The 244,129-nt window shown below is 53.8% G+C and overlaps 11 protein-coding genes and 1 pseudogene across 23 annotated transcripts; 7 read left to right on the forward strand and 5 right to left on the reverse strand.

The window, feature by feature from the left end:
- Positions 1 to 2,507: 2,507 nt before the first annotated feature.
- Positions 2,508 to 25,500, reverse strand: LOC104041902 (semaphorin-3F-like). 2 transcript variants are annotated; one of them, XM_064453950.1, is made up of 19 exons: positions 25,325 to 25,500; positions 22,041 to 22,205; positions 12,957 to 13,117; positions 12,734 to 12,796; positions 11,940 to 12,059; positions 10,507 to 10,587; positions 8,248 to 8,341; positions 7,759 to 7,878; positions 6,637 to 6,776; positions 6,446 to 6,560; positions 6,176 to 6,245; positions 5,907 to 6,051; positions 5,568 to 5,790; positions 4,665 to 4,753; positions 4,362 to 4,403; positions 3,953 to 4,110; positions 3,806 to 3,873; positions 3,091 to 3,224; positions 2,508 to 3,010 (listed from the first exon to the last, which is right to left on the reverse strand). In XM_064453950.1, exons 2-19 carry the CDS (start codon positions 22,150 to 22,152, stop codon positions 2,600 to 2,602), a joined length of 2,346 nt encoding a protein of 781 aa, XP_064310020.1. In that variant the 5' UTR covers positions 22,153 to 22,205; positions 25,325 to 25,500; the 3' UTR covers positions 2,508 to 2,599. The 2 variants fall into 2 exon arrangements, with proteins under 2 accessions (XP_064310020.1, XP_064310021.1); XM_064453951.1 differs by lacking the exon at positions 10,507 to 10,587.
- Positions 25,501 to 45,809: 20,309 nt separating this feature from the next.
- Positions 45,810 to 61,003, reverse strand: RBM5 (RNA binding motif protein 5). The gene is made up of 24 exons (XM_064453952.1): positions 60,844 to 61,003; positions 60,235 to 60,697; positions 59,729 to 59,884; positions 57,710 to 57,779; positions 57,151 to 57,224; positions 54,739 to 54,822; positions 53,981 to 54,041; positions 53,771 to 53,836; positions 53,460 to 53,620; positions 52,413 to 52,510; positions 51,849 to 51,936; positions 51,558 to 51,635; positions 51,400 to 51,472; positions 50,784 to 50,869; positions 50,375 to 50,453; positions 50,082 to 50,173; positions 49,372 to 49,536; positions 48,761 to 48,907; positions 48,609 to 48,680; positions 48,016 to 48,195; positions 47,739 to 47,813; positions 47,167 to 47,264; positions 46,959 to 47,088; positions 45,810 to 46,442 (listed from the first exon to the last, which is right to left on the reverse strand). Exons 1-24 carry the CDS (start codon positions 60,858 to 60,860, stop codon positions 46,317 to 46,319), a joined length of 2,739 nt encoding a protein of 912 aa, XP_064310022.1. The 5' UTR covers positions 60,861 to 61,003; the 3' UTR covers positions 45,810 to 46,316.
- A 2,483-nt stretch (positions 61,004 to 63,486) lies between these two features.
- Positions 63,487 to 68,172, forward strand: PARP3 (poly(ADP-ribose) polymerase family member 3). Its single transcript, XM_009510248.2, is given in 10 exon segments — positions 63,487 to 63,636; positions 63,833 to 63,973; positions 65,425 to 65,616; positions 65,985 to 66,120; positions 66,372 to 66,598; positions 66,756 to 66,905; positions 67,056 to 67,133; positions 67,372 to 67,549; positions 67,739 to 67,885; positions 68,003 to 68,172. Coding segments are annotated over 10 exon segments (1,569 nt in total).
- A 1,466-nt stretch (positions 68,173 to 69,638) lies between these two features.
- Positions 69,639 to 71,583, forward strand: LOC104050497 (probable G-protein coupled receptor). The gene has a single exon (XM_064453955.1). It carries the CDS (start codon positions 69,691 to 69,693, stop codon positions 70,918 to 70,920), a length of 1,230 nt encoding a protein of 409 aa, XP_064310025.1. The 5' UTR covers positions 69,639 to 69,690; the 3' UTR covers positions 70,921 to 71,583.
- Positions 71,584 to 72,179: 596 nt separating this feature from the next.
- On the reverse strand, positions 72,180 to 78,638 carry PCBP4 (poly(rC) binding protein 4). Its single transcript, XM_064453953.1, has 13 exons — positions 78,440 to 78,638; positions 76,716 to 76,831; positions 76,370 to 76,393; positions 76,259 to 76,291; positions 75,872 to 75,988; positions 75,638 to 75,766; positions 75,270 to 75,398; positions 74,949 to 75,023; positions 74,736 to 74,780; positions 74,509 to 74,584; positions 74,073 to 74,125; positions 73,443 to 73,612; positions 72,180 to 73,111 (listed from the first exon to the last, which is right to left on the reverse strand). Exons 2-13 carry the CDS (start codon positions 76,809 to 76,811, stop codon positions 72,796 to 72,798), a joined length of 1,263 nt encoding a protein of 420 aa, XP_064310023.1. The 5' UTR covers positions 76,812 to 76,831; positions 78,440 to 78,638; the 3' UTR covers positions 72,180 to 72,795.
- A 1,170-nt stretch (positions 78,639 to 79,808) lies between these two features.
- Positions 79,809 to 81,604, reverse strand: LOC104041868 (putative protein-lysine deacylase ABHD14B). The gene is made up of 4 exons (XM_064453957.1): positions 81,451 to 81,604; positions 80,912 to 81,121; positions 80,495 to 80,736; positions 79,809 to 80,150 (listed from the first exon to the last, which is right to left on the reverse strand). Exons 2-4 carry the CDS (start codon positions 81,117 to 81,119, stop codon positions 79,968 to 79,970), a joined length of 633 nt encoding a protein of 210 aa, XP_064310027.1. The 5' UTR covers positions 81,120 to 81,121; positions 81,451 to 81,604; the 3' UTR covers positions 79,809 to 79,967.
- A 133-nt stretch (positions 81,605 to 81,737) lies between these two features.
- LOC104044387 (protein ABHD14A-like) lies at positions 81,738 to 83,903 on the forward strand. The gene is made up of 4 exons (XM_064453956.1): positions 81,738 to 82,398; positions 82,546 to 82,661; positions 83,028 to 83,263; positions 83,531 to 83,903. Exons 1-4 carry the CDS (start codon positions 82,151 to 82,153, stop codon positions 83,711 to 83,713), a joined length of 783 nt encoding a protein of 260 aa, XP_064310026.1. The 5' UTR covers positions 81,738 to 82,150; the 3' UTR covers positions 83,714 to 83,903.
- Positions 83,904 to 84,398: 495 nt separating this feature from the next.
- On the forward strand, positions 84,399 to 90,418 carry ACY1 (aminoacylase 1). Of its 6 annotated transcripts, none has more exons than XM_064453968.1 (15): positions 84,399 to 84,494; positions 85,665 to 85,797; positions 86,419 to 86,483; positions 87,036 to 87,140; positions 87,266 to 87,360; positions 87,556 to 87,632; positions 87,900 to 87,989; positions 88,234 to 88,290; positions 88,400 to 88,473; positions 88,576 to 88,625; positions 88,821 to 88,965; positions 89,049 to 89,117; positions 89,212 to 89,291; positions 89,579 to 89,639; positions 89,775 to 90,418. In XM_064453968.1, the coding sequence occupies exons 2-15, from the start codon at positions 85,689 to 85,691 to the stop codon at positions 89,937 to 89,939; spliced, it is 1,242 nt and encodes a 413-aa protein (XP_064310038.1). In that variant the 5' UTR covers positions 84,399 to 84,494; positions 85,665 to 85,688; the 3' UTR covers positions 89,940 to 90,418. The 6 variants fall into 6 exon arrangements, with proteins under 6 accessions (XP_064310038.1, XP_064310037.1, XP_064310040.1 ...); XM_064453967.1 differs by having other exon boundaries at positions 84,459 to 84,600; XM_064453970.1 differs by having other exon boundaries at positions 84,459 to 84,600; positions 88,234 to 88,272.
- Positions 90,419 to 91,710: 1,292 nt separating this feature from the next.
- On the forward strand, positions 91,711 to 103,981 carry SEMA3G (semaphorin 3G). 5 transcript variants are annotated; one of them, XM_064453959.1, is made up of 16 exons: positions 91,904 to 92,019; positions 96,103 to 96,272; positions 97,302 to 97,364; positions 98,907 to 99,026; positions 99,708 to 99,798; positions 99,908 to 100,024; positions 100,269 to 100,411; positions 100,491 to 100,605; positions 100,690 to 100,759; positions 100,966 to 101,110; positions 101,395 to 101,626; positions 101,743 to 101,834; positions 102,102 to 102,143; positions 102,329 to 102,554; positions 102,862 to 103,001; positions 103,100 to 103,981. In XM_064453959.1, the coding sequence occupies exons 1-16, from the start codon at positions 91,932 to 91,934 to the stop codon at positions 103,562 to 103,564; spliced, it is 2,319 nt and encodes a 772-aa protein (XP_064310029.1). In that variant the 5' UTR covers positions 91,904 to 91,931; the 3' UTR covers positions 103,565 to 103,981. The 5 variants fall into 5 exon arrangements, with proteins under 5 accessions (XP_064310028.1, XP_064310031.1, XP_064310029.1 ...); XM_064453960.1 differs by having other exon boundaries at positions 96,103 to 96,263; XM_064453958.1 differs by lacking the exon at positions 96,103 to 96,272 and having other exon boundaries at positions 91,711 to 92,019.
- A 2,012-nt stretch (positions 103,982 to 105,993) lies between these two features.
- Positions 105,994 to 120,980, forward strand: BAP1 (BRCA1 associated protein 1). Of its 3 annotated transcripts, none has more exons than XM_064453964.1 (17): positions 105,994 to 106,514; positions 110,409 to 110,438; positions 110,539 to 110,593; positions 111,292 to 111,397; positions 111,818 to 111,937; positions 112,448 to 112,509; positions 112,593 to 112,735; positions 113,596 to 113,674; positions 114,302 to 114,425; positions 114,760 to 114,877; positions 115,263 to 115,450; positions 115,795 to 115,928; positions 116,841 to 117,313; positions 117,439 to 117,599; positions 118,337 to 118,429; positions 118,969 to 119,041; positions 119,348 to 120,980. In XM_064453964.1, exons 1-17 carry the CDS (start codon positions 106,478 to 106,480, stop codon positions 119,479 to 119,481), a joined length of 2,130 nt encoding a protein of 709 aa, XP_064310034.1. In that variant the 5' UTR covers positions 105,994 to 106,477; the 3' UTR covers positions 119,482 to 120,980. The 3 variants fall into 3 exon arrangements, with proteins under 3 accessions (XP_064310034.1, XP_064310033.1, XP_064310035.1); XM_064453963.1 differs by having other exon boundaries at positions 105,999 to 106,514; positions 111,292 to 111,424; XM_064453965.1 differs by having other exon boundaries at positions 105,999 to 106,514; positions 111,292 to 111,424; positions 117,439 to 117,545.
- Positions 120,981 to 121,082: 102 nt separating this feature from the next.
- DNAH1 (dynein axonemal heavy chain 1) lies at positions 121,083 to 200,844 on the reverse strand. Its single transcript, XM_064455669.1, has 80 exons — positions 200,820 to 200,844; positions 197,059 to 197,128; positions 192,120 to 192,372; positions 191,459 to 191,531; positions 188,897 to 189,071; positions 188,224 to 188,380; positions 187,556 to 187,688; positions 186,174 to 186,335; positions 185,411 to 185,663; positions 183,994 to 184,151; positions 182,941 to 183,152; positions 181,425 to 181,723; positions 180,235 to 180,385; positions 179,464 to 179,657; positions 177,890 to 178,115; positions 177,123 to 177,242; positions 176,247 to 176,329; positions 174,664 to 174,805; positions 173,429 to 173,584; positions 172,241 to 172,439; positions 170,126 to 170,379; positions 169,006 to 169,218; positions 167,098 to 167,262; positions 166,271 to 166,392; positions 165,607 to 165,712; positions 164,324 to 164,503; positions 163,482 to 163,622; positions 162,661 to 162,824; positions 162,052 to 162,165; positions 161,257 to 161,445; positions 160,114 to 160,219; positions 158,936 to 159,049; positions 158,463 to 158,612; positions 157,898 to 157,984; positions 157,606 to 157,792; positions 157,400 to 157,491; positions 156,772 to 156,926; positions 154,924 to 155,101; positions 154,442 to 154,636; positions 153,661 to 153,780; positions 152,898 to 153,056; positions 152,502 to 152,606; positions 151,147 to 151,287; positions 150,486 to 150,646; positions 149,631 to 149,788; positions 149,322 to 149,495; positions 148,911 to 148,949; positions 147,635 to 147,813; positions 146,581 to 146,811; positions 145,003 to 145,199; positions 144,140 to 144,275; positions 142,806 to 143,014; positions 141,857 to 142,028; positions 141,315 to 141,506; positions 140,668 to 140,778; positions 139,334 to 139,519; positions 134,318 to 134,509; positions 133,685 to 133,852; positions 132,844 to 133,035; positions 132,289 to 132,420; positions 131,915 to 132,040; positions 131,291 to 131,410; positions 130,320 to 130,469; positions 129,754 to 129,914; positions 129,423 to 129,648; positions 129,143 to 129,338; positions 128,331 to 128,482; positions 127,643 to 127,839; positions 127,082 to 127,226; positions 126,482 to 126,640; positions 125,908 to 126,039; positions 125,554 to 125,724; positions 124,939 to 125,118; positions 124,675 to 124,851; positions 123,740 to 123,910; positions 123,415 to 123,545; positions 122,878 to 123,022; positions 122,401 to 122,607; positions 121,747 to 121,981; positions 121,083 to 121,379 (listed from the first exon to the last, which is right to left on the reverse strand). Exons 1-80 carry the CDS (start codon positions 200,842 to 200,844, stop codon positions 121,258 to 121,260), a joined length of 12,810 nt encoding a protein of 4,269 aa, XP_064311739.1. The 3' UTR covers positions 121,083 to 121,257.
- LOC135313840 (HAUS augmin-like complex subunit 3) lies at positions 134,987 to 138,471 on the forward strand (annotated as a pseudogene).
- Positions 200,845 to 244,129: the final 43,285 nt, after the last annotated feature.

Genomic DNA, 244,129 nt, shown 5'->3' on the forward strand with positions numbered 1-244,129 from the left:
CCCCATCCTGTGTCCCCAGGGCCCTTTCCAGGACCTTCCACCAATGTCCTCAGGCCCCCTGGATGCAATCCTTAGTGTCGTCAATCAGCCACCAGTACAATCCCAGTGTCATCAGGCCAACCCAGTATCATCCTCTGGAGTGTCCCCAGGACCTGCCAGCCACACCTGCACTACGTCCTCCAGGATGCCCAAATACCCTCCCCAGGGTCTCCAAGCCTGCTCCCCCTCCAAACACTCCTCAGTATCCCAAGGAGAAAGCCCAGTGTCCTCCCAGTGTCTTCAGGATGCGCCCCACCACCACCACCACCAAAACCCCTGCCCAACAGCTAGGCACATCCCAGTGCCACTCCTTGCTCCCATGCCAACCGCAGTGACCCACCCCCATTGTTCTGAGGCCCCTCAGTGCCCCTTCCCAGTGTCCTTAGGCCACCAGTTCCCCCTCCCATGTCCCCAACACCCTCCCTTGCCATCGTGGCCACACCAGGGACACCCCAGTAACCCCTCTGTGTCCCCACGCCCCAGTCCACAGCGTCCCCAGGCCCTGCCAAGACTCCAGCAGGTGTCCTCAGTGGAGCCCAGTGCCCCCGGGTCCCGACGGCCCCCGCTGTCCCCAGTGCCCCACTCTGCGCACCACGGGGCTCCTGCAGTGCCGCACTCGGCCGCCAGGGGGAGAAAGGACCCAGCACAGCTCCCAGTCCAGCCCAGCACCCCAGTATAGCCCCGCGTCGCCCCCAGTGCGCCCAGTACTGCCCCCAGTACAGCCCAAGATCGACCCCAGTGCCTCCCGGGACTGCCCAGAGGAGGTCAGTACCACCTCCATTGACCCAGTACTGACCAGAGTGCCTCTAATACAGCCCAGTATTGCCCACTATCACTCCCAGCGGCCCCTATAGAGCCCATTACCACTCCGCCACTCCGTGCTCCCAGTACCACCAAGTACCGGCTCCCAGTACCAAAACGTAACGCCCCAGTACTTCTCCTGGTGCTCCCAGTACTGACCGTGAGTGCCCCTAGTGGTCCCAGTACCACCCAGCACCAACCTCCAGTGTCCCCAGCACTTACCCGCAATGTACCACAGGATGTCCCAGCACTGACCCTGATGCCTCCTAGGACTGCCCAGAGGAGCCCGGTACCACCCCCATTGCCCCCTGTACCGACCAAAGTGCTCCCAGTACAGCCCAGTTTTGCCCACTACCACCCCCAGTGCCCCTGTAGAGTCCCGACCTGCCTCATGCCCCCAGTAGCACAAAGTACTGCCTCCCAGTACCAAATCCTAGTGCTCCAGCACTTCCCCCAGTGCCTACAGTACTGAGCGCTCCCAGTACCTTCAGTAACACCCAGTACTGGCTGCTAGCCCAGCCGGGCGTAGGCCCCCAGCATACCCCTAGCACCCAGGCAGCACCACCCAGTACTGCCACCTTCCTGTGCCCGCCCTGTCCTGCCCAGTGCACCTCCCCAGCAGCCAGTGCCCCCAGCTTCCCAGTGTTCCCCAGTGCTCCCACAGGGCCCCCCCACTCCCCACCTGGCCTCAGGCAGGTGCAGAGTTACTCAGGGGCAGAGTTAAGGGGATTATGTGATAGGGCCAGGTGGCCCCACAGCCCCCCACTGGCTGCCCACTCCCCATCCCCAACAGAGCACACGCAGGCGCCTGCATCCATCCCAAAGCCAGTGTTTATTTCTGGGTGCTCCCAGCTGCAGTGGCAGGCACTTGCTTGGCCCTGGCCACCCCTGCACTCCCCATGTACAACTATTTACAGGCCCCCACACCCACTGGGATGCCCCGAGGGCATGGCTGATGCGCTGGATGCCCCAAATGCCCATGGATGCTAGTGACAGTGAGTGCCAGCAGCTGCCCAAGGTTTACCCTGGCACAGCCCTTTCTCCTTCCCTTTCCTACCCAAAGACCCTGACCGAGCCCCCACCATGGCCTGGACACCTGGGTCCTGTCTCAAGCGTCCTGTCTCCCCACTGCCAATCCCCTAGGGGGACAGGAACCAGGCTGCATACCCTGGCACCACAGCCCCTTTCTCCTAGGCTTGCCAGTGGTCTGCACCTTCCCTGTGGAAAGCACTTGCTTCTCAACAACTGGGTGGGAAACTGAGGGACAAAGCTGCAAGGGCTGTGCCAAGGTTGCAAGGGACAGACCTTGCCCAGTGCCACCTCTCCCCCTGCCTCATCACCCCTAGCTGGAGTTTGTACCCTTCCCCAGGGCATCACACTCCCGCTTCAGGACTTGGCACCTCCAGCCCCCCTACAGTGCTGTGCCCCAGCTGGGGGGAGGTAGCAGCCATGGTGCCCAGTGGTCCCTGCAAGCCAGGATCCTGGGGTCCTGGGGTGGATGGCATGACAGCGAAGCTGGCTGAGCCCACCCCAGCACCCCTGCTCCTCCCCAGGGCCAGGAGGGGAGGGTTGCATTGCCCCAGTGACTATGTACAACCTCCAGATAAATACCATCTCCCATGGGAGGGGGGAGTGTGTGTGTCTGCCTGCGTGTGTGCGTGGATGTATAGATATATATATTTATTTATTTATAGATATTTTTAATATTAAAAGGGGGGAAAAATAGACCACTGTGCTAGCAAAGTCCCTGACAACGGTTTCATGTATGCCTGTAGGTCTCTGGCTGGTGATTCCGGCGGTTTCGAGGCTTCTTCTGGTCCTGCTGCTCCTTGGCTTTGAGGCCAGCCAGTGGCTGGGGTGGGCTGGCAGCTGTGTGCCGCCAGTAGCCCTGGCAGTACTGGTCCAGGAGTCCCATTTCAGGCTGGGTGAGGAGCTGCAGCAGGTCCTGGTAGCGGGGAGTGGGGACACCCGACAGGGGGGGGAGTGTCTCCGCCTGGACCAGCACAGCATGGACAGCGCGGCTGCTGAGGATGCGGAGCTGCACCTTGGTCACTGTGTGCTTGAAGTTGTTCTCGGTGGCGGTGCAGGAGTAGAGGCCACTGTCGGTGAGCTGGAGGGCGCGCAGCAGCAAGCCCTGCTCCGTCCGCAGCACCCGACCCTCCACCCGCAGCTGCAGGGGGGAGAGGTGGCACGGCTCAGCCAGCTGGCACCTGGCCCCCCAGCACCCTCCAGCGCAGCACCCTGCCCTACCTCTTTCCGCCGGTCACTGTTGTCTTTCTGTAGCAGCCACTTGATGCTGGCCTGAGGCGAGCGGGGCTGGCACTCCAGGAAGGCGGTGCTGCCCTCCACCCCATACTGCAGGACCTCCACTGTATTCTTGTTAGCTGCAGGGGTGGGCCACAGGCAGCCAGGTCACATGCACGCCTCTGTGCCCCTGTGCCTCTCCCTTCCTGCCCAGCCCACCTACTCTCCAAGGGTATGCTCCTGTCCACCTCCAGCCATGTGTCTGCCAGCCACCCAGCAAGCGTGCTCCACCTCTAGTGTAGCCATGCTTCCACAAAGGTGTCTGTCCATCCATACATCCATCTACCCACCCATCCACCCACCCATGTTCAGCTTCCTCTGAAGTATCGTTCCATTCACTCAGCCATTCATTCATCTACACACCCATCAATTTGTGGTCATCCTTCCCCCACTGTATCCATCCATCCAAATCTGCTCATTCTCCTCCCCTACATATCCATCTATATTCCATCCCCAATGTAGCCATCCATGTTCATCCTACTCCCCGATGTATCCATCCATCCATCCATGCTCACCCTCTTCCCGTATATCCACCCACACAACCATCAATCCACCAAGGCATCCATCCATCCTGGCCGTTGCCCATGCCCTCCTGCCCCCGTCCTCAGCACACTCCCCCACACCCACCATGCTGCAGGGCTGTGCCGCAGACCTCACTCACCGTTGGAATTGTAGCCTCGGCACTGGCGGATGGGGTTGCCATGCCGGACATCCTGCCGTCGGCTCCGCCTGTGGGGAGGCGGGAGGTGAGCGGCAGAGCCTGGGGCAAGGCGCTCCCTCTCTGCTGCTCTCCCCTGCCTCCCTGTACCTCTTGGAGGAGGTGGAGTAGCGGGTGCAGGCGCTGCCGTCCCAGGCGCAGTAAGGGTCCCGAGCCAGGCAGCAGTCGGCACAGGCTTCCCCATACACATCACAGCGGTGCAGGGCCAGGTGGGTTACACCTACGGCCGAGGACACGTACAGCTGTTGCTGTTTGGGGGACAAAGAGGACAGGGTCAGGTGTCATCTCATCCCCACCTTGCAAGGAACCCCCGGAGTGAGCTGCAGCCTCCTGGTACTGGGGCTAGTCAAGACAGCAGAGCCACCCAGGCCCACCAGAGCCAGCTCGTCCTGGGGCCACCTGTGTGCCTCCTGCTCTGGTGCTGCGGCGATGCTGGGCAGTGCCGCAGCTGGGCCTGTGGTGGGATATGCCCAGCCCCCTGCCACATGCCTTGACTCACCCTCTTGGAGGAGATAGTCATTGTCTTGATGGGTGCCGGCACCTAGACGGGAGCAGGAGCGAAGGAGATGGAGGGGTGAGCACATGGCCTGACACTGCAGGCCCAGGGTGGGCATGCCAGGCCCCCCCAGGCAGCTGGGGTGGGCAGGGGCAGGCAGGAGGAGCTGTGAGGAGGTAGCAGGCAGGAGGACCAATGCTTGGGCTCCCTCCAGCACCAGCCAAGGGGCTGGCTGGTGTCCCAAGGGGCTGGCTGGCTGGGTCGAGGACACTCAGCAGAATGTGGAGGACAGGACAACCCTTATACCTTGAACACCTCAATCTCCTCCAGCATGAGCTCCTCTGTCTCCATGTCATCCCGGGGGAGCACAATGACCTTCTGCACAGTGCCCCGATCTGCAAGACACCACAGAGCCTGGGTGCTCAGTGCCACTCGTGAGCACCCGCACCCTCCCCTACTGGGAAAGGGGCCCCTGCTGGGGATGGAGGGAGGAAGGATCCCCCCCAAGCCCATCCCCATCTCTTTCCTGCTGCAGCGGACATCTGTGCCTGGGGTGTGGTGTACGGGCTCAGGTCACTACCCATGGCTAGGTACCACCACCACCCAGGGCAGGGTGGGGACAGCATCCGGAGATGGGCACCGGGACAGGGAAAGGATAAGGATGGATCTCAGGGAGTTTAGGATGCATGTTAGAGCAGGGGAAGAACCAGGCTGGGCAACAGTGCCCCCAGGATGGGCACCAGGGCTGGGGAAGGAAAGGGCAGGATGCTGGTGCCTCTAGGATGGGCAGTTGGGCAGAAGAAGCTTGAGGCTGGATGACGGTGGGCTGTAGGATGGGCACCAGAGTTGGGAAAGGATGAGGCTAGATGGTGGGGCACCTGGGGTGGGCATTGGGGCAGGGGGAGGGCCAGGCTGGATGGTGGCATGCCTAGGATGGGAGGTATCATGCTGGATTGCTGGCTCTGGGGCTGGGAACTGTGCTAAGGGAAGGACCAGGCTGGATGGTGGGGTCTATGGGATGGGCACTGGGCAGGAGAAGGACCAAGCTGGAGCCTTGAGGAGGGGCACGGATCTTGGGATAGGTCTTAACCCCTCGCCCCACTCCAGTGTGGCGGAGGGCACCTTGTTCTGGCCAGCCCTGCTGGTGCCCGTGCCCTCCGGGGCCGCGCCGGAGCATGCTGCGTTCCCCGCGGTGCGCGGCGTGGGTACCTGTGCCCAGGAAAAGCACCTCATAGCGCCCGTCTGCCGCATCCACCTGGTCAACAGCCACGGTGGTGAAGCGGTAGTTGACATTGGTGCGGACCACCAGCGGCTGGCGGTGGGTGGGGTAGACGGCGTGGTACATCAGTGGGTGTGCACGCATGAAGTTGATCACTTCGTCAGGGTAGTCCTTGGTTGACTTCATGGATGGGGTGAAGGTCCCCCCAGGACACTGTGGCACACATGTCACCAGCACTCAGTGACCTGCTTTCCAGGCATGGGTCTAAGGGTGCCAGTTGCCTGGCAGGCACCGGTTCACTTCCCTGTGTGTGCCAGGGGGGTACTTACAGTGCCTGGCCGGGGGTAGGGCATTTTGCCTGTGTAGGGCATCCACTGGTAGTTGGGTCCCTCCTTGTGCGCGAAGGGCCCGTTGAAGACCATGCGAATGTCAGCCATGGAGTAGACACAGACAGCAGAGCCTTTGAAGACTGACCTGGAAGGAAGGACCTGCTGCCACCCTCTGGCTTGATTGTGCCCACTACCACGGCATCACTGGAACCCCCAATCAGCTGGGGACCCCTCCTTTGCCACTCTATCCCAGAAGGATCAACACTCACCCCGAAGCGGAGAACACAGCATAGATAACAGGGTTCTTGGTGTCCTGAGTCTGCTGGATGAAGACGTCCTCTTAGGACAGAAAGATGGGGGTGTCACCATGGGGGAAGCAGGACCCCTCTCACACCCAGGGACACTGGGGCAAGGGGACAGCAGCTCCACGTGGGAGAAGTAAGAGATGGGGGCAGCAAGGGGGTCTCCAACCTTCCCCAGGGTGCTCCACAAGCCCACAGGGGTGCTGAAGACCCCCAGCCCCACCCTTGCCCACTCACGGAGCTCGTCAAAGTGTGTTTCAATCCCATCGGGTCCTGGCACAGAGCAGACAAGCCGGGCCTTCAGGAAGGTGCTCCACTTGTTCACGAGGCAGCAGTGGCCCCCGTCGTCATTCTGCCATAGAGGAACCCCCACGTTCAGCCCTGCCTGTCCCCCTGCCCACTCCCTGCCTGCCCACCGCTCCACCTACTAGGCAGATGCGTCCGATGCGGGAATAGACCCCAGGGCTCAGTGGGGCATCGGCTGACTTCTCTCGGAAGAAGAAGTAGAGCTTGTCGTCATTCCTCTCGCTGCTGTCAGGGATGAGCTGGGCACGGACAAAGGCTGGGTCTGGAACAACATTGCATGGTACAGCACTGTCAGCCCAGTGGCATCTCCTGCCCTGTGCCACAGAGGGATGCTGAGCTCCCTTCTCCTCTGGCATCACCCTGCTCCTGGAGAAGCAGTCACAGTCACAGGGTGAGAGCTGGATGTGGACCAGAGCTGCAGAGATGGGCTGAGGAACCGGGTCTCTCTGGTGGTCATCAGTGCTCCAGGACGGGCTCAGAGCATCTGTGAAGTCCCTGGGAGCATCTCTGAGGCCCACAGGGTAGAGGGCTCCAGCAGCTCTATCAGCAGGGTGGTGGGAACTGGCCTTTCTCCCCAGGGAGGAACCACACAGCTGGAAGCTTCTCAGGAAGCTTCTCCCTGCCATCCATCAGCTGGTGCCCAGCCTGCGCTGACAGCTTCCCCTCTTCGGGTTACTGCCCTGCTGGCTCCCTGGGCCAGCAGGATCAGCCCATCTGCTCTGCTCTGTTTACTCAGCTGCCGCCCCGCGGGCAGGGGTGCTCCAAGGGGGGCAAGATGAGTGCTCAGGGTCACTGATTGCAGGCAACATGGTTGACATCTCCGCCCTGCAGAAACCCATGCATGGACTCTGGCAGAGCCAGCCCCATCTCTCACCAGCTGGCTGCTCCCACCGCCCAGCAAAGCCCCTGGCACATCTGTCACCGTGCCCCACATAGCCACCCCTCTGCCCATCTGCCCTAGATTTCCATCCATCCATCTGTCATCAATCCATCTGTCATCCATCCATCCATCCATCCGGCCATTCACCCACCCATCCATCCATCATATGTCCACCCATCATCAACTGCCAACCAACCATCCATCCATCCATCCATCCATGCCACACCACCCCCCATCTACCTGCCTACGCTGGCTACTGCCTCTGTCCCAGGAGAAGGATGCAGTACAATATGATGGGTCTCATCTCTAGGGTTGGAGCCGTGGGGTCCCCAGGCAGCCTGGGCCAATGACACCCCAAACTCACCATTCAACCAGCGTGAATTATACTGGTCTGTCCTCATGGCTGTCTGCTTGCCCATGGTGCGGAAGATGGCTGCATCTGTGCCCATGAAGTCAATGTAGACACCAGCATAGAGCTCTTCATCTGCAGAGGGCTGAGATCAGCAGGGAGCTCCCACCTAGTCCCATCAACCCACCTCCTCCCACTGCCCCAGGCTCCATCCAGCCCCAGCCAGTAGCCACCAGGCAACAAAGAGCCACTGCCTGTGGCCACCCCAGAGAGCTTGGGAGGTTGGCACTGGTCTGTAACCAGGACCCCCACCTCCACTGGGCCAGGTGTCCAAGGACTGGGCATGCCGGGTGCCCAGCCATTCACAGCTGGAGTGCGCAGGGGTGGCAGGGGCAGGAGCCTGACTCCTTAGGGATATTTGGGCAATGCAGTCGTCCCACCTTGTCTGTGTGTTCCCTCTGCCCAATGCAGGCAGTGCCAGCCCCAGGGAGCTACAGGACTCACTTATTAATGCAGAGACAGTGTCTACTTTGGGGTCATAGGAACACTTCCCCTTGCCTGACTCCAGCTTGTCCGGCTCCAGGTAGAAGATATAATCCTGGAGAAGGAAGCAAACAGAGGAGCTGGTTACACTTTCACCCCTCCATCCCTGTGTCACCTTCCAAAGCCCTCTGGGAGAGGCAACTTCTTCCAGGACGGAGCGCAGCTGTGAGGACAGATGTGGAAGGACCACACTGGGGGTCTGCAGGTCTCCTGAGAAGCTGAAGCACCCGCAAGCTACTCCTCCAACGTTGCTGGGTGCTTCTCCATGCCCTCCACTGCTTGGAAACTTGGCTGAGCCACTAGGCTGAAACAGGGCATCCATCCCCCTGTGCCCGCTTCTGGGCAAACATCTCTCTCTGGCCACCTCTTTGCTCCAGCCGACTGTGGTGCACATCACAGGATGCCGCTTGGCCAGCTCCAGTTCACGCAGCTCCAGCAGTTTCAGCAGGCAGGGTTTGGCCAGCGGCACAGCTCGGCACTGCTCAGCTGCCGGACCCACCATGCTCGTCCTGCCAGGACCCGTTTTCCAGCAGGCACCACCAGGTTGGCATCATGGTGAAATGCTGCGCCCACTCCAGGGGATTCAACCCACGCCATTAGGAGCCATCTCGCCGCTGTCACCTCTGCCTTCCCCGCAGCCATCCCTGCCACCATCATGTGTCCCCAGCCATGGGCGAGACCCACACCGCCTCCAGAGGTGTACACAAAATCCTCTGCCAGTGCCAGCTGGGGGCAGGCAGGGCCAGGCTGGCCCAGCCAGGTCACCCCTCATCCCCGGCTTATGGACCCGCAGTGCCGGGATGAAGCAGCAATATGTCAGCACCTGTGGGGAGCCCAGGCATGGGGGGAACTTTGGGCAACCAAATCAGGCTGGTGGAGCTGCCTACTGGCCCTGTGCCCTGGCTTTGGTGCCAGGGTGATGGACACAGGAGTGGCCACCCTCTGTCGAGAGGTGCATGGGGTCCTGGCAGAGCCCCTGGCTCCGGGAAGGACAGGAAGAGTAGGGAGCCGGGATGCTCACTGCACACAACTCCCACCAGAGGGTTTGCTGACACCAGCTCCTTCTGGGGCACCCAGTCCCAGAGATGGGCATGGCCATGCTTCCACAGTCCCCATTGCTGCGCCAAGCTGCCTGTGCCACCGTCATCACAAACACCTCTGCACCGCGCTGGCCCCACTCCCGAGCTGGACAACCTGGCCCTCCAGAACAGCCCTTGCCCCAGCTGCACCACCTCACCCTCCCAACCAGGCAACCTGCAAGCTGTCAAGGTGATAGCACTGCTGCTTGTCTAATGTGCCTTGAAATGCATTGGAGCTGCTGGAAAGCAGGTGCTGGCAGCCCCCAGTGAGCCCCTGCTCAGAGCATGGGAAGCCACACTGGGGACCTTCTTCCCGCGGATGCTGGGACCAGATCCAGCAGTGAGAGAGGAACCTTGAGGGGCCAAGGGGGCTGAAATGGCAACGGTGCTCCCCCAGCTGGCACTGGGGAAGTTGGCAGCAGGAGCTGCCTGCAGCCAGTGAGATGCTCACAATCGAGCATTGCCTTCTGCCCACCTACCACCCACCCAGAGCACAGAGACTGGGGGCAGAGGGATGGGCGGGGGGTGCCCCAGGCTGCCACAGGGTGCCCACGCCCCACGCGCTCCCCAGCCCATGCACTGACCCACGTTAGTCCAGAGGGGAGAGGCTCGGCGGGTGACACTGTCAGGGCAGGCTGGATGCTGCGTGTCCCCAGAAGACAGGGATGCCGTCGCCTCCCTGAGCCCACTTGCCTCCTGCGGCAGGGTGAAGCAGCTGCTCAGTGATGTTTTTGTAGATGTACCAGAACACCTCCTGCACATCGCCTTGGTATCCTCCCCTGAACTATCCAGATCCCCATGGCTCTGCCGACACGTGGCCCTGCTTCCAAGGGACACAGCAAGCCCGAAGCCGGGCAAAGCTGGCAGTGGGGCAGGGGAAGCCACCGTCCCTGACAGTGTCCCCCACAGAGGACCCATGTGTGGCCTGGGATGAAAGAGTTAGTGAGAGAAGGAAAGCAGAGACACCAGGCCGGTGGCTGGAGGATGCTGTGCCGAGAGAAGATGGCAGGGATGCTCATGGCACAAGCCGCCCGCTGGGGGTCGGAAGCGTGCCAGTGGGAAGGAGGAGGAGCCCATGGCTTTGGCATGGCCCGGGGCAGAGGTGGACACGGCTGTGGCGGGCTCCCAGACCGGTTCCCACCTTGCTTTGTGCTGGTCTCGGGCTGAGGGGGCCGTCGGCAGATCTGCTTTCCCGGCCTCCCGGCTGGCTCGGCGGAAACCCCTGGGGAAAAGGAGCAGGGCAGAGAGTTAGCGCCGGTGGGGGGCAGGAAGGACCCCTTGGGGCAGGAGCGGGCAGGGGGACCCCAAGAGCAGGGGTGCTGGTGGGCATCCCTGGATGCTCCGGGTTGGGCTAGCTTCCAGCAGGAGCTTCTCTTGGACGGATCCTGGTCTCTCCTACAGAACTGGGGTGCCCCAGTGCAGGGCATGACAGAGTAGAGAGATGGCTGCCCACAGCCAGTCAGGTTGGGCTCATGCCCAGGGATGCAACGCTGGCACCTGCCGCCCAGCTGGCAGTGCCCAGTGCAGAGGAGCAACACCCCAGCACCAAGCCACAGTATGGGGGAAGCTACCAGCACTGAGGGGATCACTGGGACCCCCTGTCCTTCCCATACTGCCACTGGCTCCACTGGAGGGGACACACAATGCTTTCCTCAATTGCACCGGCACCCTGGTACTCCTCAGATGCTGCCACTGCCCACTCTGGTCCCAGTCCAGTGTGGTCCAGCAGCATGCACCTCTCTTGGTGCCTGTGCCAGGTGCGGGGGGCACTGGGGCAGATGCCTGTCCTCCATGTCCAGCGACGTGCTCCTCCCTCAGCTAGGGCTGGTTGGTGCACAGCTTGCTCCGACTGCAGGGGAGGGCACAGCCCAGGACTGTCCACCCCAGCACAGAGGGGATGGATACCTCACAGGACTCAGGGTCCTCGGAGAAACTGTGCTGCTACTTGCAGAGACGAACTCCCTCCCAAGGCTGTCCTGAAAGCGCTCCTCTGTCTGCCGCACATCCAGCCTAGTGGCACGTAGCTTCAACACAACCCTCTTGCTGCACGCTGCAGTCCTTGGGGCCAGGTGACATCCATCCAGGGACACCCCAGCACAGACGCATGTGTCAGTGTGGCCTCTGCCATGGTTCTCCCTGTGCAATGTTGGCACTGGCATGGTGCCAGACGTCCTCCACATCCATGGCAAAGGGCTCGGTGGCCCAGTGGTGGGTGGGAAGCCAGGGGAGGATAGATCCCCCGACCCAGCTGAGATCCAGCAGCAGCTGTGGCCAGGAGGGTGGGAGGGCACATCACATGGAAGCCAGTGTCAGGGTCCAGCCGGGGTGGCCCAGTTCCAGCATGAAGAGAGGTCCTCGGTCTGCAGAGATGGCTCAGCCCCACTCAGCAGCATGGCATCATTAGCCATCATTGCCCCCCGCCTGCTGCTGCCCCCCAAACCTCCCAGCACCAGCCAGCAGAACCAAGCTGTGCTGCGCCGCCCTCCCATACCCCGCTGCAGTCTGATGGTGGCTGCATTGTCATTGCTGGGCCAGGCACCAGCTCATCGCATCCCCGTCCCTCCCACCCCTCACCTGGGCTTTGCGCCCACGGTTGACAAACGTGCAGATGGGGTTGTATGCGCCAGTGCCACACACGTAGAGGTGGGTCCGGTTCCAGGGCTGGATCAGGCGGATGAAGTTGCCACACTCCCCCTGGGAAGTAGAGGAGGGGTTGCCAATGCCAGCAAGGGGACAGGGGCACCCCCCTTCCCCCGGCTGCCAGCACCCATGCTGGGGCGGGCACCATGGGGTCCAGCCCCTGGAACAGAGTAGGAGTTGGGGAAGGGAGGAAGTAGGCCAAGGAGCCAGGAAGGCGTGAGGTTGGCATAGGGCATGGGCTGGCAAGGGACATGCATGGGCCTATGGTTTGGGGTGGGGCCACAGGTTAGCATGGGTCATGTGACGGCATGGGTGACGGGTTGGCATGGGTCTTGGGTTGGCATGGGTCTTGGTTTGGTATGGAGCCATAGGTTGGCATGGGGCAGCAATTGGCATGGCACAGCGCAGGTCAGGGTTTGGCATGGGCCATGAGCTGGCACGCTGAAGGGCCCAGCCCCGGCTGCCAGGAGGAAGCAGTATGGGGAGCTTGTCCTCCTGCTTGCCCATGAAGCTTTGCAGGACCTGCATGGCTGGGAGAGAAGGGGTGGCAGGACACACACCACCCTCAAGTGCCAACCCATCTTGGCACAGCTGCAGGTGCTCCCAAGCTACAGGGGACCTGGGGGGTGTCTCCTCCAGGATAGGACACAAGGACACAAATCACCCTTCCATCGCTGGCCACCAGCCCTCCTGTCACTACCAGAAGGGGGTTCGTGGTGGCTACTCACATTGCTGTTCTTGCCTGACAGGATGCACTCCTCGATCCTCTGCTCGGATGCAGGCCAGTGGATCTGTGGAGACACCAGCCAGGGTAGACCAGGGATCCCACCCAACTCCACCTCTTCCCCACCAGCACCAGCAATGCCCACTGAGCTCTTGCCCCAGCATCTAAACTGCCCCTTAGATGCCCAGTTGCCCCCCTTCCACCTGTGCCCTGCAATAGCAGCTTACAATGAGGGGCTCGCGGTTGATGTCGTGGAGGTCCAGCGAGAGGATGTAGTCCTTGCTGCCCACGTACATGCGGTCGTGGTCCTCGTCTTTCAGCAGGATACGGTAGTCACTGGAGTTGAGGAGGAAGTTGAAGAAGTGCGCTGTACCCGTTGCCTTCAGCTCTGCAGGGGGAAAGGGGCACATGTCATCACCCCAGGGCTGCCTGCCTTCCCCTGGTGCCACCCCTGACCCTGAGACCAAGCCTGGTCCCAGCTGGAGGATGTCCTGCAAGAGGAGCTGGCACCTTCCAGCCCATGACACTCACCTTCTAGGCCCCAAATCCTCCTCCATGAGTCTCACAATGCTACTGCCTCTACGTGGGACATGGGAAAATGACAGAGATGCTTATGGCTGGTTGGGACAACTAAGAGTGGCTAGAGGAGGGAGCAGCAGGACGTGGGCTCAGGAAACCCAGCACCCCACAGCAGGGAATGGAAGTCCATACACAGAGTGGCAGGAACTGGTGCTCCCTGGCACCCCAGCCAAGAGCCCACAGCTCCCAAAATCTCTGGCACCATCCCTTTCCTGCCCTGTGTTCCCATGTCCCAGCCAGACCACTGGCTCCTCAGATGGGGGACCTAGGACCCCAAGGAGCCGGCTTCTGGTGAGGGTATGAGCCACTACCCCGCCCCGCGCACCCCATCCCTGCTTGGGAAGTTATTTTTAGCCTGAGTGTGGGAGCAACGAGTGAAAGAAGATAATGAGGGTCATGAATATTCACAAGGGCAATGAGGCAGCCAGATGGAAGGCAGAAGTGCTGCAGATGATGTGGGCCGGTGCCAAGGACCATGCAGCAGGGGCCAGGTCACGAGGGAGACAGAGGACCCTACCCCCATGGGATGACATCCGCCCTGGATGCCACCCCCTTTTGAGGTACCACCCCTTTGGATGCCATCAACAGCCATAAGATGCTACCTCCATCCATTGGATGCCACCTCCACAGGATGCCATGTGTGCTGGATGTCACCCCCTTCGGATGCCACCCCCATGGGACACTGGGTCCATGAGCACCCCCACCCCCACAGAGTTTGTTCCTCCATGCAGGGGAGTGCCTTGTGCAGGCACTGGGTACTGGGGCTGGCTTGGCTGGGGGCAGCCCCTGGGGACCCCCCTTCCCAGGTGGGAGCAGAGCAGGGTCCAACAGGTCAGTAGCAGGAAGGAGCACGCTGGCTTCCAGGCAGGGCTGGGCAGGGCTCCAGTGGCCAGCTGCCGTTCCCAGCTGGGATGCCAAATGCCTGCAGATCTCCCTGACCTCCCACCTCCCAGCCCCATTGGTGGGCTGGCAACATCCCACGGGTGTCCCTAGGGTCCCTTCCCATCCTGGGCACTCTGGGGATGCGGAGGTCTGCCCTCTTTGGGGAGAGGGGAGGGGCTGTGCCCTGCACCCTAGCACCCCAGCAGTGCCAGGGACCCCTTGTACAACCCTGGGGAGCCCCTGCTTGGCATTCCGGGGTGGGCTGGGAGGCGAGCCTCTCTGGGGCAGGGTGGGCCTGCTGGTTGGGTGAAAGGATGACGTCTCCATGGGAGCCCAGGCCAAGGGGACACAGGGATGCCCAGGCACAGCCAGATCCATGCCCACCAGTGTCACTGGGAGAACCTGCTCTGTCCCACAGCTGGCAGCAGTGCTCCCCAGTCCCCAGCCCCATGACAGGGCACCTGCAGACCACTCAGCACTGCTCAGATGCAGTGGTGAGGCCAGTACATGCTAAGCACCACAGGGCGGAAACCCATGTCGGGGCACACTGTGGGGAAACGGTGTCATGGGACGTGACATCAACCTCCCCCCAGCCTGGGGGTCCACCACCCACAGGAGCTGGATGGACAGGGCCATGGAGAGGGGCTGGTGGTTTGGGGGTGACCCCTGCCATTCAGGGTGAGGTGGTACAGCAAGAAAGAGGGGGGGCCAGAGGGGCTGCCCACCCACCTGTCCCATGGTACGCTCCTCCCGCCTTTCCCAGCTGGGCTCCAGGTGCTCCCTGTTGCCAGTGCTGGCTTGCCTACCACCCGCGGCATCCCCTGCCTGTCTCAGTGTCCCCTGCCTGTCCCACAGCACACTGGGTCCAGTCCCTACCTGCCCCATGGCCTGCAGCTGCCCCGCTGGCCCATGCAGTATGCGTGTGTTTGTGTGTGTGCACGTACCTCACAGCACGTGTGTGCAAGCGTGTGTGCATGCATGTATCCCCCATGTGCATGTGTACAAAAGTGTGTGTGTTTGAGTGCAGGTGAGTACCCCATACAATGCATGTGTGTGCATGTGCGCGTCACGCAGTGTGTGTGTGCGCACATGTGTGTGCATGAGTGTGTCCACATGGGTGTGCCCCACAGTGTGTGTGTGCTCCTGCATGTGCCTGTGCCCCCCACAGTGTGCATGTGTCTATGGGTGTGCCCCACAGTGTGGGTGTGCTCCTGTATGTGTGCCTGTGCACCATGAAGCATGTGCATGCATGTGCTCCACACAGTGCCCTGGGGCACGGAATCAATTTGTTGGGGCTTCCCCCGGAGGGATGGTGACATGGCTCAGAGTCAGGAAAGGGCAGGGCAGCTCCAGCAGCGGGTTGACGCAGGCAGAGCAAGAGAGGCTGTCCCCAGTGCTGGGGACCTGCAGCCAGAACTGCATGCCCAGCCATCCTGCTTGGGGCAGAGACAACCCCAGTGCAGGCAGAGCCAAGGATGGTGGTTAAACCAGGCAGGAGCTCTGGCACTGGGGCAGCCCCACATCTGCCATTGCTGCCTGGCCTGGGGATACCATGTCCAACCTCCCTGGGCGACATGCTCCTGTCCTTGCCCTCCCCTCCTGACTAGGACCCTGGGGCTGAGCCAGGCAGCACCAGGACACCAGCAGCAGAGGGCCCTGTGCCAGCAAAGGTCCCAAATATCCCTCCACATCCGTCAGGATGGACAGCCCCAGGGCTCAGCAGGAGCCGGGGCCAGCAGCACAAAGGGCCCCAGCCCCCCACCGGGGCCCCCATTCAGTCCCCCACGCCCCAGCGATCAGAGAGGGCCCCCCAGCAGGGCAGGGATGGACCCTCTGCCCCATGATGCCCTCTCCAAAGGGGACAGAAGGGTGGATGAGCCCCTGCCCCAACCTCTGACCTCCCAAACTGCCACCCTCCTGCCCTCCCCGCCTAATCCTCCACCACCATGCCCCCAAACCTGCCCCCGGCAGCTATGGGGGTCCCCAGGGAGAGAGCGGGGCAGGCCCCCCCACCCAGGACTGGAAAAGCTGGCTTGTTAGTGGATGTGTCCTGATGAACATATTCCCTCCTGCATCCCTGCCACCAGCCCCGACACCAGCGGAGCTTCCCAGGATGGTGGGGTGCCTAATCCCATTTTAATTGCGCAGCACCAGAGCCTGGAGCCACCCGGCATCACAGCCAGGGTGGCCTCTCTGGGGACCATCCCCTTGCAGTGTCCACTTGGTGTTTGGTGGCCTCAGGTGTAGAGATTTAATTACCCTGCGCCTTCAAGCGATGCCGGTGGCCAGGAACCAGTCAGACCCTTGGCCAGCAACAAGGGGCAATGTTTGGCTCTGCCCACCGTGATGGCAAGCGGCACCGCCCTATTACATGCTCTGCAAAGCCAAATTCCCTGCATAAAGTCAAATTTGGGCTGAATTTACAGCTCCAGCAGCTGCCGGGCAGCTGCCCACACCTCCACCCTTGCTGGCAGCCACCACCATCCCCGTTGGGCAGGAATGAGCGGTCCCTACCCATCAACCAACGGCACAGAGACCGGTGCCAATCTCCAAAGCAAGGGTGATAAACTGAGCATCCTGGGGTGCTGCTCACCCCACCCCAGCCCCCCAACCCTCCCCCAAACATCACCAGGGCACCAGTATGAAAAGCCAATGCCATTAGGACCTGAGCAGGTCACCTCCCCAGGTGCACCATCATTGCACCCCCCAAAACCAATTACAGGCGCTCTCACCTAATTAGTTTCTAATTATGGGCTTGTAGCACATTCAACATAATTAGCATGTAAATTACACGGCGTGTTTATATTCAATAACCGCTCTCCTCCCGGCTGGAGGCAGCAGCGCCTTTCGGGAGCCCTTTCTTTCCATGAGGGCAAATGAATTCACTCCAAATGCCGATGGAGAAGCCCAGCACGGATCCCAAGGGAGCCTGGCCCAGCAGGGATAAATCCCAGCTCCATCCCGGACTATTTTATCCCACAAATTTATTCGTGTGCCCCAGATTTTGGGGATGCTCCCCCCTAATTTTTTCCCTGCTTGAAATCTGGGATGCAGCTTTTCGGGTACCTGGTGGAGGGTAGGGATGGGGGGCTGGATGCATCCCCTCGCACGTTTAAAGCATTTGTTTTTATTGGGGCTGATCAAAGAGCTGGGTGGGTCGCTTGATGAAAGCAGAATTGCTTATTTGTTTGAGCGTCACTCCGCTACCCCTTGATGGGTTATTTATGATGTAATTAAGCTAATTACATGTAATAAGAGAGTTTCCGTGGCCCCCAGCCAAGCTCTTTTTCCATTTAACTGATTCACAGGTGGGAGGAATCCATAGCTGCCTTGCCGGGGCTTGGAAGATGAAATGGCTCCAGCTCTTGCTTGCTGCCTTCCACCCCCAACCATCTCCAGCCCTGCCAGGAGCATCACCACGCACCAGCCCCTGGCACCCACTCTGCTGGCCCCAATGGCAGAGGACAGGTGCCACAGCCACCTGAGTCAAGTCCCATGAGATAAAAGCAGGACCAGCCGGGTACTCCCCCCTGCCATTGCTGCCTGGCCTTTTGGACGCAGGCAAAAAAAACCCAAACAACCAAAAAACCAAACAAAACCACATTTTTTTCAGCCGAAACCGCTGATTCATCCCGGAGCAAACCTGTCTGAAGTGCTCACAGGGGAATGTGCCCCAGCAAGCATCGCTGGCAGGGGGACCCTGTCCCCACTGGGCATCACTCAGCAGCAGTAACCCCAGTCCCCACTGGACAGCTGGATCAGGGGATGCTCTGGTAGCAGGAAAACCCCCTCAGGAAGGTGCCTGGCTTAGGAAAAAACACTTTAATCCCTGCAAAAGCAAAGGGCTGAACTAAGGGGTCCCCACCTGCTGTCTTTGGGGCTTTTCTTTAAGTTTTTTTTATATCATTTTCTTCTACAGACCCTGAGAGTAGGGCAAGGTGCTAGGTGGGAAGGCAGTTTATTTTCCAGGCCATTTGCTCCATGCCAAAAAGGCAGTGGGGAAGGAAGCAGCTAGGGATGCTCTGGGCAGGAGCCAGCAGCATTGGAGCTGTCAGGGATACCACACACCAGGAATCCAGGAAGGGCCACACTGCTCCAAAAGGACCATCATTAACTTGAGGGATAACGAGCTTATTAGATATTGGCCTAGGGGGACTGAAATCACATGGGGGGAGGGTTTGGGGGTGAGGTTAAGGAGCTTATGGAGCTTTGCAGCTGGAACCTGGTGGGCCCAGTCCAGTGGCAGCTGGTCCTGGCAGGTGGGGTGGCACCCTGCTGCAGCCCCACACCAACCCAGCCAGAGAAATCCTCTTAGGGGTTGCAGGGCTCAGCCCTGTGTCCCTGTCCCCCAGGGCATGGGATAGGGGAACATGGCATCCCCCCTAACTTTGAGTGGTCCGAGGAGCAGCAGAGGGGTCCAGTGCACCCCCTGACCCACACCAGGGTGGGGACTGCCAGTTCCAGCCCTCCTGGCACATCCCCAGGGATGGCCATCTCCGAGCCCATGGCCCTGTCCATGCATCCCCCCCCCCGTGTCCCCCCTCATGTTTATCCCGGCCCGCTGTCGCTGAGCAGTGCCCACAGCTGCGACAGCTTAGGAGGGCGCCTGGGCGGCCCCCAGGGACACGGCTCCCTTGCCAGGCTCCTCTCCAGCCATCTGCCACCCTCCCCGCCCCGGATCAAGCGTGCCGATGTCCCCCACCACCAGCCGAGATGCCAGCAGGGCAGGAGAGGAAACTGAGGCACGAGGCATCCAGAAGCGAGGTCATGCATGCAAGGGGCTGGCAGCAGAGCCAAGAGGAGACTCCACTGCTTTATTTATTCTTTTTAAAGCGAGTTTTTCCCTCCTGCAGGAACTGCCCTGTCTCTCACTCGTCCCCTCCCAGCCAGGGCTGCTCCCCAGCTGGACCTCTGGTACAGCTTTTCCAAGAGGTGCCGGCACGGCTGTTCCTGTCACCGCAGGGAGGGGGGAGCAGCTCCTCCTTTGAAGCCCCATGGAGAGCCCTGACCTCGAGGGCTTCCCACTGTGATGCGGGGCAAGAGCCCACCCTTCCTTCCCACACCGGACAGGGAGCAGGACACGGAGGGATGAATCACCATCACCATCATCACCACCTCCTGCATCCTCATGGGGAAAGTACTGACCTCTCCGCAGCCTAAGCCTCCTGCACAGAGGAAGGCCTGGAGGAGAGGGGGCTGCAGGATGTGTACGGGAGAGGGGGGGAATTGTTAGCAAGGAGATGATTAAAAATATCCATCCTATTTCTGGCCGGCACCGGGCTTGGATTGGGGAAGAGCTGTTGGCAAAAGAGAGATGTGCCGGAGCCGCTCCCAGCTCTGTTCTTTCCATGCCGGTCACCTTCCTCCCACTGACAAATGGACAGGAAAGCCTTGAGCAGGAGGGCAGACAGGCAGGGACCATGGGGGTCATGGGATGGGGGGGGGACTGGGGGATAACCCCACCCAGCCCATCACCCTGCTCCAGGGCAAAGGAGCTCAGCTCCAGCCCCTTTCCTGTTGCTTCATTATTTTATATATGGTTTTTTTGAAAACACTCAGACCATGGGGCTCCGTAGAGGATGACGCAGGCCCCAGGGAGCTGCGACAAACCTCCGGCGCGTGATAACAAGCAAAGGCAAACAAACCCGGAGACGCTCCCGGGCCTGGCAGGGCTCCAGGCAGCGCAGCCAAGGCAAGGCACTGGGGGGCAGGACACGGGTACGCGGCAGCTCCCACCAGCACAGCTCCTTCCCCGGTACTCCGCCAGGCACCAGTGCAAGGCCACAGCCACCTTGGTCCCTCCGGGCAGTGCCTTGGTGCAGGGATGCTGCTGGAGGGGATCCGCACCCCAGCCTCAGCAGCATCCCTCTAGCTGTGCCCACATCAACGGCCATCGGGTCCCCCACAGTACCATGGCCACGTCCCTGCAGGGCAGCCCAGTTCCCATCACGCCCAGTCCCACTGGCTGCAGTTGCTCTGGGGAATGTGGGGCTGGGGATCTGGGTACCAGCCCTGGCTCCACACACAAGAGAAGGGGCTGGGCTGGCTGGAAAATGCTGCTGCCAACCCCGTCTCACAGCCCCACGACTTCGAGGAGGCCACATACAGATTATTGACTCAGGAAAGCTTCTTACTGGCAGCTTGGCATGCAGTTCCCAGCTGACCCCTGAGGAAGACCCTGGGCTAATTCTCCTCTGGCACTGCAAGTGTGCAGGCAGGGAATGGGCAAGCAGCATCCCTTCCCAATCCTAGTGTACTCGGATCCAGCACGCTGCTGCCTTTTCTTCTCTGTGTGCAAGTGCAAACTGACCCTTCGCCCACTGTAAATCTCACCTCTGGGCAATGAGACCAGGGAGAGCCCTGCCAGACCACCCCATGCAGGATGGAGAAGAACAGGAGATCCCGACATGGGCACTTGGGTGACACTCCCAGGTCCCCAAGGCATGGCCAGGGACATCTGCTCCACCAAACCAGGGCCAAAAAACCCAGCCCCAAACCAGTCCCCTCCCTGCAGCACAGTAGGCCTAACCACATTTATCCAGAATTAATCCTGCTCCCAGAATTAATCCCGCTCCAGGGGCACGAAGGTAACTGCGGAACAGCCACAGGCATTAACACACACCTCGCCAGGGTGGTGGGCATTGGGTCCAGCTGGGGATTCCCTGGAGCCTCCCCTCGCCTTGGCAGGAAGGAAGAGATGCTCCGAGATGGGGCAAGGATGCATCCCTGGGTGGGAAAGGACAGCGGACAAAGTGCCTCAGCAGCCCCCCAAAACGACCTTTCAGGGAGGAAAGTGGTGCCTGCTGCATGGGGAGGAACCGCTCACTCCTTTCCAGCCTGGACTTGTCCGCAGACTCTTCATACCAGCCATTTTTCCTGCTGAGACCAGCCTTTAACGCCAGTGGCTTGCCCTGCCTGCACCGTGTTTGCCATCAGCCCCCTCAGCCCCTCCTGCTGGGCTCTGCCAGACCAGAGACCAGAGCCACCATGCTCATTATTGGCTCTGCCACCGCACCCTGGGCTTGCTGGTTTGGTATGCGACTGGAGGGCAAAGGCACGGTAGCACAACATGGCAGGGGTGCAGGCAGCATGGCCCCAGCTCTCCCATGGCAGCTTGCCTCTCCTGGGACCCCAAGGGGAGGCAGACGAGAGGCTCCATGTGCCAGTGTCCCGGGCTGGGACACACCCAAAGGGGCAACCAGCCCCAGCAGGGTCCAGGTCCAGCAGCACTGAATACACCACGCTGGCAGGGGCAATTTTTGTTTCGCTCCTTGAGGTTTGCAACCCCAGGACCAAACCCTCCGCCAACATGCACCCCAAAACTGAACCTGGGATCCAGCCCTGGCTCTCAGAGCGGACTGGGTGGGTCAGGCAGCCCTGGTACCAAAGGGTTAAGCCCCTTCCCCCTGCCCCAGCCAGCATCCTCCCCTCCTGCCTCTTGCTGGCTCCCAGCTCCCTGCCAGCTCCCAGGCGTTAATACCAGCTGGGGGCATCGGGGGCCACATCAAGCTGCTGTCTGGACTTGGGACGCTGCTGGGGGGGGCTCCCCGCACCTCAGCACCCAGCTTCACCAGATGGAAGGAGCCACTCAGCCACCTACCTATGAGGGGAAGTGTACTGGGGGACTGGGCAGGCTACCAGCTCTCCCCCAGACTCAGGGGGGGGGCAGATTGGGAGCTCAGTCACACTGGGACATGGACCCCCATGGAGATTTCTGGGGGTGCAGCCTGCTGATGACCCCTAAGGCAAGGAGGAGCAGCAGCCTGGACCAGGGTGCTGCTGGTCTCCTCTACCTTCTTGGGGTCCGCCCCTGCCCCCCACACCCCCAATTCCCATCACCAGGCTCTTACCTTTGAAGGAGAGCTGGACCCTCGGGGTGGCAAAGCTGTGGTCCTTGGCGTGGGCAGCGCGCCAGCCCAGAGTCAGCAGGGTGGCCCAGAGGAGGACGCTGACCACAGGCATGGTGGGCACACGCCTGGGTGCCGAGGTTAAGGGGAGTCCGGGGGGGGCCAAGCCTGCCAAGGAGGGCACAGCAGGAAGGGATGTCAGTTTGCTGCACCCACCCCCACCATGGGGGTACAAGCCCCACATCTCCCCATCCTGATCTTCATCACCTGCCGGCACACAGCATCCTCCAGGGATAACTGGGACCCAGCCCCAGGGGGACTCAGCTGAACCCCGCTCTGCAGGCTGGGAGGAGGGGTGCAGGAATAGGGGGGTGCCTAGCCTCACCTTCTTGGGTGCCAAGCCAAGCATGCAGGGTAAGGCGAGCATGGCGGCAAGCACCGCTGCAGCGTGCTCCTCCACCCAAGCCAGTGAGACTTGCCCAGGTGAGGACCATCCCTCCACGCCCCCCCCCAGCCTGCAGCATCCCCACCCTGCCGGGCTGTCTCCCTGCACCCTGGCACCCAGAGGGGTCCTATCCCCAGCCCTCTTCCCCACACCTCTCTTCCCAGCCCCTAGCAAAGCCACAGCGAGCAGAGCCGGGATCAAATCTTTCCAACATGAAGGAAATCTGGACTTCATTATTCCAAGAACGTACAAAAAAAGAAATTTTTTTTTTTTTTCATAAATAAAAAAGGAAGAAAAAGAAGGGGGGGGAAAAGCCCTGCCTGTGTGCCAGGCAGCTGGACTCCCTGGGGCTCCAGCACTCAGCAGAGTCTGCCAAGCTGCCTCCAGCAAGCCACACACGCACCCCAGAATGGCACAGCACACACTGCCCCCGGCATGTCCAGCTGCCCCTCCTGGAGAGGGACTGTCCCCTCAGGCCCAGGTCCCCATCCCAAGGGGCCACCCTCCCCTCTCAGGGGGCTCCAGGAGGCTTAGGGCAGGATTTAGGAGGGGGCCCACAGTGGGAAGCCCCTCGTGTCCCTGGGGAGCTGCACGCTCGGGGTGGGATGTGTTGTGCCATGGTACTCGGGTGGGCTTGAGCACCTGGGGAGCGCCCAACTAGCTCAGCCGAAGGGGCTCTGCCCGGCAGGGACAGGAGCTGCCTGCCAGCATGCTGTACCAGGGGGTCCCCACCATGCCACCCCGACAGAGACATGCCCTCCACGGCTCTTCCAGCTGCCACTGTGGAGCCCCACGGGAAGGTGCTGGGTGGACAGCCTGGAACCCTCTGGGGTACCCCGGAGAGGGATGCTAAGCTACAAAGGAGGGGCAACCCTGCACCCCACACACCAGGGCTCTGCCTGCAGCTCACCCGGGTGGTCCAGCCGGCCCCTCCCAGGATGCACAGCACCCACAATGCCAGCCCCAACCCCGAGTGGGACTAGGGCGGCAGCACCATCACCGGGCAGGCGGGTGCTGCTGTGGCCCCTCCAGCAACGCGCTTACTCGAGCAGCAGGGCAAGACCCGGAGCGTGGCAGCGCCGCTGTTCCCCGGGGCTCAATAATTTTTTCTCACTCATGCCTTTGGAGTCAGTAAATATTTCGATTTGCTCTTCTCCCCCTGCGCACACCCAGCTCTGCTCCATTGTACTGGCATTCGGTCCCCTTCCAGGCCGGCCCCCCCCTCTCCCACCCGTTCCCAGGCTCTGCCCTTCCCATCAGCGCCGGGCCGGGACAGCCGAGCCCCCAGTTCCTCCGTCAGCCAAAACTCCAGTTGGTTGCAGTTAAATACCCCCTCCCCCCCATTCAAACCTCCCCCCTCCTTCCCCGGCAGCTTTAGGAAATAATTCTGGCAAATCCCACTATTGCATTTGGATGGAGCGGCGTACGCGTCAGAGACAGGGAGCGAGATGGCAAACAAAGGAAAAGAGGGAGAGGAGGGGAGCGCAGCGAGCGCAGGGCGAGGAGGGGGGAAAGGGCCGGCGGCGAGCGGGGGGCACCCAGGCCCGGCGGGGAAAGGCAAATTCCAAGGAAGCAAAAAGGGAAACGGCCCATTGGAGCGCACCTTGGCCGGGAAATCTCTATTTCCAGGGTCATCTGCGCTCCGGGGAAACTGGAAACTCCAGGGGAGAGCGGCCACGTTCCTCCCCTCCAGCAACCGGGCTGGCTGGGGTTGGGGTTCTTTTTTTGTTTGGTTGGTTTTTTGGCAATTAAAGTTTGGCCATTGCTGGTGCTGCCGCAGGAAGATCAAAATTCCTCTCGGCTTTATCCCCCCTTCCCAGGCCGGTCAGCTGAGTGCCGTCGAGCCGAAGCAATTAGGGAAAGGCTTTTTCGGCTGGAATAGGGACTCCGCTGGGGGGCTGAGACCCCAGGGCAGAGGGGGTGTGGAGGGGGTGCCTCGGGGGGCTCAGAGGTAGGGCTGCCTGAACGCCTGGTCCCAGCGGCCTCGGGAGCGAGAAGGAAACGTTTTGGGAGGGAAAAAAAATACATGCAGGATGGGCAGCAGGAGGGGAGCCTGCCCCACCTCTCGGCCACGGCGCCCGAACGCACGATGTCACCGGCGGGAAGGGAAAAAAAATATGCTAATCGTCCACCGCGGCCCCACGTACCCGGGGAATAACTTTGCACAACTTTGCTCCAGCACCCCTGGCCTGTCCCTAAGGAGAGCCCCCGGTCCCCTGCTCCCCGGCCCCGCAGGAGCTCGCGTCCCACCGGAGAGGGAGGCCCCACCGGGCGGGCTTCGGCTGCCCCACGCCACCCGCTCCACGGTGCTGGGGGCGAGGAGGGGGTCCCCTGGTGTGTCCCCTCACGCCCTCCTTGGGCACCCACCCGCCTCCAAGCCTTGCCGCAGCCCCCCTGCCCCGGGAGCTCCCTGCCAGCCTCGGTCCCTGTCTGCACCGTGTCCCATGGGGACCGTCCCTCCCGCCCCGAGCGGAACCGGGGCGCGCCTGCGCTCCGCGAGGGTGGGGACCGGCAGGGAGGGGGACCGGCAGAGACACCCCTCTACCCCGGTACTTGCCCCCTGCGAGGAGCGGGGAAGGGGGGGGACGACGGGCTGCAAATCAGCCGGTGTCGCTGCCAGCTCGAGGCAGGAGTCCCAGCACCGGACGCAGACAGCAGCCCCCCCTTCCCGCCCTACCTGCCCGCTTCACCGGTAAGTTGCGGCGGGGACACACACACACACACACGCACACGCACGCACACACACACACACACACACACACGAGTTCCGAGAGGCGGAAAGTTTTCTCGGGGCGCCCCCCCCCCGCCGAGCCCCCGCTCCGCCGCCCGCCCCCGCCCTTACCTCTGCGGGGGTCCCGGCGGCGGCGGCCGAGGCGGGGGGGGTTGGGGGGGTGGGAGGAGGGTGGCGGGGCTCAGCGCCGCGCCGGGCACCCGCGGCCCCCCGCCATCTCGCGGCCGCGACTGCCGCCGCGGCCCCGGCCCGTGGAGCGGCGGCGGGGCGGGGCGGGGCGCGGGGCGGGGCGGTGGCCCGGCCCCGACTGGGCACCGCAGCCCCTGCGCTCGCTGCGGGGGGGCGTGATTTGCATATCCCCGCCCACCGTCACAGCCCCGCCCGCCGCCCCGAACCGCCGGTTCGAGCCCCGCCGCCGTCCCTGCCGCTCACCTCCGGCTCTGGCCTTTTGTTGCTCCGTGCCGGCGGCGTCTCGCCGTGCCGGGCCGCGGGCGGCTCGGTTGGCCTCCGGCGCCCACCACCCTCCCGCGGGCCACGGGGAAGGAAGCGAATAAATAAGCGCCGTCCCTCCTTTGTCTGCTGAGGCGGGGGGCGGGGGGCAGGGGGCGGCCCGGGGCAGCGGGAGGCAGCGGGGAGCCGAGCTCGGGTGAACCGGCGGCTTTGTGAGAGCTCCGGCTCCAGCGAGAAACCGCCTCCCACACACGACAACTCCTTGGGCAGGGAGTGGGTCTCCTTCCCCCGGCCCCACCTCACTCCCTCTGCTGCCCCTCACCCCGCTTTCCCCCCAGCCAGTGACCCCCGGCCCTCAGCCCATGGGAGACAGGTTATCCTTGCCCTGCTCGGGCCCTGACATCCCGCTGCCCAAGGATCTGCTGGCCCCTGGGGTATCCCTCTCCAGCACCATTCCCCCTTCATCCCCCTACCCTCAGACCTGCCAGCCCCTGGGTGATCCCTGCGCTGCAGCAGTTATCCCTCTGCTCCAGGATCAGCTGCCCCCTGGGTGATCCCTCACCAGGATCATTGTCCTTGCATCCCCCTGCCCCGAAACTTGCCAGCCCCTGGATAATCTCTGCTCAGCACCATTCCCCCTGCACAGCACAGCATGCTTCCCTCCAAGGCAGCGATTGGCAAGTGTCATGCAACTGAGTCCTGTAGCTCGGCCCTGGTCCTTCCTGCCCTGAGCTGGGCACCTTGGAGCCCTTCAGATGCCAGGCGTATGCCTTATTTCCTCTGCTCTGCTACCACCAGGCTGGAGGCCTCTGACATGCTGCCTGCAAAACCCCCCCTGCAAGCACCACCAAGCGTGGCCACACACTCCCTGTCCCAGCAAGACCTTCCTGTTGGCCTCAGAGGCCCCATCCAGAGATTTGCCACCTCTCCTTCTGCTAGGCTGCTCCCATGCAGGGTAATGAGGCATTAAGGATGCTGAGAAAGCACAAAAAGGGGTGCTGGAGGGGAAGGTGCCTTGATCTCAGATGTCTCGTGTAGGTGGGTGGGCCTGGACCATCCGCCCAGGGTGGTCCCGGTGCCTCTGAGCCTGGGTCCCTGGGCAGAAGCAGGGTGCAGGAGAGCCAGGGCCATCCCAGCACAAGGGCCATGGGACAGAGAGCAGTAGACACCTGCAAGCAGACCTTGCTGCTGGAGCAATTCATCCCCTGAGCACAGCTCCCTGCTCCATCCCAGTGCCCCTCCATCCTCCCAGTTATGCTGCACTGGAGAAGGGACAGTTTGCGGGGCAGGGTCTCCAGCCAGGCATGGCCACCCTGTCACCCCGGCACCCACTGGGGCTGGTGGAGGAGACAGAGAGCGCGTCTGCTCCCAGCCCCACTGTGTTCTGCACCCCACTGCCACCTCCTTCCCCAGGGATGGCTCCTTGAAAATAAGCAGGCTCTGTCCTTTGCCCTCACACTTCTCTGGCTTTCTCTTAAAAATGAGGAGTTTGTCACCGCTTCTTACCACCAGCCACTCTGTGTGCAGGAGAGTGCAACCATAATGGCCCCAGTCAGCAGTACAAATAAATGGCCCGAAACACGATACGCGAGAGCTTCCTGGGATAAAAGAATTTCTAAGGAGAGGTTTTATTTTCCCCTTGGAGCCCCAGTCTCTCATGGTCTGGTCCAAACACAAAGGCTGTCCTGAATTTCCTGTCTCACTTTCTCTCTTCACAGCTGGCGAGCTGGGAGATGCTTTGGGGCACCCTCTCCCCTGTGCCGGCACCTCAGCAGGTCACCCAGGCTCCGGCACAGCCTCCAGGCCCCTGGTTGCAGTTCTGGAGGTGGTGACACACATTTGGCAGCAAATTAAACTGGGGCAGTCACAGCCATAGGCTGCTCTCAGCACCCCCTCATTACCTGCCTGGTGCTAGGGGGGCTGTGGGTGCTCCCTTGAGCTGCAGCGGGGTGACACCAGGCAGGAGAGAGGGTGCCCAGCCCTGCCCCAGGCCACCCTTCTGGGACCTGCCACCCGGAATGGGTGTGGGGGTCCTGGAGGCCTGCCAAGGAGGCAGGGCCATGCAGCTGGGTGTCACCCCCCTCCCCCCTTCTCTGTCCCCAGGAACCCTGGCTTGCCAGCAAGCAAAGGGTCCTGGCCCTACCTGGTGTATCATTAACCCAGAGCCATTAACAGCCCCAACTCTCCCAAGAATCCATCAGCCTTCCCCATAACTCCTTCTTCCCTGCTACGGTTTAAGCCCATGGCTTCCTGCCCTAATTAACCAGTGAGGTTAATTGGCCCCCAGCTTCTTTACACCTCCAAGGCTCTCTGAGGGGTGAGTCACTGCATTCCCTGTTCATGCATTGACCCTTGGACCCTTCCCTTCGCTATGAGCAATCCCTAGGGAAACTGGGATGGGAAGCCCTGATGCAGCCCAAATTATACCACTGCTGAGGGCAGCTGTCTGTCTGTCCCAGCTCCTGTGAGCTGTTATTTTTCCTCCCTGACCCTTGCACATGGCCTGGGGTGGGCACCTGCCACCCATCTGGTACCCTACCCCTGTTCTCACCCCTATCCCTGTCCCCATTCCCATTCCTGTCCCCAACCCTATCCCTTTCTCCATCCTCATTCTCATCCCTATCCTTGTTCCCATCCCTGTTCCTCTCCCCATTCCTATCCTTATTCCTGTCCACACCCCCATCCCCATTTCAATACCTGTTCAAGTTCCATTCAGATCCCTTTACCTGTCCCAAGTCCCATTCCCATCCCTCCCCCTGTCCTCACTCCCGTTCCTGTACCCGTTCCCAGCCCTATCCCCATCCCTATTCCTGTCCCCATTCACCCCTCCCTTTCCTCCCTGGCCCTGCTGCAGCGGTGCCAGGCTGCTCCCGGATGCCTCGGCACAGCCTGTGCCAGCTTCGTGCTCTGGCCATCTGTCCCCCGCCTGCCTGCCGTCTCACGCCTCCTCCTCAGGGCCAGGAGTCCCCATCTCACCCACCCTGGGCAGCGGATGCCAGCGGGTGCCAGGGTGGGTGTCCCCATAGAGGATGAGGCAGTGGGTGGGTGTCCCCAGCAAGGAGGATGATGTCAGGAGGGAGCTGAGCAATGCTGGCAGTCAAGTGGTGGGGAGATGCCTGGACTGGGTTTGGTGGCTCCTCCGTGCCAGCCTGTGGACCAACCTGCTGCCACCTTTGGGTCATGCCACAATGTCAAATCATCCCTGGCACCCCGGGTTTGGATTTGGGTGCTAGGAGCCCTCTGTGCCAGCTCCCCACTCTCACTGCCGCTGCCAGCCGGCTGGGCAGTGCTGCCTTCCCCTGCTGGGCTGGCAGGCATTGCCTTTGGTGTCATGCTGCTGGGGGAAGCATTCCTGCTTTTTATAACTCTGCTGACACTCCCCAGCTGCCAGCCCTGTGCCAGCCAGCCTACCCTGCCTTCCCACCCAGGGGTAGCCATGGGAGCTGTGCCCAGGCAGGACCTGGGTCAGGGGGCTGCAGGGCCTGTCCGACCTGCACAGCTGCATAGCTCATCTCCAGCTATTAAACAAACTCCCTCCATCTCCCCCCACCTCCTCTAGGTCCCCTTCCAGCCTACCAGACAGCTGCTTAACCCTCTGCTGCCCCACTCCTTGCCCGGAAGCCTCAGGGAAGCGGCATCTGCCCCTTGCTGCACCCGAGGACAGGGAGATTCGACTCACCAGAGCGACCACCCAGTACTGCCACAGCCCCCAACCTGGCTGGGCAGTGGCGGGTGGCCCTCCAAGTCCCCAGGGTGCCTGCAGCCTGGCACCATCCTGCAGAGAGCAGGGCAGGAACGGGCAGCTGGCAGCAATGTCCAAGCCAGGGCTTTGCTGGGGGCATGGTAGCCAGTGGCGGGCACCCACACAGTGGGCAGGGCTGTGCAGGTCTGGGAGATGATGTGGCTAGCAGCTGGAAAGGGGGGCATGGGGCTGGCAGGACAGGAGGATGCAAGGTAGAAGGTTGCAGGGCAGGGGGTTGCAAGGACTGGGCAAGGGGATGAAGGGCAGGGGGATACAGGGACTGGGGAATGCAAGGGCAGGGGAATGAAGGGACTGTGGGAGGGAGGAGCTGCAGTGCAGAGGGATGGAGAAGAGGTGGAGGGGTTCAGGGGGAGGGACTGGGCCTCCCTGACCCATCCCAGCACTCTGCTCTTCTCATCCCACTGTGGGAAGTGACACTGGGGGGTACCCCAGCCCCTGGGAGAGATCCAGCTGCAGGTGTCCCTTGCAGTTGGGGGCCAGTAAAGGAGGCAGGTGGGAGCAGCGGCCGTGGGATTTCCTCCAGGGCAGCTACTCTCTTTCCTTACTGCTGAGAACCACACACCATGGTGCATGGAGGCAGCAGGGCCACAGCCATGCACTTCCAGCCTGGCTCAGCCTGGCACTGCTGTGACAGCAGCTTCCAACCCTCAGTCCCCCAAAGCTGCCCGCATGCTGCACCTTTCAGAGGTGCCAGCTTCCTTTGTAACCCGGAGCAATGCCCAGCCCAGGAACCGCTGCAGGGGATGCAAGGAAGTAGCCCTCCAGGCTGAATCAAACCCTCTGGAAGGGCTGACCTGGAGATGCCATGCTCTGCTGCCACTGTCCTAGGACACTGTAGAAAGGACAGATCCTGCCTGGCCCCCCCAGGACCTCCCCGCTTGCCCTCTGCCTCCCACACTCCCTCCGGCAGATGTTTGGGATATCTGGGCCCTTGCCGCTCCAGCCCCAGTGACAAATGCTTGCCTGAACAGGGTTTATTATTGTAAGAGCCTGGATGTGGCTCTGGCCAACTTTCTGCCTGGGGCCAAGCCAGCAGCTGCAGGGCACCTTTTAGCACAGCCACCCTGGAGATGAGCTGTCCCCACCCTGGGCAGCCTCTGCATGCCAAGGTATTGCAGACTGACCCCCCCCCCCCCCCCCCCGGCATCCTTAGCACCCTGTGGCAGCAGTGGGTGGACCCCAGCAGCCCAGGGCAAGTCCCCAGTTCCAGGCAGGGGATGAAGGTGGGTGCTCCAGCCTCCAGCCAGCAGCGCCAAGGACAGAATGCTGAGAGCCCCCCTGAACCCCCTGTTGCTTCTCCCCTTCTCCGCTCCCCAGGGGGGCTGTTGTGGGCTGGAGTGTGGCAGGCTTGGTGATCGATGGCCGAGGCGTGGGCTTGCCAAGCCCTGCATGTTTGGAAGGCGCCTTGTTTGTCTTGGCAGGAGTGGGGATGTCATCTCCTCCGCCTCGCACTGTGACGAGCTGGGAAAGCCAACGGGGGATTGCACTGGAGTGGGTGCCCGAGCGGGTCCCCTGGCAGCAGCAGCAGAGGGGTCTGCCCCAGGTGGGCAGGGTGAGGTCCTGGTGAAGCAAGAGGGCAAGCAGAGGGACCCAGTGGGCATGGTGAGGGTGACAAACTGAGTCTGTTGTTCGCCTTGCAGGGGGTTTGGCTGCCCAGATGTGCCCTGCACCCAGAGATGCCATCAGGCAGAGCTGCCCCCACCCCAGCCCCTGTGCTGGCGCTGCCCCCAGGGCCATTGTGCCCTGCGCTTTGCAGGTGGGGAAATTGATGCAGGAGGGCGGCACTGCCTGGCAGTGGGTGCTGCGGGGCAGGGGGCAGAGGGTCTGGAAGCAAGATGGGCACCGGACAAAGCAGAGTCTCTCGGGCAGGGGACAGCCTGGCTGTGGCTCTTCTGGGAAGGGGACACAGGACATGAAAGGTGGCACTGGGTCGATGCCCAGCCCAGCACTGACAGCAAAGGTGTCTGAAGAGTGGCCCTTGATGATGATGGTGAGGCTCTCAGCGGATTGATAGCTGCCTGCAAAGGTGGGGTCGGATCCTGCCGGGGGATCCCCAGGCAGTGCAGGAGCTTGTGAAGGAGGGCAGATGGGTGCCTTGGTAATGACTGCAGCATGATGTGCTGACAGGCACTGGGCTGGGGAGAGCTCAAGCCTTGTGAAATGGGAATTGCCGGAATCAGTGCTGCCCCCATGACTGGGATGTTTCACTGCTCAGCTGCACCCCCGGATGCTTGGGATGACAGTCACAGCACACAAGCCCTGCCCGGGGCTGTGGGCAGGGGACATCTGGTGCTGCCCGCACCTAGCCCAGCCATGGGGACCTGTCCTACTCTCCCCTCATGCTGTTTTCTGAGCTGGGGGGTGATCAGGATGTCCACCCCCAGCTGTGGTTTGGATGGCAGCACCAAGGTCATCCATCCTTGCAGCTCTCCACGCTCTGGAGAAAGGAGCCATCACCCACCCTTGCATGGGGGGCAGCCCCATCTCACCCAACTCTTCCCCCTGGCCCCACAAGCACATCTGCAGCAGCAGGAGCAACACAGTGCATCTGACTGGGACCAAGCATCCCCGGTGACATCCAGCTCACACACAGGTGGAGGACCATGGCATGGCGTGGGACTACATCTGTGCCACCCCACCTGTTGCCATGGAAATGGGCAGGAGTTTTGCTAATGGAAACCAGACCTGGGATGATGGCCCTGGCTCCCAGTGAGGTGAGTCTTGGCTCCCCACTTTGTCTTGGAGTGCTCTGGGCAACCTGTGCAGTTCCCTGTGCCTGGGGGGATGGTGGGGAGTGATGCTGGGGCACTGGGACATACAGGGATGTGTCATAGTGTGCAGTTGTGCCACAGGGCTTGGCTACATCCCCTCTGATATGTCCCCATGCATGCCAAATTTAGGAATACCAGTGATTTCAGAGCAATACAAGATACTTTCCCTGCTCCAGAGGAAAGCTGGGGCCACAGCTGGGACCGCCTGCTCCATGGCTGGTCCCTGTCCCATGGCAGTGCTTCACCCATCATGCAGGAGGTGACATGAGGACCATCGCATGTCACTGCACTGGAAGCCAAGCCACTGGGACAGAAGAAGCATCATCTTCAGGATAAGGGCAGCATTGGTTGAAGTGCACAGCCTCTGGCCTCCCCTTCACTGCTGCCTGGAGCCATTTTCTATGTCCTAAAATGCAGGGAGATGCTCAGTGTCATCTGCAGGAAAATCGGATAACTCAACAGTTTTAAGATAACCTCCCAATTTTCTGGGGCTACCAAGGGCTTTCAAGAGCCTGGGAAGGCAATGTAGGCAGAGGGTGGGAGCCAGCAGCTTTGTGTCATGGCCTTCGTCATGCCATGTAAGTGGGTCAGTGGTAGAGCTGTGGGCATTGACAGGCACAGAGGAGCTGGAGAGGACAGGGCGGTGGCAGCCAGAATGGCTCAAGGGCTGAAAGAAACTGGGACACGACCATGCACATGGGTCCTCCCAGAGAAGTTGGCCTGGGACCTGGATCAGTGTGCAGGGAGAAAATAGCACCAGGAAATTGTAGAGGATTTTTGGCTGTGGGACTCAGCTCCAAGACCCCTTGCCGGGATGTGTCCAGGGATGTCTGCCTTCATCCTGGTGAGGATGGAAGTATACTGGCCTCAGCCCTGTGCCCAGCACAGTCCAGCCACCCCCAGCATCCCTCTGGGGTGGAGAAAGGATGTTCATCCCAGCATGAATCCAGAGCTCAGACTGGGTCTGTGGTGGGAATACTGGCAGAGAGGTTCTCCATGGAGACTGGGAGAACTGGGAGAGTCCCTTCCTGACCCTGCGGCCATGCTGCCCCTGGATTCCCCCCTCCCCTCTCCCAGAAGCACAACCTGCCTCTCCCCTTCCCCACAAAAATCTGTCAAAATGATGCTCCTGATCCTGGGTCGCCGTGGCAACCAGCACGCATGACGAGGAGATGATGCAGGCTCCAACTCCCATTACTCCCCCCACCCCAGACCTGGTGCTTCCTGGCACCTCCACAACCCCATCGCCCTCAGGCTGGCTCCTTGCTGGGGGGCTGCACCCTCCCCAAGGCTGGGCTCCAGCCAGCCGAGGGAGGCCTAGGCAGTCAATGCTGATGCCAGCACATGCCTCACGAGGAAGCTGCCTTCCTGCCTTGCCCTTCACCACCATCACTCCCCTGCTGCCACCCGAACTTCAAAGCCACCAAAGGCTATATGGCCTGGAGCATCTTCTGGGCATCCTTTCCAAGGTGGGGAAGATGCTTTGAAAGCCCCTGTCCCTTCTCCCCTCCTCTGCAGGGTAATTTCCAATTTTTTTTTCAAAACCCCACAAAAAGGAGACTTTTTCATCTTTGTTTCTCTTCTCTCTTTTTTTTTTCCCCTTGTCTTTGTCAGCTAAAAATATGCAAGCCACCAGGGAGGGTGGGAGAGGGGAGCTGCTGCTGCGCCAAAGGTTAGCGCCAGTCCCAGGCTGGAAAAGCCACTGGAGGGGGTCACAGATTGCAGGCCAGATGCTTCCCACTGTCTTTTAGGGGGACAGGACAGGTCCTGCCCCAGGAGACCTCACTTTGCCTGGTCTGGGGTTAAGGGCTGTGTCTCTGCGGTGCTGACGGCGTGCATGGGGCTGAGGGAGGCAGCGAGGTCTGGAGGCAGAGCCCACTCAGGATGTGGCGTGACACCCAGCGAAGGGGCCAGATCTGGATCTGTCTGTCCTGGTTGTCTCTCAGGGGGTCAGGAGATGCCCAGGGATGCCCAGCAAGATGGGGGTGGGATGTCCAGGCACCCCGGGGAGGGGGGACGACTGCGTTGGGCAGGGATCAAAGCAGCTGAGGCTGGGGGCAGGCAGGCAAGCAGCCCCAGGCTGGAGTGTGGGAGGGAGGTGGGCGGCTGCAGCAGAGGAAGGCTATGATTTACCTAATATCCCACTCCACCACAGAACGGATGGAGGAGAAAAACAACCCGGGGGCGTCTCATCTTGGGGAGATGCTGTCAGGGGCCAAGAGGCACTGAGTGGTGCCAAAGCAAGCAGGGAAATTAAATTGGGATGAATCACCCAGAGCAGGCAGCCGTCACCTGAGCCACAAACCTGCTGCAAACCCAGAGAAAACACGTTTCCCAGCTCCCAGGGTTGCAATTTTAAGCCTCGGCCAGCTTTACAGGAAGGGCACAGGCCTCAACACTGGCTTTTTTTTTTTTTTTCCAAGGATGGGAACATTGCAGCACAATGTCTTGGTGCAGGGGTAATGACCAGCCACAGGCTTCCTGGTGGAGACAGTGACCCAGCAGTGGGATGTGGGAGCCAGGACTCCTGGACAGAACCAACCATCGGCCATTCCACAGGGCTGAGAGCAGGTGCTGGGCGAGGGGAGGCAGGTGGGAGACAGCCTCAGATGCTGCAGCGTCAATGACATGGGACACAGAAAGAGGGGTAAACCCACAGAGGAATCAAACCTGGTTGTGAGGGATGAGGCAACAAGTAGGAAAAAAATTCCCTGCATAGCTGTAGTCCCAGGGTAACTCTGGGTCGGGTCATTCACTGGTGCCATGGGATGGAGGTGATGAGGAGCCAGGAGGTGACGGTGCTGCTGCTGATGTGCAGTTATTTCATTCCTTCCAGGCTAAAGCAGGGAGATGCCAACACAGGGTGCACTGGGCAGCGCTGCTTAAACTGGGCGGGTTGGCCACCTCCCCATGGTGGCCTGCATGTCTAGGAGGGGTGGGAGGGATGTGACAACCCATCCAGTGATGTCTTGGCCACCTGAGACATCTCAGCTGCAGTGTCTGTGTCACCGAGCCCTTCTACTTCTCAGGAAGTTGAGTGCTCCCATGCCAGTGCCAGCACCAGCGCCTGCCATGAAGTCAGGCTCCCCCTTGCCAGGAGCTGGCTGCCCCCAGCCCTGTGGGGCAGCCCAGGGCGCAGAGGTGATATATGGAGCAAGGGATTAGCCAGGAGGAGGAGGTGGCACCAGGCACACTTGGCAGGCACTGATGGAGGGGAAAGGGCTGCTAGAGCAGAACAGGGTGACCAGGCTAGAAATTCCTCAGCTTGCCCTGGAACTCAGACTTACTCCCACAGTTATGGAGATGGCCGCAGCAGGCAAGATGGGGGCTTCAGACATGTCTGTCCTTGGGAAAGCATCCTGGTGCTCAGCTGGAGGGAGGCAGTAGGGTATGTGCCAGCCTGGCAGCTGGCTGGACAGACCTCCCCCTCTCCCACAGCCCCACCTCCCAGGCATCCACCTCTCTTTCCCAACAGAGACGTCTGGGAGGAGAGGTATTTGGCAGAGGGTAAACTGAGGCGCAGTGAGGGCTGCCTGTCACCATTGCATGGGGATTTCAGCCAACATGAGGACTTGACAGCTCTGGGATTCCTGGCCACAGCTTGTCCTGGGAAGCTCGTCCAAGGGCTGGTGGGACCATGCAGCTCCTCTGCTGCCTGATGGGCAGGCAGCTCCTAGCAGGGTGCTGCCTGTGCTTGGTGTTTGGAGAGCCTGCACTGCCTCCGCCGGATGGGGATCTGCCCACGGGAGCAAGGACATCCTGGCTCCTGCTCGAGCTCCCTGGGCAGGTGGTGTCGGGTGTCCGCAGCTGCGAGCCGCCTTTCATCTCCTTCCAGGGGCTTGCTTTCCTTCACCTGCTGCCCTCCAGGCTGAAAGCCAAGAGGGCTGTGGGCAGGGCTGATGTGTGAGACGTGGGTGCTCTGCCCGCACGTCTGCTGGCTGGAGGGGGAGTGGCAAGATGCCTGAGACAGGTCGTGGGTGCTGAAGCAGCATCCTGCCCCATGAACCCCACGCCCAGCTCTTCAGCATGGGGTGGGCTTAGCTGGGATGGAGCCTGGCAAAGCCTCAGACCAGAGACAGCGGCTCTATGCATCTTCCCTGCAAAACTTTCCATTGCCCTTAGCTCCTGCAATTAGCAGGGAGCAGGAGCTGGGGTGCAGGCAGGAGTTACATGTGTGGGCTGGTGGGGAGGGGGTTTGCTTGCTGGGACACATGTGGTCAGCAGCATGTGCGTGCCTGGGCATGCATGTATGTGTGTCAGCAGATGTGTGTGCGCTCAGGATTGTGTGCATCTGCGCGCATCTATGGGGAGAGATAGATATATATGTGTGTGTGTGTGCATGTATTTCTGAGCCAGCATTGTACGCCTATGAGACTGCAGCATCCCTTTGCTGCGGCGTTTCTCAGCATGTGCAGCCTAATGAGCCGGCACAGCAGAGTTAATTGAGGGGACAGACAAGCAGAGCTCGTCATTAAGGAAAGCACTGCAGCAGGTACCGACAACAAGATGCTGCCTGTCCCCGCAGGCTGGTGGCAGCCCCCATGGGTGACAATGACAGCCTGAGTCCCTGGGGGAGATGTCTGACGACGAGAGTCCCATGTGCTGCAACCCTCGCCCAGGGCCGGCTCCATTAGCAAAGGCAGCCATAGAGCAGGAATTTCTGCCGCCTGCATGGAGGAATAATCTTCCAGCCCTGGCAGGATGGGGCAGACAGGGTGGTAACAAGCCTTGGACCTGGTGGCTTGCCTACAGCCCTGCCTGCACCCTGCCCACAGCCCTGCTTGCACCCTCCACCCAGAATGTGTCCCCTGCTGGTGCACACTTGCACAATGATGCCCTCTCTGCCAAAGCTGCCCCCTCAGCTCCCACCATTATGTTCCAGAGTGAACACACAGCAGAGGGGACAGAACAGCCAGCTCCCAGCAGCACAGTGAGCCTGAGTCAACAGCCCACAAGGAAGCCTTGCTCAGGGCTGTCAGATTCTCACTAGAGAGGCTCAGAGAGCTGGAAAGGAGCCTTCACCGCCTCCATAGCCAGGAGCTCCCACACTCTGCCTCCCTCTTCCGCTTGCTTCCTGGACATGCCTCTCCCTGGGGGGCCACATTCCCATAAGATGTGCCCACAAGTTCCCTTCAGGAAACTGGCTGTTGCTACTGACATCTCCAGCTCGAGGGCTGGGAATGCATTGTCCTACCCCTTCCAGTAAGTGTTCACTCTGAAACCTAATGGTGGGGCAAGGGCCTATCCTGTGGGGAGGAAGGCATCCTGCTGGAGCAGAGTCCACCTCTCTGCCTCCTTACTCCCACGACCACAGCCCCCCCTCAGCCCTGCATCCCCTGCCCTGGCCACCAGCACCACGGGCAGAATGAGGTCTTCCTGGAGTGTGTACACTCACAGCCAGATTTGGGGGAGATGACAAGCTCATTCAGTAACTGCTGGGCTGCTATCAGGGGGACTGGAGTGTTTACGAGTTGATAACCTTATTGCAGACACATCGCTAATTAAGCTCGTTAGTCCTTTATGATAAGCAACATTTGGGCTGGAGCCAAGGGGTCAGCAAGGCCATGTGTTCTCCAGCAGCTGTGTAGCCCATGGGGCGGTGCAGCACAACAAGGAGCCCTATGTTTGTGTCTGGCTCCCTTTCCTGAAAGGGACCTTCAACCCCGTGGCTTCCCTGACCCTCCAAACCCTAATATTATTCTTGAGTTTCTCCTCTGGACTGGAACAGGGTGGGCTGGAGGAGAGCCGGATTGCATAAGGCTGCCAAGACTTTGGTGGTGCTATGGGAGCCGCCTCCTCCTCCCACAGGGGTGGCCCACGGGGTCTGGGGCAGCACGAGAAGGACCCACTGTCTCTTGAGGGCCTGGAGGCGAAGCGATGGTGGAGAACAGCAGCTCTGTACTCTCCAATGAAAGAAATGAGGGGACAGCAGATCACCCTGCTGTTGAGTGCATGACCCTCAGGGGTTACGTAGGGCCTGCCACCCACCCCAGGATGGTTTCTTCATCCATCATCTGGCTGGTGGCTGGAGATACCATCCACCCACTGACTAACCCAGGTACCACAACTTACCATCCTTGCATTCACACCTCCTTCTTCCCCATCTAACCACCAGCCATCCACCCTTGTCTTCACCATTCTTCTGTCCCATTGATCCACCCCACCATCTGCTCTTGCCTTCATCCCTCCTTCTACCCATAGATCTACTCTCCCTAAGCTCAGGGTGTTCATGATCTGCCCTCAGCCCCTGATGCTCATTAAGTACCAGCCCACATATCTGGAGCCAGGCCTGCTAAGGGGGTGCAGGGAGGGCACCTGCTCGCTCTACCTCCTTGCAGCCCAAGCCAGACCCAGAGTTTCTTATCTCTGAGATCTCACCTTGCTGGTGGAGGAGCAAGGCAGGATGCCGCATCCCTGGGGAACAGCAAGCTGAGCGATAACGAAATCGCAGCAGCGAGGAGAAATTACCTTGCCTGAATTTTAAAAACTTCTCGATGAGGTTGCCGTGGTAACTGAAAGGTGCATCACGTTGCTCTGACAACGCTGAAATGGGCAGGTTTTTGCCTGGCAGGCTCTGAAGCAGTAGGTTTTGGGGAGGGGGAGCCCAGTGCAGTGGGGAGTGGGTGGCTCATGGGTTGTACAGACCCGCCACCCCCCCCAGATGGAGATGTCCCCATCCCCACAGCTGCCAGCTGCACCACCACCCCACCCCACCACCATTTCCAGACTCTCCCCATCCATCTCTCCTGGGAAGCACCAGAGGAAGAGGACCGAGGGCCCCAAGCCCAAACATGTGGTCCCCTAAGAAGGTGGCAGGTTGGTCCACCCTGCTGTGGGCATCCCTGGCACTGCACTGGAGTTGCTGGGAGCCCCAGCAGGCAGCCTGGGGCACCCCCTCTGCACCCTGCTCGGGTGGGTTTGTGTACCCAGCATGGCTTTGGGCTCCAAGCCCCAAGGCGAGCGGCAGCATTGTCGCAGCCCATGTAAATCACCCTGCCGCAGAAATAGCCCCAGCGGGGTCGAAAAATAGCAGGTGACTCACACAGAGCAAAGGGTCCAAAATAGCCCCTCCGGAGTGCTCCTAAAATTAGTCTCCCTCCCAGGAGGTCCCTGCCACTGTGTCCTTGCCAGGGCACACCCGTGGCATTGAGCCTGCCTGGCTGCTGCTGCCATGGCTGCTTCCCTCCCAGGATAGGGGGCGCAGGGCCCGCCTCACTGCTCCCATGCCTCTGGGATCACCCTAAAACCCACCCCAAGCTGTGGCTGCGCCGTGCATCTCCAAGTCTCTGGGCAGAACTGGGTGGCTTCTGTGACCAGAGGCTGCTCTTTGCAGCATGACCCACACAATGCTTGCAGACCCGAGCAAGATGTGGGCACCATAAAACGCAGCTGAGGAACCTGTGAGATAGTGGGGTGCTCAGGGATTGCCCCCCATCCTGCTCCCTTTGCCTGGATTTCAGCAGGGGGAGGCAGTGGATCAGGTGTTTTCCAGAGATAGCTAGTGCCCTGGGGATTTGAGTTTGCAGATACCAGCACACCCACCTCACCGTTCCCCATGGCAGGGCAGCACCAGCCTGCCTGCTCCCACCCGCTGCAGGTGCTGGCAGGCATGTGGGTTCGGGGGGGGGGGGACATGGGGGGACCCCAAGAGCAGCTTCCGCACCGCTGGCATGGCTGGGAGCGCTCCCGGTGCCAGGCCATCCCTCCTGCACGGATGAGTGGTACCCGGTTAATTAAAGGAAGGGATGAATAATTCCTTTTTATAATTCAACGTCGCGCGGCAGATGCCGTCTGCCTCTTCTTGATGCGCCGTGTGCAGGAGCCCGCGTTATTCTGCTCTCAGCAGAGTTATTTATACACTGGGACATTTTTCAAAGCACCGCTTTGATGGTCTTCCACCAGCTTGGAAAAAAAAAGTAGTCCATCCTAAAATAACCCGAGTGAAAGTCATAGCTCTTCATTATGCACATCTTCAGCTGGGGGGCTCAGAGAACAAAACCCCGTCACATTCCTCCCATCAAATCCACCCTTTTCAAGTGCATTTCAAATGGGTTCAAACCACCGCTGCTGTGGCGGCTAGACGAGTGCTAATGATGCTGCGGGTGCATCCCACTCTGATTCGGGCTGGGGAGAGGGATGGAGCGGGGGGGTGGGGGATTTTAAGCAGCCTCTAGAGTCCACAGATGTTTCGGGGTGCCCAGGATGTGGTTGACCCTGTGGGGACCATGGTGGGGTATGCTGGGGGAAATGCGGTCCCTGTCTTGCCCAGCTTTTCCTGCTGCAGGAAGCAGTTTCTGCCCCAAAACCAGGCTTTGGAGGAGGGGAATGAGCACCAAATAATTTTCTCCAAGGAACTGGAGCAAAAAGACCCCAGCTCCCCTTTCCCCATTGCACCTGAAAGCATGCATGCATGCACCCCTTGGGTCTGGTTGCTGCTAAAAGGAATAAAAAGGGGGGGGGGGGGGAAGGGGGGGGTAGAAAGAGCTGTTTGTAGGTGGTGACAAATTCATGTGAAAACGTTTCTGACATGAAGCCATCTCCCATCCAAGTTCCCTCCTGGCAAAGATGGCGAGCGGCTGCCCCAGCTACCACGCCTGGCAAAGGGCCCGAGCTGCTCACCCCCTTCTGTCTGCTGAGGAATGCGGGGCTGGGGCCAGCAGGAGCCCCACAGAGCACCATGGGGGCTTTGGGGTTCCCCCCATCGCCCAGGCTCTGGTGTGCTCTGTGCTGCCTCCATGGCCGGCCCGGCTCCCCAAAATCCTCTCCCTTGCGCTCAGCAAGGGGCCCCAGGTGTTTTGCTTGGTGACCCCCGTGGGGTGCCCTGAGCTGGACTAGGCACCATCTCACCATCTGTACCCATCACCACCTGCTGCCAGCACCACAGGACCCCCAACACTGCACAGCATCCTGTGGCGGCTCACCACCCTGCTGTCTCTCATGTCCTGCTGTCAATCACATGCTCTGATTCCCCTCACCAGCCACTACGGGAAGGTGCCTAAGGGGTGTGAGGACCCCTCAGAGCACAAGGTGTTCACTGTAGCCTGGGAAAGAGGGAAACTGAGGTGGCCCGGGACATGCGCCAACTTCCCCAGGCATAAAATGCCCTCGGGCCTTGGCTTGCCTTCTGGGTCCCCAGGGCACTGCCTGCATCAAGCCTTGCCTTGGCTTGTCCAGCTGCCTGTAGCCCCTCAGCCCTGCTGGCCAGCCCCCTCACCCTCTCCCCCAGGGGCTCAGCTCTGCCACCCCCCACTCTGCATGGCAACCACTGCCAGCCCAGCCTGCCGCGGCTCCAGGGCCACCGGTGCTGCCTGGCAGGTGATTGACAGCTTGCTGCTGGCGGCAGGGAAGAATCTCTGCTGGGGAAGCCATTTCTTTACCATTCACATCCTCCTGTTTCAGCATTTCTACAAGGCTGGGGCATCTCCTTTGGGAGAGCCTGTGGCTGGAACATGCCTAAGTGCCCAGGACAGGATCAGCTGCCCCTGTGCAGTGCTCAGCATGGCAGAGCCCCAGGGTCCAGCACACAGTCTGGTACCCAGCCAGCTGCCTGGCAGGGGGATAACTGCTGGGCGTGGCTGCAGGTCCCAGGCCCTGGGCTCCCAGCCCCCATCTGCTTTTGGTTTCTTCCAACAGCATCAGAGGCCCCTGCTCCACCCCCCAGGGTTACAAATTGGGTCCACGTTGCTGCAGATGGCGAGTCAATTAAAACCATCTTTTCTTCCGCCCCAGAGCCATGAAGTTCCCAAGCCAGAAATGGTCAAAACAGCATCCGGGTGGAGCGGTCAAGGGATAAGGGACACACCTCCTCTTCCTCACCCACACTGGTTCTGCAGGGCTGGGTGGGGAGAGTGGCCAGAGTGACATGGGGCCAGCTGTCCAGGGCCACAGGTGCTCCATGACACGGGGCAGGAGGGGATGCTGGCACTGCCCAGCATGGGTTACCATCACCCCCCTAGGGAAGGGGCTGCCCTCCTCCTGGTTCTGGAGCATCCATGCCCCCAGCGAAGGGGCAGGCTGCTGGGGGGGGCTGCAGTGGCACCTGCTGCATGCCGGCAGGTTGCTACGCTGTGGCACTGCCCATCCTCCCCGCCACAGCACCATGGCTGAGGCCAGAGCTGAGCGGCTGTGGGGCATTTGGGTGAAATAATTTATGTAGAGAAGGGAATACTATTCCAGGGCAATTCCGAAGTATTTCAGACACATTCAGTAGCTCAGGAGAGGGTGGACCGACAAGGCAGGGCGGAGAAAGGGAAGCATCCATGTTAAGTCCCCTGCAGCGGAGAGGGGACAGGTGATGGAGAAGAGCATAAGCACGCGTATGCACACAGATACAGGCACACGTGTAGGTGCATAAGAACACGCATGGATGTGCAGGCAGCTACACAAGCACATATGCAGCTGCACACACACTCACATGTGTGCGCCTGCACCCCATCGCCCAGGCTCTCCCTCTGCAGCAGCAAACACAACCCCCCGTTTCAGGCCAGCTTTTGGCACCCAGGATATAAACCCCCAGGGAGCTGCAGGTGCCTGGCTTTGGCTGAGACTCGAATAGCCAAGGTGGCTCCAGGCCATGGCTCTCCCCAGCACCCATCCTGCCAGGCACAGCAGGCTTCTTGGTGGGGGGTTGGTTGGGTGGGGGGATTTGCAGGAGGGCCATCCCAATCCACACTGAGCCCTGGGGGCAGGCCGAGCTCCTGTGAGCACCCCAAGCACATGGTGCTGCCTCAAGGACTCCAGACCCGTCCCCCTGCATGCCAGGTCTCCAGCAGCCCCGACAGGCAGTGCAGGAATGTTTTCCTGCCTGCAGGCAGTGTTTTGGCAGCAGTGCAAACTGCCAAGCAGGCAAGCAAGGCACGCCTGGGGCTGGCCACGCAGAGAGCTGAGCCCCGCCATGGGTTGGTAACTCCGGTGATTAACAAACTCTGGGGAGAGAGGCTGTTCGAACTAACAGCTTGGCTGGTTTCCTCACCTCAATTAGCGCGCAGGAGCTCACTATGTTCAGAGGGCCTCCTGGAAAGCCAGAGCAAGCTTGGGAGCTTTAATATTAATAACACTGAAAGCTAGCCAGAAAAATCCCAAACCTTAAAACCAGACCGACAGTGATCTTTGATTCTGTGTATTATAGGAGCCTCAGCTTGGTTGGTGCCGAGGCCCTGGAGGTCACCCTGCACCCGGCCTCCCAGGCTGCAGCCCTGCCCTAACCCTGCTGCCCCTCAGGAAAGGGCACAGGGTCCCTTTGGGTGTCCTCCTCGCCTGCCAGCCTGGGGCCTCCACGTGCTTTGGGGCTCAGAGACCTCATCCACTACCATCTACAGAGGAGAGACCCTGTTACTGCTTAGCAATAGGGGAACTGAAGCACAGGATTGCAGTGCAGCCCTGCCTGCTCAGGGTCTGCTCCACATCCCCTCCTGCCAGCACCCTGCTCCACAAACCTCCCTCCAGCACCCTGCTTCCCTCTGCATCCCTGCTAGGACCCACACCAATCTGCATCTGGCATTTCAGCCGTGGGCCAGTGCCCTTCCAGGGCAACCTGCATCAGGATCAGGCCACCAGGAGAGGCAGTGTCCCTGGCCCCGAGGTTGCTTAGCTGGTCAGCCCCAGCGGGACAGGTGCCCAAGGGCATGCCCCTCTGCTCGGGGGGGGGGTCCTGCCTCATCACCCAGCGCTTCTGGGGCTGTCCCTGTCCCACGGCTTCTCCCCCGCTCCGCTCCGCCCACAGCGATCAGTCCCTGGGGAGGCAGGGACGCTACGTCCCTCTGAAGGCAGTAGGCCATGGTGCATTCAGTCACGAACAGCCACGTTGTGCTGCCTAAATTGGAGGCGCGGGTGCTGGCAGGCCCTGGTGCCTCCATGCCCTGCTCCAGCACCTGGCACAGGGGCTGGAGGGCATGCCAGGCAGTGGAGGGGCTGCACGCCCCCATACCACCGCTTCTCCCCCTCCTCAGTGCCCAGCAGCAGCGCCTTGACCCACCCACGATGTGGGGTGGGCTGCAACTCCAGGACCCCCATTAAGCCTGGCCAGAGGCAGCCAGAGCTGGAAGAAGGCTGCGCTGTGTCCACTGCAGGCAGGACCCCCCTCTCACCTGGGGCATCACCCCTCCTCAGGAGGAAGCACTGGGAAGGGGATCGATGGGCTGGAAAGAAGCTGAGCTGTGCAAATGCACTATATCAACCCACTGAGCCCACCTGCTGGGAAACAAACCCCCCTCCGTTTACAGCCCAGAGCAGCAAAGCACTTTGCCACATCACAAGCCGGGGCACACAGGGAGGTGGGGGAGGCTGCTGCAGGGCACAGGGGTCCCTTCTGCAGTGCGCCATGCCTGTCTCCCCCTACCATCATCCTGGGGGGGAAACTGAGGCAGAGAGCTGGCACTCCCGGGTTGTTTTAACCCACCTAGCCTCCTCTGTGGAGCCAAAGACAGGACACAGCACCCTGGGACACAGCCCTCCACCCACTCTCACCCCGAGCCTGGAGCAGTGACTTTGGCCCCTGGCTCTGCCTGCTCACGGGTCCGGGGGCTGCACCCTCTCCTGCGGCCGGGCCCGCAGCGACACGCAGGGCGCCTTGCGCAGAGGCAACGCGCTCATGACGGGTGCGCGACAGCCGGGCCACGCCTGCCACCTGGTGGCACGGCCCGGGGACACAGCTGCTGCTGAGACACGAGGAGGCACCCCGTCCCCTCGCCGGTCCCGCATGCGAGGCTCCGGTGCCCGAGGCAGGGGTGGAGGGCTTCCCAATCAGAGATCGCTCCAAAAATCAGTCAGTGGCCAGTCCGTGGGCCCAGCGTCCGGAGGCAGATCTGGCAGGGAGCAAAGGGAGCCTCACCCCAGCCCCTGAAAGGAAGCCATGATGAACTAGCCTCAACCCAGGCAGGAGCCTTGCACAAGAAGGGATGGGGTGGAAGCTGCTCTTGCTCCATCCTAAACCATTCCTGTGCCTGGTGGCCTGGCTACACCCTGGGGAAAGGCTACTTCTGGTTCAGCTTCCCTGGGGAGGCTGAGCAGATGCCACAGCCAAAGGCATCAGCAAAGGCAGAGGCCAGGGCTGAGCCCTTCTCTGCTCATCTTGGCTCTTGGCAAGGGCGACATCAAAGACACAAGCGCAGGCAGAGGAGAAATGCAAAAACAGTAACCAGACAGCTGGGAGAGGAGACAGTGGTTCGTTGTTCCCCAGCCTACAGCAGCTCTGCAGCCCTGTGCCTGGGAGGCCCAAGGCCAGGAGAAGTAGAGTACAGGAACCCTGTGCCAGACTCAGACTCACGCCCCTGCCCTGAGGGGCCATACAGGCTGGCCACCCTCTCCTTCAGCCCACCACAGGTCCAGCTGGTAACACCCAGGGGCTTCCAAAGCAGGACCTGCAACCTGCAGAAGACACATCTGCTGGTCCTCTCCCACTCCCACAGCTGTCAGGAGGGGATACAAGATCTGGTCCTCCTGCAGCCAGCCTCCATGCTGAAGCTGAAAGACAACACAGGGACTGAAAAAAGCAGGCAAGCAGAGTGCTGCATGGAGGAGACTCCGTAATAAAGTCTCAAGGAAGAAGCAGAACCACAGAAAGGACAAGTAGCACTGGCAACTAATTCTTCATTCACCCACTGAGAAACAGAAACAGGATCATTTTTGGATGTATTTCTTTTGGAAATGAGCCAAACTGGCAACTAGAATCATAGTCTTCAAAAAGTCTATACAAAGATGTATCATACAAAATGTACAGGGAAGTTCTCAAAAAACCAAAACAAAAACAACAAAAAACCAGACAGACAATACAACAAAAGGAGAGCAGAGACGGTGTGAAACCACAGCTAACAGGTCCTGCCCCTGCTCCAGAGGGCAGGAGCGGCATCTGGACAACACGCTCCAAACACAAAATACATTACACTATATACAGGACCGTATAAAGATCAGCATTCCCTTTGGTCTAACCAGGAGCTCTCCAGCATGAAGTTGCAGCAGTTTGGACAATCTGCTCACGGAAGTGTTACATGCTGAGAAGGAAAAAAGCCCAAGGGAATGAAATGGTCAACTCTAAACCATAACCAGAATACAGCCAGGCCACCAAGGCTACAGAGTTTAACAGTCAGTTCTGGCTAACAAGTGCTTTGCGGGCCAGAGCGCATTACTCCATCTCCGTGAAGCGAGCAAACATGGCTTTCCGCACTGCGTCTTTGTATGAATCTGCAGTGGAGACACCGTAGGAGCTGCCCTTGGCTCCCAAGCCAGCTCCTCTCATTCGTACTTGGGCCTGCAAGGGAAGAAAGACATGCTTCAGCTCTACAGTGAGGCGCCACGCCACTACGCAGGACACCACAGAAACACTCATCAGTCCAGCCAGCTTCCCAAGCTCCCCTGGGGATCCCACGTAGCCATGAATACCAACACCAGGAGATCAGACGGCACACAAAACCCCATGCTTGCTGGCGTCACACCACTCTGACCCCACCCCCACAGCAGCTGAAATGAAACTGCACAGAACACATCCTAACAGCGTGACCCAGAGTGCAGACAAACCCAGGAAAGCCAACAGCTGGAGGGAGAGCAGCCCATCCTAAGCAGCACCAGGGTATGCAGACCAAGCACAGGTCCGCTGCCACAGTGTGTCAGGAGCTGAATTCTGAAGGAAGGAACAGCCCTGACTGTCCAAGTCCTGGCTCTGCCCCAGCTTTAGCATCTGATGGGACAGAGGCAGGAACTAATGTGAACAGAGACAGCTTTGCTGTGGGCAGCACAGCTCATCAAGGAAGCATGCATCCCTACTCACCTCAATGGGTGCTGTGATGCCCTGACATTTTCTTCCCAAGCCTGAGCCTTCCCTCCAGCCCATGGCCTGCAGCATCTTGTTGCCAATGTTACTGTTGTCGAGGCCATCTTTGGTGGGCTGCTCATAATTACTGCAGGAAGAAGAGATCAGTTAACTGAATCGCTCATTGTGTACTGAAGCAATCGCTGAGGAGCTTTCAGATACATACACCGTGCCAGCGTCATAGACCTTCTTGCGCTTTGGCTCAGGGGGCTCTGGGATGCCGTACTTCTCCCGCCTCTCAGCTGCTCTGTCTCTGTATTTCATCTGCAACAAGGGAACCAGATTTAGTACTGATTTAAAAGACACTTTTGTTCATCTTTGAACTATGGAAGTAATCTAAATGCCTGCTATTATAGCAGGCGGCAGTGGACAGCTTTCTAAAACGTGGCTTGACTAACACCACAAAAAGAACCTCAAACTCAGGTCCCTGGAGCACAGCAGAAGCTGTGCTGGCGTGGGAAGAGCCTGGCCGCAGCACCAGCTGGATCAGCTGTTGATGGCCGCTCCAAGGTTTCTGGTCCTGGTCTGGCAGCCCTGAGCTGGAGGTGGAAGGACCCTTGCCTGCTAAATAGCTGCAGGATACGGGACACTTCTCTCCACAGGACAGGACAGCTCTGAAACTTGACCCGAGAAGGGGCTGGCTTACAAGGATTATCTCGAGTGACACATGTCAGGATAAGGAGAGCTCAACTTATCATCTGTGCACGTTTTCCATTAGCCGCTCATCTCAACACTGACCTCTCTCTCACGCAGCTCCAAGGCTTCAAGTTCCTGCTCTGAAAGCTTTGATCTCCTATAGATATCCATGTTTTGCTGAAACAAAGAGATTCACATGAACATGAAATGCACAACTCTCTTTACATAAGCAGCTGACTTCTGGGAGAGCAATACTCCACCTGCAACTATTTTTACTTTAAGAGGAACTGCTTTTCGAACAGCAACATGCATCAATGGCTTTGGTTTACACACTGAATTATGGCAACTAAGCACCTTCCCGACAGCACAGCATAACTACCTTGTGCAAGTCGGACAGCTGCTGGTGCCGAATCAGAGCATCTTTGTTTGGGAACTGCCTTCTACAGAGCAGACAAGCCATCTTCTTCCAGTCGGTCAGCTTCTCTTCCTCGTTCTCCATTCTTTCCAGTAAGTCCTCATCGTTATCACTATCACCACTGTAGGCAGCCACAAGACCACGCTGGAAAGGAAGGACAGCATTGAGGGGAGTGCAATGTCACCACTAAGGAGGAGAGCACAGGAAGAGAACACAGAGGCTGACAGGAGAGGCATCACTCATTACTGAAGATGAAATGCGACTCAAAAGAACCACTGCAGTGGCTGCAAGACTTAGCTCCCACTAGCCAAACAATTAGAGTACAGTATTTTTAGAAACCTCAAAACCTCAACTGAGCTCAAGGCCAGAAGAAACCACAGCTTTTCTCAGCATCTGTCACCCAGCCCACTGCACTTGCACCAGACCACTGTAACCACCACAACCTTTTACAGGTGGTGCCATGGACATCCAGGTTGGAAAGCAAGTATCTGCCAGACCTCCTCTAGAGCACTTTACCTGACAGGTATTCCCAAAGGTTACTGGTATCTCATACTCACCTTCAGCGGATTCTCATCATCCCCATTTTTCATCACCTCTGGCAAGATCTGCTGTCTCTCAGACAGAGCTCCCTGGAGGAGACAAGAATACAATTAGCACTGAGCTCTGCACCATACCACACCCCGCTGCACACTACTGCCAGCACCTTCACCTTTTTCTCAAAGAGGGCAAAGCCTGCATCTGCAGCTGCTGACTCCTTCCGCTCCTCCTCCCTAGTGCTCAGTGGCTGGAAGCTGTTCTTGAAGTTCTCTTTCTGCTTGTTCAAACTCTTTGCCCAGCGCTCCATGTCTTTTGCAATCTGAAATGCAGAATGGTTTGCTCAGACAGCTCCCCTCACAGCTATCGATCTCCTATGACACAGATTCAATTTTGCAGTTTCCAGAACAAGGCAACCCACCACCTTTTATTTTTATATCACATGACACTAGACATAGTGCAGCTGTTTCCCTGCATGCAGTGTTCAAAAATACCACCGCTTGCTTGTTTTACTATATGAGCCCTTCTTATCAATCTAATCCTCTAAGTGACAGCTCAATTATACTCCCACTGGTCCTGGCATGATTCCATATGCGTTCCTCCTGTGCAGGGCTTGTTTCTGCACTGAAACCTTGCCAACTCCACCTCTCCTCAGCCCTCTACAATGCCTGCAAACTGCATGCATGCAGCCCACCAAAAAACCTAGGATTTCCTTCGTCATGAAAAAACTATTCTTTCATTCCACAGAAGACACTAGCCCAGTTACGATCCCATTTTATCTTTTACCTGTTGAGCTGTTTTACTCTTAGGCTTCTCTTTCTTCTCCTTCACTTCTTTGGTGGTGGTTGTGGTAGCTGTTTGTTGGTATGTGATACCTTCTGCAGCAGGCATGTACGTCTCTTTTTCACCATCCCAGTAAAGATACTGCTGGGTTAAGGCATTGTAGTAATACTGCCAGGGAGAAGAGGAGAGTCGGACAAGTGAGTGCCTCATACAAGCTTCCCATCCACAGGAGAACCCAAGCAAGGTGTCTGATTCAGACTACCGCATCAAATGAAAAGCATTTTGCAGTGTACAAACAAGTTTTGCAGACTCTACAAAGGAGTCAAAAGGCATGAATTGGCTGAAGCCCGTCCCTAAACACAGGCATTCTACCCCAGAGCACTATGGAGAACCTTTTCCCTCTCCCAAGAGACAACCCACCAGAGCCCAGAGCTGGGTGCACTTTGCTGGGCACTCTGCAATGGAATAGCTCTATTACAGCGCCTGTGACAAGTGCTAATCCTCTATGGGCCAAAATAGGAGGAAAATTAAGGAAAGGGGAGAAAAATGAAGGGCTACACCAGAGAGAACTCAAGTCCCAGCCCTAGGCATGCTGCTAAGTTACCTGCTAGGTTCAGTATTTTATGCACCTCAGAAAGTTTCACTCACATGATGAGAGACAGGGAACTAATGGACCTTAACAGTTAAGACAGGTGGGAAGAACTTGTGTTTACCTGGGAATTAGGATCATAGTAGAGCCCTGTTGTAGGATCATAATAATATCCTGAAGATTCATCATATTGGTAGGTGGAAGTGTCAGGAACAGCTGTAGAAGAAAGCATGGGACATTTGCAACCACAATGGCAGACATGCCTGTAAAGGGCTCTTAAATTGCCCGTGCAGAATACTCTTCAGGGACAGCTTCACCACTGACATATGGTGATAAGAGTATTCAGCCAATGCCGAGTCCCTCTCTTGCTACACAATGACAGATACCTGTCCCCAAAAGCAACTCTCAATTGCTTACCGTACTTTGTTCCAGGGACCACGCCAGTTGGTGGAGCTGCTTGTGCCTGAGCGCTAGTGGTAGGTGGTGCTGATTGTGTCTGAAAAAAACCCCAAAACCAGGAACCTCAGTTAGAAAATCTGTCACTGAGGAGCAAGAAAACAAGGACAGTGAGCCAAGGCACGAGGAGCCCACATCACACATACAACAGCTAGCTCCTCTTCACCAGCAGGCTCAGCACTCACCTTTAAGAGCAAAGCTATCACAGGAAAGAAATGGCAGATGACTTAGAACACAAGCACTGTAACTAACCTGCAGACACTCAGCAGCTTTGCCGCACCACCCACTTTAAGAGCAAAGGCCACAGCTAAGCCAGATATGCGACATAACCCTGGCATTGAAAGCAAGGAATAATTAGTGCTGTAATTACCGGAGAATCAGGTGAGTTTGTCTGTTGATTATATAACTGAGGACTCTGGGACACAACTGCAGCTGTGGTGGTAGTGACCGGAGCTCCTGCCAAGAGAGCGCAATAATGGATAAGCCAACTCATTTGTAAAACAGTACTTCATTCTAGGGCTAAAATTACTTTGTTTACAGTTTCAGCTCTTAATTCCAGCTCCAGCAGCCAAACAAGGCAATAAACGTTCAAAAGGAGCAAATACACAGAGGGTATTCTCTATGCAGACAAGGAATAGTTTCCTTTTCAGGAGGAAATATTCAGCTCCCAAAGTCAGCAACATTTGGCCTCTGACAGCTGCTAGCACTAAAGATTTGTCTAGAGCTGCTTACACAGTTCTCATGAGTTCGAGGCTTTTGTCAATAGTCTGAAACAGAGGCTACTCTCTCATCTCGCAGACTAGAGGTCCCACTTGAATGAATTTGTGATGGTTCTCTAGTAACACATACTCATTCAGACATTCTGAGAGCAAAACGAGCCAAGTCTCCCTTTACTCAGCAAACTAACACTAAGGCTAAGGTAAAATACCACTATTGCAAAATTATCATTACAAACAACAGCATCTCCCATGTGTCAGAAGTACTACCTGATATGGTAGCTGCGTCTGTGTCCAACACTCCTCCTTGATTTTGGTAGTACTGCTGATAATCCTGGGAGTACTGCAAAGGGAAATGCGTGACAATGCAAGACGAGCAGATGCCCAAATGACAACCTACTGGTTAGAGCACAACTGCCAGTACTAACCTGAGCGTACTGTGTGTAGCCATCCTGTCCTGACTGGAGGTAGCTGTAGTCAAGGGTGCTGCCTTCTCCAGTCTGCGGCTGAAAGACAAACAGGAAATTTTTGTCAGGGTCAGGTAAGTTACTGCATTTAAGAATTTCAACACTGCTTAGGCTCCAGCCTAACTGTCAGAGCAGATCTGTCATAGCAGCTTTGGTCAGCTCAACCAAGCAAGTGGCCAGCACTGAAATCATATGCTCTACATTTTCATTTTCAGGAAAGCAGGACTACAAGCAACAGCCTCCAAATCATACCTGAGTGGATGACCACTGAGCTGCAGCAATGGCTGTACTTGCCACAGAGAAGGCACTCACTCTGTTACCATCTGGGAGAAGCAAGTCTCTGTAACCACAAAAAAAAAAAAAAAAATCACACATCTGAGTAAATACTGCTTTTTTCCTAATGTGTTTCCCTATGCAAGGAGGTAAAGCCTGCCCTTACAAGTGGTTTTCTTAATGGTTAAAAACATTCTGATTGTAATGAATGAGCCAAAGCATTGCTTGGCAAGAAAAGGAGCTTTGGATTCATTGCTGTACAGTCAAGAACAAGTCACTAGGTCTCCAAGGAAACAAGTGTGCTGTGTACACAAGCAGTTACGATGCTATCTTCAGAGGACTGGAAATGGGGGTGGTAGGAAATGCTACTTTCACTCTCCTCACACACAATAAAGAGCAGGATGAACGCAACACAAGACACTTAAGGGAAGCAAAACTTTGGAGTGACAGTAATCATAATAAGAGCCTGGGTGACAACTACAAATCTTTAATATAAATTGGAGGGAGAAGGGGGGGAAATAATCAACTGCTATCGCAACTCACTTTCTGGCACTCTTTGCAAAGTCAACACCAATTGTTTTGCCATCAATTTTTAATGGTGGCTGAAGACTCTGTAAAATCTGCAGCAGTTGAGAAGCATCCTACAAAGAGAAATACTTATTATGAAAGGTAGGTTACTGAGGAGGATTCAGAAGTTCCCATAGCTCCACCTTTTCACATATATGCCACTCAAAGCAGCTAAAACTTTAAGAGCACCTCCATCTCCTCACACTATACGCACTTAGAAGAGGCACAATGAGACTGATCACAACCCACGCGCAGCATGGGTTTCCCTGGGTCACTGAATATTAAAACATGTTCTAAAATCTTAGTTTTATAAAGCAGATATTTGCCCCAAATTACTCTGAAAGGGAGGCCCAGCAGAGACTGAGATCAGCCACCCATTTTCATCCAAGAACAAACTATTCCGTTCTGCCTAAAGCAGGTCCAAACAGATCACTTTGCTGATTGAGTTTGGAATATGCAGGAACAGAGATACGACCGCCCTTCAGGGACCCTGTGCCAGTATTTGACCTCCCTCAGTTAACACGTTTTCCTTGTACCTCACCGCAATTTCCCATGTTTCAATTTATGGTTGTTGCCTACATTCCTATCACTGCCTACCCTTGAGAATAACATCTCTTCCGTCCCTGCACCCTCCCACCGGATGCTGCAGAAAGCAGTGAGATCCCCCTTCTCAAGATGAAAGAAGCCCAATTCTGTGCACCTTCTCCCACATTCAATGCCCCAGCCCTTAATTTTTGTGATAAAAATATGATCCCAGACTACTATTTTTGTGATCCAAGTGCGAAGCTAGCCTTCAATCCAGAACACCACTCTGCTACAAAACTAGCTTTCCAATGCATTAACAACATCCTACCACCTTCTTTCCAAACTGCAGCTAATGATGAAAGGCTTTGACACACTGAGTGTCAATTAACCCTCGGTGAACTGAGGTGGTCCTTCAGACAGCTCAAAGGCTCTGAAAACTTCAGCTATGGAAGCACATTAACAAGCTGTTTCTCTCCAACACATCAGTAAGGCCCTCACCATGGCAGAAGACAGCTGCACAAACGCAAAGCCTCTATTTTGCTGAGTCTGCTTGTCTTTGATAAGACGAATATTATTGACTGCCAGAGATGCATAAGGAGACAAGGCAGTCATGATGGATTCCACTACTGTGTGAGGAGCAATGTTTCGGAGAATGATGGCTGAGGAGAAAAGAAGAGTATGACATTAGCTGTACATGTAACAGCTTTCCAGAGTACTTCAAATTCTGCAGTGGGCAGTCCAAGGTACAGGAGGGACTTTAGTATCTGCATTTACATTTCACATTATATAATTAGTCAAAGATAACTTACTATCACAGTAATAATCCACAGACTGAACGGCTTCTGCTGCTCCAGGTGGCACCTCCTGTTCTGAATCTTCATAGGAAGAGGAAAATATTTTAGTCACAACATGGCTCGCTCAAACCCCATTTCACAAACCAACCTAGGACCCAGAGTGAACTTTGTTACCTACAGTCTCCCACAGAATCAAAAACAACTGAAGAGATCAACCTAACGTACCGAATTTGTCCGCTCCACAGCGGAAGCATTTTAGCCTCCTTCTGAAGTTGTAAAGGCAGCACTAGGAGGAATAAGAGAGGCCTAGTAAGAACTCAGGTAATTAGTAATAATTTCTGGCATTTGCTGTACAATAGTGAAAACAAGACATTGATACAAAACACAACAGAGCTAAACACATCAGCATGATCAAGAACAGCAAAAGCTACCCATGTCCATATCACAGCTGCTTTTCAGAACATCCCAGACACCTTTTTCCTAGTCTTCCTGAATTATTTCGGTTTTTTAACTGTGCAGTCTTCAATTTACAATCCCAGGCATAGTAACTAGTTCAGAAAGCAGTGTCAAAATGAAACACAGGCTGGAAATTAAGTTACCTTCATAGAGGTAAAGTGTAATTAAAGCTGGACAAAACAGCCTGGTCATCATCTTACTACTCCCCTCTCCACTTAGGGAGGGTCAAACAAAGATTGCACAGAAATATGTAGGAGACCATCAATTCAACACTAGATTAGCCATCACCTAATGACTTCACATTCTAGTGCAGCTCACCACCCGATCTCCACGTCTTCTGGGACAACACCTTTATCACTCTACTTTGCCAACACAGCTACAAAACCTTTTTGTTCCTCCACCTTACTACTCCGATGATGTCATCCAGACCAGCAATATGAATCATGTACCACTTTGTTCAAACCACTGAGCTGATGAAGAGCACTAAAGCTAAAACAAACTCCCTCCAATAAAAACATGCACTGTACCTTGTTGCAAAGCCAGTCCTCAAATTTAGGCCTGGGGTTGCTGTAGTGCATCGCAATCTGCTTCCCTTGAATCACCAGCTTTTTCTGCAAAAAAAGTGGTTTCAATTATTCCTGCATCGAGGAACACATGTCCATTTTCCCATGGCAGAGCACCCTTCGGAGGAATCAGTGCTCCTGAATTAAATGGACAACATATGGGGAGGATGTGGAGGACAACCACCGCCACCTACACCCTGCCCATCCAATCCTGCAGAGAGGAGGACGAGGGCAGTAAGAGAATGGGATGTGGAGCAAAGATAAACGGAATCAGGGTGTTGAAAAAGCTGCCAAACACTAAACGCTGACATGGAACCAGGAAGTGTCTCGAAGGAGACAAAGTCCTAACCTGCTGCATTCAGGATTAACACAGTCTTAGGAGTCTCTTTGCCCCCACATTTCTATTCACTTCTGGTATAGCTCTGAGCGACTTTTTAAACATGTCCTTAGGTGACTGCTTCGCTTCTTCCCCTACTCCAAACACCCCAGACCTTTTAACAATCACATTTGGATTACTTTTCCAAGCACTTTCTTCAGAAGTGTCCCTTTGAAAATACAGTAATTCCTCCAAAAGGGACCCTGCTTAGACTTCTTGGAGGCTGGATTACAAGTGCCATCAACTGAAACATAACCCAGAGTGGTTTCCTTTGACTAATGCATCAGTTCAATTGGAAGCCTGCACAAGAGGTTTGTGTTCTTCATTCAGGCAGGAGCTCTCCAAAATGAGCAACTAGACTGCAAATGAAGCTTCTCCAGGGGTAGGAAAAGTTCATAATGCTTTCAGCATGTCCTCTCACTCTGACTTCAGAGGAGTTAGGAATTTACATCTATTTAAGAAGCCTTGATTCTCAGCCTCACACTTTGCCAAGCGTGGGTATGCAGAACGCCCTTTCAAAATATGGCCATCAACTTATTTCAAGCAGGTGGAAGTATGTCTGAGGAAGTGCATATTAGCAGCCAAACCCCAGACACTTTAACAGAAGAACTATTTTTATAGAAGGTTGGCTTACTGCAGAGGTACCACAGAGGTGCCAGGACCAGTGACTTTTCTGGTTAACAGGGTCTGACATAGATCTAGCACGTAGTATGAATAAGGCTTTCACATTCTGCACAACTAAATAGGGCAAAGCCATTTCTCCTACCGGCAGGAGGGAGGGTTGGAGGGCCCAGCACTCACTGGATATGCACACATAGAAACAAAGCTGCTGGCATAGTTGCAATACATCATTCTTTCATCTAACAGTCAGCAACCGGGCTGCTGGGGAGATTCTATGTTTTCCCTACTACTAGGGTGGCTGGTTACTGGAGTGAATTTGAATATGTTTCAATAAATTGTGCATCAGTACAGCTTTGTATATATTAAAATTATCTTATTTCTGAACAATCAGCATTCATTTCTTGATATGTCTTTCTGCTGCAACCACCAACCACACTGAGCAGCACATCAGGAAAAGAGTTACAACGCTGCTCTCTGGCTGGGGAAATCACCCACGGTACAGGACAAGTGAAACCCTATTCCAGCATAAGGCAAACAGCAACTTCCAGCTGCTGGAACTAACTGCCTACAAATCCCATTACAGTGCCTTTTTTTTTTTTCTATACACAACAGCAACAGAGCAGGACACCACTCCTCATGCTGACCAATGACCTTCACATCAAATACTCAGTTGTAAAAACAAACAAAAAAGACTTGATACACTTTGCTCACTTTTAGAGTATTTTTAAGTTCTGTTGTTAAAACAGATTATGAATAGTCAAAAAGGAGCAAAAGCCAGTGAAACTGCAGTGCAGCAGGAAAATCTCACTGGAAAAGAAACTAGGGAACTCCTATGCATTTTGGCTCCTACCAAGTCATACTCCAAAAAAGCCAAAATATACAGCATAATGTATGTGAGAACTCACTCCCTACCAAATTTACTTGGAATAAACATGCTCTTCCTCTAGAAGAGTCAGTTCTCCCCCATTAACTGGGGGAACACCCTACTGCCATGAACTGATACTTCTCTTTCAGTGCTAATTCCAATGTAACACAGAGATCTGGTGCTTTCTCTGGCAACAGAGAAGGAAACACCAGATGGAAGCAAGTTCGGATTTTTTTAAAGACTACCTGCTAAACCTTCATGAGCCAATTAAATTAAACCCAAGTAATTTAAAACAATGGCACCAGGGAGTGCTCAAAATCGCCAATTTTCTCTCCAAGCGTTACCTAAAATTCTGTTCTACTGTTACAAAATTTTAGTATATACAAAGCTTTTTATTCTTTTAAATCACTGTTATGGAACAAAACCACTCCTTCCACCTTTATTTTCTTTTTTTTTTTAACTGTACAGACTTGTTCCATTTTCAGGAATATCTAGACTTGGTGAGTGAAGCAACCTGATTGGCTTCCATCCAGCTGGTAGCATCTTGAAAGTGATAAAACTCCACGAAGGCGAAACCACGGCTTACACCTAGAGACAGCATTCAGATATAGACGGGATACTTGTGTTAGTCAGTTCCTTTAAAACAGGTGCATCTCTCTCCAACTGCTTCATTACTTCATGACAAAGCAGCTTTACAAATGCGACGTCAACTGCTGGGATCTGCTCGTTATTTTGCCATGGCAAGGAACCAAGCTCCCTTAACTGGCTACATTTCACTCGATTTGAATCCATGTTTAAAGGTAACCATGCAACAGACTACATACTATTAAATGGGTTTATACTAGTATTACTTACCAATACCTGTTAACAAAACCCCCTGCAGACAGACTTCTTTTAACATGTTGACCAGCTATCTAAAAGTCTTCCAAAAAGCCACATTCCTTAGCCATGGCAAACCTTTAATTTTTTTTTTTTTATTATTGCATGTGCTCGCAGTTTGGGGACAATTCTGGATACTGTTTTGGGCTAGGGAAGAGGAAGGTGATGTCAAAAACTGGATTAAGAGCTCTCACCTGTCTTTCTTTTCATCAGCCTCACGTCTGCAGGCTGAGGACCTTCAAAGGACTCAATAAGCTCCCGGATCTGCGTGAGATTTTAATCAGACAGTTAAATTTTAACATCTTGGCAGACAGCTAGGACAGCCACAGAAGCAACCTACCTTACAGTACATACAGGAGGTATCTAGAAACATAAAATTCTCAGTGCTACCTCAGAGAAAAAGAACACCTTTAGGGAGAACCTAACAGGAGACTGATGAGCACCAGACAACCCACACAGTCCTTTGCTACACTAAAACAACTGTCGTCTTCACTTTGCAGAATCCTCCAGAATCTGAATCACTATTGTCTTGCATTCCAAGGTTGTTTCTGCAAGATTCAGTAAATACTGTGTCTGCTCCAAAGTTTTTGTAAAGAACACTGCTAGCATCCCTCTCCCTGCATAGGCAAACGAGACTGCTATACTGGTGAGGCTCCATGATGTATGTATTCTTAAGCCTCACACTACAGTTCTCATCCTCTAATAGTTCCCCTTCTGTTTTCCAGGGGACAGAGTAGACTTATGAAGAAGGTATCATCAAAGAACAACCTAAAGAGACATCAGTTCTTCAGCCGTAACACAGCTGCTTAAATTGTGGCATAGGCTACATAAATTACTGTGGCACGGCATGTAAAAAAGAAACACGTTAAATTTTTAAACATTAGTGTAGAAGACAAAAAGAGTTTTTTCAGCAGTTCTTACAGAACTCAAACTACATTACATCAACACGGCTGCTCAGCAGACTCAGAACCAATCTAAAGCTGCCCATTTATAAGCTGGCTGACTCCGACCTCTTCAGCGCAAGTAGCTTTTTTTCCATGAAAAAAGTGGAAAAAACTGAGATATATGTTCACAGTCAGAAGTGCTGAAGTAATGTTAACTTAAGAAAACAACTAGTATTTCCAATATGCATCATCTGTACTCTAAAGATGAGTCCAGAATTAAAAACTTTCCCACAAATTATGCTACAGTTATTTGCAGAACTGTTGAACTACAACATTAATACCTCAAGACCAAAAACTGTTCTGAAACGTTGTGTGTAATGTCTGACTGGGTTGTCTCGTTTGGATGCAGGAGCCTACTTTATCAAGCACTTAGGAAAACTCAGACCAGCACACTAATTAAAAATAACAATATTAGGAAGGTAGTAAATAATCAAGAAAAAAAGAAAAAATTTTATTGCCGAAACGGTGTAGAAAGGATCCTCCATGCTAGCAAATGATGCACAAAGATCTCAGAAGCAGAGGTGAAGTCTGCCTGAAAACAAACTGGAACTGTAAAAGCTCAGCTTTTAGAGGGTTCACCCCCACCCCTCAAATGGCAGTTGTACATTTGTATTTCGGTAATCAAAACAATCGAACAAGGAAGAAAAAAAAAAAACAAACTCAAAAGCTGGTCACCTTCCTTATCTTTCTATCAAAAAAAGTTAGATAACCGTGTACGAAGCTCATCTGTACTTGCTCCGTCAGCTCCACAGCAGCCATTTTGACTTCCACAGCTGTACACACACAAAGCAGCTTTGTGCAGGGGTGTACTGAGCTGAAGAGCTCGGTGTGTGTGTAACCCACCAGTCAGAGCTTCTGGCCTCAAAAAAGACCCAGAAAAATGCAAGTAAGTGCCTCCTCTCCATCTCCCTCCCCCTCCCCCTCCGCTCACTCTCTGTGGGGAGGGGGGGAAGAAAAAAAAGCTGTCCCTTCCCTCCTATACAGAGAAGCTGAAGAGAGCACTCTTACGGAAAGCATCCAAACATGCATTTAAAAAAGACTATTGACAGACTGTTCCATTTGAGAGAAGATGCTTAACGTTCAACTGACCTCTGTTACTTAACAGTGACAGTTTAAATCCTTTCTGGATTCAAAATGGCAGTGCCACTAACACGCTGGAGCGGGGGCCACCATGATGCTGCTTTCAACAAAATGGCACCAGAGACTACCACACAGAGCTGCCGATTTCCCAGGGTGCAAGAAGAGCAAAGCCCCATCCTAGCTACTTACATCGTTCTCTGTAACCGTGATGGGAAGGCCACGTAACATGATAGTTTTGCTTTCTTTCTCATCATTAATGTCGTTCCTGTAGTCGTGCTCTCCGTAGTCACCATCGGAATGGTATCCATCTTCTGATTTGTCACTGTTCCTGCGCTCCCGCTCCCTCTGAGAAGGCAGTGCTCAGAATTAACCACCGCAGTTCCTAGCGGCATGCCCCCGCAATGCCAGAAAACCAAAGGAAGACAAAACCACCGACTCCCCATACAACCATTTTTCTCAGGTTTGGTCCCAACAGCCTCAGGCAGAACACCGAACTCGAACTCCCGCTTCACTTTCGCCCCGGCAAAGCCCCGGGACGCCAGCCCTGGTACCGGGCTGCCCGGCCCCAGGAGGGCTCGTACCGGGACCCCGGGCTGGGGCGAGGCCACCAGCGCCGATCCGCCCCCTCCCTCCCCGCCGGGGCAAACAGAACCGCAGCGGCCACCGCCCCGGCCCGGCTCGCCAGCCTCACTGACCTCAGGGCTATCGTAGTCGCGACTATCGTAGTCTCTGTCATAGTCTCGGCTATCGTAGTCCCGGCTGTCGCGACTGTCGTAGTCTCGGCAATCCCGGCTATCGTAGTCCCGGCAATCGTAGTCCCGGCTGTCTCGGCTGTCGTAGTCCCGGCAATCGCGGCTATCATAGTCCCGGCAGTCGCGGCTATCACGACTATCGTAGTCCCGGCAGTCCCGGCTGTCGCGACTGTCGTAGTCTCGGCTGTCGTAGTCCCGGCAGTCTCGGCTATCCCGGCTATCATAGTCTCGGCTGTCGTAGTCCCGGCTATCGTAGTCGCGGTAGTCATCGTAGCGGTCACCGCGGCGCTCCTCACTGGACCTCTTATAGTCAGAGTCCCTGCGCCGGCTCCGGGACTCCCGCTCATCACGGTCCTCCCTCTCCACGATGGAGCCGTAGCGGCCGCTCCGCTCCGTCCTGCTCACCCTGAGGGGCACAGCAGACCCGGCTCAGAACGAGAAAAACCCGCAGCGACCCCGACCATCACACACCAAGCGGGGCCCCCCACCAGATCACCCCCTCCCCATCCATCCATCTCTCCCTCCCTCCCTCGCCCTCCTACACACACTCACCGCTTGTCCGATCCCATGACGCCGTCCACGATCCGCAAGCACCCGACACAGCACTAACCGCCACCACAGGGCGCCGAACACACACACACACACACAACCCCTCACTCCCTCGCCACAAAATGGCGCCGAGGTGACTGGCTGTCTTCTACCCAGCAGGCACCGCGCCCGCCGCCTGGAAGTTTCCAGGAGGCGCGCAGGCGCTGTGGTAGCCGCCAGCCGCGGAGCACACCGGGAGTTGTAGTGCGGGGCGGGTGGCCCCTCCGCAGCCCTGGGTGGGAGTGAGTCTCCTGCGGGAATTCTCCCTCCTTCCCCGCGCTTTCTTGTGGATCGTGGGATCACGGGATGGCTTGGGTGGAAAGGACCTTCAAAGATCATCCAGTCCAACCCCCCTGCTGTGGGCAAGGACATCTCGCACTAGATCTTGTTGCTCAAAGCCCCATCCAGCATGACTTTGAGTACCTCCAGGGGTGGGGCACCCACAGCTGCGCTGGGCAACCTCATCAAATGTCTCGCCACCCTCATCGGAAAACATTTCTTCCTTACACCTGCCCCCTTTCTGTTTAAAACCATCACCCCTTGTCCTGTCACTACAGGCCCTGGTAAAAATTCTCCATCTTTAGTCTCCATCTTTCTTTATGTATTGAAAGGCCACAGTAAAGTCCCCCCAGAGCCTTCTCTTCTCCCCAACCCTTCCAGCATTTCAAGCTCCCTCTGGATGACATCCCTTCCCTCACACAAATCAACAATACCACTCAGCTTTGTGTCACCTGCAAACTTGCTGCGGGGGTACTCAATCCCACTGTCTGTGCTGTTGAAGATATTAAATAGGTGCCAGTACGGACCCTCAAGGGACACCACTCCTTACTGGTTTCCACTTGGACATTGAGCCATGGACTATAGAAGTGAGAAGTGGGAACCTCTGGAGAGGGTGGTGGGCCCATGGAAGAGCACTTTTACCTACAGATCCAGGCATGAGGAAGCAAAGAAGACATAAAGAAAAGGGAGTACTCAGGGAGCCTTTTCCTTTTCCATGCCTGATGCCAGCTACCACCTGCCCCTCCTGCTTGTGGTCTCTACTCCTTGTGTCCTTGCCACCCCACATTCAGTCCTTCCCTGTCCCTTTGTGAGGCAGCAGGTGGCAAGCAGGGTAGGAGCTTCTGGTCTCCTCCTGCCACTCCTTGCTCCTTACTCAGCTCGGCCCAGCGCAGGCTTTTCCATGGGCAGCAGTCCTTTTAGGGGAGTACCTGCCTTGGTAAAACTGAATCACCTTTTCAGCCCCCAAGGGAGGACATGGGGCTGTCCGGTCGCCTGCACTGCCTCAGGCTGACATGGCCAAGCCTGGGAGCTACAAAGCCACCAATGCTCTGGCTCCAGCAGCATCGTCCCCTGCACATCCCCAGCAGGTAAGGCAGCTCTGCCTCCTGCCCACACCACCTGTCCCCACTGGCTGTGCAGCTGCTCCTGCCTGGGACGTGCACCTCTTATATCAAGGCAGTTTGCAGGCAGGAGAAGGCAGCGATTGCTTTGAACCATTCAAAACATGTTTCAATGCCAGCATACACTACTCCTCCCTTCCTGATCCTCAGCCCTGCCTGTTTGGCAGGGACCCAAGAAAAGACATTTAATATGCAAAATTATGTAGGCTTTAGTCCTTTCAAGACTGTTTTCCCTGTCCCAGAGCATGGCGAAGGGGGACTGGCTGGAGGGGCAGCTGGAGGCAGGGTCACTCCTTGTCCAGGGACTTCCTGGTAGGCAGGCAGGGAGGCACTGCCACAGGGTGCATGCGCTACCTAGGGCGTGACAGCTGTTTCTATTGTCATCCCTGGCTGCTGCCTGCTTTTGCCAAGGGCTGCCTGCCCTGCCCAAAGGCTCCTCGGCACTGGGGTCACTGGCCTTTGGCAGCAGTACGACATGTCCAGTCCCTACTCTGCTCCCTCCTTTGCTGTCCCCAGCACCCCCTGCTCAGCTGCGACCACGGGGGCACAGGAGATGAGGGGCTACCTGAGCCTCCTCTGTGCCCAAATCAAAGCACTACACCTTTGCCCTGCAGGGTGCTGCACCTCTTCACTGGGCCTGGGGGGGATTTTGGGGAGGGGGCATTGCATGTTTTGGGGGGAGCCAAATTTGCATGCTTTCCTCTTCTGCATGTCTCTGGGGGCAGAGGGCTAGAGGAGCCTTGGGGACACACTCTTGCAGATTGGGGTTCCCTGGTGAGGGGTGGTGGGGGCCAGTCAGGGCTCTCCAGGCTCCTCCCTCCGGCAGACTCTTGTCCTCTTCCAGCTCTTCAGACCTGAGTTTGCTATGCAAGCGGCCATGCCCCCACCCCCGTGCTCCCCCTTGGCTCCGTGTTACTGGGATGTGTCTCTTGACTTGAGGGCAGGAGGGTACCACCAAGGTGCTCTGCCCCCCTCCTGAGCAGAGGGGCAAGGCTGAGACAGTTCAGAGGGAGAGGTCCCATCCTCTCTTCCAGCACAGCTGTGGGCTGGAGGCACAGGGAAAGCTAGGCACAGCCCAGCCAAACTTTCCCAGGACAGCTCGGCATCTCTCACCCCCGGTTCTGCTCCCCCTGAGGCTTTTTGCTGGGAGATTAGAGCTGCGCTGGCCTCGTGGGTGTGGCTCATCCATGGCCTCCAAGTGCCACGCATGCTGGATGGCAGGGTCAAGAAAGCAAAGAGGACAGAGGAGGATGACACCTGGAGCTCCACCTTGGCAGCTCTGAAAACTGCCCCCAAGGAGAAACCTCCTGCCACCATCAATGGGCTGTGCCCCCTGAGCACAGTACCAGGCGCATGGGTGAGAGCAGGGCTCGGGTACTCAGAGGGGCTGGGATGGGGGGACATGGGCAGGAGAGAGGAGGGGAGTCGCAGGGCAGCCCCACCCTGCTGACACAGGGGCAGCCCCAGTTTTGCTTGCAGACCCACCCTGTGTCCCCACTGGGTCAGCTCTGCACTCCCTCCATCCCCAAACACTGCCCAGGTGCCAGCTCGAGCTGTGCTGCTCACTGTGGGTCTACGAGGACTACAGCTGCACCCTGAACCAGACCAACATTAGCGCCAACAACAACAACTACATCATCCAGCTCCTTGAGCACGATGGTGCCTACAGCGTCTGGTTCCACTGGGGCCATGTAGTGAGTCCTAGAATCAGATTCATTTAGGTTGGAAAAGACCTTTAAGATCATCAAGTCCAACCATTAACATAGCACTGCCCAGTCCACCACTAAACCATGTCCCTAAGCACCACATCTGCATGTCTTTTAAATACCTCCTGGGATAGTGACTCTACCACCTTTCTGGGTAGCCTGTTCCAATGTTTGACAACTCTTTCCGTAAAGATATCTTTTCTAATGTCCAGTCTAAACCTCCCCTGATGCAGCTTGAGGCCAACTCCTCTTGTCCTATCGCTTGTTACTTGGGAGAAGAGACCAGCACCCACCTCACTACAACCTCTTTTCAGTTAGCTGTAGAGAGTGATAAGGTCTCCCCTCAGCCTCCTCTTCTCCAGGCAAAACAACCCCAGTTCCCTCAGCCAGTCCTCGTAAGACTTGTTCTCTAACTCTTCACCAGCTTTCTTGCCCTCCTCTGGACACGCTCCAGCAACTCAATGTCCTTCTTGTAGTGAGGGGCCCAAAACTGAACACAGTATTTGAGGTGCGGCCTCACCAGTGCTGAGTACAGGGGTGTGATCACTGCCCCGCTCCTGTTGGCCACACTATTCCTGATACAAGCCAGGATGCTGTTGGCCTTCTTGGTCACCTGGGCACACTGTTGGCTCATGTTCAGCCAGCTGTTGACCAGCACCCCTAGGTCCTTTTCTGCTGGGCAGCTTTCCAGCCACTCTACCCCAAGCCTGTAGCATTGCATAGGGTTGTTGTGACCCAAGTGCAGGACCCAACACTGAGCCTTGTTGAACCTCACACAGTTGGCCCTGGCCCATCGATCCAGCCTATCCAGGTCCCTCTGCAGGGCCTTCCTGCCCTCCAGCAGATCAACACTCCTGCCCAGTTTGGTGTCACCTGCAAACTTACTGAGGTTGCACTCGATCCCCTCGTCCAGATATAAACAGAACTGGCCCCAGTACTGAGCCCTGAGGAACACCATTTGTGACTGGCTATCAACTGGATTTAACTCCATTCACCACAACTCTTTGGGCAGTCGACCCCAGCACTGCTTGTGTTCCCCCACCACAGCTGTCCCCACCCTGCCCTGAGACCCCCAAGGGTTGGAGATGAACCTGGTGGTCCCCATCCCTTGTTCTCAGTCCCAAACCAAGCAACTGAGTAGTCTTGCTATAGGCCCTTGTTGCAGGGGCCTTCAGGAACTTGCCCCCACACAACAGGGTCAGCCTGGCTGGGGGACATGGCACCTTGTCACTGTAGTGACAGTGAATGTGACACCCCAGCAAGCAGTCCTGGGGTGTCTCCCTGAGATGGAGGGACCCCCATACCTGATGCTATTAGCTCAGCATGTTCCTGCTTGGTGTCCCACAGCCCCTGCATTTCAGCCCCCCCGGCTCCCTCCAGCATGGGGCTGGTGGAGCAAGGGTGCAGGGTGGGTCTTGATGGATGCCATCTGCTGACAGGGTGAGGTGGGCCAGTCCAGACTCATGCCCTCTGCCTCCCTGGAGGCCGACAAGAAGGCCTTTGAGAAGAAGTTTCAGGAGAAGACCAAGAACAGCTGGGCGGCAAGGGAGAACTTTGTTGCCCAGCCGGGGAAGTACATGCTCATTGAAGTGCAGCTGAGGGCTGGGCAGGAGGTGATAGTTGCCCCCAGGGTGAGTGTGCCAGGCAGCTGGGGTGTCACTGTAGTGGGGTAGTCCTCACATCCCACCCCTGGCCCACTGGGCACCAGGACATCCAAGTGGGTCAGCAGGATGGGGTGGGTTTTGGGAGGGGTCTGGGTGCAAGCTGAAACAGCACATGGGCAGAGATTTGGCGCTAATGGCTTGAGGTTGAGTGGGAGGGCATCCCAAGCCACAGCCATCTGCATGGCATTGGTCATGGAAAGCAGAGGTGACTGCTTTCCATGTTGCTGTGCTGCCCAGGAGCCAGGCTCTCCCAACTGAGATGGGCAGTCCCACTGTTGTGCCCCCATAACCTCCCGCAGGCTCACAGGCAGCATGATGATGTTGGGGGACTGCAGGTGGATGGTGTGGATGGAGACAAGGTCTGCAAGCAGCAGGAGCTGCCCTGCACCTTGGACAAAGCCACGCAGGACCTGGTGTCCCTCATCTTCAGCAACGACATGTTCCAGGATGCCATGCAGACCATGAATATCGGTAGGAGGTGGTGGGTGGCATGGAGTGGGTCTGGGGCCTGGAATGGGAGGTAAGGCAGGGAGGTGAACAGGGCAGAGGTGCCAGCAGATTTTAGAGCATCCCCCCTGACAGCCCAGCACCTGGTGTAACTGTGGGCCCCTCATGGTGGGTGCCTGCGTGTGCCCGTGGTGATGCTGGAGGTTATTGGAAGTAGCTGTGGAGTAAGTGGGGTGGATGGGTTCACCCACGCCTTCCCCTGTCCCCCCGGTCAGATGTGAAGAAGATGCCACTGGGGAAGCTGAGCAAGCAGCAGATTGCAAGGGGCTTTGAAGTGCTGGAGGAGCTGGAGGCAGTGCTGCAGGAGCAGCCCCCTGAGGCTGCGTGCCTGGAGGATCTCTCCTCCTGCTTCTACATCATCATCCCCCATAACTTTGGGCAGGCACGGCCACCGCCCATCAACTCCCCTGACCTATTGCGTGCCAAGAAGGACATGCTGTTGGTGAGATGCTGGGGTACTTGGGGGGTGGCATCCCTCCCCAGGGAGGGCTCCTGCCTGTGGGGCAGGGAGGTGCTGGCAGGAGGCTGGGCTTGCCCTGGTCCCCCCGCCATGGTGCCCAGCACCAGTGGTGATGATGTCCCTGGTCTGTGCCTGCCAGGTGCTGGCTGACATCGAGGTGGCACAGAACCTGCAGGCACAGAAGGTGAAGGAGGAGGAGGCGGAGGAAGTCATCCATCCACTGGATCAGGATTATGCCCTGCTCTGCTGCCAGCTCTCCCTGCTGGACCCAGCTTCCTAGGAACACCAGGTGCTGCTTGTGCCACAGTGCCCCATGACTGGGAGCAACTGTGTGAGGCCTGCAGGCATCCTAAAGGTCCCCACTGCACCAGGGGGACTGTGGGCATTGCTGGGATGGCTGCCTGTGGTGACACTGCTTTCCTGCCTCCCTCCCTGGCAGCTGATTCAAAACTATGTGACACAGGCTGGGCACAAACTCCACATCCTCAACATCTGGCAGGTGGCCTGAGATGGTGATGTGAGAAGAAGGAGCTGTCTATCCCTGTCCCACAGTGGGGAAACCCTGGTTGCACCCCAGGATGGAGCTTTGTCTGCATTAGGGCTCTGGACATCTCCACCCAGGGGGGCTTGAGCCCAGCTGGCCAGGGGTAAATGAGCACCTCTGCAGCCTGGCACTGGGGTTGGGTGGCAGTCCCCACCCCTGGTTGCACCCATGTGTCCCTCTGTGGACAGCCCTTAGCTTTGCATCTCTCCAGGACGAGCGCTTCAAAGCCCATGACCTCCTGCAGCACCAGCGCCTTCTTTGGCATGGCACCAATGTGGCGGTGGTTGCAGCCATCCTGAAGAGTGGGCTGTGCATCATACCCCACTCAGGTGGGCACCTGGGCAAGGGCATTTACTTCACCTCTGAGAACAGCAAGTCAGCCTGCTATGGTGAGGGTCCTGGGCCCACAGAGTTGTGGGAGCCCAGCTGTTTCACATACCCCTTGCCAGGCAGCTGCTGGGCATGTCAAGCCCCTTCCCTGCTGTGGCAGCCAATCCCTGTTCAGGGGTGTCCTGGGCACAACCAGATGGGAATGCCAGGGCTGGTGCCATCATCCCCATACCCCTCTGCCATGGCAGTGGGCTGCACATCCAAGAAGGTTGGCATCATGTTCCTGAGGGAGGTGGCCCTGGGCAACCCCTACCACCTCACCTGCGATGACCCCATGCTGTGTCAGCCGCCCACTGGCTATGACAGTGTCCTGGCCTGTGGCCAGACGGAGCCAGGTGAACCTTGAGCAGGAGGGGGTGTGGGGTCTGTGGGCCTGGGATGGGCACAGGGTCAGGGGGAGAGAGGCCAGACCTTGAGCTTGACGTAGTGGTTGGGGGTGTCTTCTCACCCAGACCCTGCACGGGATGAAGAGGTGCTGCTGGATGGCAAGAAGGTGCTGGTGTGCCAGGGCAAGCCCATCCCCATGCCCACCTACAAGGACTCCTCCTTCAGTCAAAGCAAGTACCTCATCTACCACGAAAGCCAGTGCCGGATCTGCTACCTTGTCCAGCTCCAATTCTGAGGGTGCTCAGGCACCTCATGACCCCATTCCAGCATTATCTGATGATGCCCACCAGCCTGCAGCACAGTGTTCTGGACTCTCCGGCCACCCCACCTGGGGCTTGTCAAGGGACAGGCTTAGCATGGAGGACAGAACCCGCTTTGACCAAGAATAAAAACAACGTGCCTTGTACTGAGCAGTGTTTGCACTTTCCTGCCCAGCAAGGTGGGTGCAGAGCAGGGAAGGGTGGTGGGTCCTTTCAGGGTCAGCAGTGGGTGGCTCTGGAAGGGCTGCACCCTGTTGTGGCCATCTGGTGCTGACAGCCTTTGGGTGAAAGCTGGTGGCTTTGCAAGCCAGGTGCCCTCAACACCTTAGCAAGGCACATGGCTTATGCCCATCACCATGACATCAGAGCTACAGATGATGAGCAAGATGTGCTGCCCTGCCTGGGTATGGAGGAGCTCATCCATCCACCCATCCAGAGGGTGAGTGACTGCCCTCCCTTTGGTGCCCTACTTGATGCCGTGCCTGCTGCTCTGGCCCAGCCCGGCGCCCATGCCAAGCACATCTCTGTGTGCATGTGTGCCCCCTCTGTGTGCATGTGTGCCAGGGATGGGCAACTCCTGCCTGCATTACCCCAATGCCCCATGGATGCTCCAGAGCATCCATGTGCCAGCGGGGAGAAGACGCTGTAGTCCTGCATGTAGGTCTGTTGCCTGAGCCCTGGGGACCTCAGGGCTGAGCTGTCCTTGCAGAAGGTCCAGGCCTGGCACAGTGGGTGGAGGGCAGAGGGCTCGGGGACCCTGGTCCCCCCTTCCTGAGCCCCTGCTGGCTGCTAGGACCCAGCAGCTGTCCTCGTGGGGCTGCCACGAGTGCAGGCAGTGCAGGCAGCGCCCGGGAGTGACAGCTGGTGCCATCCGCAGCTGGCGGGCTGCAGGCAAACAGGATGACGAGCGGGTGACGGGGTGTGGGGAATGGGGAGTGTGGCCTTGCACAGAGGCTGGCAGCCCCTGTCCTGCTGCAGGAGCGACGCTGGCGAGAAGGACCCCCATCAAGGAGGGGAGCATCACCCACCTCCCCAGGAGCAAAGGTGCGCTGGGTTCCCCACACCCACCCAGGGGTGCCCCACAGCTAGAGCAAGGAGTAGGGATGGGGCAGGCGGGTTCGTGCTGTCCCTCCTTGGGGTGAGGTGGGGCAGGGGGACAGGATGTCAGCCTGGCACAGGTGCCCACAGGTCGTGGCAGTGCCCTCCCTGGCCCAGCTGGGGACAGACTGGGCGCCAGCCCTGGGCTAGGCAGGGTGCTGTGACCTTGCTGGGCACCTCTCCCTGCTCCAGCATCTCAGGGGGGTTCAGGTCATCTCCAGGGTCCTCTGTGGCTTTTCCTCAGTTTGGTCCTTCTCCTTCACATCCTGCTCCCCTCCTCAACAGGCAAGGAAAAGACAGCGGCCATGGTTGTGGTGGGGTTTCCGTCTAAGGGATGCAGGAGAAGAGCCCTTGTTGCCCAGGCACCGGAGCTGCTGGCTTAGTCCTCAGGGGGGATGGCGAGCCAAACAGGGCTGAACACCACAGACTACCTAGAGCCACTCTCTGTCCCTGAGCAGTCTATCGCCCAGGAGGTGGTGAGCCTCCTCTGCATGGTCCTCCTCACCCTCATTGCCCTGGTAGCCAACACCGTGGTGATGGTCGTCATTCTCAAAACTCCTCTTCTCAGAAAGTTCATCTTCGTCTGCCACCTCTGTGTGGTTGACCTCCTCTCTGCCATTTTCCTCATGCCCCTGGGGATCATCTCCAGCTCCTCCTGCTTCAACAGGGTGATCTACAGCATTGCCGAGTGCCAGGCCTTGATATTCTTGAATGTCTGCTTCATCAGTGCCTCCATCCTTACCATCTCCATCATCAGCGTGGAGCGGTACTACTACATTGTCCACCCCATGAGGTATGAGGTCAAGATGACCATCAGGCTGGCAGTGGCTGGAGTTATCTTCATTTGGGTCAAGTCTGTTCTTATCACTGTCTTGGCATTGGTGGGCTGGCCTCAAGGCAATGGTGCCACCAGTGCCAGCCGCTGTACGGTCTACTGGAGCCCTGGGGCCCACAAGAAGGTTTTTGTGATCATCTTCAGCATCATCTGCTTTGTCCTGCCCACCATCATCATCTTTGCTGTCTACTGCAGTGTCTACCGTGTGGCCCGGATGGCATCCCTGCAGCACGTGCCTGTGCCAGCACAGGGAGCTGCACCAAGACACCGATCCGACTCCATTGCCAGCCAAGTGACCATCATCACCACCAGGAACCTGCCACTGCCCAGGCTGACACCAGAGCGCTTTTTGGGAAGCAACAAGGCCATTCTCACCTTGGTCCTCATTGTGGGACAGTTCTTGTGCTGCTGGCTGCCCTTCTTTGCTTTCCACTTGCACTCCTCTTTTGCTGCTGGCACGGTGGGTGGTGGGCATGGGGAGATGGTGGTCACCTGGATTGCCTATTCCTCCTTCGCCATCAATCCATTCTTCTATGGGCTGCTGAACCGCCAGATCCGGGAGGAGCTGGCCCGGCTCCGGCGCAGCTGTCTCAACCAGCCGCTGGGCCAGGAGCTCTGTCTTTCTGTCTCCGAGGCCTCTGTCCAGGAAAACTTCTTGCAGTTCCTCCAGAGGGCGACTTGCACACTGGAGACCCATGCCAGCTGCATCAGCCCCAGCCCCAGGAACAGGCTGGACCAGACCAAGATGGGCTTCCCCATCCCAGGTCAAGTTCCTGAAGAGAGCAGCTGAAGAGCAGGGGGCTCTGTCCCACTGTGCTGGGCAGGAGGGTGGGCAGGGGACCCAGCCTCTTGGGTTTGGAGGCGTCCTTGTTCAGTTTTTGCCTCTTCTCTGAGCTTATGGTAGAAGATAGTTTTTCTCTGCCTGGAGAAGACAGCAGACCTGGGGACACCTCGTCTCCCTTCTGCAGGCTGGGATTTTCTCTGGCTCCACTAGCACAGCCCAGTTGCATGGACAGGCTCTCCCTGGGACATGGGAAGCCAAGGGGCTTCTACACAGTGGCAGGGGAGGGGGTGCCTCCATCTCTGTCACCCTGCTGGGACCACTCACGGCCAGTGGGGAAGAGCAGAGGTCCCTCACACCCTACCCGGGAGCAATGACCCAGCTAATACCACTAACACCAGTAACACCAGGGCCCCATGCACCCTGATGAGCCTGTATGGCTGTCATGGAACAGGTTGTTTCATCCTTGGCTGTTTAACCCAAAACTAACATCTGGGTGGAGAAGCTCCTGTCACCCACAGTACTTATTAGGAGGATGGCACCCACAGGACTGGCTGTGGTTGTGTCTGTTTTTCCTGCTGGCGTAGCAGCATGCAATGCCCACCAGCCATGCCCAGCTGTGCCCTCTGTCCCCCCTAGCTAGCAGGGGCTGCCCCTCCAGGGGGGATGTTGGCTGGCCGGGGGTCCATGCTGGGCTGTTTAAAGACACAGCTGCCCAGCTGAAGCCCAGCCAGTGGTGCCATGTGCCAGCCAAACTGGGCTGCTGGCCAGAGGTATGCTGGGGTAGACATGGCAGCACAGGGAGGCTGTGTGGGGCACCCCTGGGCAGCAGCAGCAGCCAGAGGGGACCAGGAGGCACTGTCCCCCTTCAGTCTCATCGCTTCTGCAGGACTTGGGAACCCTCCCATCCAGCCCCACAGCGCAAGCAAGGGGACTGGACTCTGCTGGGGGGAACCCTGGAGGGGTACATCAACCCCAGCCCTCAACCAGAGGTTCCAGGGATGGTTCTGGCACAGTGGCTTGGAGACCCCCCTGCCCTAGTAATAACTGGGGTGCTGGGAGAGAACTGCCCCATGGCCTCGCAAAATGCCCCATGGCAAGGAGGGGGCTCCAGGAAGACCCCCAGAGAACCTGGGGCTGAGAGCCAGCACCCCCTGGCCACAGGGATGCCCCTCCGGCCACCACCCCATGTACCCACAAGCTGGGACTTCCCTTGGTGTGGGGACGTGTCTCAACGCAGGGCAGGGGATATTACTATTTTTATCGTGTAAATTTTATCTTTTTATTAAACCATTGATAAGTTACAAAGGAGGAAAAATATAGACTTATATATACAGCATTTCAAAGCCAGCAGGGACTGGCTCTTGGGTGGGGTTGCTGGGAGGCAATTGCCCCAGGATGGCCTGGGGAGGGCCCCCCACCAGAGCCAGGGGACTGGGGAACGCCAGAGAGGCCAGGCAGACTCTCATCTAGCAGGACCCTCCTTTTGGGTGCCAGCCAGAGGGTGGGCAGGAGCAGGACAGCAGGGTGGGCAGGGTGAGGGGCAGGAGGCGGAGGTCCCAGCCTGGCACAGGGCACTGGAAGGGACCCTGGGCTGGCAGAGACAGCCCCCCCCCCACCTCATACTGGGGCACGTGATCCCCATGCAGGAAAATCAGGAATGGGGGCACACCGCTGCCGGGACAGGCAGCAGGCAGTGGAGCAGCCCTTTTGTCCAGCAGGCATTGCCGCCAGGAAGACCCTTCCCTTCCCTGGGGTCAGGGCAAGGGAGGCATCCATGGGCATGGGGCACCTGGCAGGGGCTGGGGGACAGGGTGGGTGGCAGGGAGGTGTCCCTGGCGCTGGGTCGCACCCCAGACCCCCTCACCCACCCACCAGCGGGACTCAGTAGGGTGAGAACTTTTGCCGGTCAGCTTTCTTGGTGCCGTTGGCTGCCGAAATCTTGGTCGTGTAGCTGGCAGTGCCGCCGTTGGGACCCGCCACGGAGGATGGGGTCAGTGCCAGGAAGGACACCGGCTTCAGACCGATGAAGTTGGAGAGGGAGATGGTGTAGGGGGTGCCCAGCAGGGCTGGGGGGGCCGGGGCAACAGCGGGCAGTGCTGTGCTGGAGCCTGGGGCGAGGGGCTGGGAGAAGCCCATGCCGAGGTCCACAGAGCCAGGGCCCAGTGGTGCCGGGGAGGTAGATTTGGCTGTCTCTAAGCTGCAGAAGTGAGAAGAAGGGTGGGGTGGTGAGTACCATGGCAACAGAGTAGGTCCCCCATCTCAACCTGCCTGTCTTAGGGTGCAGGGACCATGCGCCCCATTCCTTGAGGCACAGGTCTCCATGGCATATCCTGGGCATCTTGCTGGGCTAAAAAGCTGGGGTTCAAACCCCATGGGGTCCCAGATCCCACACCTACCATCTCAGGACCTCAAAGCACCACCCAGCTCATCCTTGCTGAGCATGCTGTGGGTGGTATCCTGCACAAGCTGCATCGGGGTGCTGTAGAGGTGCTGGCTGCCAGTGTTTCCCCTCCCAGGCTGGCACCTACCAAGCTGTGATGAGGTACTGAGCCAGGGTGATGTTGATGGGGGACCCTGTGATGGTCACATGCCGCTCACTGGAGCCCTCAGTCTGGTTCCCAATCTTGATGTGGGCGCCCGACATCTGCCGGATCTCACTGATCTTGCTGCCATGCCGGCCAATGATGCAGCCAATGAGCTGGAGGAGCAGGGACTGGGGTGAGCTGGGAGCAGCTGGAGGAGCCATGCTGAGTAGGGAGCTCCCAGGGGCTCACCCAGCTACTCCCTAAGCCTGGGAGGAGTGGGGAAACTGAGGCAGACACCAGAAGGGCAGGGCACTGCTTTCCTTGGGCAGACCCTGCTTTTTGGTCTCACTCAAGCCACCCCCCCCCGCCCAGATGGCATCACTGGTGTGCCACATCCCAAGGCTGTTTCTCGGTGTTGGCCAAGCCTTTTCTCCCTCCTCCACCTCAGTTTCCCTTGTCTTCCAGCTGCTTCTGCCCCAGCAGCCTATCCTGCTCCTGAGCTCTGGGGGCTGGGGCAGAGCCTACAACTGTGTGGGGTGGCGGGTGCTGGGCCCTGCAAAGTGGCTGCAGGGTGGGACACATGGGTGGGGCCAAGCTGTGGTTTCCCTTGCCATTCCTGGGACCCACACATACGTCGTTGGGCACCAAGAACTCCTGGGAGCTGCTCTGGGAGCTGGTGTCCAGGCCTGGAAGAACAAACAGGGATGTTAGCCATGGGGTCTGGGTCTCCAGCAGCCCTGTGCACCCACCCCAGCCCCATATTGGGACAGTCAGTGGCCCTGGGGTCAAACCTGAAGGATCCCTGGGGAGAGGCAGGGAGGATGGGACATGGGGACCAGTTGTAATTTTGTGCCAGTGCTCCCCTACTGCAGGTTGGGTGGCTCTGGTGGGTGCAGGGGCCTCAGAAAATCAAGGATGGTCATTCTGGGGGGCAGGCAGCCATGTCAGGGGGGCCGGGAGCAGAGAGGGTGCAGGGGACAGGGACCCCCTCATTAGGGCCAGGTGGCTGGGTGGGTCAGGAGGGGCACCCCACATCCCCAGCCCTGGGGGAGGCATGGGAGATGCTCACCTGGCACCATGGAGGGTGCATGGCCCAGGGAGGCAAAGGGGAGCGCGTGCCCTGACAGCTGCTGCAGCTTCGTCACCTGCCCGGGCAGTGGGAGGAAGAGGAAGGAGGCATTAGGGGTGACGGCAGAGAGTACCCTATCCACTCCTGGAGCCAGACGCTGGCATCCCGGTGGGCACAGACCCGGAGCCCATGGGAGCAGGTGTTGGCTGCCATGGGGATGGACTCACCTCTGTGGGAGAGACCCCACTGTACTGGCCCTGCATGGAGAAGCCCTGGTAGAGGAAGGAAGGGGCATCAGTGGTGGGTCCAGGTGAGGACCCCTGCCTCAAGCCACCCCCTGGGACAGGGATGCCATTCTGAGCCCACTGGAGTTGCCCCTTGCTAGCAGAGGCTAGCCCCCCCAGTCAGCCTGTGCCCCCACAGGGGCTGCGGCCCCTTACCTGGTTGGCAGAGAGCAGGATGGTGCCCAGGGAGAGGCCGGGGTGGTAGGGGATGGTGGCCCCCTTCGGAGGCGACTGGAGAGGGAGGGAAGGAGGCGGAGGGGATGAGAGATGAGATCAAATACCCCTGCAGACCCCTGGATTCCCTTTGCCCCCCCCACGCCCCCAACAAGCTGGGTATGGCCCCCAGTACCACTGAGGCAGGGTGTTCTTACAGGCTTCAGCACAGGGGGACCCCAGTGCCCAGGTCCACGTGGGCACAGGGAGCCCTGGGGCAGGCAGTGCATGCCCCCTGGGCTGGGCATGGGGCTCAGCAGGTACCTCCAGGATGACAGCGCAGATCTGCCTCACACACTGGATGATGGTGTCTGGCACCCCAGAGACAGTGACAGCCCGTTCAGTGGAGTTGGGCAGCAGGTCGCCAGCCACTTGCACCTGCGCCCCCGTGCTCTGGAGAGGGCAAAGGGAGATGCTGGGGTGCCTCAGCCACACCCCCAGCACCTCACACCTCCCCTGTTCACTCCTTGGCCTCTGGAGACCTCTGTAGGACCTGCAGGGTGATGCTCCACTCCTGCAACATCTGCATCACCTCCCACAGCTCCCGTGGGACCACAGCAGCCCCTGTGCTGAGGGCTCCATGTCCCTTGGGGGAAAAGGGGAGCCCTCACCCAGGGCACCCTCAACCTCACCTCTCGAATCTCCCGAATCTTAGTTCCCGCCTTGCCGATGAGTGAGCCGCACTGGCTGGCTGGGATGACGAGGCGCAGTGTCACCGGTGCCCGGCCCACTGCTGCCCCATCACTCCCCGCTCCCAGGTCCTGCAAGGCCAGGGGGAAGATGCAGTGTTGGACCCCGATGAGCCCACCAGCATGGGGCAAGTGCTCCCAGCTCAGGAAGCACCTGGCAGGGCGGGTGCTGCCTACCTCCTCCAGCTTGAAGGCGATCATGGAGACGGCACGGAAGACGGCATCAGTGGAGCCGGTGATGGTAGTGATGCGCTCGGGGCAGGACCCCTCTGAGATGGTGATGCGCGCACTGCTCTGGGGATGGTGTCACACCCCGTCAGGGACATTGGAGGCCCTGAGCTTGATGTGTCCCCCCCCAGGAAAGAGCTCACCAGGAGTGGCCTTGATGCCTGTGGACCTGGGCTTTCCCTCTCCCACCTGCCCCAGGCAGCCTTCCCTGGGGTGTGGCCGTGTCTCCCATGGGTCCACCTGGGAATGGGGGTGGCCAGGGGCTTGGCACATGGGAGCCACCAGGTGCAGGCAGGACAGGCAGCAGGACCTGGCAGCCCCCCAGCACACCCTTACCTGCTCTCGTATCCTCTTAACAGTCTCTCCTTTCTGCAGGGAGAGGAACAGGGCGAGTGGTCAGGTCCAGGGGAGCCCGGGGCTGGCAGTGCCCCAGACCCCAAATCTTACCTTGCCAATGATGCTGCCAATCTCCTGCAAAGGCAGAGATGAGGGTGGCCTGTCAGCAGGCAGCTCCCTGCCTGCCACATCCCTCCTCTGCCCACAGCCTGGCCAAGGGGCAACAGGCAGGCCCTGCCCCGTGGCCACTGGGTGGCTTGCTGGTGACACTGGGGCATGCAAACAGGCTCCTCTGTGGCTTAGATGGGGGAAGAAATCCTTCTGGGAATGCTGTTCCCAGGCAGATAGGGAGTAGGGGAGAAAAACAGGGCATGGCAAGGAGCTGGTGCTCCAGCATGACCCCCCACCCAGGGCATTGCTGACCCCCCCGAGCAGCTCCAAGTACCCTGGCTGTTACCTTGCCATGCATGAGCATGCGGAGGGTCAGGGTGATGCTGAGCTCCGTCTCCTCAGGGCTGCCGCCCACACCGTTGGCTCCATCTGGCGATGCCATGGTGGGAGGGTGAGCTGAGCCTGCAGGACACAGTAGTCTCCAGAAAGGGGGTAGGCCCTAATTAACGCCCCCCAACCCCAAATCTGCAACCTGAAAAGCACCATGGCTGTGAAGAAGGGAAACTGAGGCAGGGGCAGCACTATGCCCTCCTCTGGTGGGGGAGGCTCGCACAGCCCCATGGACCCAGGGCCCCACCAGCATCCTGCACCCCTTCCAGTAGCTCCCCGAAGGGACCTGCTGCCAGATATCTATCTGAGCCTGCAGGCAGCTGCGTTTAACCTGACCTGCACATGGCCCTTGGCCAGAGCCGGCACCCCCATGAAGCCAGGAGCTGGATGGATATTAGGGGGGAAGCGGAAAAGTGTGGTAAATGTGTCTGTAGGAAGGGGTTTAGTTTGCAGGTGCTTGCTGGGGTGGTGGCACGTAGGGTGGGGGGGGGCAGAGGTGGCCTGAGTGTTCTTGCAGGCTGTGCAAGCCTTCCTCTTTCTCCTCCTCCCTTCCCCCTGCCTGTGCACAAAGTCCCAGGGGAAACTGAGGCAACCTCCCTGATGGGGACTGCCAGCTCGATGCAAGCCACAGCATGATGCCCAATGCACGAAGCCGCTGCACCCTGTCCCCCCCCAACCACCCCAGGGCTGCCCCTGAACCTTGGGCCTGGGGAATGGGGGCGGCTGGGACCCCGCAGTGCCAGTGCAGGGCCAGGAGGAGGACAATCGCCGTGTGTCCAGGCATGGGTGGGCGGCTGTGGCACCGCTGGCTCCCAGCAAGCTGGACGATGCCAAGCAGCTTTGAAACAAAGCACCCGTGTTGGGGCTGGGGCCTGTGTCTGTGGGCATGGCGGGGGGGGGGCAGTTATTTTAGGTGCTGGCAGGACTTGCCACCGCTATGGCACATCTCCTGCATCAGGGTAATGGGGCAGGGTGTGGCAAGCCGGCTGCCCTTGTACCCCATAAGTGCTACGGCTTGCACCCCTGGGGTGGTTTGGACCCACCGTCTTCACCCCACCGTTACCAGGGGCTGCAGAAAGGGGGAAAGTCTAGGGAAGGGGCAATATTCCCCTTCCCAGTGGAGGTGAACCTGAAACTGGGGGGGTGGGGGTGGTACCGCCTGTAACCCTCCTCCTCGCAGCATCTGGAGCCGTGCATGGTGCCGGTGGGGCTTGGCAGCCAGCTCGGGTTCCTCGTCCCCCCGGGGATGAAGGGCTGCAGTGACCCACCGGGGACAAAAGGTCCCACCGGGAAAAGAAGGAGGGGGCTGGCGGTGGGGCAGGGGGGAGGCGGCAGGGCCACGGGTGTCCCCCCACTGCCACAGGCGATGTGGGGGGTCCGCTGGCGGGGGGGGCTGCTCTCCCCCAGGTGAGCCAGGCTGGCAGGGACCCTAAAGGCCCCCGTGATGGGCACAGGCCACCTGCTCCGTTCTGCGGCTGGCGTCGGGACAGCCACTACGCCGGGCACCGCCCGTCCTTCGGAGCACCTTCAGGTGGCAAAGGGAGGTGACGGGGTGGGGTGGGGGGACACACACAGAGGAAGAAGCCCCCAGCCCGTCCCAGGGGGAACCTCTCTCCGCTCGCCCTCCCGGCCGCCACAAGCCCCCCGGCCCCCGCGGGAAGGGGCCTGGCGGGTGGGTACCTTTCCGTGCGCCTCGTCCCTCCGCCGCCGGCCACCCCGCTCAGTGCCACATTGTCCCCGGCGGCGCCCAGTGACACCCGGGGCAGGAACAATGAGCCGCTTGACAGGCCAGGGCCAGGCTGGCAGCCCGGGCCCCCACCCCGGTCCACGCCGGGGCCCCCCTCGCTCTTCCCCTCTCCCACATCCCTCCCTCCGGGATCCTATTACAGCGGATAAGAGACACTAAAAGAAACAATGCACCCTGGGTAAGGCCATCTGCCACCGCTGGGGACATTCCTGTCCCCCCTGCCCCCCCGCTTTGGCTCACACATCGCCCCTCTTTGTAATTGCGGTTTTTTTTTCCTGGAAGCTGATCAGCTGGCAGGGCTGGAGAGCTCAAGGACACCGGACAGGCAGGGACGGGACGGTTGGCACCCCAGGGCCCGCCAGCACCCAGGGGTGCTGCTAGGGGGGAGCGCTTGGGGGGGGGGCGGGAGGTACCCCTGTATGGGGGGGCTGGGACTGCAACAGGGGAGCTAAACTGGGTGGGGGGTGAAGGATGCTCCAGACGGGGGTCCTGCCTTACTGCCAGGGCAGGGATGGGCTCCAGCACCCCTGGCACTACCCCGTGCTCCCTGCACGGGTGTCCTGCGCCCACAGACAAGTGTGGGGCCCCCCCGCTACCTCCCCCACTAAATCCTCCTGGGCCCTGGCGTAAGCAGCTAAAGCCCAGGCAGCCTTGGGTAAGGGGGGGCACCGGGGGGACACCCTGCTGCCGGCTCCATCTGTGTCCCTGAGTGCCCGGCACAGCAGCACTGAGGGAGCGGGAAGGCAGGTGGCAGGCAGGGGGCTTGTCCCCCTGTCTGTCCTGCCAGACGTCTGTCAGGCCTCCTCGCCCGCCCCCCAATCTGTTCATGGCAGCCACTTGTTTGGTAAATCTGTCCCCCCGCCTCCCTGGGGCACTGGGCTGCTGCCAGCACAGGCAGGAGCCTGCTGGGGGGCTGGCAGTTCCCTTTTAAGACCCTGTGGATTACCCTGGGCTTGGGTGCCTGCCAGGAGGGGTGGGTGGAGGAAGAGGAGGATGAAGAGGAGGCTGGCAGACTGAGGACACAGGTGCCACTGCCCCGGGGGACCTACCTGTGCCCAAGAACAACCCTGGGGCTCCCCAGGCACTCTCGAAGGCTCACAGGGGTCCCGCCAGAGGTGATGAGTGGGCTCCAGAGGCCTTGCAGCTGGCACTCACCAACCTACAAGGCAATGCTCCCCAAATGTCCTATCAGTGACTGCACCTCCCCTGCTGTCACCCCCCAAATGTGCACGCGATGGCAGCCACAGAGGAGGTGGGGATCAGGGTACGAGGAAGGAAGGGTGGAAAGAAGTGGGAGGAAGGTGGCAGGGAAGTGGTGGTGGTTTTATTTGGTCGCAAGGGAGGCTGGGTGGGGAGACCAGCTGAGCAGCTGGGTTAGCGCAAGGGTGTGTCCACAACACAGGAGAGATGGGTGGGATGGCCACACCAGCTCCATGGGCTTCTCCATGCAGCCCATCCCACTCACTCCAGCTGCTGCAGGAAGGCCAGGAGCCCGTGGTGCCACTCGTCAGGCTTGTCCAGGTAGCAGGCGTGTCCAGCACCCTGCAGCACCAGCACGTGGTGCTTGGGAAGGTGCTGCAGGTTGTTCAGGCTGGCCTGCCCAAGCTCTGCATCCTGGTCCCCGTACACGATCAGCGTGGGTGTCTGCAGAGAGGGAATGCACCCTGAGCCTGCCAATGGCATCCAGGCACCCGCTCCTCCTGGCCAGGGACACCCTGGGGCCAGGAGATGGAGGGAAGACACTTGTCCTTCTACCCTGCCCACCACGAGGGGAAACGGAAGCTCAGACTTCTGGATCTCTTAATACCCCCTCTTTCCCTCCTGCTACCCTACAGTCACATTCCTTCACCATCACATTTCCCTTTTCCAGTGGCAATGGGGTTTCTGGCCTGTTTGGTCTTTCCCCTGGCCAACCCCAGAGCCAGGGTCCCCTCCTTACTATCCCCTCCCAGTTCCCCAACCTCCCTCAATCTCCCTCCAGGCCCTACTTTGATCTCGGTGTACTGCTCCGCTGTGAATTTCTCAGTGCAGATGGGTGCCACGGGCACATATGCCTTCAGCAGGTGGCTGTGCTGGAAGAGGAAGGGCAGGGAGTACATGCCACTGAGTGACGGGCTGATCACCACGGCTGGACCCAGGCACAGAGCCTCAAAAACTGCTTTCAGGAAAGCTGCCGGCGCTGGCTGGCCCACGGGTGCTGGGGCCACAGCATCCTTTGAGCGCCCCAGCCCTGAGCCATGGGAGACAGAAGTTGCCGTGTCACACTCTCTGGAGCCTTGTGACAGGAAGAAGCTGGCACAGCAGGATGCTGGGGTTGCCATCCTGGCACCACAAATGCGAGTGGCTGTATCAGCTCCCCCCGGCCCACACCTTGTTCCAGGGCCATGCTATCCACCATGCCTTACCCGGCAGGTCGATAGCCACAGCCCGGTAGCCGTTTTGGGCCAGTGTGGCAAGTGTCTGCAGCTGAAGCCAGGTGTCAGAGGAGAAGCGAATGCCATGCAGCAGCAGCACCGTCAGCTTTGGTGCTTGCTGGGCTGGCTCAGCTTGGCGGTAGAAGAGGGTTTGGCCTTCCACCGTGACGGTGCTCTCGGTGAGCTGTGGGGTGGCCATGCCTGGGCGGTTGAGAGAGTTGTTGGGGGGGGTTAGATGTGGAAATGGACCCAATATGCGCGACAGCCCTGTGCGGCCTAGAGGAAAGGCTGGCCCCGGTGGGATGCCAGTGTCCTGCTGTCAAGGCCTGGTGGTCGTGGAAAGGCAGCCGGGCTGTAGCACTGGCACCGGGAAGACAGGGGTTACATTGGCAGCACCTTTCCTTCTGGGGGACACCGACAGGGAACTGGCCCCAGGGTGGGTGCCCGGGGCTGCTCGCCCCTGCCAGACGGGCTCACGGGCCCGCTTCTGCCTCAGTTTCCCCTCCGGGCGCTGGGCTGGCAACCCTTACCTGCTCCTCTGTCCCCGGTGCCGGGCGCCGCTCGCCTCCCGCTCCCCACCGTGCCGCGGGGCTGGGGGTGCCGCGCCCCAGGTCCAGAGGCCGCCGGGGCGGGGCGGGGCGGGGGAGGCAGCGAGCGGTGGCACCGCCTTACGGAGCACAAGGCCCGCGGCAGGCCTCGGAACGGCCGCCGCCCCGCCGAGCCGAGCCGAGCTCCGCCGAGCCTAGCCGAGCTTCACCGAGCCCCGCCGAGCCCCAGCCGAGTCCTGCCGAGCCCCAGCCGAGTGCTTCCGAGCTCGGCCGACCCCCAGCCGAGGCCCAGCCGCGACCGGGGCTCCTTTCCCGGTGCCGGCCGCTTCTTCCCGAGACCTTGGTCCTTGGTCCGGTGGGGCCCCGGCGAGGCTCGGTGCGGTGGGCAGGACCCCGGCTGACAGCCCTTGGGGCCTGCAGCGCTGCGGCTGCCCGCCAGGCGGAGCCCGGGGCCGTGGGCGCGACGCCGTGAGGGCCGGGGCCGGGGGCGTCGCATGTCCCGGCTGGAGCCGAGGGGTTGCGGGGCGGGTGGCCGGAGGCAACGGGCGCTCGGGAGCCGAGCGGGGCCGGCAGCGAGGGGCGCAGGCCGGGCCGGAGCCGAGGAGAGGGCCGTGGTCTGCAGCAGTGGGGTCTGGGACTCCCAGCCCCTCGCTGCCATTTTACTTCTCCAGGGGGAGCAGAGATGCCACCTGCCCGCTGGCGCCTGGGGCTCCTGCTCCTCGGGGCGCTCCTCACCCTTGTCCTCTACCTCCTGCTCCCAGCTCCCCAGCCTGAGCAGCGCTCTGTGGGTACCTGGCCTGACAAGAGGAAGTGGGGCTGGCAGGCAGCCAACACCACTGCACGAACAGCAATGGCTGCAGGAGAGCCCCCCGTCTTCTACCGGGAGGTTTCTGCAGGGCCACAGGCCAGCGGGACTGCCAGCCCCGGGAGGTGGGTCAGCCTGCTGGCTCCTGTGGCAGAGGAAGGTGGTGGGTGACAGTTCCTGGGGATCGGTCTCCACCAGCCCTCATGGCTGCTGGATGGCCATGGGTATGCCATCTTCCCTGATGCCCTTCCCGCCTGTCTTCCCCACCGCAGGCCCGATGTCCTGTTCCTGCACGGCCAGGCATTTACCTCCAAGACGTGGGAGGCTTTGGGCACGCTGGCACTGCTTGCCAGAGAAGGCTACCGTGCGGTCGCAATAGATCTGCCTGGTAGGACCGCAGCACTGCGCTCTAAGTTGATCCCTCTGGGCAGCTCCTGTCCCTCACCTCAGCTACCACTGGGCTCTGGACCTCTTCAGGGAGGGTTCTGGACCTCTAGGAAACTAGCGGTTGTCCCTGGGGCAGTGTGCCTGGGATTTGGTTTTGCCCCGGGACATTGACCTTTGTGGCCACCCAAACCCTTTGGCTGGGTTGGCTAGGTCCAGCTGGTGCATAGCTGTGGCTGTACAACTGCTGGGGCTTGAATGGGTGCCCATTTTTGGCCAAGCCAGCTGATCCTTGGTGGGGAGAGACCACTGCAGGCTGCATGATCCCCCCCTGCCCTGTGCCCACCTGGTGTCCTCTGCCCCATGCCAGGCTACGGAGATTCGCCCCGGGCTGAGATGGTTGCCACGGCACAGGGCCGGGTGGCCTTCCTGGACCGCATCCTCCAGGAGCTGGGCATGCGGAGGCCTGTTCTCATCAGTCCCTCCATGAGCGGCCGCTTTGCCCTGCCCTTCCTCCTGGTGCGGGGGGACCGGCTGGCTGGCTTCGTGCCCATTGCGCCTGTGGGCACCAAGGACTACACTGCTGAGCAGTATCGGCAGGTCCAGGTGAGGTGGGTTGCTGGCTCCTGGAGAGTCCCTGGGTGCTGGCAAGCCTTGTGGGTGAGCTGGTTGTGGGGTGGCATGGAGAGTGACCCTGTTTTGGGGTGAGTGAGGGGAACCTATGCCCCCCAGCTCATGGTGGGGCTGGCACCTGCCTTCCCTCGGCTTTGCAGCCCCCCATGATAATAGATGGAGGTGGGCAGAGTGCAGGGGAAGCCTGGTGGCCATTTCCCCCTCTGACACAGCTCTGGTTTTCTCTCTCCCCTTACCAAGACGCCCACCCTCATCCTGTATGGTGACCGTGACACAAGCCTGGGTCCCCAGGCCCTGCAGAGCCTTCAGCACCTCCCCAGGCACCATGTGGCTGTGGTGCCTGATGCTGGCCATGCCTGCTACCTGGACAAGCCGGAGGACTTCCACCGGGCCCTGCTCGGTTTCCTGCGCCAGCTGAAGTGAGCGCTGCCTCGTCCCCTGCTGAGCAGAAGATGAGGGGCCAGGGTGTCCCAAGGGACTGGGGTACAGGCATGAAGGGTGCTGTGCTCTTTTAGGGTGTCCCCAGGGTGGTGGGAGGGACGACTGAGGGTGTCCCTTGCTGGCAGGACAGGGTGTTTTCTGTCATGAGGCCAATAAACTGATGCTGCTCTGGTTTCTGCGTGTGTCCCCAAGCGCCGCGGGGCCCCCGGGTCTCCAGCCCCATCTCTCTGCCTCACGTATGGGGCAGGAGGGCGCCCGGCCCAGCCCCTGCCTGCCCCCTGCCCTGCTTGGCCCTGCCCGCCGGCTGCGGGGCGGAGCGGAGCGGGGCCTGGGGCGGAGCGGAGCGGGGCCGGGGCGGAGCGGAGCGGGGCGGGGCCTGGGGCGGAGCGGAGCGGGGCCGGGGCGGAGCGGGGCCTGGGGCGGAGCGGAGCGGGGCGGGGCCTGGGGCGGAGCGGAGCGGAGCGGGGCCGGGGCGGAGCGGGGCCTGGGGCGGAGCGGAGCGGGGCGGGGCCTGGGGCGGAGCGGAGCGGGGCCTGGGGCGGAGCGGGGCCTGGGGCGGAGCGGAGCGGGGCGGGGCCTGGGGCGGAGCGGGGCGGGGCCTGGGGCGGAGCGGGGCCTGGGGCGGAGCGGGGCCTGGGGCGGAGCGGAGCAGGGACTAGGGCGGAGCGAAGCGGGGGCTGGGGCGGAGCGGGCCCGGACCCGGGGCCCGGGCGGGATCGGGGCCGGGGCGGAGCGTGCAGGCGCAGGCGACAGCAGCGCGGAGGTAGGGCCGGCGGCCGGGAAGCGGGATCGGGCCAGCAGCACCCGGCAGCCCGAGGGGGGCTGCCTCGGTGCCTTCGTCCCCCCGCAAGCCTGGGCCTCTCGCCACGGTACCCTGCACCCCTCGCACCCCTAACCACGTTATCCTTGCACCCCTACCCCGTAACTCCTGCACCCCTAACCTCGGTACGCTGCACCCCCAACCACGGCATCCTGCACCTCTCTGCCCTCCTGCTCGTGCTACACATGTACCCCAATAATGCGACCGCTGCACTGCAACCCATGCAGCACCCTCATGCCCCCTGCACCCCCCTGCACCCCTAACCACGGTATCCTACCCTCTCTTCCTCCCTCTGCACCCCTGACCACAGTACCCCTGCACCCCTACCCCATGGTACCCTACACTCCCCGCGACCCTAACCATGGTGCCCCTGCACCCCCACTGCAGTACCTCTGCACCCAGCTATGCCACCTCCCTAAACCCCAGCCGTGGTACCCCTTGTTCCCCTTTGCACCCCTAGCCACAGTACCCCTGCACACCCCTGCACCCTTAACTATGGTCCCCCTGCACCTCTTTTGTAGTCCTTCTGCACCCCCTAGTCCTATATCCCACCAGTGTTCCCCTTCACCCCTTCTGCTGCACCCCCGTGGGCCCCTAAGCATCCCGTGTCCTCCTGCTTCCCCTGGCCAGCCCCCCTTTCCTTACATGCACCTCCTTACACCACCGTCCTGCCTTCCCTGCCTGCATTCCCCGACATCCGTCAGGACACCCGACCACTGGCTAACCCTGACCACTGCATGCTCCTGCCCCATACATCCTTCTTCCTCCCATAATCCCCTTCTCCACCTTGCTTTCCTCTCTACTAGCCACCTACACCCCAGCTAGCCCTATTCCAAAGCTCACCCCTCGCTCCATGCCTGGGAATCACAGCTTGCCCTGGCACTGCATTTGGGGCAGGAACATGCACTTTGCCATGAAAGGATGGTGTGGGGGGTACCTCCGACCTGCCCCTGTACCCAAGTGGGGAAGACTTCTCCTATGACGGCTGCGTCCTAGGACTTGCGCCAGGGAGACCTTTGCCCCATCCCACGTTGGTTTCTGTGACGACCGAGCTTGCCGGCGGACTTTGGAGGGGCCAGCGGGTGATTAACCATCTTCCCATTCTTCCCCCAGAGCTTTACAGCCCTTGTCCCTGCCATGGCACCTGGGAAGCCCGGGAAGAGCACAGGGGCCTCGGAGCACCCCTCGGTTACACTTTTCCGGGAGTACCTGAGGATCGACACCGTCCACCCCAAGCCTGACTATGGTGAGGATGTGGGGGATGGGACAGGAAGCTCTGGCAATATGGCTTCTTCTCTTCTACCTTGTAGCTCTGGTCTTTGAACCCAGGTGCCTGAGTCCTTGGATGGGGCTGTTTTGATTGTGGTGTTAAGTGGACACCTTTGTGCCTTATCTCTGCTGGCGCCTTTGGTTGGGGCAGGGACGTCTCGAGTACACCCAGAGTGGCCATTTACTTCCTCCACCCCCATGCCCCAGGGCCTCCCTTTTCCATGCTGCCCTGGCCTGGGACGGATGCTTTTGATAACCTTATTTAGATCTCCTGTTAACTTTTCCATCCTCCCACTAAAGTACATTGAGATTTTTTTATTGGTGAGGAGGACCTATGGAGGACCATCCCCCCTGAACTTGCTCCCTTCAATATTGATTTTTTCATGTTCCCCTAGTCCTCACCCCAATGGGATGGTGATGAACTGCTCCTGTCCCCACTTGCAGCCACTTCTCTTGCTCAGGACCTCCATCACCTGCCCTCTCTGGTCACTTCTTTCCTTGGCCTGGGAACCCTGGAGAGCCTTGGGGTCCCTTGGGGGTTCCAGTGGGAGGGGAGGGAGATCCCAATGTAACTCCAGCCATCCCTGCTCCTCCCCAGATGCGGCCGTCCGGTTTCTGGAGCGCATTGGCACCAACCTGGGCTTGGCCTGCCAGAAAGTGGAGGTGAGCGAGGCAAGAAGCAGGCCTGAGTTAGTCCATCCATCCATCCATCTGTGCCCAGGACCTTAGTGACCGGTCTGTTCCCCTGCCCACCACCCTGGAGCTGGGCAGGAGTGAATCCCCACGCCTGTAATCCTCTGCTGACCTGAGCCCTTCCTTAAGCCTGTATTGGGCCGGTCCCTGCTGACCTTTGCGGCTGCCTGTGCTATGATTAGCCGGGGACCTGGCAGGGTCATGTTGCCTGGGGATGTCTCTCCTGCTGGGCACCGGCTGTCCCAGGGGACTCACGGACACTGGGGAAAGACACTGGGTTCATCTGCCCTCCTCCATCTGAATGGCAGCCAGGTCTCGCGCCCACAGCCAGGCTACATCTGACTCTGGGGGTGCAGGCATGCCTGCTCCTGCTGCCTGCCCTCTCCCAGTGGACAAAGGGGTGACCTGCCAGGTAGCATCAAGAAACTTTTCCCAGACTGATGCTTTTCAGCTCCAGCCTGCTGGTCCCAGCCCCTCTGTCCCCAGCCTGGACCCTGGTAACATCCTGCCCTTGCCCTACAGGTGTGCCAGGGCCATGTGGTGCTGATCCTGACCTGGCAGGGCACGAACCCCCTCCTGCGCTCCATCCTCCTCAACTCCCACACCGATGTCGTGCCTGTCTTTGAGGTGCTGGGACAGGGCAAGGGGTGGGACAGGCATGGCAGGGCGGACTGAGGGTGGCAGGCAAATGGGAGCTGGTGCTGCTGGTGACTGCCATGCCTCTCTGCTGTCATGGCTGCTGTTCCCTGCAGGAACACTGGACCTACCCACCCTTCGAGGCTGTTAAGGATTCACAAGGCAACATCTATGCCCGGGGTGCCCAGGATATGAAGTGTGTCTCCATCCAGTGAGTGGAGGGGTCTGCACCGGCTGGGGGAAGCAGGCACATCATGAGGGTGCCTCTGAGTGATGCAGGACAGAATGCCACCATCCCCAGGGTCCCTGGGGCTGTAGGTGCCACTGCTTGACCCCCTCTGGGGTGGCTTAGGGCACACCAGCCCCTCTTCTCTTGTGATACCCAGGCACCATCTTCTCCCCACAGGTACCTCGAGGCCATCAGAAGGCTGAAGGCAGAGGGAAAGTGTTTTGCCCGCACCATCCACCTCACCTTTGTGCCTGGTGAGTCCCCAGGGTGTCCCCTCTCAGGGGGACAGGAGAAGATGGCATCTGGGTGATGCTCTGGAGTTCCCTGTGGTGTGGCAGCCGGGCAGCCCCCTGCCAGCCTCTCTGGATTTTGAGCTCCCCTAGATTGGGGCTGGAGGGGTTTCCAGATCCAAGGACATCTGGTGCACTGGTGACACCCAGGCTGGTGTGGAAGGAGGACCGGGGGATGGTGGGCTGGGGGATGCTCCAGTTCCTTCCTCCATGCCAGACTCTCCCCTGCAGACGAGGAGATGGGTGGACACAAAGGTATGGAGATTTTCGTACAGCGCCCCGAGTTCAGAGCACTCAATGTGGGCTTCGCCCTGGATGAGGGTGAGTGGACAAGGGCTGGCACAGGGACGTGTCTCCTCTTGGCACACACCCCTCTGCCTGTTGGCATCACCCCCTGGGCACCGGCACCCAGCACTGCTTCTGGCGACCCCCTCAGGGGCTCCTTCCCCCAGCCAGTGACCCACACGGTGCTGGCCTGGAGGGGAAATGCTGCCAGGGCACAACAGAGGGGGACAAATTGTGGCATGCCTGTGCTCTGCTGACCCCCAGTCTGTGCCCACCACAGGCCTGGCGAGCCCATCCGACACCTTCAGCGTCTTTTATGGTGAGAAGAGCCCATGGTGTGAGTAGCTGCATGCCCATCACCCTATCCCTGGCTCTGCTGAGCGCTGGGGCAACACTGCCACCCTGGGCTTTCTGCTCAATGCGTTCCTCTCCCCCTGCTGCTGCAGGGATAAAGGTGAAGTGCATGGGTAGCCCTGGGCACGGGTCCCGCTTCATCAGCAACACGGCAGCTGAGAAGATGGTAAGAGAGGGTGTACACCCTGCACACACCTCCTGCCTGCCCTGGGGCTGCCAAGCACCTGCCCGCAGGGCTGGTCCTCACCCCCCATCCTTCCATCCCCAGCACAAAGTCATCAGCTCCTTCCTGGCCTTCAGGGAGAGCGAGAAGCAGAGGTAGGAGACGGACAGCAGTATGGTGGTAGCTTCAGTTTGGTCCATGGAGGGGGTCCTTGGGATCCCAAGCCAGGGTCTGATCCAGTGCTGCTGCCCTGTGCATCAGTTTCCCCATTTGGGGGTGACGGTGGGGTGGGAGAGTGCTTCCCCTCCTCCCCTGGTGGCAGAGGGTGACTCTCCCATGCATCCCCCGAGGCTCAAGTCCGACTCAAGCCTGACCCTAGGGGATGTCACCTCGCTCAACCTGACCATGCTGGAGGGGGGTGTCTCCTTCAATGTGGTGCCCTCCGAGATGGCGGCCAGCTTTGACATCCGAATTCCACCCACCATGGACCTGAAGGTGGGTGTCAGACTGGCCCCACCTGGGAGGGGAGCAGGTAGGGGGGTACCCTGCTCACACTTCTCCACTGGTCTCTGCCTCAGGCCTTTGAGGAGCAGGTGGCTGCGTGGTGCCAGGCTGCCGGGGATGGCGTCACCTATGAGTTTCACCAGGTGAGGGATCTCAGCCACCCAGGTGCATCATGCCCATCCCTCCCCTGCCATGTGCCCACCCCGCCGCCCCTCACCTGCCCTCTCCCTCCATCAGAAATGCATGGACCAACACATCACCTCCACCGAGGAGTCAGACCCGTGGTGGAAAGCCTTCAGTGGGGTCTGCAGGGACATGTGAGTAATGTCCCCAGGAAGGGCAGGACCCTGGCAAGCACACGGGGACATCCTCCGGTTGGAGCCAGGTGGTCCCTGGGGGTATCAGGGGTCATGGCAGTGGTTGGGAGGAGACTCTGCATGCCATGCCAGGTCATCTCCCTGTGCCCTCCCCAAAAGGGATGGGATTGAGTGTCCTGCAGGACTCAGGGACCTTCCTGGCATGGTCTCTTTACCCACGGGGCGACATGGGGACAGGAGACCTGGCTGCCTCCGTGCCTGTGCTGATGCAAGGTCTTCCTTGTCAGGAAGCTGCAGCTCAAGCTTGAGATCTTCCCCGCTGCCACCGACAGCCGCTACATCCGTGCGGTGAGTGTGATACAAGCCCACCCATGGGTCCCCTACCTAGGCTGAGACTTGGATCCCCAAGGAGCCATGCCTGGGTGGAGGGGGCACATGTTGCCTGTCCCAGCCCTGGCCTCACCCAGTACCCTCCATCCCCAGGCAGGACACCCTGCTATTGGCTTCTCACCCATGAACCGCACCCCAGTGCTGCTCCACGACCACAATGAGTTCCTCAATGAGCAAGTCTTCCTGCAGGGAATCGACATCTACACCCGCCTCCTGCCTGCCCTGGCATCAGTGGCCTCGCTGCCTGGTGAGGGCTGAGTGCCCTGGTGAGGGGCAGGACAGGGGGGTGCCAAGTAGTGGGACACAAGGCTTTAAAAAAGGGGCAGGGGGTGGGCACAGCCAATGTCTGCCAGCATGCCAGGGACCCAGCTGCCATCATGGCGTGTTGGCTGTGCTCAGGGCTGGCCGAGTGGCGATGCCTGTGCCAAGTGTCCTCCCTGTGCCCTCGAAATCTGGGCCCCAGCAATCAGCCCTGTGCCCACCAAACGGTTGTGTCCCCCTTGCCTGGCTGCCACCAGAGCCCCATGCCTGGGTGCCTCCTGCCTTTCCTGCTGTTGGCTATGCCTCCCTTGTCCCTGTGCCATCTCTGGCTGCACTGGCTGTGGGGTAAGGGGCTGTCTGGTGCCCTGCTCTGCCTGCCTATGCCTCGTCCTGCCTCCCTGCCCACTTGCTGGGGGAGCTGGGGCCAGCGCCCCCATCCTCCCCATGCAGGTCAATAAATCTCCTTGGTAAGCACAGGAGTGGGGATTCTGTCTGTCTGTCCGTGGTGCTGCCCGTTGGGTCTCAGGGGGCCAAGGCACCGCAGATTTCCTCAGCATGGGGCTGTCTGCTGGAGTGCTCCCCTGGTTTTGTCGGGTTGTGGGACGATGCTACAGGCAGGATCCTGCCTGGTCAGGCTGTGGGGCCGCTGTTTGGAAGCTTCCACTCCAGATTAGCCTCAGGGTGCCAGGGGGAGCAGGAGCAGCCAGTGGTGCTGGGGTTTATCCTGCTCCCTCCCTCCCATTAGCTCCTGCCATGGTGCCACTCCCCCAAACCCTTGGGTCCGGGCAGGCAGCATGCGGGTCTGAGCAGGCAGTAAGCATGCCTGCGGGCTGCATCTCCTCCCTGCTCTTACCAATTCTGTGCTGCTCTCCAGCACCCGGGGGTGCTGGATCTGTCCCAGAGTCATGCTGTGCCACCCACCCCTGTGGTCTTCCCTGGGGAAACTAGGGCCATGGGCCAGCAAAGGGCTCGCTGAGTGGAATTGAAGTGGTTTTGTCCCAGGTCCGGGGGGGGTCATGGAGCTGCGCCATTAGAAAAGATTGAGGGTGAGCTGGAACCCCCCCATCCTCCTGCCCTGCTTTTCACTGAAGCTGCCCCTGTGCCAGGCTAGGAGAAGGGATGAGGCTGGTGGCAATGCAGTGCTGCAGGAGAAGCCACCAGCTCTTCAGCTTCTTCCTCTCCATCCAGGGTAGGGGGAAAGTCCAAGGCTTTTGGGAGAGGGGGACACCTGCCCGTGAGCCAAGGCTCACCAGGGGCGCTTGTGTGGATTCTCTGATGTCTCATGTGGCCATGTCCCCTAACCCTGCAGCCTTGGGAGAGAGGATGGTGCAGGAGTAGTGTGGGTGCCGTGGAGTACTGTGGGGTCCTGTTTGCTGGCCAGAGTCCCTTCAGGGTGCAGGTGAGCAGGCACCTCTGCAGGCAGACAGCAGTGCATCCCTGCTGCCCTGTCCCCTGTCCTCTGAGTGCACCAAGGCTGGGCGCAGCAAGCAGCCCATGCCCTCCTCAACCTCGCTCAGCCCTCTCCCCCCCAGCCTGGCATCCCCAGCTTGCCTGGCTGCAGAGATGGGACCCAAGAGCCGCATGCTTGCTGGTGCTTGGAGATCACCCCACGCTGAGCGTCCTTCTCAGGGGACAGGCCCCTCTAGGAGGGACCCCAGCTTCCCCTCCCTTGCTCCCCATCCCCAGGGACGAGCCAGAGGGGCTGGCTGGGCTCGGGGGCTGTGGGTGGGCTTTGGGGGGCGTGTAGCAATAAAGCCTAAAACGCTGGTGGCAGGCGACGATATAGCGGTGTGCGGAGCTCTCGATGCCCCCCCCAGGGGGATGGGGCCGACCCCCCGGACGATCACCCGCCCTGCGCATCCCCGCCGCCCCGGGGGAAGGAGGGGGGTGGCGGGGCCGGGCGGGGGCGGGTCGGGGCGGGCCGGGGGCGGTCGGATGGCGGCCCCATAAAAGCTCGGTGCCACCGGCAGCCCCGGGAGCGGCAGCGGGATGTGGGCGGCGGTGTCGGTGTGCTGGCTGGGGGCTGCGCTGCTGGCGGCGGGGCACAGCCTGCCCCGGCTCCGCCTGCCCTACCGCGGTGAGCCGGGCCGGGGGCACCTGCTGCGGGGGAGCGTGGGGCGTGAGGGGGGCGCCTGCCCACACAGGGCTGCCCTTGGGGGTCGGGTAGGGGCTTGGGGAGCCTCAGCTGTGGGCGCTGCGCCCAAAGTGCGGGTTTGTGGGGGTTTTATTGGCGGCGGGGGACACCTTGCGCTAGAGGCTGGGTTTACGCTGGGGTTTCGGTGGGTGGCTGCTCGGCACTCTCCCGTTTCCTACGCGGGACGTGGGGGGCTCCCGAGGAGGAGGAAGGGGGGGAGCCGGGTGATGGGGCTCCGCGCCAGCCCCGCCGCTTCCCGTGAGGGATCGTTTCCCGGGTGGGGTGGGGGGAAAACTGAGGCGCGGCGCTGTCCTGGCACCGGCGTGCTCTGGCATGTGGGTTGGGTGGGTGCGTGGGTGTTCCCCTGGCGTGGGCATCCCCGTGGGTGCTCAGCATCCTGCCTGCTGCTGCGTGGGAGCCAGGCTGTCCCCCAGCTACCCGGCAGGTACCCTGCGTGCTGCGCCACCCGGGCGCACTCTGAGCCCCACCACACTGGGGTGCAGGTGCTGGGGTGCCAGGGGGGCCCTCGGGGTGTTGCACTGGGAATGCTTGGTTTTAATTAAAACTCTCACTGTGATCCTGCTCTGGCTCACTGCGTCCCCTGCTCTGCCGGCTTAATCCACGGGCTGCTTCAAGCCAAGCTTGACAGAAGAGTCCAGGTCGCCCCAAATCTCCTCCTTATTGCCTAAAAGCAATGAACCTGCTCTAAAAAAACTAAACTAAAATAAATTACATAATGAACGTCTTCCCACTTCCCAAAAATGGGAAAGTCCTGGCCAGCCCAGCTCTCAGAGAGCCCTGGGAGCTGCAGGGCATGTCCCTGTGCTGGGCGAAAGCTGCCGTCTGCCCTTGTGCTGCCTGGGCCGGGGGTCCCCCAGCGCTGGGGCACAGGCTGGCTGTGTCCCTGGCTCTGTCCTGGGGCAGAGCAGGAGGCCCCGGGGGCTCTCTCCCCGTTGAAAGGGGGAAACAGAGGCACGCAGTGGCCCTGGTTACCCTGGGAGGCAGCCGGCACCCAGGATGGCTCCCAGCTCTGCCCCCTGGTGGGACCGGTGTCCTCAGGTTGGGCTTGGCAGCAGGGCTAGGTTCGGGTTCCTGGCAGAGCTTGGTTGTGGGGCTTAGGTCTGGCTTGGCATCTGATCTACTCCAGCCCAAAGTCTGGCCATGCCATGCTGTTACCCAGGTGTGAGGGTCTCCCCAGGGCTGGGCGGGCTCCTTGGCCTCCCGCAGGGAGCGAGCAACCTTTTGAAGCTTTTTTTTTCTTCTTAAGCTGATTATTCTGTTCCTTTTCCAAATTGGAAACAGAAACTGAAATTTCCCATGAAATAAATTCTGCCACCGCCTTCTCCCTGTGGGGAAGAAAAAGAAAATGAAAATTTCAATTAAAACCATTAGAAGCCTCTGAAATGAAAACTGGGTTGAACTGAAGCTGCTTGTGCTTAGCTTGTCGGCTTGGGCTATGCGTGGCTGGTGGCTCTGGCTGTGGGATGACATTTGGGGGGGGCCATAGGGGAAGGCATCATGCTGTGAGTGCAGGGGTGGTTGCGTCCCCAGCTTTCCCTCTTGCTTCCAGCTGCTCTTTTCCTTCCACTTTGACTCCCAGCAGTGGCTAGCGTAAGAGGGGAAAGAGCATTTTGCTGCTGCGTGCACCAGGAGCATCTCAGCACATCCTGGTGCCCTCCAAGCTCTCCACTGTCTCCCTCAAGGGACCCCTGTGCTTCTGCAGCAGTGCTTGGGCAGTGATTTCTATAGGACACCCACCCTGGGGGTAAAGGGGTGCTGGGAATGGATGGAGCATGGCAGAGTGCTGCTCCCTGGGGAGATGGAGCCAGGGAAGGGGAAGGCACCCCACGCCGGTGTAATCTGAGGCACAGGAGGAATTTGTCAGGGCTGAGGGAGAGATGGAAGCCTCGCCTGAAACAATGAAAGGAGCCCAATGACTTTGCCAATGTTATTATGAGCTGGGAAAATATTACTGCAGGGCAAGAATAGGAGGAGACGACAGCATTTTCCCGGGCTGGGCCTGGTGATAAGGGAGGACCTGAGATGCTGGGAGGGCACAGGGAGGAGGGTACCCCCTGTGGAGATGGGGCTGGAGGGACCCCCCATGCCCTCTTCCAGCTCTGCTTGCAGGCACAGGGGTCTTCCTGGTGAGGATAGAGCTGCTGGGGCTATATCCCTCCATGCCACCAGCATCACCAGTTAGGGCTCTGGGACTGCCCTTGAGCGACTTGGTGGGGGTGGAAGCTGTGTGTGATTGGTGGAGCTGTGTGTGGCTGTTCCCCCTGGGGATGGACCCTGTCTTCCTTTCAGGTCCCAGAAGAGGCATTTCCCACCAGGATGGGGGCATTGTGCTGCTCCACCTCCTTGCTGGAGGTGACAAACATCCCCCTAGCAAGTGCAGGGCTTGGTACCCCGCTGTCCTGCGCTGCTGGCAGCTGGGCTTGTTCCAGTACCACCTCTCCTCGCATGGGGACATGCGTGGGAGATGCTCAGGCTGGGGATTCCCCTGGGGTCAGCAGTGGCGGCTGGCAGCCTCCCTTGGTGGAGGGTGTCTGGGGACATGGCTGTGCTTATCAATGGCACTTTGTTTTCCTCCTCGTCTGCCACCAGTTGCAGTGGCCTGGCCCGGGGTCAGGGTGGTTGCTGGGACAGTGGTTTCAGAGCCTGGTGAAGCTGAGCCACTCCCTCTTGCCCTCTCCCTCTGTGGCATCTGTGTCAGCAGCACTGTGCCACAGTTTTCAGCTCACTGACCCTGAAAGTCATTTCCCACCAGGAGCCAGTCATGCCACTGTCCTTGTGGTGGCATCACCACGAGGGTCCCCTTGAAATCCTGCAGGATTTGGGCTTGGACCTGCTTTGGGAGCCTTGACAATCTGACCTTGTTGTTTTGGGCTCTCGGGGTGCTGGGACGTCATGTCCGTCCCAGGCATGCAGCATCCCTGTGCCAGTGCCGTTCCCTGAGTGCTGTCCCTGTACCACAGTGGGGAGAAAGCCTACCTGACAGAGAAGTCTGACGGCAGTGGCAGTGGCCTTTGTGTGCCGGTTTCCCCATGGCACTGGCTGGGTGCCTGCTCATGTGTCCCTGGCTGCCACCCAGATGGCACGGGACCCACTTTCTCCCCACACTGTGTCCACTCTCACCACCCTCCCGGGCTCCGCGTGAGCCCAGCCTGGGGCTGATGTCAGGCATGGGCTTCACCAGGCTCTTGTGCACCCCAACTCACTGTGGCAAGGCTGCAGTAGGAACCCGGGGGTGGTTCAGCTGAAGCTTGCTGGGGGCAGACTTGCTCAGGACCCTGCCACCTGCTGGCTCTGTGGCTTTGCACTCGGCTGGGAGGGGGAGCAGCACACCCGGCAGGGTGACGCTGGTATGCTCGTGCCTCAGGCAAGGGATGAAGAGGGATGCTGCTTCCCACAGTGAGTGGGAGCAGCTCTTCTGCTGACCCTGGGACAGCTCTGCAATACTCAGAAGCAGCAGCTTATAGGGACCCTCCCACCTTTGCACCCATCGCAGCCCTCCAGTAGCCCCCTGAAAAAGCTAGGACCCCTTGGTGCCACTAGCAGGGTGGGGGTCCAAGCAACCTTTCACATTTCCCAAGCAGGTGTGAAGGGTGTTTGGAGGCTGGGAGCCTGGATGACACTGCTCTCTGTTTTCCCTTGTCGTGATCCTCTGATGACTGGGCCCCAGCTGGGCAAACTCCCAGGGGTGTGAGAGGGCACTTAGCTGTGGGACATTATCCATTGCTTTTCCCTCCTGTCCTTATGTTGGGTGACAGCTTGGGGCTGTGAGGCTGCGCTGTTCTGGCAGGGTGGGCTGTGGGCTGCTGTCTGGGGGACCCCTGCATGCACAGCAAATGGAGAGATATGGCAGGGGCTGCTAGGGAGCAGGATGTCCCCCAGGCTCCCGCGACAAGTGCTTGTGTGTGTGACTGGGAGGGGACATTTGGGGCAAGCGGCGCTTACAACACCCTGCAGATCTTTGGGGTTGGGATGGCACCTCCTGACACTTCCCCCCCTCACCGGCAGAGCTTTTGGGCACCAACCGTTCTGTCCTCTTCTTTGGCCACCGAGGCTCTCTGGGCTTCCGCTCCCTCTACTTGGATGAGTACCGTGACCGGCTCTTCATTGGGGGGAAGGATGTGCTCTACTCCCTGCTCCTGGACAGGGCCAGTGCAGACGCCAAGGAGGTGAGCCAGGTCCAGCTGAGTGCCCTGGGGTCTTTGTCCCTACTCTGGCCCCTCTGTACACCCCTCGCCCCTCAGAGCAGATGGTGCTTTGCTGAGCCAGGCAAAGCCACCCTGAAGCAAGATCTGCCCTGGGATTTCCCCATCCCAAGTGCCCTGAAATGCATCTGAAAACTTGTGCTGCCTGGCAAGAGAGGGCTGGCCATGGTGACTGCATGGCAATTAGTTGTGGTTGGCAGCTGGTGGCACAGCCCACCCATGTGTCCTGGGTGCTGAGCGGGGTCTTGGACCCTGCTCTCCTAAAAAGCTTCTGTCAGGAGAGTGAGTGGTCCCCATCCCTATTCAGGCGTCCCCCTCACAGGCTAAATATACATCTGAATGCCTGCAGAGACAACAAGCTAAAAGCATCCATCACTGCAACGAGCTGTGCCAGGGCTCAGCTGGCAAAGCCCCCAGACCATGCCTGGCCTTGGTGGGAGAGGTGATGGGTCAGAGTGATGATGCTGAATGGTGGTTCCTCTCCTCCTTTACCCTCTCCACTTTTGACTTGTTGTTTTTTAAACGTGGCTCTGGGCCTTTTCTAGCTAAAGAAAGTGGAGAAGGAAATGAAGTGCCCCTCAGCATGCTGAGTCACTGCGATGGGGTCAAGGGCTTGTGTACCCAAGCTGCCCTTGGTCTGGGAGACGCTGAAGGCTGTGGAGGACTCGGGCTCCATCTCTCCCTGCTGTCCCGCAGCACCCTTTCTGCACACTGCCCGCGAGTCCATCCCATTCCACGCCAGCCCTGGCCAACCCCAGCATGACCACCAAAATCCAGCCTGGCTGCGGGCTGTGACCACTGGGGTGCATCTTCCCAGGAGGAAGGGTCCTGCCCTGGGTCGCAGGGTGGGAGCCCTGGGCTGGGTGGGCTCTAGGGAGCTGTTTGTCCCTCTCTCAGTCCCTCTTTCCATCACCATGCTACCAGCAGCCTGGGAACATGTATGTGCAAGGCTGGGTCCCTGCGGTCCCTCCTCCCTGCTCTAACAGGTCCTTTGTGTTTCAGATCTACTGGCCACCCCTCCCTGGACAGACAGAAGAGTGTTTTCGGAAGGGGAAGGACCCAGGGGTGAGTCTTGCCCCATGCATACTCTGTCCTGAGCTGGGGGAATCCCCTTGTGCCCCAGTGCCAGCTGGCTCCCCCTGCACCAGTGCCATGTCATCCTGCTGGGGATGGCCCAGAGGCCTCACAGGCAGTTAATGCTGGGGCAGAGCAAGGGACCATCCTGGTGCGTGAGGGAAACTAAGGCAGGGAGTTGGTGACCAAATCTGGCTGTGTGAGACACTTGCACTGAGCTCTGGAAATCTCATCTCTGGGGTTCTGTTCAGTGCAGTGGCTGCAGAGCAGTGGCCACTGTGCCCCACACGCAGCTGCACCCAGGCTCAGAGACCTGAGCATAGGGGAGCTGAAAGCCCTGTGCTGTGCTCTGAGCCCAGTGACGTGGTCTGGCCCATCCTGGCTCTCCCTGATAGTGGGAAATGTGTAGCTTGCTCCCCAAACCTTATCCCTCTTTGCATCCCCTCCGTCCCAATATGAAACAAGACTATGGCGGGGAGAAAGTCCCTGAGGCTCCCCTGGCCCAGACTAATTACTCCCCAGAGTCCATGTCCCGCTCTGTGTGTTTATTTTACAAGTTCTCACCGACAGATCCAAGCTGGTCAGGCTCAATTTTTTATTTTTCTTGAACATATATATTTTTTTTAACTTGCTATTTTAGAGACTCTTTGCAAAGGGAAAATAAACAGTGGGGAGGCTGGGAACCCCTGGGGCAGCTCAGGGGCAATGTTCCCAGCAGACAAGGGGCCTTGTGTCCCGCCAGGGGGGGACAATGGGGAGCAGGCAGGGCTGGTGGTGGCCAGGGGGACCTGCTGAGCTAATGGTGGTGATGCCTGAGCAGGAGAAGGATTGGAGCCTTTTTCTAGCAGGAACTGCCAGGAGAGACCATGCGGGGTCAGAGGTGGCAGGTCTCTGGCCCCGGGGGTGTCATCATTACTGGTCCCTGGTGGAAGGGGACAATCCCAGACAGTAGCGATCAAGGCTGTCCTGGAGGCAGCCAAGGATGCCCGTGGGTATCCGTCTCCGTCTCCCACATTTCCTCCTTTTGTTTCTTCCCTGGAGCAAGCAGGAACACAACAGGGAAGGATGTGCCTGCATCTGGTTGTGTCCTGGGTACCAGGAAGAGGAGGGTCCCTAGGGGCTGGGTGCGGGAGCTGCTGGTGGGAGCTTGCTGGGTGGGTGACCTTGCTCTCCTGGCCAGTGTGGGATGTGTGATGGGTGAGTGTACATGGCCAGGACATGGCCAGGTTCTGGCTGGATCGTGTGTGGTTCTGCTGGGGATGTTCTCAGGGGCAGGAGGACCAGTAAAAAGCCTTGTCCTTTTGCAATGGGCTGGAGTTCACCCAGATCAAGTCATTGTAAGCCCCGCCAGTGGGTGCAAGCTGCCATCTTCCACCCCTGGCACAGGGGTGAAGGCAGAGAGCCTGGGTGTAGCCCAGGGAGCCAGGGCTGGGGCTTGCTCATTGTCATGGGGCCCCAGGCAGAGGCAGGGACCTGGTGGTAGGTGAAGTACCGAGCCCCCACAAGCCTTCCCCTCCTCTGTTGTCCCCCCAGACTGACTGTGCCAACTATGTCCGCGTGCTGCACCCCTACAATCGGACGCACTTGCTGGTCTGCGGGACAGGTGCCTTCCACCCCATCTGTGCCTTTGTCTACGTGGGGCACCGCGGAGAGGTAGGGCAGTACCGTGCCCATCCTGAGCATCCCCAGCAGGATGCCCCTGGGAGGTAGATCTCCATCTTCTGCCTCCTTCCTAGGGGGCTTCAGGACTGTGTGGAGATGTTGGATGCAGTGTTTGCCCCATGATGAACACTGGGAAGGGGACAGGAACCAGCTCCCTGTTGCCCCTTTGGCCCATGTGCTACCCCCTCCCCAGCCACCCCACCTTTCTGGCCTGGCATCACCTTTCCAGACATGTCCCCTGGGGCTGGTGTCCTGCCAGGGGTTGCGGCATGGGTGGCATTTCTTCCTTTCCCAGCCTGCTGCTCATAAATCAGGTTGGCTAGCATGGAAAGGCAGGGCCCTCTGTTCCCTCTACACAGCCTGGTGCCATGCAGGCAGTGGGAGCCCTGCCCATACCACAATGCCTCTGGCCAGGCTGATGAGAGAGTGGTGGGGCTGGCAGGTCTCTCCAGTTGGTGTACATCCTCATAGCATCAGACTTGCCTCAGAAAGCATGGATCCTGATTACAGACAGTCCCTTTGGGAGCACTGGGGCTATGGATGCCTGCAGTGAGGTGCCTGCGAGCTGGGCAGGGACCAGTGCCAGCCCCTGCATGCCTGGGCATGGCCCCACTGCCTGGGGCATGGCTAGGGGCTCACCTACCTGCTCCTTGTCTGCTCCCTCTCACCCAGCACACCTTCAGCCTGGACCCTGCCAGTGTGGAGACCGGCCGGGGCAGGTGCCCGCATGAGCCCAGCCGCACTTTCGCCAGCACTGTCATTGGTGGGTTGTCTTCCTCAGGAACTGAGAGCCTTTGGGGTGCTGGGACCAGAAATGGTCCCTGTGCCAGCCAGGACTGGCTCTCAGCCCTGTGGTGGCGTGTGTTTGCCAGGTGGGGAGCTGTATGCTGGCCTCACTGCAGACTTCTTGGGCCGCGATCCTGGCATCTTCCGCAGCACTGGGACCCGCTCTGCCTTGCGCACTGAGGTGGACCAGCGCTTACTCAATGGTAATGGCTCCCCTTTGCCTGTCCATCCACCCTGGCTGGGCTAATGCTGGGGCCTTGTGGTGGCCACGGCATCTGCTGGCTACAGTGTGGCATCCCCCATGCCAGGTATGAGTAGGGAAAGGCACTGGGGCAGCAGTGTCTGGGGGTCCTCCTGGCTAGCATCCAGACCCGACATGGTGTGGGAGTCCAGAGGCGGTGGCTGTGCCCTCTTGCCCCATGTGACATGGCTGGCTCTTGCTCGTAGACCCCAAATTTGTGGCAGCCCACTTGATCCCAGACAACAATGACGGGGACAACGACAAAGCCTATTTCTTCTTCACGGAAAAGGTGGTGGAGGCAGACAGCAAAGAGCATGCCATCGTCAGCCGGGTGGCACGGGTCTGCGTGGTAAGATGCTGGTGGGGACCACTGGGGACAGGCATGTGCCAAGTCACAGTGGTGGCCCTGATGCTCCCTATCCCTGCAGAATGATGCTGGTGGCCAGAGGGTGCTGGTCAACAAGTGGAGTACCTTCAACAAAGCCCGGCTGGTGTGCTCTGTCCCTGGCCCCGGTGGCATCGACACACACTTTGATGAGCTGGGTAAGGTGTGCATGGAGCTGGGGACCTCACCAGGGGTAGACTTTTACTCAGTGGCTTTGAGAAACCCCATGGTTTCTTCCCCAGAGGATGTCTTCTTGCTGAGGACAAAGGATGGGAAGAGCCCGGAGATCTATGCCCTCTTCAGCACCATCAGGTGGGTGGTCCAGCTCCAGCCCCTGGGAACATCCAGCTGCAGCTGCCCATAACCTGCCCTGTCACCATCACCACGTGACTGCTGGCTACTCCCCAACCTCTGCCAGCTCTGCCCTGGTCCATATGGAGATGTTGGTGCTCCCACGCCCCTCGATGCCACCAGTGCTGAACATGGCTCTGCTCACTCCATTCACCATCCCCTTTCAGCCATGTCTTCCAGGGTTCCGCTGTCTGTGTGTACCACATGGCCGACATCCGGGAGGTCTTCAACGGGCCCTTCGCCCACCGGGAGAGTCCCCACCACCAGTGGGACGCTTACGAGGGCAGGGTGCCCTACCCACGGCCGGGCGTGGTGAGCGACTCCCTGGAGATCTGGGTCCCCTCCATGCCTCCAATTGACCTTTTGGGGGTGGGGAGGTGGGGCCAATTCCCCATTTTCTCACCTGCTGGGATGGTGTCCCTATGGGATCCCCCCTGGGACAGCTGGGAACCAAAGTCTGGCAAAGGGGTGGAGAAGATGGATCCCAAATTGGAAGGTGGGGAGGGAACCAAACCAGCTCTGCAGGGCGACAGAGGGGGAAGGAGGGATGGGTGCTAGGGTGGCCAGGCTGAGCTGGTCCCCTCTCATCCCTGCAGTGTCCCAGCAAGACCACCAACCAGCCCCGGCGGCAGTACGGCACCACCAAGGACTTCCCTGACGAGGTGCTGCACTTCGCTCGTGCTCACCCCCTCATGTACAAGCCTGTGTACCCCCGGCACCGCCAGCCCCTCCTGGTGAAGACTGACCTGCCCCACCACCTGCGCCAGCTCGTGGTGGACCGGGTGGAGGCCGAGGATGGGCAGCACGATGTCCTCTTCCTCGGGACAGGTGAGCAGCACGAGCAGTGTACAGGAAGAAGTCCCGGTGCTGGGGCTACCGGTGGGCATGCTGCTGGGGTGTGCAATGGCAGGGTGCTCACACCTCCATCATCCTCCTCCCTGCAGATGCTGGCTCGGTGCTGAAAGTTGTGGTCCTGCAGAAGACAAGCTTGGCCACAACTGAGGATGTTGTCCTGGAGGAGCTGCAGGTTTTTAAGGTGCCATTTGCTGCCCTGCTTGCAAGGGAGGGGGGCAGTGGGGTGGGCTCAGGTTGGGGACACATGTGAGGACAGAAGCTCAGGGCTGTCATCGCACCGTTGAGCAGTGGGAACTCTCAGGGCTGCGAGGGCAGAGAGCAGCTTGGGGTGTTGTCACCCTCCCCAAAAACATCCCTGTGCCTCTGAAACACCCTGGCAGCTCTAAATGATCTGGGCTCTCCATGGCAAGATTTTTGCCAGCTTCATGTCCACTTTCCTCCCCTGCAGGTGCCTGTGCCCATCACCCAGATGGAGATCTCCATCAAGCGTGTGAGTACAGACACAGCATGGCCACGGGGCTGGGGACAGAGCATGCGACTAGGTGGGCCTGAGCTGTTGTCACCAGCCTCTCAAAGCCCACATGGTGCTTGCCCCGGGGTGGGTCACAGCTGGGGATGCTGGGCACTGTGCCTGCAGGGGCTGCCAGCATCACCATCTTGGTGCCATTCCCCCAGCAAATGCTCTACGTGGGCTCCAGCCTGGGGGTGGCCCAGGTACGGCTGCACCAGTGTGAAAGCTATGGCACGGCTTGTGCTGAATGCTGCCTGGCCAGGGATCCCTACTGTGCCTGGGACGGCACTGCCTGCACCCGCTACCAGCCCTCTGGCAAGCGCCGCTATCGCCGCCAGGACGTCCGCCATGGCAACCCTGTGCACCAGTGTCTGGACCAGAACCTGACTGGTGAGAGACTGGTGGGACTCACAGGGCTGAGGGACTCATCCAGTGCCCTGAGATATCCCAGCATCTGCAGCCCTCAGCACGCAGAGGGGCTTGCAGCCATCCCAGCTGGGCTGGGTCATGCTCACCTCCCTGTCCCATAGACCAAGGGGTGCCCCAAGAGAAGGTGGGTGCTGCTGGGGCTGGGGTCTGTCCCCAGGGTGAGGGTGAGAAGGGGACTGAAGCCACACGGTGGCCCGGGGGCTAACATCTGGGCACATGGAAGCCTGACTCTGCCCTCTCCGTGAGCCTGTGTCTGTCTTCACCCCAGTGGATGATTATGAGAGCGTTGAGGAGAAGGTGCTTTATGGGGCGGAAGACAACAGCACCTTCCTGGAGTGTGTGCCCCGGTCCCCGCAGGCCAGCGTGCAGTGGTTTGTCCAGAGGCCCCCCAATGAGCAGCGGGATGAGGTGAGGCTCCCCCTGCACCTGCCTTGCTCCCCTTGCAAGGACATGAGAGGGACGTGGGGCCCAACCCAGTCTCACCCCAATCTCATGGTGGCCAACAGGTGAAGACGGATGAACGGATCCTGCAGACGGAGCAAGGGCTGCTTTTCCGCAAGCTGCACCGCCACGATGCTGGTGTCTACTACTGCAAAACACTGGAGCACGGCTTCACCCAGATGGTGGCCAAGATGGCCTTGGAGGTGATTGCCAGTGAGCAGCTGGCACACACCTTCCACAGGGATCGGGGTGATAAGCCCCAGCGCATGCCTTGCCCTGAGCCCCGACTGGTGCCACAGGCTCCTAAAACCTGGTTCAAGGACATCATGCACCTCATCAACTCCCAAAACCTGCAGCAGGTGGAGGAGTACTGCGCCCGCCTCTGGTGCAGCAGCCGCCCCCACCACCGCAAGAGCAAGCTGGCCCAGGCCAAGCATGCCCTGGCCAGCGTGGATGTGGGCAAGAAGGGACAGATGACCAAACCCCACAGTGGGAAGAACCGTATGCCCCGGCAAGCATCGGCCACTTAGAGAGGTCAGGGTAATGGATGTGGGGTGGCCATGGGCGAGGACCAGCTCCCCATGCTGCTGGTAGCCCCAGCCCTGAGGGGCCTCCTGCCCTGGTGGATGGCTTGCAGCAGCACCAGCTGGGTCCCCCCAGCCACAGTGGATGGGATGCCAGGGTCAGCTCCTGGGCAGGCCCCCACCTTGGTGGCCACCTCCAAAACAGACAGTGTGGTGGGAACATTGGCCCTCTCCTACTCTTGCTGAATGCTGTGGCAGGTGTGGGGGCATGGTCACTGGGGCGGGTTGGGGCTCAGCACGTGTGGTGCCCCCACTGTACCATCAGCACAGGGAGCTTGCTGGCTGGCTTTCTCTGCAAATAAAGGGGCCGAGCGTGGCACCATGGGGAGCCGCTGACAGCTCCAGGCTCTTTCCGTGCCAGCATGGGGCCTAGAAAAGATGATGCCTTCTCTCACAGAGGGGCAAAACTGAGGATCACCCCAAAAAGCCTCAGTGCCCAGGATGAGCCCTGTCGTCTGCTGCGCCTGGGGAGCTGGAGCCGTGCCGTGCTGTGCTGCATAGCCTGATGGACAGGGCTCCTTCCAACTTTCCCTGTGGCACCAGGACATGCTCAGCAGTGCCAGGCTGTGTCTGGGTGCAGCTCCCCCCTTTCCCTTTGTCCACCCCCAGCCACAGACCGTTTTAGGGCTGGGCTGGGTCAAGGAGGAAAGCAAACGGCTGTGGACAGGTTAGACCCGTTCCTGGGTAAACACAGGAGGGGCACTGATGCCATCACCAACACTGTGCCTGGGTGGGAGTGGGGATATGCAGAAGAAGGTGGCCCCAGCACAGTTTCAGGATGGGGCCTGCACCCCACCCTGGTGTGTTTCTGGTCGTTGGTGGGGCTGGGTGGGACAAGGCTGGTTTGGGGGAGCTTGATGCTGGTGGAGTGGGGGGGCTGGTGGAGCTAAACCAGCCCCCAGGGCCTCCCCCAAAAGCAGCTGTTGGGGGTAGGTGTGTTGAGAGCACCCGAAGGCTGCTGGTGCTGTCCCAAGCTGCCAGCAAGGTGCTCACTTGATTCCTTGCCTGACATGAGCTCACTCGCTTGGTCAGCCTGGAGTGATAAGGATCTCAACCTTCCTGAGGCAGGGCAGCCCCACACAATGGTGTGAACTGTGGCCCTGCTGGGTTGGGCATTGTTTGGAGGCAGAGGACCGGGAAAGAAAAATAATAATAATAATAATTAAACCCCCTAAATAGCTTGTGCAAAGCCAGGTCATGATATCATCGTTCCGCCCTGTGTGTGTGTGCGTTTGCGCAGCAGCAGTGGAGCACCATGGTTCGCTGTGGTGCTCTGTTGGGAGCAAAGTCCCCCAGCAGTGCTGCCCTGTGCCATGGTGTACCCGTGGAGATGAGCTGTGGGTCGCAACCCTCTTCTCCAGCTCCCTGTCCTACCTCTCCTGCAAACTCAGGGTGTCTCTTGGGATGGGAGAACTGTAATGGGGCTGGCGGGCTGAGGCATGTTCTGCAGGGAGGGGAGCACTGATTTACAGGCCAGACTGGAGCCAAGCACGTGTGCATTTGGTTAATCGCAGGCCTGGGGGCCACAGGAGAATGATAAGCAACAAGTAGAGACAAGGAGGGATGTGGGTGTAAAGCCAGAAATAAGAGACAGAAGTCTGATCCCTCAGGGCCTGGATTTAATGGCTCTGAAGCACTTGCAATGAGCCAGCCACTGAAGCGCCTGTGCCCCATCACCTCTGAGCAACCCCAGTGCTCGGCAGAGCAGGGGCCAGGCTGCCTACCTTGGGAGAGGCAGTGAGAGGGGGTCCTGGGGACTCTGCTGCGTGCAGGACCAGGCCCAAAGGTGAGCTGTGGCAGAGGCTGGAGGTGATGCTGGGGCCAGAGATGTTTCAAACTAAGCAGGAACAAAGACGAGAAGAAACCAGCCCCCAAAAGGGCCTCTGCCTCCTGGTAAATCCCCATAAATCTCTGTGTCAGCTGAGCCTGGCCCTCTGGGGTAGGTTTGCATCAGTAAGGCTACAGTAGAAGGGCTTTTGTCAGGGGCTCTGCACAGCTCCCGTTCTAGCCTTGTTCCTCATGATAGCCAGCCAACCAACCGAGGCACCCTAGGTCCCTAGAAGTTTCCAGAGGCTGAATAAACACGAACACATCCTCACCCACCCCGGAAGGGTGGAAGGGGACAACTTTGGTGGGCAGGTACAGCATTGCAGCCTATGAGCCCATGCAATCCTCTGCATGAGGGGAACAACCCACCCGGGCCTTGGTGCTGCCGGCCAAGCCCTGTCCTTGGGCAGGAGTGGGGTGAGGGGAAGGCTGGGTGATGGGTGTGCGTGGGAACAGGCATAGAACAAAGCCATGGTGGGGGGATGGGTGCAGCCACGGCTCCGGCTCCTATTTTTAGCCCACTTCCTAAGGAAAAGCAGCACAGTGGCGCCCGCTCACCCTGGGAGCCTTCCCGCCTCCGAGGCACTGTAAGTAGAGCTGCTGGCAGGGTCAGGGCCGGTACAGCTGGCCCCGGCCTCGCTGGGAGCCCTCACACTACAACAAGGGGCAGCCCAGCCACTCACGACAGGCCCAGGCCCAGGCCCCTCACGACAGGCCGCATAGGACGCTCTGGGCTGTGGAAACCCAGGTCCAGCCTAGAGTACCCGCTGCACTCCGCTTCTTGTGGGGGAAGCCCCAGCCCTCAGGGTTCTCCCAGGCCTGCCGCCGCCGCCACCGCAGGACCTTTGTGGCGCCGCCGCCACCGCCACACCCCTCGGGACCAATGTAGCGCGGCGCGCCCTGACGTCACGCGGCGTCGCGCTACGATGACGCACAGGGGCGGGCGACGACGGAGGCGACAGCGGCGGCTGGGCCCGGAGTCGGGGCGAGTGGTGGAGCCGGACATGGCGGCGCGGCCCGGCCCGCGGGAAGATGAATAAGGGCTGGTTGGAGCTGGAGAGCGACCCCGGTGAGTGGTGGAGGCGGTGCCGGGGCGGGCCTGGGTCGGGGGGCGGCGGAGGGGGTGGTCTGGGGGACAGGCCGGGGTGGGGCCTGGGCCGGGGGCTCGGGGGGGCGGGAGGGGGGTGTAGGTGAGTTTGGGGGTGTGGGGAGGTGGGCTGGGTTGCGCTGTACAGGCCTAGAGTGGGGGCGTGGGGGGACAGGGAACGTGGAGGGCGTGGGGCAGAAGCGAGGGCTGGGGAGGGGAGGGGGAGCTGCTGAGGGGGGCGAGGGGGTGCCTGGGGGCGCGGGCGGGGCGCTGGGAGGGCCGGTGGGGCTGTGGGGGTGTGTGGGGCGGGAGTGGTGTGGGCCCTGTAGGGAGGGGGCCAGTGCGGAGTCATGGCATATGGGACAGAGCCCGGGGGGGTCGTGGGGGACCCAGGGAGAGGTTATGGGGGTGTGGGGCAGGCAGAAAAGGGGATGTCAGGAGGCTGTGTGTTGCAGTCGTGGGATGAGGGCAGGGATGGGTTGAACAGGGCTGCAGGAGCACTGTGAAGGCTCAGAGAGGGTCCTGGGCTCTGGGAGCACTTGTACATTGGTCTGAGGTGCGCTGGACGCCTCTGTGTGTGTGATCTGATAAACCCAGGGGTCTCTGTGGAAAACATCTGAAATGCTGCGAGGGTGTAGCATGAAGCATTCCTGTCATTTGCAAATACACCCCAAAATATTGCTGGAATACATGGAGAGGTGTGTGTATGGGGTGCCCCTTGCTGCAGAAACAGCTCAAACCGGCAGTTGCCGCAGAGCTTCAGAGGCAATTGAGGACAACCTGTGTCACTCGGGAGCATGTGAGGGTGGTGATTCCATCCTGCGCGTGTCAGATCTTGTCATTGCTTTGTAGCTGAGCGAGTGGCTCAAATGCTGTCCCCCAGGTAGCCCAGGAAAAGTGCTGAAGAGTCTGGTATGGCACCCGAGCAGCCAGGAGCAGGATGGCTGTGCTGCTTCTTCCTGCTGTGTCAGAGAAAGTGGTTTTCCCGGTGGAGTCCCAGAGTTTGTTTTGCGGGTTAGAATTTGAGGGCCAATGCTGGCGTTGGCTGGGGCATTGCCTGGGCGTTGTTTTAATGCACCTGAGTTGCTATGGTGTAATTTGGGGTTGTCCTCTGGGAGGCTGAGAGCTGGTCTTTAGGGTCTGGTGGTGTATTTTTGAGGGTGTGGGTGAAGAAATTGGACCCCTGGCATTATACTTGTCTTTCTGCACTCAGTGAAGTATTCTCTTTGCTGCTGTCGGTCTCCCAGTCAGCCCAGTTAGCTGCTCTTTATCGTCTTTTGCTGGTACTCGGGAGCTGCCAAAATCATTCCCATCCTCCTCCTTCTTTTTCATCGCAACGATGCCAAAGACAGGACGTGGTTTGGATTCTCACACCTGGGAGGGAAGGTTATTTCCTTGGAAGATAATCTGTCTGGGCCAAGTTCCTGCCCTAATACTGCTGCAGACACAGGTGCTCAGTATGCCGCGGCTGCACTCCTTTAGTGTGTATGGGTGCTTGAATGCTGAGGTGGGAGCTGGGACAGCAGTTAGGAGTGACCCATGTGCTGCTCACAGCTTTCAGCACATTCTATAAACTGCCTGGCCCTCGCCATGGGATTTGGGACTGCAAGTTCTCCATGCTTTACTGGTCAGGAAGGGTTGGTAGATCCAGATTTGGGCTGTCTGCCATGGCTGCTGGGCAGAGAGAGGGGTCTTGGAAGCTTCCAGGGTGGTGGTGTAGTGTTGCATGTGCTTGTGGATACCAGGGTGTTTCCTCCAGCTGAGCCAAATAATTCAGGATGGGGGTTTCGGGTGTTCCAGTAGTGATGGCTGCAGCAGGACTATGCCTTTTGTGGATGCTGGGGTAATACAAAACATTGAAGTGAATAGAAGAAAAAACACAGTTGGAATGGGCCCCTAAAAGTCTCTGGCCCAAAGCAGAGCTAATTTCAAAAGTTGTTCAGGTTGCTCATGGCCATGTCTGGTTGAGTTTGAATATGCCCAAGAAGGAGATTTCTGCACCCCAGTCCCATGGCTGACCATGAAGCTAGCAAAGAATTGTTGTGGGTTTTTTTTCTGGACGTGTATTCAGAATTTATCTTGTTACAGTTTGTTCCCGTCACTTCTTGTCTTTTCGTGGTGTGCTTGGAGAAGTTTGGCTTCATCCTCTCTCTGACTCCCTAGTGGTATATTGATCAGACAGGAAGAAAACACATGATGGCTGACTTCCCATCTCCTTTGGTGCAGCCCTGTCGGTCTGATGTGTGGTCCTGTAGAGCTGCTGCAGAGATGTGGGAGTGCTCCGGGCTGAGCCACACTGAGCTTGGGAGTCCTGCCTGGTCTTCTCCTTCTGGTGGTGCCTGTGGGAGCAATGCTGCTTTTGGCATTTACGGTTGTTTGTATTTGCAAGGTCTTCCTCTGATGCAGATCTTCACTGGCTGCGAGGCAGAGCTTGTGATACGGTTCACATCTTGTATCACATACATTTTGCTGTGATCAGTAGACTGTAACTGTTGAAAGTGGAGAGTGAGCAAGGCTTTCAACTTTTGCAGAAGCTTTTATAGTTGAGAGACTCTATGTGTAAACAGCTGCGACTCCTGCTTCTGTAACAGATGCTATCTAAAGAGGGAACAGGAACAGTGACTGTAATGAGCACCTGAAGACCCTTACGGTCTGCAAGGATCTAAGGGAGTTGCTGCAAAGAAGGCAGCGAGACTGCAGCACTGCCTGAAGTCTCTGTGGATGTCACCTGTACAACGCAGCCCTCCACAGCGTCAAGTATTTTGAGCAAACACATCTCTGTCAGAAGGGTGCCGGGCTTTGCTGTAATGGTGTTGCATGGTGAGGAGGCTGTCACTGGTTCAAAGCATATTATTTCCATAGCATGTTTCTTCCCACTGACAATTTTGTAAGAAATACAATGTTTTCTGCTAAATTAATTAAGACGTTTTGCTCCTAGAAGTTTCCTCCCTCTTTTAATCATTTTAACTTTGGTATGGAAGCCCCTTGGGCTCTTCCCTTCTTGACTGAACCACTTAAGGGTTCCTTAAACCCTTTGCTTACAGGGATGTTTCTCAGGATTTAATCCTTCTTATTGATATTCCCTGGACTTTCTCCCAGGCTTTCAGCAGCCTTTATGTGGGAGCGAAAGAAGCAGATTTATTATTCCAGTCTCAAGCTTGCTAACTCCGCATGCGGGGGGACTGCCTGAGAATTGGGCTGTCTGCCTTTGCTGCAGCATTGTAGTGGAAGCTGCAGCTCAGTCTCTGATGTCTAATAATCCTTCAGTCTCTTTGCTATGTCCTTCTGTAGTGGGAATTTTGTAGTCACAGGAGAGAGGCTCTTGGATATGGTCCCCCAGAAGAAGGGGAGATGAAGATGAGCCTTTTGCCCTTGGTCTCACCTGCAGCCCTGTTGCTCTGAGCTGGCTTTCTCTTCACTGGCTGTCTTTTGCTAACAAGGACGTAAACAATCTTTTTGAAAAATATCCTGTGATCTATTCAGGCATGTTTCCCACCAATCAGAAGAGTGTGTGTCATTTAGGTGCTCCCTGCTGCTGTCATGGTGGGGATTTACTTCTTAGCAGGTCATCTGCAGTGCGTCAAGGTGCTGAAGGTGGGTCCAGCCTCCAACAGGAGAGGGTTGGTTCAGGTCCTCTCGAGGAAGGGGTTGATGAATGGGGATGGAGAGATGAAGCACCAAAGCACCTCTTTAGCAAGCCAGGGCTCAACAGCTCTGCTGCTGGGGAGTCAGCGGGATCCTGGTGCCAACTCCACTGTGGTTTTTCTGGCTGCACCTTTGCCTGGGACCACATGAGATGTTCAGGGGCTGGTGGCAGCAGGTTTCCTCTCTGCTCTCTTCAGCCAGAAGTAACCTGTTGGTTTTGTTCCTCTTCAGGTCTCTTCACACTTCTGGTTGAAGATTTTGGTGAGTACAGGAAGGCTTCCTGGAAAGTCAGTTTCATGTTTGACATTACCTCTAGTCTTTTCTGGTGGGCTTTACACCAGCTTCTGCCCTTTGTTTGCAGGGGTCAAGGGAGTGCAGGTTGAAGAGATTTACGATCTGCAGAGCAAATGCCAAGGGTAAGTCATAGGTGTGAAAGTTTGAGTTTTATTAAGCAGAATGCCTCTGTGGACCCACGAAGTCATCACCAGGTGGTTGGAAGGGCCTGTGGGATCTTGTCGGTCAGTGTTGTAAGAGATGACCAGGAGTGATTCATCAGGTTTGGGGCAGATGGGTGATCTCATGCCTTAAGAAAGGCCTCATGGGGCAGGTGGGGGACATAGTTCAGGGGATTCATTTCCCTTCTCTCATGGCGAGGCACAGTGCCAAGCTGGTGTACTTGCAGTGTGGGTTTTCTCCCTGTCTCAGTACTTTAAAATGGCTTTGAGGCTGTCGCTTTCTTAAAAGCCATTGTCTGATCTCCTCTTGAAAATGAAGACAATGTATGTATAAAAGGAGGGGTCATTTGGTGGTTCTGCAGGTCAGTCAGTATCCAGAGGTGGATTTCACCTCCCATTTCTCTGTCTTGAGCCTCTTAAGACCTGTCAAACCGCAAAGTTTTCAACTCTGATTGTTGTCTGAGCCTGGGGCATCAATGCAGGAGAAGGTCTTGGGTAACAGGGATGGTCACTTGCAGAAAGATGGGGCTGGTGGTTCTGCTTTGCCTCCCTGTCTTTGCTCTGCCTGTGGTTTGAAACAGAAGGTTTCTGGTACTGGGCAAAGCAGCCCCACTGGTGTGGTCATCCAAAATGATGCAGCTGCTGCCTTCTCTCTGCAGCCCTGTGTATGGATTCATCTTCCTGTTCAAGTGGATTGAGGAGCGCAGATCACGCCGGAAAGTCTCTACCCTGGTGGATGAGACGTCGGTGATCGACGATGACATTGTTAATAACATGTTCTTTGCTCACCAGGTAGCCTGGAGGCAAGGGTAAAGGGGGAGGGCAGTGTCTCATGTGATGCCTCAGGGAAGCAATGTGGTGCTGAGAGGCTACACTGCTCTTGCTGGCCCTCAGGACAGCTCCTCTTTCCCAGGAGTCTCTCTCCTGAGCTGCGGGTTGGAGGGAATCCAGTGAGGGCTGCGAGCCTGTCTCTGGCCTGAGCTGTGAGAGATGCTCATGAGGGCGTGGTGTGGCTTGCTAAATGAGACTGACCTCCTTCCTTCCTTTGAGAGCTGAGGTCAAATTGCTGCTGTCGCAAGTGGTTCTTGCGTCAGTACTTTAAAATTGATTATTGTTGATGCTGAGGGGTTGTTGAAGGGTTGCCTTGTTCTTGCTGGGTAAGATGATCCTTGTGTCACCCTCCAGCTGATCCCCAATTCCTGTGCCACGCATGCCCTGCTGAGCGTCCTCCTGAACTGCAACAATGTTGACCTGGGCCCCACGCTGAGCCGCATGAAGGATTTCACCAAAGGATTCAGCCCTGAGGTAGGGGCAGAGGTGTGCAGGGCTGTGCATGGATGGCGCATGTGAATCTGCCTCTTGCTCCCCTCTTGGGATGATGCTCTAATGAGCTGGCTCCCTTCCAGCCCTTCGTAGCTGCATGCTATGTCAGTATTGCCTCTTCTCTCTCATCTTCCTACCTTGCCTTGCTCAGAGCCTTGGTCCCCTTACGCTGGGCCCAGCTCTGAGCCTTCTGTCATGTTACACCCTAGTCCAGGTGTGTTCTCTAAATCTGTGATCAAAAGTCCTCTCTCCTACCTTCAGACCTATCCTGAAATCTGTGTTTCTCTCTAACTGTAATTTCTTTAGCATAAATTGTGTGTTCCTTTTATCTTGGGTTTTACCTGTAACTCAGCAGGGCAGAGGATGTGCCTGACAGTTGTTCCTGCAGTCCTGTGTATGGATGGAGGGAGGGAGTGGGGAGCTGGTGGATGAAACATTTTGTTTGTTTCCTGTCACTTCTCAATTGTTTTCCTCTCTTGCTCTTTGCTGCAGAGTAAAGGCTATGCCATTGGCAATGCCCCAGAGCTGGCCAAGGCCCATAATAGCCATGCCAGGTGAGTGAGGGGTTGTCTTGCAGCTCACATTCGCCAGAGGAAGCAGACTCTTCACTGACCTCTCTCTGCTCTTGCCCTCACAGGCCAGAGCCACGGCACTTGCCAGAAAAGCAGAATGGTATCAGCGCTGTGCGAACCATGGAGGCTTTTCATTTTGTCAGTTATGTCCCCATCAAGGGACGACTCTTTGAGCTGGATGGGCTGAAGGTCTATCCCATTGACCATGGTAAGAGTCTGACTGTCCCTACTCATTGGCACAGTTGAATAGACACCCTGGTATGCCCAAATGTATGCATTATTTTTCATTGCCACTAAGCATTAGCTAATGTTTGTGGAGAATCACTCCAGTGGCTCCCAGATTTGTCCTGAGTTTTGATAGCTCATTTTGGAGCCTATGTGCCGGGGACTGTGTCTCAAGGCAATTACTTCTAAATGCATTTTATTGTTTTTTCTAGCCTTGCCATTTTCCTTCCCAGTTGCTGAGGGTCATGAGGTCCTTCTGCTGCTCTGAAATAACTCGGTATCACCAGCAGTATTTGTGTCCTCCTCACCTTGTGCCAAATAACCGCTGTGTGTTGAGGCACAAGGTGTGTTGAGGTGTAAGGTCCTAACGCAGATCCCAGGAGGCTGCTCTGGTTACTCCTCCTACAACTTGACCACTAGTTCTGTCTTTTGGACACTTATTTGTTCCCTCTAGGACTTTGTTTATGTCAGGTCCTTTCATAAGTACACTTCATGTACTTGGGTTTCTTAAGCATGGCATCGGATCCTGTGGCAGGAGCTGGCATTTCCTTGGACTTTGTGAGCCTGGAGCCTATGAATTGCTTGTGGTCTGTAGGGTTCAAAACTCACTTCTCTGCCCTGCAGATAACTTGTGTTTTCCATTCGGAAGGCAGAGGCAGGGGATTCCATGTATGGGCTGACAGTGTGGTTCTTCTCCCTCCTGGGCCCCTTCTTGACTTGCTCCCTGGTACATAAGGGAGCCATGAGATTGCCTCTCGTGGGGATTGTCGGGATCCTCTCTGTGAGTCTGAAGCAGGAATTTTGGCCTGCTTTGCTAAGTCCAGCTCTGTCTCCTTATCCCAGGGCCATGGGCTGATGATGAGGAATGGACAGACAAAGCCAGGAGAGTGATCATGGAGCGCATCGGCCTAGCCACTGCAGGGTAATGTCCCAGGCCGCGGTGCAGGCACTGGCCCCTCACCATTTTTCCCTGGATTGTTTTTAGTGTGGTCTCTGTGAGACAAGTAGTGGAAGTGGGGGTGGAGGATGTTGCTTGGGAAGGGTGCAGGTGCACTGTCTCCTTGTCTTCTCTTGCCTGCATTCTACCTGCCTTCAGAGCATACAGAGAAGCCGCACCCTCTGTGCGATGCAGAGTCCCTGCAAATGGCTACGCAGGTAAGAGTGGCCAGATTAGGTCCCTGTTAGCTCGAGTGCACAGGAGAAGGAAAGGTGCTTCTGGTCCTGAGCTGGGCCTCTTGGGTCCTTGGGCATGAGGGTGACCGAGCACTGGCGCAGGTTGCTCAGAGAGGTTGTTGGTTACTCTGTGAAGGGTGTTTTGCGTTGTGGCGGAAGTAACCTTGCTTTGCTTCTTCAGCCAGTGTGAGCTTGAGTTGGTTTTGGGGGAAAAACCCACAATGTGTTGGTGTTAAATGCCAGGGCTGGGGAGGCGCTGCTTGGAAAGAGCCTGGAAAGTGCGGGGAATGGCTGGCAGCCTGATGACCCCTGCTGTGCTGGGAGATGGGCTTCCCACCACCACCTCGCAGCTGATGTGCGCTGTCCCTTCCTGCAGGGAGCCATACCATGACATCCGCTTCAACCTGATGGCAGTGGTGCCGGATCGAAGGATGAAGTATGAGTCCAAACTGCACATCCTGAAGATGAACCGCCAGACTGTGCTGGAGGCCTTGCAGCAGGTAGGACAGCCCAAGTCCTGAGAGAGTGTGAGCCTGGGGAGGGCATAAGCTCTGCTGTCAGGGCATCACCCTGTGCTGTAGAGGCCCTGGCTTTCATAGGGGTTTTTGGCCTTGGGAAATGGGTTTTGGGTATAGGAGATAACCAGCCTCGCTGCTTGGCCTTCTGCTGCTCACCTGGGAGGTTATATGTGGCATTGTCAGTTGACTGTGTGCATGGACGCTTGGAGGTTGCCTCAGCCTTGTGAGTTCTCCTTCTGCAGTGCTTGAACAGGAGGGATGTGGTTTGGGTCACCCCTCTCCAGCACTCAGTTTCTATCTGTCATTTGCCTTCAAGCTTATCCGAGTAACTCAGCCTGAGCTGATCCAGACCCAGAAGTCTCAGGAGTCTCAGCCGCCGGAAGAGGCAAAGCCAGCCAGCAACAAGATTGTGACGCCAGAGAGTGCCCATCCAGGTAGACCCTGTACTGGTGGTGTTGCCAGTCAGCCTGGCCAGCTGTGGAGCGAGCACAGGCTGGTGACGATGGCTGGCTGACCTGGAGCTTGAGGGAGTTTTATGGTCAGCCTCACTTTCTTTTCTCCAAGCCCAGCTCTGTGCGCACTGCGCTGGGGTATAGTAGATGCCTGGGAAAAGTGTTGGAGGGGTGCGGAGCTTGAAAATGGGAGGGTTTAGGCATGGGGACTCTTGCAACAGCTGGAGGTGGAATGGGAAGTGGTTGTGGTGGTCTGGTGGAACGTGAGAACTCTTCTGTGATGTGGGCTGGGCAAGGGGTGGCAGAGGACATTGAGTAAAATATGATGGTGCTGGTCATGAAAGGCTCTGCTGTGCTTCTATGGCAGACGGCACCGACGAGCCCACCAGCCAGGGCCACCCTGCGGCCACGCAGAGCCCACCCAACAAATCCAAACCGGTGGCAAAGACATCAGCGAGCGGTATCAATGGGGCACCTCCAGCAAACCCCAATCCCATTGTGCAGAGGTTGCCAGCCTTCCTGGATAATCACAACTATGCCAAATCACCCATGCAGGTAGGCTGGAGCTCCAGGTCAGCAGCGTGCCTGACTTGAGCTGAGCTTTTCAATTCCAGTCCCTCACTCCGTGTGACTATTGCTGTCACCCAGCCTAAGTCCTTCCCTGCCTTGCAGCCTGCCTACCCTTGCACTCACGCAGGCTAGAAGGTGAGAGGGTAAAGGGTGACCTGGCAAAAGAGGTTAGTGTTAACGTGGGTCAACTGAGCAAGCATAGAGAAGAGTCCCCCATCTCACCTCTCAGAAGGGGAAGCCCCAGTGCTCAGCTGGCCTTGAGGATGTGTCTGCTGGGCTCTTCCTCCTTGCCCTGTTGCTGGCAGCCCATCAGCAACTGTGTTTTGCAGGAGGAGGAAGACCTTGCAGCAGGAGTGGGTCGCAGCCGGGTTCCAGTCCGACAGCACCAGCAGTACTCAGATGATGAGGATGACTACGATGATGATGATGATGATGACATTCGTAACACCAACTCGGCCGTCAGGTGATGCTTGAGCCAAGGGTGAGGGGCAGGGAGCAGACGTTGGCAGAACCACCAGTGGTGACTTCCAGATCTTTTTCCTGAGCGCTGTTAGTTGTGTGAGAGCCTGCACTTGTGTGTGCAGTTAGGGCTGTTAACCTTGGCCTGCTATTTTACTGTTCCCTTGCTGGATTTTGTGAAGCCCTTCTGTATCTCTTCACAATCAGCCCTGAATTTTGGCTGCCCTGGGTACCTGTGTATTGGCAGCAAACTCTGGGGCTTCTTTACTTTCCCTACTTCTCCAAATGTTCCTGAATAAATGGAATAGCCTAGCTCTGGGGGGCTCCTCCATAGCTCCCTCTTGCTAGGGCTTTTCTAATGGCACTGGTGGCTGTGTGGGTGGTGGAGCTTGACCTGCAGAAGGTCACCTGGTAGCTGATCACTGTATATCGTGGATGGAGGGTGGAGGCTGGCTGTGCTGTGGTGTGCTGAAGGGTGCCTGGTGGTCAAGGAAACTTGGAGTGCACTGCCTGGGGGGCTTCATTTCCCCAAAACAAACCTCAGTTCTCCAGTGCTGATTGCTAAATCAGCTCCTGGTGACAGTGTTGGTGTGCTCAGGCTGCTGTGAAGGTCCAGAAGGTGGGGTCACAGCGAGGCTGCTCTTGGGGCTTCTGGAAGAAGGGGAGGGGTACACAGCACCCTTTGGGAAGCCCCCTGTGCCCCCCGCCTGCATAAGAATACCTGTAGCTGAGCAGTTCAGTGGGGTGGAGTGCTGTCAGAGAAGCTGGCGGCAGTGGGGGTGACCTAGAAATGTTTCAGGCCTCACTTCATCCCTGCAGACAGCCTGGAGTGCTGAGTGCGGAGCTGGCAGTGCCTGCGCTGGGCCTCCACCTCCTTCCACCAGCTTCTCACCTTCCCTGCTGTGTTCCTGGGCAGGTACAAAAGGAAAGGGCAGGTAAAGCAAGAGCACATGACGGGGGCTGTGGATGGCCAGCTGTCTGTCCTCCAGCCCAACACCATCAATGTCCTGGCTGAGAAGCTGAAGGAATCTCAAAAGGATCTTTCCATTCCCTTGTCCATCAAGACGAGCAGCGGGGGTGCTGCGGTGGCAGTGGTCACCCACTCGCAGCCCTCTCCCACCCCCAGCAACGAGAGCACGGACACTGCCTCTGAGATCGGCAGCGCCTTCAACTCCCCGCTACGCTCTCCCATCCGCTCGGCCAACCCCACCCGCCCCTCCAGCCCTGTCACCTCCCACATCTCCAAGGTGCTCTTTGGCGAGGAGGATGGCCTGCTGCGTGTTGATTGCATGCGCTACAACCGGGCCGTCAGGGACCTGGGGCCTGTTATCAGCACTGGGCTGCTGCATCTCACAGAGGACGGCATGTTCTGCCCACTGACTGTTGCAGGTAGGTGCCTGCCAGCTTTTGGGGGGTGGCATGTCCCCTGTGGTGACTGGACAGTGTCCTTGGACTTTGGGAGTGGATACTGGTCCTTTGCAACGGCTCCTAATGCTTCCTTCCTCTGTGTGCAGATGGGGGGAAAAGCTCCCCCCCTTCTATCAAACCCAGTGAAGAGGCCCTGGTCACAATCAAACTGGACGAGAAGGAGGGCAGTGAGGCCAGTGACAGCAAAGAGAAGGTGGGACTTGGCAGGACCAGTGATCACCCTGGGGGGGAAAAGTATTCTCCCAAGGTGAGTTTTGTGCTGTGACAGCCCTGGGAATGTGGAGCTCCCTGCGCTCACCCAGAGACGCAGCAGCGCTGGCAGTGACTGAACCGCATGTGCACGCTGTCCCGCTCAGGTGTCACCACAGTTGTCCCTCAAGGCACAGGGCAGTGCAGGTTTTGTACCATGTGTCATCTTGGGGACATTTGCCTTAGCAGTGGGCAGAGCTGCTGTCTCCCACAGCTGAGATGTTCAGTGTGCTGTGCTCTTCTCTGGGCCAGGGGCTGATGGGACCCTCACCCCCAAATCCCAGCCTGCTGATAACTTTACTGCCTGTCTCTGCCCTCCAGCCAGAGCCAGGAGCAGGCTTGGGCAGCACAAGCGCATCAGGGCTCCCAGAGGAGCGCTGGCTAGAAACTTTTACTCAAAAGCAAAGTCTTCATTTTTTGTTAACTGAGAAGACCCAGGCCCTGGGGTGTTTCTCAGGCATGCACACAACCCTTCCCCCTGTCCCAGGGAACCAGGTACATGGAGGTGGGCCAGGCTTGGGCAGAACCCAGCTCCCCTGGGGCTGGCCATGGTGACTATCCTCTGACTCAGAAATTCCCTACAATGAACTGCTCTTCCCCCCCTGCCCCAAGCAAGTGTTTTTTGCTTTGATGAATCCTCCCTGGCACAGAGAGGAGCACCCACCATCCCAACCTGTGCTCCTGGGCTGTGGCAGGGGTCTGCCTGCTCATGTTTGCTCTGCTTGATCCTGGCAGGAGCTGTTGGCCCTACTGAAGTGTGTGGAGGCAGAGATTGCGAACTATGAGGCCTGCCTGAAGGAGGAGGTGGAGAAGAGGAAGAAATTCAAGGTATGTTTGTTGATGGCTTCTTTGTGCTGCCGATTTAGCTCCCTGAAGGCTTCTGTCTGGCGTATCTTTACCTCAAAGTGGAGGAAGGCCTTTTCAGCTGAGAATGGCCATGGGGAGTGTTCCAGGTCCCCTTCTCGTTACCAGACAGCCCTATGGGCAGAGCTCCTGCCAGGGCAGACCAAATCCCCAGAGCAGCACTAACTAGCTTGAAGAGGATGGAGCACTGCAGCTGGGCCACAACTGAACATCAGCACTGACAGGAGGAAGGGGAGAGTCTTTGTCCCAAGGCCTGGCAGGATTCCTCCCCTGCCCACCCTTGCCTCTTCCAGCTGCCCTTTGTGGAAAATCCTGGCATCTGAACTGGGATGGAGACTGTCCCAGTTGTGCACTGGGCTGGGAGCTGGGTCCTTTCCTGCTCTGGTCTCCTTGGCCTGTGGGATGGGCCAGGCATGCTGGTTCTTTGCCTGGTTAGCGTTGAGCTCTCCTTTCTCCCTGCCACCTGTTTGTGGATTATTTGTGGATTTGTAATCTCTCTGTAGATTGACGACCAGAGGAGAACCCACAACTATGATGAGTTCATCTGTACCTTCATCTCCATGCTGGCCCAGGAAGGTGAGCTGGCTGTGTGGCCAAGGGGATGGAGCGTGGCGTTCAGAGTCAGCTAGGGGAGCTGCACTGAGCATGGCAGAGGAGTGGCTGGGAGCCTGGAAAGCTCACCCTGCCCCGACTTCTGCTTCTGCCAGGCCCGGGGCATGAGGTAGCGCTCAGTCTGGGGAGCTACGTGTCTGCTCTGTGTCCCGATTTTGTAGTTCCAGGAGGAGCCCACTGATGGGTTTTGGGTGAGAGAGGGAGGGCTGCACTCTGACATGGACACTACCAGCACTCCAGCGTGGAGCGTGTCTGCCTCTCCCCCTGCAGGCATGCTGGCAAGCCTCGTGGAACAGAACATCTCCGTCCGCAGGCGGCAGGGAGTCAGCATTGGCCGTCTGCACAAGCAGAGGAAGCCAGACCGCCGGAAACGCTCCCGCCCATATAAAGCCAAGCGTCAGTAGCCTGGGAGTCAAGAATGAGAAGAAGCAGCTGGGCTTTGTGGCTTTGGGCAGTGGCACTTGGATCTGTTACCCTTTGCCCAAGGAAGAGGGACCACAGCAACAAGCCCTCGGCCGAGGTGGAGCCTGGGGACAAAGAGAAACCAGCTATTCCTCTGAGCCCGTGTTGTGAAAGGTGGAAATGTGTTGTCTTCAGCAGAGTCCCTCAAGCTGCAGCCAAAGGCAAGCCGGAGGGCCCAGCTGCCTGACTGTGCCATGGCAGTGCCCAGAGGCCGTGGGCCTGCGTCTCGGCACCGTGGCAGGAGGGGAAGAGCCCACCTGGCCAGTGACAGGTCTGGTGTTGTGGGAACGCCAGCAATGCCAAGGCAAGGCTGTGCTGGCTGCAGCTGACTGTGGCTTGTGTCCTCCTGCATCCAGGCTTTCAGCTCTGCTTCCCCAGGACATTTGTGTCTGTTTTCTATCCCTCTCCCTCCCCAACTTTATTTTTGGTTCTGACCCATGCTATGGCCATTGCTGAGTGAGGTGGCTCCTGGACTGAGCCTGTTCTCCTGCATCTACCCCCTGCTGCACTGCCCCACTCCCAGAGCTGCTGGGTGTGGCCAGGCAGTCCTGCCCTGCCCTGCCCTGCCCTTCCTACTCTGGGGATAGCAGCACCCTGGGCCAGCGCACCCAGGCTCCCCTGTGGGCCTTGGCAGTTTTGTTGCTGGGTGAGGATGGGTGGGCTCATCCCTGGACCTGGGCCTTGTGCCCAGCCCTCCATGGTGGTGCTGGAAGGTAGTGCATGGCTCTGCTCCCATGGCTGCTTTCCTGGGGACTGGCTCTGTGGCCCTAGCAGGGCCTGTGGGTCACACGGGGTTGCTCCAGGGCCAGTCCCCAGAGAAACCCTGTGAATTATGAACAGAACAAGTTCATAGGGTGGCCTTGGTTCCGTTGGGACACTGGATGTGGAGTCACTTGGTGCCCTTGGAGAAGCATTTCAGCGTGTGGAGAGGTGCCTGGTTGTGCTCTAATGCTCAATGTGGGATGTGGACCGCAGTGGTGGGCAGAAGCAGTGGAGGGAGCCCAAAGCTGCTCCTCCTGCCCAAGCCACTCGCTGGCTGCTAACCCAGAGCTTGCTGGTGGGTGCAGCAGCCTGTTTCTGACTGCTGCATGCAGGCCTGGCCTGCCTCTCACCTGCTGTCTCCTACCAGCCTTGCCAGCACTCCATGGTCTTCTGCCTGTCCCCAGCAGGCTAGCAGTAGTCTCAGAAGCCAGAGGTTACCACCTTTCTCCTGAGGTGTCCTGAGGCAGAGCTGGGCCAGCAACAGCTGGGCCAAGGGGAGGTGCCACAAGACAAGACTGAATTTTGCAAATGTGCAAATTTGTACAGATCTTGACTATGGAATGAAACTGTTCTTTTGGTATTTGTTGAAGGGCAGAAAACCCTTCTGTCTCTTGCTGTCTCTAATATCAAATGTAAATAGTGGATTTGTCTGAGGAATAAAGCTACCCTGTAACAGCCAGCCAAGGTGGAGGTGTGTGAGGCTGGGAGTACCAAGTGCCTGCTCTGGGCCATGCTGGCACCTTTTCTGTGGTGCTAAAAACTTGAGGTGATTGTGGGGATAACACCAGGTGAAAGTGAAAGCTCAATTTATTGACAGCTCAGAGGGCAGGAGCAGAGGGAGAGTGGGTGCTGGCAGTCAGTGCTTGGCTCCTGCTGCCTACCTTGGTGCAGGATGGTGGAGGTGCTGGCTCAGGCCCTCAGCTGGTATGGTTTCCTGGGCTGGGTGTGTCTTGTGGCTAGAAGTCCAGGGCACAGATCAAGGCTGTGCCCCGTTTGATCCAGTGCTTCTGTGGCTTGTCTGTAGGGATCTCCACAGCAATCACATAGTTGGTGGAGTGGCCTGTTGTTGACAGCGTGCCTGTAACGGGGGAAGCAAGAGGGTGGTACTGCAGCCCTGGCTGCTGCACGCTGACTGGGGCGCCCCATACAAGTGACCCCGTGGGAGATCCCGTCCCATCTCTGTGCTAGGTGACAGGCTGAGCAGGGCTGAGGGAGACAGGCTTGTGTATTTTTGGGTGTGGGCTTGAGGAGAGCCTGGCCAGAGGCACTGCTGCAGAGCCAGGGTGCCTGGCTGCTCCATCTCCACAGCCTCAGCAGGAGAAATCTTTTTCTCTCTGGCTGGTCTTGGTCAACAGTGCCTTGCTCCTGCAGCCTCTCCTGGGCTCCGTTTGTAGTGGCTTCTACAATCTCCCTTGCTTCTGGAGATCTGTCTTTAGGGCACCTACCTGCACGAGTAAGAGTCTTATAGATTGGGCACAGGTAGGTGCCAGTGGCTGGAGGCTTGCGGTTGGGGACAGGAAGCAGCCAGATAACAGCCATCTCTGTGTAAAGCTCCTTGGGGCGTGACTCTGCTAGCTGAAACGCAGCTGGGTCCCAGCGGGCGCCTTCGAGAAACAAGCCATGAATGTAGCAGCCTTCGTCGGGATGGCGAGTGAGCTCACTCACTGACTCCTTCATTACCTGCAGGAGAGTGGGCCCAGGGCCCTGAGTGAGGCATGTCCATAGAGGCTCAGCCCTGAGGACACCCTTAAGCTGCTCGTAGTTAAGTCAGTGCTGCCCAAGCTGGGGCCTGCCCCAGCTCTCAGGTGGGCTGGGTTTTCTGGCATCTTGCATCACAAGGCTGTGGGGCAGCCTGTGGCAAAGCCTGTGGAGGAGGATGTGAGCAGGTCTGGAGAGGTAGAGAAGTCTCTGCTTGCCTTGTGCAGATGCCTGGCAGTGTGGGTGGGTGTATCTGAGCACAGAGGGGATGATGGGGTCCATGGGCAGCTGTGCAGCTTGTGGCTTCACCTCTTGGGCAGGTCAGGGCTAGAACTGCCTCCTTTGTGGCTTTCTAGCAGCAGATTCCAGAAAAATTCAGAGCCTCTGGCTGACTTACTGACCTTGAAGCTAAATGAGATGGTGTCAATGGAGATGTTGGACTTCCTGGCAAAGTTCTGCAGTGTCCCGGTGAGGAAGGCCTGGGGGAAGAAGAGCCCGCTGATCCAGAACACGGAGGGGATCCCATGGCTGGTCCATTTCTGCAGGAATTCAATCCGTTGCACCAAGTCATTCACCCAGGATGCCAAGGGTTTCAGCGAGGGGTAGGCCTGTGGGGCAACCACAGAGGAAGGTGTTAAACGCAGTCAAGGGCACTCTAGACCTTGTGCCCCAGTTGCTGACAGCTGCCCAGAGCCCAGGGGTTCATCCAGCCTGGGGCTGGGAATACTGCAAGCTGCACTAGGCAAGAGACATCTCTGTGTCAGGAGAGCAAGATCCAGCTCCATGTGAGTCAGCCCAGCCCAGCTGTGGTGGTTGATGACCTATTGCCCCAGTTCAGGTGAGCTCCTGGGGGCAGCTGGGCTGGCTGGGGCACATACTTTGGCATGCCACGTCTCGGGGACAGTGTTGTTGTACAAGCTGCTGGCCATGAGCTCCAGCTGAGAGGACATCACGACCAGGCCCTTCAGAGCTTTCAACAAATCCTTCAGTGTCTGAGCAATCACCTCCAGGAGCCTGTTGTACCTACACAGAAAGAGCAGAGGGAACAGAGTGACTCAGTGCAGTGGTGTATCACCCACGTCTTCCTGGAGAGGGTATAGATCTCTGTACGATGAGTGAAGCTCCTCCATGTAACCCCTGGCTCCATTCCTCTTTAATAGAGTCTCACAGCTGCCCCCCCAGCCCTGAACTGCTGATGGTGGTGGATGGAGGCACTGGTCAGGCCCTACAGGACAGGGATCAGCTGAAGGTGCTGGCTGGGACAACAGAGTTGTTAGTGTGGCTGCCAATGCCACTGCCCTGCTCAGCAGTGACTTTCCTGAAGGGTGGGTGGGAGCAGGGACCTGCACACCCCTGCTGTTATCCAAGGGAGCAGCCAGTTGCTGGCCCAGGACGTGATCTCATAGGGGTTTTACCTGATCACCTCCTGTACCAGCACTGTATTCATGGACTCTTTGTAGAGCAGTGGGTATTTGTGGATCACCTCCTGCACGTTCATGGGGGCAGGCAGCTTTGCCAGGATGTCCTTGGAGGTCTCCTCCACGAGCTGGAAGGAAGGCAGCAAGGGGGTGAGCACCCTCCTGGCCACAGCTGCCGAGAAGGGGGAGAGCCAAGGCCTGGATGGCAGTGCCACTGCTGACACCTGGCAGGCAGGGTGGCTCCTGCTGAGAGCTGGTGTTTGTGCTTACCGCCTGTACTGGGCACTGGCTGCCAGAGCACTGACAGGATCAGGGCACCCACCTCTTCCCTGCTGCGGCCTCCCAGCATGAAGGTCTTGGGTTGCAGCTGCATAATGGTCCCCAGCAGAGCAAAGATCTCGTTCTGAGCGAAGGTGATGTTGGCATTGTCGTGTAAACCAAAGAGCTCTGGGTTATCGTTGAGTGGCAGGCTCTTGATGTACTGGAGGTAGCCCTGGAGAGGAATCCGCACAGGCTCTGAGGCCAAGAGCACAGGGATAAAGCTGTGGTGCCCTGTCGGGCTGCTATGGGCCTGGCCCAAAATAAATTACTAAGCCAGGGTTGCTGGATAAGCTAAACCCAGCAGATCACAGACTCAGCTAGGAGATAATCCTTGTCTTGGTGTTTGAGATTCATTAATCTGACTTCTACATAGCAATTTATCTTCTGTCACACCCAGGAAATGCAACGTGCAGCTTTGACTTAGGGACAGCTTATGTGTGCCCAGAGCAATGCCTGCTGATGCAGGACTCGGGCTGCCGGGGAGGCTGACAGGGTGACAGCTCCTCTGAGCCAGGTTCGGTGCCTGAGTGGAGGTCATGGCCAAGGTTTGGGATCTGGCTGGAGAGTTAAATTGCAGTTGTGTAGAAGCAAACATGTGCTATGAGAATGAGTAGCTTGGCAATGAGCTTCCTGCTGGGTCTCCTGCAGAGCTCCTTGGGTACTTTAGGTATGTGATATCAAAATGATTCAGGGTACAAAAGCTTTCAGCTGGGAAATTCTGGTGATAGCTGCTACCACCTCCTGTGCACAGCGATAAGGTTTTCCGCCTGTTGCTTCAAACAGATGCAGCTTCCTGAAAGTATCTGAAGATCCCCAGGTGCTTACAAACTTGTTTCCCCAGGGAACTGCAATACAGTGGCTTTGAGGGAGGAGTAGGTCCCCTTTGCACTATGACGATCCCCTGGATCTGTGAGCTACAATTTGTTGAGTACTTACATCGAGGTCAGAAGAGGTACTGATCTGCTTGTAGATCCCTGATTCCGAATAGGCAAACCCAGGAATTAAAATCTCAGGCTTGTAGAAATCTTCCAAAATACTCATGATGCAGCGCCTGTCCCAGTCATCAGTCACACGGCCGCCATAGTTGATCTCACCAGTTGTGTACTTCAGAACCTGTGAAGGACCCTGCCTTGGCTTTCTGACCAACACACGCATCATGAGCCTGTTCCCTCCCCAGGACGGGCCAGCTCACACACTTACCTTGTACGGGATGTCTGTGTATTCACTCAAGAACATCTGTAGCTGACTAATGCAGATGTGGAGGTCTCCGTCTGTAAACTCATAGGGGATGTTGAACCCTAGAGGCCCAAACTTTCTCCTCTCCAGCATGTTCCCATGGAAGAAGCAAAGTGACAGCAACAAGGATTTAAATTCTGCAACCTGTGGGCAGGGGAGCAGGGAGAAGAGGTGCTCAGCTTGGGTAGAGGCACGCTTGGATGGGGTCAGTTCCAACTGGGACCTGGCAGACGTGCCAATTCAGCAGTGCCAACTGGAGCCTGGAAAGGTGGAAACCTCCATCAGGGTGCTGTGCTGGGGAAGGCTGTGGCCCACTCCCTTGCATAAAGAGAGCTGTGAGTGTCTTACGCTGGGCCTCCGCAATCCTGTTGCTTCTGTTTCTCAAAGTGAAACTTCTAATTGTCGCATCACAGAGTAGATGTGGGCTTAAGAGAAATACCACCAGCCCTTCTCTACTACTTGAGAGCTCTAGTGGAAAGGAAGATCTATGCCAGGAGAGGAGCAATACCCAGGTGGAGAGCATACACTGGAGTGGACACAAGCTGGGGACAGCAAACCAAAGCACAACCTGGGTCTTACCTTGGGGCAAGAATTCAATAAGTCATCACTAAAACTAATGTAGGACTTGAGCAGGTTGGCCTTGACCCCGCGGGGGGGCTCAACAGTCATCTTGGAGCTATTGCGGAGAATGGACACAGGGAAGTGGTTGCTCGGTAGACTGGTGAGCCAGAGGCGAAAGTCCTGATGCACCTGGAAAACCAGAAGGGAGCAAGTGTTCAGAGGGTGCAGACCACAGCAGCTGCTCCTGCACTGACCCTCTGGTTTTACAGGGAACCTGTGGATGGGATCAAACTAGACCTGGGCTCCTCCCAGGGCTCCAGCTTCATGCGTGTTATCCTCAGAGTGGGCAGGCTGCTCAGTAAAACAGCTCACCTTGCTGGGGTCAATGCCCTCAACGAGTCTTTCCAGTGAAGACATCCAGCTAGGGGCCAGGTGGCAGTTCTGGAAGAAGACCCAGTTGCCCTGCTCCATGGCACTGTGCATCATGGCTTCAGCATGGGGGCCCTGAGGAGGCAGATGAGAAGAGCTTAGAGATCCTGGTCCCTCGTGGTTGTGCCCTGATGAGCTGGACAGGGAGACAGCTGCTGGGTGGAAAGACCACTTTCCAGAGCTACAGGCTGGATTTGTTGCCTTGGCTAAACTGCATCTTTGCTGTCAGATGGCACAGCAAAGACCCTTTTACAGCTTTTGCAAGCCTGTGTGGGAGCATGGAGGGAATGGAAGAACTGGGGATGGATTTGGGGAGCTAGAGGGCACTGTAGGGGGAACCGCTGTAGGTCCCCACTGAACTGGCTCCTCCAACTAGCAGAAGGCTGGTGAGTAAGGGCCCTGGGGCAGGAGGATGTTTTCACTGTGCTGTAAGGATGTTTGACCCACTTGGAGCTAGGTGAGATCACTGGGAGTGCCAGCAGGACAGTGGTGGCCCAGATGGGGACCAGCAGCTTACCTGGCCTTGGCCCAGAGAAATGGCAGAGAGCTTTTGGGAGAACTTCATTTCCTCAGCAAACCTGTAGAGGTCAGCAGCAGGGTCGGTGCCCGGGGACAGCACAAACACCAGGGGGGTGGTGGCAGTGGACTCCCTGAAGACGACTGAGATGTCAGTGACCTGCAACACAGAAAGTTGGTCAGAGTGGAGGTGCAGTAGTGGCAACATGCTCAGCACCTCCTCACCCTGCCTGGCCTCCAGCTCCTCTCCAAGGCACTGGCATGCTCTTGGGTGCTGAGGCCAGAAACATGTTTAATAAGGGCCTAGTACAGCTCTCCTCCAGCAGCATTAGGATCAGGGCAGTAATCACTTTCCCATTTGTCATTCAAACTCATCCCTCATATGCCTGCACTATCTGCCCCCTCCCAGTGTGGTTTAACTGGTGGACATTAGCTAAGACATCCCTCGTCTAAGATGTGTTTCCTCAACTGTGGGGACACTGCATCTGCAGAGAGGCATGAGCATACTCACTGCAACTGGAAAATGCTGAGGGCCCATTTACAGCAAGCTGAAGGCCTCCTGCTCTACTCCTGGCCCCACCAGCTCCTTTTGGCTGGATACCTGTGGCTCAATGAAGTGCCGATCCAGGTTCAGCATCACAAAGTCCTGCATGGCATTGGTGATCTTATCTCTCCGCAGACACCGCAGAACCAGCAACTTTTGGAAGGCATCGAGCTCAGATTCCCACTTCCCGGGCAGGGGCTCTCTGCAAAGCAATTACGTGCATGCTGGGTAGATGTACCAGAACCTGTAGTTCCCCAAGAAGCACCCAAGTTGCTTGCAAGCAGCCACTGGGGTTTCAGAAGGGACAAGGGCCTTCCAGTCACTTGGCTGAGGTCGTTGTCCATAGCCTTGTAACTATCAGCAGGCAAGCCAGAGATGCTTCCACTGGGGAATCACCAAATACTGCTGGGCTAATGCACCACGTGGCTCTGCCTTGGGCAAGCAACTGGCAAGGGCCACCCTTGTGGAGACAAGGTGATGCCTTGTACTCTCCCTTGCATGGCACTGCACTGGGAGCAGAGCCAGCACCGTGGCTGTATCAGCTCCTTGTGCTCTCCCAGGGAAGCCATTACCTGCTGGTTGCAGTACAGCTAAACTGACAAAGCAGCGGGCACATGCCTGTGAGGCTTGAGGCTGTCAAAAATGGCCCTGAATGCTACAAGGTTGGCTGCAAAATCTTTGGCGAAGCCAGAGAAGTTCTTCAGGCTGCTTAAGGCCAGGATGTCTCCCCACGCTCTCTCATACAGCCAGGCTGGAGCTGGGTTCTCCCTCATCTCCTTTGTGGTCCCTCCTGACAGAAGGTACCGCCACTCATCCTGGGAAAAGGATAGGATGTGGTCATGGATTATAGCCTACCTGCTTGGGCCTGAGGCACATGGGTTTGTGCCATATCTAACTAAAATCCTGTAGTAACTTTCTGGCTGCCTCTCCTGCCAGGTGTGTGTGTCGACGAGTAAGTGAACTGGAAGGTCTGGTGAGATCAACATCACTGTTCAGCTGCCACTACATTTTCTTTCTTCTAATCCCTGCCTGCGCCCTCTGAACTTGCTAACCTTTGCAGCAGTCTGGCAGCAAAATGGCACACTGCAGGTGATTCAGACCACAGAGTTCTGCATGTACACACAGGGAAAGGTTTGAGATCTGAGTGGAGAGGCCCTGGATTTGGCAATTAGCCTGCCAAGCCTGCCTGCAGCTCCAGGGGACAAGGCTCCTTTTCCATCCTAGCATGCTACTCTAGAGGGCTGATCAGGCTGGGTTTGAGTTGCCCTGATGGGATCCTGTCAAAGGACAAAGGTGGCTTGCTCACCATATCAATCCGCCCATCATTCATCAGAATCCGGCTACAAATCAGGAAGGCAAACATGAGCTTGTGCTTCTCAAAGAGGCTACGGCACACGTTGCTGTAGAGACTGAAGGTAATGTAGTTGTTGATGTTCTTGATCCGGTCCTTCAGGGCATCTGAAAAAAAAGGCAACAACCAGACAAGGGTGGTGGGTTCTACCACTGACATGGAGGGTGCGTTCCACATCAGCTGTCAGGTCCTGGTCACAGGGGCACACCTGCACCCTGCCCAGGAAGAACAGACACTGCTCTCAAATATAGACTTGGCACAGAAACCCCTGTGAAAGCACAAGGCTGTGAGGCTCAGCACACAGTAGAAAACACTGCCCCAACACCAGGAGAGAGTCTACACTGCACCACGGCAGCCTACATGGGCCCCGTCACCACCATCCTGGCTAACACAGGCTGCTGGGCAAAGAAAGCTGTCCACAGCCTGGCAGCAGCAGCCAACACCTGTGCTTGGAGGCAGCTCTGTGGCAAGCAGAGCCACACCATTAACAGGATATCATGTACCTTGGCTGTGCCCTAGCTCTAGCATGCCTCCTGCCTGGTCAGACAGGGCAGCAGAGAAGTACTGGGGAAAAGAAGAGAGGAGAGGCTGCAACCACACCTTCCCTTGCTGTGTGGACACAACTAGGGGCAGCTCAGGACAATGCTGAGAGCCAATGCAAGCAGCCACATTTGCCTTGACTCTGCAGGTGTCCTGGCTTCTGCTGCTGTCAGACCAGGAATGTGGGATAAAGAAGAGGTTAGGAGGGGGCTGTTCTGGGAAGGCACCTGCTCTCTCAGAGTTACTGATCCCCATCAGAAAGATGTTGAGGAACCACTCAAGTGAGTACTGGTACATGGGGTCCACATGGGACAGGTCTGAGACACAGAAGTAGAGGATCTGTGAACGGACGGCCACAGGCGCATACTGCAGGCGGGTGATGTTGATGTCCTTCTCTGTCTGCTCTGCCACCATTACCTTGGTCTGGAGGACAGATGAGACATCATGGTTAGCGCAGTACTGGCAGGGGATGCACAGCTGCAAGAGGAGAGCACCTCCACCTCTGACCTGGATCTCTCCTGCCTTCAGCTTGGATGCCCCCAGCACTCTGATGAGCTCTAAGTCATCTACAGGGTTTCCTTCAGAAGTGCTGAGCCGGTACAGGATCTGGTCTTCTATCTCCTTCAGTTCCTGATGCATCTTGGCATTGCTAACAATTAGCTGGTTTCTAGCTTCTTCTAAGTCAGGCCGCTCGGCAGCCACAACTTGTCCCAGCAGTTGGTCTTCCAAGCCACTACAAAAGCCATGGAGGTGAGGGGGCAGTCAACAGGCCCAAGCGTTTGAGGACTGTGAAGAATGAGGCTGAGCATCATGGGCAGCTAATGGGGTAAGCGGGTACCTGGGTGAGAGGGTGAAGTTGATGAGGGTGAGCTGCGTGGAGACCTCGGGGCTGTAGTGAGGGTTGGACAGGTTGGTGGTGATGTACATCTTGAAACCCTCATGGTAGGGGATCACCGTATCCCCCAGCTTCAGCACAGTGTTGCCTTGCCGTTTGTAGGTCTGTACCAGAGGGGGACAAATACAGGAAGGCTGGGATGGCTACCTCTTGTGAGGGAAGGCATCCTGCTGTGCTCTGGGCTCTGCAGTGAGAAGAGAGTCTGAAGGCTCTCTGGACAGAGGAGCTCAAGCTGTCTGGCACACCCGAAGGCCTGAATGTGAATAGAGCAGCTGTATTCCATGGCCCTGCCTCCCAGGCAAAGACACCTGCTGGTAGGAGCCTGGGGTAGGCAGGAGGCTGCCAACACGTTGGAGCCCTGACCAAGACACATGAGCACAGAACAGGTAGCATCCGTGCACAAACATCCATGTACAAACCCACCACATCCCATTACACCCTGGCCAGATGCCCCCTTACAGCCCAGCCAAGTACCCACTGCCCCTCCTTGCCATGGCGAGACATAGGACCTGTTTCAGCAGAACAGGCTCGAGGGCTGGATCCAGCTCCTCGCCAACATTCTCCAGCAGGAAGGGCTTCCCAAAGGTAATGGCATTTTCCAGACTGCAGAGGAAGTCCCGGTCACTCAGCTTGGCCACCTCCAGGCTGTTCATCTTCTCCTGAAAGGCAGTAGGGGAGGGCAGGGTCCCTGTGGTGTCCTGCCCACCTTCACATCCAGCTCTGGTGCATGGTATGCCTCTCACTGGGCTGATTTAGCTCCCTGGAGCAGCAGAAATAATCTCTTTTCTTGCTTGGCTAGTTTTTGGCTATTTTGGCAAATTTAGTCCAGGTCATCAGGCACTAGAGACAGCTCAATGAGGCAGCTGTTTCCAGTGAGGAAGGAGGGGGGAGCCATATCCCTGCAGAGCCCCACACTGGAAACTCAGAGCTCGTTTGCCTGCAAAATGAGAGCAGATGGGTGGGAAAAGCCCTCTGGGAGCAAAACAGGAGCGGCCACCAGAGCCTACTGCCTGACCCTTCAAAAGGGCAGTGGGTACCTCTCTAGAGGAAAAGGTGGTGGTTTGTGTTCTCACTGCTCTGATAGCAGGGACTGTACTTACTAGCCAGGTAATGCTACCCTAATCCCTTCTATCCTAGGGACCCTAAGAGCTGTTATGGGAGATGCTAGTGTTGTTCTGTGTGTTTTAGTGTGTGGTAAAGGATGTAAGGCCTCCAGAATGCTAGTGGAGAGCAAGAGTGGGAATCTGATGCCTCGCTTACAGCAGGGCCCTTCCTGCCTTGTGCTGATTTCCCCAAGCAGGGAAATCTGCCTGGCATGAATACAGATACGAAGCCTACCCGGTGCTGGGGAGGCTGGGCTGGCCTAGTGTGGAGTCTTGCAGCTCTGGAGCCCAAAGTCTGAGGCTGCTCTATGCAGCTCCTAACAGAAGATTCTTTCCCCTATCCTGGCAGACCTGGCTTTCCTCCCCACAGCTCTTACCAGCTTCTTGATCCACTTGTTTGCTTGTCCTTGGGGATCTATGTAGTGAGTCCAGCGCTGGGAGAATTGTGTTATTACCCCATTTTCCACAGACAGAGTGTCATTGGGTAAACCAGCAATCTAATGGGGTAGAAAAAGCTGTTGGGAACACCTGGTAGTACAACACAGCTGACCAGAGAGAAGCCCTTCCTGCCTGGGCCCCTGCATGATGGATAGGGGATAGTGGTGAGGGTACCTCTAAGAGCAGCTGAGCCCAGAGCTGCAGCTCTGCCTGAAGTGGCTCAGCCATGGGACAGAGCTGTGCTGGCAGAGCTGGGCTTGGGGAGGCTACAGCCAGGGCTTTGCCCTAAGTCTGTGGTTTGTAAAGGGGAATTCTTACAGGTTAAGGCTGATACCCTCAGAGCTTCTGCCTTGGATACCGCCAGGTCCTCTCCTGCTCATTGCACACAGAGCCCTGGCAGCAATTCCAGCTCTGCAGTGCAGAGGAACTTGGTTGTTATTGAGCTGTTTGGTCTTGGGTCTGTCCTCTAGTACAGGTGATCCTAGTGAGTGGTGAGCTGAGTGTTTTAGCTTTTACCTGAGGTACCTTCAGCATGAAGTGTTGGTTTTTTTTCTGCAACTTGCCTGCCAGGAGCTGACTTCCACGGGGTCTCCAAGGGTGCTGATCAGGTTTGGCTCCTTGGTGTGAGGAATGTTGTTTTCTGACAGCTGCCTCACCCACTCCTTGCACAGTGCTATGCGGTAGTGTCCCTGCCATGAGAAGCACCATCATAGCATTTCTTTTTGTTGCAGCTAGTCTGCTGTGAGCACCTAAACCCTCCCATTTCCATTCAAATGTGACCCTGTGCAGCCTCTAGCACAAACTGAGAGAGATTCAGGAGGGATTTTGTACTCTTTTGTCCTAGTCCTTTTTCCCAGTGGATCTGGCCAGCAACAGCAAGAGGCCAGGAGAGCAGAGCAGCTAACCGAGCCCCTCGCAGGGAGCATTGCACACTTACTGTAAAAGGGCCCAGGTAGGCCACAAAGCCAGCTGCAACCAGCATGTCCCCAGTGATGTTGTTGATCTTGTAATCCAGATTCTCTACAGTGTCCTGCCAGCGCACCTTCTCATCAGCCAGGCTGTTTATAAGCTGTGGGGTAAGTTGCATACATTAGAGCTGCTGTGTAGTCTAGCCTTGTGCCCTGGACATGCTGCTCTCTGGGTAATGCCGCAAGTGACTTTGGTGACCAGAGGTTGTAGGGTGTCCTCTGCCATATCCTGAATTCTGTCCCCAGCTTTGAGCACTTAATCCTGGGATTACTGGGCTGCTCTCAGCTGTCCTGGAGACCTGTTGCTGCCTGAAGAAGTGCTGCAGGCGAGGACAGCAGCTTTTCACACCAGTACCTGGCTAGTTTAGCTTCCCCAGTCCTGTTGTACTGCTGAGATCTGGCCAGGTAACTTCAACCTAGGATTGTTGTGAGCTGCAGGCACACAGATATTTTCACCACTGTGCTCCTTGACCTGATTTCAGGTTGTCTCATGTAAGCAGGCAGAACCCAGTTCTGTCCCTTACCATATTGGCACGGTCCAGTCTCTGCTGACACTGCTCACACTTCACCTCCATCTCCTCCTTCTTGGCTATGCAGATCTTATACTTGGCTTGCAGCATGGCAATGCCACCTTCAACCTCTCTCAGGTGTTCCTTAGCTTCCTCAAGGACCTGCTGAGTGGCATGTAGGTCCTCTTCTGCCTCCCGCCAGGCTTGCTGGGGAGATATACAAGGAAACAGTGGGTATGTTGGGCATGTGGCCAGGTTCTTCCCCCAAGAAAGCTAGAGACCTTGGAGCAAGAGTAAGATTTCCATAAAAATTGAAATGTTTTTCCATAAAAGCAATAGCTGATACTGAGATCCTTCCATGTATGACAAAGGCTGACCTACCTAACTCCAGTGGGATGTTCTGCAAGCCCAGGAATGAAAGCAGGGGTGAGGAGAGCATTCTGGCATGGCTCCAAAAAGCCAAGAACCTGTGCCAGCTTGCAGAAGTTCAGGATGTGGCCCACTGGTGAAAAGGAGGAAAGATTCCTCTGCTTGTCCCAAAATAATAAAAAAATAGCTAGGCTTGGAGAGGATTCAGGCTGAAACACTAGTGAGATGTAGGAATGCTCTCTCTGTAAGTACAGTTTCTGCTGAGCTAGGAACTTGGCACTAAGAACAAGGTATCACTTCTGTCCCAGCATATTCCAGGCTATTTTGTTATGTTAATGCATTTTGAGGCTTTGGCTCAGCTAAGGCTTCATCTGAACATTACACCCTGACCTGCAGAACAAGGTGATTCTTGGCATCTCCTGTAGAAGGGGACTGCTAGTACTGTGTTCCCTTACACCTAGAGCAGCTGGGTCATACTGCCTCTTACCCGCTTGGGTTCCACCACCTTGGCCACAAAGTGGTACTTGTGCATGGCACGCACCCACTGGCAAATGGAGGTGCAAGCTTTGGAGACCTTGGCAATGGCAGCTGGCTGAAACTCCTCACTGTCAATGTAGGGCTGGATGGCCCTGATCACAGTGTCTGCAATATTGTCCTGCAAAGAATGGTGGGAGAGAAAGGAGAGCGGTGATGAGGGTGCTAGAGATCTGACTGAGAAAGGTCTTAAAGGGCTTCCCCCAGTGGCTGCCACCTGCCCCAGGACCTGGCAGGGTGGTTAAGCCATTGCACTGGAGCAAGAGGAAACAAATTGCTGTGTGTTGAGGCCTGGGAGGCAGGGCTGTGAGATTGGGGAAATCCCTTCCCATACCGCTTCCGTCCAGGTTCTCTGCAGGGAAAGAGCAGAGGAACAGAAGGGGAAGACCTTTGTGTCTGGGTCCCATTGTCCAAGGCAATGAAGTGCACCCAGCTGACATGAGGACTTCCAGGCCAAATACGTCCTCATCCTCTGTGCTGTTGAAGGGTGTTGCCCACAAGGAGCTTCAAGCTTCACTGCTGTGAGAAGGATCTCTGTGAGGCAATACTTGATCCCTGGTCACAGCCTTCCTCTGCCACCACTTACCTTATCATACTTAAGCAGGCTGTCCAAGAACTTCCCTGGATCCTGGAGAAGGCCCCTGCCTGGCTCCCAGTAGTCTTCCACCTTGGAGCCTAGCTTTTCTCCTGCCACCCTTTTGGGCTTGATTCCTTTCATAATGCAGACAGCTTCAATCACCATCTTCACACCGAGGGGAGGCCGCTGCATTGCTCGTACCTTTAAAACCCAAATGGAGACAGTGGGTTGGCATGGTTCTTGGTGAGATAGGGTGCTCATCCCTCAGCTGGCCCAGGGGAGACTGGGACCAGAGGCAGGACATTTAGAGGATGCAATGCACAGACAGGAAGGAGAGAGGTCTGGTTATTGGAAAAGGCTCGGAGCAAACTACAGGTAGGCTGAAAAAGCCTGCCTCAGTGCTCTGATAGGTAGATCTTACAGGCTGAAGACATCTTAGCAAAGGAGCTAGATCTGTATGGCCCTGGGGATGAGACTGTATAGAAATGGGGCATGGGCGGGCTTTCTCCCTTACTCTGTGGGCTCTCATTTGTTTTGTACCCCACCGTAGCAATTCAGCACCCCATGAGCTGGTCTGCAGCACTTGTGGAGGGACTGCTTGAGTCTCTCCTGAATCAGGCAGCTACAAGTGCTGCTGCAGCACCCTTGAGATGGCTGTGGGTATCAAGACCCTTAAGGATGAAGCCTGCTTTTTCCCTTCTAGTTGTGACCATCCTTGCCATGTTCAGCCAGAGATACTCCCAGACCTTCCCACTGGACACAGTCAGCAGAGGGGCAGAGTTTGTGGCAACACTGAGGCTGATCTAACCCCATGCAGACACCTTCTGCAAGAAGGACTTTGACTGGGTCTTTGACTGCCCTCAGACAAGGCAATTCCTTGAGTAGTTCTGCAGCACGGTGAGTGAGGAGAATGTGCTGAGTCTGGCCAAGATGGAGGCCTATGATGCCCTGCTGCCTGCAAGCAAGCCCATCCTGGAAGGTAATACCCTTGAGCAGGCATTGCAGATGTGCTGCACAGTCCCCCAGCTCTCAAGCATGATACCAGATGATGAGGGTCCCTCTCTGGAGGGCCTGCAGCAGGAGCTTCTGGAGCTGAAGAACTATTGTGACCATCAGCTCTGGCACCACAGCAAGCTTGCATGTTTGGCCAGCCAACCTGCTGCAGGAGCTGGGGTATTTGGAGGAGGAGGAGAAAGTGGTGAAGCTGGATGTAAAGAAGGCTCAGAAGGACTTGGAAGTGGCAATCTTCCAAACCAATGCTGTCCTGAGCCAGATCAGCAAGGCTGCAAAGCAGCTGGCAGAGTCACATGGGGATGTGGGGAAAGGCCAGCTGCCGGTACTGCTGTGCGAGATGGATCTCAGCCCTTTCCTGGAGCTAGAATAGCAGGCCACTGATGTGTTTGAGAAGTTCATCCAGCAGGTCCTACTGGGGAGTGTCCAGGCTCCAGATGCTCAGGGAGCAAGTGCACAGGGAGAGAGAAGCCTGAAGGAAAGGTTGGAAGCTGGGACACAGAGGGACCCAGACGGGGAAATACCAGAAAGAAGACAAGAAGCTCCTCATCAAGAGTATGCAAAAACACCACAGGAGGTGACAACAGCATGTCAGGGAATGCTCCAAGGCTTGAGGGCAGAGCTGCTAGCAGATGGAAAGGAGAGAGGTGTTGAGCCTGGCAGATGAGGAGGAGAGAGATGGCAGCCAAGAAGTAACAGAGAGAATGGACACAAAGCAAACAACAATGCCAAAAAGTCTTTAGGCTGATAGAGATGAGCTACCGGGAGACAAAGACACCTACTGGAAGGAGATGAACCAAATGGAAAAAGCACGTATCTGTGCCCACAGGGAGGTTATAGTCATGTCAGCAAAAGTGGAAGGCAACTGTGCTGTGCTGGAGTGGGCCCAGAGGACTCTGGAAGCTCTTGAGGAAAACCAGGTAGGGCCAGTGCTCCCCTTTCTCCACCATCCTTTGTGGCAGGGTCTGCCTGTGCTGCGGGCAGTCCCTCCTGTTGAATGCTGGAGCATAGATGACATGTCAGGAGGGCCTGGCAAAGCCAGGTAATGCTAGCAGTGTTCCCTGACACCAGCCTGTCTTGTCTTCCCCCTGCACAGCAGGTAGTTGAGGCAGAGCCCCGGAGTCAGGCTGCCTTGCTTCAGAAGCAGCTTCACATCCTGTGTTGCAACATCACGCAGGCCCTGACTCACCAGTTGCCACCCCTGCTGAAGGCAGAGGCCTGCCTCTCTCACCTGCCTATCCCGCAGTGGCAGCTCAGCCTGGAAGATGCCCGTCTGCAGTACATTGCTGCAAGGCAGGAGGAGGCAGCTGCGTGGCTGGTGAACCAGCACAGCCACCTGGATCTGCTGGAGCTCCAGCTGAAACGGGAGAGAAGGAGCTGGGCCAGAAGGCTGCTCAGCTAGGGGAGATGGAAACTGCCATGAGAGAAACCCAGACCAGGCTGAAGAAGCAGCAGGACTACTTAAAAAATGCCAGCTCCTCCCAGAACGGTTGTCCATGCTCATGGATAGACCCCAAAGACCTCTCTGCTGTATGGTAATGGCCTGGGGGTATGTGTGCGTAAGGAACAAACCAGACGTGGAGGAGGTGGCATGGGAATGGGAGAGGCATACAGCAGACCCAAGTTACCAGGCAGTCTAGTAGCACTCTTCTGCAAGTGCAGAGCCACCCTGACTCCATGGTGGTGTGAAATTCCCCAGAAGATGGCATCTGCTTCTTCCTGGCTGGCTAGGGTTGACAGAGCAAAGCATGGGCTTGGAGAAGGGAATGAGTATGGAGAACAGATGTTTTCCTAGGATGTGAAGAGGCAAGTCTTCAGCCATGGAGAAGGACAGCTAGGCCAGAAGGAAGCACAAGCAGCTTGGAGCAAGAGCTTTCTCTAGTTGGGTGTCCTGCACTGACAAGGGCTTCTCAGCTTTCTTGCACAGCTCTGGACTAGCTGGTGCTGGTGTCTGCCAGCAAGGAGTCTCTGACTGGCTCTTCAGCTAGCCTGGTCCTTTATGGTGCTCCTCCCAGACCTCCAAGGATACTATGCTGCTCACCAGGAGTGGCTGTCCTCTCACTGTTGCCCCACAGCCACTTACATCCCAGTCCCAGAGTGCACAATGTCCCCTGAGCCCTGTTCTTCCTCAGCGCTGGCACACTGCTCACACCTCTGGCTGACTGTGCTGTCTTGCAGGCTCTGGGACATGCTGGCGGGGCAAGATCAGGAGAAGCAACTCTTCTACAGCTATAAGATGATAGCAGCCCAGTGCTCCCAGACGGTTCTGGTCCAGAGGGTGCTGGAAGCACAGTTGGCAGCTCTTATGTCCCAGCTCCCAGCCCTGGAGTCATTCACAGAAGTGCTCTACCAGCAGTTGTACAACCGCTCCAACCAGCTGCAGCTTTCCTCTCTGGTAAGCAAGCACTCCTGCTCCACCAGGCCTTGCTGGGTGGCACAGGGCTGTGAGTCAGAGCCCTCTGTGCTGTCCTCCCTGGGTGCTGGGGGTAGAACTTACTGCCTGTCAGCCCACAGAGGGAGAGGAGGTTGGCCTGACCCTGGCCTTGTCCCTCAGCTAGCCTCTGCCTCACTAGATAGCTTTTGGGACAAAGATGATCCTCACTGTTTCACATGTGCTGTTAAGTATATAGATTGGGGTGCCTTAGCCAAGGTGGCCCACTAATCCAAGGAGCCTCTGTTCCTTGGACTAGATGTGTTCGGAGGCTAGAGCCAGGTGGGTAGTTTGCTTCTGGTGGGCTGAGCTGTTCCATAGGTGGGAGGATATCCCTTCTTTCTGCACTTTCACATGCATTTATGCTCTGCCCCTCAGATCACTGAGCTGATGCAGCAACTGGTCACCATGCATGACAACCTCTACCAATTGCTGACAGACCTCCTGAATGACTTGAAGGTCAAGTCCAGATGTCTGGGGAGCCCTATCCTGCAGACAGAGTGTAATCTTTATATGTATTTTTACTGCGATGAGGATCGGCTGAAAGAGGTGGTAGAGGAGCTAGAGAAGCAGGTGTCAGCTTTCTTCAAGGGACCATTGATGGAGCTGCCCTATGTGAAGGAGTAGGTCAAAGGAATGCTTGCTCCCTGCCATAGAAGTGAGGTCCTCTTTTAGTTGGGCTGGATCATTAATCCTGGACTGGGAGAGAACTCTGGTGGTCCTGGCTTTTAAGAAGCAGGGAGTTTATTCCTTAAATGAAGAGTTTCCTGAAGCTGGTGGGTGGGTTAGACGATATCTAAGAAATTGATGCATCTTGTGAGTTGGCATTGAAAGCCTTGTATAGAAAGTACTTTTCATGCCAACTCTACAAGAGGACAGGTGCTGGGGGCAAGTGGGCTGACACTGTGTCTTTACCCACCTTCTGGGGAAGAGTTTTGTATGTTTTGTGGGGAATAAAAAGGTCTGCTTTTCATTACTGCCTGTCCCTCCTCTCCACAGCTGTTACACCCTGTGCAGTGAAATCTTGTACTTGATGAGTTTGCTCTCTTGGCTATGGGCCGTGATGCTTGCCAGGCTCAGTCACCCTCCTTTCTCTGATTACCCTATATCAAGCCAGTATTCCTTGAAGTCAGCCTACTAGCCATTGCCTCTTCCTCTTCTCTCTGTCTGCGGTGGATTCCCTTTCAAAAGAGCCTGCTGGTTCAGCCAGTGTACTTCTAGGTCTGTCCCTGTGCTGTGCAGTCAATTCTCAGGGTTGCAATGTGGTACTGCCTGCCACCTACCCCCAAGGACAGACACCATGGGGTGAGCCCTCCTCAACACCATCTCTGGCATAAATTGTAAACAACATGTAGGAACACCTAGGAGCTAGATGCTGCCTCTCTGCCCTCGAAAAGTCTTTGCTTCTGAAGGAGTGAAGCTGAGAAGCTGCATGGACAGTTGCCCAGGTTGTGAGCCCAGGGGGATGGATGGAGATGCTGGAAAAGGCTGAGAATGCTGCAAGACTATAGAAGGGGAACTGCTGCAGAGTGGCTGTCCAGGACCAGGCCTGGCTCTGCTATCCTCCCCCTCAATGCAGTTACCTCCGTAACATCACTCTTGTTGAGGTTTCTCAGGCTGGCAAGAGCAGTGTCCAGGGCTGGCAGGGCTTCAGCCAAGTCCTTCTGAGCATCGTCTGCAATGGCTTGGGCTGTCTGAGCTTTCAATATGGCCTTCGTCTCCTCTGCCTGCACAGCACTTCTTGTCTCTTTGGCCACGGCTGTGTCCACCTGCAACACCAGAGACTGCATCAGAAACATGCTGGAGCCGGAACACACCTTTGGCTTGGTCCAGCACTGCTAGGTAAGGATCAGAGCTGTCCTGGCAGGTCATGTGTTTTCTTCTAATAGAGACACACTGGATCTAGCTGCTGGAGGGGATCCCCTTCCTGCATCATACTGGCAGGGTGGTTTTGTCAGCCTGTAGAGATCATCCACAAGCTCCAGCTCTGGCTGTGCCTGGAATGGTGTTAGACCTGCAGGAATTAGCTGATCTACCAATTTTTCCTGTTAGCATAGGGAAAGGATGCATAGGGATGCAAACATACAGGGAGATGGAGGAATAAGAAAATATGCTGAGGGTTTTGTTTCTAAAACTGTCACTTCTGTCCACCCCCAGGGTTAAAACACTACCAGGAGCTGTAAAGGGAATGTGGAATATAGTAAAATCTTTTTCTGTGAGTGGATCAGGCCACCTTCCCAAAGCTGTGTGGGAAGATGAGAGATTGCAGACTCTTTCCCCTTTGCATGCAGAGCTGTGTGATGCTCATGTCTGTTCCTTCAGTCTCAGTCTGGCCATCCCACAGTAGGAGGCAGGCAGGGAGGAACACAAGGAGGAGGGAGGGTAGTGACAGCCAACACAGGACAGTTCCCCCTTCTGCAGTGGCATGAGTGACTGTGTGTGATGATCCCTGAGGTTTGGGCTAGCAGGGGCAGACTGCAGCTGGATCAGCTCCCTGGGGACGGGATGTGGGGGAATGATCCCTCTCAACAACAACCTAGGCTTAGAGCTGCTCAGGTCACCTGAGGATTGTTAGTAGTGCTGCTAGTTTGTGCTTGCAAGGATCTAAACCAGCAAGAAGAGGGAGTTGGTAGCTTGGCTGACGGACCCCTGGGTTGTGGTTTCAGACAGGGACATGTGAGCCACTGTTTCTACTAGCAACTGGCTGGTAGGCTGTGACTGGCCCCCACTAACCCCAGAGCAGTGACCCCAGCAGAAGGCCATTCTCCCTGGCAGTGCTGCTCTGCATAAATACCTGCTGTGTTTATCTGGGGCATTTTTACTGTCAGATCAAGCAGGATTTTGTACAATCCCTGCAAGGCCTCCCCAGGCCCTGTGTCCAGTCTGAGTAGCCAGACTTCGAAAGCAGCAGCAGTACCTGCAGTTGCTCCATGGTTGCCTGTGTATCCTTGGCTGCTTGTGCCAGGAGAGGGCGAGCGGACTCCAGCTCCTCCTGCATCCTCGCTACATCCTCTGCTGTTTGCAGGAGCTGTGGGAGCAAAGCACAGTGAAAGCACAGGCAGCAGCCACGGAAAGCCCCAGGAAAGGGCTGCGCTGCCCTGGTGGGTGCTCCCTGCCTAGTGTCAGGCTGTACAAAGCAGGTCTTGCTCTGGTCCCTGCTTAAGTAACAGTCTGGCACTTGTGTGCTTATAAACAATAGCGTCTAATGGTGCCTGCACACGATGGGCATGACTTCATAAACTCATGGCAATCTGTCAGTAGAACAATGGTGCTGTTATAGGGCTTTCAACTACAAGGTTAATAAGGAACATCCTGAGAGATGACAAGTTACAGAGAGGTCTGTGGACCCAAAGACTGGGACCATCATTCTTTTAGACCTGTTAAAGACTCAGACCTTCAGAAAGACTGGCTCTGGCAGAAGACATAGTTCTCATTTGCTTTAGCATGAGTTTTCTCCTGTTACACAGGAGATGTGTAGGCTATCTCACTGCATCTCTTCAGCTACAAATACACTGCTCAGAGCAGCTAAGGTGGGCTCAAAACTCCCAGGTGTGAGGGATGAACCTTGTCCAGGCCACTTTTCATCCTGTTCTTGGCTGTCTTCAGTTCCTGTTTCTTCTTTCCAATCAGGGAACTGAAGATGCTGAGGAACTCAAGGTAGCTCTTGGGAGTAACATAATTGTGTCTGGCCAGCTCTGCTAGGTACACTTGGCACTTCTTTGCCACACTCTGATGGATTTCTACACATACTTGAATCTACAAGGTGAAAGGAAAGAAACAATTTTATTCAGTACTGAACATGTGGTAAGGAAGCCTATGTGATGCCCACAGAGCACAAAGGGCTTACAAAGAGCCTAAGTATATAGTCACAGCAAAGCTTACATATGCATATGGGCTTCAGTGTCGTAGAGAGGGTGATGAAGGGACATACCCAGTATACAAAAGTTAACCCATTCTGTATTTGAATGACCCTGCCATGAAACATTTCTGCTACAGCATAGGACCTTTCTGCAGATGTGTCCTGCATCCGTTGTCTATGTGCGCCTAGAGGCATGGCACATTGAGCATACAGGAGCTGTGTTTTGTGTGTTGAGTGTGGCACCTACCATCCCCTTGACATCTTCAGTACTGGCACCAAGATGTGGGATCTGGTGCAGGAAGGAGGAGGCAACACACTGCAGGGCTTCAGCAGGCCACTCATTAAACCAGTTGATAGTACAGCAGTTCACAAGAGAGGGGAACTGTCTCAAGCGTGTGCGGAAGACTTCTCCAATAGGGCTGAGGGAAAGACGTGTAGAAAAGAGATGTTACAACTAGCTATAGATACAAGGATAAAAATATCTTTTCTACTTCCCTAGAACCATCCCGAACTCTACGGAGTAGGAAGGAAGGGAATATACCCAAGGAACAAGAAGGAGGGAGGGAAATAAGGAACAGAAGTTCAGGCAGTGAGCTGGCATGTCCCAAGGTACATGCCAGCTCACTCCTTGAAAGTCCTGGGTATATCCTGGAAGTAGGGTGATGTTTTCTGTGTCCCTCCCTAGGGAGAACACTTAAGGGATAAGAAATAAATGTGATCTGAAGCCTCTTTCAAGCAGGTAAGTGCAGAGATCATATCACCAAACCAAAATCACAGCCCCATTTATTCCACTTGTACTTGCACAGAGAATGCCCTATACCTTCTGGCAGCCCTCCTGCAAGCAAGCTGCTCATGGACTATGCGCTAGGTTAATGTGTAAACACAGTGCAAATGAGCCCCAAATTAAAGCAAGGTATTTTTACAACAAAAAGCTCAACAGTGCATGAAGGAGGAGGAAGCTTATATTTAATCTGGATCACATATAATCATATTCTTAAACTTTTTAAACTTCATCCAGAAACCTGCAAAGTGTTAAAAAAACCCTATCCAGCCCTATGGGAAGGTAGTATGCAAACCTTCTCCTCCGAAGTCAGGGGCTTGGAAACAAAGGTCGCCTGACAAAGTGATGCAAAGCAAAGGACGAGGAGGAAAAAAAAAGAACATTGACAGCATGGAGTCCTACCCCTGAACTGTACCTCATGCACAGGACCATGTGGATATTGCTGCGAACCCGTCCTGTGTATGCAGCCATCAAATTGGCCTTGGTGGGCTGCTGCCCTAGATCTCGAACAACAGGCTTCATAGCTGTCATGATCTGTTCTTGATCATCAGGGCTGTAAATGTTGGGAACATCACCTGAGTTGAGCATGTTGTTGATATCCTCAAGGAAGGATTCATTTTTAATCTAAGTAGATGATGGGGGAAAGAAAAAGCAGTTTCCTAAGTCATGAGACAGTCATATCTCCACGTGCCATGTAGATCACTCTGGATAAATACAGCCCTCAGCCTCTGTCATAAGAAATAATTTCTACGATCACTCGGCTCCAGTAAAGCATACTCTGACCCTTGTCCAGCATTTCTAATTCAACAGCCATGTTCAGCCATTTCAGGGGTTAAGCCCATTCACTGTGTCCTTACAGACAAGTCATGCTCAGGGCCTTGCTCCCTGCCTCGCAGTGACTCTGCAGCCAGACCTCAGGTTGCTCTGGGTCTTCATTCCTGCAGCACAGAATGCTTCACTATTAGGATAGAGCTGATGGATGTGGGAGACAGAGTAATTGTAGGGATGTGTCACAGTCTGTGGGATGATCTCCCTCCAGAGCTACACTCACCTCTCCACCTTTGCTAAAGCAGAAACACACAGCATCCATTACTTGACTAAATGCATCCTCCTGTGCCCCCCTTCTCCCACATATGTTTCTCACTGCAGGGAAAAGGATGCAGGAAAAAGCAGCATTTGGCAGATGCTCATCAAACTGCTTAGGGCACTGCCAGAAGGGACTTGGCTCCTATGATAATGAAGGCAGTAAAAAAGCCTTTGGGCGACATAACCATGAATTCCAGAAGTTGGCCTAGTCATTAGCAAGCTACAGTTTACAGTAACAAGCCAACATTATCCTGTGGAACCAGCAGGTGTAAGGCCCTAACTCTACTGGTATCTTTGAAAAGAAAGATAATGATATTGATTAGGACTTCTAATATCAGTGGTCAGCGTAATGCTTAGCTTCAGGCAGTTGGGTCTAAAAATCTTTGATTCCACCAAACCCTTGGATGGAGCTGAAAGAGGCTTACTTGAGCAACAGAAGAATTAGCCTACTCACACACAGCTCTACAGTCCCTCTAGCAACAAATGTACCACCTTCAGTATCCCTGGGGCTTTTTTATATGATGAAGATGGGGTACTTAAGAAATACAAGTTGTGCCTGGTTTGTATCAACCTCCTCAATCCTTTTTAGGGAGATTTATTGAGCTTAGAGATGTGTTTCTGACTCCTTTTGAGATAGAGTTCACCATGCTAATACTCCTGTACCTGTGTGTCTACGAACAGGAATGTCTTGGGTAGACTTTGAAGGCCTGCCTTCATCATGATCTTCCTCACGTCATCTCGCCATTCAGTCATGCCATAATTTTTGGACAGTTCTATCTGGAAACACTCATAATCTGCCCTAAAGGAAAGAGAAGCCTGGGGAGTTACATCCAACTAAAATCTCTCTTTTGTCAATCCTGAGCATGTGTCATGGACTCAGGGGGAGAGGACTCAAGCAAGTTGTTTTCCTGCAATGACTCCTCAGCACACACCTGACCTTGTGCATGTTCAGTCACCAACTCAAGAGCATGTTTTACTCAAAGCAGAGATACCTGAGCTAGCTGGAATCCAGGAGAAGTACAACTCCATGAACTAAGAGTCACACTGCTTCTTGGGCCCAGTGCCTCAGAGCGCAGAGGGATCAACTCAACATGGATTTTTTTTGTGATGCTGCCCTTGGAACCTGGTGCACCTGGGACCTGTGACTGAGTTTCTCTAGGATCACACCCTGTATTCAGAGCTGGAAGAATTTGTTTCCCCAGCCTAGTTTCCTGGCTCTTCATATTTCCCTTTTGAGGTCCCTGGCTCCCAAGACTCAAAAGTCCTACTTGCCAGGCTGCCAGTGTCACTTCATCACTTATCACTAGTAACTCCTGTCTTTGTCTTCTCGCTGCTCAGCTCCCCGGAATGACTCTTTTAGTGTACATGTGTGTGTTAACTAAGCCCTAGCTCTCAAGTGTTAAATCTGAAGAGTCAGCAACCAGAAAAATGCATAACCAGTATCAGGAAGGGCAGGAAAAGAGGCTCTCTAGAGGCATCCCCAATGGAGCTGCTCCACATTATGTGCACAGGAGCGCATTACTTACATATGAGATGCCAGTCTGGTGAGAGACTGTCTCCCACTCCCCCCAACACCCAGGAGAAGAGCATTCCCTCGAGCCTGCCGCAGGATCCGGCTGATTCGGCAGATATGCTGTATCGCATCCATGAAAAACACAAGCTTCAGCTCTGGGGTGTTGATTTGATTGTACTCCTCCAGATAATCCTCAATCACAACCTTCAGCTGTGGGCAGAAACAGTCAATTGTGGCTACCAGATAAAAGCAATGGTGGGTGGGTGGCTGTGTGTAAGCACAGCCAGGCTTCTGGGATGACCCTGGTGCTCAGCAGTGTCTGGGAGCAGCTGCCTCACTCAGTTGCTCCCTAGGAGCTGCTTGTGGGGTGGTAATGGCTCTCATAGCTCCATGTTCTTACAGGAGCTACCATTGGACTGGGCTGAATTTAGCTAGTAGTGGTGGCAGCAGTTGTTGAATGGTGCCTTTAAACTAAATGAGGCAAGTGACAAGGTCTGCTGTTCCCAGCAGTGCTATTTGCTTGGAGAAACAGCAAGGCATAGTTCAAAATAAAATAGCTTATAGCTGCCTGGCCCATGCTGTTCCAGGGCTTCCCTCTGGCAGAGCTTCCTTGCTCTATAGCTGACTACTGCCTGCTGCTGCACCCTGTGGTCAAGATCCTGGCTGGAAAGGGCAAGTTCTGGAAGAAAACCCTGCTGGCTGTAGATGATTAGAGAAGAACACTCCTCTCCCAGTCCAGCCATCACACAGAATAGCTGCAGGAGCAGTCTCTCCTGTCCCTTTCCAGGGCTCTCTTCAACAGCACCCTCAGGCCAGAGGAGATGAAGCATGAAGACATGTGGGATTTTATCCTACTTCCTTGCCAATCTCACTGTGATCCTGGGCAAGCATCATCAGCTGGAATTCATACAGTGCCGAGATCCCTGCCTAGGTGCCAAAGTCCTGTGGCACATCAGTGGACTGTGCAGCAACTTGGTAAGTCTGGCTGTCCCAGCTGTGCTCACCCCAGTGGGGGAGAGGCCCACCTACTTTGTGAAAGAGATTGGAAAGCTCAGTTAATTACCAGTCCTTGTCACACAGCTATCACAAGAGGAGAGGTGGCAGGGTAATCATCTGTTTCTGATAATGAATGCAAAATGCACTGCTCATTGCCTTTGCTTAATTATCACTACCAAAGTACTCCCAGTATCTTCTCCAACAGGGAATATGGCAGTAACATTAATTACTTGTAAAGGTCAATTTTGAAGTCTTTAATGGCAAAAGTAGTATTGTTTGGGGGTAATGTGCTATCTCTTTCCAGCAAACTTCATTTTTCAATCCCAAGTGCAGCTCATTTCTGAGATTTGGCATAGCAGCCTGCCCCAGGATGGCAATTCAGAGACACCTCAACTTCCTATTGCACCAAATGCAGCCACTGTCTACATCTGTGGTGGAATTTCACAGGAGAGCCCTGGGAGGGCTTGTGATTCCAGACACCTTCAAATCAAGCAGCCCCTGGTTGAGCCCCTGGTTACTGCTGTTTTCTTTTGTTTGCAGAAGACTTGGAAGGTGTGAACATAGTTCACATATTAATGATTCCCAGGGTCCTTACCTTTTCCTTGCTGTCAATTGCTTTGTAGAGTTTGATATTGGCACTTGGCTCCATGAAGTCCCCAAACAGAACTGGCTGGGAGGGGACAACCTCCTCAAAAGTGGTGCCTAACTCCTCCATCATACTCTTCATTAGGTTGTCAAACCAGGTCCGGTCCTCCTTGCTGACCAGGCGATCACAGAAGACCCGGCAGCTCTCATGGTACCATAGTCTCAGCAGGTACAGTTTGTTCTGGTAGGAAATCCCAGCAAAACACCCCCGTGAGAGAAGCAGAGAAGTATTAAGAGCCTTGCTGCCAGGAAAGCTGGTTTCTGCCCTGCATATGGCCAGCTCCACTCCCGCTAGAAGGCAGCTAGAGTGGAGAAAGAACTGGATGGAGGAAGCTGCATTCCCTTCTCCTCTCAAAAACAACTCTTATCAAAACAGCTGCTTTGCAGAGCGCTCCTTACAGCTTCAGCTAATCCTCCATTTATTTGTCCATATGTCAGGCTTTGAGAGATTTAAATTTCATGTTGTTTGTCCTTATCTCGCCCCCAGTCTGATTTAATTTTTTACTGTTTTCAGAAGTTTTAATTTTTTTTTAAAGATCCTTTTATTTGGGTGTAGCACAGAGCCAGTGTCCCAAGTACTTCTTTGATAAGTCAATCTCTACTGGCTAGGCTGGAGCCAGAGGAAGGCCCTCGGGAGAGCCAAAGGGGCAGAAGCCTCCATTGCTGCAAGCTGGTAAACAGGACAACACCTCTGCCCCTGAGTGGTCCCCCGTCTGGTCCCCTATGGTTCTGTCCAGCCCTGAATGGCCAGGCTGTGTCACACTGAATCCCTGTGGCCATTCACCTGCTTTCATGCCAAGTAAGGGCTGGGGTGGTGGGGTGTCTGTTTACTACTGGTACTATGCAATATAACCAAAGGGAAGGTCACCACATTCATCAAAAAGTATCAAAATGCAGCTTCAACAAGAAATTGAGGCCTCTTTGCAGGCCTGTCAGTAAGGCTTGAACTGGAACATTTCTGGTCTTCCCATGGGTGGCATGGCTGTGCTGATGGCAGGACTCACCTTGATGTCGCTGGGCTCAGCCATGAGCATGCCCTGGAACACCTTGGAGAGGTCTCTCAGGTTGAACGTGTAATGTGACTTTGCTGGTGTGGGCAGCAGCTGGGATGTGATGGTCAAATACACATAGATAGTAGCATCAACCAAGGGCTCGTTCAAGTCTTTGACTGCAAGTGCTCCTGCTGCAGAGACAGAGGAAGGTGGAGAGGATGCCAAGGTGGTGACTCTGGGATGAGAAGGTCCTAGCAGTGCAGGCAGGTGGCACTGAGTGGCAGAGGTGTTGCTAGGACTTAGCCAGGAACACACTTGTCTTCTGATTTCTTATGCAGAGACTGTGTGGGCACCTGACCAAACACTTGCTCACTGCAGTGGACAGTTTGCCAATGAGTATCCCAACCAAAGGGAATCAGATCTGGGAAGGGAAGAACGCATCACAACAATTCTGCAGCATTAAGACTCCACACACCCCAGGGAGAGAGGAGACACTGCCAGACAGGTAATTGGTGCCTACCTGATATACTTGCAGGCAGGTTTTCCTTCTCCCCCCTTATACTCCCTCAGTGGAGTCCCAGCTAATTTTAAGCTAGGAGGTGTGAGTGTCCTCTTAGCTAAATCGCCTTGTAATTCATTTTGCTCAGCAAATGCAAAACTACTGAGGAATAATTTCTTATGCAATAGTCTGGCAAAATTTAAACAGAGCTGCCAGTTTCGGGTTGTGCTTTTTAATTTTTTTTTACTTCCAGTGAAGTTAATTACAAACACTGCTGGGGAAGTGGAGCCCTCTGACACCCTAACATTTTGCACTTTTCTGCATTATTTCCAAAATTCTTTAACTTCTTTTTAAATCACAGCTAGATGCTTCAGTGTGCCTGAGCTCACAGTCAGGTACTAATGCTTGTGAATATTGCAAGCACTCAGAAAGCTCTGCTTTGCTTCTGTCTCTCACAGCGCAGCATTCTCACTCCTTTCTACTGGCAGATTTGCAGATGAGGGCACATTTACAAAGATGATCCTAAATTCCCACCCTGTCAAATATAAGAGGACTCATTTCGCTCCAAATCAACCCTTTTTTTCTGGGTGCTGTAGCACCATGTTTAGATCCTCCCTGCTCAGCTGTCCACAGGCTGCAGCAGATGGAGAGTAACAGAAGGCTCTGCTTCCACAGAAGGCTGTTGTCTGGGCAAGTGTCTGTCTGCTGAAAGCACAGGTAAGCTATGCCATGCTGTGCCCATCAGCCTGTTCTGCTCACAGTCTCTCTCATCTTTCTGCTCTTACTTACGCACAGGATCTCTGTAACTTCTTTCTCCTAGGAGTCCAGCTAGAAAAAGGCAAAACACCTGAATTACCACTTCACTTGCTGAGATGAAGGATATCTGCACCATCCATCACTGACAAAATCCTCTTTGAAAGGCCTAGGCTATGGGATACCTTATGAAACCATGAAAGCCAAAGTTAAGTTTGCTGATTTGTACCAGCAGAGTTCAGTCCTGAGACTAAACAGCACATGAGCTCTCTGTTTGCTAAGATTCAAACAACACTTTCCCAAAAGCATCTTCAAGAAGCTAATGCAATTTCCAGCTTCCAACACTTTGATCAGATCATCAATATTTATTCCTCCCCTTCCAACCTCCATTATCATCAGGTTGACTTGTAACACGAGGAGAAGGTGGCAATTGTCTGCAGAACTTACCCATCCAGCTGCCAAGGATGGTGGAGAAGATAGCCTTCTTGCTGCTGTCCTCCATTTCTGTGAAGGAGAGGTAGTTGAAATGGCGGGTGAGGCGTGGAGTGACAGCATTCCTTCCCCCTCCAGGAGGTCCCATGGCACAGACAAAATTAATATCTACCAGCTTCACAAAAGTACCTTGAAGAGTGCAAAATCAGGAATGAATGCTAAGCTGTAGCTAAAAATCCCCACCACAAATCTCCACAGCAGTATGCATATCTATCAGCAGGCCAACTTTTGCCAAGACTACTGGGCAAAGGATCTGGGTCATACCGATCTGTTTCCTGTCGTACCAGCCCTGGTGGTCCATCCACTGCCGTAGAAGCTCAATGGGAGGCTGAGCACCATATTTCTCCAGCATGGGCATGTTCAAGTCATCAATAAAAAATATGAAATACCGCCCAACTGGAGGCCCAAACACACCCTTCCGCCTGTAAGGACAAAAGGCTTATAAGGACACAGGACAACTCCTGTTGCAAAGGTACTCCTAACTTGATCCAAAAGCAGTTTTTTCTCCAGAGGCTTCCTGGGTCAGCAGTTTCAGCTATCCTTACACTTACGCTCCATATACCACTTTATCTGGGCCTTTGCACAGAAAAGATCCAGAGCGGTGTTTGAGTTACTGGCTTCTTTCCAAACACAAGCAAAATTTTTTTTCTACTTATGCACAATGTACATGAATAAATGGGTGCAAATAAAAGCAAAGCTTGGGCCCATGAATCTGTTGGAAACTTCAAACCAGTGGCAGAGCAGGGTGGAAAAAGGGCAGCTGTTAACCATGGGGAGTTGGACTGGGGGTCAGCAACCATATTTTCTCCCATCAGTTTCTATAAAGATTCCACACCAGGGTTTGCAAACACCTGTGCTGTGAAATGTAGTCCTTCTGGAATAACTAGAATTGGAGCAACTTCTATAGACCCTTACTAATCCTTCTCACTTTCTTGCCATTTTATCAAGTTATTACTGGCTCTCACAATCCCAGCTAGGATTTTCTGTGTGTCCTATTTGTTATCCGCAGCTGTATGCGCTTGGGACCCCTTCAGGTCTTGGTATGAAACTACATGGCCAAGGTGATAGAAACACTGAGCTCAGGGATACTGCCTTTGCAAACCCAGAAAGGAAACTTGCCTCTTCTCCAGTTTGCTGTCAATGAGATCCTGGGTTTGGTTAGCAGAGGTGTGTGCCGAAAACATCAGGAACTGTGTGATGTATCTAAGAGGCAAGTTCTTCAAAAGTTTGTCTGTAATTGTGACAGTCTTCCCTGTGCCAGTGGGACCAACGCAGAGAACCTAGAAGCACAATCAACAATGCAGTGTAACCATAGGCATACAGTCTGTGTTTCTCAGCGCTCTGACATTTGCTGGAGGAAAGGCAGGTTACTGCCCACTTAAGCATTCAAAGGCTGGGAGAGGACAGAAGGCTTGCTTCTTCAGTAAGGACAGCTGTTCATCAGATCTCTTGGTGTGCAAGGAATGCAACAAAGGAGTATGAAATGGAACCATAGGAAACAGGTAAAGAGGGATGGTGATGGGCTACCTAGCAATTGCTGCATTTTGATTGATTGTTGATATTCCTTTGGGGCATTGGCATGGTGTCTGGGGACTGAATGGAGAGCTCCTATTGCTTAGGCACAGCTTTTGTGCAGAGAAATATAAATCAGTGAGAGTGGGAAATAATCTCAAAGTATCAGGTAGCTGCTAGGTTCTGACTGCACTGGGAGAGGAAAAGGTGCTCCTGTTGAAGAGAACAGGCTTGAATCAAAAAATGAAAGACAAGGCTGGGCACGTACTGGCTTATGGTTAGTGAGCAACAGCTCCAGCAGATGGGCCATTCGGACTGTGTTCATCGTGGGCACAATAATGTCACAGAAGTTGGTATCAGGAACGATGGTGAACTTTGCCGTAGAGTCCAGCCATTTCTCCCAGCACACCTGAAAGGTATGGGTGTGTTTAGAGGGGGTGGTCGTATCAATACCCAATGGGAACAGGAAAACCGTATTTCTGCTGTGTTTTCCCCCATCACAGCTCCTTGTGTAGTAGCTCAAATTCTGATGAAGAATTCAGGTTTCCAGCCCTTTGTCTAGTCTTGCCACCTATACCTTTCTGTATGGCAATGCTGTGAGTGCCTGACTCATTTCCTTTGTGAGGGAGGTAGCCCAAGAGTTAGAGATCATTGCACCTGCAGCAGCATACTTGTCCTCCATCTGAAAACTGGGATCAAAGGGTGATGGAGCACTTGTGATATCTGCAAGAATGGGAATTCTTTCCTAAGCTGTCCTATCCTGTAAGGGCCCCCATGGCAGAGGGCCAAACAGGGCTTAGATGGAATCCTATATTCATGTTTGGTACCATCACCTGTATTGCACTCAGAGACAGAGGGAGGTTTTGTACTTGTACAAGTCACAGATGACTTGTGCTAGAATCAAGTCACAGGCTAACCTCCCAGAGACTACCATACAAGTGAGATGGAGGTTTTGTCAGGGATGTGCTGAAGAACACTGAGAAAATGTGCATTACTGGCCACCTCATGTGGCCTTCCCACAGAGATGATGTGGCAGCTTCTGCTAAGCATCTGATGCTCTCGTAGAGCTCCTTACTTTGCTCTGTAAGAAGGGGAAGCAGTTTTACTCTTTTTTCTTTCCTCCCCCCAGCCCAGGGGCTGGTAACTGTCAGTCAGATGGGCCTTGCATGCCCTGCTGCTCTGCTGTCTCCTGTGAAAGAGATGGCATATTTGTTTGCCTTGCTCCTCCTCCAGACTCTGCTGCACACAGCTGTTTTGCTGTTGTGCACTGCTTTCTAACACAGACAGACCTTTCCGTCTGAGCTTCTCCATCTGAGTCCTCCTGCAGCAGCCACACTTGTAAAGCCCTCTCACTTTCCTGACCACTGGCAGAGGTATTCAGGTCTCAACTGACCAGTCCTTGGCTCAGATTCAAAAGATCTGCTTCACAACCCTGAGGGAAAGAAACTGCCTTCTTCCTTTAATGAAAAGCTTCATTTCACTTTAAACATTCTCACTTGTTTCCAATTGGCCTTTATTATTTGCCCTTGATAAGAAAATCCTACCAAATCCAGCAGGATTGTGTTGCTTCCTGGTCCCTCCCCCCAAATTTCCCAGCTTAGAGTTGAAAGTGAAATATTTTACCTCCCTAATGATGTCCTCATCCAGATCATCTTCAGCACTGCTAAGCCCAGCATCGTAGAGTTTATAGTCATAAACCATTCCTTCTTCTGGGAAAAGTAACTGGATCTGTGGAAATAAAGCTAAGGTGAACCTTGCTGCCACTCAGCTGAATTCACATGAGGATCTGCACTACTGCAAGGAAGACTTTACTGATAGGATGCTGCCCAGGCCAGGAGGGGCAGATCTCTCTCCCAGATCTTCCAGCTCTAGGGTCCCTTGTAGTTTGAAGCAGATGTGGTATACCAGATCACAAGAGGAAGCCCATCCAAGGCCTCCAGGCATTCAAGAAGCTCTGACTCCCATTCCTCATTACCAGTTCCTCTATAATGAGAGAGGATCTTCTTTTCCTTTACTCACCTTTTCCTTTGCCATCTTCTCCCTCAGCCACAAGCTGAAGGCCATGCGGCCTTGGGAATCTCCAGTAGCGCCCACACTCCAGATCAAGGCAAATATAAACCAGGGTTCAATCAGCTCTCCAATACGAGCTGTCTTCTCCTGTGGAATCATCCTAATTCCCTGAGAACCAGAGAAGAGAAGTAAAATTCTCAGGCATGGTTAAGGTACACCAGGCACTTAATGTGCTCATAATTCTATTCAGCTTCTGTATAGCTTTTGCTAGCCAGTTTTTCACAGGCCTTATTAATGTATCCTGTGGATTTAAACTTGCTGTTTCATTGGTGTACTTGAAAGACTCCCCTTGCTGAGCTAGTGTCACTCAACAGGAGCTGGGAGAACAATTTAGTCTTTTCTTGTTAATTTGAAAATTGTCCAGCCTTCTTCAATGCTACTTCTCAAAGGACCTGCAATACGAAGTGCATTGCTGCTTAGCTCTGATCTCAGCTTTCCACTCATTCTCTAATTCCCTCTGCTATAAATAAAAGTGAACATCTTCTCTCCAGCCTGGTAGGCATGGAGTTTTTCTTTTGCTCTTTCAGTGGGCAATGCATAATCCTTCCAGGTTTACCTGTGCTTTGCAGGATGTTGTATTGCCTTATGCCACGTAGATGAGCTACAGCGTAACGTTTCTGCACCAACACTGTTCTCTGGTGACTAACCCTCTGCATGACTTAGTGCCCTTAAGAGTTACAGGTGCACACAAGCGATAACAGCAAAATCCTACCTCAGTGGGAATGAAAGGCTGAAACAAACATTCCAAGAGCATGAGAAGGCTCCTTGTGAGGTTACTGTCTGTTGAGGCAATTATCTCCTTCACAGAACTCCGGACAAAACTGATGGCCTCCTGTAAGGAGAGGCTCAGTGTCACCATCCAACACACTTGACTTTGCTTTTACCTTCTAGGGTTCTGGTTTCATCTTGCCTCCTTGCAAGCTACATTTAGCAGGGAGGGCATGACTGAGAATGCTGCCATTTCCTACTGTGTCCCGAGTACAACCGTTTTGACTGGAGAAAAGTCAAACTGCTTGGTTCAGTCTTAGCCACAAGAAACCTTGGGGCCTGCCTTTTGGTTCTGTGCAACAGTGACATGCATCTTATGCCATCACTGCTGTTAAATGTTTTGCTCCCTTCAGACCTCTCCTTTGCAGCTCTAGGTTATTAATTAAAATAGTGGCTCAGGAGAAGAGCTGAAATAACCAGACTTGTTCTTACAACTTTCTCCCTAGAGTAACTCCACTGTAAGCAATGGAGCTGCACCAGGGATGACATTATCCAGAAGATAATTTTAAAAGGAAATAAAACAAACTCTAACGACCAATAGGACTAAGACACATCTGCAGGGATCAGTGAATAGCCTCTATTAAACCCAGGAAATTCATAGACTAGTGTGTATACTGGTAGTCTGAAGTATTCCCACAATGGTATTTAAATCCAGGCTGGTCTGGTTGATATCTAAGCTGATAAGCTCCAAGCCACAGAAGGGCTGGAACAGCACGGTAGCTCACCTTGAGGAATCTCCTGAAGAGAGACACTAGCTGCTGTGAGAAGGGCTGAATGATGCCTGGGATTTTTTGCAGCCAGCACTCTATGAAGGGCTCCAGCCCCAAGATGCTGGGTTCCAGGTAAACCATGCCACAGCGGGAGACTGTGGAAGGGGAAGCAACAGCCAGATCCTGGACTTCAAACATTATGGTCATGCTCTGGAAATTGCAAAAGGAGAGAATGGAGAACAAGGACTTGATAATTTCTAAGATGTCTTTCAGCATAATTTGGTGAAGTTGCTATTTTCCCCTTTGTTACAGAAGCCCTCTTTTTGTTGTGTTTGTGCAGCACAGCAGAGGTCTGGCCAACAAAGGTCTGCTAATTGAGATACCAATTTCCATATGAGTCCATCACAGACACCAAATGGAAAGTAAAAGGCAAGCCTGTTCCAGGAGGGAGGAAGGAAAACAGACAACAGGCAGCAAAAGCGGGAAGGATAAGTTACCTCTGTCAGCTTGATGATTTCCCCTGAACTGAGACACAGCTTCTTATTGTCATCCAGCACCGTGTTCATGTTCTCAATCCACAAAGCGTCAACTGGCCCATCAAACATGTACCACTTCTTGCTGGTGTTGGTGGCTGCAGCTCCCTGCCGGATGAGTGAGGAAAGGATCCCATCTGTCCTGAAAGGAGGGAGGAAGGCAGGGCGTGGGCCATTCTGTTTTTGCTGAAATCAATGGCAAAGCTTCCACCATATCAGTCAAGAAACCCAGAATCTTATCCTGATTCATGTGCTGGAGGATACCTATGCCTCACGTGCTGATGAGCTGCATCAAGGATCATCACATTCTTTGTTTTACTGAGACATACATCTGAGCCCGAGTGGCACCATGAGACAACTTCTTTGGGCATTAGGATCTGGACTTCGTGTCATCTTGCTATAAAATGGCAAGCTTCCCTTTAACTTTTCTGTGCTCAATGAAAAGCAAAAAGGCCTTGCCAGCATCCAGTACAGGTCTTAGATGGGTTATCCGCTCTCTGGAGATGTCTCTTTCTCCACAAAGTATAAAGGGAGGCTCAGGACAGCTACTCTGCTAATTCAGGTGCTTCAGCTGGGTAACTATAGGTTAGGAGGATGAATCCAGGTTAAAGAGCATGACTCTACCCTTTTTATAACTGTGGTTCCCCATCCTCAGCTGCCTGTGAACCTAGGTGGTGCTTGAGCTGGTGAACAGGAGAGCAAACACACAAGGAATGCTGGCTGTGGACAGTTAGAGCTTCATCTGTACATGGAAACTTGGAGTGGAATTTCTGTTCAGTCCCTGAACTCTACTCCAATTATTAAGTAATTATTTGTTATTTTTATAGCGCTAGTGAATTCCATGGTATTGTTACTGAGATCAAGGGAAAACAGTCTGTTCTAAAGCTCAGCTGATTAAAACAGATGGATTTGTCTGCAAATACATTTTACATAGCTGCTGTATTTTTCTTTTTGTCATGTTCATGTGCCTGTGTGCTGCTCTTGGGTAGAGTCACATCATAAATAAACTGTTGAGCTTAACTAGAATATCCGATAAAATGTCCTTCATGCACCAGAGCCCAGGTTGGGCAGCTCTGGGTCTCAGCATCAGTAATGTTTACTTTTCCTAGAGGCAGTTAGTTTCATGTTTATTTTGTTTCTCTGGTTTTACAGAACAGAGTCTTTAGCTTTGCCCCTAAGCAAGGGGTAGATGACAAGGCCAAAGGGAGATTCACGCTGCTTCTCACACCTTTGCTTCTGGATGAAGCGAGCTGCAACGTCAGCCTCAGGTCACATAGGGAAACATAAGCAGTAGGACCTGGCTGTTAAAAGGGCAAAAGGTCTATTGGTTCTCACTTCCAAACCATGTAAGCAAGCAAGAGCCCTGGTAACAGGAATGAAATGCTCCTTTATGCCTGAAAGTCTTCCCTCATCACTCAAGGCCACCAGTGTATTTACACAGAACAATTCAAGTGGGCAGCACAGAGGTCACTTTTCTTCAGAAGCAAAGCAAGTGTTTTTAAGCCGCTGTACCTCAGAGGAGGGGCATGTGCTCCAAAGCAATTGAATTACTCCTTGTTACACAGTTAATGCTGTCAGCTGAGCTGCAATAACTGTCTGGGCATGTGCTGGCAGCTGGGCCAAGCGCACAATAAAAGATGTCAGCTTAAATCGCCGTGACTGGCTATTGTAGCTTGGTCAGGATAAGAACTTGATTGCTTCTGGTTTTATGCCACTACCCTAAGTAGTTCTCAGCCTTGAAGAGAAGATGCTCAGGACCAGAAGGAAAATGTTTCCCATCTGGAATAAAGGAAAGCAGGTTTTGTACTTTACCACTCATGTGTTAGCAAGTTGAACTCTCCATAAAGCTGGCCCATTGTGACGGATTTGGGATTCAGTACAAAGTAGCTGACTGCTTCGTAATTCCCACCACTGGCTGCAGGCTGACCTCTCAGTGACGTCATTGCAGCTGCCAGGACTTCATAACTCTGCAAAAGCAGGAGAGCAAGAGAGTTAACTGCCATGGCTCCATAATGACAAAGCCACTTGCTCTCACTGCATTCAAAAGGCAGTGAGAAAGGAGAGACAGTGAAGGATAACATCATAGTAAGGTGATGTCTGGCTGTATTCACAGAAATAAAAAATGCCAGATGCAGGGGGAGGAAGTTAGATCTCCCGTGCAAGAGGCCTGAAGCATCTTGAGATGTCAGAGTACATCTCAGCCTTAGAAATTTGCAGCAGAGCTAATAAACTTCAGTCTCATCTCCCAACTCGAAAGAGTGAGCTACTAATATACTTGCCCATGGCTCTAAATCAATACTAAAAAGCAGCACCTTGGTCCCCTGACTTCTATCTGAGAGAAGCTGAAAATGCCAGAGTGCAAGTCTTCTGTGAAGCTTAACCCTCTGCATCACTAGGTAGGTGATGGTTTGCTGGCACCAGCACAGTGTCTCAACCATACCTTTGTCTTCCCAGAGCCTGCTGGCCCCACTAGCATAAGGCCATGACGAACCACAGTGGTTTCATAGAGCTGGATGCACTTAGTCACAAAACCTGTAGAGGAAGATGATGTGGTGTGGGTCTGGGACCAGCTATCTCTTTCCTAGGGCAGAGCACTGGACAAAAGTCCAGGCCCAGAGGGAGCTTGCGGAGAGCCTTTCCCCTCACCATCAACATCCTTCAGATTCAATTTGATGCAGGATTTGCGAATGGCTTCTTCCAGGATGCCATAATCAACAGGGTTTTCTCTGATCTTGGGAAATAAATCTGAGACAATACCATTGAAGAGCTTGAGGTCATCCTGCAGGAATTTGGGTACGTTGGCATCCCTGATAGCCTGCAGGCAGATCAGCTCCTGCAAAGATTTAAGAACTCAGAACTTCAAAGATCCTGCCTCTCTCCTGTGGCTGCAGAAAAGGTCACATAAGTCTATGACAGTGTGAAATGTAAGCATATTTACCTCATTCATAGTATAATTCTCTCTTTTGAGGTTGCCAGCTGCTGAGATGACAGTCTTCACAGCTCTCATCCCAAAGTCATAGTGGTCCTGGAGAAGGCACAGAGGAAACAATGTCATCTCTAAAAAGAGAGCACCTATGCATGCACTCGTTTAGCAAGTCAGAAAAGAAAAAACTAGAGAGTTATGCCTTCAGAACAACTGCTCCTTCATCCAATTGTGCTCTCAGGATCCTTCAAACAACTAACTAGTCCTCAGCTGTACAGACTATGGGTGAGTAAGATGAGAATAACTGGATGATGAAAAATCCTAGATGGAGGGAGAAGTAGGCAGGGCTGCTTGGCTTAACTGTCCTGGCATTGTAATCCTAACTAGGACTGAAGGTGAATGCAAGTCCAGCCACAGGAGGAGAAATGAGCATTAGAAAGGAGGGAGGTAGATGAAGAATGGGTATTGTGACCTTTTTGTGATATGCTATAACAAGGCACCAAGAGAACCATCTAGGTACTTTGTGCCTAGGCTGAGAAAGCCTCACATTTAAAAAATTTTAATGCACATTAACACCTACCTGGGTGCTGAGCTGCTCTGACAATAGTTTGAACGTTGTGGTGATCTTCTTTGCAAGGATTTTGGCTTCATTAAACCCAAAAGAGTAGAGTGAGATTTCAGCAATCATGGAGTAATCTGGGACCATCATTGCCACAGGACGAAAGAGAGCCTGAAACATACAGTTCCACGACAAGATCAAACCACTGTTGTTTCTTGCTTTTTCCAGCAAACTGAAATGGCTGAATATCTATCCCAAACTGTTTAGAGGACACAGCATGAGTGTGCCTTACACCTGTCAGGATAGCATCCCTGCAGACTGCAATCTGAGGAGTGCCACTCTCTTACAGATGTGATTCAAATCTCAAAATTATGCTAGAAACTTTCCAAAAGTATCACATCCTAATCCTTGTCATGGACACACTAGTGCTCTGGGTAGCATCCAGCACCTGTATCGCCCCTCTTTGTTCTGTTTATGCAATCTACCCTCCTTACCTTCAGGTTATCGGGCAGTTCAGTACGCCCAGCATACCCTGGGTTCATTGTGATAAAGACTGCACAGGATGGGACCAGTGGGATCTCTGTGCCTTCAAACATGAAGTGATCCACCTAGAAAATTAGAAATAGGATCATCCTCAAAGGACAGAGCCTGACCTGCAAATTAAATAATGTAGCAAAATCTTCTAAGAGGAAAACAATGGCTTTCAGTAGTTAAATTATCAAGCACAGACACCCAGAGCTGTGCACAACTGTAGCGACTCAAATCTGGTCCCACTGCAGGAATAAAGTACTACCAGCAATATTTTTCCCTGTTTAAGAAACAGGGCTCATGGAAGATTTACTGATAGGACATGATTTTTTTTTTTTTTTTGGCTTTTGAACAGACTTCTATCCCTGCAGTTGTAAACAAACATCTTTCCATTTATTCTGCAGTAGAGTTTGGACCTGAATTAATTCGTGGCAGAGAGGGCAAAGAGAAACCTAAATCCTTTTTAAAGCTGTGTAGGTAGTAATTTCAGATGGGGGATAAAGTAATGCAGAAGAATTCACGGAGAGCAAGTTTCTAATTCCAAGCCAAAGTGAAGGAGATTCAGGTCTTAACCCCTCTGAGTCTCCAGAGAACAAAGCAGAGGCTGGCTGCTAGACTGGCTGACAGCTGAGTCTCCATATAAAGCCAACTTTACACTGCAATTCTGTGTGTGCATGAGTATGCATTTTTCTGCATATATTGGGTTTTGTGAGTCCACTAAAGCTTGGATAACACATTTAGACAAATGTGGTGCTGAGCAGCTCATGGCAAAACACTGGCTGCCTTTATCATGGCTCCAATTTGTATCAGCTCAGTGGATCCATCTCCCACACCAAAGTCTGCTGGCACTGCAGCTCAAGGTGACATGTACTTCAGCCTGTGAGAGTGTGGGCAACTGTGGCAGCACAGACTAGGGTAAAGTTACAAAATCCACCCAGGATGCTGACTATGTAATGTCCTGATATGATGTGCCAGAGCTAGAGCGTTACTCATGCCTCTCCAAGCTCGAGTACGTCTGCCTGAGTTGCCCCTGAGCAGGTGAAGCTGGTCCTCCTTAAAGATGCATGCAAAGACAAGGACTTGCCTAGACTAGCTCAAGTGGAGATTTTTTGTCTGCCTTCCCATCCACATGTTCACTACATACCCTCTGCTGCTGTGCTTTCTGAATGGTTGTGATCTGCTGGGCTACCACTGACAGCACCTCAATATCAATGCGGTTGAACTCATCAAAGCAAGCCCATGCGCCAGAGCTGGACAAGGAAGGAAAATGAGGGGAGTCAGGAATATCACACAGGAGCAATCTTGCAGTCAAAAGTTCAGCTAGATCTAAAAATTATAAACCCACAACTGGGGAGGCAGCACAGAGGCAGTAAGTGAAAAGCTCCCTAATATTCCACAGCAGGCAGTGACACAGCCACAGTGTACTGGTACAGTGGAAGGGGCTGTTGCCCCTCACCCCAACTATGCATCCCAGGCCATGTGATGAGTGAGAAGGTGCATGGTCCTTGCAAGACCATGGCAGTGTCTGATCCTACAGAGCCTGGAGCAAATTCTGCATGTTACAGATTTGGGCTTTAAAGGCGTATTATGTTGAGTTCCTGTTTTGTATCTGAGCTATAAGTGTAGCAGATACAATTTAGACATCTCTTAAGGCCATTTTTCAGAGCTTGGAAGACTATATATAAAGCTGGAAGCATGTATATGAGGAAGGTGATCTTCCCACAAGGCATGATTTAAGAAGGAAGTTAAATTACTTACAAAGAAAACATCTGAGAAAAGAGTATCGGCTTTTATTGGAGTAACTAATTCAGATTCACCAGTGTGCAACAGACTAATTGGACCAGCTCTGTTTGAAATGTAGGAGCGAGATGCTTCCCTGAGAGGATCCCTCAGGGCTTAGAGCAGTCTCTCTTGGCTGCTCAATTTTGGATACACTCAGCAAATTCTCTCCTTCTTAAGATTAAGGAGCTTGTGGGCTGAATCTCAGTTCAATGTGTATAATATTAAGGACGAAGGACAGAGCTGGCAACAGTTGCACAGATGTCTAATAGTGGATTGGTGCAAAGCATTTTAATTTTGCCTTAAATGAACAGGATCTCTTTTTATCCGTCTTTTTTTTTTTTTTTTAATTGGCTCAACTGTCCCTCCCTTCTGGCAGGAATTTTGTAACTTTGCTCATTCTGGAACACAGTAATGCCCTTACTAAGGCTTTCCTGTTCTTCTGGGTTGCTCTGAAAAACTGTATCCCACCCACTCCTTGATAACGACACATAGTATTTCACTGTACCTGGCTAGTCCCTTGAAAAACTTTCCCATTGCCATAAAGTCAAGCTGGTCAGAGCAGTTGAACACTACAGTTTGGATTGCTAGTGCTTTCCCCAGATCTTTTGTTGTTTCTGTTTTGCCTGTTCCTGCTGGGCCTGCAGGTGCACCTCCAAATTTCAGGTGCAGAGCTCCTGTAAGTGTCAGGTAACACCTACAACACAGAAGAGACCAGATGATGAAAAACATTTCTACTACTGATTTCAGTAAGGGACACATATGATCTATCCAGCTGGAGACAGGTAGGAATCCATCCTTTATTGTTCTGCAGAACAGCTCAGATATGCAGCACTTTGCAACAGAGTTAGTTATATGGCCTTACTTAGTATTCATGGGGCCCTGCATGGATAAATCCTTCTGCCACCGGCTACAAATTCACTCTCCAGAAAAAGGACCGTTACAAAAGGGTAAAACTGTTATTGCTGCTGCATATTCTAGAGTATTAGATGCCCCTATCTACTGGTTTGTAGAAGAGCTCGTTAGCTATCAGGTGGTCATTTTATGAGTCAGAACACTACATTAAGAATAAGTAGAGTGAAAGCAATCAGTGTGAGCACTGATCACTGGAAATACAGTAGAATCAATGCCAGGGTGTTCCTACGTCATTGTCTCAGGTAGTCCTTTAGTTTACAAATGGTTTCTATTTACCTACATTAAGCAGTACGACCAGCATGGTCAGATCCTTGGTTTAATCTTCAATGAGCCTTGTTCATCCAGAAAAAAAAAATTACACTTATTACCCAGAAAACAATCTCCTTACCTGTCAGTGAGGGGCGTGATAACCAGACGGCCACTGTTCCCCAGATACTCATAGCCATAGATAAATTCAGCATTGACAGCTCTGATGTACAGGTCCCCCCTCGTCCAGTAGTATCTAATGATAAGTGAACATGACATCAGAAAGATAAACACTGGCTGGCAGACAATACAGCAGCTCAGAAGACTTTAGCCTGCAGGTTTGGAGACTTGCATGTCATGGGATTTCCCTCTTGAGAGAAGAAAGGGTAAGGTAACACAACAGGTGGACAGGAGTTCTCATAGGACCTGAAATTAGGTGTTATATCAAGTACCACACTCTGTCTTGGGCAGGAACATGCCCTTTCAGTGAGGCTGTGAAACACCGTGGTATGGCTTAGTCTATATTGGCAAAGTGGATGCCATCAAAACTAGGTCTGTCTCAGATGCCTTAGAACTGGCATCCTTAGCAGACTTCAATCCCACTCCCCACAGGGACATTAGAGGCGACTAGGAATACTGCTTACAGACTATGCAAACTCTTGTTTCCATTTGTCATGGACATGGCTGATGGGTAAGGAGAATGAAGACTCTCCAGGGAGCTCAGGTGAGGTTCAACAACTGTGGTCTCTACCTGAGCTGGGAGATCCACTCAAAATCATTCATGCTTGTCACGTTCTCCTCAATCAGCTTTGCTGCAACATCCTTGGCGTGGACCTCAATCACAATAAGAGCTGACAACACTGCTCGCTGCATCTTAGTCAATTTTCCACGGACAAGGGCAACCAAATTGCCCAGCTATGTAACAAAAACAAAGTACTCTGAAGCAATCCATATCCCAAAGACCCAGGCTGTACTAACACAATGCAGTCAAACTTACAGCATGCTAAGTCCAGATCATAGGCTGTGTCCAGGCAACTTCTGCCTCTTATCTTGTAAGAAATACAGATTACTGCTCAGAAAGCAAATACAGCTCAGGGCTGGCTCAGAGCCAACTTCTGCCTACATTATTACCATGTGCAGTTGAAAAGAAGACTTAGAGCCACGATGCGGCCCAGAGCTGAAGATGTCATATCTCCCAGGTATTAGGTGTGATTAGATGCATGGAACAGATATGAAGGATGCAGTTTCATTTTGATATCTACTGTCCATCACTTCAGTCCTCCCCACCTTTGATTTCTTGGTGACCCTGGAGAAGTTATCTTTCACCTTCTTTCTGTCTTCAGGAAATGATCATACAGTCCTGTACATTATTTGAGGTTTATGATGACAAATATCCTACTGATTAAGATGGTAAGAACCTGGGTTTTTTACCTGTTTTTGTGCTGCGCTATGCAGGACTGCATCTCTGTTTCTCCTACAGTATTGTCCTGTCTGTATTTATAAGTTATGTAAGGTCTGATGACTGAACAGTCTCCATCTGGCAAAATCTCACCCATACATTCATTTTCATACCTGGGTACTCAGCTGTGGGAAAAGCCTGCTGGACAAATCTCCAGCTTCCAGAGCTTCAGACACTTCCTTTGTCCAGAAAATCTGGCAGCCAGCAATGACCACTTGCCCAGGCCACTGCAAGACCCATGTAGTACGTGGAGTCTTAAACAAGAAGGAAAAAAAACCAAAACCAACCAAACAAAAATGTCGTAAGACAATTATTTTTATTTCTACATCTCCCTGCTCTGAGATGAATCTCTGAGACCCAAGTGAATGTCTCCCCTCTTCTGACCTGTTCTAACTTTCCTAGCTTCAATTTTTCAGACTGAGTAGAAGACAGTAAAAGAAATATCTGAGACCATTTCTTTTTTCAGCCCTTCTCCCTCCCTAGACCCAAACAAATAAAAATTTAGATTTTCTACCAGCATAGCTTTTACACAGAAACCAGAGCCAAAATGCATCCCCTGATGCATTGAATGAAATGAGTAGTTCACAGTTCTTTGGTTGCTTTTACCACCATACTGTGTAAGACATGGGAGCTGAAGAAGACAAAAGAGGGTAGATCCTTATAAAGAGGAAGTTGCCTGGAGAAAGGAATAGAAATGGATTCATGCAGGGTTGTTCTATGGTACTGGGAAGTGTTCTGTGGCTGTTAAGTGAGTGTGCACGGTTTGCCTTCTTCTGGACCATTAGCTGCTTGCTCAACTGCGCATTCTGCACTTGACCCACACACAGCTGGATTAAAGGTTGTATTTTAAAAATAGCACAATATCACAGACTCATCAGCCCCATCACTGGTGACCTCTATGGCAAGCCTGAAACCAAGACATCAGAGACCTGCAGGTCTGTGATAACACTCTTACCTCTGGATAAACACCAATTGACCTTTCTATGTTGTCCCGTACACTGGCCTTCATGGATTTCTCAACTGCCAGCAGCCAGTCCTCTACATTGTCAGTGGGATAGATAGGAAAGAACAGCTTCACCTCTTCTCCTTCTGCAGAGTACATGTGTGTGATCTGTAGGTCCTCCTGGAACAGCAGCTAATGAAAGAAGCATAACAGGAGATGTGAATGGAGATTTTCCTTTCTATCCCTGCCTTCCTGCCACTGGGAGTGAGCTAGGCTGCAGTAGTCTATGCTCACTATAAATCTGGTGCCCAGCTTGGTTGTCAATAGTGATAATGAAGTGTATGACAGATGTGTAAAATAACCTTTCCAAGAAACAGTGGATGATTCTATGAGAACAAGAGATTCACACCACTGGATTAACTTGAGTGAAGCAAATCAAGTTATAGGTAGGATGAATGTTTCTCATTGCCTATCTAGGACCCAAACCCTTGATTCCCATTCAATTCAGCAGATTCAAATAATTTCCCTTGAGGTCAGAGTGCCTGGTTTTATGAGTAAAATTCTAACAGCTTGTCCAATGCCTCTGCACATCACTGAAAGTCCCCTTATTTATTCAAATGGTTTTGTACCAGGTTTCCAGTTCAATTTCCTTTCTATTTTCCCAAGCTAATGACTAAGAGATTGGTTTTAGTGTCTGAGTATTGTGGTAGTGTGAGCTGTGACTAGCCATGGAGTCTGAAGTCTATTAGGAAAAATAAAGGGGGAAAATAGCCAGGTTAACCCCAGCTCCCAAGCAGGGATGAAGGCGGAAATGTAATTCAATTCAGGCTTGTTCACTCCTTGTTCTTCCCAAGGCTGTCAGCAAGAGTGGGATTCCATCCTAACCAGGTGCCTGCGAGTAGACAGCTAAGTCCGAGCTATTTCTCTTGGCCCCTATAGTAGGATGGACAGACATCTCCAGAGGGAGTGTGTTCTCCTCCTAATATGGAGGAGTGAATTTCTGTAAGTTGACCTTTGCAGATGCCTATTTTCCCCTCATTGTCTAAAAAAACAATTGAGGGTGCCCAGTTCATAGGTAGACATCTGGCTTTGAAATTTCTGAAGTCAGGTTGTTTGAATCCCACTCCAGGGCAGGCAGCACCTCGCAATGCCTGTGTACAGTTAAAGGTTCCTAGGAGATATATTTCCACAGAGCAGAATGTGAACACTCTTCCAGATCACAGCATGCCTCCAAGTTCCCATGACACCAGCTTCCCAAAGGTGGGCCAAGCCACTAGGGTGCTTGCTTTGCTTACCTGTGCAATGTTCTCAAAGCATTTGCGGAGGTGAGGTTGTACAGCAGGGGGGTCTTTTGTCTGAGACAGTACTTCCAGGAGCTCATCGTCTGAAAGGAAGTAGAACCTAGAAACACAGAGTGAGGCATGAGGAGAGGCTCTCTTTACTGTAGGATCAGGAGCTAAGATGAGGAACAAACCTATTGCTAGGGACACTGTTTCTGACTGCTCACTGGTTTCTCTGTATTTCTGCAGGACAGTAGCAGCCACGGTCCAGCCTTCTACCTTTCCATAGAAAAAGAATTCTCTGTCTGCAGAAGTCAGTTATTCCCATGCAAAGTGGGTTTAAATGAGTATCAAGAATAGAAGTATTCCTTCAGGAATAAGGGATGGAGTTACATGGAGGTTTTCATTTTACCCCATCCTTTCTAGACAATTCGTGAGGCACATATATGCAACAATGCTACCAGACTGCCCTTAATTCATAACATTTGTGTCTGCCTGTTTTCTCCCCATCAGATGGCAGCATTGAAAGATGCAATCTTGCTTATGTTTGCAATCTCATGACAATATCCTAAACTTAGGTTGTTTTGCTCTTTCTTGGCAGAGTAAACTGGAGTGAGCCTCTCCTTTCATATTTTCTGAACCAGGGAGTGTGATCCAGCCTACTGAAATTTGGGGTTACCTGGGAAAAGCACCTCTCTTCATCTCCAGATATTCACTCAGCCCTTTCTGCACAAGTTCGAGTAATTTGTTACATTTTCGCAGGCTTTTTAGTAGCACAGGATCAGGGCACAAAGAAATCACCTATAAACAGAATGGAGAACAGAGGAAGCATCAGTATTCTGAGCATGTGGGAGATAAGGCAGCAGAGATAATTGGGTTACTCAGTGATATTACTGATAGGATTCAAATGACTCATTCACAGGGGTATTTCACAGTGATCTGGAGAGGTGTGAGCTTTGTGGGCAAGGAGGGGAAACAGCCCTTAGGGATGTGACAAACACTTTTCCAGATTCCCCTAAATACCAACATTTGTAATATGGAATACAAGTGGTGATGGAGTCCTGGGAAGTGGAGTCTGGAGAACAGAGGAGTGCAGAATACTGCTACCAGGACACAGAAACAGGCAAAAACAATGGCTCTAAACAATTTAAAGAGTCTGTCTTGAGGAGGAATCGAAGGAGTTATTTTATGGATTAGGATTATAGCAGGGCTGGTTACAAGAGTCATAGGAGGTAGGGAGTCTGGGTGCTGCAGAGAAGGTATCTGGTGGGGTGGACAGCTTGGTACAAGGCATCACAGGGAATGACTCTGTCCATTTGGACACCAGAACAAAAGGCCAAATTCCAAGAGAAAAAACTAGCACACCACACTGGGCAAGGTTGCACTGTTTATATAGTGCTGCTCATGCCCACACTGTTCCAAAAACAATGACTCAAGGCAGTCCTTGTGTGAGCACAGCTCCGAGGAGTTTGGGCTACCTGCACTGGCTTTTGTCAAGGCACACACCTCAGGGTTTTCATTAGCTTTCTTCATGATGTTCCTCCAGTCCCTATCCATGGCCTGGTAGCGTTGGCTTTCCAATGGGAGCTGTCTTTTGATGTCCTCTGACCTAAAGATGGGCTCCAAGTAGAGCCAAGAGCGCTGGCAGTTCAGCCATTCCTCTAGGACATCCTAGTGGGATGCAAGAAGAGTGTATCAGACACCATGCTATGAACCTGTTTGTCTAAACCATTCAAGGTGTGCACCAGAATGAGTTTAAAAAAAAAAAACAAAGGAAAAAAGATAAAAGAGGTGATGCTGCACTTAGATGTTCTACAATTCTAAAATCTACCTGCAGCATCAGCAGCTGGAATTTCCTTCCCAAATAATCAAAAATTTCCCAGCAATCCCCTTTGTTAACTGTTGCTAGCAGGCCTCAGAATCAACACCCACTAGTTTAATGGGAGTAGTCTAGAAATATGCGTAAGCCAATACTGAAGCTCAAAGGGACTTTGTGGTGCTAGGTCAAATTTCTGTGGCTCGTGTTTCTGTATTTTACGGAAGATAGCACAGCATCAGCCCATAGTAAGATGGGGATTTTATTTTGTGAAAAGAGCTTTTCTGGGGAAGAATGACAAATAAAATATGCCAGACTGCAATTCTGTCATATCCTCTCTTCTGCCTGATGTACCTCAGCCCCAGTCTTGGCCTACAGAATAATCCATGAGAAGATCTTTGAACAACACACTGAATTAAGAGAATAAATTAAAAGCTAAAGACTGAAGTTAGACACCAGACAGGAAACTCTGTTTGTCAGGCATTCAAAGGAGCAAGAGGATTAGGTTGGAAGAACATCCTCCTCCTCCATTTTCAGGCATGGGAGATGGGAAGGTATGGGGAACCTGCCCAACACTGCAAAGCAGCTCAAGTGCTTGACTCCCTTTCAAAGTGCCTTAGTCACACGGCACTATACCATTCCCTGAGCACAGGCAGCCACTTGACCTAGCAAGAGGTGGGGTTTTCCAGTAATACAGGCAATGATGTTTGCCATACTCCATCAGGTAATCCCGATAAGCCGCTTCCCAGAAGCAGATTCATGGGTCTTTAGTGTCAGGAATTAATGAAATCAAAAGAAGGGGTAGGAAAGGCAAGGTGAGAACATGGACAACATTACAGCCAAAACCACACAGTAAATAACTGAATTTCCCCATGTCACCTACTGCCTTAGGGCTTAGAGTAGCATATCTGTGAACTCATGAGACAAGGCTAGCCCTCTGGCAGCCCATGGCCCAAGCACATCCAGATGGTAAGCATCAATAAAGACATTAAGGTAGTTATGAATAACAGATAATAATGCTGCCGTGAACCAAACACCAGCATTTACACAGAGTTCTTCAGCCACATACTTGTATTGGAATTTTTCTCCTGCAGCAAAATGCTATTCTGCTGATTGAGTCCCGCTCTGTGCTGAGCATTCAGGCTCTGGTCTGATGAAGTACTGGCATGGTCTGCCATATCCTGCTCTAAACAAGTGTCTTCCATGTGCTTTCCTACACTGAGATGTGAATGATTAGCATGGATTTCACAGGGCCTGTAAGAATCTGTAAGGTCCACCTAGTATAATATGATTAGAGACACCAGTAGGACTATTCACAGCAAGGGGAGAGTCCTGGACCTACCAAAAAGTGTTGCAATGGGCAGCAAAAGAGCTGCAATTTCATCACTGCTGTTTGCAGAATAAGGCTCTGAGTTCATTCCCTCTTTTATTAGAGTCAGAGGGCTTTGACGCACTCTCTTCCTCCCTAAAGACTAATATTCTCTTGATAGTTGTCCTCCCAGTTCCCTAGCAGCAACAGCACGGTGTCCATGTTCAAGCACGACAGCACATCCCAGCTGCCTGCCTTCACCACATGTGTGCAGGTAAGAAACCAATACCTGTGTCATCTTCAGCTTGTTTTCCCATGTGTTCATCGTTTCCTCAAATGGTTTCTTGAATGGTGAGAAGGCCATGCTCTGAATCATGACAATGTGATCATCTAGAAGCTGAGAAGCTTCATCAGTGTTTTTCAGAATAAAGGTATCTGTGTCTTTGTAAAGCGTCACAGTAAATAAAACAGAGTTCCATTTGCTCTCTATCTTGTTGAGTGCCTGGAACAGAAGAATAAGCAATTTAATTTTCAGATACAACCTGTAAAATGGTTATCCCAGCTTCCACAACTCTCTTAATGCCTCCATCTAGCAAGTGACAGATTTTTGCTCTGGGATTCTACTGGAAACTAAAGGCATGTATTCAGTGCATGACACACTCAGCAACAGCACGTTTCCTCTGGACTACCCAAGGACTCAACACCTCATTGCTGTCCTGAAAGGAAAACCTTGAGGGGAAAAAAGGGCAATTTTGTCTCCAGGCCTATTTATGCTACTAGGTGCACAGAGGCTGCCAGGAAAGTGCCTACTAATGATTATGGTTAGTGGTGCCTTTGTGAAAGGCATAGCTATCCATTGGGAACTCTGAGAATTCAGAGAAAAAAAGCTGCCAGAAGGTAATGACTTTCAATCAAGCCCATCTTAGGTCACATCTCACCTGGTGAACTGAAGCTGAAAGACTATCTAACCTATGAATCTCCAGAGCCAGCAAGTCTTCCTTGTACATTTACTGTGTTAAAGCATTTGCCACCTCCGTTTCCAGTCACAGCTAGTCTCCCTGACACTATGTTTGAATGGCAGAAAGCAGACAAACAATTTATTTTAACTTAAACAGTTACTAATCCCACACTGAAGTATGAGACCCAACCAGTGGATCAGCATAACCATCAGGCAGCGCTGTTATGCTACAACTGTAAATTCTATGCAAGGCAAAATGACGACTTCTTGTGTGTGAACTCAGTTGCGTAGCCTTGCTCCCCTCTCTAAGGGCAGCAGTCTTTTTACTTGTGCTGCAGAATGTGTCTAATGCTCTGAGGCAACAGGAACATGACCCAAGGCAATGACTGACTGCTCAACAGAAACATATTTGAGAAACAACCAAAGACACAGCAAGTTCCTTTCTCCTCACATTCTCAATGGCGTATTCCTTGCCAGCTATCTCAGCTACTTTGGTAATGCTCTCAATATGGTCCAGCAGGTTCATGTCCAAGCAGCAACCAACTGTCAAATTGGGTTCTAGCTTGATATTGATGTTAGTATCTTCTGACAACATCTCCCAGTGCCGGTTTCTCATACCAGGATTGCGCAGCCCTTGAATTAAGGGGACATACAGTCTGAATTCTTCAATCTTGTCTCGAAACTCCATTGCCACACCCTGGCAGGCTTTCAAGGGGAGAAAAAGAAAAACATCAGCAACGACACTATGTGAGAAAGTTGCCTTAAGGAACTTCCTAGAGGTTATCTAAAGCCTGATGTGCTTGTAGACACATGGTATGGGGTAGGTAAACAGCAGAAGAGAGGACTGGAAAATGCAGGTGGAAGTAATGAGGACACAAAGGTGCTCTCTACGCAGCTGCTAAGCAAGGATTCAAGCCCACTCCCAGAAGCAGACCTGCCTATTAGCCAAGTCTGTTATATGCAAGTCCATGCTAAGCAGAAGTGTGCCTTAGCCTAGAGCTCACTGGAAGATGAGAAGCAGACAAATTTAATTCCTTAATTTGGGCCCAAGCATGATGAAGCCCCATCTGCCAACAGTTATTTTAGAAGATCCAGTCATCATTCCAAGATCTTCACTTTCTTAACAGGACTGGGCTGCAAGTTATCTCACCCCAGCCCAGGCCATCCTAAATAGAAGATGGACACTATACACAGGAGCTAGAAGTAGGCTAGGATCACAGCCGACTACGGAAATGGAAAGCATACAGGAGAGGTCCTGCTAGCCTACGGTCACACTATAGGGAAAGGGACTTCTGCCTTGTAGGAAGGACAAAGTCAAGGAAAGTGCTTTGCTCTCTGGGAGCATCCTGGAAGCCTGGGTCTCTGCACTGTTCACATCCTGCCCTTTTTCAGCTTGTGCCATTGTGAGTAAAGCAATAGACAGGCAGAGAACATGGGACTTGCTTGCTTCCTTTCCAAAATCTGGCTACAGCATGTGTCTCCTTTTATTGCACCCTGTGTGGCTACGCTGAACACTCACAGCAAGGATGTGATCACCTCACCCTCCCTGCTGGGTGGTATGCAAAGACAAGGCAGACTCAAGGACAAAGCATACCAGGTGCCAGGGAGTATTGCAATGACTATGAGCAGGTATTCTTAGTATTTCTGTTTACCATAATGATTCATAGTTACTCATGCATCCACTCATCACCTCCTCCATTTGGGCTGATTCATGGCATTGTTTAAGAGCGAGTTCACATTAAAAAGGATGAATCAAAAATCTCCCACTGCAAAATATATTTCCATCTAAGCCATCTGGCATGAGATTTTAGAATTAGCTCTGAAGAATGACCAATGCATCTCTGAGAATCATGGAATGGGAAGTTAAGCTACAACTGAAGTCCTAATGCCAGCTTTACTAGAAGTCATGATTAAAAGACCTTCGTGTGAATTGCAAGGGCTGGATACGATCATGTAAACTTCGTACACATTCAGGCAGGAAAGAAAATCCATTACATTCCACAGATCGTTTTCAGATTTTGCAATTTCATTTTATTCATAGCAAAATGAAGATCTCTTCTGGTTTTCCATTAAATTCATTGGCCAGTAGAGAAAATCAGATTGGCCAAGAAAACAGCACCTAGAAGACCCAGATTCAAGTTCCTTTGCTGCCTGACTTGCATAAGGGCTTAAACCCACATGTCTAGCCACTGGGCTATACAGTAATTCTCTATGACTAGTCTGGATTATTTTAGTTTATATAAATGAGTAAATATTAACTGCAACATAAGAGTGTGGGTTTTATTTCAGTACTGTCTTGGGAGTTAGGTATAAAAGGGATTTGCAGCCTGGTTGTTTCCATGCCAAACTGGTACTTCAAGCAGGAAACTAACATCTAGATGTGAATCATCATAGTTCCAGAAAAAAAACGTGGAAAATAACTTTGCTAGCATTTTCTCAGCTGGCTCTAATACGCAAAACACATCCATGTGACATCCTGACACTCCCTGTTCAGAACACTCTGTGACATTCCTCACATCAAAACGCTGATATGCACCAACTTCCTTTCCCCAGACTGCTTATCTACCTGGTGAATCCTTGAACTGCTTCACACATCTCTGCATTGTTTTAAAAGCGTCACTGACATTCTTTTCTAGCTGCTCAGCCTCAATTTCTGCAAGAGGATCATTCATCCAGCTCTCATACCACTGCATCCAGTCTGACACTGTAGTCCAAAGATTGTAGTATGGCTGGAAGTCCTTGACCATCCTGGACAGCTTACTGTACTTTGGACATAGAGAAAAAGCAAGCATAAAAAACAAATATATTACCCTCTGGACAACAGCATGCATGTCAAAAGGCAGAAAAGGGCACAATTCTTTTTGGAATCTCAAGCAAGCAATGAGATAACATATAATTCAAGAGGATGTCTCAGGCTATCTTCTCCTAGGACCACAATATAGATTCCAAGGGAGAGCAACTAGCAGAGCTGGGCTTTACACATTCAGGCCAAAATGCATCCAGTGGAGCTGTGCCTGCACCATGTGTCTGGCATGGAAAGCACTCCCTCCACTTGCCTCTACAAATGCTTTACTGCAGAATAAGGAGATTTTGGTGGGCAGTCCACACACCATCAGTGAAAGCACACGCTGCACATCATATCAAAACTTGGCTCCTTACAGTGAAGGAGAAGTAACCACAGACGGAGAGGTAGGAAAGGATCACATGCTTCGACTCTGCAGCGAGACTAGGCTGGACATGGATAACAATGACTCATTGGCAGCTGAACAGCTACAGGCAAAATGAGTCTTTGCAACTACATAAACTGTTGCCTTCGGAGAACATGTTATACTCCGAGTCCAGCCAGCTGCCTGCACACCACTATGCAACCACTCCCATGCACATCTATATAACTGCAGTAACAGCGTTACAGAAATTGATGCATCTTAACTGCTGCTTCAAGACCTTCCACATCCAGTTCCTCCTCATTAACATCACTCAGATCTGAGTGTGGGCACCCAAAGTCTCTCACAGAAGTGGCAATATCGGGCCCATGAACAGCCTTCCACATTTGCCTGGGATCAGCACTTCTGCAGCACGGCAGAGTGACGGAGCAGTGTGGTCGCTCTACATGACCGTGGAGCAGTTCGTCAGATAAACCAAAACAGCATGAAGGATTCCTTCCTGAGGAACTGTGTCTCATTATTTGCTCTACCTACCACCTAGAAGGCCCAACAAAGATCAAGGTCCTGCACGTACAGGACCTGACACTTACATTAGTAACTTCCATCCCAAGGATTCTTTCCCTGTTGTTGTAGAGAACTGCCAAATTCTGAAGCTCCTTCAGCTGCTTCCTGACCTCCCTTGCTTTGTTAACCAACTCATGAGCTTGGTTAACGTCTGCCTGGATGGAAAATCCACCTACAGTCAGCTGGAAGAGAAAAAGCAGGCATGATGTGTGGCTATGAGGCTGAGTGTTGCCTCTGGACACCTCAGCTTCCTGGTGTGCTCTTTGTTACATTCAAAGGCAAGATTTTTATGCTCACAATTTCACCTCCCCTAATCCAGTTCCACTTCTGTTCAGACAATGAAAGTGGTAAGGAGAAGCAATAACCTCAGGTGGTTGAAAGTGCAAATGTGATGACCAGCTGCTTTTCATCTTTGTGACAATAGTTAATCCCTGAAGAGTAGGAGCAATGAGTCTGTGCTCAAATTTCTTGCTACTGAATTTATATTGTCATTAGTTACAGAATTAGTGAAGTGAAAATGATAGCTCTACGAGGTCACTCAGTTTCTTTCCAAGAATTGTTTAACAAGACACGCACAGAACTTCTCTAATAACTTTTCTGTTCTGGTGGTTTGGTTTTGTTTGTTTGTTTAGTTGTGTGGGGGTTTTGGTGGGATTTTTCTTTTTTTTTTTAATCCAGTGTTGGGGTATTATAATTTTGGGAGGCTATTTCCAAGATAATCTAGGTCACTGATTACAGCCTTTTCAATATGATTTTTTTTCCTGCATTTAAGAGTTTCTGGTGAAAACTAAAATTCAAACTATTTCAGCAGAAACCAGAGGTAACTCAGCTCCAAAACTCTGCTATTGTTTTAGGCTCTTTCACATGAGATGACTTCCATGACTGAATGCTGTATTTTTTCCCCCTTGATGGCAGTGAACCATGGGAGATGCTCACAGGGAACTGAGTGCACAAGACAGAAAAAGGAGGTGCATATGTTGCCCAAGCACCAAGAATCAGAATGTTATATCTCAGTGAAAACATTCCCAGTGAAAAATCAGTATTTCTGCAAAGAGTACTGTCTTTCATATGAAAATGAAACTCTTAATCAAAAGCCCAGCTTCCAATAAAAAACCGGGGGGTTTTGATAATTTTTGGTCCAACAATACACTGACCTAAAAACTCATCTAACTAAAATCTCATCTGAAAATTTCCCACCTGTCTGACCACAAGAGCTTCAAGGTCCCCTTCTCTGGACAGTTTATAGTCAGGGGCTTAATACCTGCATCTCTTCCAGCTTGTCTTGAAAGCCACTCTGATCTATGACATGGATTTTGCGAAATTTGTTTTCATCTTCCAGGTGCTGGAGCCGAATGGACTCAGCTTGCATAGTTATTTTCAGTGGCCAGTAACTTGCAGCCCACCTGTGCTCACATGATATAACAAAACAAACAAACAAAAAGTGGAGAGAGAGAAGCTTTTTGAGCATATGTTTGAAATGCTGAAAATAACAGAATGAGAAAGCCAACTCCCACCAAACAAGGAAGCTTTACAATAACAGAAACATGTGGTTTCAACAAAACATTTTTTTCCAGCTTGTCTTGTTGATATGCAGTCCTTGTAACTAGGCTATTCAATTGGAGAGGGCTGGGGAAAAGTGGAGGGCCTTTTTAAAATGAACAAATCCAGTATGTTGCTGAAAAGCTAGGAGACAGCAAAATAATGGTTGGCATCCAGAGGGAATGTCTGTCTTTGAACGTATTCACAAGGAACTGAAAAAAATGGGGTCAGTCTTGGCTTGTGGCTTTTCAGGGCTACTGAAAAAGCCAGTCTCCTGTTAAGCAGAGCAGTGAGGGGCCAGGGTAACCCAGATACAGTGAAGTCCTGGATAGCAAGGCTTCTGCAGAGTGCCCTGGGGAGTGCAGTGCAGATACATGAAAGGCTGCACAAAGTGGCTGCTCCTGCCAAGGCAGATTTCTTGGTTCTTGCTCAGCTGTAGCCCACCCATTCCTCCATTTGGACTTGTTAGCCTGCGTGCAATGCCAGATGCAAGCTTTGCAGCATTACGCTCGAGGTCATTCCCCTCCCAGCACTTGGGGATGCAGCAATCTCCAGCTAGTTCTGCATGTGCCAGGTCTGGTCAGTCTGGTCCGGTCTGGGCATACAGCTACGTCTGTGCTAAGCTGTCCTAGAACTGAGCTGCTTTTATGCAGCTTCTGTGGGTTTTTGCACTGTGCATCCCATGTTTCTAGTTTCAGAAGCACTCTGCAGTGTGTCTGCAACCTGAGCAACTCTCTGGACAAAGTCCATGTCATATGAGAGGTGCTTCCAGGGCCGAGCTGACTTTAGAAGTTGTATAGCTGTGGTTTTGAGCTGTCTCTGCTACTGGGGCACAGTCAGGTCCCAATCTGAATAACATAGCCAAGGATAAAACTAAGAGGAGACTGCATTGAAAAGAAATGCAGTAATAATACAGGGTTCATGTTCCTTCCTAGTCCTAAGAAAACCCTGGGAGTTTTCCTACCTTGGAAGTGTTCATTCAGTTTCAGACACTGACTAAATTGTGGACTTTGAGACCTTGCAAATATCTCAAAAAAAAAAAAAAAAAAACCCACAAGAGAAAAGAGCTTTAATACATTAAACGGGTTAATAGCTACCAGTTTGTCTTGCCCCAGGCCAGAAGGCAGCATGAACCCATGCTGCTTCTCTATAAACTTCATTTCAAGAATTTAGTGCTCATATAGCCTGAGAGTCACTTAGAAGTTCTGCTGGAGCCCTTGTAGACACATAGCCCCTGAAGCACTGAGAATGGCAATTGCTGCAAAGTGTCCCACTTTGACAGTGGGAGAAATGCTTTGTGCTCACTTGTCATTGAAATCTTCTTCAGTAAGATTGTAAAGGAATTCCTCCATGACCTTGTAATCTTCCATGACTTCGTGAATCTGTTCCTGCACAGAGTGAGAAATAGACAAAAAATAGACACCTTTAGGCCATACTGATTCCAATTCTCTGGTGTATACCTCATTTTCATGAGGTGCCTTTGAAGGGTGTTAGTCACACAAGCTTAATGTGATGTAGGCCACTTCTCTGCTGTGTGAACAGTGGGAATGGATTTTACAACCCCTTGTTCTGTGAGTGATCATGCTATCATCATCCTCTGTTTTACATGAATGAAAAGAAGTGTGACCTAGTAGATAAAGTGCTGGAGAGAAACTGTGTTTTGGGTTATCCTCCAGGTTCTTTCCTTGGCATGGACAAGTCAGCTTACAGCTTGATGCCTTTGTTCCCCATTTGTTCAGCTGGAAGAAGACCTACACTTCAAATAGCTTTGAAATAACTTGACACTAGAATGTCCTATTACAAGAAATACGCTAACAGCAATATGAACATTTGGTAGCAGAAATATTTTCTTGAAAACATTAGTTTTTAGAAGACAGCTATTCAGTACACAAATGTGGAATGGATCATGAAGGTAGCAAAAAAAGCATACATAAGTCCTTTAGCCAAGTTTATTAACTGTTATTTTGTTTTGCATAGGTGTTTAAATTCATGATATGTGTATTTAAAAATACAAATCTTAGGAATTACAAAAATACAAAGCCAGGCATGTTATGGCATTGCATGCAAAGACATCCAAGCAAAAAACATGGAGTTCTGCTTCTGAGACATCATACATTGGATTGACAAATTTCCTCCTCCCTTCTCTTGGTGTCCCCTGTCCATAAGGGGAGCATTCCCTACCTGCTGCACAGCCAGCTCCTCGGGGACTCCCTTCATCCACTCCCGCAGCTCAGCCAACTCCTCGATGCTGTTTGGTTTCTCATGCATTTTGCAGCTGATGGCTTTGTATGCATCACAGATCTGCAGGAGGACACAGCAGAGAAAAGACCATAAAAAAGTCATTAATTGCTGATGGGCAAACTGGAAAACCTGCCATGATCCACCTGCTCCCCATTCTGAAGGTAGTCTAAAGCGATGAGTACACAGTCCCATTCCATCTTTTTTTTTCCCCACAGACTTTCTCTATCCATCTCATTTGAGCTCAAATGGAACAAGACTGCCAAAAAAAAGAGGAAGAGGAACGGCAGGTATGTAGTCGAAATGATGACAATAACAGATTTAGACAACCCTCTGGCAGATGCAATTGTCTATATTCCACTTTTCCTCAGAGCAAGCAGAAGGACCTTCCAGTTGTCTGCTAGGAAGATCTTTTCAATTCACCAACACATTTTTACAAGATGGCAGGGTCTTGGAAGAATTTTTTCTCAAGAGATACAGCTTTCAGACACATAATTTATTAAGTATATTTAATACTTGGTTTTGATGAGTCTGCATATCTCCCCTCTGGTCATTTTTTTTTAAATAATCACTCCCATGAAATCCTTAAAATGTCCTCATTAATGTGATCTCAGTTGCTGTCTTTTGGCCATTTCACAAACACAGCGACTTCAAAAGCAGAAGGACAAGACAAGACACTGACAGATAATCTATTGAACCAGGTAACTTACATTCTCCACCTGCAAATGGAGGTTTTTAGCCAGTATGTCCAACATGGAAGTGGCAAGTGCTTTGTATTTTTCAGACAGATTTTGCTTAACACCTTCTATGCTGACATGGAAGGGACCAATCACAATAGAACTAGGCAGGGTACTGTCCAGGTTCTCCTTTTCAGACAAGTGCATATTTACTATACTCATCACCTCCTGGGCAGGTGGACATTGCTCTTTGTAGTCTCTGTAAATAAGAACACCAACAAAAAAAGGTAACGTAGACATTAAGATTATTTGAGCATCCACACTGTTTGTAGGAAGTCCAGACATGTCCAACTGAAGAATCAAGACATTAAATTAATAGTGAGTATGCTTGCTGTTACCAAAACATGCATCTATTCAAATGTATACAACTTCCTGCAAGCACAGACTGAGAGGGTACCAATGTCTTCTAGACTTTACAACCTAAGATATGCCTATGTAGGAAGCAAGGAGTGTTTGCACCACAGTCAAGTGCATGAGTGCTAGCTTTAGCTGAGCATGGAAAGCTATAGTAGCAAAGACATCCCATGTAAAGTCCACCTGTTTGAGTGACCAACCTGCACTGGAGGCTCTGCTTCAGTGTCTTCATTGCTACGGTTACCAACACCAAGCAGAGGAAGCCAGGCTGCCTATGCCTACCTAACTGCAGCCACACCCATGTAGCTGTGTAGTCAGGCCCACAGTTTCTGAAGATGTGTATATGAGAAGACATGGAACTGGTATGTAGCTGAGGAACATTACTGGGGAGCAAGAGAAGGGACAGACTCAAATCTACTATGGGTTTTAAAGCATAATAGGTATGCAGTGAAATAAGAGCACAAGATATTTTAGCTGCAGAAAAGGAGTGGAAGAAAGAGATGAAAGAGGTAATAAGGCAAGAGGAGAGAGAGAGCCAAAATAAAAGCACTGGTGTAAACAGGTCAAGATCAGCAGGGACCTTGGGGGGCAGCAGGCACTTCAGCGTGTTCTGGGAAGCGAGAGAAATTTGTAAGATGGAATTTGTAAATTGATTAAGCTGAAATAACAAAGTAAAAAAAGGGCTTCGCTCCCACTGTTTGGAGAAAACATGAGGCCTAAAAAGACAACCATTAAAGTAACAGAGGCTAAAGGACAGAACAGGTGGAGAGTTTTGGCCGTGAAAACAATGAGGCTGAAATGAAAGAAAGCATTACTTTCTACAGAATGTTATCAGCCTGAACAGACCTATTTGAAGGAGGTCAGTGTCAAGAATGCTAACTGGATTTTCAAACAGGATGAGTCATTTTTAGGGCCATTAATATCTCCAATTACACTTACAAACATGACAGGAATGTGACTGCTGTCAGAGGCACAAGAAATTCTCACTGCTACCACCAAGGTCCTCTAAAAAGCATGGACCACTGCCCATGGCTGAAGACTGCCTCTGATAGGATGCCTGACCTCAGACCTGAGGCACATCATGCACATTCGTGGTCTCAGAACGGGTCCTGCATTCTCACGCACATCCACACAACAGCTTCTGAAAAGGCTTGCTATTTGGGTTAGAGGTGCCTCTCTCAGAGGCCACTTACCTTAGGAAGTACTGGATGTCATTGTTATTTAGCTCTAAGAACTTCTCATATCTCTTGGCATAGGCTTGGAGAGGGATCAGTGCCTTTTGAATGGCAGATCGCATAGCCTCACGTAGTTCTTCCACTTGGGGTTCATGCAAGCCCACTGAGTCCAGCAAGGGTGTGCCTGTGATAAGTATGTTCTCCAACACATACTGGAAGAGGAAGGAGAGGGTCTTTCAGGACTAGCAGAGCTAACCATGCCTCCTCAGGTGAGAGGTGAGACAACCACTAGTGGCATCTTTGGGATGTTACGCAGTCCAGCCATCTACCTTGTGTCAGGAATTGTTCTATTAGTTTTATGTTGCTGCCCCCAAAGAAGGAAGACCTTGGGAGACAGGCCTTTCACAGTAACAGGCAGAAGGATGCATAGGCAGAAGAGGTCTGCACCAGACTGACAGAACTGGAAAAGGTGCTATTTCCTTTATGAGTCTGCTTTTGGCAGCTGCCATGAACTTAGGGCAACCAGGATACTTAGGACATATCTCCACAGAACCTGTAGCTCCAAAGCAGAGATAGCAACCACATAGAAGAGCTACAGGTTTGGGGAGCTTGACGAAATCGTGTCACAATAGAAACGCATTAGCAAAATGCTGTGCTCAAATTAAATAAACTGGATTCCCAGCTACCCACTTCTCAACTTTCTCCCTCAGTACAAGGTCAGGGGTGTCTATGCCAAGCTGCAATGCACTGAGAAGACTTGCACAGCTGTATGATTGCAGAAGAGTTCACCTTCTCCAGCTGTGGGACAGCATGAGTCACCAGGATTCCGTTGTCAAACAGCGAAATGAGGGACTTCTCAAAACTCTCCACAGGGGGGCTGAAGTGAACACCACTGCTGTCTAGCACAAGGTCTGTTACAAAGAGTGGATTCCTTTGAGGCCTGTAGTGGGAAGAGATAAGGAAAAACAGGGATGCTTTCTGAGATGATAGCACACAACTATAATCCTCTGGTGCTGATACTAAAACACCTACTAGGCAGGAAATGAAAGCAGAGGAGAAGAGGACTGTCCCATGCAGATGAAGGTGTGAAACACTTCATTCTGAGTTTACGAGTAAAGACATTGAGAACTCTTGTCTATCACAGGTGAAGGAAGTGTCAATTATGACATACCAAGATCCCCAAAAGTCATAACCTTATGTTGAGAACTGGAGCTGCTTTACAGAAAGATTGCAGATGCTTTTCAAACTGGGCATTCAGCATATCCAATATACTCTTAAAATGTACCTTCTGGAAGTTACATTCAGTATCTCCCAATCTTGTATGTTACCAGCACAGCTCAGGATCAGCTGAAGTCAGTGTCAAGACTCCCACTGATTTCAAGGTAAAAGGCAAGGTAAATGGCAGGGTTGGTTGTTTTGTTTTTTTTTCTTTTCTCCCTGTTTTCAATTTCTAAACCTTCCTTTTTTAATACCATGAAGGACAGAAATCCTTAAATCAATACCCAACAGAAGAAAATTCTAGTCACTGGTACAACCTGAATTTGGTATTCTTTAGGGATCCCAGGCCAGATCCTACTCCTGAGGTTTAATTCAAGAACGGAATTACGCAGCCATGCCTCCTGGTATTCTTCTTCTGGACCTCCAGAAAAAAGCTAGTAGTAATTACTTGCTCCTCCTAGAGTGCTAGAAGTGGCTAATCTTTATAACAGTATGTCAAAGTACTGAGGTACTGCCAGATAGGTTCTGACATGCTGCCTCATATCACTAACAGCAACTTGAAATCTACTAACAGAACAGCCAGCTGTGTGTCATTCTTCCAGACTCAAGCAAATGTGTCAGGTGGTGGACTGGGGGGAACAGCCCAGCCTAAAGCCCCCATACAATGCGAAGCTTGCTTGCAAAAACAGTAGTTAGAAAGGCAATGGTACTACACTTTTCTGCTCTTTCTACTCTTTTTTTTTTTTCTCTCTCTTCCTTACCTGTAGGGACTATTGATGAGGTCATCTCCCCATTCCATGTCCTCTGAGCAATTCAGGACACCATGGCAAGCATCCAGCAAAAGCTGGGTGAAGTTCATCAGCGAGTTCTGGACCAGAGAGCGCACAGAGTCCTGAAGGATTAGTCTGATGCGCTTCATCAGCTTATGCAGTTTGGACATCTGGTAGACATCCCAGTGACTCTGTTCTAGGTTGTACCAGTCTTTGCCTGCATCTCTCAGGTTGCTCTTTACTGCAGTCTTTAGAGTACTGATCCAAGTATCCTTGAGAAACACCTGAACCTAGGGGAAAGAAACAAAGCAAGCTATGTAATCCTCCAAGGGCTGATGGGAAAGCAGTATGACAAGGTTAGCTGCTAGCTGGGACTGCTGGACCTTTCTCTGCTGTGAAAGATAACTGTTCTCTCAGAGCTGTGGCAGCTAAACAGTAGCTCTCAAATTCATGCATGCACACGTAGCATCTGAACCTGGCCATACATCTCTTTCACTGACAAAAGACCTACAAAAAGAAAGGGATATTAAAAAGCTGGAGTGCTCTATTCTTTCTTTTTATAACTGTGTTTTCTTTTTGTTCTCTTTTCTATAGAGCAGTATCCCTGGAGCTGCCTGTGTCAGGGTCCCTCATAAAAAGTTGTGTAGACAGTATGATGAGCAAATAGAGGACAGAATGTTGTCTTCTCTTGATAAGCGATGAGAAAGAGGGGAAGAAGTCATGGGCAGCAGCAGTCTGCAGTGTTTTAATTTATTAAAATACCACCAAGTGTCACTTTTGCTCTGCAGGCAGCTGCTGTTTGTGTGTAATAAAACAACCTCTGTCATTGAGTGGATGACAGCACTGCCTAGCTGAAACAGCATGGGACTGGGAAGGGCCAGCACATGCTCTCTGCCACCAATTTACTGTGTAACCCTGTGCAAGCTACTCTGTGTGGCCACATCCAGCATGCTATGTACCACCCTCATATAGAGGGCATTAAGATCTTCTGGCAAGAATTACCAGAGTTGCAAATTTTTGTCCTAGTCTGTCTTCTGGAATTGCAAGCAGAGTCATCTAATTAAGTACATAACGAACAGTGTAGAAAAGCATTACTCCTATGAGTGCTTCAGGGGAGAATCAAAGCTCTTGTGCCTTGCAGCTGGAGGGATAGGGAAATAAAAAAATAAAAGGAAACTTTTGAGTGCAAACCAGGACTGTTATCTGCATGGAGACTAGGAGGAGGAAAGAGGGACTGTAGCCCTATGTGGCCACTTGTTCAACACCTGCCTAAGAGCATGGGCAGCATTGGCTGATGCTAACTAGGGGGCTATGGCTCTTTCAGCCCATTCTCCCCATGTCCCAATAAACATGACACAAAAATTCCTTCCTGCCCCACACACAATGTCTCCTTTGAAAGCTCATCCGTTTCGAGGGAATTGATCTGCAGCTGCTGCATCTGTCTAATACATGCTGACAACCCTGCTGGCTGCTCCATGTGTTCATCCTCTATGCTTCCTTTGCTCACCTGAGCAAAGGTCTGGGTCTGGATCTGTTCAAACTCCTCCAGGCAGACATGCTTGGCTAAGGTTGAGATAAACAGAGACATGGTGGCTGCCTTGTTGCACTCATCTTGCACCTGTGTAAGGAGAAGGATGACTTGTGGCCTGGTCAAGAGTGAGACAAAGTTGAAATCTGCTTGTCGTTCATCAAAAGGATAGTCTGGGATCCAGATGAGCCCTGTCACCAAAAAAAGAACACATTATTGCCTGCAACAGCCATTCCAGCTTCTGTGTTAGAGGAAGAGTGCAGCTCTCTTTGGGACAGCCCTTGTGAAAAGGATTCTCCTCTGGTGCACAGGCCTTATCATGTAGCAGTTTCAGCAGATGGCTGGATTAAAAGAGAGTCTCTGCTCTGCAGCAGAGACATTCTGCAGCCTCCCATTAGGGGTTGAGGGACTGTCTTGGTGCCTGACCTTCCTGAGGCTTGGGTTCATGAAGCTTCCATGAGAAAGAACATTAGACTTGAAGAATCTTCCCACTGAGGCTTCAAGGCACAGCTGAGTCATCTCATCTGTGAGAGGCCACTTGTGACCCACCTCAAGCCATTCCAATATTTGGAAGTTCAAAGTGCACAAAATAAGCTCCACCCCACCTTTTACTGTGGTCATTTTCCTCCAGTTTGGACTCTAAGAGCCTGAGCCCTCTTTCACACCTGAGGTATGCCACAGCTGAGCACAGCAAATGGAAGGCGGTCAGCTCCATTGATACAGTGCAGAGCAAAAGGCAGTTAAGCTAATTACAATGCCTTGCATTTGGTGCCATTAAGGGTACATTTGCAGAGTTACTGAAGCTTAGCTGATGGATGGTAATATGTTATACTGAGGTAATGTGAACATGCAAATATACCCTAAAAAAGATGAGACATACTCAAAAGTCTCATATAATCTCCTGCAGCTGCCCCTTATAAGCCCTAATCATTAACATGAACCTCAAGAGTTTCTACAACAAAGCATGAATCCTATCAAGACAAGAGGTTCTCTAACCACGCAGAGTTTAAACTGCTTCACTGTGTCCTGTACCTTTCTCTGGTACTTTCTTCTCCTCCTTGTCTGGCAGGGTGACATAAGAAAATGTCTGAGGTTTGGAAGTGACGACTCTGTCAAAGCTGAGCCTGTTCATGGTGCGTTCATAGTCTAATCTCACTTCTCTCTCCAGGCAGCACATATGGTCTAACACCCTGTTACAAGACACGGAAACAATTATAACCCATGGTGTTTGAGCATAAGCATATCTGTAGCTCTACTGTGAAACCCACTCTTCACTCCCTCCCTCCTGTATTTGCTAACCCAGGAGCTCACCTACTACTGAACATATTAGGAGAGCTGTGCAGACAATGAAGCAGCCAGCAAAGCTATCAACTGGACATTTAATGGCAGAGGCAAGCGGGGACCTGGGACTAGGACTGCAGCCTTCTCAAGTGTCTTTGCAGATCAAAGCAAAATCTCCAATGGGGGTGTGCAGGGGAAGAAGCATTACAGAGGGGAGAGGGGAAAAAACCCAAGAACTGAGGAAGCTGGCTGGCAGTTCTGGAAAAGCTGGGCTGAGCTGTCCTCCCAACTGCCTCCTGCTGAACACCTCTTGAAATCAGTCTCCTCAGCCAAAACATGTGTGTAAGTATGAAACCCTGCTCTGTTTACCCTAGGAAATCATCATTCACCTCAAGCAGGCAGAGTGCTTTTCTTTATACCTGTATTTCTGCTCACAAATAGAGACTAATTACTGTCCTACTCTCTAGGCTGGCAGACCATGCAGCCCTTCACACCTTCCTGTCTGTGAGCAGGGCAATCGGTCACAGCTGATTCCCAGTGACACCACCAATGGCTCATGATTCATCAGCCCAGGGACTCTTCAAATGCCTTCCTGATATGAACTGCATCCTAAAGAGATACTGTATATCCAGGTGGAGATCTCCTGTTCTGTTTTGTTCATGCTGTGCAGACCTTCTTTTGATTTTAGCAGCTGTTAATAAGTAGAAGAGCCACCAGGAGACAACAACCTGCTCTCTGGAGACAGCTGGTGGTCTGCACAGCGTCAATTCAGCAACGACTGATCTGTTCCCTGAAAGCACAGGGAGACAGCAAGGTCAACCACGCCAGTTCTGTCCAACTGTCCTGCTGTTGAAGACCACTTGACTGGAGCTGTAAGCATGGCTTAATGGATTTGCATAAGAAGTATATCTACTTCATCTCGGAACACTGACAGATCACCCATCCTGTACGTGTGTCCCTGGGGCTCTTGTCCTACCTACTTCTGATAACACTCTGGGCAAAAAGGGTGGTGTGCACATGCACAGGCTGGAAGGCAGATGAGATCCACAGGCTATGGAGCTGGATGTTGACCATCTGCATCAATTGCCACTTGTTTTGTAGCCCTATGAAATCCTACAATGTTAACGGACTGAAGGCTGAGACCCCAGACATGTACTTGATGCTTTACCTCTTCTCATTCTTCAGTTTGGGAGTGTGCATAGCCAACAGCTTCATTCTCTGCATGCTTTTCTCGCTGATGCTATTTAGTCCATCTGTGGGCATGCAGTCCACATACAGGTGATACAGTAGCAGCGCCTGCGTTTTCTTACGCAAGTTATTGGCAGAAACTACCCGCTCTGCAAACACCTGGGGATCTTCAGCCAGAAACAGCAGGCAAACTCGTGGCACCCAGTACTGACACGACAACAATAGGGTTCTTCCTGGAAAATGAAAGTAAAACTTACAAAAGTCTACAGGAAGAACAAAGCTTGCAACGCTGACAGCAGCTCTTTGAAGGACAATATAATTGGGCCGGCTTACTGGACATCAAAATGAGGGACAAAACTGAGGACAGTAAGGCATAAAGAGCATGGAATTAGCAGCATCTCCAAACCTCTCAAAAGGGAGGTACTTGATCTTAATCTGTTCACATTCCCCCTCAAAATGGCATTGGCCCAGAAAGACCACAATGTAACTTTTCTTGGAGGCAGGAAAGATGGGAGACACTAAAAAAAAAAAATCTCCAAAGGGAAGGTCTCAAATAGGTTGTCAAACTAAAGTGTGGAGTTCTCTCACCTGGAGATTTTTCAGGACAGGTGAAACAGACATGTCAAGAGTGATAACAGGGAGAAGACTTAAGTTACTTCTTGACATCCTTCCAGTCTCTACCTAGGACCAGCATGGGTAGTGGACTGGCTCTCAGAGTTCCAAAAGGCCTACTTGAAACACACCTTGTGGAGTTATTCCTCCACTGAGGATGGGTCTCCCTTCTTCATCCCGCACCAGCCCATTCTTATCTGTTTTATGGACCAAGTAGAGCTCTGACTCTTTGTCATACTCCAGAACACCAACATCAATCCACTTGTAGATTAACTTCTGGCTTTTCGGGTCCTCTGAGAGAATCAAGGATTAAAACAGTGTTAGTCCATTCTCCTGGAGACTACAGCAAATGGTGACGCTACAGTCAAATCCATTCACTAGTTTGAATCTTGGTCAATCTCACATAATTTCTGCTGTAATAAACTACATAATGAACTCAGGTCTTACAGCTTAGCATTTCCAACTGTTTGCACACACCAGAGCCCTCCATTTTCCTTCTCTTACCTCTGCGGGTTCCCTGTGGATCATCCTCCCACCTCCTGCTTCAGGCACTGCCACTCATTCTTTGCAGCCATAGTCTCATATTTGGGTCTTGTATGCCCCTACATCCTCTCTTTCAGCCCACGCCTGGGGACTCCTCTGCCTCCCAACTCCTTCACCCCTTGATCCAGGACCCTTCATGGGCTCTGTGGGGATCCCATTCTCCTTTCCCATGTGAGGCTCTAGCTCTGTGTTGCTCTCGCACAAGTCCTCATTCTTGTAATTGGGAGTGGGCATAAAACCCTGTGCCTTCTCCCCCAGTCTATTATTTCTCTGGGTCATTCCCAGGGCATCTAACTCTTAAATGTTTGGATGCTCTTAAATGCTGGGAAGTGCTATCCAGATTGGTATATTTATATTGCTATCAATATAGATACAGGTCAGGATAGCAGTATACCGAAGTTGAGAACGGATGCTGTTAACCATGGGTCTGAACTATATGAATATGCAACAGTGCTGGCGCTATACAGATGCCACTGGTCTCACCTCCCCCATGGCCTAAAGGGTCTGACTACTTGTGTACAGAACAGTTCATTCAGTCTGGGGCGTGATCAGGTGTAGTGTTCCCCAAGCCAACTGCAAGCATAACTCAGCCATCACTTTCTGGCTGTCCGAGGATCCACACAGCTTAGGTTTTATGCTTAGGTTTTGTAGACAGCCACGCCTGGAGGTCTCCCCAGAGTTGCAGTCAGTATGCATGCCAGTTCCTACACTTTAAACCTAGTGCAGATGTATTGATATGAGCTGCAGCCACAACTGGACACTAGTACAGTTGTACCTAGTGATGCCTTCTCATTGTGAAGGCTCTGAGTGACAGGAAAGTGACAGACATCCACATCACCCGATCACAATGAGTTATTGTTTTTCTGCTATTCAGAGCTGCATTTGTCAGAATCTACATGCTCCCTGCTCCTCAGTGGGCCTGTAATTGTTACTGTTGCCTCCCTTGAGGAGTAACTCATTCAGCCTTTACCGTGTCCCAGTACATCATCTGTAGGTAAAAGCGCTTTTCCAGGCACCGGCTTTCTATTGTGAGATCCTGGCTCCAGTCCTAGTGAGATCCACTCTTCTGGAGTTCGACAGTCATACTTGTCATTGTCAAATATCTAAAAAGCCAGGACATGAGTGAAATGAAGTCTTACTTCAGAAAGAAGGAAACACCTGATACATGATTTCATGGGAGGAAAATTAACATGCAGTTCCTAAATGGGCTACAAAAAGAGAAAACAGTCCAGATGCAAAAGCTGTGCTGATCTTTGATCAACACTCTTCTCCCATACAGCAATTTCTGTATCTCTAGCACTTTCCTAGGGAGCAGAGACACCACCTGGAGAGGTGTCACACAGTAATATTGCAGACTACTGCATCCAGAAGGAAACATGAGACAACACCTTTTCTTTGGACACACAAATGACAGTGAGCAGCACCCTCAAGGACTATTAGTTTTGATGGAAGTTGTGAGCACCCTGCAGAAGACGCTCAGTATCTTGTAGAGATTCTTGAGGGCCCAAGCTTGCTTTAAAGCATTTTCTTGTTTTATTGCTTGTTGTATCAATGATGGCTAAGTGCCCTGCAATTCTCAGAAACATCCTGTGGTATAAACAATGAGACAGACCACAAATGCCAACCACACTCTCTTACCTTTAGTGGGAGGTAGATGGGAAAGACAGGATCTTTCTTCTCCTCAATAGTTGGCATATTGTCACGATCGTGGTGCCTTGGCATCAGCTGATTGGAGTCTATCCCCTTGCTGGCTAACAGCTGAGCAATATCACAGGTGAGATACAGCCGTCTTCTCCTGTTTTGAATCAGAGGGGGAAATAATCACTTAATGCACCTAGAAGGGCTCCCATGCTTGTAACTCCACATTTGATCATGCATCTCTATTAGTAAAAAAGGTTTTGAGCACACACTGCAAACATGCATATTTCCTCATCTACAGAATGTTTAGTTCAGTTAGTTCAGTTCAAAGGTACTTACAATGATCATCTAGTCCAATTTATAAATTATATACATGTACTACTGTACTAATATATTATGTACATTATAGAGCATATACAAAAATAGAAGTTAAAAAAGGATGAGAAAAAGATGAAATAAACACTATTTTAAAAAAAGTTTTTCTTCCTGCATCCCAGTGAATTGCCTTGTGCAGCCCCTGTGATGTGCACACCCCACTTTGAAGACCACTGCTTTACAGGATAGTCTTTTCCTAAAGATTCTTGGCATGTCATGCCTTGAAAGCAAAAATCAACACCCTAATTTGCTGTGCCCATTCCATAATGAAGTCTCTAGCCACCTTCTGGTTACTTACCTCTCAGCCTCAATCTTCCGAGGGCATTGCCCTGGAAGCCCTTGGAAGGAAATCTGCACTTTGGGCTTAAATGATTGTACTGGGAAATCTGACTTGATGAGGTTCTCAGTGGTTGGTCCAATCACTTGCTTATCCAGGACACTTCCAAAGTCCTCAGGCATCTTAAAGGTTGTGACTGAGAGACAAAGAGAAACACACATCTGAAACCACCGGACATCCCTCTTACATTTACACACAGAGGACAACTGTGCTGTCTCCTGGGTTGTCTGCAGAAGTTACTTCACCAGGTTTGTGAGAGAAATCAAGCGGACATCAAATGGGAAACAGAAGGGAAGACTTTTTTCCTGCTGCAATATGTCATAGTTTTCCAGTATCAAAATGATGGCATAGAAGAAGAATTAGTGTCATGCACCTTGTTAGGAGGTAGGGCACTGGCCTGGCTTTAAGGAGCACTGTTCTGTTCCCAGCTTTGCTATAGACTCTCTACGTGATCATGGGCAAGTTATTGTCTCTAGTGAGCAGCTTCCCTCACTCTCAGAAAGGGGTGGGATTCCTCTGCCTCCCTGGGGTGCCCTGAGACCAAGAGTCAGTCGTAGCTGGGAGGAACTCAGTCGAGACAGTGATAAAAGGCTTATGAATATTGCAGGAGAGAACGAGGTGCTCAGGTCACCTGTATGCGCTAAAGTCCCTCTCCACACCTTACTTGGGACAAACCTCTCCTCAGTTTTTGCTCAAGAGAACCTCCCACTCACATCAGCAGTGGTGAGAGAAAAAAATTGAATTAAACAGCTAACAATCTCACAATTTGGCCAAATGTTTTCAATGGAAATTTGGACTAAGAAAAAAATATACATTTCTAAGAACTGGCTGAAGTTAAACCATGTAATTTACCCATAAATAAACTAAACTGTTTATATTGTTAATCAAGCCACAAATAATAGAACAGCAGCAAACTGGGAATTTGAAGCTTAACCTAAATTAAGTAATTGCATGCAAGCTTTAAAAAGCACTATTCCCCAGACAGAGCTAAGCGCTGAGCTAAAAATAGATTTTAGTGAAATGAGCTTTTCATTTCATGAACTTTCACACTTTACCAAGGAGAAACTTAAGGTTCTGGCTCGTAAGCTGGTATTTGAGACATCAAGCTTTAGAGCCGATCACCCTGCTCTGTGTATTTCTCCTTGCATCATGGATGCAACCCCTTGATTTCAAAGCAGTTGTGCAGAGCAGCCAATAATGCTGAAACCAGACATGTTTCAGGACGATCAGGCACAGAAAGGATCCTCTAAGAGGTCATTCCCTTGCCCTTTTTAAATGGCCCCTGAAACAACTCCTATAGGGTCCTGTTGTCTGCTTAGGGACTAAAGGAAATAGCCACTGAACTCCCCTCTCTTAGGAATGACTCCTAGCCTGGAATAAATATGATCCTAAACATTTCCATTGTCCATACTGACATGCACGCTTACAGTAATCTCGAGGAATCCCTAAAATGCAGAGGGTTTACTACATCTCCTTTAGCCTCCTGCATATCTCTTGCTTGGGGTCTTTACAGAAAGGCCCTGATTTATATTTGTTGTCAGGGAGCACAGCTGTTCCAATTTTGTCACTTCATTGCTGCAAAATCCATGGCACCATCCATTATGGCACTTTGTGCACTATCAACTATTTATGCCAATACTTAGCGTTTCATTTGCATTTACATTTCCAGCTTGATAGCTTCCTCCCCCTTGAAGAAGCAGCAGATCATAAATAGAGATCTGTCTCTACTTGTTAGGGATGAGTCTAGCTTGTCAAGATTCACTTGAGGATGCAGTCATTTGTCCTCACTCATGAAAATAAATGTCATTTCTAAGCACAGTAAGGTGGTATATATAGTTACCATCTTTCTCTAAGACGAAAATTCTCACATGCACACTTTCTCCCCACCCGCTGCCAGCCTATGATCCATATCCCTAAGAGTGCTCTAGGGGCTAGGAGAGTGCTGGCAAACCTTTCAGCAACGCTGTTTCTATATTTGAACATCCATGACACAACAAGCTCTTGAAAGCAGGTAGGACCAGCAGCTCCATATACACTAAGATCCCTTGCATCTAAGGAGAACAAGCCGCTCTGGGGCACAGCTGGATACATAATGAATAAATGAGAAAGGACCATGATTTCAGCTATGGGTACGTAGATCCTGAATACAGCTCTCACAGGCAGGTCCCATTTCACAGGAAAGGGGGATTGCTGGCTCCATACACAATCATAATGCATGCAAATTAGTGCTTTCCTGGCGTATGGCCTGTGGAACCATACTCCCATCAGCAGCAATGCAGTCTACCCTGAACCCTGGGGAGATCTATCAAGTAGAAAAGGGAGCATGGTTTTACCACCCAGTCAGATCACTTTGCTCCATCTCTAAATGCAATTCACTTTTCACAGGACATTCACTGAGGGGAGAACAAAAGCAGAGCGCTAACCTAAAGTCATCAGCCTAGTTCCCAGCATGCTCACTACAAGCAACCATAACAGTTACGGCCCCATTTCCTGCCATGTCACATTTCCTCTCAGTATATTTACCTTTAGGGGTGTACTGCTCGAGGTCCGCCTGTCTTAGCAAAGCACGGTACATATGGGGGCCAGCACAAACATCCTGAAATGTAGCATGTGAGGGAAGTGTCAGAGATAACAAATCACAGTTGTAGCACAGTGGGAAGCACAGGTCCAGAGAGAAAGTGAGACTATAAGACTGAATTTACCAGAGCTTTAGGGACAATTGAGACTGTGAGTAATGGTCAGAAAAAGGCTCAAGGAGGCTCAAATACCTGGAAACTTCAGCCTGATGCACAGACAGGCAGGGGATTTGTCAGCAGAGTGGAGCCTGGTGTCAGCTCAAAATGTCGACTGAGGGCTGATGAGGTAGGTAGTCATTAAGGTTTTACTTCCAAATATCATCTGCAGTCAGAACCATATGCCTGCCCTGCCACACTGGCATCCTAAACCCAGGCAACATCATGATGAAAGTGATAGCACTGGCCATTGAGGAAGGCAGCACAATTACAATCAGGAAGAGCCTTATGGCTTCACACTTTGTAAGGGCCAACGTCTTGCCCAAAAGCCTCTGACCAAAATGAAAGGCTAGGACCTGGGGTGAAAGCTGTATTTCTCTATACCAGGTGTACTGTAGGTCTTTCAATTTTAGAAGTACAGTAGTAGAAAAAGAACTGCTCTTTGCACTTACCTCCGAGATGTTGGAGGCTGCTGGAGGCAAGACATCAGCATGAAATGTCTTTTGTCTGAAGTCCGAGTATTTTTTTGGCCCCTGGTTGCAGCTATCGGGAAGCAAGAAACTTGCTTGTGGACTGCAGTCCCATTGTAAAGCCTCATTGCTGGTGTCAGGAGGCTTGGGGCTCCTACCCAGAGAATTTGTCAAATCCTTCTTTGCTTTATCCATCTTCTTAGGGGAACAATGCTGTGATGCAACCCTGGGCTTGCTAGAGCAGAAAGACATTCAGCCCGTTAAACACTATATTTGGCACTCCTCCACACCCTCCCACCGTGCTGGATATCGTTTGCTCACTAAGATGATGAGTGGGTAACAAGGCAGGTTCGACCCCCTGCTTCGGTACCAAGCATTGCCTTTGTGACCTGGGGGCCATTGGGCTCACGTGGCTGACTCGATGGCTCACTAACCCTAGGGAAAGAGGGCACTTTATTATTCCAAATGGATTTTGGAGGTGGAAAACCAGCAGCATACACAATGAAAGCTGCTTTCCTGAAGCAGCAGGGGCTTTCCGGACCTGTGGCAGCATTCAAAAGGCTGTGAAGAGAATTTTAGTAAACTGGGACTACAACAGAAGTGCTACTTTTGCTGTACCCAAATCCCTTAAAAACCTTGTCACGCTTGACTCCAGGTATCTACAGCCTAGATACCAACACAGCTACTCCCAGGTGTAAAGTCTGACTCTCTCATTTAAATAATGCAGGAGAGATGTTTAAGCATCACCTAACGAATATTAAAATATAGCCAGAAGCTCCCCTCTCTCTTCTCCTGCAGGAGATATTCTTGCTGGTGATTGCAGCTCACAAAAAATTTCTACTCTTCCACCTTTGGAGACGCAAGTCCAGGCAAATATCACAGCTTTATTTTACACAAACCTTCGTGCACTGAGAGATACTAATTAAAAGCAGCCCTCAGACTTCTGGCACAATGAAAATGCAACTCTTGATTTTAGGCTTGTCTAAACAGAGATGACTACTGTAAATAATTAGTACATTTGAAGTGACACAAGCCCCTCCAGCCTGCACACACATGCACCGATGTAATGATGTACACATACCCACATAGCTTATTCCTATAAATTATGAGTCAAAGCTCTCTGTGGTGTTTCTCAAGGATACTCCAAGTGCAGTATGGCTTATTCATCAATGCCTGCTTGGGGCTAGACCCAGACTTTTCATCCTACCTGACTAATGGTTTGTATCCTGCACCCTTGCTAGGAGCCACACAACTGCCTTGCTTACTTCTGGAAGCCAAGCCTCTGCAACAGGCTGCTAGGTGGGATTCTTCCAGCTTGCCACAGTTAAGTGTTAGAATGACCTTGCCTGGTCTTGTAGGCCACAGCTGGTATAGTACCTGTCTGGAGTCTCATCCTGATGTGGAGACAGCACAGCATCCCTTCCTACCATGCCCTCTCTGCTCTACTCTTTATCAGAACAAAAACTCTGCCTGTCCTATGCTCTTGATCAGAGAGGGCAATTTTTTCTAAATTTCACCTTGCTGTCTGTCCGCAAGAATGAATCGGGTACACACAGCAGAGAAAGCATTACATGCATGCTGGAGATAAGAGGGAGTAACTGTGCTGGTTTATTACTGCAGGTTCAAGCCAGTGCACCATTTTGAGATGTTGATTCAAAAAAGAAATCAGGTAATAAATCAAGGTTACCATGATGCGAATCCTTTAAAGTGAAATGGAGTAAACGAACAGATTGGAGAGACTTGGGAGACAGACAAGATCAGTAACACCCCCTCCCCTCCTTCAAACTAGAAAATCTCAAATTTTTCCCCTCAGCTTCTCTTTGGCACAGCAACTGGAACCTCATACCCTGAAGAATTAATTTTCCATGGAGGATTTTGGTTTTATTAGCTATTTTATGCTCTGGCCATATATATTTTAGCAGCCCAGCAGGATTGATTGGTATCAGCCAAGATTCAAGGATTCCGTATGAACCACTGCTGGACTCTTTTGCGCCTGCTGCACTGGCACAGAGAACAGCAGCAAGGAGGAGAGCCACTGCAGGGTTGTTCCGCATATGTCACCTAAGCATCCTCTTTCTGGGGCAGGGGCGGAGGCGGTGATGTGGCTTGCTGTACTTTTACCTCTTAGGACTAGAATCCTAAATCTGTCAATTCAAAAAAGCTAACTCCAGGGTACAGGGTTCATCCAAACCCTTAGTAGGGTGACCGACTGAGCCCACTCCCAATTTAGCAGGACCATCTGTCTAGAACCGAAATAATGTGGCTGCCGCTGATGACAGGCTGAGCTCCTGTGACAGGGGGAAGCATGTACCAAGCCTGCCCACAGCAGGCCTAATTCTTCACTGCTTTTCTCCCTGTGTATTCACTCACACCTCTGCAAAGTCCTTCCTGAGCACTTCTCTCAAAATAAACCAAACTGCTTCTCAGTGTCCAGCTCAAAAACATCCATCTGTCATGCGCTCACAGCTACAGAGGGAGGGTCTGATGTTTGTAACTCAAAAAAAACCTGACACACACCACCCAAAATAAAGAACAAAACCAGGCCTCCAAAGTTTTCCCAGCAATTCCCCAGACAGATCAGTAAAACAGCTTGTCTGATTGTGCTAAAGCTGATACAGAGATGGGAGAACTGCTAAGCACAAAGGGAATCCTGCTCCTCTGCCACCCCAGCTGCTGAGATGTGGCCAGGGTTTCCAGCAAGGTTTCCCAGAGCATGCTGGGGAGCCAGCTCCTGTGCCAGCCTCCAGCTACCGGGTGGTTTGGTGCTCCTATCCAGCTCTCAGGAATGGTCTCTAGGTTGATTTAAAAGATGAAAAGATAGATCCTCTCTTTTATTCAGCCTAGCTGCTGAGCCAAGGGGTTTATTGCAGAGCAGCTCACTCTTCCCCAGCCTCCAACTCTGCCACTGGCACCTTCCACCTCCCCACTACCCCCAAGATGATAAGTAGCATGCAGACTCCAGGGCTGTCCTCCCCACCCTCCATCCAAGGGTGACCCTGGACCCTCACCCCTGGGTGACAGGGAACACCTTCCACCTTGCAGCGAGCAGCCCAAGCTTTCAGGCAGCTCTGCTAGAGCAACTGCCAACAGCGTGAAATTGCTCACACTTGAAGATTTCTTGGTTGCCCAAGGAATCCTGAAGAAAAGCAGTGAAACTGGCCAGGGCCCTGTTAGTGTCACAGTCTGGCTGCTGCGGGCAGGAGGCCGGCTGCATGCCACGTTCACAGCCCTCAATCCCTTCCTACTCAGAAGCTTTCCTCAAGGCTGAAGCTTCCCTTCAACAAGGAGAGGTTCAAAGTGCAGGGAGGAAAAGGAGTTCAGCTCATTGCAGGCAGATGAGATATCTTCCTGAAAGCAGATCCTCTGCCCACCTCAACAACCTTTCACTCCCTTCTGCCCCAGTGCGCCTTGGGAGCATCTCCCTGCCCTTCAACAGCAAATATCTGCCTTGCACCCAGCCAGCCCAGCTTTACCTATAATAAGCTTTGAAAATCATTTCACAACTACTGAAATGCCTATCTTTCCAGCAGTTCAGTCATCCTCTCTCACACCTGAAAAGCATGTTTCCTAGATATACCAGGGGCATTGTGCTATGCTAAATTGAACTATTCAAAATGAGAGCGTATTCTAATGGCTCTGCTGACACAACATTAGCTACAGCGTCTGTGTGTCATTGTGGCAAAACTATAATTACAATTTCTTGGTAAATCCAGGGTTTACATATCCAAGAAGTCAAACTCCCACGTGTCTTGCTCAATGTCTGGTATGAGCTTTTTGATCTGTTGCCTCTAGTTCGATTCTTTGATCCAAAGCTTTGACAAAACGGGCTCTTTTCTTTCAAATAAGGTTCAGAATGGCTAAAAACTGCAACAGAAAAAGAGAAAAGTACTTTAAAATTATCTAACCCCTAAGCAAAACCACAGATTAAAATCTAGTAGTTAGTCATCTGAAATCTATTTACCTGTGGATTAGCCAGAACCCCAACTACTACACCATCCAGACACCAACACGTAGAAATTCCTCCTTCCTATAATTTAAGCCATATAATATAAGCTCAGACAAGGTGATGCACTCTCCACAATCTGCTTTAAACATTATCCTCTACTTAAAATCTCTTCTACTTTAAAAAGGGAATTGAAAGTAATTTTGAGTTTTATAGCAGCCCATTCCCTCCGACAATTTACATCGTTTTAAAATTGATTTTCCTCCAGGTTTTTAAATGCTTTCCTTTCTCCATGGGAAAGCACCACACAACCACCACTAGAACGTGAGGACACAGCGGGGAACAGCAAGAGTGATGGCAAACAGTGTTCCTCATTACACAGACAGCCTTAACGACAAGGTTACACCACACGTTTTGAGGTTACTGCCATGGCGGGTGTTACAAGACACCACACAAAGTATTTAGACCGTGACTCCAACAACGTTTGCTTCATTTATGAAGCACAACAGCCTCTGTTGCTGCCGGGGTGCAGGAGAAGCAACCCAAGGGCAGTAACTAATTGTGCTAATTGTGGAGATGGGAGAGAGTGAGGCACCCTGAGGGAAAGGGAACAGCTCCCCGCGCCCCCCGCTTTGCACCAGCGGCAGGGGCACACCCCACTTCTCACGGTCTGAGGAACTCAAGCCCCTGCCCAACATTCCCAGCGTCTTGCAAAACACAAGACTCCCTCATTACCCACACCTGCGTGTCCGTCCGTCCGCCTGTGCAGCCGCCCACCTTGCACCCGCTCATCCTCCACCCGTCCAGGCCCCCTTCCCTCCAACCCCGCTAGGCCAGGCCCGGCCCAGCCCAGCGGAGCGGAGCGGAGCGGAGCCCCGTGCCCCGTTCCCGCCCCGCCACAACCCCTCCTTGCACCCCGAAGCTCCTGGCCCGCGGAGGCGCCGCCAGGGCCGGGCCCTCCCGGCGGGCGGTACGCACCGGGCGATATGCACCGGCCGGCCCGGCGCGGGCCTCGTTGCTACGGCAGGAGGGGGCGGGCGCAACCACCCTGCTGGAAGCGGGGGACGGCTCCCTCCCCCCCCGCGGGCGGTTGGACTGGTCCTGGGGAGGTGCCCCGGGCGGGGGGAGGGGTCCCGTCGGAGAGGACAGGACGGGACGAGACGAGACAGGCCGCGGTGGCCGTTACCGTAGCCGCGGGGACACCACCAGAGGGACACCACCACAGAGACACTACAAAGCCCCCAGTGCCACCTCAGAGCCATCACAGAACCCCCACAGAGTGATCACTGGGCCACCACTGCCACCCCAGGGCCACCATCGACCTGCAATAGGACAGCCACAGAGCCATAGAGCCACCCGTAGGACCCCTGCCATAGAGTCACCACAGAACCGCCACTAGAGGCCACTGCTGTGGGGCCTCCACAGAGCCACCATCAGCCCTTGCTTTCCAGGGCTGTCGGCCCCAGGGTGCCTCTGGGGACAGCCCCCAGTTCCCACACAAGGGAGGTGAAGGGCTGGGTGCCTGCTGCTCTGGTGCCACCTTCCGTGCCAGCTGGCCACCAACCCCACCGGTGGCTGTCCAGAAAGGTCCAGCAGATCTCTCCTTCATTCATCCCAGCGCCAAAAACATTGTAGGCAGGCAGGTTGTGGGATGTAGACCTGCAAGATGGCCAAGCTTATGTACCCATGGAATTCTTGAGTGGTCACATCCAGGGGGTCATGTCAGGTGGGGACAGGTGACTACTACCATGTGCTATGACCCTGGAGAACATGTCATGCCCTACCGAGGGAAAGGTGGCACTGGGACCTGCTGGGAGGGCCCTATCAAGCTGGTCCCTCAGGGAGGGGGTGTTGGGGAAGGGACAAGCAGTGCCAGCCTCATGGGGGAGTGAGGAAGAACAGGTTTGGATTATTTTGGGGGAGAGGGAGGAGGTGAAAGAAGCAGAGAGGAGAGGATTTAAATTTAAAAAAAAAAAAAAGGCTGTAAAAGTAAGATATCTAGTGTGAGGAAGGGCAAAGGGCAGAGGCGGAGGAGGAAAGGATGAAGCAGGAGACCAGTGTGAGGCTCTTGCAGGAGGGGAGCCGCGGGCAGGTGGATGGGCAGGGGCTGCTTCACAGGCCCTTTGCCCCCCCACGCCTGATGGCTCTGTCCAGGCAGGCAGAGAGCTGAGAGCAAGTCCTGCTGCTGCACAGCTCTGCATCCAGGAGAGGTGCCTGTCCTAGAAAACAGGACTGGAGGAGCAGAGCTCTGCAGGGCTTCCTGCAGACAAACAGCTGGCAGGTTGGCTGAGGGACGCCTGCATGGCCTTGCATGGGGGCAGAGGTTCAGGCAGGCTGGCACCGGGGGGGGGGGGGTAGGGGGGTAGGGGCGGCATGCCACAGGGAGGCAGCAGAGCCCAGGCGATGAGCACCGGCTCCTCCCCCTGCCTAGGCACCCACCCTGGCACCCACTCTGGCAGTCAGGTTGATGCTGGGTGCAAAGGGCCTGGGAGTCAAGGGTGGAAGAGGCACTTGTGCCATCCAAAAATTTGCAAGCAAGGGGATGTGACGTTTGGGCAGAGTGGTGGAGGCTGTGGCTGGCAGAGCCTCAGGGAAGAAACACAAGCTTCTCCCTATAAGGAAGCTCCCTCCCAGCAACACTCAGCTCCTGCCAAGGCATTCTCTGGATCAGCCCCACACAGCAGGGAGGTCTCTGTGCAGATTTGTACTCCGCAGTGGACTGCCGCGGCCCTGCTCAAAGCAGCGGCTGCTGGAGAAACTCCCAGGTGTAGGTTCTCTGTCATACTACTGGCCTCAGCACTTTACTTAAGAAAGGAGTGCCTGCTGGCTTGTCTCGATTAAGTTTGATATAATTACAGCTTTTGCTGGAGTTCCCTGGAGTCACATCCTGGATGGTTGCTCTGGCTGGGAGGAAGCAACAGTGGAGCCCCTTCACTCTTTGCATGGGAAAAATACTCATCCATTTCACACCGGCGTCATCTCCCCTGCAGCAGGTTGGGATTCACAGCAGGTCTTGCTGTCCCTGTGGTTAGCTGTGCTTTATTTTTGACCAAGCTTTCAAAGTTTGACACAAAATGCTTCAGCAAGTCGGAAGATGAAAGCCAAGTTGTTTTGACTGTCTGGGCTTTCACAAACCCACCAGGCCAGAACAGAAAGCAGACAGGTGTGTGAGCGACCTCGCTCTCCATCCATGTGCTGCCATGACTGATTAATTTCCTGACCTGCATTCAAAAGGGCCTTGAGGTTCCCCAGAGACTTGCTCCCAGAGGTTGCAGCAGGGTGCACTGACACCATGTCCTGCTTCCATGGGTGCTCCTTTAGCCCAGGACTGCCAGGCAGAGGAGCATGAGACCTAATCACCTGCAAAAGGCAGGTTCAAAATGGTGGTGGCAGCAGTTGGCACAGATGAGCATCTCTGTGCTTTCCCTTTCTCATATCAGTGTGGGCTGAGATCCTGTCCTCAGCTAGGCTGCTACAAATGGTTTAGTGCTGTCTGTCTTCCAACAGCTCTTCTACCTGCTCCTTTTCTGCCATGGGCTCTTTTGAGGCCACAGATCTGCCTGTAATTACAGGTGATGCTGAGTTCCCAAGAAAACTGTTCTTCAAGAAGATGTTCCCAAGTCCCTGCTGAAACAGGCTGATCATTGACTTATCCAGGAATTTCCCTTGTGCAAGGCTGTTTTGGGAGAAGAAAAACACTGCTCTCCCTGTACAACCAGCCAGACCACTGGCATGGTGAAAGCATAAGCAAGGGTTAGCAGACTCTGCACCCACAGTGAGGGAGAGAGGTCTCATCTCCCCCAGTTACTAGACATGAGAATCAAACCGGTTTCAGTAGGGGTTAGGATGTGAGCTGGCACTGGGAAAGGGAAATATGTGAAAAGTGCTAATGGTTGATTCTGTCTCTAAGGCTCTTTTTTGGCTAAAGAGCCAAAAAGCACATGAGCTGTTGGAGCCACCTTTCCTCCCCTCCCCTCCACTTTCAACCCTTTGGCTCTCAGGCATCTATCCCAAACCTATAGCTCAGAAAACATGATTGGCAGGACAGCATATCATACCAAAGTTTGCTTTTACACAGAACAGCCTTCCTCTAGTTATGGGAGGAATAATAATCAAGAACCTCAACTTCTGTGGACCTCAGAGATGATACACTTGTTGTTTTTTTTTCATCATTTGCACCTACCCGATGTGGGTGTCAGGTCCCTTCAGATTTAGCAGTGTTTCCATACCCACCCCACACACATTTTGCAGAAGGTGTAAATGATCCTCAAAGCACAAGGCCACTGGAGAATAAGGCCCTAGATTTCTCTGTCTCCACACCTACATGTGTTCCCACACACAAGATACAGCATTCATCTAGAGTAAATCACCACATGTTGACAACGCTAAGAGTACATTTGACAGAAACTCCTTAGATCAGACCCCAAAACACAAACCCACGAGAAAGTCATAAAGCAGGGAGAGTCAGGACGAGGTCTGGCTTCATGTTGCCTACACCCTTCTCCTGAAGGGGCAGTTTGATTCTGGGAAGGCGGTATCAAGCCAGATTCACCTTCTATTCCTGCTACTTTCAACAGCTCTCTCAACGCAAGGCTGTTGCTTTGAATTCAGACAGGCTGGGACCGGTGGAGCAGTTTGTAGCAGCCAGCGCCAACTCTGTGCTTTCTACCACAGTTTCACTGCAGCCTCAAAAAATGAATGAGACTTTGACCTGACAGAGTGACATTTCTGTTGGTTACCTTTCTCCCTCGCCTCCACCACCATAGTGCAACAAATCATCTCCCCAGGGTGCATTCTTTCACATTCAGGATCACACCATCAACCCAGCCAGAAGGCTACCCAAAGGAATTTTTAGACAGAGGTTGCTTCTGCAATGAAGGTGAGCAGAAAGTGTGGGCCTGGCCAGAAGTAGGAAGGCGGCAATGAAGACTGCCAAGGCCAAGCCTGAGCAGGCAGGGAGTGGTGGGGATGGAGAAGTGAAGCAAGCCTCAATGATGAGATCTCAGAAGTGGCAGGCAGGGACACTTGCAGGAAGCATTTTTACACAATGGGTTCAGGTTCAGCTGAACTGGCCTGAACTGTCTCTAATGCAACACTGCTGTCTTCTCCATACGGCTGCAGGTAGAAAGAGCCTGTCAGCTACCAGTGAGCTGGAAGATTTTTCCAGGACCCTGTATGTGCATTATAAGGACCTTGATTTCAGAGAGGGTTAGTGGCAGAGATGGTCCTGAAGATCTCACCCTCTGGCTTCCAATTCCCTTAGAGTTAGACCCTTAAATTCCTCAGAAGCGCCAGCCAGATAAACAGCCAGAGTTTATGCAGCCAGAGGTGCAGACAAGTCATTTGTCAGAACACGGACAGGGGGCTTAGAGCTCTGTAGCTCCCCGAGCAAATATGGTGCAGGCACTTCCTGTCTTCCTAGGAGAAAGAATCAAAATGGAGCCATCAGTCTAACCACTGGCACCCAGGAGCGTAAAGGTAGTTGGCTGTAGCCTTGCTTTTGCTGAGAGGGGGCTGTTGACAGCTGGGACACAAGTCATCCCAAGAAAGAATACCAGGGTCTGCCTCATGAGGAAGCCAATATGCCCAGTCTGTACTGGAGAGGATGTAGCCTGAGAGGTGAACGTTTCCTGGCATTCCTCGGAAATTTCAGAGATTCACACATAAACACTCTTCAAGCATGCAAAACACAGCACTCAGGAGGCTATAGATAGAGTTTGCTCTCTTATAGGAAATTTATCACCCGCCCCCAGTGAAAATGATACCAAAAGAACTGCAAGCCATTTCTGAAGAGTTACTAGCAGTCTTACAACTCAGGCATTCCCAGACAACATATAGGGATAGGGGTCCTCAGCCGATTAATTTTGAATTTTGAATGCTCAAGGGTGTTCAGGGGGGCACTTTTTTTTTTTTTTTTTTTAAATAAAATCAGAAGAAATTACTTGCCTGCTGTTAGAAAGGCTGGAAATTTCCCCTGAAGCTTCCAGAGGAACATCAAACTTTTCACGAGAGAGACAGAGACCTCTTGGCTCCCTACCATAAGGGCACTTGCTGTGGGGTGTGGGGAGCTCTGGTTCAAATCTGTGGTCTGGACCAAACCCACCAGGCTCAGTGTTGTATCTCCTCTCAGCAGGCAAGCATCAAAATCATCCTGTTTTGAGCAAAAATTCCATCCTTTGCTGACAAACAGGAATGGATTCCTAAAAAAAGCCTTTCTTTCAACCAGCTGGCATTTGATCAAGGAATCCCCAACCTGTTCAGATTTTTTTCCCCTTGAAAGTATGTGCCAAAAGCTGGGATAGATCCTCATCCGAACAACACCATTTCAGAAGCAGTACAGAGCAGAACCCGAGCTGATGGACTGAACAGAGCAACAAAATCAATGCAACTCTTTGCACCAGGCCTTAGAAGAAGGGTAACACCACCGGAAGCAGAGGTTCAAGCATGCCAATGTGTCAGAGTAGCATCTGTGCACAAAGAGAACAACACAACATTTTTTTATTTAGAATGGCTTCAAAACATACCTTCTTGACACTTGTTCATCAGCTGATTTATTGCACCAGGTGCCAGCCTGACTTCCTGCCATCAGTAACACAGCGCTGTCAATATCTGGGCATTCATATCATTTATCTGGCTGGTTCATCTGCTCTTGAAGTACCTTCTCACTTAACAGTGAATATTCCCATAGAAAGGTCTTTCAGAGAAACCATTTAAAAATATTGATGGAAAGCAAAACAACCCAAGTGGGGTTTTTTGCTGGTTTTGGTCTGATTTTTGTATGCAGCTGTGATTATTGTAGCAATGTAAATATGAATGTGAATACAAATATGAAACCCAGAGGAGAACGTAAGTTGAATTTTGTTATGACCTTTTGTTGCAAGTCAGCCTGCCTTCCCTGTGCTTGGTGTAAAGGGAATTATTGGTGTGTCCATCCTGTAGAGCAGGGTGACATTTCTGGGGATCTCAGCAGGTAGGAGATTCCTGAAGCTTAAGGTTGAGTTACTTCTGCCCAAAGGAAGTGTCACCCACTTAGTGAGTGTCAAATCTTTTGCCTCGGTGCTGGGAACAGAGCTCAGAGTAGGCAAAATCCAAAGGAAGCCATGGTCATGGCGTTGCTTGAGAGAGACGTAACTGGGAGAAACTGGGCAATCAAGTCAGAAGAATTATAGCTTCCAAATGCATATCGTCATCCTGCTAATTCCTAGCTCTCCCCCTGCTCCCTCCCCTGCTGACGCTCCAGTCCCCACTTCAATACCTGCCAGGTCCTTTTAGAGAGCTGACATTTCCATTCCTGACATTTTCTGCAGCTCCGTCTGGGAATTAATGGCCGGATATTAGCAGTGATGGGGCCGTTTATCATAATTAGTCTCATGAAGCTACTAAGCATCCAACTATTTTTCATCAGCACTGAGGAAATAAACTGCAGAATCCAGTAGATGAGGCAGACGATTTATTTATTGATTGATTTATTTTGGTCTGTCAGGATGCAGCTTTAAAGTTTGCCGAGATGAGCAGTGCTTCTCGGAGGCAATGACGACGGTAGGGCTGGCTTGCCTTGGGTGCACACACTGCAGAGAAGAGGCCCCAAAATCCCGAGACAGTGAGGAGGTGTTTGTTATGCTGCATCTGCTCTGGCCTCCTGCTGGCATAAAATGACAAGTTGCAACAGGTTGAGCCCTGGCTGGACAAGCTCAGGAAGAGAAAGTCACTAGCCACATGGTGGCATCATGAATGAAAGCCATATCCAGGCATGCCTTTTCTTCTCCATCAGGAAAGCAAACTGAGGGCACCATTTACCCTACAGGAGGTGGCACACAGACCAGCAGCTCCAGGACTGTCATTTGGCTGGGTGTGCCAGGTCATCCTCAGACCTTAATGCCAAAAAGAGGATGCTTCATACAGCATGTGTGTCTCTGTCACCTTCCATACATGCCTGGGAACAGATGAAACTGTTTTCTTACTTGTCATCCCACTCAGAGCAGGGTGAAGTACTAGCTTGCTGTACTCCTTCCCCAAAGGATCAGCAGTGAAGGGTGGAGAGTCAAAGTCTCATACACAGGAGAGATCAGACTGGGTCCCCTGTGAGTAGGGAAAGACCCCTGGGAAGGGCTGGGGCTCACCATCAGCCACCTTCTCTGGGGGAGGTAAGGTCCACCCTGTGGTAGCTAACACCTGCTACGCTCTCAGTCTTACTTTTTAGCGGCCAGTGCAATACACTGTCTGTATTTCTGTGAGCTTGGGTACTCAAGGAACATGCCAGAGCCTGTGCTCCTCTCTGGGGATAGCTGGTCACTGAGCTGCTGAGATCCACCAGACACTGTTATCCATCCTGATGGCTACTGCTCTGGGCAAGGAGCCTCTGCTGATATCAGTAGCTCTTCTACCACCTTGCCAGTCTTGATGACCATCTCACAAGTACTGAATGGGAGGAGATGGGAGACCCCTGCCAGGGTCAGCTGCCCGCTCTGCACTGCTCTGCATGGTGCATAGCCTGCAGCTGGAGCTCCTCTGTCTGCAGCTCCTCTTTGAGCAAGTGAGGACTGCAAGGCTGTGTAGATCTTCTGCCTGGAGCAATGCATGTAGGTCTCCCAGGCTCCTGGACTCAGTGTTGCTCTTCCCTCTATTCCTGTGAAAAGCGACAAAGTCTTGCTACAACCCATATACCTCAATACTCACCTGCAGCAGGCCTACCTCCTCTCCTGCAGCCTGATTATCAAGAGCTTTCCATCCTGAGGTTTGCTATGCAAACATCAAACATTTGTGTTTAAATATTACACTCGTCTGCTGATGTGAAGCTAGTAATTACAGCCAGATGGGACCTGGCTCACAGGCAGACACAGGGCCCACACACTGCTGGGTGGCAGGTTTTTTTTTGCAAAACCATGTGGCCGACCACCAGCAGGAATAGCAGAAAAGCTGGATGTAATTAAAAACAATGAAAAAAAAAAGAGTTTCCAAATATATCATGCAACATATTCCAGATGAGCACTAAATGCTCCTGGCTACAGTGCCTGGCAGCCCCAGTACTATACCTGGGACATGATCCAAACCAGCATGCTCGAGCCGTACATCCCTCCAGGTACAGCCTGACAGTGACATGCACCGATTTGGTATTAGCACCTCCTGCAGTACCAACAGGGTCTGATCCTGAAAAGCCTTCCTCAGCCGAGATAGAGCTCTTTACACAAGGGCCTGATTCAGCCTGCACTCTAGTCCATCACAGTGGCCTCTGCAAATGTGTTGCCGTCCCAGAGCCTCCACTTTGCCAGCATGAGCTTACATCTGCTGCTGCACCCTCACCTGCTAAGTTGAGAGATCATCTTTGCTTTGCAAGCCTGCACCCATTTCTGCCTTGCACAAGCTGTCCAGGGTAGGAAATACTTCATTTTCTACGAGCTCCAGGATTTCAGGTCTGATTCTGTTTAAGGCAGAACAAAAACATTGGAGCAGTGAATTTTTTCCCCTGGATGATAGTCCATATTAACATTCAACATCTGATTGTAATTTTAATAGATAATCCTCTCCCCTACACACCAAACAGACCCAAAAAGTGAGCAGGAACATAACAGTTTGAGAAAAATGCCTCCACGTTTGTCCTACCCAACATCTGTGTTATACATACACACACCACCAAGGGCCCAGGAAGCAATCCCTCTCCTTGCACACAGACGTGATCAGGCTCTAGCAGCTACAGTGATGCTGAAAATAGCCACCTTTTTCAACCTGAAAGAGGGGCTAGATCTAGCTTATCATGCACAATGTAAGTAGCCTAGTAAAGAAACCATTGCAGGTGACATCACTCCAGGGGAAATGAGCTATAAAGGCTACAGCCCTTTCTCCACAAATCAATCTAGCTCTTTTAACCTCCATTTTCCCATGAGCCAGGGGCTTCCCCTCTTTGTAACAAATACTCCAGGATACTCTGAGAATGCTCCTAAGCCAAATGGTGCAAAGCCAGAGCCTGGTCTCCTGTCCCAACAGCCAGGGATGTTTAATTCCCTGGGACAGTTGCTGGGATGTATCTTCTGTGTTGTACTAGTCAGCATTACACAGATAGATACCTGCTCACCCACCCAGATGCAAGAGACACCCTGCAGCAAGCCTGCCAAACAGGAGCCATTGTCTCTGGCTGCAAGGGGAAGAGAGAAAGCTGTGAACAGAAAAAAGAGGGACATCTAGGACATGTAATAGAATTTTTTTTTTTTTTGTGAGAAATGGTAGAGCTATAGCAAACACATGCTGTAGTTTGAGACTAGTGCCAAGACCTGATAGGTTTCCCAAGGAAATCAGGATCAGCCTTGATAAGAGGAGGAGAAGGGGGGCAGGTAGCACACACAGGGAGATTGGAAGCTCTGATGCATCTATCCAGGAGCTTGCACCAAAGCTCTCCTACCCCATCTTCTGAGGCTGGCCGACCAAAAGCCTGTGACCACCTGATTTGTGTTCATGCTTCCTCTGCTTCTCTGCCACCGTGATCTCACTTGTCTCCCGCCTCTGTGGGGAGCTGCTTCTCTCTCTTCCTGTGCTGTGTGGGCTTCTAACTTCCCAAATCTTCCTCAAAAGATCACAAGTAGAACTTCCCAAGGAAGCTTATATCTGCTGTCATATAACCCAGGAGGGTATTATGGGAAGGGAAGGGAAGGTAAAGGAAGGGCAGGGCTCAACACCTTTCTGCTTTCTGCACTGAAGAAGCAAAGGTTTGGCATGCTGTTACCAGCTCTTGTCTCTGCAGTAACCTTACCCGATGCTGCATGGGTCTGTGGAGGCTGTGTTGTGCTACTGTTGCCTTCATGAATAATGGATCCCCCTCTGCCTTCCCTGTCCTCTTCCCCTTTAGATCCCATTTCATGTCGGGCATGTCTGGTATGTTTGCTGTGTCCCTGGGGTTGATCTGAGCACTCTGATTCCCAGCTCCAGTTCCACCCCTTTTTCAGACACAAGTAATACACAGGAGGCACTGGGAAATATTCAAGTGATTATTAGCAGAGGCATGAGCTGGATCTACCTCTTGGGTTTTGTAGGGTTTTACAGTATTTCTATTGTTTCCAGCAAGGCTGTGAAGCATATGGTCAGGGCTCTGAGGGCACTAATAGGCTTTAGTGGCCTGGACCAGCCTCACCGAGGGTATACCCCTCCCCAGTCTGCTCCAGGAGCACAATTCAAGCTCGGACCTGGTCTCCCAGTTCTTGCCTGAGCTATGTTACAGGTGTGTCTATCTCCAGTCCTGTCTCTGGCCCTGCCTCCTGGATGGACTTTAGACCCATGTTGTAGCTTTGTCTCCAGTTCTATCTCTGGCCGTTGTGCTCCTAACAGGACTCAATGGATGGTCCCTTGTTTGGGACCATCTGTGGCCCTTGTTACCAGCACTTGGCTCTGCCTGCCAGGTTCAGATGCTGTGGGACTGTGCCCTGACTTGTGAGGGCAATGCCTGTACGGGGTCACCTTTGACTCCTGCCTTGCTTTCCATTGGGAAACAGTTGATCCTTGCTGTTCCTAGAAACCTATAAGATCTCCTCCTTTTTTGGAGATTCATGCTTTAAAGACAAAAAGTATAGGTACAGGAAAAAAATACCCATCATATTGGTTTTAAAATGTCAGGTCTCTATGGTTAAAAGAACCATATCTACATTTTATGTGGTTTTGGGCCAGAGAACATTGGGGACCACTTCTGAAATACAGTCTGGAGAATTTAATTTCTCTTGTACCTGGAAATATCCAGTTTTATTCAACTTTATCTGGTAAAGACCGGTATTTTAGCTTTATTCCTTTTCAGAAGCTACAGGCTCAGCAGTGAGATAGCCCTGATTTTAGCAGGAAATGGGCTGTGATGTTTAGCAGCATCATGGGTATCTCTTTCCTTAGGTCCTTCTGCAGTAGCACCATGACCTGAGACGAGGACTCTGTTGTGTTCAGCCAAATCTGTTTTGAGTGGCTTTGAGTGTTTGTAGGTATGAAGGTCTGTCAAAGCTGTGTGCTGATCCCAGTTCATTGTCTTCTTTAGTCTAATTACTCTAGGCTATGAAAAGCACCAAGCTTACATGTCCTTATGTGGGGTTGTACCTTACCACTGTGTCTTCTGCCAACCTCACCAGCCCAGTTCTTTAATCTCTGCCACTGTCACTTTGTGTTGCTGCCCCTCCAGATCTACTTGCTTTGGAGGTTTTCATGAAGAGAGCCCATGTTGGCCTATATTTCAAAAAGCAGCTGTGAGGATCTGAAAATCAAAGCCAAGGAATTGCAAAATCCCTACAACCAGGAGAGTGGAGTCTGTGCAATTTGGGTGAAAGTGTAACACTCACAAAGGTAGGGGAAGGAAACAGGGTCCTCAGTGAGAAACCCCACTGCCAGAGGCCCTCAGAAAGCCACAAAATCAGTTGCCTGGAAACTAATGATGCCCCTCATTGTTGCCAGCAACAGGACAGCCACAAGTGCCATAATTCAGGCCACCACCACTGTCTTTTTCTCTTGACAGAATGGAAGAAGCAAAAAGAGTCTTTTCATGTTCTGTGGGTAGCAGGGTGTCACCTTGCCCTCAGCTCACAAGGGATCACAGGCTCAGTGCTGTTGCATCTAGTTGGTCAGTGCCCATGGCAAACCTCATGTCCTGAAGGTTAGAGGCTAAACCATCTTCTCCCAATCCACTGACATCCTAAACAGCTGGTTTTCAGGAGCCTGAGGGAAGGGTCACACACCATCTCTCCTCCTCTTGGAGGCACCCATGGCTGCCAGCAGAAGCAGTGGTATAGGAGGTGAGTCTTCAGGCTGACCCGACATGATGAATAAGCCCGATTAAGATATTCTGAAAAGGGATTGGAAAAACTAGTTTCTTCACATCCCCTGTCAAAATTCAAGCTTCTGTCTATCTTATTATAGGAGATAGCATCTCCAAACACCTAAAATAGCTCTAGAGCTTGCAGAAGATAATTAAAACAGAAGAGAGAACCCCATTGTCAGCAGGGTCAGAAGTATCAGTTAGGCTTGCTGAACATTTCCCACTTATAAGACCAATTTTTCAGCTGCTTAGAATTTTGCCCAACTTAATTGTTTTCACTGAGTGTTCTCTATAAGGCGTCTACTTCTTAAGTTTGGGGGAAGTTTATGTATACATTTACTCCGTCACCTTCTACAGCTACTTAAAAGTCATCAGACAGTTGAGATTGCCAGGAATCTCTGGAGACTATGTAGTTCAACCACCTGGCTCAAAGCAGAGTCAGCTTCAGCAGGTTGATCGGGACTGCATCTCATCAGGTTTTAAGTATCTCCAAGGATGGAGACCCCACAACCTCTCTGGGCAGCCAGTTCCAGTGTTCAGTCACCCTTACAGTAAAGGTTTTTGTTTAATGTTTAAACAGAAGTTCTTGTTCTTCTCAGCTCTTGTCATCCCTGTGAAATATATCCAAATTTGGCCAAAATAAAAAACTCTTTGGCAAAAAGGACTGTATAGGTGACTATTACAGAACAAAACATGCATGGGTATAGACACACAAAATTACCCAAAGACCAACCTGGCTGCAGCATGAGAAATGCTACATTCAAAGTCATTTGCACGGACCTTAATTTTTTTTATTGCACAGATTTTTTAATTTTTGTGTTAATTGAACAGCTGAGCTGTTTTCCAGAGGACCCTGGTTCATCCCACACACAGGACAAACATTGCATGGCTAGCAAAAAGTTTGCAGTACTTCATTTCCACTGTGGTGCTCAATGCATGAAGCCTTAGGCAGGATTTACTGCACATTATTCAATCTCTGTGAGGGAGGTAAGATTATTAGTCTCCTAAAAAGCTTTTCAATTGAGTTCTCTAAAATAGCTGAATGTTTTGAAACCATTAATGATTTTAGCTTTGCAACTCCCCTGCCACAGGATGGGTCTGTGCTATGGCTGTTTTACAGAGGACAAAACTTGAGCCCAGAAGGGCTAAAGAGATGGGATTTATGGGGTGCTGCATGGACACACCTCAGGTGGGACATTACAGAGCACTTAGAAAAGTGTAGCAGCTTCTCTTCAGGACAGGAGTCTTTCTGAATGCCAGCTGCCCCACAGCAGACACCTGGAAAGTTAAGCATACACCAGTGTGGAAGGAGTTGCTCAACCAAGCTGCTGCACGAAGAGCATCTCTGTGCCTGGGTGGCAGCAGAGGGGTCTGTGCTAGTACTGTACCCAGTCATTGTACTACCTTTGCATGCTCTCTGGTGCCAAATAATTTCCTACAGCCCAGAACCAAAGAGTCATTTGAATTGAATACACTCTGAGATTATCCAAACCTGGGTCTAGGCAACTGTGGCTCATCATAGCCTTGGCACTTTGCATTTGGGGGGGCGAGTTGAAAATAAAGAAAACACCTCAAGGGTCAAGCTTGGGCAGACAGGTAGCACAAAGCATCTGGCATGTGTCCTCCTGTCCCTGGGACTGGAGCCACGTAGCCTTCATCACACAGGTGGTAGCTAATCCCTGCTGTCCACAGCTGTTTCTATAATCCATGGCAGCACTAACTTGCTTGTCTATAGTCCAAGGACCCTTTTGTCACCAGACCAGAAACCACTGCTGGGACCCCTTTTCCTGATTGGCCCTAGGAGGGTGATTTGGCTTTTGTTTGGGCCAACGCTTTCCTGATTCAGCATGGGAGTGGGGGAACATGACACACGTTTCAGGAATTAAGTCTGTTGCAGGAGCTGAAAAGATCCTAGTCCCCAAAATACTGATCCACGGTGTCAAGCAGGGGGAAGAAAAAGGAAGGAAGGTGGACAAAAAAGAGTTTGCAAGGAGCAGACCAAAGGCAGGTCTGAATTTTACCCAGCAGCAGATGAGAGCAGAGCCTCCCCTCCCTCCCTCCCTCCTCCCTCCCTCCCTCCCTCCGTTTCCCAGCCCTTCCCTCTTCTGAACACAAGATGCAAGTCCCTGGGAGGCCCCTAATCTGCTTTGCTGCACAAAAGGACCAGTCTACTGGCTTTCCTTTTCTATTTTCCTCTTTAAAGTTGAAGTGGGGATCAGTTTCCAAACATGAAGGCAGGGAGGGGGAAGGAGAAGGGCGCAAACAATCACTTTGCAAGAGATCCTGAGGGAGGCAAGAGCACAGGTAGCTTCAGGTGGGCTGGAGGCAGAGGGACACAGGGTCTTTGGGGTTGTCAAGACCCTTGCTTTCTAATTACTGAGTTTCTCTGGTGTGCTTGGATATCACTCATTGTTGGGCCAACATCACCCATTATTTTATATAGCTTTTCTTCCTCCTATGTGCTCTTTCCACCACGCTCGCTACCAAAACAATGGAGAAAATCGCTCCTTCCATCCTTTGTTTTACTTGTGAAATAGGATCAGCAGTCTCTTGATCATAATCAAAGAATTTTTCTGCACTGCTTCTGGCGTGAATTCAGCCTACCTGCCCAGGACTCCTATCCAATGCTAGACAAGGTCTTGTCAGTACTTTGCAAATGCTGTTAATAATTTTCTGCTTCTGCTGGAAATATCCCAAGCCCCTCAGGTCTCGTTCACCTTTTTGTGCCTTTAGCTCATTGGTGCTTCATAATCACTCATGACTGCTACAACTAAGTTCACCTCTTCCTCAGTCATGTCCAACCGACACACTCCCTGTTCTAGCACAAAAAACCCAACCCTGTGATTAGTCTTGCATTTCATGCTGTTGAATTTCAACTTGTTTCTGCATCTCTGTGCTCAAGGTTGTCTGCTGCTTTTTGTTTGATCTCCCGTCTCCTCTGCATTCACAATGCCTCCCCCTTCTGCGTCATCAGCTGGCTTAACCTAAGCGCTTCCACTTCTTATGACAACATCATTCATAGAGAGAATAAACAAGATAGATCTCAGGATCGATTCCAGAGAAACTCTAGTCGTGAACTCTGTCTAGCCTGCTACTGCCTCTGTCCAGAGGTACAGCTTCTGTACCCAGCTTCTATTTCTTCCACTAATCCCATAATCTTCAGTTTAATTAGCAATTTCCCTGTTACTCTATTGAGCACAGCTTGCTGCATTTGTCTAGGAATTTGTCTAGATAAATTGAGATGAGCAGGCTGTCTCGGCTAAATGCTTTCTGTGGCATGCCGAGCTGGTTTTCCTCCAGCCATTTAACCATGCTGGTCTGCAAGTTTTTTTCCAGGTCTTTGCATGCTATTGACCCATCCTACAAAATCCCCAAGTCCCACAGTAAAAAAAATAAAACAGAGGAAGAACAGGTATTATATTCACAATCTTCAGTGTGGTTCTCTCTCTTCTGTGAGAGGTTCTGCCTCTGGAAACCTTGCCACCATACCTGCAGTTTTGCACATTAGTTTGTTTGGAAACCACAAATATCTGCTTGTCCTGGCTGCAGTGCATCAATATCTGACTTTTGTCTCTTATTTTGTTATACCATTCAGTCTTTATGCCATCATTCTCTATCATGCATGTTGACCTTACACTCAGCACTGTTATCTCCTTCAGACTGGTTGGGAGCCACATCACGAACATTTTTGCCACCCAACAGACCTACTCTGTTGAACTGATGCTGAATAGTATTCTCCCCTGTGTCATAACACCCTTTATAAGATTTATCTCGGCTTCACTTGCCATGTTATCCTTACTGCTTCCAGGTCTCTATAGTACTGTCTCTCTTGTCACCAAAACTGGTAGGGGAGGACATAGATCCAGTTGGAACTGGACTTCCCATAGCTCAACTCTTCCTTGCCAATGTGAGGCCAACACATCCCAGATCCAGCCCTCAGGGGCTCGGGAAGCTTTAAGGTCTTATGTTAGCTTTGCTAAATGTCATGCCAGGGTTCCTGGTAGTCCCCCTTCTTCTGACCCTCAGGCACTGGGTCCCAGATGTTCCCATTGCAACCCAGGCCTGTCAGAGGCAACTTTGATGCTTTCTGGGGATGGACAAGATCCTCTCTAGTGAGAACAACGCTAGACCTGGGAGTCACCAGCCTGTATCTGGAAGGAAAATAAGAAAGTGTGCCCTGATTAAGTTGTAAAACCCTCTCTGTCAAGCCACTGAAAAACAGCTTTTCCTCATTTAATCCAACTTGCTGGGGCACTGGGATCCCTGAGCAGGGAGAAAGGGGTAAATCCATCCTCAGTGAACAGAGATGAATAGATTCAGTGAACAGAGGGATGAGTGGACTCCAAGTGTTGCAGAGGAGGCTGGGACAGAGCCCACACCCTGTAATGGGCAGGAGAGACAGACCTGCTAGAGGGTCACCACTCTGTGTTAACCTTTGAAGGAGATGCCCTGGCCATTGCTTTGCTGCCAACACTGCCCAGGATGCTGCTGGCTGCCTGGGTACCCAGCTTCCCTGGAGATTGTGCTGGTTGCTCCCACCTCACCTGCCCTGCTGTGAACACCAAAAGTGAAGCTGGAGCCTCACCGTGCCTGCCCTCTAAAGACTCTGTCTTGTGGTGGAAACAAATTGCCTCAGATTCCTGTAACTCAGGCAGAAAACCCAGGCCCCTTGCTGATAAAACCAGGCGGCCTGGACAGCGTTGCCCTGGCAACCTGCACTTTCTTCCCCATCCTTTTGTTCAGCCTCGGACCCAGACTTTTGTACCCAGCAATAATGGGGCCAGACTCTCGGGATGTTTATGGGGTGAGGTGAGAGGAATTTCATTCAGCTGCATCTTGCTTGGCCTGTCTCCTTCCGCAGGGTGTGGGAGGAATGTTATTGACCAAGGCCCCATGCAGCGACAGAGGCACTAAAGAAAGGCACTTTAGACTTTTGGGCAAAGAAAAGAAATTCCTGCCCTCCCCCATGCAAACATACCCCCCCTGCCCCAACATGCCTTTTGTTTCCTTATTTCTCTTATTGTAACTTCCCTGCTCACCCACTCCTGCCTACAGCTGCTCTCACTGGGCATAAACAAAACCCTTTAGCATGCCCCATGTGCCTGCCAGCTCAAAGCTGCAAGACATTCAATCCTCCTGGATCCCCAACCTCCAAGGCACCCTGCCAATAAAATGAAGCTGTACATGCACTGAGTTTACAGGAGCAGAACCACTGTGCAGCTGAGGCCAGGGCATGGAGCAGCCAAGCATGGCAGAAAGCCAGAGCAGGAACCCCACTGGCTCTGAGATCCTGCCATGCTCAGGCCCTTGCCCTCTGGTTCAGCCTGGAAAGGGTTAAGCGCGTCAGGTCTGACTGCCCGCTGAGAAGACAAAAGGCCGCCTTGACATCCAATATCGAAGCTCCCAGGGACACCACTGAGGAATTCCTATTAGCTGGTGTTTGTGGAAAGCCTCATATCAAATGCAGAGGATGGCCAGTTTGCTTTCCTTGTGCCTGTCACTGGGAGAGCAGCAGCAACTTCCTGGTGCTGCGTTGCAGGGGAAAAGTGATGCGGGTGCAGTCCGAGTTCTGCCTTTGTGGAGGAAAGGCAAGCAAGTCTTTAGCCTTGTGCCCCTGTGCTGCTGAGCACCTCCAGCAGCAGCCAAAACACCCTGGAGAAACTCTTGCCTGATTTAACCAGATCTGAGCCTGGGTTTATGTAGCTCATTTCAGAGGTGGGTCCCATAGCATCACTCTCTTCCTGGCCTTCAGACCTCATAGTGTCTTAGGAGAAGGCTAATCAATCCACGGTCTGGGCAGAAGACTTCGAAGACCTGTTACTGGCAAGGCAGTGCTGTTTCCAATGTACCCTGCCCCACGCTGCTCTGTTTTCAGGGCAACTGTGCAAAGCAAAAGGCATGGGCAGAAGTGGGATGCTGGGCAGGATGGGCATTTGGTTTTCTTCAGTTCTGCTGGTGGCATAAATGGAAAATAAAGACCGAGTCAATGTTGTCTGGCTGGGCAAGGACCCATCCAGGAGTGTCTCCTGCTGTGGGCAGCATCCCACAGCTATCCTCCTTCCCCCAGTGCTCAGCCATCCTGGGGGATTCTGCCCTGGCTGATCTGGTGGCAGAGAAGAGCCTGCATCTCTTGACAGAGATGGTGAGAGGCACTAGTGGAAGCTTTTTTTAGCCCTGAATGGATTTATATGGTATTGCTCTTTCCCAACTGGATTATCTGATGTCTAATTAAAGGTGAGCTCATACATTGTAGCCTTTCCCTTCAGCTGGCATTGAAAGAAGATGGAGGAAAAAGACCTAGACACCTGTTTTCGTAACACTTGTCTTTAAGACTCCTACCCTTCCATCATGTCTACTTAAAAAAAATCAGCTAGTAAACTTAAAAAGTGATTAGTGAGCTGGACTGGGAAGAGGAGAAGCAACACAGGCAATGGAGAACCATAAATACCTCCTGGGACTATCACCAATGAAAACCAAAGCCCAGGGCATGCCCAGTTGGCTCTTGGCAAAGGATTATCACTCTGGCACCATTTCAGTGTTGCTTGCCTTGAAGGCATGAAAATCCAGCTATAAAGTAAGCTGGGAGCCAAGTGGAAGCAAAATGCACGCCAGCCACGAATAATGGGGCAAATGTGTCAATGCAAACAGAAACACATGGCAGCCCTTCCTTCCTGTCATCCAGTCTTGGCAAGGTCTTTCCAAACGCTGCTGCTATGATGAGCCCTCCTGGATCAAGCAGAGTATACCCACAGGTATAGTAATCCCTGAGCTGGGTTTGATATATGTGTTTCAGGGGTTAATGATTCAGGCACAGTGAGGGATCACGCACCTGCAGGCACTCTCCCGTTGCTCCTCCATCACCTGCGCCTCCTTCACACCAGCCTGCTGACCCCTCATTTTTGGGCAGCTTACCTGACTGTTGATTTTCCATTTCAAAAGGTGAAGAACTGTAAATTTCAATATGCAATTTGAACTGCTTGAGAAGAGCTTCTGAGCAACCCCTGAGACGTGAAGTGACTGAAAAGGTTCCTTTTCTTGCATTTATAGGAGTGTTAGCATTCATGTTTCTTATGTTTCCTCCTCATGGGACTGAGTAAGGCTCAGGTCAGGTAAAAGGAAGCAGGCTCAGATGCAGTCACAAATAGGTCTCTATTAGGAAGTGCAGCAGAAGAAACCTGCTTCTGAATGAGAAGAAATGAGGACTGAAGTTCTCACCGCTGATGGGAACGGGCCTCTTGGAAGGCTGGGAGGGGGCAAGGCCAGCTCAGGGGGAAGAGCAAAGGCTGATACAGGGATCCTTAATGCGCAAGAGGGAGGGGAAAAAGCAGTTCTGTTAGGGAAGGTTTTGAGACACAGGGAGAACTGACATGGCATGCAATCTGGTAAGTGGCCTTGTGAGCTCCCCTCCAACTATTCACCCAGTAGTAGCACAGGAGCCAGGACAATGACAGAGAGAAAGATGTCAACTTCCAGCTACCCCTTTTCCTCCACATAACACACCATCCAGCAGAAATAATCATCTAGAGACATCCAGAGAGGGGATTCCTCTTCAGAAACATGGGCCATCTGATCTGAGGCTTTTTCTGAAAGGGAGGTTTGTTTCACTGTGAGAAACGTGTTTGAGCAGATGGAGACTCATCTTCTGTAGCAGCCCCTCTCTCTCCTCTGGTGATAGGAAGAGCCTAGCTGATGAGTTGAGCACTAGGCTTCTAATCCTTTAAACAACAGAAATCACAGGAGATTGATTTCACCCAAAGCGATTGGTCAAAAGGTACTTGCTCCTATACCTGAAAACGTAGCAGAGGGGTTGATCCTACATCTTCCAGTCCCAGGTTACAGCCCCAGGCCACTCTGGGAAAGGACATTATGTGGCCACTGCTCTTGGGATCTGCAACATCAAGGCAAGACCACCGCAGCCCTATGGAAAAGACCCCCTCCAGACCCCATCCCAGCCCTTTCAGATATCTTGTGGGCTGCTTCTCACCTTCACAAAGAGATGGGATGACCAGCTTCATTTCTGAGGGAAGGTCTGTGAAGCAGGGATTCCCAGGGAGGAGTGAGTGTTGCAGGGACCTCTGTGCATGCAGGGACTTGGGCAGCGAGAAGCCAAATGCCCAAAGCAGCAGAGTGAGCAGCAAATCTCTGCTTAGATGCCCCTGTAGCCCCAGAATTGTCTTGGTCACTCGCTGCATCCAACCTCATCTCGAAGAAACCAGTTTTGTTTCTATGTAGTTCACAACATTCTTCAGAGGGCTACGGGGTCTGTTTGAGGTCTCAGTCAGGAGAGGCAGTGCAGTGACTTCAAATGCCATTTTCAACAGCAGCTAATCACTGGGCATCTGAATTGTAGGAGTGGGAATCATGGCAGGCTGGCACAAGAGAAGTTTGGCCGCTAATGTCTCATCAAGCCTATGCAGGCTTAACCTGTCAGGCAAAACAAGAAGTGGTCGAGATGGAGTACCATTTAATAGGCTTTGTGACATACAAAGCAGCAGGAAACCCATTTTTCTCCAACCACCCATGTCCCATACTGATGTAGCCTTGGGGGTTTTTTTTGGCTTTGTGTTGGTGGAAACAAAAGCAAGTCCTTTCTGCAACCCATTTGAGCAAGAAAAATGAGATACAGTAGAGGCTCCTTGGGAGGCTTCTTTTATCAGAGATGCTGGTGTCGAAGGGGTAGATAAGAGACCAATGGGGTATGAATGTAGAACTAAATTTTGGGCTGTCAGGGATGTCTCAGATGGGACAGGGACATCATTGCATTCCCTCTTGCCTCGGTCCAGCGAGGTTTGTCCTGTCAGTGCCATAGAGGGTTGACAAAGTATTAGCTGTAATGCTGACCCCACACCTCTTTAGAGGGCAAATTAGGGCCATTTTGTCACAGCAGCCACCTTTCTGCATCCAGCCATGCCCAGTGGTCCCCAGGAGAGGTTTAGGTGCAGAGGTACAAGACAGTTCTCCATGGGGCCTGCGGCAGACATTCAATGCAGCCAAAGCTAAATTGTTTGTAAATCTGATGAAGTCAAATGGGGTTTGTCTCCTGTTTCAGTTATTGGGTACTTTGACCTGCATAAAACACCTTGGTCTGACACCTTGGTCAGAGACTTTTACATGGAAATATTTCATTGGGATCACTTCTAGCACAAATAGAGAGAGAGAAAGACAGAGAGATTTTACCTGAAGGTCCCTTTTAAAAACCAATCCGTAACCTCAATTTTCAGATCTATGTAAAAAAAAAATATATTTTCTTCCTGTTTTCTTCTGACACTGCTTTTCTCAACACTCTCCTCCCAGCCCGTTAGCTGGAGGACCATTATGGAGTGCTCCGAGGTGACAGGAGACAATTCGATTACAGCAGTGCTGAGCTCCAAGGTCCATTGGTTCCTGCCTTAACCTGCTGTTTGTGGGGAGCACGGCAGCTGTGTGTCTCCCCACCAAACATGGGCATCCATTGCTTCGGTGCGTGGTAGGAGATGGGGGTGCTTCTGCTTTAAAAGGCGAACTGTGTGTGTCTTTACTAATGAACTTGAGTTGTGTCACTGCAGCAACAGAAAAAATAGGGAAGAAAAGGGAGAGCAGCTGAAGAAATTCCTAGATTTGCTTTTTCTGTCTGAAGAATGGAGATAAAAATGTAAAGGGGAACAAACAAATGGAAAACGCATCAAGGTGAAGTAGAAATGGTGTCAGCTTTCCAGGAAATTACACAGTGTTTAGAGACCACATGTTTGATTTCCAGTCCTCTGGGATATTCCAGTCCATCATCTTCAAGCTGGTTTTCTCATTCAGCTACTGTTGGGTCTGATGGCTGGTGTGGGCTCTCAAATCGTGAGAGATTATTGTTAATAAAGGCAATCGCCCCCTCCCCTGCCCCCTTGCTGTATTTTAAGAATGGTCTTGTGCTGGAGATGGCACATTGTTTCCCTTCTACAACCATCCATCAAGGACAGTTCATCTCAACCTCTGATAAATCCTGTTACTTCAACAGCACATTTCCACTGCCTCCAAATCAGCAGCTGATGATACGCAGAGTGTTGCAATAAATGTTTATGGCTCTGCCTCTCCTCAGCCTTTAATTTCAATGGTTTGATGTTGATCAGCCCATTGAATGGCAGCCCGTTCACATCATTACTCGTGTGTGCAAACAGCTTGTGCTGGGGACCAGCGCCAGCTTAGCCACTGCGCTGATCTTGGCTTGTTAGAGGAGTTTCCAGGTATGACCTTATAACTCATGAAAACGAACGGTTTCCTCCAGCCTTGAGCAAGCATCCTCTGCTGCACAAAAAGCATATGCTACGGATGTATTTATGCATGGATGAATATCCTGGGTGTATACAGAGTTTGGGATTTTATTAAAACATATACCCACCTCAGTACTTCTGGGCAAATTCACAGCTGAAGCTCACCATCAGTTTAGGAGCTACATGCTGGTTGTGAAAGGCAGCAATTAAACATTCCCCCAAACCAGCGAGTGGCTGTTTCCCTGCCAGCCTTTGTCCATGGAGCAGACAGATGCAGGGGAGGATGCTGCTGCTCTCCCCTGCCTAAAGCTTTGCAAAGGCCAGAGGATGATGCTGTGGAGGCCAGGACCTGCTGGTGCAAGGTGCTGTGCAAACACCTATTTTCAGCCACGTTTTGGACCCAGCAAGTCTACCTACAAAGTCTTGGTGCAGATTTTGGGCAAACAGCCTGTGCAGAGAGTCCAAGGCAGAGCTGAGCCTGCATCCATCAGGACTTCATCCAAGGCAACCATCCTTCTACATATCCTGGGGTGGACTGAGATCCCAGACCAGGAATACCTGCTGGCCCAAGCCTGGAGAAGGGGGGCAAGGAAGATGAGCTGGGGCTCTGGTTGCCAGAAAAAATTAAGTTCACAGCTCACTTGTCAACACGGAAAGGGGAAGGGGGGGGCTTCCTGGGAGAGGGATGGAGCTGGGGAGTGTGGATCTTTAGCCTTCTGCTCACATCGGCAGGGGAAAGCAGTTTCATTTGCTGGCCTGATTGGACTGATGAGATTTCCATATTCTTCATTAAGGGGCTGCCAGCAAGTGCGGCTGGGCTGCCATTTCCCATTACTCACAGCCTATCCATTATGCAAAAGGCAAAGGGGAGAGGGACGAGCCAGTGAGCCCAGATAGCGGCTGTAATGATCCTGTCAGCCTCCATGCCTGGCTCTGGGGAGAGGGCAGCCAGGGTGCTGTGGAGCTGCCTTGGTGCATGCTGCCTGCCTGCTTCCTTGCCTGCTCCTTTCTGCCTTGGCACACGCTCACTCCTGCGGGTGCTGAGTTTGTGGCATCACACTCTGTGTCTCATCCTGGCCTCTCTGTGCACAACATGCAGCTCTCCTGCCCTGCCCCATGTCTACCACCAGAGTAGGGGACAGGCAAGCAAAGCCCCACGGCAGCAAGCCCAGTGAAGAGGGAGGGATGAAGCCACCAGCTTCCCAGCCATCCGAGAGGGCTGCAGGACACCCCCTCCCCTGTGGCAGATGAAATGGGGCTACCTGGTGCTCTGTGCATCCCTGGTGCATCAGGATGGGGTGGCAAGGAGCAGTAAGAGGAAGGTGGAAAAGCCTCCTTTGGTTATGGAGGAATAAAGGGCAGGAGCAGGTCTATCTCTACTCCACTAACACCCAGGTGGGCACTGCTTCTGCCTGGAGCACCCCATGGGAGCTCCAGGATTTCAAGCTTGGTACCCTACTACTCCCCATCCCTCACTGGGGGTCATGGCCTGCGTGTTGAGCTGTTTGATGGGGCTGCATGCATTTTGAAGGAACGGATGCCTGAAGGGTCACTGCCTGGACCCTGCCCCACGGAGAGAGAGCCTGTGCTGGGAGAGATTGGAAAAACTGCTTCTCAACCCCAGTATTGAACTGGGTTGCTGCAGGGAAGTCTTGGAGCCGGGAGCTCTTCCCAAGGTATCCGTCATGCCTGACCTCATCTGTCACCTCCAGGCAATTATCTTGGCATTGAGAGATCACAGTGGGGGTGCAAGTACCAAGCTCTTCTCCTGCCTCCCCTCCAGCTGCCTTTTCCCCGCTACGCTTGCCATGGTGGCTCAGGCAGCAGTAACTTTCCGGTTACTTTCCAGAGGGTGCAGGCAAGGCAGCCCCCCGGGATGCTGGCGGTGCTCCCTGGCACCTGTCCTGGGTTATAGATGGGACTCCCTGCTGGGCTACTGCCTCGGTGGGGGCTGATTCATGGTGTGGGGAGAGGGACGGGGGAAGAGCTCCCAGTGCCTGTGTGGCCTCTCTGTCTCCTCTCTGGCTGCCAGCCATATTTCACAGGATTGTTTCCAAGTCTCGCCTCTCTGGAGGGAGCACAGGTCAGCTCCGAGCAAGGCTGCTGCTGGTGGGGCTGCGCTCAGAGGATGCCAAATGCCCAGACACTGGAAGGAGCAGGAACATGTGGCAAGGGACAGTCTCCATTTATTAGTGACAGTAACCTCAGCAAAAAATAGCCTGGTCTTTGTCACATCTTCATCCCTCCAGCATCTCTGCAGGACACAGGTGGAGTAGCTCTAATTGCTCCCGGGTGTGGAGAGCAGAGATCAGGGCCTGGCAGCTCTCTTCTTGCTTTCTCATGCTTTCTTCTTGCCTTTCTCTCATCCTCTCCACCCTTTTCTCTGCCTTCCCTCTTTCATTTGCCAGCACCCATACAACCAGATCACTCAGCTTTCTGTGCTGCTTCATCTTTGCTTGTATTCACCTTCAAATGCCTTCAGAGATGTCAGTCCTTGTGACCCTGCTGGACTCTGAGGAGATGCTGCCTGCTGCTGTCCTCTGCCTTCCTGGCTGCTTTTGGGGACCACTATGGCAAATGCTCTCATCCCTCCCCTGCATGTAGGCAGGAGGACCACACCAAGAGGAATGGGCTGGGGCTGCGCATGCTGCTCCATGGCTAAGCCTTGCCTTTGGGATGGGACACTCACCCTGGGGCACGGGTAGAAAAGGGTTAATTGCCCATGGTGCAGTGCCATGTTCCGTGCCCATCAGCTGCTCAGTGTTGCACCAACAGCAGGGCACTGAATACCTTCCTTGTTGGCTGCGCTCCAGCCTGGCGCAGGAAGCTGCTGAGAAAATGCAATTACAGCAAACAACAGCCACACGCACAAGCGCTGCAATCCACACCTGGCACTAATTAACTTAATTAGGCCTTAATGAGCTACACTGGTCGGAAGGCCTATTTTTACTTAATTATCCCCTAATGGGCTTGGCAGAAAGTGGGGGCCCTGATGGATGGAGAGGTTTTGCCTGGTTTCCTCTGCTCCGGCAGGATACTCCATCATCCCGGCATCCCTAACAAGCTGTGGTGCCTGTGAACAGAGCAGGGATGAGCCTGGGATGGGTGGGAACCTGGCACCTGGTGTGCACCTGCCTGGCAAGTGATAGGGTTTGGCTATGTTCATGGGGGACTCTGCGTGGCTTGTCACTGTGTCCCACCTTCCCCAGGTCTGGGTGACATTTAGGAGAGCCTGTGGTGGGGCACTGGGTGGGCATAGTCTTGGTGCCAGTGCAAAAGGCTTTCCTGGGGGCATGATGGCCTGGAGGTGCTAGGCTGTGCCATGCAGTGCCCAGTGGGATGGCTGGATCTGGCCCCCCAGGTGGCTGGGAGGAGAGGTAGTGGCCAAGGTCCAATGCATTGTCTCCCATCCTGGGAAGTCCTGTGCAAGGAAAGAGGTTGCATGACACAGGTTGGGTGGGACAGGGTGAGCCCACTGGTCCCTGGGGAAGATGGCACTGAGGCAGGCTGGGGACTGGGATGGCCCAATGCCACCAGAATCACTCTCCTGTGTCCTATGCTCTCCAGCTGTAAACTGGGCAAGAGGAGCTGGTGCTGGGTGGAGGGAGGATGCCGCGGTCCCTGGATCTGGCCCTGCTGTTTCCACAGCAACCAGCATCATCTTGCCCAGCCCTGGTAGATGCAGCATTTCTCCAGAGGCTTCCTAAGAAAGTGCGTCCTGACAGCCTGAGTAAAAGGTGCAGGAGGCAGCACCTCCGAACCACGTCCTGTGGAGGCTAAAAGTGGGGTGTGGGGACCCACTGCGGCAAGCCAAGGTGGGTGGCAGTGGCAGAGTAGGGAGGTGATGGCACCTCTCACCAGCCCTTATTGATACTGTCCCTCAATGTAAAGATTTTTTTTAAATTAAGAGTGAGAGCCAAGAGGGCAGTGCTGCTCTCGCAGGCTTATTGAGCGGCTCCCCAGACGGACATCTTTGTAAATTATAGATCAAATTTGCTGCGCTTTCCAGCAGCAGCGGAGCTGCCGAGCTCGTGACGTGCTTGTGAATGGAGTCGCTGTCCCCCATGGCATGGCACAGCACAGTATGGCTGGACACCTTGGGACCGGTGCTCTTCTCTCACCTGCCCTGCCACCACTGTCACTGCACAGCCAAGCCCGTCCTCACCAGCAAGTGGCACTGGGCTCCGCCAAGGCGGTTGGGCAGCCCTTCCTCCTCACCCTCCTCTTCTTGCCCAAGCAGATTCAATGAACAGTGCCATGTCAGATATTACCTTCCCTCGGGTTTTGTCCCTACACCTTCTATCATTCCTCATCCCAGCCCTTTGGTGGGATGATGTCCTAACACTATTTTAATAAAGTTCTATTTCTAATTTCTTCCTCATTAAGTTACCGCTCCCCAAACCTTGGCAAAGCACTTGCCTGTTGCTTCCCTGGTGTGGGCTGTGGTGCAGAGCTGCAGCAGGTCCCCAGCTGCTGGGGCCACTGTCCCTGCACCCCGTCCCATGGGCCACCCTGCCTGCCTCCCTCAAGCCTCTCTGGGCTGACAGATGTTTTTGTGCCTCTGGCTCATTTGTTTAATGGGTTTAGGACCAATAAATTTGTCTTTCTTGCCTTTCCTGCATCTTAAAGAATTTTACTGGGTGTGGAGAAGGCATGTAGGCATTTGGGAGATTTGTCCTGATCCAGAATTTGTTTAATTCACTCTGTTCTCCCCAAAGACTTGAATCAGAAGTGTGGGGCCCTTTATTCACATATTAAAGTATGTGGAGTGTTTAAAGGAAGGAGGGTTTAGAAGCAGGTGGTGGGAGTGGGGAGGGTTCTGAGGGTTGCTGGTGGGGCTGACCAGCACCCCCTGGCAACAAAGGGGCTGGCCTGTGCCCTGGGGTCATCATGACCCTGAGGAGCATCCTGTCCCCAAGGGGTGTCCTTGCCCCAAGGGGATTTCTATCCCCAGGGGACATCTTGTCCTGGATGGGATTCCTGTCCCCAAGGGACGTTATGCCCTGCATGGGCATTCTCTCCCCAAGGGGTGTCCTGTCCCCAAGGGACATCCTGTCCTCCATGGGGGTCTTGTCCCTAAGGGGCATCCTGTTCTGGAAGGGGAGATCCTCTCACTAAGAGATGTCCTGTCATTGACAGTGGTCCTGTCCTCAAGGGACATCCTGTCCCCAAAGGTCATCCTTCCCTGGATGGGGGTCCTCTCTCTGAAGGGTTTTCTGTCCCCACAGAACATCCTGTCCCCATGAGATGTCCTGTCCCCCTAGATATACTGTCCAAGATGGGGCTTCTGGCTCCCCAGCCCCACTCCATGGGATGTTTTCCACCCTGCTCATACCATAGCACAGCCAGGCACCCATGAACTCCCTGGGCACCCCAGCCTCCCCCAAGGGCCTGCTGGTCACCCAGCTTCACTCCCTGCAATGCCCTCACTACACCCCCGTCCCCATGGGCAGGTCCTCCAGGGCAGCTCATGGTGCACCTATAACAATGCTTTGCTGCAGGAAAAAGGGGTCTCCAGTCACTCAGGGGAGCCTGGCAGAGGGGGGGTTGGCAGCTGTTTCCAAAACCAGGGCTATAATATTGTTGTTGCGGAGAGAAAATAGGGCACCAAAGTGCATTTGAAAGTGAACTGATACACATTTATTGGTGGCCAGTTCTTTTTGGAAGAAGCATTTAAGTAGTGCTAAGAGGATCCTGGAAAAGTGTTTCCAGCGATGAAATCTGTCGTTTGTTCATGAAGGAAAGCAGGGGTCTCCAGCTGTGCAGCCCACCCAAAAAACACCCACCACTGTAGCAATATGGATGTTTTAACCAGGTGTGAAGCCCATGACCGTGTTCCCATCCCCTCCTGCTCACCATCAGCTCTGGCATCCCTGCCTTTGACCCCCACCTCCCACACCAAGCAGCATTTTGGTATCTAAATTCAACAGAAAGAAGCTTTTTTCCAAATACACCTTGCTTTTGGCGACCAAACGGTGCTCCCCAGGGACAGCACCTATCTCACCTGCGCACTGCTGCCTCCCTGGGGAGGGAAAACCCCACAGCAGGGTGCAGGCGTTGCCCCCCGCTTGGGCTTTATAGTTATTATTTTTTTAAGCTCTCATTTGCAAGGGATACAAGGGCAGGAGAGATAAATTATTCCCATTCTTCTGGGAAGAATGAAGTGACCCTGCGAGATGAGGGACAGTGGCAGTGCCTGCCCCACCGGCTGAGGCAGAAATGCTAATTTCTCCTTTCCTCCACCAAATGCTGGAGCAGAAAATGTTAATCGGACTGACGGTGGGCTGGAGATAAAAGTCTGTGTATCTGCCTGCGTGCACACAGATGGGTTTGAGCACTGCGATAAGCTGGCAAACAAGGTAATTAAAATAATTAAAATGCTAAACAAAGGGGATGATGGAGGCGAGCGGTACAAAGGGCTGGGAGGGGCGAGCAGCTCCTGGGAAATGGCAACTGAGTGTGGGCGAGGAAGAAGAGGGCAGAGGGATGAAGGTGGGTGGTGGGCGGGCTGGGTGTCCTGTGGGAGTCAAGGGGCTGCAGGGTGCATCAGGTCACCTGCTCCATCACCAAGACCTGTCCCTGTGCTGCAGCTGGATCTGGCATGGGGACGTTTTCTTCTTCCCCATCCATTACCATTCCCTGCCTGTCATGGTGTTCCCTGCAAAGGTGTTTTGGGGGTCAGGGTCCCTGTCCCAGGCAGGCACATGCCCACCAGACAAGAACTTTGTGCAAAGGGAGCACAGGCAAATTCCCACAGGCTTGGCAAGTGTCTCTGGTTTAAAACAAACTGCCCCCAAAACAGGCATGTTCTGCTGCTAGAAATGACTATCTCAAAGTCTCCCTTTTATTAACAACATCCATTAAAATTTTAAAAAAGCAAGCTTGAAATTAGAATTAATTTTTGTTTCGGGCCAAGAGAAACATTTTATTTGAGCAAAGCAAAGTTTTATTTAAAGCAAAGTCCTCAGGTGCCAAGCAGCTTTCCTCTGTGAGGAGTGCTGGGGGCTGGAGCTGCTCTAGAGACCTCTGTGCCATGCTGAGGCCAAATCCCAGTACCGCTGGCTGCAAGTCTGTGCTGGTGCGGCATTTGGTGGCAGCCAAGGTTACGCTTCCTGTTGCAAGCAAGTTTCAAGCTTGCTTGGGTTGGTGGCAGCTCCTCCTTGCTCTGTGCAAAATCAGCCTTTACCTTCGCCTGGTGCGGACCCCAGGCCTGGCACAAGGGACAGTGCCACCCACGGTGCCCTGACCCTGTGCCCCCCTGTGTGTTCCTCCTCCCTGGCGGCGCAGCACCCGCCGTGCAACATGCAGTGGACAATGGGAACATCTCTGCTGGGCTGCCCCAACCATGCACAGTGTAAGGTGTGATGTGCAAGTTGCAACATGCAGCGGGGATGTCCCTGCCAGGCTGTGTTGCCCCATGCCAGGCTTCTGGGTGTCCTGGAGGAGCATGCTCTTCCTTCCCCAAGGCTGTGCATCGGTCCCTGGTGCTTGCCCAGTGGCCGTGCCCCCTGCACACCTACCCTTGCTGGAGCAAGGACAATGCAAGATAGTTTTAGCAGAAGCCATGGACAGTGGGGAAAAAGCAGATGCCCTGTGAGATGTGATGTTGGGGTCATGGCTGAGATATCCCCACTGAGCTTCCTGCTGCAAAGGAGCTGTAGCCAAAAAGCAGACCAGTGGCTGGCAGCCTGCCCACCAGCGAGCTGAATCTCCGGCTGCAGTTTGAAGCTCACAGACAGCTATTTAACACAAACAGCCAAGCTGTTATCTTTTCCCTTAGGGCCACCATCCCGTTCACTTCTCAAATGCCAAATTACAGCCTACATTTAATTTCAGTGCCATGGGGGGATGCATGTCAAGGGAGGGCAGTTTCATTTAAAATTAGCCACATTAGATTAGCAGCAAAACAGCTGGGGAGGAGGGTTTCAGAGGGAGGAGCTGCGTCCCCATGAACTTTGGGGGAATTCCTTGAGGCAAGCCAAGGATTCAGGGTCCAGCAGAGCTGGGTCTGCCCTATCTGCTGCATCCCTGGCTCCCATGGGTATCTGGCACCAGCTGGGGATATCCCACACTGCACAGGACCAGGGAAGGGATGTAGGGCATGGGAGGCACGATGCAGAGTTACCACAGACAGATGCAGGGCACGAAGCATGTTTCCAGCCATCAGCTGTTATTTATTTGACCAAGAGAAATTTGTAAGAGTCTTCAATGAAAATAGTACATTTTTCTTCCCTGGCAGCGCTTGTGGGAGCAGGGTGTGAGGTGATGTTGGCTTCCCAGCCACAGCATTGGCATGGGTGGGATTCCTGTAAGCATTTTGCCTGTAGGTATGTGGCTTGAGCAAGCAAGGGAGAAAAGAGTAATGAGTCCCTGCTAGTGCACAGCTACATCCTGCTCTGGTCTGAGCCCCCAAAGTTATGTTTTTTGGGGGGAAAACAATTGGAGGAGTTTGAAACCAGCCGTGTGCACATGAAAGCATCGGCACAAATCTCAAATTTATTTTTTTTCACATTGAATTCCAGAAATGCTAAAATTGTGGGCAATGCATTCATGAGGAATAGTAGTGACAGCCAGAAAAAAAAGAGAGAGCCCGTAATTGTAGGCTTTCACTGACAGCAAAACAACCCTTTAATAATAACTAAATACAAGGAGTGCGCAGAGAGCAATTTTCTCCAAAAGAAACAAACACTGATTTCTCTTTTTTCTCCTCCTCACCAGAAGCATCTCTGCCACAAAAGGGCTGGCCGGCATAACGCCATGCCTTCTCCAGCCCTGGCATCCCAGGTTGCCCCACCAAGGATTTCCAGGCTCACTTGTGCATGGCAGGGGAGGATGAGCCCCGGCAATGCTCCTGCTTCTCCATGCCAGTGCCCAGTGGTGCCAGCCTGGCTGCTTGCAGGATGTATGATGGGTTCATGTCATGGCAGGGTCCAGCACCCCCCATTCACTGGGAATCAACCCAGGTAATAAAACTACTGCAGCCTCGAAACCCCTGGGGTAGGGCTCAAGTGGGGAGAGAAGGAAATGGGCACAGGACACTGGGAGTGAAGCAGAAGAAATATGGATAAGAAGGTCCCCAGGGAGGTCCCTGATGGGGGTGGAGGCAGTGGTGCCATGGGGCACTGCCACCCCTGCTCTGCCTCCATGCTCAGGACAGAGCCCTTCAGGCAGGCTGCAGCGGGAATATGGGCAGCCCCATGGCACAGGAGGCATGGCGTGTCACTGTTGCAGAGGTGTTCCTGCACATCTCTGCACAGGGATGCTCTTGCACATCCCCATTGCAGGGCTGCTCCTGCATGTCCTTGTCACAGAGGTGCTCTTGCACATACCCATTGTAGAGGTGCTTCTGTATATCCCCATCTCAGGGCTGCTCCCTCACATCCTCATTGTGGGGATGCTCCTGTGGCAGCACTGGTGCTGGCTGGGCACATGCCTCCAGGCAGTCACCCCAGATCACCCCAGCAGGAGCAGAGGAGATGCTGATGGGCCCATGGCTGGTCCCATGGGGACTTCAGCAGCTCCTGTCTCTCAGGACCCTTCTGCAGCACTCCCAGTTTCAATGGACCAGCTCTTCCTTGCAGGATCCCTCTGCCCTGGCATAACAAATCCAACCCCGTCACTGTGGGCAGCTCTTCCCTGCCCTGAGACCACCCAAAGTACACTTTGCCTTCCCACGCAACCAGACGGCTATTTTTACAGCAGGTGAGAAAGGAGCAGTGGAGGAAGGGGGGAGCAAGGCTGGGCAGAGCAGGGCCGAGCCGCAGGGATGCTGCATCAACATGCAGGGTAGCATGCCAGCTCGACAGTGGCCGGATGGTGTCTAGCTCTCCCAGACAAACAGCTGCGGGAAAAGGTGGCAAATTCAGCCCCAAATATAACAGTGGAAAAGGAGTCCCCTTGCCTCAAGCTGGGGCTGGTGGGCTGAATCCCACCCATGGAACCCGCTGATGGGAGCTCCTCATGGTCCCATCTGTAATTTAGGTGCTAGCTCCAATTAGAGAAGCGAGAGCTCACCCTCAGCTTGCATAAATCAGCAGTGTAACCCCGGTGCTGAAGCCACCCTCCCTGTCCCCTCCGGCTCCCTGGGGGTATCATTCGGGGTGGGAAGCTGCTGTGCCTGGTCCAGGCTGGCCAAGCCACTGGTGCCAGCCCTGGAGCTCAGGAATCTGCCACCTCATGAGGCTTCAACTAATGTGACTTGCATCTCTAATTTATTTTTAAAAGGGGATTCTCGCTGTCTCTCCCTCCAAGCTGTCTGCTGTCTGCTCCTGGATTTTCCAAGCAAAGGGAAGGGGAAGAGGGGTATGAATAAAATATCATCATGACAGCTTTTATATATATACATGAACCTGCTCTGCCAGGCTGCAAGCTTCATTTTTAAATAAGAAGCTCGACTCCATTCCCAAGAGGCCAGGAGAACACGATGGGCTTTTAAGAGAAGGGACCAAAACAGACGAGCATTTTCCTTTTCCATCACATCAGACTGGAGCTGGGTTAATTACACTTCTATGTCCTGATTTAAGCACGGGAGCTTATTCAGTACAACTGTTCCTTTATTAATGAATTGCAACCCAATTTTAACTGGAGGAAGCTGGCAAGGAGGAAAAAAAAAAAAAAGGAAACCTTTTGCCAGTGTGCTCTGTTTGCCACTGCCTTTCATTTACATAACTTCAAAGTAATGCATTTTTTAAGCCAACCTATTTTCAGGTCTTGCTGGACTGCATGGGTGCATGGGCATCTGTGCAACTGTGTTGCCAGCATCTTTCCATGTGCGCCTGGTGCTGCTGCAGGGTGCAGCACCTCCTGGGCATGGCCAGGATCCACTAGCCCGCTGGGCTGGGATGTGGCTCTCCTGCACTCGGCTGCTGCCTGGGCTCACTTGGGCATGCATTGCTGTGAGCTTACAACCTGGTGCCACCCAGTCCCTACAACAGCATCCTGGGGCCCTGGTCCTGCCCTGGCCCATCCTCCCTGGGCTGGACCAAGGAGCTCATGGAGGGTGCCCCAGGGAGCCAGGGGACATGCTGCCCTGGTCCTGTGCCAGTCCCGCAGGGCATCTCAGGGTCCTGTTCTGCCTCTCCGCAGCATCAGCAGAGCTGTGGGCATTGCCGCCTGCCGCCGTGCTTCCCAGGGACATATGCTGCTTTTTCACGCCACGGAAACAACACCTGCTCAGCTCCCTGCTCAGCCCCAGGCAGGCGCGAGGGGAGCCCATTGCCCCAGTGCCCCCTGGGATGTCCCCATCAGTCCCCTGCCTCCAGCGGGGCTCGGCCTCCCCCTTCCAGCCTTGGGCGCCCATGGGCGGCCTGAGCTCTGGAGTCCCATGGGATGGCACAGCCGCTCCCCAACACCATGCAAGCAGAGAGAGCCAGAGATCAGCTTCCCAGCCCTGCTGTGTGCTGGGACCCAGCCTGGCACTGGCACCCACTGTTGGCTTGCTCCGCGCATCGGAGAGGTGCCGGGGTGGGGGGGACCCTCATGGATATTCATGAGCAGAGAGTTTCCTGATCAAAAGACGCAATCCTGTTTTCCTTTATAATATGTCTGGTTAATACAGACTTAATGAATGAATGAATAATAAATTAGTCCAATTTTGTTTTCTTTCTTCTTGGAAAGGCAGGCGCAAAGGGGGACTCTGTGTGGGTTTGATTGATAGCAGGGGCTTGCTGGGAGATCTGCTCCTCAAGTCCTTATTAAATATGAAACAAATAACAGTGCAATTGGTTTAATCTTGTTGTGGTGGCAGATGCTGGCCGGGCAGAGAGAGAGGAGGAGGAGGAGCATGGGGAGCAAGAGAAATCCTCTGTTGCCTTCGTCCCGTGCCAAGGCAGGGCGTGAAGTCCCCAGGCAAGGGCAGGGTGCTCGGTGGCACAGTGTGGTGGGGTGCTCTTGTTGCACCATTAACCGGAGTGGGGAGCAGGCACAAACGCTGCATGGCACTGTCCTGGCACAGCTGGGTCACCACGTGGCCTGATGTGATGCAAAAGGCATCATGAGAGGATGGATGGAGTTTGTGCAATGGCATCATTGCACCGTCTGGATCACCACAGGGTGTTCTGGGCTCAGTAGGATGATGTCCAAGGAGGTTTCACTAGAAGGAGGACAAGATGATGAGCTCCATCAGGGAGATGAATCATGGCCACCCTCCGTCACAGTCACATCCCGTGGGATGGCAAGGGGCTGTGGCTCCCCGCGTGGTGCCACAGCTCGCTGAGCTGGCACTGCCTTTACCTGCACAGCTCTTTACAGCCTTTGAGTTCATTTCACATCTCACCTGCTGATGTGAAGCGCTGGGAGAAGGTGTTGAGTCATGGGCCACTGGTACATCCTCCACCTGGCTGAACTATGGGAAGGTGGCTATCCAGGGCAAAGCCTACCCTAACATAGGGTGTTTCCCCAGGGAGGACCAGGGCTGGTATGTAGGTATCTGGGGACACAGATCCCTTCAGAAACACCCTCCTGGCCTCCAATAGTCTTCAAAGTCTGAGCCCTGTCCTGATCCATCCCAAAAATACCCCACTGAGGTCCCCAAAATACCCCACCGAGGTCCACAAACCACCTGGGCTCCCTGCAGAGCCAGTGATGGGGGCCCTAGGATCACAGCACCCACTTCTCCCCATGCAAGGGTGCTGGGCTCTCTGGGAGGGATGGACATGGGTGGCTTTCCCCAATCCCAGCACCCCTCTGCCCTGCCAGGAGGGTCCAGGCAGCATGTGTCACCCAAAGCTGGCCCAGGCCCTGCTTTGCACAGCAAGGTCACCTCTCTGCCACTCCTGGTGGCAGAGATGCCCCCATTCCCCCCAACCTTTCCAGGCAAGGAGAAGTGGTAGGTTCACCCTGCTCTTTGCTCCCGGGTGGGTGCCAGCACCCCGAACCACCCAGCAATGCCTTATGGCACCCAGCCTTCGCCAGTGCAGCAGGCGTTTGGTGTGAAAGCTGCTCATCTCCAGGTAGCTTTCCACTGCCATCACTTCAATCAAATAAAACAAGCAGTTGCCAGCTGTCGTGAGCTTAGCGCTGCTCCAGCTGCCTTGGCCCAGCCTCGCCGCTTCCCTTTGAGGCTCAAAGCCCCTCACTGGACTCCCGGCCGCAGTGGGAAGCCAGGCTAGGGATGAAAGCGCCACTTACCTGCTTACTTCTGCTCCAGCGCCCAACAAGCAGCAACGCACGGATTACCAAAAATAATTCCTCCTAGAAAAAGAGGGGGGGGGAAAGAGGAAAAAGAAGAAAGATAAAAAAAAGAAAGGAAAAAGCCTGTGCTGTGGGAACAGCCAGCTAACCTCGAAAGCCTCTTACCTGGCTAGATTTAACTGCCTTTGTTGCCGCATCAGCCTGAAAAATCCCCTCTTGCATCGTGTCGGTGTTGCCGGCAGCTCTGAGCTGCTTCCCAGTCCTTTGTAATGAAAGGCGCCTCTGTGCAGCACAGTGGCCCGGGCTCCTCCGCTCCCCTTTTGGGCTTTTCTCCTGGGAAATCCAGCTCATTTACTGTGGTTTTTTTCTTTGCAGGCTTGTGCTTGGTGTGCACAGGGCTTCAGAAGCGACCCGGGAAGGATTTGCCTGTATTAAACAGCTGCCCCAGCATTAAAATGTCTTCTGCCTCCTTGAGCCTGCTTATTGCTGTGATCCGAATTGAGGCACTTCCAGCTCTCTTGCAAAGCAGCATTTCTGAGCTGTCTCTCCAATCTATTAATTAATTAATGGCTTTATTAATGCTAGAGGAATGGCACAGGTTGTGCCCAGGGGCTGTGGACATGAGGGTCTGGGGACCTTGGGTGAACCCAGGGTGTGGAGGCAAAGCCCAGGGCTGTCCCGGGGTGTTGGCACTGGTAGGATGCAGCTCCCACACATTCCCTGTCCCCATGGTTCTTCAGGAACAGCCCCAGGGCCACCTCTGCCATCGTGGCTCAAAGCCCGGCAGCTGTGCCATGCTCCAGCCAGCAGTGCTGCGGGGCTGGGAGCAGGCAGGACACAGTGAAAGGACAAATGGGGGCTTTTTCGGAAGAGGCCAAACAAGGACACCAGTCCAAACCACCTGCATCCTTAAGCTGTGCCCCAGCCCCAAGGGCCACCTTCCCTCATGGTTTTGGGATGAAGTTGCTGCCCTTAGACTGGCACGGGAAAAAGGAAAGCCATGGTCCACCTCTTGCAGCCTGGTGTCCCCCTCTCACTGTCCCCCTCTCTGCCTGGCATGAAGGGAAGTGCTTCAGGCTGGCGTCCACCAGCCTGGGTGCCATCTGTGCTTTCCCTTTGATTTTCTGCTGGCTTGGCCCCAGCCCTCAGAGATGAAGGGGGAGGCAAATTGGTTGTGAGGCATCAAAGGGGGAGGTGTGCGTGTGAACAGGATGCAACACCAGCCCCAATGTCCCCTCTGACCTGGCGTCACACAGGAGGTGAGTGGCAGCTGCCTTGCCCTGGAGTATCAGGCAGAGATGGTGGTATCCAGCTTGAGGATATGGAAGGATGCCCATGTGTGCATGGTTTTGGGGACCTGTGTGCACCAGGGCTGCAGCACCAGTGTGGGATGCACCTGCAGGACCCCACTGCCATGTGTCTGAGGACAGTCGCAGCCCCTTCCCTGGACCTTCCACGGCTCGGTGGGGAGCGAGTGGGGAAGAGGCTGGTGATGATGTTCTGTCCTGGCTGAGATCGTTTTGGTCTTTCTCTCAGGGTGGGCACTCCTGTCCCAGGCTGTGATCTCCCTGTGCTCCCCTGTAACCCCCGTCCTGGTCTGTGCCCCCATACCAGGCTGTGCCCCCCGCTCCGGGCTGTGTCCCCCATGCTGGGCTGCTCTCCCTTGGTGCCCTCCATCCCGGGCTACGTCCTCTACCTGGGCTTTGCTGGGGGACACAGCCCGGTGCCCAGCCGGTGCGGCCCCGGGGGTGGGGGTCCCGGGGGAATGTAGGGCAGTGCGGGGCGAGGGGCGAGGGGGGCTGCGGAGGGGGCGGGGAGCTCCAGCCAGCGCTGGGGGCCGGGGCCGGGGCCGGGGCCGGGGCGGGCAGGGCAGGGCGGACCGGCGGTGCCGGGGGGAGGCCGGGGGCGGGGAGGGGGCGCTCGTTCCCCCCCCCTCCCCGCTGCCCGCCCCCGCGGCAGCGCGACTCGGCGGCGGCTGCAGACGGGGACGGCGGCGGCGTCGCCGCGCAGGTAGGACCGGTACCGGCACCGCGACCGGGCGATGGGGATCGGGCGGTGGGGACCTCGCTTCAGGGGCAGGAGCGCCAGCGGGGCGGGTGCGCCCCGGCTGGGCTTGCTGGGTGCGGAGTGAGGGCGGGGAGCGGAGCCGGACCCTCCCCGGCCGGTACCGGCCCTGGCGGGAGCGTCCCCGAGCATGGGGAGCGGGGAGAGGGCGGGGGTCGCCCCGCTGGGCTGGAGCGGCGGCCGCTGGACTGGAGCCGGCGCCGGATCCTGCCGCCGGAGCCAGCGCTGGGGAGAGGCGGTTGCCTTGCCGGCCGGGGAGAAAAGGCTCCCGGGATGGAGGGCTGGTGGTCGCGGGGATGTCTGGGGGTGAGGGGGGGGTTTCGCGGCTGCCCCGCGGAAAGCGGGGTCGTGGGACACTGGGCGCTGGCGTGGGCGTGGGCTTGGGGCGCCGGCTGCCTGACGGCAGGTGGATCCGAGAGAGAGCTCTGTGGGACCCCTCGGCCGCTCGCTGTGTCCCCCCACGTCCTCAGCGGTCTGGCCAGCATACTGGGGACGTGGGGGCCTGGTGGGAGCCCACCCGCGAGGGGAGTGCCCTTCGGGTGCAGAAGCCATGCCCAGCGGCGGGGCGAGACCTTGCCTCCCCTGCACCCTCTTCTTCCCACAGAGCCCTGGCCCACAAGGGACTGACTCCCGGTGGGGGCATGGCATCCCCCAGGATGGCCTCAGAGGACCGTTGAGGGGGCCGGTGGCTCCCTGGGGGTGCAATACTTGTGACACGGCTGAGCTGTCCGCTCAGCTCCTGGCTGCCGCCTCTTCCCTCTGCAATTTTTTACGCTCCCATCTTCACGTCTACCTCTGCAGCCTCCAGTTCCTTTTTTATCCTTCCCTCTTGTTTCAAGAGCTGTGGGTTTGAGTGTGGTTTTTTCCCAGCCCTCCCACACCCCCCGCCTGTTTTCTCATCCATGCTCTCACTGGTTCTAGCCCTTGTCTTTGTTTCAGCTGGGGGGAAAAAAAATTAATAATTGTTTCCTTTCTAAAGTTGGCCCTGGCAGAGTGAGCCCCTGGAGAGCGATGCTGCCCGGGTGGCGTGGGAGCCAATGGCAGCCCCTGCCACCCTCCAGCCGCAGTCCCCAGAGCGGAGAGGACAGCCACTCGCCCCAATAAATACTTGTTACCTCCCAGGGAGGGTGGTGTTGGGATGCCCCGCAGTTGGGGGGCACTGGTGGTTTGACTGGGGATTGCACAGGTACCTCCCCAGCACTGCTTTCCCCAGGGTGGGTTTTTCTCCCGGCACAATTTTCATCACGGGCCCCGTGTCTTGGTTTGGGCATCTCTGTCGCTTGGGTCTGTGCATGGTGCTGGTCCTTCGGGTCCCACAGGTCTGGGGGTGTCTCAGCCAGCCTGGGATCTCTGGGGGTTTGTGTTTCATGAGTGCGCTGTTATGCCCAGGTTTGCCTTTGTCTGGAGCAGGGACGGGGTTGGGTAATGGGGGGGTTGGTCTTTTATTATCCCTTTTGTATGTGTTTTTGATACCATCCCCAGGAGGGGATCCCACTTCCCCAAGCCGCCTTCGTTTCACATTGCTCCTCCTGCGCTGCTGGGATTCATGCTGGCCCCAGGTAAAAGGAGAAGCTGGGACTCATCCGTGCTTCCTGCTCCATGTACCGTGGGCAGGCTGCTGGATGCTGGTTGTGATCCCTGCATGGAGCTGCTATGTGGTCAGGTTTGGCCTCACAGGCTCAGGTATCGCCTGCCAGATGCTGGCAGCAGAATCTGGCCCCTTGTTTATAAGTGGGGGAGTAGTTTTGTCCTTATCTCCATCTGCTACAGAGGCCAGAGCTAGAATTTCAATGGGATGCTACAGATTGCCCCAGATAGCAGCCGGGGTGGGTGCTACCCTCAGGGGTACCCAGGGGAAGGTGTGGGCACCCCGAGAAGGGCAGAGGAGTGACGAGCTCTGCTGAGCCTGGAGCTGGACTGTTGAGGACTGCGGGTTTAGCCATGGTTTTATTGTCTGGTGCCTCCGTCTCCCCTCTGCTCTGTCTAGTTCCTTCTCTGTATTGGGGCTGGCTCTAAAAGGCAGGAAAGAGGTGATGCTCGGGGTGGGTGGCACATAGAGGGCATGTGGGGTGTTTCACAGGAGTACGTACACACTAGGGTCTACAAAACGCCCGCACAGATGCCTCATTCCCAGGAAGATTTTTTGGAGGATGGTGTTGTGGCTTTGGGCACCCAATGGTTTTGATAAATTAGATAAACCTGGTCTGTGTGGGAGTGGAGTGCAAAGGTGCCAAGCCCCACACCACGGGGTGTGCTGGTCAGGCCCCCTCCAGCTCACTGGTGTCGGCACTGCTGTGCCAGCTACATGGGCTGTGTTGGAGGGATGACGTGTGCGGTGACGGGGCGGAGGGAAGGCATGCAGGGGAAAAGCGGGAGCCTGAGCCTGGCCACGACCCGGGGTTGGCATGGGCAGCTGCAGCAGGATGGAGAGCCGGAGAGAGGGATGCACAAGGGATGTTGTCTTCCTCCGATCTGCCCCTCTACCTGCATCTGCGCTGCTGAGCATAAGGTGCTGTGAGCCCCTGCCTGCCCTCTCGAAGCTAGCTGAACTCAGCCACAGGGAAAGAAGGCCAGGCGTAGGGTTTCCTCCCACCTCCTGGTTTTTTTTTTTTTGCTTTTAGACATGAGACATTCCTGAGCGGATATTCATTGCTGGGGCTGGGATGCCTCCTGCCAGACAAAACTAATGGGAAATGGAGGAACTGGTTTAGGATTTTTTCTCCCATGTTTTGACCCTGTGAGTTTTTGAAAAGCCAGCTGCTGCTCAGCCCTGTACAGCGATTCCCATGTGTCTCCAGCCAGTCATTTCAGGTCTGTAGGTGGTTTGCAAACAAGTCATCCTGAGTGCAGGAGCAACAGCTCGCACTGTCGTGGTTACTGTGGTGGGTTATGTGGTTTTGTCTCTCTCCACCCTGCCCCAGATCAGATGTGTAATTATCAGAATTGGCAAAGTGTAAATTATAAAGGAAAAACCCTCTGTGAAATGTTCATAACCGCCCTCAGCGAGGGGTCAGCCTTTGGAGCTGAGAGGCTCAGAGGAACGCTCTGCCGCCATCCCATTGCCCGGCCACCATCCTGTCATCCTATCACCCGACCAGTCGGGAAGGAGAGGGGAGATGCGGTTAGGCAGGCAGCGCGGGTGACCTTGTGACGCCCCCACCATCCTGCTCTGCTCCACCACCTCTCAGTTTTGTCCAGGCACTGTAGACATCTCTGAAAGCTGTAATCTGCAAAGCCCTGGGGGGTTCCACACTGCACTGGCTGCTATTATCCCCGAGACAAAGAGGGACAGGCAGGCAGATTACCTTGGCCTTTATTTTTACAGCTGGGAGCAAAGAAAAGCCTTAAATGAGCTTGCTGCCAGAGAGGGATTGAATGGGAAGAGTCCCCAGCGCCCCATGCTCTTTCCTTCCCCAGAAGCCACAGGATCCTGTCCCTCGCCCCAGGAACGGCTCATGCTGCCCCATCACTCCCTGCTCTGCTGCAAAGCCCCAAGGCAAGGTTTTGGCTCAGGGCTGAAGCTCCCCTGCAGCACCCTCACCTTCTCAGGGCATGTAGAACCCGGGGACAGGGTGGATAGGAACAACCTGATGGTCATACCCATCTCACACCCATCACCGCTGTGCCTGGCAGTTGCAATTCCAGGCTGGACCAGTGATGGGTGGAAGCAGAGCTCGCATGGCCCCATCCTGCATGGCTCAGCACCCAGGGTCCTCTCTGTGCTAGGGGCTGCATCCCTGGCCAGGCTGGCCCTGTGCCGAGACATCACTGCTGCAGCGAGGGGCAGGTCCCCTCCATATGGTGCCCCTGGCTTGATCCCAGCAGCAGGGCAGGTGCTCTCGTCTGGGCTACATAAAAGGCTATTGTCAGCACCCACACGCCTTCTCTCCCCAGGCAGGGACCTGCACCATCCCCTGCCGCTCTCCTTGCTCCAGCCTGGCCGGATACGGCTGTGTCCTCCACAGGGCTACCCATAAAGGATGCTCTTGTGCAGCCCACGTGCTCCTGTGGTCTCCTCCACCTTGAGCCTTCCCCAGCAGCCCTGCTGCTGACAACAATACTGGGTGGGTTTTGTCAACCAGCTGCTGAAGTGCTGATGGTTTTCTGCCTGGCACTTAATTATTTCCCTGACTGCCACCGCCATGCGCTGTCTGTGACCCTGCCGAGCCCAACTCCGGTGCTGCAGCCTGGGGAGCTAACGGCAGAAGCATGCCCCACGTGGAGTTTAATTATTGGCTTTCTTCCTTAACAGAGTACATTGGCTAACCTTAATGCAATTAATTAGGGCTTAATCAACTTCTGGTGGCTCAGCACAGCACATAGGGATTCCTCCCTTTCCAGGAGGGTTTATAAGAGGTTAAAGCGGCTGAGGAGGGGTGTTATGTAGTTTGTAGGTTCTGTGGTGTTGTGCTGGTGAGTGGGACCTAGTTAACTGAGCACTAGGATAAGATTCACATGTTCTGCTAGGTTGGGCTTGTTGCTGGTGATGCTGATAAGGGCAAGTAGGAGCTGAGCTGGGCTCAAGGGTTGTGCCTGAGGTGATGCCACTGCATAATTGCCTGTGTTGCTTGGCTTTCGCATCACCCTGAGCTCAGGGGTGGCTTTCTGCAGGGCTTACCCCTGTAGCCTGCGCGGTGCCAGGATTTTCATGCTCTTTGGGTGTTCTCTGCTTGTGGTAGAGCTGTGGCTGGGTTGTGCATCCAGCAGCTGCCAGTGGGTGGCTTCCCAGTTTGCACCCAGGGTGCTGGAGGTGATGTGCAGGGACCCCTTTTGCCCCCTCTTAGCAGGTGTTAGCCCTGGAGACAAGAAAAGAGCTATCAGTCACTGGTTCTCTCTGAGCAAGTGGGAAACTCCCTCTCCGTGCCCAGTGGCATTTAATAACTAATAGTGCTAATTAATATTGCAGGATGTCCCCAGCACCTCTGGCATGGAGCCCTGGCTCTGCACCCCAAGGCTCCCTCTTGGCTTGCCTGCTGGGTGCCCTATAGGCTTTTGGAGCCCATAAATAGGGACCAAGGCACTGATGTCCAGCGTAAGGATTTATTTGCATGCCTTGGGTCTCCAGCTGTTGGCTTTTAGGTTTCCAAGCCAGTGGGCACCTGTTGGCATAGCTGGTGACAGAGTGCCCCATCCCTGGGCTGCTGGCTTCATCTGAGGATGAAGTGACTCTGCCTTGGTCTTATAGAAAGCCCCTGGCAAGGTGGGTGTCCCTGTAGAAGTGGTGGCGTCTCCCAGTGTCAGCTGAGGAGATGGGGACCAGGATTGTGGCATGTCCTGCCATTTGTTCTTGTGTCCTGTTTGCTTTGCATCCTCCCTGCCCAAGCCCATGTGGCACCTCTCCCATGGTCGCACATGTCCCCCCTTTTCTTGGGTCCCTGTGCCCCTGGTTGTGCCACCAAGCCCCCTGGTGCAGGCAGCCCGGTGCTGTGACTGGGAGGTGGTGGCAGAAGCTGTGCCAGCTGCAGTTGCTGGCTTGTTTTCTTCAGTGCCAGTTCATTAATATCAAAGAGCTAATTAGAATTCCACAGCTCTTCCCACCTGTCCCTTTCCTTTGGAGGCTGAAGGATACTTGCTGTCTCCAGGATTTTGTTGCGTCCTTTGTGTTAAAAGGATTCAACCCTGGTCTATCCCAGCCGGGTGGTTTGTGTCCCTCTCTCCACTCCTGGCTAATCCATGTGGCTAAAGCCCCTCAAAGCCCAGCAAATGGGAAGTGATGTTTGCCAATAATCCCTCTGCTCCCCCGGGCATGCTTCTCATATTACATGTTATTAAAAAACCAAAACCCAGGCAGCAATAACTGCAGCCCCAGGGGAGTCTGAGCACAGATTGCTCCTGGTCGAACCCCATCCAGCAGAACGGCTGTAGGTGGAGGTGGCATGGTACAGTGTGGCATGGTACGGCACAGTCAGATCTCATGGAGCATCTCTAGGCAGAGCCCAGCCCTTCTTGGAAGCAGAGAAGGGACGAGCCACAATCCTCTTGCTCCCTGGGGAGAAAGCAGGGATTCCCATGAGTTGCAAACTAAATCCTGTGGAGGCTGCAGGGAGCCCTGGAGGAGGCGGAATAAACCCCACTATCACTTGCTGTGGCTCCCACTCAAGTCCCAGCATCCCCTGGCATCAGCATCTTCCCTAGGGCTGGGCTGGGCAGGGGCAGCTCCTGCGCTGGCATCTTGTGGGGACAGCCTAGAGCCAGCACCGCTCTTCTGCTACACCTCTAGGACAAAATCAGCCTCTACTCCAAATTTTTTGCTTTGCTTTGCTGGGCTTTTGAGAAAACTTGTCCAGAGTTGGGGATGCTGTTTCCTCTGGGACAGGGTAGTGATGCTACCTGCAAGGACTGGTTTGTCCTGTGGGAAATTCAATCCACAAAATATCTGTAGTTACTTGCAGTATTTCTTCTGCCAAAATATTGATTTCCCTGCAAGGAGTCTCATTGCAGCTCAAAATGTTTCATTGCATGGGTTGGGGGGTTTCCTTCTGGTTTTAAGTCAACATTTCCCCTTAAAATGTCACTCAGGGAAGGCTGCCTTTTTTTTTTATATTAAGCAAAAGACTGCTATGACATTTTTTAAGTGGAGAAGAAAATTGCTGCTTCATTTCAAAATGTCAGCTTTGAATGGGGTGAGTTTGTTTTTTTTTTTATTCCAGTGTTTCCCAGGGGAAAAGCAAAATGGTTTCGTTAGACTTGAGTAACTGTTGCCCCCCTGCCACCCCCCAAAAAAATATTTTTTTAACCTGATTATGTTTTTGCAGCAGAGAAACTTTTGCCAGGAGAAGTCATGCTCTGGTGGGACGATGCCCCGGGAAGGGACAACCCTGTTGCAGCCAAACCTGATCCCTCTATGGCAAATCCTCTGCCTCCAAACTCTGGTGGGGACCTGTGGGAAAGACTCCATCGCTGCCAGCCAGCTTCAGTCGCTGCAGGAGGGATTAACAGCGTGCCCAGGTTTTGAAGCTCTCCTCTTTCTCCTTTCCCTCTGCCTTGTGCTCCTGCTATTTTTTCACACAGCTCACTCTGAAAATCGCTTGTGCTAGATTAGGCTAGAGACTGGAGTTATCACCCTTTTATTTATTAGGGTAATTATACCTAATGATTCACATGCTCATGGAGAGTAATTATGCCCAAATACAGCACTGGTGGTGTTCTTACCCAGCCTGGGTATAGTGATTCACAAATGCATCGTTTTGTACAAATCATCAAATGATGATCCCTTAATTGCCAATTTGGTTTGGAGGCAGTTAAGAAGCAATCGAGGACCTGGTGGCACTGTCACCATGCCTGGTTTGCTCTGGTGTTATGGTCACTTGCCCGGTTCTCCCTGCTGCTGCACTGACAGTCATCACTGCTCACCTCCTGTGTGGATTTTGCTGGGGATTTTGGTTTGGTTGAGCCCCTCACGCTGTGGTATTTGTGCTTTTTGAAGAGCTGCAATGCCTCATCTGGCAATTGCCATGGCACGGCCTGGCCAGGGGACAGCTGGGGCTGCCCCCCTCCAGGGTGGGGATGACCCCTCCATCCTCCCAGAACTCTGCTGTGATGTGGCTCAACCCTTGCCTCTTCACAGCTCTTGGAGCAGGTGGGTGAGAGCTCCTGAAATGTGGACGCGGAAAGCAAAACCCTCCAGGTTTTGCACAAAATAAAGGCCCCTTGCTCCAAATTGCAGCTGCCCTGTGCTGAACAAGGAATGTTACCCCTTTTCTCAGAGCCTGGCAGGCCCCTGCCTGCACTGCCCCAGCAAGGGGACATGTGGGGACCGTTGCTCAGGGACCCCTGCCTGTCCACCATGCAGGGTCTGGCTGGCCAGGAGCATCCCAGGAAGGATGATGTGCAGAGTCCAACCTGCTGAGCTGCTCCAGCCTCAGGAGAAACCCTGACCCTGGGGATGGAAGGAGGTTTCTGAGAGTATTTTGAAGGGTATTGATACTTCCCAGTGCTGCCACGTGTCTTAGAAAGGCAGCCTAGAGATTGAAGTTTCTTCCTCGTGGGTTAAGGGAAGCCCAGGAGGATAGCTCTGGGGTGGCTTGGCTGCTCTGATACTGCCAAGGCAATGCCACAGTTCTTGGCCAGCTGCTGGTGATCAGCTGTGGTCCCTTGGGCCAGTGAAAAGAGGTTTTCTGGTGCCCTCAGTGAGCAAAGCACGGCCATGCATCACGGCTTTGCCCTTTTTTAGCGAAAAGCAGCTCTTCCCTTCTCAGTGAGTGTCCAGACTGCATTGCACAAGCCTGCATCCACCACCCATCCTCTCCTGCTCCGGGTCTCCCATCCCATGGATGCCAGAATTGCTGCTGGGATGAGGAGCTTCCAGAGAAAGGCTGGACGAGCGCAGGTGGCACAAAACCTCCCTTTCTGCTGGCCACCACTTGGCTTTATCCCCAGCATAGCTTGGGTGGGCTCCTGCGAGAGCCTGCCCTAGTCACCCCCCTACCCCAGCATGTGGGGCTGCTTGGTAAGCATTCACCAGGGCAATAGATCCCGTTTCATTCCACCCATGTCCAACTTCTTAGTGGAGGATCTGCTCTCTATGTGCCGGTGCCTGGCCCTCTGTCAAGAGCTCCTGTGGGCAGCCAGGTACTGCACCTCACGGGCTGCCAGGGATTTGTGCTCTGACAGCCGGGCACTGACAGCTCCCTGCAACCACTCGCTCCACCTGCTGGGCTCCCCTCCTCTCGGTCAGTCAGCAGAGGATGCTCCCACTGCCACAGGGAGGGGGCTGGCTCCTTTTTACTTTGTCCACCAGGTGTTTGCAATGGTGCTGGAGGGTTGTGGTATCCATTGCCTTGGTGGGGCTGATAAAGCCCTGGGGACAACGGTGGTGCAAGCAGAGGGTCCCTGGGCTGGAGGAGCCCTGGAGGGTGATGCCCCAGGATGGGGATGGGCAGAGGGGAGCCCTGGGTGTAACGCAGGGCAAGTCTTGTCTCAGCTCCAAGGTGGGGCCTGGGGTGGGAGGTGGCTGTTAGTAGGGAGAGCTGGGAGCAAGTGCTGACATCCTGCAGGGCTCCCTCTCCAGTGGCTCGGGCCTCCCATGTTTTCTCCTGGCTGAAACATCACCTCTCTTCTCTGTTCGATGCAGGGCTCCTCTGTCTCCCCACGGACACCCTCAGGGGGGCGCCCTGGGGCCCAGCCCCATCCCAGCCGGGGCCATGGCAGCCACTGCAGAGGGACTGGCCTGTTACCCCACCAGCATCAAGCAACTTGCAGCCTGCCGTCTTGTATGGCTTTTTATTCCTATGTGATTATACATCCCACTTCATATAGGGATTGAAGCCGTGCAATGCGACAGGGTCCTACGGCAAAGAAGAGCCTCGGTGCCATGGGAACCAGCCTCAGAGGAGCCACCAAAGCGATCCTTGGGGTGCTGGAGGAGGGCTGCTGGCCTCAGCCCGGGCTCTGTCCTGTGTCCTGGGCTCCCCAGCCCTCTCAGGCGGCAGGCAAGGGGTGCCAAGCTGCTTTGGGGTGAGGCCAGCATGAGCCCACTCCTTGCCTTCACCCCCTTGCAAGGGTGGGCCTGATTCTGCACCACATCTGCTGCGGAGAGTCCTGGCAGCTGCACTGGTGGGCTCATCCCTGGGGAGACCCCTGCTTTGCTTTTGTCCCTCACTATCCCAGGAGATGGGTGACAGCCTCTGGGAGCATCTGGGTGTGGTCACTGGAAGGAGGCACTGACAGCAGGACAGGGGAGGAGGAGGAGGAGGAGAAGAAAGGAGCTGGGGAGTGGCCATGGCAGCAAGGGCTGCCCCAAGCACGATGCTCTTCAAAGTTGCTCAAGAGGCCTCAGCTGCTCTTTCAAGGTTTGCGTTAAATCTGTCACATTAGCAAAAATAGTGAAAATTACCTGGCTTGT

Source organism: Phalacrocorax carbo, chromosome 6 (assembly GCF_963921805.1).
Source record: "Phalacrocorax carbo chromosome 6, bPhaCar2.1, whole genome shotgun sequence".
NCBI classification, from domain to species: Eukaryota; Metazoa; Chordata; class Aves; order Suliformes; family Phalacrocoracidae; genus Phalacrocorax; species Phalacrocorax carbo.

Bases quoted from the DNA above. Each gene is read 5' to 3' on its own strand.
- LOC104041902 (XM_064453950.1), bottom strand. From the start codon at position 22,152: ATGCCTGTGGTCAGCGTCCTCCTCTGGGCCACCCTGCTGACTCTGGGC. The intron at 12,060-12,733 runs GTGAGTAGCCAC...TCTACTTCCCAG, and splicing joins TGTCAGGCAAGAACAGCAAT to GGGGAGTGTGGCAACTTCAT. The intron at 6,777-7,758 runs GTGAGTTTGGGG...ATGTTGTTCCAG, and splicing joins TAATTCACGCTGGTTGAATG to ACCCAGCCTTTGTCCGTGCC.
- RBM5 (XM_064453952.1), bottom strand. The intron at 54,823-57,150 runs GTTGCTTCACTC...CTTTTTTTGCAG, and splicing joins GCTGGATGGAAGCCAATCAG to AAAAAGCTGGTGATTCAAGG. The intron at 51,636-51,848 runs GTATGATTTGGA...TTTGTCTTTCAG, and splicing joins CTCAGTGGTCATCCACTCAG to CCGCAGACTGGAGAAGGCAG.
- LOC104050497 (XM_064453955.1), top strand. From the start codon at position 69,691: ATGGCGAGCCAAACAGGGCTGAACACCACAGACTACCTAGAGCCACTC.
- PCBP4 (XM_064453953.1), bottom strand. From the start codon at position 76,811: ATGGCATCGCCAGATGGAGCCAACGGTGTGGGCGGCAGCCCTGAGGAG. The intron at 76,292-76,369 runs GTAAGATTTGGG...CTCTCCCTGCAG, and splicing joins TTGGCAGCATCATTGGCAAG to AAAGGAGAGACTGTTAAGAG. The intron at 74,585-74,735 runs GTGAGTCCATCC...CTGCCCGGGCAG, and splicing joins GTGGGGTCTCTCCCACAGAG to GTGACGAAGCTGCAGCAGCT.
- LOC104041868 (XM_064453957.1), bottom strand. From the start codon at position 81,119: ATGGCCACCCCACAGCTCACCGAGAGCACCGTCACGGTGGAAGGCCAA. The intron at 80,737-80,911 runs GTAAGGCATGGT...CCCATGGCTCAG, and splicing joins TGTGGCTATCGACCTGCCGG to GGCTGGGGCGCTCAAAGGAT. The intron at 80,151-80,494 runs GTAGGGCCTGGA...CCCTCTCTGCAG, and splicing joins AGCAGTACACCGAGATCAAA to ACACCCACGCTGATCGTGTA.
- LOC104044387 (XM_064453956.1), top strand. From the start codon at position 82,151: ATGCCACCTGCCCGCTGGCGCCTGGGGCTCCTGCTCCTCGGGGCGCTC. The intron at 82,399-82,545 runs GTGGGTCAGCCT...TCCCCACCGCAG, and splicing joins GGGACTGCCAGCCCCGGGAG to GCCCGATGTCCTGTTCCTGC. The intron at 82,662-83,027 runs GTAGGACCGCAG...GCCCCATGCCAG, and splicing joins GGTCGCAATAGATCTGCCTG to GCTACGGAGATTCGCCCCGG.
- ACY1 (XM_064453968.1), top strand. From the start codon at position 85,689: ATGGCACCTGGGAAGCCCGGGAAGAGCACAGGGGCCTCGGAGCACCCC. The intron at 85,798-86,418 runs GTGAGGATGTGG...GCTCCTCCCCAG, and splicing joins CCACCCCAAGCCTGACTATG to ATGCGGCCGTCCGGTTTCTG. The intron at 89,640-89,774 runs GTGAGTGTGATA...CTCCATCCCCAG, and splicing joins ACAGCCGCTACATCCGTGCG to GCAGGACACCCTGCTATTGG.
- SEMA3G (XM_064453958.1), top strand. From the start codon at position 91,747: ATGCCCCCCCCAGGGGGATGGGGCCGACCCCCCGGACGATCACCCGCC. The intron at 100,412-100,490 runs GTAAGATGCTGG...CTATCCCTGCAG, and splicing joins GGGTGGCACGGGTCTGCGTG to AATGATGCTGGTGGCCAGAG. The intron at 100,760-100,965 runs GTGGGTGGTCCA...ATCCCCTTTCAG, and splicing joins GCCCTCTTCAGCACCATCAG to CCATGTCTTCCAGGGTTCCG.
- BAP1 (XM_064453963.1), top strand. From the start codon at position 106,478: ATGAATAAGGGCTGGTTGGAGCTGGAGAGCGACCCCG. The intron at 110,439-110,538 runs GTGAGTACAGGA...CTTTGTTTGCAG, and splicing joins ACTTCTGGTTGAAGATTTTG to GGGTCAAGGGAGTGCAGGTT. The intron at 115,451-115,794 runs GTAGGCTGGAGC...TGTGTTTTGCAG, and splicing joins ATGCCAAATCACCCATGCAG to GAGGAGGAAGACCTTGCAGC.
- DNAH1 (XM_064455669.1), bottom strand. From the start codon at position 200,844: ATGGTGGTGGAGGCGAGGGAGAAAG. The intron at 142,029-142,805 runs GTACAGTTCAGG...TCTTTCCCTCAG, and splicing joins CACATGGTCCTGTGCATGAG to CCCTATTGGAGAAGTCTTCC. The intron at 127,227-127,642 runs GCATGTGCCCGC...ATTGCTTTGCAG, and splicing joins GACAGCCTCAAGCCTCACAG to AGAGCCCCTGCCCGGGAAGT.